Source organism: Rhinolophus sinicus, linkage group LG07, assembly GCF_036562045.2.
Source record: "Rhinolophus sinicus isolate RSC01 linkage group LG07, ASM3656204v1, whole genome shotgun sequence".
Classification (NCBI taxonomy): domain Eukaryota; kingdom Metazoa; phylum Chordata; class Mammalia; order Chiroptera; family Rhinolophidae; genus Rhinolophus; species Rhinolophus sinicus.
In genome coordinates, this window is record NC_133757.1 from 79,334,037 (window position 1) to 79,563,870 (window position 229,834).

At 53.7% G+C, this 229,834-nt stretch overlaps 15 protein-coding genes and 1 long non-coding RNA gene across 47 annotated transcripts; 8 read left to right on the plus strand and 8 right to left on the minus strand.

The window, feature by feature from the left end:
• Window positions 1-606: 606 nt before the first annotated feature.
• On the plus strand, window positions 607-4,651 carry BST2 (bone marrow stromal cell antigen 2). Of its 2 annotated transcripts, none has more exons than XM_019736744.2 (5): window positions 607-1,048; window positions 1,854-1,929; window positions 2,174-2,234; window positions 2,487-2,620; window positions 2,852-3,198. In XM_019736744.2, exons 1-4 carry the CDS (start codon window positions 752-754, stop codon window positions 2,599-2,601), a joined length of 549 nt encoding a protein of 182 aa, XP_019592303.2. In that variant the 5' UTR covers window positions 607-751; the 3' UTR covers window positions 2,602-2,620; window positions 2,852-3,198. The 2 variants fall into 2 exon arrangements, with proteins under 2 accessions (XP_019592303.2, XP_074194034.1); XM_074337933.1 differs by lacking the exon at window positions 2,852-3,198 and adding an exon at window positions 3,752-4,651 and having other exon boundaries at window positions 628-1,048.
• A 1,478-nt stretch (window positions 4,652-6,129) lies between these two features.
• LOC109449978 (coiled-coil domain-containing protein 194) lies at window positions 6,130-12,519 on the plus strand. The gene is made up of 5 exons (XR_012498062.1): window positions 6,130-7,031; window positions 8,138-8,234; window positions 8,624-8,756; window positions 9,294-9,439; window positions 12,319-12,519. It is a non-coding gene; the product is annotated as a coiled-coil domain-containing protein 194 (long non-coding RNA).
• A 4,256-nt stretch (window positions 12,520-16,775) lies between these two features.
• On the plus strand, window positions 16,776-27,239 carry PLVAP (plasmalemma vesicle associated protein). The gene is made up of 6 exons (XM_019737076.2): window positions 16,776-17,230; window positions 20,247-20,343; window positions 20,444-21,156; window positions 23,054-23,111; window positions 23,244-23,322; window positions 27,097-27,239. The coding sequence occupies exons 1-6, from the start codon at window positions 16,871-16,873 to the stop codon at window positions 27,101-27,103; spliced, it is 1,314 nt and encodes a 437-aa protein (XP_019592635.1). The 5' UTR covers window positions 16,776-16,870; the 3' UTR covers window positions 27,104-27,239.
• Window positions 27,240-31,175: 3,936 nt separating this feature from the next.
• Window positions 31,176-34,750, minus strand: GTPBP3 (GTP binding protein 3, mitochondrial). Of its 2 annotated transcripts, none has more exons than XM_019737040.2 (9): window positions 34,594-34,750; window positions 34,037-34,284; window positions 33,848-33,934; window positions 33,558-33,760; window positions 33,321-33,393; window positions 33,085-33,228; window positions 32,735-32,900; window positions 32,166-32,444; window positions 31,176-31,993 (listed from the first exon to the last, which is right to left on the minus strand). In XM_019737040.2, the coding sequence occupies exons 1-9, from the start codon at window positions 34,644-34,646 to the stop codon at window positions 31,768-31,770; spliced, it is 1,479 nt and encodes a 492-aa protein (XP_019592599.2). In that variant the 5' UTR covers window positions 34,647-34,750; the 3' UTR covers window positions 31,176-31,767. The 2 variants fall into 2 exon arrangements, with proteins under 2 accessions (XP_019592599.2, XP_074194037.1); XM_074337936.1 differs by having other exon boundaries at window positions 31,621-31,993; window positions 32,166-32,381.
• Window positions 34,751-36,777: 2,027 nt separating this feature from the next.
• On the plus strand, window positions 36,778-46,153 carry ANO8 (anoctamin 8). 3 transcript variants are annotated; one of them, XM_074337934.1, is made up of 19 exons: window positions 36,778-37,125; window positions 37,892-38,002; window positions 38,133-38,265; window positions 38,447-38,585; window positions 38,663-38,759; window positions 39,366-39,482; window positions 39,560-39,687; window positions 39,785-39,946; window positions 40,089-40,241; window positions 40,357-40,483; window positions 40,590-40,645; window positions 40,728-40,802; window positions 41,006-41,137; window positions 41,586-42,398; window positions 42,638-42,829; window positions 42,948-43,079; window positions 43,160-43,270; window positions 43,972-44,650; window positions 45,483-46,075. In XM_074337934.1, the coding sequence occupies exons 1-19, from the start codon at window positions 37,020-37,022 to the stop codon at window positions 45,854-45,856; spliced, it is 3,837 nt and encodes a 1,278-aa protein (XP_074194035.1). In that variant the 5' UTR covers window positions 36,778-37,019; the 3' UTR covers window positions 45,857-46,075. The 3 variants fall into 3 exon arrangements, with proteins under 3 accessions (XP_074194035.1, XP_019592448.2, XP_074194036.1); XM_019736889.2 differs by lacking the exon at window positions 41,006-41,137 and having other exon boundaries at window positions 36,780-37,125; window positions 45,483-46,153; XM_074337935.1 differs by lacking the exons at window positions 36,778-37,125; window positions 37,892-38,002 and having other exon boundaries at window positions 38,364-38,585.
• A 1,871-nt stretch (window positions 46,154-48,024) lies between these two features.
• DDA1 (DET1 and DDB1 associated 1) lies at window positions 48,025-55,022 on the minus strand. Its single transcript, XM_019736891.2, has 5 exons — window positions 54,888-55,022; window positions 50,478-50,558; window positions 50,215-50,266; window positions 49,488-49,549; window positions 48,025-48,701 (listed from the first exon to the last, which is right to left on the minus strand). Exons 1-5 carry the CDS (start codon window positions 54,888-54,890, stop codon window positions 48,591-48,593), a joined length of 309 nt encoding a protein of 102 aa, XP_019592450.1. The 5' UTR covers window positions 54,891-55,022; the 3' UTR covers window positions 48,025-48,590.
• A 1,021-nt stretch (window positions 55,023-56,043) lies between these two features.
• Window positions 56,044-57,277, minus strand: MRPL34 (mitochondrial ribosomal protein L34). The gene is made up of 2 exons (XM_019736892.2): window positions 56,979-57,277; window positions 56,044-56,743 (listed from the first exon to the last, which is right to left on the minus strand). The coding sequence occupies exons 1-2, from the start codon at window positions 57,050-57,052 to the stop codon at window positions 56,530-56,532; spliced, it is 288 nt and encodes a 95-aa protein (XP_019592451.1). The 5' UTR covers window positions 57,053-57,277; the 3' UTR covers window positions 56,044-56,529.
• Window positions 57,278-58,949: 1,672 nt separating this feature from the next.
• On the plus strand, window positions 58,950-64,665 carry ABHD8 (abhydrolase domain containing 8). Its single transcript, XM_019737070.2, has 5 exons — window positions 58,950-59,143; window positions 60,333-61,080; window positions 62,744-62,914; window positions 63,056-63,272; window positions 64,037-64,665. The coding sequence occupies exons 2-5, from the start codon at window positions 60,341-60,343 to the stop codon at window positions 64,205-64,207; spliced, it is 1,299 nt and encodes a 432-aa protein (XP_019592629.1). The 5' UTR covers window positions 58,950-59,143; window positions 60,333-60,340; the 3' UTR covers window positions 64,208-64,665.
• A 422-nt stretch (window positions 64,666-65,087) lies between these two features.
• On the minus strand, window positions 65,088-70,413 carry ANKLE1 (ankyrin repeat and LEM domain containing 1). Of its 6 annotated transcripts, none has more exons than XM_074337943.1 (10): window positions 70,252-70,413; window positions 70,023-70,175; window positions 69,481-69,586; window positions 69,263-69,401; window positions 68,324-69,019; window positions 67,932-68,109; window positions 67,477-67,636; window positions 67,242-67,371; window positions 66,862-66,990; window positions 65,088-66,656 (listed from the first exon to the last, which is right to left on the minus strand). In XM_074337943.1, the coding sequence occupies exons 1-10, from the start codon at window positions 70,311-70,313 to the stop codon at window positions 66,604-66,606; spliced, it is 1,806 nt and encodes a 601-aa protein (XP_074194044.1). In that variant the 5' UTR covers window positions 70,314-70,413; the 3' UTR covers window positions 65,088-66,603. The 6 variants fall into 6 exon arrangements, with proteins under 6 accessions (XP_074194044.1, XP_074194041.1, XP_074194043.1 ...); XM_074337940.1 differs by having other exon boundaries at window positions 67,932-68,103; window positions 68,246-69,019; XM_074337942.1 differs by having other exon boundaries at window positions 67,242-67,359; window positions 68,246-69,019.
• A 1,690-nt stretch (window positions 70,414-72,103) lies between these two features.
• BABAM1 (BRISC and BRCA1 A complex member 1) lies at window positions 72,104-79,076 on the minus strand. 4 transcript variants are annotated; one of them, XM_019737066.2, is made up of 10 exons: window positions 78,921-79,076; window positions 78,407-78,529; window positions 77,669-77,990; window positions 76,845-76,903; window positions 76,045-76,165; window positions 75,884-75,962; window positions 75,074-75,098; window positions 73,543-73,672; window positions 73,288-73,374; window positions 72,104-72,593 (listed from the first exon to the last, which is right to left on the minus strand). In XM_019737066.2, the coding sequence occupies exons 3-10, from the start codon at window positions 77,975-77,977 to the stop codon at window positions 72,390-72,392; spliced, it is 1,014 nt and encodes a 337-aa protein (XP_019592625.1). In that variant the 5' UTR covers window positions 77,978-77,990; window positions 78,407-78,529; window positions 78,921-79,076; the 3' UTR covers window positions 72,104-72,389. The 4 variants fall into 4 exon arrangements, with proteins under 4 accessions (XP_019592625.1, XP_019592626.1, XP_019592627.1 ...); XM_019737067.2 differs by having other exon boundaries at window positions 77,669-78,028; XM_019737068.2 differs by having other exon boundaries at window positions 78,407-78,523; window positions 78,921-79,050.
• A 1,364-nt stretch (window positions 79,077-80,440) lies between these two features.
• USHBP1 (USH1 protein network component harmonin binding protein 1) lies at window positions 80,441-88,341 on the plus strand. 4 transcript variants are annotated; one of them, XM_019736935.2, is made up of 13 exons: window positions 80,445-80,942; window positions 81,248-81,349; window positions 81,444-81,592; window positions 81,820-82,258; window positions 83,931-84,056; window positions 84,227-84,363; window positions 84,541-84,681; window positions 84,948-85,118; window positions 85,673-85,922; window positions 86,476-86,697; window positions 87,440-87,543; window positions 87,764-87,886; window positions 88,115-88,341. In XM_019736935.2, exons 2-13 carry the CDS (start codon window positions 81,296-81,298, stop codon window positions 88,302-88,304), a joined length of 2,106 nt encoding a protein of 701 aa, XP_019592494.2. In that variant the 5' UTR covers window positions 80,445-80,942; window positions 81,248-81,295; the 3' UTR covers window positions 88,305-88,341. The 4 variants fall into 4 exon arrangements, with proteins under 4 accessions (XP_019592496.2, XP_019592494.2, XP_074194039.1 ...); XM_074337938.1 differs by having other exon boundaries at window positions 80,445-81,349; XM_019736936.2 differs by having other exon boundaries at window positions 80,446-81,349; window positions 87,764-87,873.
• Window positions 88,342-91,243: 2,902 nt separating this feature from the next.
• NR2F6 (nuclear receptor subfamily 2 group F member 6) lies at window positions 91,244-101,610 on the plus strand. 2 transcript variants are annotated; one of them, XM_074337945.1, is made up of 5 exons: window positions 91,244-92,710; window positions 96,237-96,331; window positions 98,129-98,269; window positions 99,016-99,582; window positions 100,864-101,610. In XM_074337945.1, the coding sequence occupies exons 1-5, from the start codon at window positions 92,424-92,426 to the stop codon at window positions 101,136-101,138; spliced, it is 1,365 nt and encodes a 454-aa protein (XP_074194046.1). In that variant the 5' UTR covers window positions 91,244-92,423; the 3' UTR covers window positions 101,139-101,610. The 2 variants fall into 2 exon arrangements, with proteins under 2 accessions (XP_074194046.1, XP_019592498.1); XM_019736939.2 differs by lacking the exon at window positions 98,129-98,269 and having other exon boundaries at window positions 91,697-92,710.
• A 2,176-nt stretch (window positions 101,611-103,786) lies between these two features.
• On the minus strand, window positions 103,787-105,998 carry OCEL1 (occludin/ELL domain containing 1). Its single transcript, XM_019736742.2, has 6 exons — window positions 105,851-105,998; window positions 105,366-105,542; window positions 105,038-105,237; window positions 104,655-104,820; window positions 104,367-104,420; window positions 103,787-104,190 (listed from the first exon to the last, which is right to left on the minus strand). Exons 2-6 carry the CDS (start codon window positions 105,441-105,443, stop codon window positions 104,068-104,070), a joined length of 621 nt encoding a protein of 206 aa, XP_019592301.2. The 5' UTR covers window positions 105,444-105,542; window positions 105,851-105,998; the 3' UTR covers window positions 103,787-104,067.
• A 2,340-nt stretch (window positions 105,999-108,338) lies between these two features.
• Window positions 108,339-111,180, minus strand: USE1 (unconventional SNARE in the ER 1). Its single transcript, XM_019736722.2, has 8 exons — window positions 111,023-111,180; window positions 110,671-110,720; window positions 110,434-110,512; window positions 110,194-110,346; window positions 109,641-109,653; window positions 109,234-109,261; window positions 108,788-108,962; window positions 108,339-108,538 (listed from the first exon to the last, which is right to left on the minus strand). The coding sequence occupies exons 1-8, from the start codon at window positions 111,161-111,163 to the stop codon at window positions 108,356-108,358; spliced, it is 822 nt and encodes a 273-aa protein (XP_019592281.1). The 5' UTR covers window positions 111,164-111,180; the 3' UTR covers window positions 108,339-108,355.
• Window positions 111,181-112,400: 1,220 nt separating this feature from the next.
• On the minus strand, window positions 112,401-192,141 carry MYO9B (myosin IXB). 14 transcript variants are annotated; one of them, XM_074337949.1, is made up of 42 exons: window positions 192,003-192,141; window positions 177,929-178,824; window positions 153,285-153,379; window positions 148,393-148,455; window positions 147,785-147,884; window positions 147,426-147,526; window positions 145,533-145,662; window positions 144,488-144,577; window positions 142,960-143,076; window positions 142,488-142,622; window positions 141,334-141,455; window positions 139,154-139,295; window positions 138,644-138,848; window positions 138,036-138,114; window positions 136,825-136,914; window positions 135,330-135,443; window positions 133,940-133,979; window positions 132,939-133,061; window positions 131,972-132,052; window positions 129,814-129,924; window positions 128,190-128,312; window positions 126,943-127,092; window positions 126,702-126,868; window positions 125,154-126,020; window positions 124,366-124,438; window positions 124,065-124,192; window positions 122,403-122,536; window positions 121,991-122,181; window positions 120,598-120,696; window positions 120,318-120,491; window positions 120,190-120,228; window positions 119,880-119,991; window positions 118,857-118,930; window positions 118,124-118,316; window positions 117,876-118,004; window positions 117,523-117,628; window positions 117,226-117,357; window positions 115,751-115,874; window positions 115,233-115,280; window positions 114,745-114,884; window positions 113,921-114,048; window positions 112,401-113,800 (listed from the first exon to the last, which is right to left on the minus strand). In XM_074337949.1, exons 2-42 carry the CDS (start codon window positions 178,766-178,768, stop codon window positions 113,385-113,387), a joined length of 6,525 nt encoding a protein of 2,174 aa, XP_074194050.1. In that variant the 5' UTR covers window positions 178,769-178,824; window positions 192,003-192,141; the 3' UTR covers window positions 112,401-113,384. The 14 variants fall into 14 exon arrangements, with proteins under 14 accessions (XP_074194050.1, XP_074194048.1, XP_074194057.1 ...); XM_074337947.1 differs by having other exon boundaries at window positions 120,190-120,231; XM_074337956.1 differs by having other exon boundaries at window positions 113,909-114,048; window positions 120,190-120,231.
• Window positions 190,730-213,296, plus strand: HAUS8 (HAUS augmin like complex subunit 8). 3 transcript variants are annotated; one of them, XM_074337961.1, is made up of 11 exons: window positions 190,730-190,851; window positions 197,042-197,106; window positions 200,106-200,161; window positions 204,464-204,545; window positions 207,009-207,104; window positions 207,212-207,306; window positions 207,903-207,968; window positions 208,073-208,231; window positions 209,526-209,667; window positions 211,705-211,846; window positions 212,886-213,296. In XM_074337961.1, exons 1-11 carry the CDS (start codon window positions 190,745-190,747, stop codon window positions 213,082-213,084), a joined length of 1,209 nt encoding a protein of 402 aa, XP_074194062.1. In that variant the 5' UTR covers window positions 190,730-190,744; the 3' UTR covers window positions 213,085-213,296. The 3 variants fall into 3 exon arrangements, with proteins under 3 accessions (XP_074194062.1, XP_019592345.2, XP_019592346.2); XM_019736786.2 differs by lacking the exon at window positions 190,730-190,851 and adding an exon at window positions 192,290-192,459; XM_019736787.2 differs by lacking the exon at window positions 190,730-190,851 and adding an exon at window positions 196,815-196,945.
• Window positions 213,297-229,834: the final 16,538 nt, after the last annotated feature.

Below are 229,834 nucleotides of genomic sequence, written 5' to 3' on the forward strand. Positions count from 1 at the left end.
ATTCTAGAAGTGGGAGCAGGAGCCAGAACAGGTCACACGGGCGTCCTTATTTGTTGGCTCCAGCGGCACCTGGTGGCCAAATGGGGAACTGCAGCATTGGTCACGTGGGCCCATCAGGGTGTCTCGCAGCTTGGGCAGGCCACAGTCCCTCCTTGACACACTCCATGGCTCCCTATGGTCCCCTCGTCGGCAGCAGGGATGCTACGTGAACCTCTGCTGGGTCACCACAGAGACCTCTGAACATAAAACCCAGCCTCTTGGAGCTGACTCAGGCCCTGCCTGTCCCCAGTCCACCTCTCAGCCTCAGTTTCCCCAGCTGGGGACTGGACCAATGATGGCCTCTGCCTCTTCAGGAGGAACACAAGTCTGGCATGCCCTAGCTGTTCAGTAACTGCAATTGTCACCCTCACGAACAAAGGAGAAGGGCCAGAACTTGCATTGGGTGTCCCAGGCAGCTCCCCTCCCACAAGAGCTCACAGGTCATTTGTCACCCAGCCCAGGACAGCCACGCTGTAATTTGGCAGAAACAACGCACCTCTTTTCTGAGAAACTGAAACTGAAAGTTAAACTTCCCTCCCTTTCTCCGAAATCCCATACAAGAACCTTTAGGTGAAGAGGCACAGGGTTGCAATCTCTCAGAACTTCTCATTGGTCAGGCTGGCTCCTATGCTAATAAGGGGGCAGTCCCAGCCGGTAGAAGGTTCCAGTTCTGACTCGCACTCAAGCTCCCTACATCCCAAGGCAGATCTGGATGGCACCCGTTTCTTGCCACTACCGGCCTGTGTCCATGGATCACAAGTTGACTTCAGTGTTCGGGGGCCACAGGCCGAGCTGGTGGATGGTGATCGTGCTGGGCGTGGCGGTGGTGATTCTGCTTGTAGTCACAAGCATCTTCGCTGCCATGGCCAACAGAGAGGCCTGCAAGGATGGCCTCCTAGCAGAGCAGAAGTGTCGAAACTTCACCCACCTTCTGGAGCGCCAGCTGACCCAAGCCCAGAACGTCTTACTAGGAATGAGGATCCAGGCTGCCACTTGCAACCAGACTGTGGTAAGCCACTGTCACTCCTAGAGAGGACCCTGTGCTTGGGAGGGTGGGGCAAAGGTCTAGGTAGAGATGGAGACAGATCTTGAAACTGCCCCTGGGCTCCTATATCAGGAGCCTGGATTTCCCCACCAGGGTTTGGGGACCTCTACACTCTCTCTAGGGTGCCGGTGTGGGGCGGGGTTTTAAAGCTCCCCAGAGTACCCAAATCAGGGGCCTCAGTATCCCCACTAGAATGTGGATGAATCTCCAACTCCAGGATGTTGGTCTGGAGTAGCAGAAATCCCCTCTGGGGGTTGGTGTGGGGACCTCCCCAGGCCCTGAAGAAAGCAGGGGCTCTTGATACTTACACTGCATCCCTAAGAGACTGAAACTTTCACTTGGGTCTTGATAGGGGGTCCTTGAAACTCCCACTGGTCATTTAATTTGGGTTCAGAAATCCCCCTGTTTTCTGAGTTTGCGGGACCTCTAAATCTTCTTGGGCAATAACTCAGGGGATCTGGAAATTTCTCCTAGGGTGGGCATAGGGAGCCTCCAAATTCCCACGTGAAGGGCCTTGAAACTGCCATTTCAAGGATCATATCCTTATGGGTGATCCTGGGAGGGTGGGAGGTTATGGCCATTCTTCAAAGTGGGAGACTGAGGTGGAGAGAGGGTTGGCAGGAACCCTGAAAGGAGTTTGGAACTGAGCCCCTCTGACCCCACAGACTGGGCGGGGGTCCAGGGCCCAGGAACAGCAGGCAACCCGGCCAGGGACAAAACCCAGTTTCAGAACCCCCCCCACACACACACACACACTCTCGCGTGTTAGGTGACTCTAACGGCTTCCCTGGAGACGGAGAAGGCTCATGGCCACAAGCAGCAGGAACTGGTGCAGCAGCTTCAAGGTGAGAAAAACATAAGGCCCGGTTCCACGAATGGGTTTGGAGGGGCGGGTCAGGTATTGAAGAGCAGGGAGGAGAGGGGCCGTCCCAAGGTTTCCGTTGGAAGGGACCGGTCCAGAATCCAGTGGAGGTGGGAGCGGACATTCCAAGTTTCTACGGTGGGCCCGGATGAGAGCGGGGCTAGGATGGAGCCAGGTGAGGGGCGTGGCCACGGTGCTGAAGCGCCCCCTATTCTGTCCCATCTTAGGAGAGATCGAGAAATTGAAGCAGAAGCTGCAGGACACTACCACCGAGCTGGAACAACTAAGGTCGGGATCCCCCCGTCCCCCTACCATGGCCCCTTCATCCTACTTCAAGACCCAGGACCCACTGGGCTCGGAAAATTACCATTGCTCTGAGGACAAAGTTTGAGTCCCAGCCTTGTCTCTCATGTCACCCAGTGGGTGGCAGCTGCCCATTTTCCTCCCCAGCGACTTGGTGGAGGAAGAGGAGAGATTCTGAGGGGCCGCTGGTGGAGGCAGGCCCGGCAGCTGCCTGAGTTGTTTCCGTCTCCAATCCAGGAAAAAGAATGACGCCTCGGAGGGGGGAAATGGCTCCACCAGCTCCGGAAACACCATCAACTCCCTGGCAATCTATGTGCTTCTGACCCTGAGCCTCGGGGCTCTGCTGGCCTGAGGTCCCAGGAAGCTGGCTGGTAAGGAGGGGGCACCTGGGAAAGGAGGGAGGGATTCAGGGATAGTCAGGGTCTGGGGAGGTGGCCTGCTTGCGGGGTGGGGTGCTGGCTTGGAGAAGGGTCTCCGGAAGGGAGAGGAAACACAGTGAGGAGGGAGGGGCCCTGGAATGGGGCGGGCTTTAGGGAGGGGGCAGGGCCCCGTGTGCTATCTGCCTCGAGTCTGTCTTGAGTCCCTCTTATGATGTCTCTTAGGCCACAACCTGCGCTGTCCTGTTCCGGCTCGGCTTCCCTGTCCTGCCCAGTCCAGAGGGGCCATACAGGAGCACGGTTGGGGGGGAGGGGACAGCAGAGGGAGAGGAGGGAGCCTGGTGACAGGGTGGTTCATGGGACAGCTCGGAGGGGTCAATATGGCAGCCTTGGGGGTGGCGAAGTATCAGAGTTGGCCCAGGGCTGCCTCCCCAACCCCCTACCCCCAAGCTGGGGAGGTCATGTGGGAGAGGGCATCTGTGTATTGCTCTCACAGTTCCCAGAAGATCACATTTTGTCTTTTTTTGGGGGGGCTCCAAAAAATAAACACCACTTTTTGGGGCAAGACCTTACTCTGAAGTTCCTGGAGTGTCATTGTGTCACCCTCAAGTATCTGGGGCCCGTTGACATCTACACCCAGCTTTCCCCATTCCAGAATGTTCCCAGGAAACCATGGGGTTTAGGCAGGTACCACCGCACTGCCTACTAGCCTTCTTTTCCGCTAGGATCATCTTAAAGGACTGTACATTCTTGTCAAGCTCACTGAGTGCTCAGCGTCCTCCTCTGGGCTCCTCACCACTCTTCTGATGCCCATGGTTCCAATGAGGAAACAGAGGCTACGATGAGAGGGACACCTTGTCCTGGTTCCTAATCCCCCTCCCATGGAAAGTACAGGGCTGGAATTCAAACCTGGATCTGCAGACACACCCAGGCCAGGCCTTTATCACAATGTCCTCCATCATCTACACTCTTTGTCCTGCAGTACCCAGCTCTAGGAACCTCTCTTCCAGAGAGTCTCTCTGCTTCTCCAAAATGAAGGGCCACTATCCCGATAGGCCCTTAACACACTCTCTTGAATTTTTCCATACCCTGTAATCTCTTTGTCCTTTGTTATTTTCCTCTAAGTTCTCCTGGAATCCCAACTACAGTAGTACCTCGGTTTTCGAACGTCTCCATTGATGAACATTTCAGTTTACGAATTCCATAAACCCGGAAGTAAATGCTTCGGTTTTTGAACATGCCTCGAAAGTCAAACATATGAAGCGGCTTCCGCTGAGTGCAAGATCCTGAGGCCTAGCTGTCGGCTGTTTTCGAACGTTTCAGAACTTGAGCGGTCTTCCAGAATGGATTACATTCGAAAACCGAGGTACCATTGTATTGTCCAGGCAATTTCCTGGCCCTGGCCCTGGCCCTGCGGCCAGGATCCTTACATCTGCCCAGAATTCTGCACTGCCTTCAGGTCCCATGGTCCCCAGCCCAGATGGTCAACAGACTGCCCCTTCATGGCTCCTACTATTCACCCAGGGACCCCAAACACCATCCCTGCCCCAGGTCCCCTGGCCCTCTTATCCCTTCCCTCTCCCTTGCTCATCACGCTCCACCCTCCCTGACCATTTCTCTGTGCATGGACCGTGTCAATTTCTTGCCTCACTCTGACATTCTAGGGCAGGGTTTCTCAACCTCAGCACTGTTGAAGTTTGGACTGGAGTGCTCTCTGCACTGGGGGCTGCCCTAGATGGGTAGGATGTCACGCAGCACCCCTGGTCTTCACCCACTAGATGCCTATCACCCCCTATCCCCAAGTTGTGACAACATAAAATGCTTTCAGACATTACCAAGTGTCCCCTGGGGGTCAGAATCACCTTGGGTGAGAACTTCTGCCATAGAGGGCAAGGCTCAAGTGCCCCCAACTTCTGTGTCCCCAGCTTGCAGGAGGGGTCATTAGGAGCTCGTGGAGTCCCTTTTACCATGATTGAGTCATTTCATTTGCCACCAACAGCCCCATCTAATAAATGAGGAAACAGATCCAGAGAAATGCCTGGATTTGTTCAGGGCTCTCAGCTGCTCAGGCATTTGAACTTTTGGCTTCCAGCAGGTTCCTGTGATTTCCAGGAAGCAAACCCTTCCCACATGACCAGGTGACCTCATCCTTAACACCCTCCCCCCACCATCCTCCACTTCCGCTCCCATCTTGGGCTACCAGAATGTTCCGAAACAGTGCTGCCCACTCCTACACCTGGGCTGTGTTTCACTGATGAAGGGGTATATGTTTGCCCAATAAGATGGATTCAACCTACTCAGTTTCTCCCCCCAACCCCCCACACTATGGCCCAGATATAAACTTCTCTCCTTTCTGAAAATGCCCCACTTCCTTTGCTGGCTGTGACCAACGGAGCCAGGGGTTGAGAAGTAAGGACTGACGGGTCCTGCAGGTCTATGGGGGTTTGTCATGCAGGGTGTCATGCGTGGTCTCAGCTCCCGCTCCCCACATAAGAACGCAGGATATGGTGAGGCCAAAAAGGAACACCCACAGAGCCACAGATAGGGGAGTCATACCACAATAGTCTCACTGGCGGCTGGGTTAGAGACACAGGAAGCAGGAACCACATGATCCACAACCCACCGTCCGCTTTTCTGCCAACCAACCTCACTTGCCAACTGCAATCCGTGCCTCTCTGCAATCCGCAATCCGCCCTGCTAACTGCAATCCCCACTTGCCAGCCACCATCCGCAGCTAGCATAGCCACGGCAGTTATATTAGTGGCCAATGGCTCACTGGTTTCAGCTGATGGCCAACTAGCCACAGCAGATGGCCATCTATTACCTGAGCCAGCACCTTTCCACGTGAGGTCGAGAGCCTGGAAACTGAACTCCTGGCTCTGTCCCCACAGGGTTCTAGCTCCAGTAGGAATCAAGCAGTGACCAGCGGCTGCTGTGTGTCCCTGGCCAGAGACTTGGTCTCTCTGGGCTCCTATTTATTTGTGTAGAATGGGGGGAGGGAACGACCCTGAGAGTTTACAGTGTTCAGTCAGCTCACATTTCCTACACAACTACCAGGTGCCAGGCCCAGGCTGAGGCAATGGGAACGAGGTTGATGTGGGCTTTGCTCTTTAGGGGCTCACCCAGTCAGCTAGGGGACGCATCTGGGAATCAGTAAAACAACGGAAAATTACAGCAGAGCTGAAAGAACTCATCAAAAGAGGACTGAGGTAGTGGAGAAAGGGAGAATTTTGGAGGAGGGGACACACGGGTGGATGGGAGAAAGGGGGAGAGTTGGGTACAGAAGGAGAGGAGGGCGCTCTGGCAGAGGGAACAGCCAGTGCAAAGGCCATGGCGAGCGAAGGCCGTGTTGAGCGAAGGCGCTTGCCCCCAAGAACATTGAGAGTTGGACGGGGCCCAGGAGGAGGAAATGACGTCAAAGACCGCGATAGGGGCCTTGAAGGGGAAGGAAGAAGGAGGGTGGAGGAGGATGAGATAGAGTCTGGAGGGGGAAGAGATTTGATTCTGAGAGGAAGGGAAACTAGATCTGATTCACGTTGTACGATCGCCCCCTTGCTGCCCAGTGGAGAACAAGCAGGAAGATGGGGCCGGTCCACACTTGTGTCTACCCTCTGGCCCTCACAGCTAGTCACAGAAAGTGTGACAGCCTGAGCCAAGCCGACTTCAGTTGGTCGAGTAGCCTTTCACCTAACAGCCTCGGTTTCTCCATAAACAGAATGGGGACAATATGTCCCTAGCCCCTCACCAAGCAGTGTCGATGGGCGCTTTGTGTGAATGTGCTCATGTGATTGCCACTAAGCCCTATGGGGCAGGACCTACTGCCATCCCCACTTCACAGAGGGGCAAACTGAAGCTCAGAGGACAGCACGCAGGAGGCAGAGGCAGGACTGGAACCCAGGACCCCCAATCCTGTCCTGGGCTTGGGTAGCCTGGTCTGGCCCCAAGCGGGGACCCGGCCCCTCCCAACGGATTTGGGAAGCCATGGCCAGGCTGGGCGGAACCGTGGGTGTCCTGGATCCCCAAGGTGCCAATTAAATACTCGTGGCCGTCTGGGGACAGAGCTGTGGACAGCGGCATGGCCGAGCTGGGGCCAGAGCCAGGACGCGCCTGGCGGGTGCTTGCCCTGTGCGGAGCCGCTGTGTTCCTGGCGGCGGCGGCGGCCGGGGCAGCCCTGCTGGCCTGGAATCTGGCCGCCGCGGCCTCCCGGGGGTCTCGGTGTCCAGAGCGGGAGCCAGGCGCCAATGCCACAGCGCCTCCAGGGGATCCGGCGCCGGAGGTCGAGGAGCTATTGCGCCAGCTGGCAGAGGCTGCCAAACGCGAAGAGGCTCTGGTTAGGCAGCTGGACCAGACCGAGAGTGTCCGTCGGGAGCTGGAGGAGGCGCTAAGGGCCTGTGAGGGCCGCCAGGTAGGTGGGCAGGATTGGATGCTAGGACATCCAGAATGTGAGGGGAGAGGGCCTGCACACACCCACCCAGGAATTACTCCCCTCTCCGTGCCTTGGTTTTCCCAGTTCTTCAGTAGAATGAGAATAGCACCATAACCCCTTCCAACTCTTTCCTACAATGCCAGTTCACCCTTGAGTCCATCTTCTGATCTAGAAGGCCCCACTGTCCTCTGCTATTTGCTAAATAAGTGGTGGTGACTAGATCCCAAAGTCTAGTGGATCCCAGACCTAAGCCTACCTGCGGAGGCCCTGTTTTATCCTTCCCCCACAGCTCTCCCCCGCCCCGCCCCCCCAGCCAGTGTCCAGCAGCCCTATTTCGGGATAGGGACATGCATGTCACCTGTAATTAAGAGGCTAAAGTTGGCTTCTTGGAGGAGGTACCAGCCAGGTCCTCCCTTTTCTTCTGGCCACCCCCTTCAAACCCTTCGGTAACCCTTCCCAGCCCTGAGCCTCACAGAAGAATCATCGTCAAAGTCCCAACCCACTCACATTTATTAACTACTGTGTGCCTTTCTGAACTGGGCCCAGCAAAGGTTGAGAAGTGTGTGAATTTTAGAAATCAAAAAAGACCCTTTACCCCTTTCCCGCCCGCCTAAGGGAAGGGTCTGGGGCAGCCGAAGTTAAGAGCAGCCTGCCCTGGGTTCAAATTCTGATTCTGCCTCGTGATGGAAGATGCTCTGAGGCCAGGCCAGTTGTTTTGCAGAATGTCTCACAGAGGTGACAGGCTTACCCCACAAACCCAATCACTGTCAACCACTAAACGGGCTTGTGTTGGTTTGAAACCCCAGCCAGCTAGTCTAGATGTAGCTGGACTTGGAACCGGAGTTTGCAGAGCTAAACCGTCTCCATATCTTGATGGCTTCGGGTTGGGGCCGATGGACCTGGGCAGAGACCTCCTTCCACGCAGGCAGCTGTAACCACGCGGTACCCGACTTCAGCAGCCACTTCTTTTACAACTACAGGACCCCAAAAGACATTCAGTGTCGTCTCGGTTTCCCCTAGAAAGGTCGAGGCCAATTTATTCCTTCCTTCCCCAGATCCCTCCTCACCTCCCCTCCATTCCACAGAGCCGGCTTCAGACCCAACTAATGACACTGAAGACTGAGATGGACGAAGCCAAGGCACAGGGAACCCAGATGGGGGCCGAGAACGGGGCGCTGACAGGTGTGTTGTCGCGCAAGGATACTGGGCAGGGCTAGAAGTGGGAGGAGCCTAGAAGTCTCCTAGCTATGCAAACGACGTATAGGTGCAAAATAATGCAAACAACGCGCAAACGAATGAGAAAACTTATGAAAGAAATGCACATAACATTGCAAAGGTCACAAAAACCTAAATGCAACAAAATACGCAAACGCTATGTAAACGATTTCCAAAAGCAATGCAAACCTATGAAAAGCTATGCAAATGACACGCAAAGGCCAGGTAAACAGCACATAAATTTAATTAAAATAAAGCAAAGCACGCAAATAATAGGCAGACTATAAACTTAGACGCCGGCGCGCGCGGGGTTGGGAGCCTGGTCTCCCGCCTGACCCCACCCGCTGCGCCCGCAGAGGCCCTAGCGCGATGGGAGGCGGCAGCCACCGAGTCCGCTAAGCGGCTGGAAGAGGCGCAGCAGCAAGCACGCACAGCGGAGGCCGAGGGCGGAGCATGCGCAGCCCGGGAGGCGGTGCTGCGCGAGCGCGTGTGAGTAAGAGGCGGGCCCAGGGCTGTGGACGGGCGGAGTGTGCGGCCAATGGCTGCTCAAGGCTTCGTTCTTTTTGCCCAATCACCACAGGGGGCGTGGAGAGGGAAGAGGGGGCGGGATCGTGTGGGCGGGGCCTCGGGGAGATTTGTGAGGGGAGGGTCATAGTGAGGGTCCTGTAATTAGAACCTAGGGTGGGTGAGCCCGGTGGGCACTCTGGGAGAGGGAACCCCCAGGTTGGGGCCGGCACTCTAGAGGCGTGGCTCCCTGGGGTCGGGCACATATGGGGGCCCTGGGAAGGTGGTGCAAGGAAAAGGGAGTATGGAGAGAGGGGCTAAAGGGTCTGGAGAGGAGCTCCTGGGGAAGGGGCAGTGAGTCCCTGGGGAAGGGTCCTGGGAATGGCCAGAGGTGGAGAAAGGATGGGGATACTGGGGGGATGGGGATTTCTGGGGAGTGTGGTTCCCAGGAAGGGCGGAAGAGTGCTGGGGATTCTCCAGGGTCGGGAGTCCAGGTGCTGACAAGCCTCTCCTCCCCGGCAGTAAAGCCCTGGAAGCCGAGATGGACCCTCAGCGCAAAGTGCCGCACCCCCGGCCCCGCTCCGGGTCCCGACCCCGGCCCAACCCCCGCACTCGTTCTCGCCCCAGACCCTCGGGGGGCTGCCGACGACCGGCGAGGCGCACATGAGGTGAGTCAGCCCTCTCCCAGGATGGAGGCTCCAGGCCAGGAGGACAGACCCTGTGGGAGCACTGTGGGAACATGTATAGAGGTGCCCACGCAGGATGAGATGCCCAGTTGACATCCATCAACGCTCAGCTTTAGATCCAAGGAACCACTCTGAAAGGAAACTATGCAGAAGGAAGACTCGACCCTCTCTCCCCGACCATCTAGTGGTTATTCTACAGACTACAGATGGGGAAACTGAGGCCCATTTGGTCATCCAGTGAGATAGTGCTGATCTGGGACTTAAGTCCCCTGTACTGATAGTTTTGTCCTCATCCCACAGACATGAGGACTTAGGGTCCAGTCCGGGCTGGGAAGTGACCTGGAGAGGTCACTTCTCTCTGGGCCTCAGTTTACCTTGTCTGTAAAATGAATGATTGGAATCATGTTTAGAGATTTGGCTTATCCTTGACACCAAAAACTACAATGATGGCACAATGAGAAACTACAGACTCCTCTTCCTGTGAGAATGGTACAAAACTCCCAAATGGAATTTTAGCAAAGAGGATCAAGTGACACATTTTTTAAAAATACACCACAACAAAAGGAACTTATGCCTGAAATGCAGGGATGGTTCAGTATTCAGAAGTTTGTTAATAAAATTCACTGTATTAAAGGGTCAAATGAAAAAAGTTCTGAAAAGGCCATCAAAATCGGGGCCAAGGTGAGAACCACTGTCAAGTATTTAATATTGTTCTGGAGGTACTAGCCAATTAGACAAGAAAAAGAAATAAGGTACAAATATTAGAAAAGAGGAAGAGAATGTATAGGTTGGATCATATGAAAGCACTGTTTTTACAGATCAAAAATAATTGAAATAACACTTTCACATAGCTCAATTTCATATTATCTTTGTTTTTTACCTGTATATTTGATATAACTTCAGACTTACAGAGAAGTTGGCAGGTAAGTACAGAGAACTCCTGGGCACCTCTCTCTCTCTTCTTTATGAAAAACTTGCAGAAATGATGTTTCTTTAGCCATAAATACTTGAGTATGTGCATTTCCTAAAAACAAGGAATTCTCTCACATACTTATGGTACAGTTATGAAAATCAGGAAATGGACACTGATAAAATACTGTTATCTAATCTGCAGACTTTAAACAGATTTTTCCAACTGTTCTGATAATGTCCTTTATAACAAAAGAGTATACCGGCTCACACATTATATTTGTCAAGTCTCTTTCATCTGGAACATTCCTCAGTCTGTCTTTGTTTTTCATGATATTGGCATTTTTTAAAAGCCAAGGCCAGTCTCTTGTGGAGTCAGAGTTTGAGTTTGTGTGATGTTTCCTTATGATTAGTTTTAGGTTGGCATTTTGGGCAGGAATGCATCAGAAACAATTCAACCTAATAATATTACCTGCTGGTGGTATGATTTTATATATAGAAAACCCAAGAGAATTAACTGAAACTTTCCTATACGTAAATAACTAGCTAGAAAATCCTTTGGAAGAAAAGAAAGATCCATTTTCAGATAGTTTTTTATACCCAGGAATAAACTGATTTCCATATTATGTAAGGAGCTCTTATAAATTAAAATTTCAAAAAACAACTCAGTAGAAAAATGGACAAAGAACATGGACAGTCAGTTTGTAGAAACAAACCAAAAAAGGTGCCCAACCTCACTCCTGGAAAAGAAATGCAAATTGAAGCAATAATGTGGTACCACTTTCTACCAATTAATTAAAAGTTTGTGACTACACTGTGTTGGCACTGCTATGGGGAAATAAGCACTCTCACACAGTCCTGGTGGAAATGCTCAGGTACGACCACCCGAGAAGGCAGTTTTCTGAATCTCTCAGAATTAGAAGTGCACATACTGTTTGACCTATCAGTTCCCCTTCTAGTAATTTTCTACAACTATATTTACATGGGTACAAAATGATGGACTAAATACAATGCAGAATCCTGGGTTGAATTCTGGAACAAAAAAACACTTAGGGGGTAAATCAAAGAAAGTCTAGAGTTTAGTTAATAGTAATCTACGAAGGTTAATTTGTTAGTTTTGACAAAGGAATCATGGTATATATTAAGATGTTAACAAAGCTGGGTGAGGGCTAGTCAGGGACTCTCTGTATCAGCTCTGCAAATTTTCTGTAAATCTAAAACTATTCCAAAATTTAAAATGTACTTTTAAAAAGGAGAGAGGGGATGAGGAGATTATTACCATATTGTTGGTAAGTGCAAAAAATTGGAAACCTCAATGTCCACCAATAGGGGACTTTAACTGAGTGTCTCTCCATCCACACGGTGGAATATTACACAACTATTTAAAAAGCCAAAGCAGGGGCCGGCCCGGTAGCTCAGGCAGTTAGGCTTCATGCTCCTAACTCCGAAGGCAGCCAGTTCGCTTCCCACATGGGCCAGTGGGCTCTCAACCACAAGGTTGCCAGTTCAATTCCTCGAGTTGGCTCAGGCGGTTAGAGCTCCATGCTCCTAACTGGAGTCCCACAAGGGATGGTGGGCTCTGCCCCCTGCAACTAAGATTGAACACGGCACCTTGAGTTGAGCTGCCTCCAGGATGGCTTAGTTGGTTGGAGTGCATCCTCTCAAGAACAAGGTTGCTGGTTGGATTCCAGCAAGGGATGGCGGGCTGCACCCCCTGCAACTAGTAACAACTGGACCTGGAGCTGAGCTGCGCCCTCCACAACTAAGATTGAAAGGACAACAATTTGACTTGAAAAAAGGCCTGGAAGTACACACTGTTCCCCAATAAAATGCTGTTCCCCTTCCCCAATAAAATCTTTAAAAAAAAAAAAAGCCAAAGCAGATCTTCTTGGAGACATATAAATGTAAAAAGCAGAAGAGCAATAATTCGTGTACATTTTTTTTAAATGCAGGGCGGAGGGAGACTTTATTCAAATATTTCCAAAGGAAACACTGGTCACAGCTGTGGCCTCTGCGGCGGGAACCAGCGGGCCACAGCTGTGGTGGGAGAGGCAGTCTCTGTATGTTTCTCTGTATATCTTTTTTGTAAAGTTTGCATTTAAAAAAGCAATGCCCATGTATTACCTTTAAAAATTAAATTTTGTTTTGAAAAATTCTTGAGACTGGTGTAAGGAGGGAAGTGGGAGCCCTTGGAACTCTGATCCCCCCTCAGCCAGCCTTGCTCATTATCCCCTCCACTCACCTGGGGCTTGGAGGTGCCTGATCAGGGCCTTTACCTGAGAGGGGGACCCACCTTGTTAGGGAATTGGAGAGCCCCGACCCCCAGGAGGAGGGGAGTCTGAGGGAAGGAATACGAGGGTCTGGCCTCTGTGTTCTGCTGTCGGCCACCAGGGGTCGCCCCAGCCTGCGGCCCGTTTGCCGCCTGTTAGAGGTGCAGAGTTTGATGCTAAGGGTGGGTCTGAGAACCCCCTAACACTGGCGGAAATTCAGAAATGAACAGGAAATGGTTCTCCCTCCGGAGTCAGCCAGAGCTGGAGACCAGGAGACAAGCCTTTGTCTAATTTAAGACCCCCTCACTATGCAGCTGTGGGATTCAAGGGCTGATCCCTGGAAAGGGCTGGGCTCAGAGCTATACACGGGACCTAAAACATTGTCATTATTATTCACTTATTCTGCTGGCTCCATCTTGACCATACCTGCGGGACCCCGAAACTCAGTTCCGGAGATGGAGGGAAATGGGGAGACATGGCAGGTGTGTGAGCAGGAAGGGTGCAGTCAGATCTGGTGTCAGAGAATTGGGGTGGGAGAGAGGGCAGAGGTTGGGGGCTTTGAACGTCTGGGGAGGCCTATAGAATTGGGGGTGACTTGAGGAGAACAGGCCAAGGCCCCGTCTGCACCAAGGCTCCCCAGCTGCCCAGGGGAACAAATAGCACTCCGTGGTGGGCCCTGCCTCCCAGACCCTACCTACCTCCCACCCCACAGGGCCAGCCTCTGGCCTGACCTTCCACTGTTCTGCCTCTGTCTCTTTGCCTGTCTAATGGCCACTCAAAGTCTCTATCTCTCTGTCTGTGAGTCTCCCTTTATCTCTGTGTCCCCACCCCTGTCCCAGTACACCCTCCTGGGTCCCTGCCGCTGCTGCCACAGAGACAGGAATGGGTAGACTGAATGGGAAACCCTGGCGTAGCTGTGAGCAGAGGGCACCTGGGACAGTACAGCCTGAACTCGTTGGCCCCCCAGTTAAGAAAGTGGGTCACCTTTTTTTTTTTTAGCTAGGTACACAGAGGCCCAGAAAGAACAGACTGTTCCTTTGCAAAGTGTTCTCTGCCTCTTCTGTCACCCGCAAAACCACAAAACTTAATTTTACTTGAATTTAACCAAAAACCAAATACATTGGCATACATGTGGAGGGTTTTCTGAACTTTGCTGAAAGTTTTCTTCACCAGAAATACCACTTTCTCAAACACCTTTTTTAAAAGTCTCGTTTCTCCAGGAGGGCTTCAGTGTTCATTTTCAGATAGTGACATGGAGTTGACTTCCTCAGGACAGTTTTCCCTTCTCTGCCCAAACAAACAAACAAAACAAAATTGATTGTTTTTCATTTAGGGGGAAAACAACGTTTAGAATCGAAGTCTAATTTTGGGATGAACTTCTGAGGGAATTTAGAGAGACTCATGCACAAAATTTCCTGTAAACATAACAAATTGTTTTCAGGAAAAAAACCGAACATATATCAGGGCCAATGCAGCTGACCTCGTGTGAATCTGAGGATCAGTCACTTGCGTCCTCCCTCTGGAATTTTTCTGGCCAGGAACATAGGCAACATGTGTTCAGAAAGTCTGTTTTTAGAGATTTTAGACACTGCTGACAGGGCTGTCAGTGGAAACAAGCTTTTTGGAAGACAAATTGGTGACAGCTGTCGAAATGTAAAATATGACTGCTTGGGGAAGCATTGCTTTCATTTGTGGGGATTTGATATCAAATTTTATTTTGTTCATTGGAACAAAATTTTAAAACTCTAAATGTCCATTGATAATTATTATGGTATTGTATGTGGTGAAAACCTTACCAGTAGGCAAAAGGAGTCAACAGATCCTGAAGACATGATGTTGAGCAAATAGAGGAAGTTACATCAATACTTTTTCAATTAAAAAAAAATCTAGCTATTAAAACAAGTTATTCCAAAAAGAACCATTGCAAGTGAAAGATATGGGATCAAATTGCCAAAAAGCAATTTGCCAAAAAGAAACAGAATGTTATTTTTGAGCTTGACAAGACATTAGTATGTATATTAAGACTCTTATTCTGACATTGTAACAATTGCTCAAAATTGTAGCACCGGTCAGTACCATCTAGGGTGGCTTTTTACTTTTCTGGGAGTTTGTGGTTGCTTTCTTTTTCCTTGACAACACACATCATGCTCATATATACATATATGTAACACCTTCAATAGATCATGAAGAATAGCCAGGATCGTAAGACATCAAGACTGTCACACATCTTGGCGTTGGCCCAGGCACTGCCCCCATACCTGAGCTCTTCCCCTGTCATGCCTCCTTTCTCCTGTGCTCCCACAGGCTCGGGACAACAATACCTGGAGGAAGTGCTCTTCCCCTGTGTCTCAGTTCCTCGGCCTGGCATCAGAGGCTGCCCATGATCCATCCCCTCCCACTTTAAAAAAGTGCCACCACTTATTAAGGCTAAATGTGTGCCAGGCACTGTAATAAGTGTTTTACAACTGGTGATGTTGCCTCCACTTTAGATAGGAGAAAACTGAGGCTCAAGGAGAAATCACTTGCCTGAGGTCACACAGTGGTAGGTGGCACAGCCAAAACTTAACTCCAGGGCTCTAAATCGTAACCATGAATTCACCCTGCCTATATGGCCCCCATCGAAGAAAATGGAAGATGTCCTCCCACCCGCAGGAATGGGGGGGCTGGGGGGAGGTAGGGGGGAATCTGATGTGCCTGGCCAACCTAGAGGAGTAGCTGGTTGGGCACCACTTGCAGCCCCCAACCCTCCTCCCTTAACCGCTGGGAAGGGTCTGGAATCAGGAATCACCCGGTAGCTGCAAGGACCAAAGGTCAGACAGGGGTTTCCTGCCCACCCCTGGGAACTTCCTCCTTCCCGACCAAGCTCCCGCCTCCTTGATGAACACCACCCTGGAGGACCCCTTCCCCCCTGTCAACAACCCCCCACTCCATTACACTGGCTAATCGGGGGATGGGTCCCCTTGCTGGAGCCTTCACTCTGCTGTGCCCCTCCAGATAATGGGAAGCAATTGTGTTACTGTCACCCATGCAGGGTCCAGACCCCTTTCCACCTCATTATTCCTTTCCCTTCAGTCCCTGTCCCCCCTTTACCCCATGAGGCTAGCAGCTATGTCCACCCTGTCTCCCCAAGCCTGAGGGCCCCTCCCAAATGGGCCTGGCTGTGGCTGATTCCTCTTGTGGGTCCCAGGTATCACCCAGCATGGAGGGTTTCCCTGGACCTCCTGGTTCTGGGGGGAACGGGCAGGAGGGCGGACCCAGAACCCTTTGCTCCTTGCTTCCGAAATCTCCATTCCCCAGGGATGACCCCCAGTAAGAAGGCTCAACCCCCACCTATGCAACACTTCCTGTTCACCAACTCACGGAGCCCCCAAATAATGGTTCCAGCAGGAAATGATAGTAATAATAACAACAGCTTCCGGCCCCCCCCCCACAGCCCTGTGACTGGGCATCATGCATACCCCATCTCACAGAGGGCGAAATTGAGGCGCAGACAGGAGAAGCCCCTCCCCTGAGTTCACACAAGCCAAACCAGCTCTCCTCGGCCTCAAGTTCATTTTTGCTCGTGCTGTTGCTCCCAGAGCACTTATGAAGGACCTGTATGAGTCAGGCATTGGGTGGGATGACAACCTGGGGAGTCCCCGCCACCACCATCTGAGGATCAGCCCTCCGTGAAGCTCTGATGTGCCAATTACTGAGCCCCAGGCTAAGCGTTCCACACGATTTAGCTCATCGAATCAACACTGCCCCGTGAGGTGGGCACACGTCTGTAGTCAACACCCCGGCAGGTAAGCCCAGTTCAGTGAACCAACAGTATGAGACTTGGGGGCAGTCCTTTCCTCAACCTGTGCCTCAGTTTCTTCCTCCACACAGCAGGGACAATGCAGCAAGTACTGACAACAGCGCCTGGAACAGAGCAGGGGCAGGTGGGAAACTGAGGCTCAGAGAGGCTGAGAAAGCCAATCACCCAGCTGGTGCCCCACCCAGTGTTAAGCAGGGAGGCCAGCCAGGCCATGGCCTACCCCGCTTCCCTTCACAGCCCGGGTGGGAGTGTTGAGATAACCTACCGCCCCCGTTTCCTCCTGGCCAGGAAGGAGCCAGGCAGAGGAAGTATTAAGAGAAGTAATATAAACACTCCCCCTGAGGGCCGCAGGGTCCAGAAAGGGCACAGCCACCACCCAGAGCAGACCAGCCAGCTGAGTAGTGTTGGTGCAGCAGGCGGCAAGCCCAGGAACGGATGGGCCTGGCGATGGAGCACGGGAGCCCCTACTCCAGGGCTGGGGGCAGCCAGCGCGACTGCTGGTATTATCTGCGCTACTTCTTCCTCTTTGTCTCGCTTATCCAGTTCCTCATCATCCTGGGCCTCGTCCTCTTCATGGTCTACGGTAACGTGCACGTGAGCACCGAGTCCAACCTGCAGGCTACCGAGCGCCGGGCTGAGAGCTTGTACAACCAGGTCGTGGGGCTCGCAGCCAGCCAGGCCAACCTGTCCAAGGAGCTTAACCTCACTGCCCGTGCCAAGGAGACCAACACGCAGATGCTGCAGAACGCCCGCCGCGACCTGGACCGGATCAACGCCAGCTTCCGCCAGTGCCAGGTTGAATGGGGAGGGTGAAGGGCGTGACACTCACCCTGGGGACCCTGGGAAAGTCATCTCACCTCTCTGAGCTTCAGTTTTCCCACCCATAAAATGGGGACAGTCACAGACCCTATATTTTGCGTGAGGAGCCCATGTAGGTCAGCAATGAATATTTTGTTACTAAAAGTATATCTCATACAATATTTGGGATATACTTATACTAAAAAGAAATATATGCGTTATCTACCTAGAATTCAAGTGTAACTGGGCGGCAGCCTTGGGTCCATGACTTAATATGCATGGAGCGCCTAGAATGGGCCAACTGCAAATACGTAAGAACTGGCTAAATAAAAACTCAGAGAGTTTGGTTCTTACTTAGTAATAAGTGTAAATGGCTTATATTTGCCTTCTGCTGGCATCTGCTTTAGAAATATAATCTCATTATTGAAGCCCAGGAGGTAGGGAGAGGCTCTAAACCCTTTTGCAGATGGGGAAATGGAGGCTTGAGAAGGAGGCGGCTTTCACAAGGGGGCAAAGCAGCCTCAGGGGGAAAGTCACAGTGGCACACTTGGGGCTCTCGTGGAGACAGTCACCCCCTAGCACCCTCAGCTTGTGTCAAGCTCACTGGACAATCGCCCATGTACCCTCACACACACATGCTTCCCTCTGTGGAGGTCTTGGTGCCAGAGACACTGAGGAAGGGGCCCCCCTCTGACCTCAGCTGACATAGGGAGGGAAGCTGGGTGACGATAGCCTTGGTTGCTGCCACAGGAGGGGTCCTGGTTGGCTGGAGTAGGTGGTGGGGGCAGGGGGAAGGATAAGACCACCTAGCCCTCCTCATTGGGCAGAAAGGCCCCTCTCAGACCTGCCCCAGGACAGTGTCTCCCCTTCTCAGACCCCAAGGCAGGGTAGGTCCCTGTCAGACTCCCAAATGGGGGCAGGTCCCCCTCAGATCCCAAAGCGCGCTGTCCCCCTCATACTTTCAGAGCAGAGCAGGTCCCCCTTAAGCCCCAGAGCAGGATGGGTCCCCCGTCAGACTCCCAGAAAGGGGGAACTCTCCCCTCAGACACCCAGAGAAGGAAGGGTCCCCATCAGACTCCAAATGGGGTGAGTCCTACCTCAGAGTCCAGAGCAGAGTAGGTCCCCCGTGAGGCCCCCAAAATGGGAGGTGTCCCCCCTCTGGCTCTGGGGGAGTATGGGTTCCCATCAGATGCTTAGAATGGGGACAGGTCCCTCCTCAGACCCTAGAGCAGGGCGGATCCCCCCTCAGACTCCCAGAATGGGGTGCATCCCCCCTCAGATTCCCAGGGCAGGGCTGTCTACCCCCTCAGACTGCCAGGGTCTGGCGGCTTCCTTCAGTCATCTCACTTCCTGGGAATTAGCCCATTGGATCATCCAGGACACGCACCGCCATCCGGCCCAGGAGCCATAGGAAGGAATCAGGATTATAAAGTGATAGATACTCACACGCATCCCAGCATCCTGACTCCCCGTCATAGAAGATTAGAAATCTAAGAATCTGGATCTTTATAACTTCAAAATTTGAAAATCATGCCTTTTTATCCCCCCTTTGTGTTAACAAATTCTCTGAGCTGGAACCCCTCGAGGTTTTCTTTTGAGGGGACCCGGGTCCCATACCCCCCACTTCAGGAGGGAGGTGCTGATGGCTGGAAAGTGTCCCATAGACCCGCCCCAGCCCTCGCCCCTGTCCCAGCAGCCCCACTGTCTGATAGTAACGGATATGAATCTTGGTCTTTCTCTGGTTCTGGCAGTGGTAAGAAACATGATTTTTCTTGAAATTTCTGCAAATGCAACTGCACTTCTGGCCCTGAGACCCTGGAAGAGAAAGGAGAGTTGAACTCAGTGAATTTTTTTTTTTTTTTAGGGTCTGCCCCACTGCCACCTGTGTCAAGGCACCAGAACCCTGACTCAGGATGTGGCTGGACATCCTGGGCTCCCCTTTGACACTCGCTCTAACTGGCAGATAAACTCTTTCTCACTTCATCCAACTTACCGTGTTTCCCCGAAAATAAGACCTAGCCGGACCTTCAGCTCTAATGCGTCTTTTGGAGCAAAAATTAATATAAGACTCGGTATTATATTATATTATATTATATTATATTATATTATATTATATTATTAGACCCGGTCTTATATTATAGTAAAATAAGACCAGGTCTTATATTAATTTTTGCTCCAAAAGACACATTAGAGCTGATTGTCCGGCTAGGTCTTATTTTTGGGGAAACACAGTACTTTGTCTCCGCCTGCAGACCTTCCCCTTCTGTGGCTAAGGCTTTGAAAGCAGAAGTCCCTGAAACTTCCCGAGCTATACTTCTGCTCTCCCTAACTCCAGGGCGTTGGCATGGATCCAGCCTTCCTAAGGAGTAAGGACAAAGAGTGGCAGAAAGACAAATCCTCTGAACTCTTCATGTCTTGTTATATTTCTGTGGAGAGTTATGTTCCAAAGTTTGGAAGGCACAACCTTTGTTGAATCATAAAACTTGATTCACAAGCCATACAACTGACCCATTTAAAGTGTACAGTTCAATGATTTTTTAGTACATTCACAGAGTTGTACAACCATCATGACAATTAACTTTGGAACATTTTTATCACCCCCAAAGGAAACCCCATCCCCATTAGCAGTCACCCCCCACTCTCCCTCCCTCAGCCCCTGAGAACCACAAATCCGCTTTCTATATTTATGGGTTTACTTATTCTAGACATTTCATCTAAATAGAATTGGACACTATGTGACCTTTTGTGATTGACTTCTCTCACTCAACATCAGGTTCTCAAGGTTCGTCCCCATTGTAGCACGTGTCAGCGCTGCCTTCCTTTTTATTGCCAAATTGTGTTAATCGTAACAACTTTTGAAGATCAAACCAGCTTTTCCTGTTGTGAATTGGGCTAACACAGGCCATCTGGGTGCTGGATCTGGGGCCCCAGCCCTGAGTTTCTGGGCAGCCAGGTGACCCTCAGGCCCCACAGGGGCAGGACTCTGAGCTCTGTCCTTGTCCCCTCTGGGCAGATAGTCCATGCGAACATCGAGAGGTACCTGGCTGCCATCATCCTGGACGAGAAACAATGCCAAGAACAATTCAAGGAGAATAACAAGAGCTGCAACGGTAAGTGGTCTGAGCAGCGGAGAGCTTGGGTGGGGTTCTCCCTGCCCAATTCTTTGGCAACCCCTCAACTCTCCTGAGTCTTATTGTCCTGTACCTGTAGCCTTGACCCTCATGTTGACCGAGAAGACCAAGACGCTAGAGGTGGAGTTGGTCAAGGAGAAGGCAGTCTGCACCAAAGACAGGGAGAGTCTGGCGCTGAGCAAGCAGAGGATGGAGGAGCAGCTGGCCGAGTGCAACAAGGCCCGGGAGCAGCAGCGGCGGGAGCGACAGCTGGCAGAGGATCGGCTGCAGACGGTGCAGTCCCTCTGCCTCTCTCTGGACAAGAACAAGTTTGAGACTGACATGCGCAACCTTTGGAGGGATTACATAATGCCGCGTGTCCTGGATAAAACGAGCTACAACCCATACCATCCCCTCAGCACGAATATAGACGCCATCCGGATAAACTGTGACAACCTGCCTCTCATCATGAGTAACAAGGTGGAGGACCTGGCCCGGAGCTTGCGGACTGGCATCGAGGGTGTGGCCCGTGAGAACGCAGACATCCAGCGCCAAAAGCAGGAGGTTGAGCAGAGGCTGAGGGACAGTCAGGAGGCCAAGGAGAAGGCGGAGAAGGAGGCCCAAGCCCGGGAGGTGAAGCTCCAGGCCGAGTGTGCCCGGCAGACCCAGCTAGTGCTAGAGGACAAAGCAGCCCTGCGGAAAGAGCGAGACAACTTGGCCAAGGAGCTAGAGGAGAAGAAGCTGGAGGCCGAGTATCTCAAGAAGGAGCTAGCTGTCAGCCGCTCAAACTTGGATGACTGCAGAAAGGCCAAGGTGGGCTGGCACCCCAGATTTAGGTGGCACTGGGGGTGGGTCTAGAGGCCACGTTGGTGGTGATGTTGAACTTGGGTTTGAGGTTGGGTTAGTTAGCACTCACTTGAGCATTTCATTGACGTTAGGATTGGGGCCAAGTCTGGAATGGGATCAGCATTCCAGGAAGAGTGTAGGATTCAGACTGGAGTCAGAGGTAGGGTGGCTGTTGGATCCAGGGTGGAGTGAGGGGTGAATCTAGAATGTCAGGCTAAGTTGAAGCATTGAAGGTAGATTTAGAATTGAGTCTGGGTTCACACATAAGAAGTAGAGTCTCGCGTTGGTTTAAGGCTTATGGTTATCTATTCATGTGGATTTTATTGGCATTCGGGTTGGGGTGGTTGGAAATTGGGAATGACACTAAGAAAGGGTTAAGGATTGGGGTTGAGTTTAGGGCCGCTGGATGGGCCTCAGAATTGGTTTAGGGTGAGAACTAGGGATTCATTGAGCGTTGGTGTCAGGGTTGGAGTTATCTGAATTGAGTTGAAGAATCAGGGGACACTGGGTTAGCATTGGGAGTGACATTAGATTAGAGTGAGGGTTAAGACAGGTCGAGAGGAAGACTTGATGTGGACATTGAATTTGTTTAGACTTGGATCCAAGTGAGTTCTTGGTAACTGCTGTGTCTAGAGTTGGTTTGGATTAATATTCCATCTCATTAGTCTTAGAATTGGGGTTGAGAAAAGATGAAAACTTTAGTTGGGTGTTGCATGCAGGTGGGTTGTTAGGCCTAGGGTTGGATGAGGAGTGAATCTAGGATGTCAGTGGCTTTGAATGGATTGAATTGAGGCACTGAAATTGGAGTTGAGGCTCAGGTGGATGTAGGTGGCGAGTGGCCTAGAGATTATTAGAAGTTTGGGGCCAAGAGTGGATTTAGGATTTCATGGGTATTAAGAGGGGCAGGGATTGGCATTACCATGAGTTAGAATTTGAGGTTGGGTTTAGGGTGGCTGGGTGGGGATTGAATTGGGTTGGCATTGGGATATATTTGAGGTGCAGGATTAGGTGACTCTGGTTTAGGGTGGGAATATATTGGGGTTGGGGTGAGGCTCAAGGCTGGGTCTAGAGTAGAAGCTGTGTGGATGCTGATCTTGGGGTGGGCCTGGGTTGGTGTTCTGTTTCAGGTAGAGGGTGGGGTCTAAGGTTGAGTTGGGGTTAAGCGTGGCCTTGGGAAGGTGTTTGTGGGTGGCCGTGGTGGAGCGCACGGCTGGGGTTGGGGGGATGGGGTAGGGGGTAGATTTTTCATAGCAGCTGAGTCTAGGGCATGGGTTGGCATCAGAGTTAGATCTAAAGTTACAGTCAGATCAGGTATATCCTTGGGATTGGGTTTAGGTCTGGGTTTGATTCTGAGGAAGTCTCTGTTTTCATGTTGGGATCGGATTTTAAGTGATTGAGTTCAGAACTGGCTTTGGATTTCAGGATTGGGAGGGATTGGCTCAGGTTTGTTCAAAGCATGGCATTGAGAATTGGGGTCCAGTGGTTTACAGAGTGAGTCAGCTTCAGTCTGGAAAGGGGCTGGGTTGGGTGGATGGTTCCAGTGGGGTCATGAATTGGGGTCAGGTTGGCACTGAGGTTGTAATGGAGACCAAGGCAGGCCGGCCCTGCAGAGTAGGCTCTCTGGAGGGGGCTGCCAAGGGAAGCCAGCCCCTGCGGTCCCCAATCATTTGAGGGCAGATGGGTATGGGTGATGATTATACATCCATTAATACATGTGTCCTTCTCCATGAGTACCTGTTTGTTTCTCCACCCTGGCATGACCTCAGAGCCAAGTCTCCAAGAGTATGGAAGGGCAGAAACCTCCTGGCACTGTGGTTCAGGGGTCCCAGCTTATGCCAACCTCCCTCTATCCTTCTTCCCACAGTCACAGCCGATGCTTGTGCCAAGACCTTTTGGCCCTGCCCCCAACACCCAACCCATTGGTGAGTGAGGGCCGAGCCAGGGATGGGGCGGGTACTCTCCACCTTGTATCCGGGACTTCCAGCCTATCCGTAACCCAGGTGAAGGGGCTACTAAGGCAATAGGTTGGGCCTAACCCCTCCCTCTCTTGCTAGACACACGTGACCTGGAGGAATTCAAGAAGAGGATCCTAGAGTCCCAGCGGATTGCTACAAGCAACTCAGTCCTATCCAGGTGAAGAGCTGGGCGGGCTGAGATAGTTCAATCCCAGGGCTTTGGTCTCAAGACTGGGGGTGGAGGGAGGCTCATCTCACACTTGCTGCTTCCTTAATTGAGCACCTACTGTGTACCAGGCTCTATGCTAAGCCCTGGGGACACAGGAGTGACCAAGACACATGCAGTTGCATTCGTGAAACTCCCTAAGTAGTGGGTGAGAGAGACAATGATGGAGCCATGACAAGAAGAGTAGCCAAGAGCCTACAATTATTAGGTGCTTAGTGTGAGCTCAGCACAGTTTTGAGCACTCTGTCCTATTAAGTCATTCAACCCTCACAACCTATCAGTTGATGAACTATAGTTATTCCCACTTTCCGGATGAAGAGAGTGAGGCACAAAGAGAGTATGCATCACGCTCCAGGTAACACACCCAGGGAGGGATGAGCTGGAACATGAACCCAAGTATCAGACTCCAGACAGGCAAGGGAGGGCCTCAGTGAGGAGGGGAACTTTGAGCCAGAGGATGGGCAGGAGCTGGCCTGGGGAGGACAGGGGCAACAGTGCTCCAAGCACATGAACAGCTAGGACCCAGGCCTGGGTAGCTTGGATTAGGGTGGTTGAGGGTGGCTGGAACGGAGGAAGGGAGGGAGAGAGAGCAGCGTCCGATAGTAGTCCTGGGCTTCTCGCTCCACCCCTGTGAGCCTCGCTTTTCTACTTCTACAAAAATGGGGGCCTCTGAAATCAAGGGCATGGAAACACTTTGCCAACTGTAAAGTGCTGTCCACCAGTGTCTGGAGCAAGGGTCCAGGGATCCGAGCAGGGAGCCTCAGAGTGCCGGCACCCACTCAGGTCATGGCTCGATGCCTGTGCCCCCTCGCTGCCTCCCAGAGCCTGGTCATCTGGCCAACAACACCCTGTGCGTCATAGGGAAGGTGACTCAGGCCACCACTCTGAGAACACCCTGTGCTCCGTCCTTGGTCGAAGACACACTCCCCACTCAGGAACACACCGCTTGCTTAGGACCTGAGGATGGTCAGGCCCATTTGCAGTTTAGGACCCGAGGCCCGGGGGGACACCTGCGATTTGAAGATCACTCTGACCCCAAAGACTGTGGCTTCCTTGAATGACTTTGCCACCAGACTATTGTCCATCTGGGTCTATTTCAGCTTCAGGGTGCTACATGAGGGCCTTGGGTCCAGACTTCCAGAGGTCTGTCGCCAACGCCTCGGGGTCTCCACATTCTTCTCCATCTCTACTGTACCTCTTCTTACATACCCCTTCCCATGGGAGCTCACCCCCTTACGGAACTGTTCCCCTCGCTCTGGATGGCTCTGCCTCAGTGAAATCCCTCAGACTTGGGCAGCCCGCAGAGAGGGAAGCAAGAGGGTAGGGAGAAGCCCCTGCTCCGAGTAAACAGTTTTCCTCTCTCCATCTTGGCCTGAAGCCATCATGGCAAGGAAGGAGGTTCTATTATTATCCCCACTTCTCAGAGAGGGAACTGAGGCTCCAGGGAAGTGATCAGCCAGGGTCATGCGTCAGCAAATCATGGCCAGAGCCAGACCTGTCTGGGTCGCAGCTAAGAATCGGAAAGCTCTTGACATTGTTTACCCCAAATGACATTGACCTGCCAAGAAAGTGCGCACTTCAGCCTGGGCCCCTCCTGCTTCTCTCTGCAGGGTCGCAGGAAGGGCCTCTGGGCTCCAGCCTTAATTAGCCTTCCCCTGAGAAAGGGGCCGGGGATGAGCAGGCCCTGGCCATCCGCCCTGAGCTTGAATCTTGGCTCAACCAGCCACTCAGTGGGCAACGGTGGGCAAATCACCAGCCACAGAATCAAGACATTCAAATTTTAGATGAACCCGAGCAGGGGCCAGGTTTGAGGCCCACCATCACCCGTCTCCCTATCCAGGAGCTGATTTTCTTTCTCGTCTTGTTCCTCTGTGCCTCAAGAAAGTCTCCACTGGTGCTAAGTCGCCCTGAGGCTTCCCCCACACCTGCTGCTATCCCGTATTCACAAAGCGAGGGCAGACCCAGGGCCTAGTGTCACCAGGACTTGAGCACGAGGTCTTCCTTCCTAATTGCACATTTGTAAGTCATTGTCTATTGACGGCAAGTGCACCTTTACTTGGGTAAGATTGGGTGTCCTTTGGAGGTCAATTTAATTCATCTTTTAAAAACCACAATGGAGATGAAGACAAACATTCAGTAAATATTGGTTTAGGGGCTATGTGGCTGGAGGCGGCAAAAGTTGCGCTGTGGAAGGTGGAAGACGCGAATGCAGCCCCGATTCTGTGCTGCGCGCGTAGGGCGCGTCGCTCCATTTCATTGCCGTCACTATTATGATTTGTTTGTTCATTGAACCCATATTTCTCGAGCAACTGCTGGGTGCTGAGGACACGGGCAGGAACAAGGCACAGAAACCCTTGCTGTTGGTGGGGCTCACAGTCTCGTGGGGAGACAGATGATAAACCAGATGAATGAGTCAGTACGGGTCCCCTTAGTGTTAGGCAAGACAGATTCCGGATGAGGGAGTGTGAGGTTAGAATTTTCCACAGGGGGCCAGGGCAGGATTCCCTGAGGAGGTGACATTTGAGCAGAGAACTGAAGGAGGTGAGGAAGGAGCCATGGGGCTGTGGGGAGGGAGGTTCCTGTACCAGGCAGAGAAGACAGCCCATGCAAAGGCACTGAGGCAGGACCATGACTGGTGATTTTGAGTGAGGAAGCTGGAATGGCTGGAATGATCAAGAGGGGAGAGTGGGAGGAGGTGAGGTCAAGAAGATGATGGGGACAGATCACGGAGGTTTCTGTGCTGGGGGACTTTGGGAGCCCTGGGCAGGCTGTGAGCAAAGGAGGATGTAACCCTAATCGGGTGTTCACAGGCGCCCTCTGGTTGTGGTTGGGGGTGAAGGTGGGAACCAGGGACCAGTGATGAGTGACAGCACTGGTCCAGGCCAGCAATGGCGGCTTAGGAGCCTCAGTCTGTGGAAAATGGTGAGGGGTGACCCTCCCTTGTAGGCTGGTGGGGAAGAGTGCGTGAAGCATGTATGTCAGACAGAGAGGCTGGAGCCAGGGAGGGTGGACCAGAGCCAGCCAAGGAATGTGAGGCTCGGGCCCCAGGGAAGAGCCAGGGAAGGAAGGGAGGGGGCCAGCGGAAGCGGGACTTGGCCACAGCCCCCTCTTCCCTGACCAGGAAACAGCTTCTGCGCCAAGCCCTGACCCCTCATGAGAACCTTTGCCAGGCCAAGGTGGGGGAAGGGCATTGCCGACAGCAGCAGGATGGCTCCTGAAGGGGCAGCGGGGGGACTGTGGCAGGGTTTGAGTCCCTGAAGAGAAGGCCTAGTGGGGCAGAGGGGTTGGAACCTTGAATGCCAGGTGGAGAGGATCTGGCTTTGTCATGAGGGTGCTGGGGGGCCATGGAGAGCGAGCGAGTACGGGCCAGCTCATCAGAAAAACCCTCCTGGGAATGAACGTGTGTGGGGTGGGGGAGGACAAGCGTTTTGGGGCAAACTCCCAGAATCCCCAGGGTCTTCAGAAAGACTGTAGCCGAGGCCTGGAGCATAGGACGTGGCCTCTCTGAACCTCTGACTTTTCTTCTGTATCGTAAGGAAGCATACATCTCAGTCCCACCTCTTCCAAAGAAGCTCAAGTAGGAGAGTATTGGAGAGGGTGAAGCCCCAAGGAGCCAGAGTCTTTGATAGCAAAGAGGGGTTGAGGTAGGAGGGGGCAGGCCCAAGGAAGGTTTGTCCTTCTGTCGGCCTGATGGACTATTGTATTCCCATCTCCTTCCTGCCTTAGTGGCTGAGGAGGCGCTGGGCCCCAAGGACTGAAGGGTGACCCTGACTTGCGGATCCGCAGACCTGGTGCAGCGAGACGCCACAGCACGAGAAGCAGCCAGGGCGGCAGTCAGGCGGTAACCCACACATGTACCACAGTGGGCACCCTCGGCCTGCGCCCCACGCCCCACCCATACCTCCTAATACTCTCACAGGCCCACACCCGCACCACACAATCCCCCACCCACAGCTGCCACAATGACATCCCAGAGACACAGAAATGATGTCACACAGACGCGGTGACATGACACACACACTTCTGCCCAACCTCGCCCAATGTCACACGCCTCTATGCACAGGCCAAGGCACCCACAGCACCCCCTCACACCCCTCATCTGCACACCTGTGCTGCCACCCCCCCTCCTCTGATTCCCTTATCTCCGGGTGCTTCCTCACCGCCAGTGCTAATGGTCTGGGAAATGAGAACAGAAAGATATTCAACTCTATCCCTGGGAGTTTCCAGGCCCACCTCTGTGTCAGGGAGCATCTGGTCCCAGGGTGAGTGTAGCCCACCGGCCCCTCATAGCCAGTGAAGGCACTGATTCTTCACTCCCTCTCTCCATACCCAGCCCTGCCTGTGATCCCTGTAAATGTTAGGCACTAAATAAATGTTATCGATCCTTTCAAAGACACCAGAGTTGTGATTTTTGCTTTGAAAAGGCACCACTTGGCCTCGAGCGAGAAAAGACTAGAAAGATAAAAGCTGGAGAAACCCCTCCCCAACATCCCCAGGTCAGAAGACCCTTCAACCCAGAACAAATGGGGGACACCAGCTTCTCCCACGTCTCGGCATCTCCACGTGGGAAGAGACAGCATTGTTGTCGATTTCTTGTTCCTGTAAAACAGCAGATATTTACAAGGCAGTTTCTTAAAAAGCAAATTATCCATTTGTAGCTTTCATTTTTCTGGATTTGCAAAGATTCCCCCAGGTCTTGACAACAATTGCTGAGGTTACCACAGCCTGTGGTGAATTGCAGGAACTCCTCCTCGCCAAAATTACTCCAGGAACAACAGCACAAAAGTCTCAACTCGTTTGTTTTATTTTGTTGTTTGCGGCGAGATGGGATGTCAGAAAGGGCACCTGCGTCCAGTTTTGGGGCGTTTCAACCCTCCTCATTAACTTAGCAGGTAGGTTGGAAAAGCACATTAGAGACATACAGGGAAATCCCATTGTACCCAGCAGACTGGGGGGAAAAGTTCAAAAGCCGTTATACCTGCTGCTGGTGAAGATGTAGAAAAAAGAGCATTTTCCTACAGGACAGGTAGAAATTAAGATCTCATTATGGCCCTTCTGGAAATTAGTTTGGTGATATTTAATAGAAGTAAAGATGCACCAACTCTGACTCGGCCACTCTGCTCCTGGGACTTTATCCCTGAAAACTCCAGAAAAAAAAAAAAAAGCCACGGACTGAAAACCCTAAAAATTGTGATCTAGAATCTCAGCTTGTCCCCCCCAACCCTTACCCTTGATTCCCTCCCAGCCCATCCCTTGGGAGAGGGATGAATCATGAGAATGAGGCTGGCAACACAAGCTTCAGGCAGGCACGTCTGGAGGGACAAAGGAGCGATACTTCCTGGATAAGGAAATGCGGGGTGAGAGACAGCTGCTGCAGGAAACACTTGGCTGGGGCCCCGCCAAGCCAGGGCAGGGGGGTCAGTAAGGCCAGCCTGCCCAGAGGAGCCAGTCTGGAGGCCCCAAGGAAGCGGGAACGTCCCTGACCCTAAGTATACTGCTGGGCAGCCTTAAGTCCTGGAGAAAACACAGATGCTGGCCGGTCCCAGCAACCACAGGAAGCCTGAGTTTGGGTTCTGGAGCCAGACATCTTTGGGTTCAAATCTTGGCTCAGTCCATCTCAGCCTCCATTTTATCATCTGAGAAATGGGCACAAGTCTGTAACTCTTGGTTCATCTCTCTCATCCACAGCATCCCAGGATGTCATCCCTCCAAGCAGTCCCTATGCGCAGCCCTGGTCCAGTCCTCTAACACCTAGACCTCAGCCTCTGCTTCCAGTATGGCCCCCATACTGGCCCAGAGGGATCCTTCCATCACAGGATCCAACCACGTCCCTCTCTGTCACACACCCTTCATGACTCCCCATTACCCTGGGCACAATCCACATTTCTGTCTCTCTTGTACTCCCTCCCCCCATTCAGAGGGCCGCCCTGGCCTCCAGCTGTCTTGGATGCTTAATTCTGACTAAAGACTCACCGGCTCTTTTTGTCTTTTCTTTTTTTTTTTTTTTTAAGACTCACCGACTCTCCATTTTGATTTGGGCTGTGCCCTCAGACTAAAATACCTTTTTCTTGCCCGATAAATTCTTCCTTCAAGGCCCAGCCCTAGAGATTCCTCCTCCAGGCGGCCCTCCTGGATGCCCCAGGTCTAGCCCTTGTTCCCCCTGGGGGCCTCCCCAGCCCCATCCCTCTTTCCGGCCCTGATCTTGTAGCTCTGACTCACCCAGGCTTGGTGGCTCCCCTAGGGGCGGAGAATAGAGGGGGACTGAGTGCCAGTTGGGAGCAATTGGCAAACCCTCTCCCTAACCCTACGTGGTCCAGCCACTGGGTGAGGTTCTGACTCTGGAGATTTCCTGTGACCTCTATAAATAACCCCCATGGCTGCTTCCCACAAACTGCCTCACCCTTCTTGGAAAAAAAGGACTGTAGCCAAGGACCTTGGTCCAGCGATGTGCCAGTGTCCAGGGGGAGGTAGGTGGAGGCCCAGGCATCCTGCCCCAAGTCTCCCTCCCCACCCAGACCCTGCTCACCAGTCCTGGGAGCTCTCTGGACCCTCCCCATGCTATGACATCTGGACACCCACCCCCACTAGACCCGCAATATTGCTTTTCTTCTCTGAACATCAGTTTGCTTTTCTGCAAAATGGGCATAGTAGTAATATCCATGGACTCATCTAGAAGAGTGACCTTTTCCCTCCAGGAGCCCACCCCTCAGGGGCGACCACAGCTGTTGAATAAGCAAAGAAATCAACAAATAGTGACATATTGCAGTAAAGTCTGTGAAGACCCGAAGTTGGGGGTCCCCTTTAGTTGGGTGGTGGGTGTCTCCTGAAGACCCTTTCATACCCTTCGTGAGCCCTGGAAGCACCTCCCTGCCTCTGCTCATGTGTCCCCTGGAACCCAAGAGCTTATGTATTCAACCACTGGAGGTGGAGACCTTTTTCTGATTCTGGAAAAGATCCTGACCCTATTTGGGACTCAGTTTCCGCCTCTGGCAAGGGGAGTTGACCATTCATAAGCTGCCAGGTGGGTGAGGAAGCCTGGATCCCTGGGACCCTAAGGGACTGGAGCGTTGGTGGAAAGGATCTTCGTTAGAGCAAGGCGCCCTCTGCTGGTTCATCACCACTATAGCAGGCCCCCCATAGATCTCAGAAGCCAAGGCCTCGCTATAATCAGGCCCTTCCTCTTCCTTGAGCTCAACTCCCTCAACTCTTCCCTGCACTCCCTCTGCTCCAGACACACTGGCCACCGTGCTCTTCCTTGATCATGTGATGCTCCCACCTCAGGACCTTTGCATAAGCCGTGCCCTCTGCCTGGGACACTCACAAGCCTTCTCTATCTGGCTCCCGTCTTCTCACCATTCAGATGTCAGTGCAAATGCCACCTCTGCAGGGCAGCCAGCCAAATCCCTGACCAGGTCAGGTCCCCTCATTGTAAGTTTGCACAGCAGCCATCAGACCTCACTGGAAGGAGCTGTGCCTCTAACAAAGACAGGGGTGATGGCTGCTTGTTCCCGTCCATATCCCCAGCACCCTGCACTTGGCCTGTTGCACAGAAGGCTCACAGTGAACTCAAATTAAACAGACCTGTGTGCAAATCCCAAAGCTAGGGACCTTTATCAACCAACTACTACTCTGAACCTGTTTCCTCATCTGTAGAACTGTAACAAAATGCCCACCACGTTGTGCTGTTATGAAAATCCAGTAAAATGACGTGTACAATTCTAGCCCATAGAGGGTGCTTAATAAATATTCACTGAGTGAATGAGTGTATCAATGAAGACTAAGTATGGAAACAGAGTAGGGCTCCATGATTTTGCAAGTCACTTTTAAGATATAAGAGGCAAAGTTTTGAGATTAACACTGAAAAAGCAATGAGCAATAAACACACAATGTATATAGAAAATACAAGACAAAACATTATTTTACAGGTACATCCACAAGTATGCAAACACTCTGAGAAAGTTATAGAAGGACACATGTTAAACCATGACCCTAGTGGTGGGTGGTGGGGGGAGGGAGATTTCTACGTTTAAATATTTCTGGATCACCTGAGTTTTTTATATTCCTTTGGAATTTGCAAAATAAATGAAAAACTATTAAACAAAGACCCCTGCGACCCTCCTACCTCCCTCCCATCCCTCCATTGTTACTCCCCCAGCATAAGGCGCCCAAAGGGATCTCTGTTCAGCCCCACTCCAGGGCCTGAACTTCCAGCAAGTCCCTGCAAGGCAATCTGTCCAGCTAGAGCTTGGTCACCACCAGCAGCAGGGAGTTCACTCACTGTTTTGGGGTCAAGTTCTTCCCAGAGAAGATAAGAATCTCATTTGGCCTAAGCTGCTCCCAGAAGCCTCCAGGCTTCTGGGCATCCACCCAGCCTGATCTGAGTTTTAGCAGTCCCCCTCACTTGCCCACACAGAAGTCCCGGAAAATAATGTCCAGGATCTCCTCGGTGCCCCCTCCACTGGTGAGGTGGGCCAGGTGCCCCCGGGCGACCCGCAGGGCCTCAGCTGCCAGGGATACATCTTTAGCTTGCTTGTAATGGCCGAGGGCATCCAGGCAGCCCTGGAGGTGATGCTGGTGCCTTGCCCGCGTCAGAAGTGGTGGGCCTGTGGACGGATCTCCACACCTGGAAATGATAAAAGAACATGGTCTCTCTTAACCTTTACAACCACCACTCAGAGGATGATCATACCCATTCTGCAGATATAGAAACTGAGCCTGTGGGCAAGTATGTGCCCAGAGCCAGTGACTCAGCCCTCACTTGAACCTGGGTAGAGGGAGGTTGTGGGGTGGCTCACACTGCAGCCAGCTCCTTCCGCAGCGCCTCCAGGAGGTCGACCAGCCCTTCCCCCGTCAAGCAGGACAGCAGCAGGTGAGGGGGCAGGTCAGGACTTGGGTCTGGGCCCCCAGGGGGCAGAAGGTCTGACTTGTTTAGCACCAACAGGAGACGTTGGCTGTTTCCATCGGGGCTCCGGCCTGCCACGGGGTTGACAACCATGTCCAGGAAGTTGCAGCTGGACGGAGAGGCTAGGTCAGAGGCGTCCAGCACCGCAAGGATGAGGTCAGCCTGCTCCAGCCTGGGGGAGCAGGGAGAACCACCTGAGCAGTGACCCCAAAGTACAGCAATTAAGGGCACTGGGCAGAATGGAGAGAGAGCAGGCCAAGCAGAGCGCTGGGGGCAGAGCATGAAAGGTGAGGCAGAACATGTGGGCAGAGGCCAAAATCTAAGGGCTGCCCTACCCAAATCACAGAGTCCCCACTCAATCTTCTGATTCAGAAAGAAAGAAAAACACATGCAACAGGGAGAAAGGGAGAGGAAGGCCCCACTCATTTCCTCCTCCCACCACCCACCCACTTCTCCACCCACCTCTCGCGGGCACGCCGCACACCCTCCTGCTCCACTGGCCCCATGCCCTCCCGCAACCCTGCCGTGTCGCTCAGGAGTGCCGGGAACCCGGCCAGGTCCACAGGGGTCTCCAACACATCTCGGGTGGTCCCCGGCTCTGGGGACACGATGGACACAGGCTTCCGACCTGAAAAGGGGGAGAGGGTCAGAGAAAGGGGAGGAGGTCAGTAAAGGGGAGGGAGCACCTCCCCCAAGCTCATGCCCCTGGCTGAACAGAGCTTTCTAACTCCCTAACCCCTTCCCTACATCTGAATAGCTCATTTTTACCGGGCCCCTGCTCCGGCCCCACCCCCTGCCCACCTCCCACGCACTGAGCAGGTTCACTAGGCTGCTCTTGCCGGCGTTGGGGGGTCCCGCGACCACCACGTGAGCCCCTGAGCGAAGCCTCTGCCCGCGCCTGGCATCTCGAAGATGTGCGCCCAGTGCCACCTCCAGCTCCCGCACTTGGCTGTCAGCTGTGGATGGAGGAAAGCAGAGGGGAGGGAGTGAGGGGTCTCCTGGGGGCTGAGATGCCAGATGTCCCCACCCCCACCCCAGGTGGACCCACCTCGTTCCAGAACGCCCTCCTCCAGGTTGTCATCCTCCCCAAAGTCAATATAGGCCTCCACATGGGCCAGAGCCTAGGGGAGGGGTGGTAGGTACTGTGATCACCCAGGAACCCAGCCCCCCAATTTGCCCAGGTCCAGCCCGACCTACGGGTCTGATTGGAGGCTCACAGACCAGCTTTCACACAGGGGATGGACAGGTGGGGTCTCAGACAGAGACTGTGCAAATGGAGACTTGCCTTAGTGAGGGTGTCCGCCCAGCCCTGGCAGAGGTGACCCAGTTCCCCGTCCAGCTGCCTCAGGGCCTGCCGCCGCTGTGCCTCAGTTTCGGCATGGATCAGATCTGCCAGCCCCTCCACTTCAGTCAGGCTCAGCTTCCCGTGGGCGAAGGCCCGCCTGGTGAACTCGCCTGCCTCCGCTGGCCGCAGCCCTGGCACCCTGCCTGGGAGACGGTCCCAAGTACTGAGCACCTGGCCCCCACGCAGGCCCCAGGTAGAGCCAGACCTCTAACTCAAGGCTGCAGACTCACCCAGGGCCTGCAGGACGCCACTCACCACCGCCGGGCCTCCATGCACGTGGAACTCCGCGCAGTCCTCACCCGTGAAACTCTGGGGACCTGGTGTGGCAAGGAGTCAAGAGGGCATAGTCTGGGCAAACGCTTGGGAGGGTCAACTGAGTCATGGGAGCTACAGGAAGTTCAGGATCTAGAGCCCCTCACCTGGGAACCATAGCACTAGCGCGCGGTCCAACGGCTCCCCGGAGCGGGGGTCGCTGAGCAGGCGCAGGCAGGCCCTGCGAGCCTGGGGCAAGTCCCGGGGCGCCGTGAGGGTTCGGAGGGCGTGGCCGCTGGCGGGGCCGCTGGTCCGAATCACAGCGATGCCGCAGCGGCCTTGACCGGAACTCAGCGCGAAAATGGTGGCCCCGGATCCGGGGACCGGGGTGCCGCTGCCCTGGCGCGTGCACGGTCTGGGACAGGAGAGGAGAGTCAGTGCGTCTGGGAGGCTCTGCTGCAGAGTGGCAGGTGGATAGAGGGTTCGATGGTCGAGAAATGACCCCAACTGGAGGCTCTGAGGCCAGAAGGTGACTGGATTGAGGACTGAGGCCAGATAACCTATATGTGGGTTCTGTGTGTGGGGGGGGGATGAAGAGATTGGGGCTTGGAAGAACTAGAAAGGTGGCCCTGCCGCAGGGAACTGGGCCCCCAGGTCCCAGAGAGAGGATTTGGGGCCCAAGGAGCGCCCCACGCTGTCACAGCCCTTTCCCGGGTCACCCCACCTGAGAGGCCCACGAGCCGCCCGGGCTACCAGGGTCAAGAGCCCCCGCCACATGGGTTCCCGGCCAGCCGCTCGCCCGCGCACCCTTCCTGGGAGGCTTCAAGTCCAGGCAGGAGGCCCCGCCTACTCCGCAGCGTGACTGGCAAAGTGCTCAACGATTCTCGACTACCATTGGGGCCCCAAAAGACGTACCGCCCACCCACTGAAGATCTTCGTTTCTATTGGCTGTGTCCAGGGAGAGGCAGGGGGCTGCACGCGGGGAAGTCCCGAAATAGCGTTCCCCCTGGCAACCTGAGACCGAATTTTTAGGATCCTAGAGCTGTCGGGATCCGAGATACGGGAAACGAAGAGCTGAAGGAATACAGGCACTGGGCGGTGGAAATTACAGTGAGGGGAGAGTTCACTGATCTAGTCATCCGTAGCCTTACGCGAAGCAAAAGCATCTCAGGGGCTCAGAGGGATGAGTTCCGGAGAACCCACACAATGGCGCTGGGAAAATCTTGTCCAAACTTCTGGGAAGATGCCTTCTTGTTTTCCCGGAACAGTCCAGGTTTTCGCCCCTCACCAGCTTTCCCTTCCGCCGTTTCCTCGGCCTCGAATACCCTTCCTCACTTGACAAACTCATCCTCAGGGCTTAGCTCAAGGTTCCCTCCGCCAGAAACCCTTCCTGGAATCCTCAGCACAGCCCTCTCTTCCCTCTGTGCCTCCCTGGCCTAGGTCTGCACCTGCAAAGCTGAATGTCGTCTGTCTCTGCCCCCCCCCCCCAAAGGGGAGTCTAGAACATTACTTTCAGGGTAACCCAGGAGAGCGCTGGATCTAGGAGGAATAAAGCGTTGAGGGTGGAATTCCAGGCACTGTCTGGGCGGGGTCTCAGGGGCGCTTTCGTATGGCCAATTCTCTGGTTCTTGGACGGAGCGGGCGGGCGGTTCACTTGCATTTTGGGAAGAATCTGTTGGACGGGCTAAAGTTCTAATTCCCCCCACTGCCCTGCTCTGCTCAACTATTAAATTTGTAGAACAGGGTGGAACAATGACATTCGCCGTCTCCGAGTTGCTCCATTTGTCACAAGTATACATCAAGCGCCTATTGTTTGCATTCTGAGAACCAGACCGGGCCCCTGCCCTGTCTGGGCTCTAATGGAGGAGGCGTCTCAGGATGGGCAGGTGTTCAGGTTACACGCAAAATACAGGCTGCCCAGTTGAATGTGAATTTCGAATAAACAGTGAATAATGTTGTGTCCCATATACTATTTGGAACATACTAAAAATTTCTTCGTTTATCTGAAATTTATATTTGTAAAAAATAATGTAAACGGAGCCTCTTTAAAATGGAGTCAGAGCTGCCATCTCGGAAGAACTGCCTGTACGTCTTAAGCCTCAAGTCTTTGGGATGTTAAAACAGGGTAAAACAACCTTTAGACTGGGCCTAAGCAAACTTGTTTCCCAAAGAACTGTTTGCACAGGTAACAAGAAAGCAGATATTATGACCACTGGACTGAAAATTTAAAACATTGTTTAGAATTAACATCAGTATGTTATGTTAACTGCACCAATAGAAACGCCTTCCTTCTGTCGATGTAATTGTGCCCCCTCCCTTTCTTATAAATACCCATTGCCTTTATTTCCTAATTGAAACATTATTTGGGCTTCTGCTCTAATCAGTCCATCCCGAATAGCTGTTTTTATTGATCTTAAATAAACACTTTTTCTCACTTTGAAAGGACTTTTATTTTTAGGTTAACATATCTAACTGGGAGGACTGTATTTTTATTTGCTAAATTGGCAACTCTATCTGGTCCTCTCTGAGGTTACATCCTGAAGGATGCCAGGTTGAACTGGACAAAGGGGGTGAAGGGTGTCCTTGGCAATGTCCTAGAACGTATGCTAAAGCCCTGACGCAGAACCTGCTATAATTATTCACATTCCAGCTGTGGTGGTTAAAGTCATCGTCACCCGGAATCTTCCCAGACCAGGCCTTCCCCACTCACATCTAGTTGTAATCAAATCACACCCATCTCAAATTCCAAATGCGCCTTTTCAGAGAGGAAACTCAGGCGGGGAATCCGGGGCGTGCGGGTACGAGACCCAGAATTCGGCATGGGCAGGGACAACCCAGGGGATGCACTTTCGGTGCGGGCGGGAACGAGCACCAGAAATCGATGTGGGCGGGCGAGAACAAAACCCAGAAAACAACGCGGGCGGAGTCGAGAACCCCAGAGCGACGTGCGCAGGGCCCAGCTGGAGACTCGAGGTTCGGCGCGCGCGGGGACGAGAAGCAGCGCTCGGGCACGCGGGGACGGCGGCCCGCGCGGGCGGGTGCGGCCTTTGTCTACTCCTACGGCGCGCTCCGCGGCTGCACCCGCCCCATGCTCCCGCGGTCCCTCCGCGCCTCGGCCGCCCGCTGCCCCTGACCTGCCCTGCCCTCGCCATGGCCGAAGCCGCCTCTGGCTCCGGGGGCACGTCCCTGGAGGGCGAGCGCGGCAAGAGGCCCCCGCCAGAGGGCGAGCCGGCAGCCCCGGCGTCCGGAGTTCTGGGTAGGTGTGCGGCGGCTGGATCTGTCAGGGTTGCAGGTGCCTCGGGTGCTCGCGTCGGCTAAACGAGAAGGGATATTGGGGTCAGCTGTCCCCGTCCTGGAGTCCAGTGGAGGGGCAGGCTCCTCCCGACACTGCGGCTGCGACCGTGCGAGCGCGGGCGGGAAGGTGCAGCGGTGGGGGGGGGGGGTCCCAGAGCAGAGACACGGACACGCCCCTCCGAGAACCCAGGCTCTTAGATGAGCCGCGTCACCCCTTGGGCTACCGGGTCGCGTCCCGGCAGGGATGCGCTTGAGAGTTCCTCTCCGCAGAGTGTACAGAATCACACAGTCCTGGGTTCGAATCCCAGCTTGGCTGTGTGACCTTGGGCGCGTGACTTAAATGCTTTGGGCTTCTGTTTCCCCACCTGTGAAATGGGGGTAAGAACCGCACCCAGCTGTGAGGATGCGCTGACATACTGTGGTGAAGTGCTCAGGGCTGCGAGTGATTGCCCCATCCATTGTGGTTTTGGAGGCGGAGCTGGGCCTCAAGAATGAGTAAGATTTGTAAGTGAGGGCCTGGGGGAAGGGCATTTCTGAAGGAGGGCCCTCTGGTGCAAGGACGTGAAGGGACGGAAACAAGCCAAGGCTAGAGCTCGCAGGGCCTTGAATGCCAGGCTGAGTGCTCAGGAGCCCTGGTGAGTGTGTGAGCAGGGGCATGGGCTGGAGGCCAGGCTCTCTCCGTCCTGTCCAGGAGTGGCCTGACCCCAGGTGTCCCGCCTGCCCCCCAGATAAGCTTTTTGGAAAGCGGCTCCTGCAAGCTGGTCGATACCTGGTGTCCCACAAAGCGTGGATGAAGACTGTGCCCACAGAGAACTGCGACGTGCTGATGACCTTCCCAGGTACCTGTGCCCACCCGCCCAGTGCCCAGACAGGGCTCCCCTGAGCTGGGCTCCCCTGAGTGGGAGTCTGGCTGAAGGAGGCCTCGGACCCTCCGTGACAAGAGCCATCAGTCCCTGTGCCCCTTGGCAGACACAACGGATGACCACACGCTGCTATGGCTGCTGAACCACATCCGCGTGGGCATCCCCGAGCTCATTGTGCAAGTCCGCCACCACCGCCACACGCGTGCCTATGCCTTCTTCGTTACCGCCACGTATGAGAGGTAAGTCCCTGTCCCTGGCCTCTCTCTGAGCCTGCCGCCCAGCTCCCCACCCTTCCAAGTGCCAACTACATGGTCCAGCCGCTCTGTGTTTCTCCCAGGCGGCCGCCAGTTGCACTATCCCTGGCTCCAGGATGGAGAGCCAGGGTCTCCCTGTGATCCCACCTCCCCTGCCCTCCCGCAGCCTACTCCGAGGGGCCGACGAGCTGGGTCTGCGCAAAGCAGTGAAGGCTGAGTTTGGCGGGGGTACCCGCGGCTTCTCCTGCGAGGAGGACTTCATTTATGAAAATGTGGAGAGTGAGCTGCGCTTCTTCACCTCCCAGGTGCGCCAGCTCAGCCCCAGTTCATACTCCTAACACCCAGGACGCTACTTGCTATACTCACGCCCTGTCCCCTGCAGGAGCGCCAGAGCATCATCCGCTTCTGGCTTCAGAATCTGCGTGCCAAGCAGGGTGAGGCGCTGCACAACGTGCGCTTTCTGGAGGACCAGCCAATTAGTGAGTGAGGTGGACCAACTCTTCAATCACATGTTGGGGAGTTGGGCCTAGATCCAACCAATCAGGGGCTAGTGAAGCATTGGGCGGGACCTGGAACCAGATCAATGAACTGAATGGGTGTGGCCTTAGCAAAGGGTGGGGCTTATTCCCCAGGAGCCAGATCCAAGAGAACCTTTTCTGGGTCTGGGATAAGGAAGGGGCAGGACCATGGACAGCACTCCATGTATATTGTGCTGGGCGGCCCTAAGCCTCAGTTTCCCCTCCAGGAAACCAGTGTCTGCAAGTTTCTGATACCAGATTTGTACCATTCCTCAGACATTCAGGGCAATGAACTGAGGCCAATGGCTTTACTTAAAAACATGGTTCCCTACTGGGACTCCACCTTTCTAGGTTTCTTGCACCCTTCCCTGCCTGTACCTGTGCCTACACCTCTTAAATTCTGAAGGAGAACCAGATATTCCATCAACCCAGAAATCGTCCCCTGGGAAGATCTTTTGCAGGTTTAAGAGCAGACAAAAAGTTGTGACTTGGGTTTCAGCCAAGGCGGTCTGGCCAGGCCAGGCACAGGCAGAGAGAAGGGGGTTACCCATTCTTGTCCCCCAACAGTCCCTGAGCTGGCGGCCCGTGGGATTATCCAGCAAGTGTTCCCGGTCCACGAGCAGCGCATCTTGAACCGCCTCATGAAGTCATGGGTGCAGGCTGTGTGTGAAAACCAGCCTCTAGGTGCGGCCTGGGCCAGGGGTGGGTAGGGATCCCAGGAGGCAGGCAGAGCTGACCAGGAACCCCTGTCCCCCTGGCAGATGAAATCTGTGACTACTTTGGTGTGAAGATTGCCCTGTACTTTGCCTGGCTGGGCTTCTACACATCGGCAATGGTGTACCCAGCTGTCTTCGGCTCTGTACTCTATACCTTCACAGAGGCTGATCAGGTGCTGGGCCGGGGCTGGGCGGGGGCTGGGTTGCTGGAGACACCCTCTTTCCTGGGGCAGCCTGGCCAACAGCTAAGCCCTCTTCCACCACCTCCAGACAAGCCGGGATGTATCCTGTGTGGTCTTTGCCCTGTTCAACGTGGTCTGGTCGACGCTGTTCTTGGAGGAGTGGAAACGGAGGGGGGCAGAGCTAGCCTACAAGTGGGGGACACTGGACTCACCTGGGGAAGCGGTGGAAGAGCCACGACCCCAGTTCAGGGTAAGTACGGGTGCACCAGGTGGGGGCAATGTGCAAGCAAAGGCACAATGGACGGAAATTGGGAAGGATGTGGGAAGGGTGTGTGGGGCAGGGGCAGCCCCTTAGCCTCATGCTGCTGGGCCCGGCCCCTGTCCTCTGCCAGGGCGTGCGACGCATCAGCCCTGTGACGAGGGCTGAGGAGTTCTACTATCCACCCTGGAAGCGGCTGTTCTTCCAGCTGTTTGTGAGTGTTCCCTTGTGCCTCACCTGCCTGGCCTGTGTGTTCCTGCTCATGCTCGGCTGCTTCCAACTGCAGGTGACCTCCGGCCCCCAGCCCTGGCCCCAGCCCTGACCTGGTAACCACCCACCTAGGTCCAGCCTGACTTAAGGCCAGTGGCTGGGGGTGATCTGTGAACTCCCTGCCCCTGCAGGAGCTGGTGCTGAGTGTGAAAGGACTGCCTCGTCTCGCCCGCTTCCTGCCCAAGGTCGTGCTGGCCTTGTTGGTCAGCGTAAGTGCAGAAGGATATAAGAAGCTTGCTATCTGGCTCAACGACATGGGTATGCCCATCAAGGGGAGGTCCCTGCTGCCCTGCCCGTGGGGAGAAAGATCCCCAGTGCCCATGGGGAGCCTGGCTGCACTCTCACTCACTCCCTTGGCCCCCAGAGAATTACCGGCTGGAAAGCGCCTACGAGAAGCACCTCATCATCAAGGTCGTCCTGGTGAGTGGTGGCCAGCAGGTGGGGCACAGTGGGGACTCCTGGGGATGGGATGGCAGGGTGAACGCCCGTCTGCTTCCCTCAGTTCCAGTTCGTCAATTCCTACCTGAGCCTCTTCTACATTGGCTTCTACCTCAAGGACATGGAGCGCCTGAAAGAGGTGAGACCCTGACCTGAGGCAGTGCTCCCCATGGCGGCCAGTGGGGGGCCAGGCCTGGCCCAAGGGGTCCATGGGCTCTCCAGCCCCTCCCCCCCTCCTCCATCCTTTTCTCCTCTCTGTCCGTCCGTCCATCCGTGTGTCGTCTCTCTGCCTTTCACCCCCCATCTGTCCGTCTACCTGTCCGTCCATCGGTCCCTTCACAGCTCCTGCTCGTCCTGTCCCTGTCCCAGAGCCTCGAGCGGCAGCTTCGGGCGGTGCTGGTCCCGCTCGCGGCCCTGCGGTTCCGCCTGCTCCTCCTCTCCCTCCGGGGCCTCCTGCGCCTGGCCCGGGCCAAAGTATGGGCAGGTGGCGAGCCTAAGGGGCTTCGCTGGGGCGGGCTGTGTGGCTGTGCTGGGGGCCTCACTCCAAGCCGAGGGTGCGTGCTGTGAGGGGTTGGGGCTCCACTGGTGGGGTGCAGGTGGCAGGGGCCCCTCAAGGTCCCAGGCACTGGCTGAGCTCCTGGGCAGTGCTGCAAGCAGGGCAGCTCCAAACCTGCAGCTAGGTTAGCTAGGAGCGCTGTGGCTGGCTGGGCTACGGTTGGTGGCAGGTGAATGGTGATAGAAGCAGAGGCTGGGAACTCTGTGTTTAGGGACGTCCAAAAGGGAGGAGTTAGGAATTGGGTTAGAGTGAGTGTCTGGAAACTTGCTCTGGGAGGGCGGGTGCCGCCTCCTAGCAGCCTGTCCTGGTGCCCAGGGCCCCGCCTGCTCCCCACGTGGCCTCTCTCCACCCCCTTCCTGCCCCCAGATGCTGGCCACTCTGCTGATCACCCGCCAGTTCCTCCAGAACGTTCGCGAGGTCCTGCAGCCACACCTGTACCGGAGGCTGGGCCGTGGCGAGCTTGGCCTGCAGGCCGCCTGGGAGCTGGCCCGGGCCCTGCTTGGCCTGCTCAGCCTCCGGCACCCTGCACCCCACCGCCTTGAAGCCCAGGCCGAAGAGGGTGGTGGCAGCGGTAGTGCAGGGAGCCGCAGGTGTCTCAGCGGGGGCTGCGGGGCACCTGAGGAGGAGGAGGAAGCTACAGTGGAGCAGCGGCCAGCAGGGGAGGGAGGGGAGGTGGGAGAGAGGCTGCGGGGAGGCAAGGAGGAGGAAGAGGAGGATGAGGACGAGGAAGACGAGGAGGAAGAGGATGATGAGGAGGAGGGCGAGGAGGGTGGCCTCCTGGACTGTGGGCTTCGTCTGAAGAAGGTCAGCTTCGCTGAGCGGGGAGCTGGGCGACATCGGCCTGGCCCAAGCCCGGAAGCCCTCCTGGAGGAGGGGAGCCCCACAATGGTGGAGAAGGGGCTGGAGCCCGGTGTGTTCACGCTGACGGAGGAGGACGATGAGGCGGAGGGGGCTTCTGGCAGCCCTGAACGGGAGCCCCCAGCTGTCCTACTCCGCCGGCCCAGGGGTGAGGGCCGTGACCAGGGGCCATATGGGGGACCAGAGCCAGAGCCTGGCTCGGGCGACTCAGCCCGGAGGCAGCGGCGGCAAAACCGGTCCTCTTGGATTGACCCGCCCGAGGAGGAGCACTCACCCCAGCTCACCCAGGCTGAGCTTGAGAGCTGTATGAAGAAGTATGAGGTGAGGCGGGTATCTGAGGGAGGAGGCAGGGCGGTCAGAGGGGCAGGCGCACAGTGTGATGGTGGAGGTGCGGGTGGTAATGGGGCCCTTGATGTGGTCAGGAGCCTGCCAGAGGGAGAGACTTTGGGTCCATTCTGGATAATCTAAGAGAGGTGGGCTTGACAGAGGAAGGTACTCTAAGGGGGAGGTGTCCTGGTCGGAGGGAGGACCCGAGGCCACAGCCCGGTACATGCCCGCAGGACACGTTCCAGGACTACCAGGAGATGTTCGTGCAGTTTGGCTATGTCGTGCTCTTCTCGTCCGCCTTTCCCCTGGCTGCTCTGTGCGCCCTGATCAACAACCTCATTGAGATCCGCAGTGACGCCCTCAAGCTGTGCACGGGGCTGCAACGGCCCTTTGGGCAGCGGGTTGAAAGCATCGGCCAGTGGCAGGTGTGGGAGGGCCAAGGGCTCCAAGCGGAAGCACAGGGAGACGGGTTGCACTGAGGAGGAGCATGAGTCCCAGGGAGGAAGGCTGACCCCACCTGAGCCCCACCATGTCCTCTTGCAGAAGGTGATGGAGGCCATGGGCGTCCTGGCAATCGTAGTCAACTGCTATCTCATTGGCCAGTGCGGGCAGCTGCAGCGCCTCTTCCCCTGGCTCAGCCCTGAGGCAGCCATCGTGTCTGTGGTGGTGCTCGAGGTGGGGCTGGCGGCTGTGCGGGGGAGCTGGGCTGTGAACAGGTATCCCTGAGCCTGCAGCCTCCTCCTCTGTCACCTCAGCACTTCGCTCTGCTTCTCAAGTACCTTATCCATGTGGCCATCCCTGACATCCCGGGCTGGGTAGCTGAGGAGATGGCTAAGCTTGAGTATCAGCGCCGGGAGGCTTTCAAGGTATGTGGCATGGGGCTGGGCTCAGTTTACCCCTCCATTCAGTGGGCCATCTCTTCCACCTGGCTGGCTGCCTTAGCCAAACAGGCCAGTCCCTTCCAGAATCCCAGAGACATCCAGCAGCAGGCTGGCACTCGGGACATTCAGGCACCGCCAGTTGCCTCAGCAGCATCCCATTCCGACTCAGGGACATGGCTGCTGCTTCCTAGAAGCCCAGCTTTTGCTGCTTTCCTCAGAAAGCTTCAGAGAGGGTCAACAAGCTCATGAGCACCAAGCCGCGGAGGTCTCCATGGGGAGGGAGATGTCCTGTGTCTGCACTGCCCGTGTAGCCCCTCACAACAGGTGGCCTATGCACACTTGAATTGACATTGACAAAGCCACATGTGGCTACTGGACTGGCCAGTGTGGACTCTGGTCTATGACAGTCACAGCTCTGTCTCTCATTGGTTCTCCAGAAAGCAGGGAATGGGTAAGGCCCCATATTTGTTTACACTCTCCCAATTCCTAAGACGGTGTCTGGCATGTGGCTGGAGACAGAGTTGGTGGCCAGTAAACGTTTGTTCTGTTCTTCATTCTCAGAAAGCACCGTCATGGGTCTAGGGATACAGTTGATGCCCAATGAATGTTTAGCTCTTTCCCCACTCCCACAGAGAGCTCACATCCCCTCTCTTCCCAGTCCCAGTAATAACCTGCTCTGCCCACAGAGACATGAGCGCCAGGCCCAGCACCGCTACCAGCAGCAGCAGCGGCGGCGGCGGGAGGAGGAGGAGCGCCAGCGCCACGCGGAGCACCACGCCCGGCGGGAGCGGGACACCAGCGGCCGGGAGGAGGCGCGAGCGGAGGGCTCCGGGCTGGACCCCACTGCCCCTGATAAGGCCTCAGCCAAGGCCAAAGGCAGCGGGGCAGGTGGCCACGGGCCGGAGCGACCCAAGCGCCCAGGGTCTCTGCTGGCGCCCAACAACGTCATGAAGCTGAAGCAGATCATCCCACTACAGGGCAAGTTCCTGTCGTCAGGGGCTGCGTCCTCCCTGGCAGGCACGGGGCCCAGCCCCGCCACCCGGCTGCCCCCGGCCCAGTCGCCTACAGGCAGTGACACCCGCCTGCCCGCCTTCCTCAGCTTCAAGTTCCTCAAGTCGCCGGAAACCCGGCGAGACCCTGAGCGCAGCCACTCACCGCCCAAGGCCTTCCACGCCGGCAAGCTCTTCCCCTTCGGCGGGGCCCGGGCTGAGACCGGGGCCAATGGGGCGGGCGGGCAGGCCCGGCTGGATGGGACCCCCGGCGGTGGCAGTGGCAGCGGCAGTGGCCGGTCTCAGTGCAGTGGGCCGGCGGATGAGGCTGCAGCTGAGGAGCCGGACGTCCCCCGGCCTGAAGAGGAAGGCTCAGGTCACAAGCTTTAACTCGGGGGTGGGGACTCTGGGCTGGGCTTTGGGGGTATGGTGGGGTGGGCAGGCCTGGAGGGAGGGGTTGAAGGGGACAGAGGAGGCCTAGTCTCTGCTATTGGTTGGGGACCTGGGTCCATGGTACCTGAAGCCTCCATCAAAGCCTGCTCAGTCTCCAGGACCCTCGAGCACCTGGAGCCCCGTGCCTCACCCTCCTCACCCCAGGGAGGGAAGCCAAAGCCCCCTGTCCCAGTGCCCTCCCAGGGCACCCCACCCACCAAGCTCTGGTGCCAGCAGAGACGAGGGAGGCCCCTCCACCACCTGGCCCAGCCTCTCCTGCCCCCATGAGACCCCTCACCCAGCTCACTCTGGGGGGACTGGATCCCCCAGGTCTCTATGCAAGTCCTCACCCTGCCGCCTAGTGTTGGAGGAAGCCTTCCTGAGGCTGGGGCTGCCCAACTAAGGAGCTTGGGGTGATCGGCCTCAGGCTGCACCCACAAATTTGTGCTGAGCAGAGGTGCAGGCCTCACCCCCAGTCTCTCCCACCTCACTGGTCCCAACTCCAGCCAAGGGTCCAGCTGCCCATTACCAGGGAGCCCAAGAGATGGCAGCTGCAGGACCAGGGACTTACGTTTGAAATCAGAGGGACTTCCTCAGACTGGCCTCTTCCCGGAGAGGGAAGGGTGCAGTGCCTAGGCAGGGGATGCACCCCAACACTGATTAGAAGCAATAAGGCCCTGATGTGCCTGGAAGCCGGGAGGGAGCGTGGGCAGGGTCCCGAGCGGGATCCGGCGGCAGGGGGGCATTCCCCGGAACGGCCCCTCTCGCCTCCGCAGGGACAGCGCTGGCCCTCGTGGGCGCCCCTGCCCTTCGCACCCACCGCAGCCGGAGCCCCGCGCCATCAACACCAACGCCGCTGCCCCGGCCGCCGACGCCGCCCACCGGCTGCTGGCAGTGGGACAGGCCATGGGGATGCGGGGGTGAGGGTGCCGCCCCCCGCCAGGCTCCCACCGCTGACACCGAGTGCCCACCCTGTGCCCTGGCCGGGCCCCCGCCTGGCCCTCAGCCCCTGCCGGGGGATACCAGCTTCTACAGCCTAGCGCCTCCACCGCTACCACCATCCTCCGAGCCCCCCGCGCCCTCGCCCAGCCCCAGCCCCAGCCCCAGCCCCAGCCCCCAGGCCGTTTGCTGGCCCAGCGGCTGGCACTAGCTCTGCCGGGCGCCCTGCCTTCCTGTTCTCATGCAATAGCAGCCAAGGAGGGGCAGCCGCCACCCAGGAAATGCTTTCGCCCCGCGTCCCCCAGTATTGGCTGCCCACCCCCAAGGGGCAAGGGCCCGGGCCTCCTTATCTGCCGTTTTCCTTTTGACTGGATGGGGGAAATGAAAGGAAACACCCCCAAAAAAAAACAGAAAACACAGAATAAGCGATTATTTATTTGTTTTTAATTTATTTTGTCATATTTTTGTAAAACGGCAGAAATGCAATAAAAAGTATATTTCAACAGTGCCCGAGGATGGAGCAGTGGAAATGGGGCTCAGAAGGCCCAGTGACTGGAGGTTGGTGCTGGCTTTCGGGGCCTGGTGGGCCTGGGATGAGTGCTCCTCCAGTCCCGTGACCTTCGTGCCTCCTAAGAACTGGGTCTCGAGGCCATGGAAAACTCCAGACTGCGGCCTCTGAGACGGCCCAGATTTGGGGACCAACTCCAGGCGTGGGGCCCCTGGGAGGAGCGGCATAGCCTCAGGCCACGTCTTCAGCCTCCTAGACAAAGGAAGAAATCTCAAAGTGCTGAAAGGACTCAGCAGTTTGGGTGCCAGGCCTGGGGCCTGAGTCAGCTTCGGCCCTGCTAGGGTGGCACAGTCTTCTCAGCTGCATTTTCTGGCACATCTGCCTCCCAGGCCGCCATCTGAGGAGCCAGGGGCCATGAGAACTTACAGCCTGAAAATTGAAAGGCACCTTGCACCCGATTTGAAAAATTGAGGGCACATTCCAGGGAATCCCCCGACAGATGGGGTGGTGTTGGGGAGTGGCTAGAATGTCCTACTGTGGGGTGGCTGTCAGACCAGAGTTACTGGGACTCATCCCTGGGTATCCAGGGATAGAGGTGGCCTCTCTCCAAACCTCAAATGTGTCCACATCCAAAGTCTCAGAGCCTGATGGGGCCCTGCCCCAGGGCCGGAGTAGGAGTAGCAAGTATGAAGAAGGGGCACTGGGGGGAGGGGACTCTGAAAGAAGTCAGGGGTTCACAGAAGACAGGAGAGAAGCCTGTGCAAAGGCACAGAGGTGTGGAAAGGTAGAGTTAGGTATTTGGGAGAGCACAGGAGTAAGGGGGGACACAAGGGCAGGAGTGGGTGGAGGCTAGCTTCGGGACCTGCACCCGAGTCCACAGGGAGGTCTGGGTTGGACGTGGTTGAGGACCCCTACCCACCCACACCATGGATAACATTGGCAGGATGCAAAGGGGCGCTGGGAAGATGAGGGTACAGGTACTGCCTGCTCCTGCTCTGCCGTGGCTTTGAAGCTGGTCCCGCCAGCTTCTGTTACTAACCATCAGCAATGTCATGTGCCTGCCCAGGGCTAGCCCAGCCCCTGGGACTGGGCATTCTCAGCAAGTCTGAGAGCCTCAGCACCACCACGATCAAGCCTGCTGGCACCTGCCTTGTCACCACAGGAACCCAACACTGCACCCATGGTAGGGATACCACCTGAACTGGGAGGTGAAGCCCCTGGCCCCATGACACAGCTGAAGGGCCTAACCTGGAACCTTCTACCAAAGGAGGGGCTGGGCAACCCGAGCCTGTGCAGCTGGCTCAGGCAGGGCCCGTCACATGGGACATCTGGAGCAGGAACCTCCTTCAGCTCCATGGTCTAACCCCTTAGCACCCTCAGCTCTGACACAGCAGCCCCTGCTCAGGACTGTTGGGGAGAAGCAGGATTCCCCCTGGCCCTGGGCCCAGGGCCTGGAACCTTCTGCCTGGAGCCTGAACACCCCCTATGTTCCGCCGCACTCCGTGTGCCTCCTCTTGGAACCAGGGGCATGAAGCCAGGCCACCTGGGCTGTCTCCACAGTGGCTGCTGGGCGTGCCGCCATGCTTGCCAATGTCCCGGTGTGGCATCCACCACAGCTCTGTCATTGGTGGCGTGGACTGTCTCTTGGGGGTGTCATGATCCTCGGGGACACTTGACAGGTGAGGCAAAAGGGTGGGTCCAGGCAGGTCTTAGCTCTGAGCAAGGTAGCTGCAGCAGGCTCCCAAGAGAATCCAGCTGCTCCTGGGGCCCCAGCACTTGGGGGGGGGACCTCTTGGCTCCTCTTGGTGATGATGGGAACTTTCAGTGGCTCCGTCCTCTGGGGCTGAGGCACGTGGAGCAAAGACTCGAAGTCAAATAGGAAAGATCCTTTTATTGGGGTGGACATGGAGCACGAACAAGTCCATGATAAAATGACAAGAGAAAGATCCAGAAGGGCCGACTTCTCCCAGTGGTGCCAGCTCAGAGCAAGGTCTAAGCACAGAATAGGTCTCGGTGGAACTCAAGTCAAGGCCAAGTGTTTAAGGCCAGACCGGTGGAGTGGGAGCGGGGAGAAGGGTCCCACCCCAGCCACCCAGCCGAGGCCTGGCCTGTCTCTAGACCCTCGCAGACACGCTCTGGTTCTCCGGAGGACTGGGGGACAGAAGGAGGGGATCTGGAGGGGGGCGATAACAATGTTGTTTTGTAAGAAGCATCTACCAACATCACACTACTGGGTCTGATGTCCCCTTTAACCATCGCTCGGTACATTTTACAGCATAAATAAAGACTCAAGGAAAATAAATACATCGGCTCCTATGAGGATGGAAGTGGTGTGCATGGCGGGGTGTGGGTGGGCCGGCAGGGTGGGTGGGGCGCTTACACACGGCAGGTGGGTGAGGAGCAGACAAGACAGGAGGCACCTATGGGGGAGTGTGTTTTAAGTGTCCTCGTGCATGTCTGGGCTGTCGGTCCGTGCAACCTTGCGGGGGGGCGCCGAGCTCTCGCCCTCGAGGTCCACTTGCTCCTGGTCTCTCTTCTTGGCAGCATTCTGGGCGGGGTAGAGGAAGGAAAGGGGCCATTGAGTCTTCACTTGAGTGAGCTCCCCAAATCCTACTGCAGGGGTCACCGAGCTGGGCCTGGAGCCGCGCAGTGGCCTGAGTCCCTGGCTGGACAGCCCTTCGCACCACCCAGACTAGTCCCACTATGTCCGAGGCCTGGGGCTGTGGGCCTGTGACAGACACTGCAAGAAGTCACTGCAGCTCACCATGACCCACACACAGCCCAAAATGCTCAGAGCAGTGATGTACCCTGCCCGAGAACAAAGGACCCTCAGGAGCCTCCAGGGAAACCCACACATTGCCACAGAAGAGCAAAGTGGTCTGGGAAAACCTCCTTTCCCCGCTGGTGGGGATCAAGGCTTATGGGGCAGGGGAAGGGGCCAGCGTGGGCCAGGGACTCGGGTTTTCTGAGCAGTCATTTCATTACGGGGTCACCCTCCACCCTTGATCAGAACAGGTTGCTGTCAGATGTTCAGTGTGAGGTGAACAAACAAACTGCCTACAGTGTAAAGCACCTCGGAGGTGCTCAGGCCTTGGTACAACTGGACAGTCCCCTGCCCACCCCGGAGCACCAGAGCCCTGTGGCTTCTGCACAGCCATTCCCTCCTCTGCAACACTCTTCCCTCTCCTGGACTGCCTGGTGAACTCCTATTCAGTCTTCAACACCCCACTCCAACCCCTGGTTTCCCAGTCACCCAAGTCCTCCTCCCACTCAGAGACCCCGTGCTGGGCACTGTATATCCCAAGTCTCAGCATCCAAACTCCACATGCCTTACCTTTTTGTCCCATTGCTGATGTAGGTAGCGCAAAAGAATGTTTGTTTTTTCTGTCACAATGACTAAGGAGGAAAGAGGAAAGACAAAGTTACAGGAAGAGGCTGCAGGGAGCCAGCTGCAATCGGCCCAGACTCCAACCTGGCCAGCACTGCCCTTCCTAGGACAGTGTTCATCCCTCCCGGCCTCCAGGCCATCTCTGCCTCGAGTGGCCTTTCTGGGACTCAAGTCACCACCTCAACCCAGGAGATTTCAGAGATCTACACAGCTGTGCCCATGCCCACAGAAGCCATCCAGCAGGATCCACGTGGATTCTTTGTTGTGGTTAAAATAAAACACTATGGCCACAATAAACAACCTCCCACTCTGCATGCTCCGGGCCTTTCCCTGCATACCTCTCTACCTGGAAAACCCTGCTGCCTGCCCCTGGCTGGGCTAGGTCCCTGCACCGTAGTACTTGTCTCGGGGTCTGTGGCATGGAGCTGGCAGGGGACACCTAACTTGATGTAAAGTGACAGGGACAGGGACAGTGAGCAGCAGACCAGGGCCAACTGGGGCCTCCTAGGGCTGGATATGGACGCCAGCATGTGGAGATGAGAAGGGTCGCGCAGAAAGCCAGGATTCCCACGGCTCCCTGGGGAGCTAGGTTGGGGAGCTGACCTCTCCTGCACCACCCTCTGGCCATCCCCCTTGACAACCAGGATGGGACAGAGTGACAGAGTCCACTTACTCTGTTCGGACGGGTACTCCCGCGTGGGCAGGTAGACTGAGGGGCGTCGATTCTGCAGGAGGGTCAGGAAGAGGGGGGTTAAGAGTGCAGGATGACTAGGGTACCCTCACCACTGGACTCAGTCCCCACCCTCCAACGCCAATTGGAAGATCTTGGGTGGGACTAGGCTTGAAGATAAACCCTTGTTCCCAGCAAGAGGCTGATCTGGGGTGCACATCACCCCCAGTCTCCTTCCCCCAACAATGCCCCAAACCTGCACTCACCGAGGCTTTACACACAGAGTCGGCATGAAATCGACTAAAATTGCTTTTGTTGTAGACGGGCAGTCCTTTCAAAAAATCTGCCTGAAAGGGAAGATTAGGTGAGTTAGAAACCCAGCAGGGACCAGCCGTGGAGCACCTGCGATGGTGGGCGGGGCTTCAGGCAACTTCCAGTTTCCTTCTCTCATTTCCCAGAAGGCATGCTTGAACTGGCCACCTTCTGTGTGCATTGTTATGACCAGAAAAAAAAGTAACCAACCCCAAGGGAAGTGCCCGTTCTCTCTTGGGGTCCTCACAACAGTCCTGTAACCTAGCGAGAGGTGGGGAAACTGAGGCTGAGAGAGCACAGGCCACTTGTTTCAGGTCACACCATGAACAAGCAGCAGGGAGAGGAGTCAGATTGGACCAGGCTGTCCAACTGCAGACCTGCCCTCTGTGCTTGTTGAATATTAAACTCCCAGTCTTGTCTCTGTTCATCCACCTTCAACAGAGACCTGGATAGAGAAAGGCTTGTCCACCCTAAGAAACTCTGTGGGCCAGCATGACAATAAACATGGGTGGAGAGGAGCCTGGGTGAAGGGGACAGGTGGCTGGGACAGGGGGCTGCCTAGACACAGGACTGGGAGCACAGGGTCTAACTGAGCCTCTGAATTCCAAGAAAACTCAGAAATCCAAGTTTAATAGGTCCATTTTCTAGAGTTGGCTGGGCTTTTCAGAAAATGCTGTGTGGACCAGGGTCAGCTCAGGGGCTGCTCCTAGGGTCCCCACACCCAGAGACTGCCCTGTGAGGGGAGAAAGCCTCGGGGGCGAGGGCCAGAGGTCGAGAGGGAGTAGGCTGCCCCTCCCTGCCGCCCGCTGCCGGGGGCAGGGGCTCGGTGCCAGAGGTCTCGGCTCCACAGGGTGCCCAGGAGCCAGCAACAGGATTCATTCACAGCCTGACTCTTGGAAAGTCCTTTGTTCCTGACACTGCTGTGAGCTGGGCAAGCAAGCGCAAGGGCTATGGAGCAGGAGAACCCTGATTTGGGGCGGAGAGTGGGGAGGGGGGGCGCTGCAAATCTCAGCCACAAGATGGGGAAATAAAAATCAACAGGAGATGTGTCCACCTCAGGAAACTGAGGCACAAGAGCCCAGGGATGCAAGGGGATAGAGCTGGAAGGATAAAGGCCTAGAGCTGGGGACAGGGAGTGATTTCCCAGCAGAGCAGGAGTTTGACACTGTGGTAAGGCCAGGAGTGGGAGAGCCAAGGAGAGGTTCCCCACATAGCCTACCCTGGGCCGGAGGCTTTCCAATCTGGAGTCACCCTGTCATAAAAATGGGGAAACTGAGGCAGAAAGGTCACAGAGCACTCATCTGAAGTCACTCAGCTCCAACAAGAAAATGAGGAAGCCAATCTGAACTCAGGTTTGCCCAACCTCAGAGGCCAAGCTCCTACTACAGGACACGCTTAGCATCTGTTTCCCTGTCTGAAATCCAAGGGCTCAGAGCCCCTGCAGGCTACAATGACGCCCCTTCAGAGCAGGGGGAAGGGGGAGTCCATCCCCATGCCTGAGCCTGGGCACTGCACCCGTGGTGAAGCTGCTCTTCAGGTGATCTGCCACCACCCTGTGGGGCAGGCGGGAGCAGGCGTCCTCACCTCTGGGATAGCCCTAGCGAGACCTCGGGGAGATGGGCTAACCAGGAACGTGGGAATGTGGACAGACCTCCTGCTCCTGCCCACGGTGGCCTCCTGCTTCAAAGCCAGCTCACAGCCCCACAACCCTACCTCCCGTCACCGAGCACCCCTGCCCAACTCAGCCCCAGATGAGGAGGCCAGCTCCATACAGCCAGCCAGGCTTTCTCAGGCCTCCACTATGCAGCAGGCCCATGCCAGGCACCAGAGCACGTAGGGGCTGGGGGCGGTGTGGGTGGGGAGGCAGAGGGCACAGCAGACCAGCTCTTGGCCCCAGGAGCACCCAGTACAGAGAACGGGTGTGGATCAAAGAGCTGCACAGTGAATGCAAAGTGGCCCTGAGGACAGGGTGCCTTCAGATACTGTGTGAGGCCCAGGACAGTGGGGGAATGTCTGCAGGTCTGGGGGGTTAGAGAGGGCTGCCAAGAGGCAACGATGAGACCTGAAGCATGAGGAGGGGTCCCTGTGCCAGCTCAAAGTCCTCCACAGCTCTGACTGGCCTTGGTCCCCGCTCACCTCCGGGCATACACACCCTCAGCCCATACTGTGCCACCGTCCAGGAATGCTCTTCCTTTCTCCATGTGGGAAACACCTGCTAACCTCTCCATCCAGTTCAACAAACCCCCACTCCTCCACACACACACCGGCTATATCCCTCTCCACACCGTGGGGGCCTCTACCACCCGGAGGAGGTCACACCCAGAGGAGGTCATCTGTGTACATATCAGCCTCCCTCTCTGGCACATCCCTGAGGGTAAGACAGGGCTACTCCACCCTGGGCCCTGACGGGGCTCACCCAGAGTGAGAGGTTCAGGAGCCTCAGACCTGCATTCAGTCCTAGCTGGGCCCCTGCCTGGCTGTGTGACCTCCCAGCCTGGCCGCCTCTGGTGAACCAGGGGTCCCAACAGGGTCCCCTCCCAGGATTGTTCTGAGTCTCAATAAGGCAACCCAGGGAAAGAGTTCTGCAGAGCATCCTGGAAGGTAGCTGTCAGCAGCAACCTGTTTGTGCTGAATAAATGAATGAAGGCGGTTCAGCCTGTACTTCCGGTCAGCTAGGCAGGAAAACAAAGCCTCAGACACAGGGAAGAATCCTTCCCTCGGCCAGACACATCCCAGCCACAGCTGGGCCCAGAAGTCATCCACAGCCTCGGCAAACACTCACGGAACACGTGTGTGCCAGTCCCCTTTCAGTCAGACCACGAGTGAACCCACCAAAGCAAGATGGAGAAAAGGGGTGTGCCAAGAGAGGAGAGACATTGGGGCCTCCTACAGTCACAAAGGGGCCCTCTGAGGCGACACTCCCAGGAGGAAGAACATTCCAAGCAGAAGGAGCAGCAGGTGCAAAAAAGGTCAGTGGGGCTGGAGTTCAGGATGAGGTCACAGAGGTGGGCGGGGTCCTTGGGGGGGTCGGAGGGGGGGAAAGCTGGGGCTTCATCTGGGTTACATCACCAAGCTCTTGGAGTGTTTTATAAATCAGAAAGTATTATCATCTGATTCACGTCTTTAAAAGCTTCTGGTTCCAGGTAAACTACAAACTGCCAGGGGGACAGGATGGAGGTAAGGAGACCAGGGAGGCTGGGGCAGGAGTCTAGGCAGGAGGTGGCAGTGCCTAGACCAGGGTGGGGACATAGGGACGGATTCAAGATGTGTTCTGGAGGCAGACCCAACAGAACCCTCTTATGGACTGGGCGTGGGCGATGAGGTTGCAGTGACGAGTCAAACACAACACCCAGGCTGGAGACCCACACTCTAAGAACCCACTTTCCCATCTTCTTCCAGACCAGAAATCTTCTTTTGCCCATCTCCCACCACATGCCATGATTTGTGGGCTGGGACCAGGGACAATGGGGTTTTGACTTGTCCGGACAAAAGCTTCCATTACCCTTCAGCCTTGGGGGATGGCAAATAATGGAAAGAAGCGGGGGCTTCAGCCCAACTGTGCTGGGTCACCGACCCACTTCACAGGTTGGGGGACCAGACCACAATCACTATACCAAATCTGGAGATGAGGGAGTGGCCCAAAGGGGATTTTAACCTCCCAAGGTGGCATTATCTCTTCTTCAAGATGAGACAGGTGGCAGAGGATGTCACCGATCCAGAGTCACCCAGCTCATCTGTCAAGTGTTCACTGTCCTAAACCCTTTACCACGTCAGTTCCCTAAATTGTCACAACCCTATGAGGTCTGGATGATTACTACGCCTGGGGCTCGGAAAGATGAAGTTGCTCTCTCTTAGGGACTGGTTGGAGCCTGGAATGGAGGGCATGGGGTCCGGGCTCTCGGGGATCCGACAGTCCGCGATGTCGCATTTCCTTTGGCGGCGACAAAGCCCCGCATGTCACGATGTCAAGCCCCCTCCCCCGCCCTGACGCCTAGGCAGGCCTCCCAAACCCTCCAGAACTAGAGAGGCCCAGGTCCGGCGCGCCCACGACGGGGCCTGAGCTGGGGGTCTTGGGGTCCCCATCCTCACCCCAGGCGATTTCCAGGGGAGTCGCGACCCGGAAATGAATGAGTTGTCAGAGACTAAATCCTAGATAGGGTCAGGGGTCGGGGCCCGGGCGGGGTCAGCAGGAAGCTTACAGCAGGGCCCAGGGGTCGAAGGTCATAGGTCAGAGCGAGGGGCGGGGTCGGGCCTCTGGGTGCCAGGCAGGGAGGTGGGGGTCTCGGGGATTACTGGAGGTGGGTGGGCCCGCGGCGCCATTTTGTCGAGCAGAGGGGGATTACGGGCCCGGTGACCGCACTTACCATCTTCTGTTCCCTCCGTCGCCGCCTCAGCTACGGCCTCAGCCACCGCCGCCGCCACCACAGCCGCCTTCTTAGCCGCCGCCGCACAGTAACTTCCAGCCACGGTACAGCGCACCTTGATGGCGCCGCCGCCCTCCCGTCATTGGTCCGCGCTCTAGCCCCGCCCCAGGATATGCGGCCTCTGTGAACTCCCAGTGGCCAGATCCGGACAAGTCACGCGCCTATTGGCCGCCACGCCTCCTCCTCCGTGGTCAAGTTTGGTTGAGAGAGCAAAACTCCGCCCTGGACATGGATGGGGAGGCGAAACCCGGAAGTGAGCAGAGGCCGCGCCCCGGAAGCCTCTTGGAATTTGTAGTCCGCAATTCCCAGAGGCTCTGCAGATCCTTCTAGTTTGCTACCGCTTTTTAATACGGTGTTTCATCGGGTTACCACAGCATCCCTGGAAGAGGGGGACCCACCGTAACACTCCTCTCCTCCTCCTCGGGGTCTCAACCCTAGGTTTCGGCATATCTAAACTGCTCCTACATTAACTCTTTCAATATCACACTCTTGTTCATGCATCTCCCGTGGCTCCCTAGTGCCCCAAGGATCCAACCCACCTCCTCGGCCCCAAATTTTGGGCCCCTCTAGCCTCCCTCGTCTACCTTTTATTCTGACCTCTGTCCAATCCCTTGCCCCTTTGGGCCCTTCCAGACCCTACTACCTCCTCCAGAAATCCTTCTCTGATTGCATTCTTCCTAAGGCCAAGTCAGGCGCCTCCTCTGGGCTTCCATAGCCCTCACAATCCTCCTCCCAGCCCCGACTCCGCTGTGTCCCCAAAGCCTGTCCCATACCCCTCACAAGCCCCCCCCACACACACACACCCTGCCCTCGAGTGACAGCATGGTGAGGACAAGGACGCAGTACATAGGAAGTACGGAATAAATTACTAAGTGGAAGCTACCAAGTATTAGTACTCCAACGATACAGCAAAGGAGAAACAGCACCTCAACTTATTGGAGCCAAATGAGCCTCAGGAGGCTGAGGTCTTGCTCAAGGTCACACAGCTCATCCTCAAGGGGCAGGTGGAGGATTGAAAACCCTCCCACTTCCTCACAAGCCTTCGCAGACCTGTGAAGATTAAGATATATATATATATATAAAAGACAAGTGGAAATTAAAACATTCAGTAGATATTTAATGATATTAAGAAACTGTGGACTTTTTTTAGGTGTGAAAGTTTTGTGGTTATGTTTAAAGTTTTGTGGTTATATTTTATGTTTTATCTTGCAGAGATGCATTCTGAAATATTTACAGATTAACTGGATGCCTGAGATTTGCTTGAAAATAACACAGGAGGGGGACAGGACAGTTTGTGGGTAATTGGTAGTCAGAGCTGGGTGGGTGCAAGGGGGTTCACTGTACTATTCCATGAACTGTAGCCGTTAAGTTCGAAATTCTTCCTGATTCAAAAGTGTAAAAATGGGACTTCGCAAAGGTCTGACTTCCCACACCCCTTTCCAGTCCGACCACAGACTTCTGTCCCTGGGCCAGCCCCACAACTGGAGGAAAACTCAGTCGTCCAAACTCCCTACAAAAAGCAGCAGGAGAGGTCTGAGGCGAGAAAAATGCTGTAGTGTGGGTCCCACCGGCAGCGTTGCGCTCAATGGCTCAGCGATTTGCGGCCCTTGAGCATGCGGCGAAGGATGACCTGGACGCCGGACGGCGTGCTCAAGCGCTTGATCCAGCCATGCTTGTGCTTGCGCTTGATGTTACTTGGCTGGTACTCGTTCCCGCGCGCCTTGCCCCGGCTTGGCTGTGTGGTGGGGAGTCCCCAGGCGTCGGGGACCCTCAGCCAGGCCTGGGGCTGGAGCCACCTGCGGGGGCAGAGAGACCGCGAGAAAGGTCAAAGGGGCCCTGTGTGACTTTGGCTTGGCGCTCAACCTCTCTGAGCATCGGCTTCCCGATCCGTGCAGGGACTAAGTCTGGCTGCAAAAGGCGCTCCATAAGTGCGCAAGGCACTGGCAAGTCATATGGTTGGTAAAGAGCTGGCGCCAGCCCCCGATACCGCCCTAATTCCAAAATTTGGGGGAGGGCCCCCCGAGAACTCACCTGACACCCAGTGGCGCCGCCGACCTACAGACGGGACCCAACAGGCAACTTGGGGATCTGGCCCAGAGAGCCATGTCTAGTCGCGGATCACGCCGTCCCCCGCGCCAACCACGCCGAAGCTCATAGACTCCACAGCTGTAGAACGGACACTTCTGGGAAATATAGTTTCTCTTACAGTGGAGCCCGCATTGCTGCAAGGGCCTCCCGGACTTGTAGTTCTACGCCTGCGCACCAAAGCCGAGAGCGCCGTACCGGCAGGAGAGTGTAAGTCTTCCCTCGGACCAGCAAGAGCAGGCAAACGGCACTTCCTGCGCGTGTGTACAAGCATTATATCCCGAGGTCTGCTGGGAGTTGTAGTTCCTTCTGTCTGCCGGCAGAGGGTGCCCTGGGGTGGCCGTGGCGCAGCTGGTGGCAGCTGCAGGAAACGGCTGGTTGATCCTGCCACCTCCAGCGGGAGCCCGGCAGATGGCACACAGCTGGCTGGCAGCTTTCCTCTGGACCCAGCCAAGTCTCCGTTCCTTGGCGGAGAGCCCAGGAGGCCTGAGTTCGAGTTGGCTGGATGTCCTTGGGGTGATCCCTGCTCCTCTCCAGGATCCAGTTTCTGAATCTGTAAAACCAATACGTTGAAAGCTTGCCTGTGGCGGTGCTCCATTCAGGCTCTAGAAGAATTTTTTTAGTAGATCTGAGTCCTTTCCCTTCTCACACACGCTCTAAGGCTCCCTATTGTCCCAAGTAAAATATTCAGCTCCTCCTGCAGGCATGTGAAGACACACACACACACACACACACACACACACACACACACACACACCTAAATTTCAGCCACACCCTCCCCTGCCTGGTACTACCCTATTCCTCTTTTTAAAACCCTTCCCAGGTAGTCTCTGCTCCAGCTCTGTCCTCTCTGGCCCTACCCTGACCCCACATGACTTTCCCCAGACTCTCCTCCAAGCCCAGGGGCCCCTCAAGGGCCAGGCTTTGGGCTCAGTTCCTGCAGGCACCCCAAGCATCTCACAGCTTGGGAAGTGGAGGAGTGTTTGCTGCAAGAATAAACTAATCTCCCAATCGTACCCCAAGTGGGCAGGAGTGGGTGGCTGGACCTAATCTAGCCCTGGCAGCAAATTCCAGGAGATGGGAGTGGGTAAAGAATGGTTAACCCCTTGTTCTCTGATGTTCATCCTATTCAAACCGACATTTAGTAAACCACTACAACGCTACACCAGTACAATAATGCCAATCAAGTATCGAGCATTTACCATGCTGTTTTACCTGCATAGGATCTCATGAGGGGATTAATTTCATAGAGAAATAAATGGAGTCTCAGGAAAGTGACTTGCCCAAAGTCACATATCTGCAAGGGGCAGAGTCTGGATTTAAATCCTGGGTTCTCTGACTCCAACTGGGACCATAGAGTCATCGATTAAATTTGCAGATCTGGGAAACACCAATTCCATACTTTCTCATAGCGGCAAGATTTCTGTTTAAAGTTTTGACGAATACATTTCCATACAGCCCTGATTCCAAATCCCATCTCTGACTCCCCTTCCACTTGCTTTGTGACCTTGTGCCATTTATGAACCTCAGTTTCCCCACCTCAAATTGGAAAGATCTAGGAGTCTCTAATCAGAAAGGTCAGCACAGAGGGGCATATGCGGGCTTCATTTGTAGGGGACACGGCAGTTCGGAGGCAGGGGCTGGCCGAGGGGGGTCCTATTCGCAGCGAGGGGGCTCCAGGTGCCGCCTCTTAGAAGCTCCGCAAACCCCAGGCTGCGACCCCTTCTCGGCCCTGGCCCAGGCCCAATCCCTCCCTCCACCTCTGAAAACCCCTGAAAGGGGCTAGGCCGTTGCTTCCAGAGCCCGCCCCTATCCTGGAGATGCCGCTTCTGATTGATAGTCGAACTAGGCCAGGCCAGTCCACAGCTGCGATTGGTCGAGGTGCCCGTCCGTCGGGACGCGGCTCCGCCCCCTCTTGGGAGAGACTTAAAGGGACGGTTTACTCAGCAGCGGTGCGATGCCCCCTCGCTGACTGACCCAGGCCCTGCCGGCCCGCGTAGACGCGCCCGGTCCAACCCCGCGCCACCATGTAAACGGACCCCGCAGGAGGACGCTGGCTTCTCCGCCCGGTACCCCTCCGCCCTGCCCCGGGCCTCGGGGCCCTCGATGAGGTGAGCGGGCAGTTGTCCCTGGGAAGGGGACATCGAGGCCCCCGGGACTTCTACTGCGAAGCGGTGTGTCCACAAAGCCCGCGCTGGGGCTCTTAGGAAGCCGCGGAGCCCCAGTGGCCTTGATCCCGCCACAGCGCTGACAGACACCCGGGAGACAGGGGTCTGGCTCTGGGGAGGGGGCTGGCAGCATATCTGTGCCCCCCTCCGCAATCCCGGGTTGGGACCCCGCCAGAGGTGGGGATGCGGCCTGCTCCCCCTCCATCAGCAAGTACCGGCTACCAAAGGCCTTCAGCGTGCGTTATCCCCGCGGCGCCAAGAATGGAGACAGGGGAGGGGTTGGTCCCATCTCCAGGCCCTAGACAATGGGGGTGTGCTGCGCGGGTATCCCCCTCGAATTATGTAACTGCCTGTGGTTGCCATGGGGGGGGGGGCGGCGATGGCCCAGGAAGCAGGATGGAGGCCTGGAGGCCCCCAGCCATAGCACTGCCTTCTCTGTTCTCATCTCCACCATTGGGGGTTGTGTGTCAGACCCCCAGAATCCAGTGTCCAGGCCTCAGCTTGTCTGTCTGTGAAACAGAGCCAACAGCCCATGGTCTTGGAGAGATGGACAAGGCCTCTGGATCTCAGTCCCAAAACCCATCCCCTAGGGCCTCACTTTTCAGGAGCCAGGTTCAGAGATCTGGGATTGGGGCTCACTTAGATCTGCACATTTTTAGATGCCTTCAGAGGCCCTCAGGACATGCTAGTTTAGTGACAGTGAGTTAATGAAAGAGTGCATGCATGAATGAATGGATGGATGGATGAATGAATGGACTTAGGAAACCACAGTTACTATAAATCTGAACTGGGGGAGGTCCTCAGGGTTAGGCCACATTTGCCACAGTGTCCCCCGCTTTAGGAAGCCCTCCCTGACTACACCAGCTTTCCTATGGATGCCTCTTGGGGTCAGCCATAGCCAGGGCCTCTCTAGGATAGACTAGGCTGGGCCAGGAGGGTGGCTGACCACCACGTGGACACTGACCAGACAGAACATCTGGGTGCTTGGCTGGCTGTGGTCCTGTGAAAACTGGAGCCTTAGAAGGGGTCTCGCAAGGAGGCTCATCTGATCCAGGTGTGGGATGTGGGTGCTGTGGGGGTGGAGGACCCCTGTTTCCACGGCCCCTGAGCTGGCTCTCACCCCCACTCACAGGACACACCATGCTGACCGGGGTGACCGATGGCTTCTTCTGCTGCCTGCTGGGTGCGCCACCCAATGCAGTAGGGCCTCTGGAGAGCGTCGAGTCCAGCGATGGCTACACCTTCGTGGAGGTCAAGCCTGGGCGCGTGCTGCGTGTGAAGCATGCTGGACCCGCTCCGGCCCCTACCCCACCTCCACCGCTGCCTGACGCCGCTCAGGGGGACCTATCTGGCTTGGTCCACTGCCAGCGCCGAATCACCGTGTACCGCAACGGGCGGTTACTGGTGGAAAATCTGGGCCGGGCACCGCGAGCTGACCTCCTACACGGGCAGAATGGCTCCGGGGAGCCGCCGGCCTCTCTAGAGGTGGAGCTGGCGGATCCAGCTGGCAGCGATGGCCGCTCGGGCCCGGGCAGCACTGGGAGTGGCAGTGGTGGGCGACGGCGGCGAGCCCGGCGCCCCAAGCGGACCATCCACATTGACTGTGAGAAGCGCATCACCAGCTGCAAGGGCGCCCAGGCGGACGTGGTGCTCTTTTTCATCCATGGTGTGGGAGGCTCCCTGGCTATCTGGAAGGAGCAGCTGGACTTTTTTGTGCGCCTGGGCTACGAGGTGGTGGCACCTGATCTGGCTGGCCATGGGGCCAGCTCAGCGCCCCAGGTGGCCGCAGCCTACACCTTCTATGCGCTGGCAGAGGACATGCGTGCCATCTTCAAGCGCTATGCCAAGAAGCGAAATGTGCTCATTGGGCATTCCTACGGGTGAGCCAATGCTGGGATGGGGGTAAAGGGTGGGGGCTGGCAGGGACTGGATAACCTGCAAAGGCTAATTTCCCTCCCTGAAAAATACCATTAACATCTGCAACAAGATAGGAATTCCTACCACCAGTGCTGTTGTTTCACATTGTTTGAAAGCAATGTTTCTCACTATGGGCATTTGGGTCAGGTAATTCTTTTCAGTGAGGGGCTTTCATGTGCCCTATAGGATCTTTAGGAGCCTCACCTGACCTCTACTCACTAGATGCCACTAGCACAATGGTCTAGTGATGATTGTGACAATTAAAAAAAAATGTCTTCAGATGCTACCGGAGGTCCCTGATGGGCAGAATCACCTCTGGCTGAGAACCACTGTCTTCAACTAAGTTAAAAAATCCCAAGGGCTCTAAGGCAGGGCTAATTGGAGTCCCATAAATTCTGTTTACAAGGCACAGTTTGCTGTAATTCATTCTCCCTTAAAGCGGTGACAGCTAATACCATCGAGCATTTAGATGAGAGTCCACTCCATGGAAGGTTCTGGGCCTGGGCACCTGATCACCATCAAGTGGTATCACTCCCTCCTTTGTCCAGGAGGAAAGACAAGATCCAATCAGCTAGCCAGGTTGAGAACCACTGTTTTAGTAGTTGTAGCCAATGCCATTAGATGAGAAAAAGAAGTGTTACATAAACTTCTGGGGGAAAAAAGGAAACCAGATTGGTAGGTAACATAGCTCTTATTTGTTTATATAACAACGCCCAAACTAGATGCTTATGTTCAGTGATTTCCTCCAATTAAATGAGCACCCATCTGAGGTAGTTCCTATCACCCATAACAATGCTATGAGGTCAGCACAGTTACTCTTTCACAGGTGTGGAGAAGGAGGCTCAGAGAGGTTAAGCAATCTGCCCAAGGGCACACAGAGAGTCACTGACACAGTCAGGTCCACCTGACTCCTGCCTGTTCGATTGTCCCTCTTTACAGCAGAACTTGGCAAACTTTCTTAAAGAGCCAGATAGTAAATATTTTATGTTTGTGGGTCATATATTGGTCTCTTTTGGAACTTCATAACTAATGTTATAGCAGGAAAGCAGCCATAATTGTAAACAAGTGGCTATGGCTGTGCTCCAATAAAACTTCATTTACAAAATATTTTACAAATTTACAAAATTGTAACATTAGTTTACAAAAACAAGTGGCCAGCTTTAGAGAGGATGAGGTGGACTGGGGGGCTCCTTGGGCTGTGCCCTTCCACCTTGTATAAGGCAGGCAGATGTGCCACACTAGAGGCTGGTGAGAAGATCCTTAAAGGAAACAGTGTGTCTCTGGGCAGACAAAAGGTTTGTTTGATTAGATTGCTTTCTCAACACTTGGCAATAAGTAATTCTTACCCCTTTGAAGGTCATGGTGACTTTGAGGATCTGATGAAAGTTCTAGATTTGGATCCTCTCTCAAAAAAAAAAAAAATTCCACCCTCAACACACAATTTTGGGGTATCCAAGATGCCCCACCCATCCCTCACCCCCATCTGGTGCCCATGGACCCCAGGGGAAGAAACTTGGCCTTCAAGGACCTGGCTCTGGGGTGAAGGGAGTGTATTAACCCCCTCACCACCTGTACCCTGCTGATTACCACCCTTCAACCCCCACCCACCACCCACCCACCGGGCAGTGTCTCCTTCTGCACGTTCCTGGCGCACGAGTACCCAGACCTGGTGCACAAGGTGATCATGATCAATGGCGGGGGCCCCACGGCGCTGGAGCCCAGCTTCTGCTCCATCTTCAACATGCCTACATGTGTCCTGCACTGCCTGTCACCCTGCCTGGCTTGGAGCTTCCTGAAGTGAGTGACCTCAGCCCTAGCAGACCCCAGCACCTCCCCGAGTTTGGTGGGATAGGAGGCTGTACAGCTGGGGATGGCGTGGGGGGTACCCCTGGTGGCCTGAATGGCATAAGGGCTCCAGTGGTGCTTCCCTACCACTAGGGCTGGCTTTGCCCGCCAAGGGGCCAAAGAGAAGCAGCTACTGAAGGAGGGCAACGCTTTCAACGTGTCATCCTTTGTGCTGCGGGCCATGATGAGCGGCCAGTACTGGCCCGAGGGTGATGAGGTCTACCACGCCGAGCTCACTGTGCCTGTCCTGCTCGTCCATGGCATGCACGACAAGTTTGTGCCAGTGGAGGAAGACCAGCGCATGGCTGAGGTAGGCGCGTGGCACCCAGCCACCATACCCCCAAATCTCTGGCATGCAGCCCAAGGGTACTCGGCTGGATTCTCCAGCCCCACGGATGTGGGAGTTTAGATCAAGGGTCAAAGTTGGAATCCAGAAAGTGGGACTGCCCTGGCCAGCTGTTAGAATTATGTACTGTCCCCCTGCACATAAAAAGGCACTCTTTGCAGCTGAGATTTGTGTAAGTGACCAGTGATGGGCTACAGAATTCTTGGAGAGGGCGGGCCAGAGGGTCTTCAGATCAGATTGCCAGAAAAGGGTCTTGGGATCCTTAGCACTTGGACGAGCAGTTCTTAATCACCCACAATTCTGCCACCACCACCATCTCCCTGGGGACACTTTGAAATGTCTGCAGACATTTTTTGTTGTCGTGACTCTGGGGAGAGGGAAAGGTGCCACTGGCATCTGGTACGTGAAGGCCAGGAATGGTGCCCAACACCCTGCAATGAACTGGGTGGCCCCACAGCAAAGGAGAATCCAGCCCCAAATGTTAGCAGTGCTGGGATTGAGAAATCCTGTTCTGGACATATTGTAGGAACTTAGTAACTATGGGATGAATGAATACTAGGTTGGGATGCAGCAGGGCGACAGGCCATCCTCCAGCTCCCTCTCGGGTGGAAGTGGAGGGCTGAAGGGTAGACTGCAGGAGGGACTTCCCGGTGCTACAGGCCATGCGTGGCTGGTGGGAAGTTGCAGGGCAGCCTGTCCCCGCCTCTCTGAGCCTGTTTTCCCCACAGATCTTGCTCCTGGCTTTCCTGAAGCTCATAGATGAAGGCAGCCACATGGTGATGCTGGAGTGTCCGGAGACAGTCAACACGTTGCTCCATGAATTCCTGCTCTGGGAACCTGAACCCTCACCCAAGGCCCTGCCCGAGCCCCTGCCCATGTCTTCAGAGGAGAAGAAGTAGCTGCTGGGCCAGCTGGGCATCGCCGAAGAGCAGGAGGTGGAGGAGGCCGGGAGCCAGGAGAGTCAGGGCCGGGTCTGCAGCCTCCACACTCCCAGGCCCGGTGGGCGGGGCATGGTTTTTGAGGGAGCCAGGTGGACACAACGCTCTCAGCTTGCGTCTTGTGAGGCCCATCGGCTGCAGCCGGGACTCCCGCAGAGGATGACCTTGTACACAAGCCCCCTTCCCCCAAGGCCACTGCCGAGGCTGGCCGCTCATGCAGCTCTCTGTCTTCCGTGTGTCTGCCATGCTTGATCCAGGGACCCTTGGGGCCCCGCCCCATTGCCCGAGACCCCTTCTCATCCCCTATTCCTGGGCGTTGGGAGTTATTGTTGCCCAAGAGGGGGAGGGATTGGGGGGGTTGGCGCCATCGAACCTGCACATCTCAACTTGTAAGTCAATAAAAAGAAGTGACAATCCTAGCCTCTGGACCTGTGCTGCGTGACCGCAGGGCAGGGGTGTCACCCTGAGCCTTAGTTTCCCCACCTGCAGACGGCTGCTGCAGGTGCCAACCCCCTCGGGACCTTCCAGACTTATCTCCCGAGTTTCCTCCTCCCCCTCAGAACGCAGGGGTACTTTGGCAGTATTCCCAGAGCAGAAGGCAGAGAATCGGGGGCTGAGCTCCCAGTCCCTGGAGGGGAGGAGGGGGTCCAACAGGTCCATAAGGAGGCTGAGGTGAGGGTCACTGGATATTGCATGGGATTAGAACAGCCATAACTGAGTACTGTATAAGACCCCATGCGGAGTACCTGCCACCCACGAGTCACTGAATCCTCTTCACCCCATGTCACACAGCAAGTCAGTGCTTCTTACCATACCATTTTATCTTTCAACTTGATTTAGGGTAGCTTTTGTCACAAAGATGATTTTCATTTTGAAGGCACCAAATCTTTTTCTGTCTGGTGGATTTCCCTTCCCCATGGCCATGCTCCTAGTCCTCTATATTTTATCCTAATGTATGTATATCTAGGTATACCTGTGGTTTGTGTGGATGGTGGGAGGAGACCATTGTCCCCTGGGTTGCTGCCTCTTGTGTTCTTTTCCCTCTGGTGTGTGGAGCCACCTTTCGTTTAGCCCAGGGGTTCTCACCAGAGACACAGCTGTCCCTTGGGAAATTCTAGAGACAGTTTTGTCACACGTGGGAGGGGGAGGGCGACACCAGCATTTAGTGGGTGGAGCCCAGGGGTGCAGCCCAACACCCTACAATGCAAAGGACAGTCCCCACCCGAAAAATAATTTGGCCTCAAGTATCAGTAGAGCTAAGGTTGGGAAACTGTTAGACAAATCCCATCTCTTTTGGGACTTTTGGGGGTCTCTGGGTTACTTCCCAGCAAACTGTTTATGAATTCCTGGGCGGATGGCACAGTGTTAATTGCTGTCCCTTTGTCAGGAGACTTGGTGTCTGTGAAGCTGCCCAGCTCAGAGAGAGGTTTCTTCAGTTCAATTAAAGTGGAAGAGACCAGGCCCCCTCCAGAGGCCGGGTACTAACTACAAAACAAGCCATTTCTTCCCAGGGAGAGCCAAGGGTACCGCAGTAGAGGAACCGAGGCAGGGGTACCTCCGCCTATGTTACAGCTCGCCCCCTGCAGGATCTGGTTGGCTGAGTCGCAAAGACCGGCAGGTGGTGAACCCAATGAGTCAGCGGAACTCCGGCAGTGCCTAAACCCACTGATAGCGTAGAAGAAGCAACATCTGGAAAATTTAAATGATCCCGCCAACATCTCACCAACACCGCAGCCTGGCATTTTACTGAAGCTCTCTGCATATGTGAATAGTCTGAAGTCACAGGTCATCATCAGAAATTGGGGTTATGGAACTCATTTTATGGCAGAAGAAACAGGTTCAACCCCAGAAAGCTTGTGTTGCATGGTAATCCGGTGGCTGGCGTCTCACACCCAACTCCACCCCCACTCTCCCCCTGCACTGCCTCCTTCCCCTGGCCTCCTGTTACCACACACAGCCCTTGGAGAACATCAGGGCACCTCCCTCCCCAGGGAAACTTTCCACCTGGACCACCTCTGGCTCAGTGCACGAATCTGAGCCACACCCTAATGCATGACTTCATTTAATCAGATCCCCACAACGACCCCTGAGGTAGGACCTCTCAATGTCCCCATGGTACAACTGAGGAAGCTGAGGCTCTGACAGATTACTGGTCTGAGGTACCACAGCTAGCCAGCAGTAGAACCCGGCTCTTGAGCTGGGCAGATTCCCTTCATGTGGCTGAGAAAGCTCCCAGTCCACGATGTAGGTCCCCTTTGTCTGGGAGATAAAAGTGGACTCTGCCCACACAGACAGGACCAAACTGTGAAAGCACTGGCATGTTCCAAAGCACCAAATGTTCCAAAGAATCTTCTGGTCTACTTGTTCTCCTCCCGTGACGGGGAGCTCACTACCTCTCCAGCAGTTCCATCTGTAACAAAGTCCTCCCTTAGTCTGAGGGGGAGATCTGTCCTGCTGCCCCCTCCACCAGCCTTTTAGAGCTAGAGATGGAGGGCTGCTCTCAGCATGGGGCAGGTGGAACATTCAAACACCCTGATCTCTACCCAGGCTGGATGGGCAATTCCCAAGGGCTCAGCCGTGGGCCTGGATGTCCTGGGGTCGCAACTCTCGCTCACCCTCAGCCAGAAAGACAAGGAGGGCGCGATGCAGCAGATGCACCCCCAAGCGGCGGCGCCGGGCAGGTGGCCAGCTTGCTACCACTCCATAGTAGTGTCCTTGTTTCTGGTTGGTCAGCGTCCGGATCCCTGGAGAGATTGGGGATGAGGTCACAGCGGCAGCCTCAGCGAACTCCCGTAGAAGTATGTGACAGAGAACTCACTGTATTGCCCTCAAGCAGGGATAAACCAAAGAACAAAACATGTGCATGTGCAGGCACATAGTCAGTGTTCAATAATTGCTCAATGAATAAACGAACAGCCCTAAGAGGGGAGGGGTGAGGGAACTGGTCGATCAAGGGCCCTTCCTGTGACCCCCACCACACAAGCTAGGCACCCACCTAGAGCATCCACAAGACATGCCTCTCGAGTGTAAGCCTCCACAGCGACAACGTGCTGGAAGCAATGCAGGGAAACAACGCCGTGACCGCTGGCCCAAATGTCCAAGATCTGGCGCACCTTGGGGCAGGCCTGGGGGGTCAGGATGGGTCAAGGGTCTATCTCCTAATCCCCTCCTTCCTCTACCTTCCCGCAGCCTTACTGCCCCTGCTCTGTCCCAGGTCCTTATCCTCACACCTGTTTTCCTGGCCGCCCATAGTAGCCAAGGGCCTCCCAGAGATGGACATTTGGCCGGGCCCTTGTCCCTTTGCCTACATAGAAGATGGCATGAACAAAAGTCCGAAGGCATTCAGTTAGGGTCAGTGAGATGGCTCGGGCTGGCAGGTCCTGAGTCTCCCTGGATGAAAAGGGGTGGATCAGAGAGGAAAAAGTGACAAGAGTTGTCCTAGAGAAAGTCTCTAGTGTCTCAGAGCAAACTTAATGTACATCCAGTGACCCCCATTTTATAGGGCAGAGGGTGGTGGCTGCTTCCCAGACTTTCAGCAGCCCGAATTAGATCCAGCTGCCTTTTATAGATAAAGAAGCTAATGACCAGAGAGGGCCAGTTCCCTTCTTGAGGACACAGAGCATATAAGAACCAATCCCAGAATTTTCCAGCCCTCACTACTGAGTCCCACTACTGCCCAGAGTACCTGGGGTCCAGTAGCAGATATGTGAAGCTGGACTTCACGACCCCCTCCCGCCACCGTCTGTTGGGATCCGGCTGCTCAAACTGCTGAGCAAGTGCATCCTCATCTGCCTGGGCATCTGGGATTCGGCCTGTCTTCAGGGCTTCAACCAGCTCTGGGCTGTGCCCTGAAAAGCCTGGGCCTAGGAGGGGAAACTGAGTCAAGGAAGACAGGAAGGGGTGGTTCCCACAGATGAAGGGAGAAGTGGGACTGAGAGCCAGGGGTCTCCAGGGACTCCTGGAACTTCCTTGAACTCTGGATGCTCAGAAGGAACTAACCGGAAGCAGTGTGGGCTTCTTCTAGCCGGCGGAGGTAGTGTGGCCGGGTGAAGGGTGTGACGGGGCCTGGGCTCTCACCAAGTGCCCGAAGCCCTTGCAGCAGCTCCAGATCAGACATGGCGGGGACCGGCAGGCACCAGCAAGAGGGAACAGGGTTCCTGACACCTGTGGAGCTCTCCTCATCCTCTGTTAGCCAGAGGGCGGCCACGTCACTGTCGAGGGAGCACTGGTCGTCAGGTAGGAAGTGGAAGTCAGAGGGTCCAGGCGGTGGTTCCCGAGGAGGGCTATGGGCTGGGCTTGCATCTGGTTGGTATGTGAGAGAGGTGGAGGCATGTGGCAAGGACAGAGTCAGGGACTGTAGATGGGCATTTAGTTCAGCCACCTTGCCTGCCATGACGTCTCCATGCACCAGCTGTGGGGTGCCAGAAGACTTTGGCACCCTCTGGGATGGTCGGACCCTAGGCAGGAGTCGCTGCCTGGTCTGGGGCAATGACCCAGCCCAGGGGGAAGTGTGGGGGACTGGGTCCTCCGCTCCAGAGGCCTCAACTGCTGTGACAAAGGAGGCATCTGAGCTATAGTTCCAATGCCCTGGGGGAGGACCCAAGCTGCCACCCTTGTCAGCAACCTCAGGGTGGGCAAAGAGGCTGGGGGATCCCGGGCCAGCCACCAGGTCCATGTCCCTGCCATCACGTCTGCCCAGTGCTGTGGAGTCCAGCATCACATCAAGAGGTCCAGAGGGGCTGGCGTCCAGCCCCCTTCTCCTGGGGCTTGGGCCTGGAGCAGATGATAAGTAGAAGTCAGAGGAATAGAGGGGGGAGCCAGAGACAGAGATGGGACTCAGATCAGACAAAAAGAGGGGGCTGGAGTCAAAGGGAGAAGAGAAAGTGAAGGCAGAGAGAGCTGACCAAAGACACTGGACGTGAGACAGAACAAGCGGGAGACAGTGGACATCAGTGACAGAGACACACTAAGCTAGTCTAAAGGCCAAACCGCTGTGGCTGCGCAGGCCCCACTCACCGCCGGGCTCCGGCTCCGGCTCCTGGATTTCTGCCCGGGTTCCGGTAGAGGTCCTGGTCAGCGTCTGGTGCTCCCTCAGGACGCGTGCACAGTCCTGGTGTCCCTGCAGATCCGCCAGGTCCAGCGGCAGGAGTCCGTCCTACGGCGGTGTGGTCAGCAGGGGGCGCCCGAGGCCCTCTTCCCTCCCTCTTAGCCGGTCCCGGGCAAGGGCCCCTCACCTGATCACGCAGTGCCGGGTCCGCTCCCTGGCTCAGCAGTAGCTCCAAGCCGCGGAGACAGCCCCAGGCGGCGGCCACGTGCAGCGGTGTCAGCGCTTCCACCGATCTGGGGCAGAAGCCGAAGAGCGGTCAGCGGAGGAGGGAACTCGATCTCCGCCCCCGAGCTCCGGAATCTTGGCTTTCAGTCACCCATCTTCAACCTCCAGCCTGAGGCACCACCCTAGGAACCCAGATACTGCGCCCTCAGGCTGGGACCCAAAACTCTGCTCTCTGACCCTGGAGAGTCTACCCCGAGATCCGAACCTTTGATCCCCACTTTGGCCCCAGCGCAATCCCATATTCCACCCAATGTCAGGGACCCTAGGCCCTGCCCTTGGATTCTCAGGTTCCTTCCCTAAATTCCTCAAGCTCCGCCCTCGGGCATCGAGTACCCACCCTTGGACCTTGGGACGCCCTCTCCCTGACTCCAGGGCTTCGCCTTCGGACTCGCGAGACCCCTCCCCTGCGCGGGAGACTCCACCTCAGGCCCAGTCCCTCCTCACCGAGCGTTTGGGTCCCCGCCTCCACGTAGCAAGGCCTCGAGACATCGCAGAGCGTTTGGGTGCCGGGCTCCCGCCGCTAGGTGCACAGCAGCCACGCCATCCGCGAGCACCAGGTTGGGATCGGCGCCGCGGCGCAACAGATCCTCCACGGCCCTGCGATCAGGGTGTCAGAGTGGACCGCAACCCTCTCCCCGCGCCCCGGCCCTTCCTCTCCGGGCCCCGCCCTCACCGCGGTTCCTCCTTCCGCAGCGCCGCCCGCAGCTGTCGTACCAGGCCCGCAGCCTCACCCATGCCCGCGCGGTCCTTCAGCCCCGCGGCTCGGTCTGTCAGTTTCAAACTTCCCGCTTCGCCCTTGTACGCACGCGCTACGCAGCCCCTCGGCTCCGGTCACTGCATCCGCTTGCCGCACGGGGGCCCCAGCCAGGCTGAGCCGCGACGCACCCGCGCCTACGTCGGGTTTGGAGAGCTTCAGTGCTCGCTCCTCCGGCTCGCGATCTGCAGGGCCTGGGGCCGCGGATAAGAGCTGGGGCGGGTGGAGGCCATTATCGCTCTTCAAAACAGGGAAACGACACACCCTGCTGGAGAGAGTGGAGCTAAGACTCAGGGAAACCCGAGGAGCCGGCAGGGGAACCCTCTACGGAGGTGGCCTCCATTAGCGCGCACATTCAATTAAATAGTTCCAGCCTCCAGAAGCTCTGTTTCGCCCGTTTTCAGTCTCGGAGAGCAGGGAGTCCGTGACTTTGGGGCGCTGGGCCACTGAGGGCCTTAGTTTTCCCATCTACAAAATGGGAGAATAACCCCTTCCAGGCTGGTGACATTGAACAAGCATTTCACCACAGGGGCCTGGCACACAGGTGCCCAATAAATGCTTTGTGGGGAAGAAAAGCTGTTGCTCAGTAAAGCTAATTTCATTTTATATGAAACTGAAAATGTAGCTGGTGAACTTTTTCACAGTTGCTCACTACCCAGGAAGATTGTTGAATGATGAACCTGTTGTGTCTGTCTTGTCTCCCTTCTTCTGAGGAGCATTCACACTCTTCCCTGGTGGAGCTGTAACGCCCCCTTCCTCACAAGAGGCTTGCTCCAGGCCTGGACAATCAGAGCACGCCAGGGCTCTGGCCCATGACCATATGGGGTTGCTGGGAGCCCTCACTTCACCTGGGCTGGGGTCTGAGGAGTTGCTACAGCCGTACAACCAATGGTCATTGGGTGACAATGCAGGGACAATAAGAATCCCCAATTTGGGGGCAGTGGAGGAGAAAACAACTCAGCAAACACCTTAATATGGAACAACACGGTCTCCTCCAGCAAACTGCTTTCAGTGTTTCAGCTCCAGCCAGGAACTCACACTCTGGTGCTAAAGGAATAAGCACTTCCCAGCCAGAGGGTAACTGACAGAGATGGTCCTCCCTGCCCTTGGTCCCTGATTGGCCGGTTCTCATGCAAATGAAGACTCCAAATCCTTAGTTTGATTGGTACAAAGAGCACTATCCTGATTGGCCAGAACGGAGCTATTCTAATTGGTCAAAGCTATTGAAGATAAAACTACACAATTCTGATTGTATGGTGGGGGCGTACGTCTCCGTCCTATTAGTTGAAATAGGATCCCGGGTACTCCTTTATAAGGGTTGGCTCAAGCAGAAGGTACACAATGCAGGAAGGCAGTTCAGTGCAAACTTCAGTTGAGTGCAGGCTTTTCCCAAAAGCCCCGCTTCTGTGAGAGGCCCCTAATCAGCAATGGCTGCGAGGCCATTTGCTCTGCTTTTCGTTTTGTTTTTTGAGTCTCTTTAGCCACCACGAGCCCTTCTTGGTATTTTCTTTCCTGGGGTCGACACAGCCATCTCACCCCTTTCCACAGATTGGGAGTAAAGCAGGACACCCTGAACACCAACCATGCAAGGTATTTCACCCCACCCCAAGGGCAATATTGTCTGAACAGCTGAATAGAGCCATTCCTGAAGGTACACCTTGGCTTCTCATCCACAAGAACCAAGCCATTTCCCTATCTGTTCAGTGGGTGGGTTTTCTGTCACTTGCAACCAAGATCCCAATTAACACAAGGTGATTGGTGTAGACCTGGCTTAGGGATTGCTCAGATTTTTATTCTGATGACAAAAATCACACAGGGAAGAACAAAAATTACAACTGATAAACTGGGGAACACAATGTGGGCTGGGAAACATGGAGAATGGGTGCCCACAGTCCCTGGGATGCTTGCTGGAATCTTGGGTTTCCTTCAAGGGCTCCCAAGTACCCTGGGTACCTCCTTGAAGCTCCCCCCCAGGGCTTCCATGGGGCCCAGTTTGAGAACCAGCACTCTAGGCCAATGGTTTAATTGTATGAAAAGGTTGGATGCAAAGGGATGGTTCAGACAGTGGCCTCAACCTCAGTGGCTTCATCGTCCTCCTCCAGCAGGCTGTAGGAGGCATGGCTCTGGCAGGGCCTCTGCAGTGGATGAGCCAGCAGCTTGGCCATACAGTTGTGCAACTCGAGGGCTGGCCCAGCCAGCGCCACCTCATACTTGTAGCTGGTGCCCTTGGTATCCAGGCTGCCCATGAAGGCAAACATGTCCTGTGGGGCCAGGAAGGAGCTCTTCAGGCAGGGGCTCCCTTTACAGGCCCTCCTTGCCCCTGGAGGGTTTCCCAGAGGAAGGAACATCAGGGGTGGGTTCTGAAGGGTGAAGAGGAGTTTGCCAGGCAGAAAGCATTCCTTACCACCCACCCACTGTTAGGGACACCGAGAGATCTCAGTCCTGGAGCCCCCAGTCCGGAGACAGTTGGATGCACACTGCCCCCCAGCCCCCATGCTGATCTTCCTTGAGGAGGAGGAGGGAAGGCTTCCCAGGGTAGAGACTTTTGGCTTAGATACTGAGCTATGAATAGAAGCTGGTCTCAACTCCCTCTATTCACAGTTGGGTAAACAGGCTCAGAGACATAACTGGTTCACTCTTGAGGTCCCACAGCTAGCTCAGGGCTAGGACGTGAATACCCAGGAGGACCTGAAGAGGTAGGGATGAAAGGGTGCTCCAAGCAGAGGGTACAGAAAGAGAGAGAAGCAGATGTTGGGGAGGAGGTGGGCAGGATCCTATGTGCTCTCAGGGCCAATGTTCAGACAGCTCCCACGAACTCCCAGCAGACATGTGGAAATGACTGTTGAATGACTGAGTGACCAGGATACAGGAGGTAGGGTCCCCAGGCCCAGGGTAGGTGGGTTCGGAGACATCCCATCTATACCCACCTACCACCCACACCCGCCACAGCCTCACCTTCCAGCTCATCTCCTCCTCCTTCTCTTCAGCGCCATTGTGGATGTAAACAACATCGAAGAAGAAATACGGGCACTGGAACATTTTCTGCGGGGAAGAACACTAGCCTTTGGGACTCAGCTCACCCCGTGCCCCCGTGGCCACAATTCCCCAACTTCTGTCTTGGACTCTGGGAACCTGCCTGTAGGTGCCCCAGTTCTTATGCTCAGGAAGTCCCTCCTGGTGTCTCACCACCCTCTCCCAGGCCTCATTCACCTTCATGGGCTCAGTCAGGGAGAACTGGGGCTGGCAGGGAGGGCGGCTGTAGACGAGGATGGTGCGGACCACATATGGGGGTGGGATCGTCTGTACATTCTCCGTAACTGGCAGCTCAGTCTTCTGTTGGCTGCACAGTGGAGAGGGAGGGAACAAGTCAGAGCACACTCTGGGGGTTTCCCCCACCCCATCATCACTCTTGAGGGGCACACAAGGCCCCACTCGAGCCCTCCCAAGTTCAATGCTGCTTCTGAGTTTTCCCACATGTTGTTCCCTCTGCTCAGAGCACCTCCCCAGCCTCACCCTTCTGCCTGACCTCTCCTGTTCCATCAGGGAAGCTTTGCTAACCCCAAAGCTGGGGCCTGCTCTTGCTCTGGCCACCCTGAGCCTCCCCTCCTTCATTACTATGTGGAGTTGGCCCTGCCCCACCAAGCCAGGAGACTCTTAGGTAGGGACCTGATATTGTATGCTAAGTCAGCACACACTTCCCTACTTGGCCACAGATGGATCTCATGTTAGGCAGACTACACTAGGCCGAAGGCTGAGGTCCTTTCTATGTAAAAAGCAAGTCTGATCATCAACAAGACATCCTCGCAGAAAAACAGGTGAAGGGGACAGACAAATCACTGAGTGAATATCAAATGCCTTAAAAATGAATTTAAAATGTGAGGGATATAAATGATAAATGTCTGACTATTACATTGTTTTGTGCACCTGAAACTAATAAAACAAATAAATTTAAACAAAAAAAATATTAAGCCACATTCAAAATTAGCCTAATTTTTTATGTATTTATGCAATAAAATTTTATGGATATAAAATTAATTTTAAAATTAAAAAAAAAGAATTAAAAAAAGACTCAAGGGAAACACAGCAACATGTGACCTCTTCCATTATCACACAGATAGAGCTTTTCAGTAGCACGATCAATCCTGGTGCCAGGAAAGGTAAACAGAGTTCATTTCTGGCAAAGTGCTTTGGCAATGTCTAGCGAAATTAAAAATACCACCTCCCCACCTTGATTGAGCATGTCCTCCATTGCAAATTTACCTAATAGGTTCACTTGCAAAATTTGCTGAGATGTTTGTACCAAGTTAATCATGATGGTAAAGGTAACACAAGCTATGTGCCCACAATCAGGGGCTGGTAATAATGGGGGTTGGAACAGTGGGGCCCACAAGCTAAGAATGGATTTTATATTTTTAAATGATCAGAGAGAAAAACAAAGCAAAGGACTATCTCATGACATGTGGAAACGATACAAAATTCCAATTTCAGTTCCATCAGTAAGGTTTTACTGGCACTCGGCCATGCCTACTCTTGTCCCTATGATCTGTGGCTACTTTCCGATTATGACAGCAGAGTCATCACGTCAGAGACTATACGGCCTTCAAAGCTGGAACTATTTACTGTCTGGCCCTTTATAGAAAAAGTCTGCTGCCCGCCCCCCAGGTTAAAACAATGGACTGGAGCACCGTGGGATCATCAAAGGCCTAACAAGGAAGGTGAGATGCAGGAAGGGAGGACTTACATGAGGCTGAAGAGACCTTCCAAATCTGGTGGGGGTGCTAAGGAGAAGGCTGGCGACAGAGGACGGGTGGGGTGGGGGGGTGGCTTCCCTCATCCGGATGCCAGGAGAGCCCTGGCACCTCTGAGCCTGGTGCTAGGTACCACTGTGTGGAAAATGTGCCGTGTGACCCTGGTCTTGTCGCCTGCCCTCTTTGACCCTGTTTTCCTCAGCACAGATCACAAACTAGGGGGCCGGCACTGGAGGCCTTGAAGACCCTTGGTGATTCAAAGTCCCCCCTTTCCCTCAGGGCTGGCTGGGGCTGCTTGCCTCACAAGCAAAGAACCAGGGGTGTCCCTTTCCCCTCCTCCCAACACTCACCAGTTTTCTAAGTCACAGGTATCATCTTCTATTTAAGTTTTGCATGTGAGCATTTCGTGTTCAAATTAGCATAAAATGTGCTGCAGTTGTGACTTTGATTTTTCAGTCACATACTGTCATTTACTGAACACTGAGTGTATAACTGGCCCTGCATGGAGTGCTCCCCTGTGTATGCAGTTTTGACATCCAGAGTCCAAATCAGCTGGTTTTGCTTCTGTGTTACGACTTCACTGGGACCTCATGGGGTAGGAGCTTGTGTGCCTCCCATTTTACAGATAAAGAAACTGAGGGTCAGAGAGGTGACTGGCCCAAGCCTGTTGCAGCAGAGCTGGGATCTGGACCCGGGCCAGCAAGAGCTGGCCCCCTTCATGGCTCAGACTTCCTAGGTTCTGGGGACGGCAGGACAGGACAGCCCTCCCCACCCCCTCTGGGCGCCCTTGCCTGGAAGGATACTGAAAGTGGAGCAAGAGGCTGTCTCCAGGTCGTAGAGGCAGCTGCAGAGCTCACGGGGGTCTGAGGTCAGGCCAGACAGCTGTGGGGAAGTACAGGCCTCAGCAAGGTGCTCCCTCCACCCACAGGGGTCCCAGGGCAGCTTGGCCCCACCTCAGCCTCACCCAGGCAGTGTCGTCGTTTACCACCACCAGCGCAAACTCATGGCTTTTGTCGATCTTGTGTTTTGTCCGCACGAACATCTCAATCATCTTCTGGGAGACGTTGAGGGCATTGGTTTTGGAGCTGGGGAGGGACAGAGAGTGAAGGGGCTCGTTAAGGAGAGGTCTACTGACCTGGGAGGAGTGTTCTCTCACCCGTCTATCATAGGGAACCCCCCTCCAGCCCCACAACAAAACCCTGAGACCCAGGTCACGCTGCAGAGGGAAGCAAATCTGGCCAAGCTGACCATCTCCAGCTCTTGCCCTCTCCAAATGGGTTCCTCTCTGGCCAGCCTCGGTCTCATATCTGACCCTCATGAGGTCCCCACATACCTTCACTCAGTCATGGGTGGTCAGGGGTGCCAGCAAGGGGAAGGCAGGCTTGTCTTAAGCATCTCCCAGAGCCCCTTGGGCCTTCTCCAGGCCCTGCCACCCCACCCCACAGAGACCTAGCTACTCAGGGCAAGGACTTCCAGGTCAGCCAAGCCTGAGTCTGAGTCCTGGCTCTTTTTATTCGCTGTGATGCCTTGGGTAAGTCAGTTGCTTCTCTGAGTTTCCAAGTCATTGTTGTGACATGGGTGGCATATGGAACAGAACCCAATGGGCTACTACTATGCCATTACCAGTTGTTGTTACGCTCTGATACTATCAGGCCCCAGGCCAGACCACTATGGCGTGAGTCTCAGAGAGAAGGCCCTGAGTTTTTCAGGCTGGGCCCCTCCCAGCTGTGGTTACACATTCAAGCCTCAAAATGTCCCTCTCACCCATTGAATGACTCCAACTTTGGCAGTGACATTTCCTCCGACAGGTCCAGGCAGATGATCTGCAATGAAGTTGGAAGGTAGTGAGGACACGGTGACAGGCAGCGCCTGGTGACTGGATGTGAACGCCAGCCCCCACACACTTGGCCTTCTTTAAGCAGACCTGTCTGAAAAGGAGCTAGGATGGCTCCCAATTCCCAGCCAAGCCATCCACTTTGGAAGGCAGTGGCTAAGGGGAAAGAGCACTGGACTACGAGTCTAGGTTGATGAGTAACTAAGTCAACCAGAGAACATCTGACACAGAAACAACGAAACAAGGGTACAGTGGGTTGAATTGTGGCCCTCGGAAGATACAGCCTCTTAGAACCTCAGAATCCTGACTTTATTTGGAATTAGGGTCTTTAATGATGTAATTAAGGTAAAGATGTTTGAGATAAGATCATCTGATCTAATGATAAGTGTCCTTATGAGAGACAGTAGAAGAGATACAGAGACAGAGGGGAAGGTCGTGCGAAGATGGAGGCAGAGATTGGAGTGATACAGCCACAAGCCAAGGACGCCTGGAGCCACCCGAAATGGGAAGAGGCAGGAAGGATCCTCCCCTAGAGCCTCCGGAGAGAATGTGACCCGTTGTTCTGGCTTCTGGTTTCCAGAAGTGTGGGAGAATAAATTTCTGTTGTTTTAAGCCACCCAGTTTGCAGTACTTTATTGTGGCAGCCCCAGGAAACCCATACAAAAGGACTGTTTGCAGAGCGAATCCCAAAAGACAAGAATGGTAACCCAAGGTTCCCCAAAGCCTCAGAGTTGATTGCTGAATTCCCACTTACCACCTTCTCAGGACAGTTGACCCTTGGTGTCCGCACCTGGACTTCAGGGGCTGGCGGGGGCACCTGCCAGGGCTTGGGGCCAGCTCCCGGAGGGTTGGGGGTCCCATCGTCAGCACTGGCCGCCTCACCCTCACCCTCACTGCGGCTGCCCACACTGGCCTGGGCCCCCAGAGCCCGGTCCTCAGCCCCCTCAGGGTTGGAGCGCGTGCGGGGCCTTGGCTCCACTGACTGCTCCTGCTCCTCCTCCTCCTCATCTTCCTCCTCTTCCTCTTCTTCCTCAGTGGGGCTGCTGGGCTCCACCACCTCCATGGCTCCTGAGTGGCTGAATGAAGCAGGGATGGGAGAAACCAGAATCCTTCCCTTAGGGATTTGAGAAACATTTGATTACCAGGCAGAATAGGGCACAAGCTGCTTACTGACTATAAGAGTCACTCCTCTCAGGGCCTCGGTTTCCTCATTGGTAGAATGGGTGCCTTTACACTTAATTATTTTTTTCTGTAGGGCCAATCCCATCCCTGCCTCCTTGGTCAATGAGCATAAGTGGCTACTGTGAATGGCTCAGAGATGGGGACACGATTAAATACAGACCAGTGAGGAGCAGCTCTGAGACTTCCAATAGTGCTATTAGGGGAGAGGGGCTCGTTAGAGTTGCAGAGCTGAAAACATGTAAGTTGAGAGCTTCCAGGAGCCTCTTTAGCCTCCAAGAGGGGAAAGAAAGCCTGCCTGAGTGATACTCACCCAGAAAAAACCAGACAGACTTCTGAGCACTTGAATCCAGCTATGCCTGGAACCAGTCCGATACGCCACTAACTTCCCTTTCTTGCTTAAGCCAGATTGAGTTGTGTTTTCTGTTACCTGAAACTGAAAATGTTTTGGTGAATAAAGGAATAACGTCTGGGATTCTTCCCAGTGGGCGCTGGGCTGCCTAAAGGGTGTCTGTACAAGGGAGGGGCGCAGATCTGGGTGTTACAGGACTCTTTGAGGAAAGATAGGACGCCAATGGAACCGCTTGCCTAGCTGGGCAAGGGGTGCGGGCTGCCCGGGATGGTGTCTGAGCGCCTTGCAGCTCCCACAGCCTCTAAGGAAAACAAAGCCTTAGTTGCAGCAAGAGGGATGGAGACTAGAATGCAGGAAAAACCACAGCTGAAGGCGGAAGCTTCAAGGGAGGCGAGGGGCTAGATCTCTGGGGTTACAGGACCTGGGCCTCTAGAGACGAGAGCCGCAGGCTTTCACCACCCAACTCTCTGCTCACCGTAGCCTGAGGTTCGCTCCAACTTGGCTGCCGAATCACTAAGAAGCCGCCATTTTCGCAGCCGGACGTGGTGCAGCGCAGCCGCGACGCCTCTTGGGAAATGTAGTTCAGCGGGCTGCAGGGAGAGCCGAGCGCTGAACTGGACGAGGCTGGAGAGTCTTGGAAGTTGATAGGCTGGGACTGTGCTAGGAGGTGGGGTTTGGAAGGTGATAGAGGGGAGTGGGGCTGAGTGGGGATGGATCTGGAATGTGATTGGCTAAAGCAAGATGAGGTAGAGTTTTTATGTTTCTGATGGAATCATACTACTCTGGTCAGCGCTTCTACCGTGTTAGGCTGAGACGAGGCCGAGTGGACTGGGGTTTTCGATAGACTAGGCTCAGAAGGGTGGAGAAGGCCTCGTTTGCAATGTTATAAACTGAGTGGGACAGGATTGGGCGGGATTTAGGGGAAGAAGCGCGTTGATTGGTGATGGGTGGAGCTGACTTGGACCTCAGTGAGGGGTGGGATTTTCCGGACTGAGGTAGGGGTGGCCCAGACCCCAAGGCCCCTCCCAATTACTTAAGTCTCCTTATTTTACATATATTCGCAAAAATCAAAAATACTAAGTCGCCCCCCAAAATACTAAGCCCAAACTATTTCAAACCTTTTTCATGCACTCTTCTCCCCTTAGCCCCATAATTATTTAAAAACCACTCTGAGCCTCAGTTTCTTTATTTGTAAGAGTTAAGCCTGCCCGCATCTGCTAAGCTCTGATTTAATGACAGCCAGGAGGGGCTGTGTAGGCGAGCCTTGAAGGATGGAGAATTTGCTGGAAAAACAAGAGGGGAAAAGGCACTCCAGGTAGAAGGAACTGGCTGGGCAAAAGTCTGGAGGCTCGGAAGAGCCTTGGAGTGACAGAACTTCTCACAGGTTAATAAGGCTGAAGCAAAGCTAAGAGAGGATTTCAATGCCCCTTCGAACCCCCAAGTCAGAGAAGTACAATTTCCCTCCGTAAGCAGGAAGATTCAGCCTCATAGGGTCTGTCAGTGGGACCTGGAAGATTCCGGTTACTCCAGTCTCTGCACAGTTAATCCAAGTGCAGAAGGAAGGACAGGGTGTTTCAGGCAGAGGTTAGAGCATGGCCAAAGGTCTGGGAGCATGAGAGAATTGAGAACCTTCGGCTGTTCATGGAGGGGGCCATTATGGCTACAGTGGGTGCAAGAGCAGGCATAATTTTTAAGGGCCTTCAATGTCAGGTTGAAGAGCTTGAAATGTTTCCCGAAGACCACAGGGAATAATGGAGAGTATGTGAGCAAGGGAGGGAAATAATAAGATCTCTATCTCTGGGGCCTGGGTGGGGAAGGGAGTGGACGAGAGCCCAGAGAGGGGTCTGGGCTGGCATCCAGGTGGGACAATACAGGCTTGGGCTGTGACTGTGGATGGAGACAAGGAAGCCCATTAGAGGTGGATGCAGGAAAAATGGGCAGGATGTAAGCACTATCTAGGCTCTGAGGTATCCAGCATTTATGTAGGAGAAACAGCAGCTAGCAGAGGAAGCAGAGATGGGACTGCCAGAGAGGTAATAGGGAACAAGGAGTGTATGTTATGATTCAGTTCTCCTACGGTGCCTGGCCATGTGCAAATTGCTTGTTAAAACTCCCATGACACTGCAGAAAAATGCTCTCTTTATCCCCTAATTTACAGATAAGGAAATTGAGGCTCAGAGGTGGAAGAGCTAGGGCCTGAGGTGAGGAGGGATGGACATCTCGGGAGCTGGACACATGTCCCCCCCACTGGGACTAGAGGAGGAAGGCGCTGTCCTTGAGGAGGAAACTACACAATAACAAGTCATGTGACCAGGGGAGGGGGCTTCCTGTTTCCCGGTCCCTCCCAGGCCAGCCTTGGCCAGCCCTGGCCTGAGCAGGCAGTGGCCAGAGTGACCCCGAGAGTGTCCACGGACTCAGGCCTCTGACCAAGATGCTACCAGAGGAACAGAGAAATAGAGCCAGCTGAGGCGACCCAACTCCAGGATCCGGACCTCAGGTTCAGGAGCCCTGGGGAGGAGAGGACATTCTTGAAGTCCTTGTCCTAGGCTCAGATAGGGAAGGGAGGGGACACCAAAGCAGTGAAAGATAAAGGAGACAGAGGAGAAAGGGGAGGTCAGGGCGATCTTGAGAGGTAGTGAGCTGTCTGTCAACGGAGGCATTCAAATGTGTTAAATCGACATTGACGACTCAAGATCCCTTCTGAAGGGGGGAAATCAATGTCCATTTCATAGAAGAGGAAATTGAGGCTGTCGTTTGCCCAGGACAACAAAGGCAAGAGCTGAGATCAGGTTGTGGTTTTAGTGGGGAACGAAGGAGGAGGATTCAAAGAACACTGATTTCTGGAGAGCAATGAGTGCCAGAGCCACACGGCCCCGGAGCCGGCGAGGGAGGCATGCTCCACCTGTAAGTGTTCTCCCTCCCTGCCACAGCCAGTTCAGTGGGACCCCAGGACCCAGCCCTGCCTGGCTCAGAGCTCAGCACAAGTGGTCATTTGCAGGCTGAGCTGGACCCTGTGGCAGAAAGTACAGAGGAGGCCGAGGCAGCTAGTGGAAGCTCTGAGCTGGTCCCTGTGCCATCGCAGGAAAGCTGCAATCCGGAGCTGCTGGGCCCTGAGGAGGAGGAGAGTGAGCAGGGCCTGGGGAGCAGGTAAGGCCCTCTTGGTCTGTTGCCTCTACTCGGCCCTTTCCCACCCATAGCTCTATGTGTTTCCCCCCATCCCTGCTCACACACACACCAGGGCTCCCCATTGCCCTACTCAGCCTGACTTACAAGACCCTGCATGATGCAGCCCTGACTGTGACACACAGCTGTTGTGTGCCAGCCACCTCAGATGTCTCCATTTCCAGAACCTTCCATTTCTCACCTCTTCACAGAACCGACAAGGAGTCTGATGGGGACTCTAACAGGGGCCTGGCCCCAGCCCCTGAGGGCCCTCATGAGCCTGCAGAAGAAACCCACCAAGCCCCAGAGGCAGCCCCATGGGATGGGGTGACTGTCTCCTCTGGACCTGGAGCCACTGACGTTTTTCAGACTCTCCAGCATGCTCTGAGCTCACTGGAGGCGGCAGCTGCTGCCTGGCGCTGCCAGACCCTGAGCTGTCCTGGGCCAATAGAGGCAGAGGGCAGAACTGAGGGTGGACCAAGGCCCTGTCTGGAGCATGAGGGGGCAGGAGGCTGTCAGCGGGAGGTGGCCTGTCTGGCTGAGAAGAATGCCTGGCTGCGTTTGGCCCTGGGCAATCGCGAGGATGAGCTAGTCAACATGCAGGCTTCCTTGGAGGCCATCCAGACGGAAAAGGAGATGCTGCAAAGAGAGGTGAGTGGGGCAGCCCTGCCTCCCAGGGCTCCCTGTCTGAGGAAGGAGGCAGCTTGGCATAAGTGATGTTCAATCACTTGTTCATTTGAAAAACGTTTATACAGCATTGACATCTGAGCCCCAACAGACGCAGGTCCCTTGCAATCTTAGTTAAGGTGATCAGGGAGGCCTACGGATGAGGTGACACTTGAATAAGGACCACAAGGAGGTGATAGAGGAGCCATGCAAAGATCTGGGGGAAGAGCATTCCAGGCAGAGGGAACAGCATATGCAAAGGCCCTGAGGTGGGAGTGTGATTGGTGTGTTTGAGAAGCAGTGAGGAAACCAGTATGGGGGTGGGTGGGAGGAGATTAGGGCAGGAAGATGACAGGTCAGTTCCTACAAAGCCTTGAGGGCTGTAGGGAGGATTTGAGCTTTTGTGGGGAGTGAGGTGGGAGCTTCAGAGTGCTCTGAGCAGGGGAGGGTGGCGACCTGATGCAGGTGTTCACAGCCAATCCCTGGCTACCATGGGAGGAACAGGGTGCGGGGGTGAGGGTGGAATTACGGAGATTCGGGGGAAGGCACCGGTCCCATTGCCAGATGGTGGAAGTTGTGGAGGTGGTGAGAAGTGGGCAGATTCTGGGTGATGTTGAAGGTGGAGCTGGCAGGTGTGGGCACGATGACTAGAGGAGTCCTCAGCATGTGGATGGAATCTAAAGCCATGTGGTTGAGGCCACAGAGGGCAGGCCTTCATCTCCAGGTGGCGAGACTGGGGCTTTGGGAGCCCAGAGCAAGGGATGGGGCCCATTCCCCTACAGAGTAGGGCCCGTTTCCTGGCTGGAAAGAGAAGTTTGCCTTTTTTTTCTTCTTTTAATTTCACCCCCACTCTCCACTTCTGACAACCTCCAGTCTATTCCTATGAGTTCGGTGTTTTGTTTTGTGTTTAGATTCCACATAAAGTAAGATAATATAGTAGTTGTCTTTCTGACTTATCTCACTGAGCATAAGGATCTAAAGGTTCATCCATGTCGTCATAAATGGCAGGATTTCATTCCTTTTTAAGGCTGAGTAATATTCCTTTGTATATCTACATCTTATTTATCCATTTGTCTACTGACGGACACATGAGTTGGTTCAATGTCTTAGCTATTGTAAATAATGCTGCAATGAACAGAGGGGTGCATACATCTTTTTGAATTAGTGTTTTTTGTTTCTTTTGGATAAATATGCACAAGTGGGATTTCTGGATCCAATGGTAGTTCTATTTTTAGTTTTTGAGGACCCTCCATACTGTTTTCCACAGTATCTGTACCCATGTACAATCCCAATGGTACACGAGGGTTCCCTTTTCTCCACATCCTCACCAACATTTGTCATTTCTTGTCCTTCTGATAATAGACATCCTAACAGGTGTCGGGTGATATCTCATTGTGGTTTTGATACGCATTTCCCTGATGCTTAGTGATGTTGAGCACCTTTTCATGTTCTGTGGGCTATCTGTATGTCTAAAGAAAGAGAAGTCTTAAGTGGCTATGTGATTTGCCCAAGGTCACATAGTGAGGGATTTGACGCAGTGAGTGTCTGGGGCTCCTGCCTTCCAGATGAGGTTCTTGCCACTTCCCCAAGGAAAGATCTTAGGGAGGGCTAGTGAGTATTTGGAGACCCCACGCCTGACATCCCCCATCCACCCCAGGTTCAGGAGCTGCAGGATTCCCTGCTGAGGGTGGAGCCCTTCCCACCTCCCTCCTACGGCCAAGCAGGTGGCTCAGGCAGTGGTTCCAGCAGCTCTGGGGCTGACGCAGAGGCCTGGACCACTCAGGTGAGTGTGGGAACCTCAAAACCACCATCTTGAGATCCTTAGGGTTCGGGGCCGTGAGACTCAAATCCTGGTCACGTGATCCATCAGCTTCTGAGGTGGGGAAAGCCTAAACCCATGGTGCTGGGCTCTTGATGACAATCTGGGTGAATCAAAGTCCCCTCTTGCTGCAGGACCCCTTCTCCCTGTCTCACCCCCTGCTCCAGCGCCTCCAGAGTGACTCCAGTGCCCAGATCCATGGGCCTCTTCCCACCCAGCCCCTTGCCCCTGAGACACACATCATGGAAGCCCAGATAGAGCAGCTCCAGGGGTAAGAACCACAAAATGCGGAGCTCGTAAGGGCACTGGCGCCTCCTCAGCTGGGATATATACCCAAGAATGTGGAGCTAGAGTGGGGGTTGGGGTGGGGGGAGGAGGGTGGAAATCAGTGGATCCTGACTGCCTGACGAGTTCTTTCCCTTTCCCTCTTCCCTACCTTTGGAGTCAGGAACATCCAGAAGCTCAAATGCTTCAACCGTCTGCTATCAGCTGTACTCCAGGGATACAAGGGCTGGTGTGAGGGCCTCAGCATGCAGCTGGGCCAGCGGGAGTCTGAGGCCACAGCACTACGTCTGGCCTTGCAGTACAGGTCGGTGCACCCCCTTCATGATGTCACTGGCTGGGAATGGAATGGGTGTGCTCAGAGAACGCTGCTGATCCACAAAGAGAGGCAGGGCCCCCCCACGTAGGCGCTTTCCCCCACCACAGAAATTAATTGAAGGCAATTTTAGTCCATGGGTGCTGAAGGGCTTTACACGCCCTCCCTGGGGTGGGGCTGGGAAAGCAAGTGGAAATATCACCTACGTAGAAAGATGGGGCTGGGTGTCCTGGAGGCTCAGAATCAGTGTCCCACAGCGAGCACTGTACAGAGGCGTATGCGGTTCTGCTCACTCTCCGGGAGGTGCACTCGGGAGCAGAAGGAGTCCCCATGAGTGACCTGCAGGCAGCTGAGAAGGAGGCGCAGAGGCTCCTGGCCCAAGAGGAGGCTGCCATGGATGGAGGGACACTGTGGGGTCCCCAGCCAAGGTACTCCTAGGGCCCCCAGAAACTGGGCGGGCCAGTGAATGGGGTCCTGATTGGAGAATAGGACTCCCAGAGCTGGCCCTGTGGAAACCTGACTGGAATTGGCTGGTTACTACTCAACAAATTTGTCATCGTCGTTGACAGCCATTGGGGTTGGTATATAGGACCCACCAGGGTTGGTATGAAGGTGGATGATGGTGCTCACGGATTAGAACTGGCACGATGGTGCTTATTTGAGTTGTCATGAGGCTGTCAAATAGGGCTGGTAAGCTGAGCGATGATGCCCATTGGCTTGGTGTGATGGCATCCACTATGTTGGCATGAGAGACGGTGCCCATTGGTGTGATGGTATTCACTACGTTTTCTTCATGGATGACGGTGCCCATTGGGGTTTACATTACAGTGCCTTCCATGTTGGTGAGACAGCGCCCACAACAGGTGGCATAGGACCCATCGTGGTCAGTGAGATGGAAGATGATGGAGCCCACCACCAGGGTTGGCATGAAGTTAGCACGCCATGGCTGCTAGTATTGACAGCCCTCTTCTGTTTTCTGTAGCCCTGAGGGCAGCAGTGTGGATAGGCCCACATCACAGGAGGTAGCTACCCAGCTCCGAGGCTATGTCCAGCGTCTCCAGGAGCGCCGTGCTCTGGTGAAGATTCCCCCAGAGCCTGGCCCGACCTTGGCACCCATGCCCACTATGCCCTGTGCAGAAGCCATGGTGCAGGCCATTCTGGGGACACAGCCTGGCCCAGTCCTACCCAGGTTGGAGAAGATGCAGATCCAGCAGGACCTGGTGGCCACACGGGTACACATGGGTGGTGGGGACTGTGACAGTCTTTCCTGGTGGGACGAAACCCTTTGCTGAGGCTGACAGGGATGTAATTGGGGGACTAAGTACCAAAGGAGCGTTCTGTTGGGCTGGGGTCAGGCTTCCTGAGGGAGGAGAATTGGGCCTGGGGTTTTGAGGGATGAAAAGGAGTTTGTCCTTTGGAATTCAGTTTCTCATAAGACTTTGAATCTGGCTTTCAAAAATAGCCTTCCTATGGAAAAGAAATGGGGCAGGGGACACAAAATCTGAGGTTTATAGCCTGGCATGGAAGACGTAAGATTCTGGAGTTGGACAAACTCCAGACCCTTCCACTGAGCTGCTATTTAACCTTGTCTAAGATACACGCCCTCTCTGAACTACCATTTATCTACAGTTGTAGTTTTTAATGGGAGAATGATATTTTCCACCACACAAGATCATGGTGAGGGTTTCAGTTCTTGCCCACACTCAGTGGCTGCCTCTTGAGGCTGCAGTTTTCCTAGCAGTTGACCCTAAAGGCACAAATTCTCTGCCCGCCTTGGTTTCTCAGGAGATGCTGGAAGACCTGATGCTGAGGCTACAGCTGGTGCGGCGGGAAAAGCGGGGTCTAGAGCTGCGGGAGGCTGCCCTCCGAGCCCAGGGCCCAGCCCATGTGCTCCTGCTGGAGCAGCTGCGGTGGGAGCGGGCACAGCTCCGGACTGGTGGGGCCAACAGCAGTGGTGGTGACAGCAGTGGCGGCGGAAGCAGTGGAGATGAGGAGGCATGGTCCCAGGTGAGCGATTCTGCTTGGACCTGGTAGGGAAGCAATATACTACTGGCTAGGTGGCTCTGGCTAAGCACAGCCCCCTCGGAGCCTCAGTTTCCATTTCTGTACAAATAAATGAGTTGAATGGTAAGCTGCAGGTCAAAGTTCACACTCTGTACTTTGGGTTTCTTTCTTTGAGGGTATTGAGCTCGTTAAGCTGAAAAGGATTTAGTGTCTTCCACTTAAACCTGTAACTCCTTCCTAGCCCACAGGCCTGTTCATACTACCCCCTCTCTACTCCAATAGCCCTAGCCCATGCTTCCTCTTTTCCTGAAGTTTCATTCTACCTGCCTCCGAATCCTTCCATTTTGCCCCTTGCTGTATTATCATGCCTGCCTTCTGCTTAAAGCCTTCAGCGGCTTTTGGAGCCCTCCTTTGAATCATCTCTCCCACCCTCACGTTTTTGTACCTCCTGTGCCCCTGCCAGGATAATTGGTCACTTCCCTTTTTGTCTAGTTGTCTTTGACTTACTGCAGCTCTGAGCTCAGACATCACCTCCTTCAGGAAGCCCTCCTGAATTGCCTTCAGATGAGATCCCGTTATTTATTTCCCTTGTTGGGGGGTAATTTTGTCTTCATTGGGATATGTCATTAGACTGGGGTCTCTGTGAGGGCAAGGCTGCCACTGTCTAGGCATCTTCAACATTCAGCTTGACCTGAGCACACACTTGGCCTTGGCCAATGCCACTTCTCTTCCTTGTTTCCCTCAGGGCCCTGCTGTCCCTAGTGGCAGCAGGGGCACTGGAGGAGGTCAGATGGGCAAAGTTCAAGATCCAGAGGAGCTAGCTCAGCAATTGTCGGCATCACTCACCCGGTATGTTCCTGGATCCTGGGTTGGGGGACATTTGGTCTGGGGGTGGTGATGGTGGTGCATATGTGAGAGTCCTTGGGGGTGTTGTATGCAGCAGCACTAGGCTGGGTGTGAATCCATGTACAGGTATGTACCCATGGAAACACTGTGGGCAGGTGGATGGATAGAGGGAAGACAGGACTGCCTATGGCTATGAGCCCTTCTCTCCCCACATCTGCACCAGGGCCCGGGGCCTGCGGGAGCAGCTGCAGTCTCTGCGGGAGGAGCTGGAACAGGTGGCTCAGAAGGGGCGAGCCAGACGTGTTCAGAGTGCTGAGCTGAACAGTGATTTATGTAAGGCTCACAGGTGGGTCCCCCTGCCCTGTACCTCCCCTGGTGACCGCAGGAGCATCCCTGGCTCTCAGCTTCCCTCCTTTAAGGTGTTTCATCCCAATACCTTCTTTGGTGCCTGATGTGTGTCAGCCCCTGCTGAGTGATGCTGGGACCCCAGGAAGACCAAATCTGGGAGTACATAGCCCCTGTCTTGGGTGGGGTGGGGGGCTGTTTCCTGGCTCAGTACCCTTACACCCTCTAGCACCCTGGTTCTGGCCTTCCGGGGAGCCCACCAGAAGCAGGAAGAGCAACGGCGGAAGCTGGAACAGCAGGTGACACTAATGGAAGCCAGACAGGCAGAGGAGCTGGCTGTGTTAGAAGCCACCGCAAGAACCCTGGGGAGGCCCAGGCCACCCCATCCACCTTCCCGGCCAGGGGAGACCTTACTGTAGGCTTTGTACCTGGCTGTCATAAACTGTCCTGGAGTGATGTCATGTTGTGTGACTTTGCATACTGAGGCATGTTCGACGTGATGGGGGCTGATAATGCCTGGGTTTCTTGGGCCTGATGGGGAGTTGGCAGGGCGTTTGAGAAAGATTTGATGTCTTTGGTCCAGCACCATGTGGCATGTGAACGGGGTCAGCAGGGTCATGCCAGAGGCAGACTGGGCTGTGGGGATAGGGTCTCCAGGGCTGGGTTAGTGAGGTTATATAGAGCCAGAACTGAAATTCCAACTCTCACCTGTTTCCAGAAGCCCAGGGAGGGGCACACCTTCTCCTGCTTCCCGAACCCTGCCCCACTTCCCAGGGAGATGCTGGTTTTGGCCTGGCAGATGCTCCCAAGAGGAAGATGCCTGTATCCCAGAAGGAAGACTGAGGCCCCCACAGTTCCAGGTGTGGAACAATAATTGGAAGGGCAAGTGCTCTGGTTGCAGGTAGGGGAGGAGGAACTTGCAAGCAGAGAATGTACAGCTAAGGAAAAGGGCTTAAAAACCTGCAAGCAGGAACCTCAGGGGTCTATGCTACAGATGCTGAGTCACTCAGAGTGGGTGCTAATGGTGTGCATGAGGCACACTCGGGAGGCAAGGGCTAAATTTTGGCTTTCACCATCAGGAGATGGAAACTGGGAGGTGTGTCAGGTTAATAACAGGCATGGGATTAGAATGTCACTTGCATAGGCCATATACCCTGGTCCTTCCAACCCAGTCAGGCTGGGTCTTGAAAAGGAGGCTGGGCGGGACCCAGCGGCCGGGCTTAGTGGCCAATTGTCCCTTCCTGGAAGGTAGCTGAAACTCAAGCTGGGGTTTAGCAATATTTTCGTTCCCACACTGGTGGTGGGGCCGTTTACCAGGCCTCACCTGCACAGGTGTATGCTGGGCGGCTGCCTCTAGCGGGGTTGGGCAAGACGGGCCTGAGTTCAGTGCCGGTCAGCGGCCAGGCCTCAACCCGGTCCTCCTGACCCACAGACGCCTGGGGAGAGTGCTGGCGCTGGTGACGTTCACACCCCATGCACTCTGCGGACCGAGGCCGGCTTGGGAGAAAACAGGGAAACTGAGGCGGGCAAGGTTGCCCATGAGGGGGCAGGAGCCGACCTTATCCCCTCTTGTCCCTCTACCCTCCTCCTGAGTCTAAGAGTGACCTTAGTTGCCAGTGCCACCAGGTTGCCCGTGGGGGGAGGGGAGCAAAAGGGGACAAGGTCACCTGTTGGAGGGTGGGGAAGGAGTTCGTGCTGGTGGAGGAGTCAGCGGTCGGTTCTCAGGCCGACTCGTGCAGGGTCGGACTGTTCCCACGGGGTGCCCCCGCGGCAGATGGGCTCAGGCCTCTTTGTCCCCAGTCCGCGGCCGCCGCAAGGTCAAATGTCACCGCGGGGCCGCGGGCAGGGGTCATGGGGGCGGAGCCGGACCTCGACTCCCCTCACCGTAGGGGGCCCAAAGGAGTGCAGGGGCGGTGGAGCTCCTGGGAAGGGGCGGGGCAGCCGCCCGGGATCTGGATCAACTCGGGGGTGTGAGGTCTGAGGCGGACCTTCCTTCCCTAGGCTCCAACCCAGCCCAGCCCATCACTTATGAGCCCCCAACCCCAGGCTTGTGTACTTCAAACCCCAGTTCCCTGCTTCTTCCCCCCACCAGCCCCTTTCTGACTCCCTTGCCTTTGCCTGAACCTTCTCTCCTTTCTAAGTCTCCCTTTCTGAGACCCCTCTCCCCCCACCAAGGGTCCTGGAAGATCCAGGCCAGGGACCTAGGACCCCAGTCCTCACCCCAAATAATAGCCAGCACCCCCACATTTTCAGGCAGCCCCAGAACCAAAGGGTCCCCATCCCCAGCAGGGCTTACAGAAGTCCATTCTAGTCAGACCCATGGAAAGTCCTGCTCAGGTATAACCCTAGTCCTTCTTGCTCTCTGTACGTGCTAAAACCTTCCCCATCTCGCACCCAGCCAAACCCTTCCTGGGAGGCGCAGAGTCCCAGGGCAGTGCATGGCTATGATGGCTTTCCCAGAACCTTGGTATCCTTTTTAAGTGTTTCATGATCTCTAAGCATCTCCCACCCTTAGCGAACTCCTCCTCCCCCCCGCCCCGCCCCCGTGCCTCCTCAGATGTCATCTGGAGAGGGGGTGCTTTTTCCCAAGGCCCCTTCCTGAGAGAGGAGTACATAGGAGTCTCATAGGCAAAAGGCACTGCTCTCCTGCCCGCAGCCCTCAGAGGCCCAGCCACGTGGCCTCGGCCTCTGGGCAGGGCAGGAGATAAGGCCAGGCGACTGGACCTGCGGGACTCCAAGGTGAAAGGTCACCACAGGAAGGGCTTTCCCAGCCGGTTAAATGTTAACAGGCCCTGAGCCAGAGGCTCAGGCTTCTCCGGCCAGGATGGCGGGGGATGGGGGGTGGGGGGGTGGGCGGGGGGCATATAAAAGGTGCTTAATAAATGCTGGTCGGCTCTAGCCCAGGGTTTGGGTGGGGTTGGCGGGGGCGGGGAGTGCAGGCGAGCGGCAGCTGGGAGGAGAGCTCCGGGAGCCTGGAATAGACATCTGCAGTCCAGCCGGCCTCCTGGCCAAGCCCATTCTATAAAGCACAGAAAGAAAAGGAAATTAAAGGGGAAGGGGCAGGCCCCGACAGGGGCGGTGGGCATTCCTGTCGCCTCCAACTTCGCCGGTGGGGGGACGCCCTGCCCCCAGAGGCCTGAAATTCTGGCGAGGGGCCCCCTGACCTCACGCCCCCGCCAGTCGCAGACCACCACGTCTCTTCCCCCTGGAGAGTCCGAGCACCAGGTGTTAGCCCAAGCAGAGACAGGGTGGGTGGGGGTCGGACGCAGCGACTTTCTGGAAGGGGAAGCGAACACAATCCATCTTGCAACTGTGCAAGGCAATGCCCCAGGGTGTGTGGACGCGTGCCTAAGCGCGCGCGCGCGCGCGCGTGTATTGCGTGCGGCCATGCCCCTCGGGTGCAACTGGACCCCCATTATCGCTTCTGTCCGGCATAGGGGGCGTCCGAGGGGCGCCTCGAGGGCGGTAGAGTTACCCAACGTCCAAGGCCGGAGGTGGAGGGGAGGGCCTTGGAGAGGAGGTATCTTGGCGAGGCTGCGGAAGGGCAGAGGGCAGCGGTTGCCCAGGTTCCCGCCGCGGCCCGGCAGGGGTTAAGGCTGGAGCCCAGCCGAGAACCGAAGAGGGGATGGTGGGGGAAGTCGGGGGGAGGGGGAGGGTCAGACCCAGCGGCCCCGCGCTCCGCCCTCGCCCCTCCCGCCGGCCTGGGCACCCGGCGCCGCGCACGGCCACCCATGCCCTTATAAGGGCGGCCGTCGCCGGGGCAACGAGCGCCCGCCCCCAGCCCGCGGCGCGCGCCCCTGCCCCCGCTCCCGCCCCCCTCCCGCCCCGCGAATGGAACGTTGTGTGTCAAACCGGCCGCAGCGCGAGGCCGGCGCGCGGGGTCGGCGGCGGCAGCTAGAGCTAGGCTTGGGCCCAGGTGCAGGCCCAGGCCTGGCAGGCTCGGCCGCAGCGGGGGCAGCAGCTCGGGAAGCGCCGGCTCGCGGAGCTGCAGGCCCAGAGGAGCCGCCTGGGGTTGCCGGGGACCCAGGGGGCGCGGCGACCGGCCCGGGCGCGCGCCCGCCGCCCCTCCCCCTCGCCGCGGGCGGCCGCGCAACTTGCGGCCAAACTTTCCCTCAGGCCTCCGGCACCCGGATGGCGGCCCGCTAAGTTGGCCGCAGCCCCGGGCCGAGCGGCGGCCAGGCCAGAGGGCGCCCCCCGCTCAGCCCGGGCCGGGCCATGGCCCGCGCGCCCCCGCCGGTGCCCCAGGGCGGCGGGGCGCGAGTCCTCCGGGCCCCCGGCTCGCGCCTCTAGCGTGCCCCCCCGGCCCGGGGCCCGGCCCCGCGCACGCGTGGGAAAGTTGGCCTGGAACCGGCCCGACCAGTTCCGTCCGGGTGCGCGGACCGGCCTCAGGAAGTTGCTGCAAAACTTTTTTGGGGGGTGCAGCCGGAGCCCCCCGCGCGCCGGGATCGGATGCGCACCGGGTAGAGTCCCCCGGGCCAACAGGGGTGCCCGGAGGGAGGAGCGCTGAGGGGGCGCCCCGGCCCCGCTGCCCTGGGGCTATGGCCATGGTGACCGGCGGCTGGGGCGGCCCCGGCGGCGGCGGCGGCGACACGAACGGTGTGGACAAGGCGGGAGGCTACCCGCGCGCGGCTGAAGAAGACTCGGCCTCACCCCCCGGCGCTGCCAGCGACGCGGAGCCGGGCGACGAGGAGCGGCCCGGGCTGCAGGTGGACTGCGTGGTGTGCGGGGACAAGTCGAGCGGCAAGCATTACGGCGTCTTCACCTGCGAGGGTTGCAAGAGCTTCTTCAAGCGGAGCATCCGCCGCAACCTCAGCTACACCTGTCGGTGAGCACCCCGATCCGCGCCCCGCCGCCTGTACGCGACCTGGCCCGGGCCCTGACCTGCTCGGTCACCTTGGGCCTGGCGCTGACCTTCCTTGGGCCTCCACTCCCCCTCTGAGATAGGGGTACAGCCCCCTTTTTTCTCCATTTTATTCCTGAAATTGTGTATGCAGTCAGCACTGTATGGATGCAGGTACCCCCATCAGGTGGTCCCTTGCGCCTTCCGCCCCAGTTCCTTGCTCTTCTTTCCTCTCTCTCTTTTCTCCCGAGAGGGGACATCTCCTGTACGGGGAGAGGTTGGGGTGCTGCTAGGGGTGGGACCCTAACCCCAGGACACCCCTTCTTTTGGGAACGTCGTTGCACGGGGACCCCGCGGGAATCGAACGTGGAACATGGACTGTGCAGCTTGCAGCGTCCAGGGGCCATTGTCTGCGGCCGCGCGGATCAATACGGCGCGCCCTTGGGGTCAAACATCACTTCCAAAGTCGCTCTGGCCACAGAGGCGGAGGCGGGAGCAAGACAGAGGTGGCACAGGGCGGCCTCCTTGGCATTGGGGGCCCTGCTGTGGGGGGCAGCTGGGCTGCCCATCAGGTGGGAACCCCCCTAGGCTCACCCTGGGTCTTGGGTCACCGGAAACTGCCGCTGGAGGGCGAGGAGGACGGGGAGGGCGGCTGGATTTGACCGCACCTCTGTTGCTCCACCCCCGCAGCCAGGAGTGGGAGCAGACCTGGGGCTCCTGGAAAATCCCTGAAACTTCGGTGGCTAGGATACAGGGTGGGGTGAATGTTTCCAAGAAGGCCTGGGCTGTGCTAGGTTGGAGTCCCCACTGACAGGGAGGGGCCTTGCTTCTCTGGTTGAAGCTGGGGTTAGGTGTCCCGCCCAGCGCACCCTTCCCACCACTCGTGGGTGAGCATCCTTTTGCTCCGTGGGCAAGCCTCTACTCATGACCGTCCCCCACGAACATGCCTGGGTTCTGCAGAGCAAGTATGGGGAGCCCCATTTTCCATATGTGCAAAACTGTGGCCCAGAGGGGGCCTGGTGTCTGACCTGGGTTACCCAGAGAGAGACCCTCCCCTAGTTGGGGCTTAGCAAAGGGGACTTCCGGGTGGCGAAAAGGGAGGTGGCTAAGTCAGGATCAGGGTCCACCCCAGGGAGGGCTTATTGGTGAGGCCATTGGGCTGGGCCCTGGGCACCTAGAGTTTGGCCCCAGGTCTGGGGTCAGGGCCTGTCTGCGGTGGCTCTGTGTGTGTGTTTGTGTGTGTGTGTGTGTGTGTGTGTGTGTGTGTGTGTGTAAGCTGGCTTCCTGCCTCCTCCAGTGCTAACTGGGCCACCAGACTTTGGCCTCATTCTTGCTGCTGGAATAACTGCCTGCTCTCTGGCCGGGTCTTTGGGGAGGGTAAGGGAGGCGCTCAGGAGGTTTTGGGGTCCCAGAGGCTCCCTGATAGCGGGGGCGGGGAGCACCAACGTGGGAAGGGGTCATTGTTAGGGGCTAGCAGTTTCTTCAGAAGTTCTGTGCTGTGTCACCAGATGAAGTCACTGCCCCTCTCTGAGCCTCAGATTGATTCAGCAAAGTTCCTTCAGGGCCCAGCCTGGGTGGTATGATGCCAGCCTCCCGGAGAGACCCAAGCTCCAAGCCCAGTCCTCCCAGTCTGGAGGAGACACAGTGCGATGCAGAGTCCCCCAGCCTGTTGGGGTCTGGGCTCAGCCAGAGGAAGGGATTGGTCTGGGATCCCAGGAGGGAGCGAGGGGCTCTGCCTGCCGGTCAGGTAGGGCTTCCTGGAGGACCATGGGAGGTGGGCCTTAGATCATGAGGGGTTTGGCCCAGGCAGACGCCCAGTGGCAAGTTGGGAGAGCAGTGTTGTAAGATGAGATTACCCCAGGCATGGGAGGCGTTAGAGCTGAGTGTGCCTGAAATGCTGGACTGAGGGCCACGGGGAGTCATGGAGGATGTGTGAGCAAGGGAGGGCTCTGATCAAATTGAACTGGATGCCAGAAGCCCAGGGAGGAGGCTGAGTTGGGTCCTGGGGTTGGGCCAAGCATGCACTCTTTAGGTGGGATAATAGGTAGAACTTCCTGTTTCCCCTTGTGGAGAGCCAGGAGAGCTGTTGTGACTCCATAGCTGGGGAAGTTGAGGTAGAAGCTTAGGGCCTCGCCTGAGGTCATGGGGCCCTGAGCTGGGCCCCTGCCTACCCTCCCACCCCAGGCTTGGCTGTTTCCAGCCGGCTGCCCAGGACCCTCCCACTGCTTGCCTGCTGGGCTTTGTTCTGGTTCTGCCTGAGCTCCCTTTGCCCTAGAAGGGCCTCCTTCTGGGAGCTGGGGCCGGGCAAGGACCAGAGGCTTGGGCTCAGAGGCTACCACTGTAGAATCTAGGTACTCAAAGCACCCCCACCCACCCACCCCCGCCAGAGGCTCAGCTCTCCTAAAGCTGCCATTGGCACCCCTGGTTGGAGCCTGGGTCCGATGCCCTCCCCAGAGCCCCTGAGACCCAACACATCCCATATGGAGCTGGTATCTGGCTTCCCTTTTCCAGATGAGGATACCGAGGCTTGGTGGAGAAGTTGCCATCCCAGGGTCAGGGCTGCATGCCCAGCTGAGATGTATTTGATTTTTAACTTTATCGAGTGTTTCACTCTGTTACTGTCTCTGGGTGACCTTCTTGGTCCCCAGCTGGAACCCCAGGGGTTTCTGCCCTAGGTCCGGGCCTCAAAGAGCCCTGAACCCAGGGTGGAGAGAAATATGGAAGGGCAGGGGCCAAGGGGAACCGTGCTAGGGACATTTGAAGAACAAGCACCTGAATCCTCCTGCTTGGGGTTGACTCTGGACAGGGAGCTCACGGCCTTGCAGGGCGGGGCCACCTGTCTCATCCCAACCCTTCTCTGGGGGCCTCCAGGAAGAAGCTTCTTGAGTTCACTTAGGAGTTGGAAAGTCTTCCCAGAGGAAGGGATGTAGGTATGGGGTCTTAAAGTGGGGACAGGAGTTCGTTCGTTCGTTCATTCATTCATTGCCGGTGGCCTTGTACACGGCAGTTATGATGGGGCCCCCATAGAGGACTGGCCCTAGTCTGGCCTGGCTTCTACTCTCTTAGTCAATTCACAACACCCCGCTCCTTGACTATGTACCTTCTGTGCTCTCACATTGCCCTTGGGACAAAGACCTCGCCCCTTAGCCTGACAATGACCATGTCAAATTAAACAGCTTAGGCCTCCATATATTCACATTTCCAACCTTTTGATCTCCTTGTACTCTGCCTGCAGTTGCCTTTCCATTCACCTGGGGAACTGTTCATCCTTCAAAACCCAATTTCAATATGCAAATAGACTTGGCCACAGACTCCGTGTTACTATCATCCTTTCCTCTTTGCAGATCTGTAGGCCTAGCGGGTGCACCCCTTTGGGGCCACCTGCCCAGCCCTGGGTGGGGGGACACTGGTATTTCCCAGGTGCAATCTTCAGAGGAGGCTCCCAGGGTGGCTCAAGGAGTAGGACATGGGTGTTATGGTGACCCCCATGGTGACCTCTGTGTGCCCTCAGGTCCAACCGTGACTGCCAGATTGACCAGCATCACCGGAACCAGTGCCAATACTGCCGCCTCAAGAAGTGCTTCCGGGTGGGCATGAGGAAGGAGGGTGAGTGATGGGGTGGGGCAGGCAGGGCGTAGACAGACAACCCGTCTTTCACTCCCTCTCTTGGGGTCTGGCTCCTGCTAACCTTGTTACCACTGATCTGAGATCCTACGGGCCTCAGTCTGGCCCTGGCTGGAGGAATCCGATTATTTGTGGCTGCCTGGTGGCTGTGCTGGAGCTGGAGCTATAGTACAAGGGATGCCCTGACTTGGGCCCCCGTGAGGACTGTTGTCCAGACCCCAGTCTCCGAGGCAGGTGCTCTGGCTCAGTGATGCCCTCTGCCTCCTGGCCTGGCCATGGCTTTCTGAACAAGGATGTATTTTTTTTTATTTGACTTGCTCTCCCTCCCCCTCCCCCTCCCCTCCACCCCTGCTTTGTGTTTGCCCAAGGCAGGAACTCACCCGATTAAGTCAAAGGGCAGCCTGTCCTTCCGCCTGACCCTGGGCCCTGGGAGCTAGAGGGAGGCCCAGCCTCTTGTCCCTGCCCCAGGGAGTTAGGTGGACATGTGCTGGCAGCTGGGCCTAGATCTCCACCCTTAGAAATGAAGCGGAACCCAGAGACTTCCACCCAGAGCCTGGGGGCTCGAGAACAGGTCTGGCCCCTATGCTGGGCATCATGTCTGCCTGGACTCTCACAGGCTAGGCCAGCAATTCTTCACTATATCTACCCTGAGTCTCTCCCGGTTTAAAGTTGGTTTCTTCTCAGCTGGGCTTCCAGAAAAAGCTGGGAATGGCTGCTCAGAGTGTCTTTTAAAATCATCTGATCACTCTGTTTGGTCTTTTTAAGTTTGGGGTGACTCTTGCCTCCTCCCCTCTCCTGGACTTTGCCTCCACTTGTCCATTTGACCTAAAACCCTGATGTATTTCAAATCAGGGCTTCTGATCTCTAGTCTCAGGGTAGATATCATCATAATCACAGCTCATGCCCCAAGGACAGCCCTACCTCAGGGCCTTTGCACAGGCTGTTTGCTCTACCTGGAGTGCTCTTCCCCCAGACAGTTGCATGGCTTCCTGTCTCACTTCCTTTAAGGTTTGCTGAAACAGCACCTCAGAAAAAAAACCTCTCCTGATTATCCTTTGTCATTCTCTTTGATTTCACACTATCTACCTTGCTCTGTAATTTACTTGCTCCCCCACCAGAATGTCTGCTCCCCGAGGGCAGGGACTTCTGTCTTGTTTTCTGACATATCCTCAGTGCCTAGACCAGGTCCTGGCATACAGAAGTTGCTCAATAAATGTTTCTTGGCTTGAATTGTTATCCATTTAGCCCTTATTATGTGCCAAGTGCTGTTCTAAGCAAATGAGATAGATTCTTATGTAATTCAGTGATTAGTGTCATCATCATTATTATTATCACCTAAATCTAACAGATGGGGAAACTGAGCACAGGCAGTAGAGAGGTAAGACCAGTTGCCAAGGTCTTAGAGCAGCAGAGTTGTGGTTTGGGTTTGAAGCCACATAGTCTGGATTGAATGAGGAGGAAGAGCTGCGGAAGGGGTGCTTATGAAGTGGGAACAGCAAGTACAAAGGCCCTGAGGTGGGAACATGGCCAGGGCTTGGAGGAATGGAGGGGGTGGCGTTTAGAACCAAGTGCGCAAAGGGGGGAGGAGAAGGTTCACCCACCCCCATGAGCCAGGCCAACCTGAGCCCCAGGCTCCCATCCACATCCCCTTCCCCATCTGCTCCATGGCAGGTTTACAAGAAGTTCATCAAGGTGACAGACAGGGCATGCCAACCCATTAAAGCTCATTCATTAGTCTCTGCCTGGCATGCAGCCCAGTTTGCCCCTCTTCCCACCCAGCTGGTCACTGGGGACACTGGCTGAGGCCTGCAGTGAGTCCTCTCCCTCCTCACAGTCAAGACTATTTATGCTTATTGAGCACCTACTACTGTCCCGGACTCCATTCTCAGCACGGGCCACTGCAGGGATCCAGACAGACAGGTGCTCCTGGGGGCCGTGACCTGGGAGATGGGCTGGGAACTAGAGAAATGATTCCATCTCCATTGGAGAGATCATTTGCTTTAGGGATAGGCTGGCCAGGGGTCCCCAAGTCCTGGGAAGGTACCTGTCTCCTGTCCCCATTCTCAGCTCTGGCACTTGCATGATTGACAAATGGAGACATGACTGACAGGTCAAGCCTCCCCTCCTGCTGAATGGAACTCACAGTCCAGTGGGAGGGGGCCAGGCATGTATGAAATTTCCCCTTACCCAATGGTCCCATTCTCACCCAGAAGGACTGTCCACAGGAAGTAGAGTAGGGGTGGGGGCCGGACAGGGGCTCAGGCTGGAGGCACAGGTCCTGCAGGCCTCTGGTCCCTGGCCTCCCAACAAGCTGTGTGCCCATGGGGTGGAGTTGGGGGTCCAGAGAAAGGCTGGGTATGGTGGGTCTTGGAGGGGAGGTGTTGAGTGACCCTCTGATGACTTTGCCTTCCCCCCTTTATTTCTCCCTACCTGTACCCTGTGACTCTCTGGATACCCACTTTCCCCTTATTCCCCCCCCCCTTTCCTGCTATCCTCGTCTCCCTGGCTGACCTCCTCCTCCCTGCTCTGCCCTCCCATGCCCCTCCATCCCCCATTGCCTGACCCCTTATCCCCTCTCGGATTTTCTGTACCCCCATCTCCTGTCTCCCTTCTCCCCTCCTGTCCCCTTCTCCTCACTCCTGCCCATCTCCAATCCCCACTCCCAGCCGTCCAGCGCGGCCGCATCCCGCACTCGCTGCCCGGCGCAGTGGCCGCCTCCTCAGGCAGTCCCCAAGGCTCGGCGTTGGCTGCAGCTGCGGCGGGCGGGGACCTCTTCCCAGGGCAGCCGGTGTCGGAGCTGATTGCGCAGCTGCTGCGCGCTGAGCCCTACCCCGCTGCAGCTGGGCGTTTCGGCGCCGGTGGCGGCGCGGCGGGCGCAGTGCTGGGCATCGACAACGTGTGTGAGCTGGCAGCGCGGCTGCTGTTCAGCACCGTGGAGTGGGCGCGTCACGCACCCTTCTTCCCCGACCTGCCGGTGGCCGATCAGGTGGCGCTGCTGCGCCTGAGCTGGAGCGAGCTGTTCGTGCTGAACGCAGCGCAGGCGGCGCTGCCCCTGCACACGGCGCCGCTGCTGGCTGCGGCGGGTCTGCACGCCGCGCCCATGGCCGCCGAGCGCGCGGTGGCTTTCATGGACCAGGTGCGCGCCTTCCAGGAGCAGGTGGACAAGCTTGGCCGCCTGCAGGTCGACTCCGCAGAGTACGGCTGCCTCAAGGCCATCGCGCTTTTCACGCCCGGTGAGATGCGCTCCAAGGAGTGGCTAGTGGGTTTCTGGGGGGGAGGGGAGGTTGCGACCCCATAGCCCTCCACTCCGTGACCTCCAGTCTGCCAGACCTGTGGCCTTGCACACGCAGTGAGCGCTGATGGAGGCAGTGGAGGAGGTGATGCAGGCGGTGTGACATCCTGATGCCCCCACCCTGGATCCCAGGTCTCCCTAAGAGCTATGACTGTGGCCCCTCAGATCCCAGGCTGGGTCTGGATTGGTGACTCAGATTCCCACAACCACTCTCCCTTTTTCTGGGCTCCCTGAGACGGCCCCCCACTCCCCATCCCCTCATCAAAGTGTTCTTCATGCCAGCAGAATGGGAGGGGAGGTCCCTGACACCTGGTCTGGTCCCTTCTGCTCCCCACTCCCTGGTGTCTGGCTCCCCAAACCCTCTGACGCTAGCCCCCCAGATCAGGGGGCTCTTCCTATTTACTGAGCACTTACGAAGGCCTACTAGGCAGGGCTACCCTGACACCTGGTTCTAGGCCCTCCCCTCCCTAATTCCTGTGATCCCTGACCTCTGACCCAGGGCCCTCAACCTGCCCCCTTGGCAACCTCCAGGTGGCCAGGGCTGCCCAGGATTGAGAAGGGGTGTGGCTTGGAGGCCTTTCCCATCCAGGGGAAGGGCTGTCCTAGTACCTTCCTTGCCAACTGAGCCATCCAGCAGCCAAAGCTCTCCCTAATTCTAGGGACTGGTGACAGAGCTGGCTCTACTCTGGAAGGTTCCAGACCCCACTAGGTGTTTTCTTGGGGCCAGGGTTGCAGAACCAGATCCAGGCCATTTTAGGAGGTGGCTTTCATCTGATCAATAATGGCTTTGCGATCCTTTCCCCAGAAGACTCCCCTACCCCCCACCTTCAAGGGGCCCCATCTAGATGCTGTCAACATTCACTCACGCCCCAGGCCCCTCTGGGTCTTGCCTTCCTCCCCAAGTGCACTCCTCAGCCCCCACTTCCCCTTGAGCTTGATAAGAGCTTTTCTCCATGACAAGGCCTCAGTTGGGGCCCCATCCACCCGTGAGGTATCCCTGTCTGCACCCTTGTGTCATTGTCCTCAGATGAAGCCACCTCCCTATCTCTTGAGGACTGACTCCGCCTTAGATACCACTGTTTGTGCCCTAGGTCCCTACCTCCCACCGCCTGAGGGTCCCCCTCCCTCCATATCCACAGCCCCAGTGGTGCCCCCAATCACCTCTGGGGCCCTGCGTCCTCTCTCCACCTCCCCCCACAGCTGACTGCCCTTGTCTTCCCAGATGCCTGTGGCCTCTCAGATCCAGCGCACGTCGAGAGCCTGCAGGAGAAGGCGCAGGTGGCCCTCACTGAGTATGTGCGGGCCCAGTACCCATCTCAGCCCCAGCGCTTCGGGCGCCTGCTGCTTCGGCTCCCTGCCCTGCGTGCTGTCCCTGCCTCCCTCATCTCCCAGCTGTTCTTCATGCGCCTGGTGGGCAAGACGCCCATTGAGACCCTGATCCGAGACATGTTGCTATCCGGAAGTACCTTCAACTGGCCCTACGGCTCAGGCCAGTGACTGCACAGGACCTGGGGCACCGTGGTAGGGTTTGCAGACCTCAAGGGATGCGGCTGCTTGGGCCTCAGGGGCGACCACCACACGGAGGACCCCAGCCTTTCTCCTCAGACTCCTATTTTTTAAAGACTGTGAAATGTTTGTCTTTTCTGTTTTTTAAATGATCATGAAACCAAAAAATGACTGATCAATTGTCTAGGCTCCGGCTTCGTCCTTCCCAGAAACCGTAAGATTGGGCAAGGGACTGAGGTTCCAATCCTGGACAGTTCTGTCCCTCAGCGCCCCAGGCATGAACTCGTGGGACGGTAGGGTTGGCTTCCCTGGCACGATGGACAGAGGCCTGGCATCTGGACTGGAGGGGCAGCTGCAGCTGGGCAGGGGTCGAGTGTGCCATGCATCTCTGGACACGTGATCCACATTGGACACTACATGATGAATGAATCAAGGCCAATAATAAAGGTGTTTCCTACCTGCACAGCTTCTGTCATCTTTTGAGGGAAGGGTACCTTACCATGGGGACCCACTCCCAGCCATATGGAACACCCACAGCCTAATAAGAGCCCTACTTACTGTTTTTGTTGGACAGTGTTGTGCGAAAACAGGCTAGGGGCAGCGAGGGGGGCCTGAGGTCGGCCAGTGAGTCTGTAGGAGTTAAGCCCAACAGATGGCTCAGGTTCAAATTCTGGCTCTAGCTTCTGAAAGTGAGCCTCATAAATTCACACATGCCCTAAGCTCCTCATTGTTTTCTTTGGTCAGCCCTTAATCATGGTGTCTGGGCCCCAGCGTCCTCAGGACAAACATCTGGGGCTAGTTCTGTCTCATGTTTTCAGCCCAGGCAGAGCCCTCCATTCCCCTGGCCACAGTTAGTGGTTCAGGGAGAGCATGTGGCCCAGAACTGGCCAATGAGATTGGATGGCAAGATTTGGAACTAGGAGGATATAATCAAAGCAAAGAAGAGCCAAAAGAGGACCAATTTCCCAGGATGCCTTTGGAGCCCCTGGATCAAGCCATACCTGAAACCCTTGGTTGTTTCAGTTTCATGAGCCCAGACTTCCCCTTTTGTGCTTGAGCCAGTTTGAGTCCATATGTAACTAAAAATCTTGTTTCAGAGATTGGCATTTGAAAGGTGGGGACCTCTAAGGACAGACTTTGAAATGTGGACTTACTGAGTTGATCTGGGGTGATACAAGTCACCAGGGACCTTGCCATCCTGACTTCAAGTTTGCGGACCAGCTCTGGGGTGGGAAAGGCACCTCTGAGAGTTACTGCCAGGACTGTGGCTCTAGGGGGTAGGTAGAAAGGGCCTGGATAGTGGTGTAGGTGGCACTTGGCCCTGACTGAGGTCTTGCCAGACAGAGAGACAAGCTCTCCATCAAAGATGACCCTTTGAAAACAGGGAAGAACTTGGGTCTCACCCTGAAGGCAGTCCCAGTGCTCCCAAAGGCTCCTCATTAGCACCTCAGCCTCCCCACCATGTCCGTCTGGGAAGAGGCCTTGGAAAACGGGGGTGGTAAGGCCATTTCCTGTAGAATGAATGAGGGTCTTGTGGGTATGCCCTGTCCCCAGAAGGGAACTAAAGTGGGAATGGGATGGAGAGGCTACTGGAAACCCATCGGAAGCTGGACTGGTTCCTGCCCTGCGTCAGCAGCTTCTGAGATATCCTGTGGGTAAGTGAATGTGTGTCCATTTTAGTCGGACTGGGCAGAAATGCCCCATTTTTCAGATTCACAGGGTATCTGAGGACCTAGTAAGACCACTGCACCTGTTTTGCTTCCAGTTCCCAAGCCAGAGACTTGGACGTCTGTCCAGGTCTGACTGCTGAACTTCTACAAAACCTTACTTACCCTTATGGCCCTTCCTGCAAGAAGTTATCTTGAGCCTCCCTGGTTAAGATTGCCACCCAGCCATCAGTTATTGCTCTGTCACACTTGGCCCAGGGCTGTCTTTCCTGAGGATGGGGCTCCATGAGGACCAATCTGGGGACGGAGGCCTCTCTGTGACCCAGTGGCTGGCACTGTCTTCCCTGCCTGCCGTCTGCCTCCTGGAGTCCCTTGTGGCTCCTCCAGGAAGGCCAGACTCAAAGAGGGCAGCTGCTAGGTTACCATCAGCTTACCATAGGTTACCATCAGCTTATCACAGGGAGCCTGGCCTTACTGGTGTCCCAACCAACCCTACCCAGGGAATGACGTGTGAACTGTGCTCACACAGTGCCTGGTGTCAATCACCATTCAGCCTGTAGTGCCCAGAGGTGGAGAATCACAGGGACCCATTTATCTGGTTGGCATCAGGGCCTCCTGTATGATTCCAGGCTGAGTCTGCCGCCTTCAGGTGGTCCCCGGCATTGCACCAATGAATTCTGAACCCTACCCAAGCAAGACTCTAGCTAGGGTCCTCTGCCTCCATTACTGGGCCTGTGGAAACTCCTGGCCCCTGGGGCGCCACCATCCCAAGCCTGGCCAAAGAGGTGATGTTGGTCCCTCAGCTTCCCATCAGAAGGGCCACTTGGGAGGCCCCTGGACAGACAAGGGTTCATACCATGCCTGGAGACCCTGGACAACAAGCCTGTATCTCGGAACCTTGATATTTTTCCTCTGGAAAATGAAGGAACAACTTTTTGGTGACAATTGAATGTTAAATAGCTATACATAGCATGTATTTAAGAAATGTTTATTTCACTGGGATGGGAAAGAAGGACCTGCTTCCAGGGGATGGGCTGGATCTGGGGTCCCCATGGTGCCAGGGCTGGTGTTCCCAAAGGAGGTCCTGGGAAGGCTTCCTGGAGGAGGGGTCATCAGACCTAAGCCTCAAAAGCTGAGGCATTTGCAATCGGGGGAAGAGTAAGAGCTAAGGCTGAGAGGTAGATAGAGAAGCAAGAGTAAGGTGGGACCCCCCCCCCATCCCAGTGTGTCCCTCTGCTTGTTTGCCAGGACGCTCAGAAGTATACAGAGCCCTCACTGTCTCCTCGGTCATCAAATTTCTGGATCTGCGCCTTGAGGTGCCTTAGTTTGCTCTTCAGGTAGCGGTAGCGAGCCTGCTTGTCCAGGAAGCTGGGGTCCTGGGCAGGGCGAGAGCCGGGGAAGTTCTTGTGGCAATCTAGTCTACAGCCCTTGAGCTGCTCCACCCTCTGTTTTTCCTCTCTGAGCCTTGGTTTTCTTTCTTTGAAACTGGGCACTCATGGAAGTGTTGGGGGTCCAAAGGCCAGGCTGTGGGACTCAGGAGGCCATGACTCACCATCTGCTTCTTCTCAAATTCCCTCCAGACATGGGCTGTGACTTGAGCCTCTTTCTGCAAGGGGAGAAAGAGGAGGGTGACTCACGGATGGTGGACCCAAAGAGGGATTGGGAAACTGAGGTTCAGAGAGGCACAGTGACCCACCAGGACCTCAAGGGCTGATGTTGGCCCATGTGCTGTTGGTGCCAGACCAGCCTGGAAGAGGAAGTGGTCCAACAGGTGTGCTGGAGGCCAGAGCTCTGCTACTTGGAAGGGCTCTGGGGCAGGGGTTTCCATCTGGTTGCTCACCTGACTTCGGGGCGCAGGCAGTGAGGTCAGCAGAGCCTCCAGCTGCTCGAGCTTTGCCTGTGCAGAGCCCACCTCCTGTTGTAGCTCCAGGAACTCTGCATACTGGTCCTGGAAGACTGCGACATAGCGGCTTCGTTCTCTCTCACTGCTCACTGCTGGGTACTTTCTGCGTGGGGTTGAAAGTGGGGCAGAGTGTGAGTGTAAAGAACCCCTGCCTTTCCCCAAATCAGTGTAATGTGTTTTGTTTTGCTCATTCTGGGCTCCCTGATCAAAACCCCCCTTTTCTCTTATTAATTGGCTAACTCTTATTCACTTGTCAAAGTCTCAGCCTCTGTGTCCCTTTCCTGTTCCCAGGCACCAGCAACAACATGGGAGACACTCACAGCTCATAGTCTGGCAATGAGTGGGGCCTAGGCATAGGCGTCCCAAGGATGGATCCAACAGGCTTCTTGGTGACCAGGACGGGTCTGGAGGGCAGCTCATCCTCAAATACAATCTTCTTGGGCCGTGCCCCGTAGGCTCCTGGCCGAGGTTGGCACAGAGGCCGGGAGACGCTGGTTTTGAGGCCTTGAGGTACCAGTCTCTGCAGACGCCGCAGGAATCGTGGTTTGGAGTTAACGAGGGTATGGAGAAGCCGGGATCCTTTAAACTGGGGGGAATGAATCCTTTGCCTAGGCTCGGCCTGGGGACCCTCCTCCCGTTGAGACTCACCGGGGGCCCCGGGTCAGGCGGGCGGGTATGCAGGTCCCCCCGGGAACCGCGAGTCTTGGGGGGCTCCTGGGTGGGCATGTGCCTCGGGGAGGCGCCGCTCGGGCGTCCCTGGGCCGGCGGGCAGGTCCTACGGGTGGCGTCGCGGCCCGCGCGTGGCGGGTGTGGTCGGCGGGCAGCCTGTGGACACCGGAGAAGAACGCGCCTGGAGGCGAACCCAGTGGCCGCCAATTCTCCTGCCGCGAGCGCGTTCCCAGCCCCATCGTATTTGCATAGACGCACGCAATTGGTCTCAGAGCACCCCGATAGTAACCCGGAAGGGCGCTATGCAAATGACCCATGACGCCTCCGCGTATCCCGTGCCGGGCTCGCGTTAACCCCAGCGCTGCCGCAACCTCGCCAAGTGAGGCGCACATAGCCCACGGACAACGCCCTTGAGAAGCCCCCCGGCCCCCGGTCCCGGCTGGGCAACTCCCGTCGGGGGTCACCTGTCCCAGTGTCTGTCTGGGGCTCCGTGCCTGGATCCACTCTCACGGCCACCTGAGTCCGGATTGTGTATTAACTGCAGACTGGACCCAAATGGCCGAGTTGCTCCGCGAAGCGGGGGCGGGGCTGACGGGAGGGGCGGGGCCTGGCGACAGGGGAAGTGGACTCACACCCTTGAAACGCAGATTTTTCAGCGGAGATCCCAGCGGCTCTGTTTGGGGCTGGTGACTCACTCTCTCGGGGCCACAGTTTATTAGTCTGAAAAACCGGTGGTTGTGGCGAACTTGCACTTAATCAATTTACAAGGCAATTATGTTTTAAAAATACGTCTCTAATCACTAGAGGCACGCTTAGAAAATTCAAATAGAAAAGACGCATAGGGCAAAAGTGAAATTTTCATCCATCCCTGTCTCCAGAAGCAGCACTTAATTGTGTCTCCTAACGGAAAGATACTAATTCAATGACAAACAGATATATTTTCCTCACTACAGACAATACTGCAAAAATATCCACATGCAAATTTATTTGGCCATTTGTGGGAGGATTATCTGTGGGATAAACCCATAGACGTGGAATTGCCTGGCAAAGGGATCTGTGCATTTTAATTTGGAAAGATACTGTCAAGTTGTTCTTCAGTGAGGTGTTGTTGATGCTCTGACCAGCATTTAAAGAAACGTTGGTTTTCCCAAAGCCTTTGCAACCCTAATGTTGTTATGGTTTTCCACAAATGTATTTCTAAAGTTTTCAATCTCACCTAACCTGGTGAGTGAAAAAGTTTACAAACTATTTGTATTTCTTTTCCTATTTCTTGCAAATCTTTTTCTTGTTGATTTTTTGCAGCTCTTCCTATATTGAAGTTAGTTTAGCCAAGTAGTGTTATCTTTTTGTTGCTATTATAAAAGGGATCTTCCAATATATTTTGCAGTTGTTTTGAAACTACTATAGGAGACTAACCTAAATACTCATGAAGTCCCTTACTAGTTTATTGAATTATTAAAATAGCTTTTTAGTTTGGGTCTTTCATAGACAATCATATCTGCAAATAATTTTGCCTCTTTTCTCACTTTTCAATCTCATTTTTTTCTTTTTCAGAAATGATTAAAAAAAATTATTGGGTAACAGTGTGTTTTTTCCAGGACTCATCAGCTCTAAGTCAAGTCGTTGTTTTCAATCTAGTTGTGGAAGGTGCAGCTCAGCTCCAAGTCCAGCTGCGTTTTCAATCTAGTTGCAGGGGGCCGCAGCCCACCATCCCATGCTGGAATCAAACCAGCAACCTTTTTGTTAAGAGCACGAGCTCTAACCATGTGAGCTAACTGGCCGCCCCTCAATCTCATTTCTTGCTCAATTGCATTGACTAACACCTCCAGACAATGTTAAATCATTGGGGGATATGGGTAGACCATGGGCATCACTCCACCTCCTCACTTTGATGGCAGAACTGCCAGTATTTGCCCATTAAATTCAGTGCTGTTTTTGGCGTGAGATTTTTCAGTTAGAGGAAAAAAACTCTTATTTAGAGATCTTTGTAACAGATCATTGTACTGTTCAGCAACAGTACAGACCATTTCACCCCACCTACTCTATGGTTTTGCTTCCTGTTGCATTAATGTGGCTATTGACAGCCTTCCTATTGAACTATTCCTGGGTCTCAGGCATTAGCCTCAATTTCATGATCTACTTTTTAAAATTTGCCATTAGAGCTTCTAAAAAGCTTGGTGGTTTTGTACCAGTGTTGATGGGACTCCCATGTGGGCACCTTCATGTGTGTCCCACAGTGCCTGCTCATGCAGCCAAGAGTCTGGGACAGACATACACCCATGCAACCTGTCTACACTCCCTCACTGAGCTCCCTTGGTCACCATGCTTTTGGGGGCTTTGCCCCCAAAGTCTGGAGTGAGGGTGGGCAGAGGCCAAGACCCACTGTTCCCCTGGACTCCCACTCACGATCCCTTCCAGGGTCCCAATTCCAGTGCCCACCCAGTTATCACCTGAAATGAGACTATGGCCTGGGCAGAGCAGGGCCTCCACCAACCCTGCTGTTTGCTGAGTAACTGTGTGAAGCACATCTGCAATATCCTGAGAACTTAGGCTGTGCTGAGCGCTGCCCTTGAATTATCACCTTCAATTGCAAGGAAGGCCCAGCACCAATGTCCCTCTTCCAGGCTGACTTCCAGGGATGGCCCCACTCCTTCTCCACCCTCCAGGTCTCACCCTGACTCCACAGGGCTGAAGGCATTGTGTTTTGCTCTGACTCTACCAGACTGGGGACTCCTAGGGCCTCTAGGGGCCCCACCTTGTCCAGAGTGGGGTAGGTACCAGGGGGAAATGGGGAGGGGTTGCTGAGCCACCACTCCTGCCCAAAGCCTGATCTTCCTCCCCTGCTCAAGTACTCTCTGGCTCTTGGGGACCTCCAAGGGCCTTCCTATCTTGTTGTTCACCCCAAAGGGCACATCTGGACAAGGGTGGAGGGCAGACAGAGGACAGATGGGGTGGGCTGGGCCAAGTCTTTATTTGAGTTTGGGCATGATACGGATGAAGAGGATCATGCTGATGAAAATGAAGCAGACAATGATAAGCATGGCCCAGAGCAGCCAGTTGACTGACTTCTGTGCATGCTGCTCCAGCCGCTCTGATTCTGTCTTCAGCTTCTCCAGGTTCTGGTCAGCCATCTTGAGGGAATGTGACAGGGTCTGTGGGTGAGGTGGGGAGGGTTATCAATAGGACTGGGATTGAGTGTGGCCTCTCCCTGCTGCCCTGGGGCAAGTCAGCACCCCTTGGCCCGTGCTTGCTGGTGCTGTTTCCTCTGCTAGGAATGCCATTGCTTGCCTTCTACCAAGCTCCTACTATTTATCCAGCCAAGCCCCAGCCACAGTACCCGTCTGCTGGGAAAACTCTGATGCCCCAGGGCACAGGCTGCAGAATCCCCATAGGCCTCGCACCTGGTTGTCCTTCTTGATGACGCTCTGGGCGGCCAGTGTGTTGGTCTTTAGGCTCCGGGCCAGATCTAGCATTTCTTCTGCCAGCTTCTCCTGGAGGTTCTGGTGTTGTTGCAGGACGAGGTCTAGCTCGGCTGCCGACTGCTTCTCATCCCCTGGCCTGGGCCCTGCCACCCCACTGACCCCACACATGGGTGGACGGGTGGACATGAGATGGTGTGGGGGAGGGGAAGAGACCAACATGTTCCCAGGGAATCCACAAGTGATGGCTACAGCCACTGCCCTACTTGGGGCTCAGTTTCCCCTTCTTTACTTTGGTTTCTGGGAAGAGCATTCCCAGAAGTGTCAACTGATGGGTGCTTTAGATGCTTGTAGTGGCGCCTCAGTGGCTCAAGGTTTGTCTAGCCCCCCTGCCCCTGCAGTTCTGCCCAAGGGCTGAAGATACTCACATTCTCTTTCTCACGTCCAGCGCTGGCTCTGGAAGCAGAACAGGCCAAGCAGGAAGGAGAGGATTGGTTTCCTGTGTTCCAGCTTCCTGAGCATTATGGGTCTGCTACCCTTAAGGACCTTTCCCCTCTTTTCTGCTGCCCTCTTGTCTGGGATGCTTTCCTCACCCCCATCTGGGTTTCCCTAGACCCTAGGTCCCTCCCTCCCTCCTGTTTCCTCTGAGGGCCACCTCCTCTCTTCCCAGACCCCCTCCAGGCATGACTTGGTGATGCCCCCAGGGACACTCTCTCTAGGATGCAGAGGATCCTGTTGCAGCTAGATGAGGCACGAGGGATGGGGGGCAGCAAGGACACATGTCCTGTCCCAAGCAGCTAAAGACTTGAGTCCTGTTCTACTCAGGGTGACTCACCTCCAGCAGAGTCCTGTGGGAAAAAGCAACAGGCAGGAAGTCACCTACCCTGTTATGCTCCCAAACCTGTCCTTTCTGCTCTCAGAACTTCTGAGCCCTTAGTCAGGGACCTAGGCAAGTCCTGTGACCTCTGAGCCTCTGTTTTCTCACCGATAAACTGGTAATGACAACAGCTTATACTTTGAAGGGTTTAGCTGATTTACGTAAAGTGCTCAGAAAGGCACCTGTCATCCTATTTTACAGATGAAAAAAATCTTGTCTATTTGTGGAAAGTGGGAAGCTAAGAGCCAAACTCTGGGCTTGCACTGGGCCAACTCTGTGGATTAACCAGATGTGTACCACTTTTGCCTTGTACCAAACAAACTCATTCCTCTAGCAAAGCCCTGGCTACAATGCCCTCCTTTTGGGAAACCTTGTTTTATGGCCTAGGGCAGAGGCTGTTGGGTCCCCTAGGGTCCTTGTACCTGATAGTATTTGTTGTTCTGGCCATCCCCAGGCACTGAACTCCTGTCCCTGACTGAAAGGTTCCCAGGGACCAGGGAGGGAGCCCTACCGTGCCCAGCAGCTCGCTCCGCATCTCACTGGTGTACCGAGCCCGTGACTGCAGGTGTACAGTCTTGGTGGCGGGCACCCGCTCCCTGGCTGTGGTTGGCACGCGGCCAGGGGCCAGGAACTGGTTGGCTAGTGCCTTCTCAGAGGAGGAGGTCTGCAGAAGAGGGAGGAGGAGTCACCAGAGGGGCGGGACCCAGGAGAATGCGATAAGGGCCGAGGAAGCAGAGGTGCCCCTGCTCACCAGCTTCTCTGCCTGCAGCATCCCCTTCAGAAAGTCTACCTTGCGGGAATATTCATTGATCACCTCGGATGCCGGTTTGCTGGATGACGAGACGTGGAAAAAGGAAACCTGTCCGCTGTCCCCAGTTCAGAGAAGGGTCCCAGCAGGGATGGAGCCCAGGGGTCTCCCAACAGGAGAGGGCCCCCTGGCCTCCATTCCCACCCCGGATTTAAAGCCCCTATGGCCTCCTGTACTGACCTCGCTTGGAGTTTCAGGGCCTGCAGCATGTTCTCGAGGGCTCCCACGTACTGGGAAGAGAAAGTGGGTTTTAGCCGGGTCCCCCGAATACCCCCCATCCGGCCCGAAGTGGGGGCAGAGACAACAAAAGGCGGGGCTAGGACAGGGCGGGGCCGGGAAAGGGGGAGGGGCCAATTATCAAGGAGGCGGGGTCAGAAGAGCCCAGGAAATAGCTGGTGGACGTGGCGGAGCCGACCGGAAGGGGCGTGACCAGAGCGTTTGGTGGGGCGGGGGAGACCGGCCCAGTGACTGTTAACCCCGAGGACCACCCTACCGGAGTTGGGCTCTACGCAGCAGCCCGGGATCCCCTCACCTTCTCCAGACGCCACTCATCCGAGTCCCGCTTCTCTGCTGCCATCGCCTCGCAGCGGCACAGCAACCGCACCAGGTTCAGCTCTAGCCTCGACGCGGCCATCACCACCCGGCGGTACCCCGCCCCTTCCGCCGGCGACATCTTAAGTGAGGGCGGAAGTGCCTTTACTTGACTTCCTTCCGGGCTGGCGTGCCCCGCTCGTTCTGTCTCATCTTTGGAGCATAAGTAAAGTTTTGTTTCAAGGAGTGGCCATCCCATCCATACTTAGGGCCAAATCGCCTGCTTTCCTCGCGAACATCTTAACACCTCAGGAAGGGTTGAGAGGACCAGATCATTCGGTGTCAGGCCCACATGCCGCGTCCTCTGCTCATTCCTTTCCCCTAGCTCAAAATTCCTCTACCACACTTAACCCGTCTAGGTTCTTCCCACATTGAGCTCTCCCGCATCCAGGCAGCCTTCCCCGATTTCTCCTGGGGGCTAGGGGGAGAGCCGTTGGCCTGGGACTTAAGAATCCAAAGCTTAGGGGACCATCCAAACTCCCAGCCCTGACTCTGACTCCACCTCCCGCCATTTCTGGGCGTTTCCTCCCTTGGGAATTGGGCAGTGGGACAGTGTCTGCTTGAAGGGGACACAGGTTAGCCCTGGGAGTGAGAGGTGGGGCCAGGTCACCCCTAAGGCTCAGATTCCCGTGCGAAGAACCCAGTTCTAGCCCAGTGGGAGCCAAGACCCATCCTGGAGCCCCCTCCTGGAGTGGACAGGGTGAAGATAGAGGCTTCACAGGGATGACCTTGGCATGCAACCCCTTTATCTTCCCAGACCTCAGGTCACCTATGTCCTGGTCACATTAGTGGGCCTGGTGTCCTCAAAGGATACAATGAATGAGACCAAACCCAGGGTGGATAAAGGGAGGCTGTCAAGGCAGCCTGAGCAGGTTTTGAAACCCAGCCACACCCCATCCCAGTGGTGTGACCTTGGAAAGCCCCCCAGCTCTCCCGCATGTGTAGTCTGGACTCCCATTCGTCACTGCCCCCCACTTGCTAGCCAGTTCCCACTGGCTGCCCACCCTCAGGGGTGCCATCTACTAGCCAGGTCCCACAACTGCCCATGTTTGCAGTCTGGGAGCCTGTCTGTGGGAAGGTTGCTCCTGGCTCTGAACTCCCTGCTCCCCCTGGTTTCTGGATCAATACGCACGCACCTCCAGCAGGCCCACCTCGCCCAGGTGAGGATTATGTGTGACATTCTAACAGCAGCAGTTTGCTGGAGGATCAGGCAGGTCCTCTCAGACAAGGCCACAACCCTGAGACTGCAGGGTGGACCCCCACCTGCTGGCCTATGTTCCTCCAACCCCAAGCAGGTCTGAGCAGGAATCACACGCGAACACTTTTCAGGCACTTTTTTTTTAATTTCACATGGTTTGTGGGGCACCTCTTTCCAGACCGGGGTCATCTGTCCAGGTGTCTGGGGATGAGCGGAGCCTGAGAGAGGGAAGCCCCACTGCAGAGATCCCCAGGCTGTCACTATAGGCCTGTAGGGACATGCAAACACAGGCCTTGCTCTCCCAGCCTGTGAGTGGTCCTGAGTCAAAGGCTCCTATTCTACCATACGGTGTGGGCAGTGCCAAGGGCAGCTTCCTCCATTCAGGGAACGGTGGACAGTGGGGTGATGGCCACATTCGAGTCTCCCTGGATGTGAAGTCCGTGGTGCCCTGGGTAGAGGCCATCCCCCACCTTATGTCCTGGCTCCAGCCACCAGCCTGGATCCCCATGGAAGACTCTACTGCTCCTTTGAATGCACGTGGGCCAGGCGGCCGCTGGCCGGGTCACAGGATGAGCGCTGGACAGACTCTGGGCAGTTAGGTGCTCCAAATGTCCAAACCCTGCTGCAGGGTCCTGGTCCGTGGATGCCCCCTGAGCTGTCAGCGCGGGCCTGAGCCTTCAAGGTAGGGTGGCTTGTATGGGCTTTGCTCTTTAGTCTTGTGTCCAGGTTATAAGGGCGAGGCAGGGCGTTAATATAAAAATTTGTACATACACATATAAAAAACAATTTGGTCTTCTGTTAAGGCTGTTACAGTTTAAAAGTTATGTAAACCAGGCACAAAGTAACAGTTACCGTACAAAATGGGAGGGTGGGAGAGGCCAGGCTGCCTGCCAGGATTCAGGGCTCTGGGCAGTGCCTCTGTGCAATGTCGGGCGTAAGCCCCAGCTGGCCTCTCGCTGCCTGGACTCTGCACTGGGAGCCGGTGCCCACCTCACATCGCTCTTGGAGCTTTTCATTCTGGATCCTTCTCGGAGAGCTGAATGCTGGCTCTGGAGCTTTGGCACAGGGCCATCCTTAGAGGTGCAGATTCTGGCACTGCAGACCCTCAGCCGTTAGCCTGGCCCGAGGTGGGGGGCAGGCAGTAGGTTGGGGGGTCTGAGTACCTCCGCTTGGCCCCAGGCAGCGGGTTGTCCTCGTCCAGGGTCTCCTCAGTGCCCTGTGCAGGCAGGTGAGCACCCGGCGTGATATACACAGAGTGTACCTGGTCTGGGCGGCGGGCAGGTGGCTCCCGGCGCCTCACTGAGGCGGTGGCCTCACGGGCACCTGGTGCCCGGCCAGGGAGGTAGGAGGGCAGGCCGGGTGGGAGCTTGATGTTAGCTGTGGGCATGATGGGGGTCCGCCGGGGGGTCTTCACTCTGACCGTCACGAAGGACGACGGCCTTCGTCTTGGAGGGGCAGCCACCTCAGGGAGGGGGCTTGGGGCAGGCGTGCTGGGACTAGGGAGAGCAGGTGCGGGGGGCCCTTTTGAGAGACAGACAGCAGGGTTACTGTAGCTTCAGGGCCAGCAGATGGACCCTCGCCCCGGGGCCTGCCAGGGATGGTCACGGGAAGGAAAAAAGCAGACACTACCTTAATACTGACCTTCCAAGGTCCCCCGCCCGGCTCGCTCTTCTAACAGGCTCTCGGTGCTGGCTGATGTTTCTGAGTCTAGGTTCTCCTCGTCGGAGCCCCGAGGGTCCAATTCTGGCAGCCGGTAGGTGATGTCCTCCCTGGGGTAATGGGGGTCACATGTCTAAGGCTGTCCCAATGGTGAAAGACCACCCCGTGGAAAGTGCCCAGATGACGGGACAGAGCAGGCCATCTTGGTACTGGATGGAATGCCCCGCTCCCAGAACCTCCCACCTCCAAAGCACGCCTGGCCCAAAATGCCCCTGGCCCTGGAAAGCTCATGGGAAGCAGGTGACAGGCTGCTGAGGGAAGCCAGGCATCTGGCCCAGTACTGAGCAAATGAGGAGCTCCTGCATCAGGACCTTTGCACGTACTGTTCCCTCTGCCTGGAGCACCCTACTCTGTAAGACTACTGTGGCCAGGCGCCCTGGCTCATGCCTGTTCTCCTGGCATAATTTTTTATTAGCACTGCCTTTCACACTCACATTTTGACTGGACAACGAATTACTTGGTTACCCTAGCTAAGGCCACCTTTAAGACAAAATCTGAACATCACCCGTTGCCCTTCCTTTCCCTGTGGGCCACCATGGTTCCCTGTGGTCAAGCATAGGGTTTAAACAGAGCCCCAAGCTGTGTTTTAGGACAACCGCACTCCACGAGATGGGTCCTGGACGACAGGACTGAGCTTGGCCTGTCAGCCTCCCTAATATCCAGGTCCCCTATGCATAGTGGAAGGACCAGTGGATGGGGGCTGGATGGTGCAGATGAGGGTGGGAAGGGGACAGAGGGACACTTGCTTCTCCTCCTTGATGGACTGGATCCGCTCAATGAGTATCTCCTTCTCCCGGTCCTCTTCGTCACCAGCTGCTTCCTCCTCTGGCAGCACCCCCAGCTCTTCTGGGCCGCTGCTGCTTCCCCGGGCTGTGGGGCTCTTGTTCTGCAACAGAGAAATGGCAAGTCTGGCCGGCCTCTCTGGGCAGGTGGGGTCAGCGCTTGTGAGTGGGGAGAGGGAGGTGTGCGCAACTCTGGGGGAGGTTAGTTCTGCCGTGGACGGCAGGCTTAGTGAGGCTTCTCCAGGGGCCATGTGGGGATCAAGTGGCCGGTGCACAGCTGGTTAGTTGTCCTCAGCAGAAGTGGGCAGCAGGCAATGGGTCTCCCCCAGCGTGCACTTTCGGAAGTTTAGGACATGCTGGGCCTATCCTACGAGGATTCCAGGGGCCGAGGGGAACCCCAGCATGCACTGCACCAAAGACATGCAGGGTGGGCCAACCAATCGAGTACATACCAGGACCCCCTCATAGGGAGACGAAAACCCCAGTTTGAGAGGCCAAGGCTGGGGGAGAGATGAACAGAGGATGACTACATGGTGCTATGACTAAGTCACAGGTCGTGTCACAGGCACTGAGTCACATCTGACCGCAGGGACAAGGACAGGGGAGTCCAGGAACCATCCCCTTACCCCTCACACTCTGGGGCTACTTCTGTGGGATCAGTCTCCTATGGGTGGGGCCCAAGTCAGCAAGGGCCGGGGTTTGAAGACGAGCAGAACTACCAAGTGGGTGACAGAGCTCCCCCACTGCCCTGAGAGGGGCGTATGGCATGAAACAGAGAGGGCAGTGGTCATTTGTCTGAGGAGGGGAATCCACCCCTAACCTGTCGGCCACAGGCTCTTGGCCAGGCTCACGTGGTAAAGGAGGTGAGACCCCGCCCCCAGCTCCTAAGGCCTGCCTACAGGGCCACTCCCACCCAGGCCACACCCAACCACGCCCCCTACCGAGGCTCCACCCCACAATATGTACTCACAGTGTTTTGTCGCAGGAGGGAGAGCCTGCGGAAGGCGATGCTCTCCGCAGCCTCCAGCTGGCTGATCTCCTCCATCTTTACTTTGTACTTCCTCATCTGTTCCTTGATCAGCATCTCCACGCACCTGTGGGGAAGGCCCACCGAGAGGGTGACTTAGGGATAGCAGGTGTGGGGGCCCAGTGTCCAGGGAAGTGCTGGCTGGAGCCTGGGACATGATGGCCAAAGCAGAGACCCACCCAGAAACCAGGCAGGGCTAGCGACACAGCTATGGCTCCCATATTGACCCCAGCTCACTTGCTGTGTGACCTCGAATGACTCTCTGCACCTTTCTGAGCCTGAGTCTCCATCTCCTTGTTTGAAGGAGAAAGTATGTACAGAGGATTGGAATGAACTGACCTCTCAGTCACCCTGCAGGGTGGAGATTATTCCCTCTCACAGAGAAGTATGAGGCGTAGGAGACTGGGTGACTTGTCTTAATGGATGCAGGCAGTTGGCCCCAAGGGCTCCAGAATGTGCGCTTTGACAAGCAGCTCATCTGCTTAGTAGTCAAAGCCAGCCTGAATGGTCAATACGGAGGAGACTCAGCCCAGATTGGTCAGTGCTGGGGGGACTCAGCCCGGAGTGGTCAGTGCTGGGGGGACTCGGCCCGGAGTGGTCAGTGCTGGGGGGACTCAGCCCAGAGTGGTCAGTGCTGGGGGACTCGGCCCGAGTGCTGGGGGGACTCGGCCCGGAGTGCTGGGGGGGACTCAGCCCAGAGTGGTCAGTGCTGGGGGGACTCGGCCCGGAGTGGTCAGTGCTGGGGGGACTCGGCCCGGAGTGGTCAGTGCTGGGGGGACTCGGCCCGGAGTGGTCAGTGCTGGGGGGACTCGGCCCGGAGTGGTCAGTGCTGGGGGGACTCGGCCCGGAGTGGTCAGTGCTGGGGGGACTCGGCCCAGAGTGGTCAGTATCGGGGGACGGAGCCTGGAGTGGTCCGTACGGAGGGACTCAGCCTCGGAGAAGTAGTCACAACTCAAGGTTCCCATCAGCACGAGCACGTAAGAAGAACAGGCACAAAGACGGCTAGAGGACGCTGGAAGCACATCTGTCAGGCCACGCCAGGCTCCTCTCCTTGCTGCCTGTCATTGTTCATTAATTATGACAAGCATGGCCTAGGGCTGTGCTATCAGGCCTTTTTGGTTTGTTTGCCTCGTGAAACCACCTTCAGTGACAGGTTCTTGTCTTCACAAGCCGCCTAAACAACACCCTCTTAGTGACTGATGTCTGACAACTTTCTGAGTTCTTTTGAAGAACTTTTAGAGAACTTGTGCGGCTGGAAAGAAGAAACCTCGAGACCAGTGCTTGAACACTGGCGCCACATCTGCCCCTTGCCCTGTGACTTTCCCTCCTTAGTGGTTCTGCAGCCTCAAAAGAATTCAGAGGGGTCCCTAACAAGTCTGCCCCGAACGGTGCGGGGAAGGGGCGGGCCTGGCACTCACGTGGTAATCTTGAGGACATCCTTCATGCTGGTCAGTGGGTCTGAGTTGTCAGGGCAGCGTAGGAGGCAGGGCGCAAAAATGATGGCCAGTGCACTGGGTGACATGCGATTCACGTCCTCGAGTAGGGCCACCCTGTGTAGCGAGCAGCAGTTAGGGGATGGCCGGGAGACCCTCACTGACCACCCAACATGGTCCCAAATCCTGGTGCAGAACCAGCCGAGAATACCCGCCTGGGAACGGGCGGCGGGGCTCCTGGCAGGGACCCCCACCCCAAAGAGAGTGGCAGCGGGCACTTGCTTGACCAGGTGGAAGATGAGCCGCTCCAAGGAGTTGTGATTGGCTTCTGGAAGATGCTCCAGGACGGCGTAGATGGCAGCCAGCTGCTCCTGCTTCTCTGGCAGCTCTAGGAAGGCCCAGGTGTCAGCTCCCTGTGGGCCCCACTGAGACACCCCTTGGGGACAGGGAAGCCTCCCACCATGTGGGGCGTGGGCTGGATGTGTGGCAAGAATGCAGGGTCCCAGACCTGCCCCAGGTCTTGGTTTCTCAGCTCTGATTGGGTGGTCCTGTGTCCCTGGCTGGCCACAGTATGTTTGTGGCTCTGACCCCAATCTGGACCACCCGCCCACCCCTGCTGCCATGATGGGACTCACCGACGGCACGGAGGAAGTCACTGTACTGGGCGAAGGTCATGAGGGGCTCGGGCAGTTCCCGCAGCCACTGCTTGAGCACCCCGGTGATGGCATGTATGGGGAAGTTCTCCAGCTTGACTGCCGCGGGGTCTTTGGAGAAAGTGGGCAGGGCTGGTGAGCGCAGTGCAGGCGGGAGGGCTGTGCCCCTCATGATGCCCACCTGCCGGAAGACCTACCTATTTGCAGGCCCCACCTGCCACAGCACCCACCTGACTGCAGAGCCTGCCGGAGCTCCCTTGTGCGGTTGGCAGCACCTGATTTGCGGTAGAGGCCCTCGGTGTACAGGCCGTGCATCTCCACGTGTTCCAGAAGCTTCTCCAGCACGATGGGCACCGAGGCCTTATCGCTGGTCAGGCTATCCACGCAAACACCAAAGTGGCCCGGCTCGGCACCTGGCTCGCTCTGCAATGCCGGAGGCGGGGGTGAGGCCTGGGTCATCTGTCTTCCCCAGCCGCCCTTTAGGCCTCCTCTGTGGGCTCCGTCGCTTGGCCCCTCATTCCCCCCTTGAAGGTTCTGGATGTGCCGGGCTGCGAAAGTCAGCCCAATAGCCACTGGGCAGGTGCTCCGTACAAGGAGCACCCATGGCCCCTCAGAACAGTCCATCCTGGCTCCTGCTGCCACTCCAGCACTTGGGAACCCGCCTCCCTCGTGGGTACAGTAGGGGTATTCCCTTCGCCCAGAAGAGGCAGGAGCAGGGCCAGCTTCTGAGATGCACACACAAGCCCAGCCCCTGCCTCGGGGTCTCAAGGCGCTCGGGCAGAACCCGGTGTGCTTCTCTTCAGTCCCAGCCCCACCTGCCAGCTCCCTGCTTCTTCCCGATGCCCTCCCTTGGCCTTGCACCAGGCACACCCTCTCCTCCACACCTCTCAGGATTGCCTTCCACAGGCACCTGGTCCTGAACCTAGTGTTGTTCTGGAAAGTTCCTGGCCTCGGTGGGCTCACCTTCCTTCCACATGGGTAGGAGCAGTAGGTCTGAATCTTGTGCACGCACTTCTTGTGGCAGGTCATCTTGCACACTAGGAGTCATGGCAGGGGGAAAGGGCGGTCACAGGCAGACCGTAGGGGCCTCAGGCTCCCAGGGCCGCCTGTCCCGATGGCTAGGGGCCTGCCGACTAGACTTGAATCACACATATCTCTGCCCTGATTCCCAGGCGAGGGAGCCATGTAGGCAGGTGTTCATAGCTGGTGAGTGTTAGTGGCCTCAGAGCCAGCCTGGCCAGTGAGAACTAGCCCCAGAGGTTTAGGGGGCCCACGCCTCAGTCCTGCCAGGAGGAGGCCCTGGGGACTTGGCCTATAACCGTGGTGTGAGTGATGTCGCTTTTGTTTCTCCCAAGCACACCAAACCCCAGATTAGGGGACATCAGGCATGGAGAGAAGAGAAAAAGGAGGTGGTGTCTGGGTATGTCCTTATCTTGGAACAGTGACAAATGCTCGGGTATTTATGACGGATGTGGGATGGGGGGCTGCTCCTCATACAGGACCCCAGGGGAGAGGAGGAGACCCTGGGTTGAAAAGACAGATGAGCCTGGCTGGTGCTGGTATGAAAATGCATGTGCTAGAGGCCCGCTGAACCGCACTAGGCCTCTGAGGGTCGGCTGGTCTCCAGGCTTGGCTTGGCTACCCCCTGGCTGCCTGACTGAGGGCCAGCTGGGCTATCCTTGGCTATGCCCATCTCTCAGGGTCCCCTGGTGGGGACTGACTGGCCTCTCCTGGCACACAGGGGAAGAGCCAGCAGCTCAGGCAGTGGCAACAACGCATAGAAAGGCCTAGAGATGGGACACAGGGTAACTTGCCTAGGTTGGGTTTTGAGTGGGGAGAGATGTGGCCGGGACAGTGTTCTGGAAAGATCTGCCCTGTGGCTGAGGTGAAGGTCCTGGAGCCCAGCAAGGGGTTAGGGACATGGTGGCAGGATTCAGTGGGATTCAGGGCGTGCAGCGGGGGAGGCTGGGGTGCTGAAGCACTCACCGCTGCAGAGCAGGGCCTTGTCCATGAGCCAGATGTAGGAGAGGCACTGCTCACACGACTGAGGGATGCTCACTTGGTAGCTGGCGAACACGTGCCCATTGTGCTGCTGGACCTAGGGGCCGAGGAGGAGGGTGCTGAGTGGCGAGGGCGGACCCCCCACCCCCCCACCCCGCCCAGTCGGGCTGCCCAGCATGGATGTTGCCTGAGGCATCTCAGGGCTGGGGGCCACTCCTTCACCACTAGGGTTCCTCAGGGCTGGGCGAAAACCACACACGCTCACCTGCACACACTCACACACACGCATACTCACCGCGCGCTCCTGCTTCCGCTTCTTCTTCTGAGCTTTGCTCTGCTGTGAGGGAGCACAAAGGCAGGTCTGTGTGGGCCTCTGGGGTAGCCCCGCCTCCAGCCGGCCCCGCAGGCTGTGCCCCTACCCACCTTGGGCAGCTCGAAGTCGTTCTTGCTGTGACCGCGGGTGAACTCGTCCAGCAATGACTGGAAAAGGTTGAGGACCAGGTTGGTGTCCTTCTCGCCACGCTCGGCTGCCAGGTTGCTCACGACGATCTGGTAGTTCTCCATCAGGTCCTTGTAGCCAACGTGGATCTTCCCGTTCTGGGGGGATGGAAGGTGTGACCCCCCTGGACAGAGAGATGGGGGGGCACCCTGGGGAAGGCTCAGGGATTGCCAGGTTCCCCCTGGGGCTGGGGGCGACACGTACGGGGACGGAGTACATGGTCTTGAGATTGCTCCGAAACTTCTCGGTGGCCTCGATGAACAAGCTCTCAATGGGGGTCTTCTGGGAACGCAGGTCATTTATCTGGAGAGAGATGGGGGCAGAGACCCACGGACCCTGTGTTGCCTCAGGCCAGATATCAGAGTGGCCGCCACTCTGCCCTGTCCCAAGCCCTTCTCTGACTCCCCTGGGCTTGCAGGATAAAATCTGGGCCCTCCACTCAACCCTGGTTTCTCTCATCCCTTCAGTCCAGGTTCAAACTATTGACATTTGGGGCCAGATCACTCACTGTGGGGTGTGGAACAGCACCCCTGGCCTCCACCCATGAGAAGCCAATAGCAGCTCTCACTCCACCACCAAAAGTGTCTACAGATGTTGCCAAGTGTCCCCCGGGGGCAGAAATGCCACACAGGTGCTCAACCCTTGGCCACGCCCCAGGACCGAGGGCTGCCTTGAACTACTTGGTCATTCCATGACACCTCCACGCTTTGCAGGGTCCCCTGCTGCCCTTCTGAAAAGCTCCCAAATCCTGCTGTGGGACTGTCTGTGGCTGGGGCTGTAAACACCAGGAGCATAGGCCATGGCTTATTTACCTCTCCTGTACACAGTAAGTGCTCAATGTGCATCAGCCACAAGACCCAATGTGTTTTGTAAAAGCGTATTCTAAATAAATAAATTCATGGGCATGGCTGGGCCATGGCGGAAGCACAGTGAGGGTGCTGGACCTAGAGAAAGCCTGGTGGGACACAAGTGTGTCCAGTGCCCTGCCTGGAAGGTTATTCAGGATCTTGCTGTTTGTTTCCTCGAGTGTGTGAGAAGGGGGGCAACCACCCCCCAACGTCACTGCAACACAACAGACACGTAAGTGTCTTCTAACAGCAGATCGAAAATATTCGGGAAAACAAACAAAAAAAAGAAATCCCAGAACGCCCCCCAAACCAAAACTTGAATTTGCTGCCGGCTGAGAACTACGCTGAGCACATCACCATAGGGGTCACATGTAGACACAACCTGCTGTCGCCTATGTGCAAACGTAAGGGACTTATATTTTGGTATCTGCAGGGGTCCTGGAACCAATCCCCTTTGGATACTGAAGGACGACTGTACCTGTCCTGACCGAGATGAATATGTGTTACAAATGGTGTTATGTGAGCCCACGCCAGGTTTTACAGAAAAGAGCTGACGTCAAAATTAGGAACAAGCATCATGTTTCTGGAATTTTCTGTGTTGGAACTGTGCACCTGGACTTTCTGTTCCCCGTCCGCTATGGGTTCTGATGTGGTGGCTCAGAACACTCTGCTGGGTGGTGCCAGCCCTTCTAGGAAGGCCCAGGTCTGAAGACTCGCAACCCCTCCCGCCTGAACCCCCGCCGCCCCACCTTGTTGAGTAGGAACTCGTCCAGGTACTTGAGCTCATTGGCGTTGGTGATCTGGCGGAACACGGACTCCCGCCACTTCTCTGACACCGTGATTCTGCCAATCTTGAGGTTTCGGTTTTTCTTCCCTTTGCCTCCTGGCTCCTTGGTGTGCTTCTCGCCCGCAGTGTGGCGGTGCTGGTGGCCTGAGGGGGCTGTAGGGGAGGAGGAGTGGCTGGCAAGGGCAGGTTCTGGGGGAGGACGCTGAACAGCCTCTCAGGGCAGTCACAGACAGCCAGGACCCTATACACGGCCCGCTGGGGCCCACAGCTAGGAAGTGCCTCCAGGGATGGGAACCAGCCCTGAAGCAGTGTGCCCAAAGCCTCAGGGGCCCCAGTAGCTCTGCTGTCCATTCCTGAGGTTGAGGGTGACCAACCTTCTAGATTCTTCTTCATGATGGCAGCTTCCAGCACGACGTTCCCAGGGGCCGTGTTCTCCGTGTCCTCCACACCCTCCAGGCTGTACTTTTTATCCTTGTTCTTATGTAGGAAAAGTCTCTTAAACGTGGACCTGAAGGAGAAAGTAAAGGGTTCCGTTTAAGTCTCAGGAAATGAAAACAGAGGTGAGGTCAAAGAAAGGGTCATCTTACCATAGAGAGAGAACCCTTGTCTTCATTATTGATGAAAATGGACGCTACTAAAAATAAGATCGAATTGCGTGAAACTGATGGAGGAGTCAAGTGAAAAAGCACGGTGCTGAGCAGATGCTGACCCCATTTTCATATATATATATGTATATATAAAACCATCCCATTCCTTTCATGTGTTTTATGACACAAGGTTAGGAAAAAAAATCACAAAGAATAAACAGAATGGTGCACTGTGGCTACTAGGTGTGTGTGGGGTGAACTTATTTGGGAACAGGGTCTTCGCAGATGTGACCAAATACTATAGACTGAATGTGTGTGTCTCCCCAAATTCATATGCTGAAGCCTAATCCCCCATGTGATGGTGTTAGGTGGTGGGGCCTCTGGGAGGTGATTAGATCACGAGGGTGGAGCCCTCATGAATGGCATCAGTGCCCTTATAAGAGACCCCAGAGAGCACACCCGGGCTCCTTCTGACAGAAGACATCTATGAACCAGGAAGTGTGTCCTTATTGGACACCAAGTCTCCTTGGCACCCTTGATCTCAGACTTCTAGCCTCCAGAACAGTGAGAACTAAATGCCTGTTGTTTAAGCCGCTCAGTCTGTGGTACTTTGGTATAGCAGCCTGAATGGACTAAGACACTAAGTGAAACATTTCAAGATAAGATCATCCTGGATTACCCAGATGGGCACTAAATCCAACGACGAGTGTCCTTATAAGAGACAGAAAACGAAGACACAGGCGAAAGGAGGTTATGTGGCGATGGAGGCAAAGAATGAACTGATGTGTTCACAGCCAAGGATGCCTGGAGCCCCCAGAACCTGGAAGAGGCAGGAAGGATGCTTGCCTAGAGCCTCTGGTGCAAGAGTGGCCCTGTGACACCTGGATTTCAGACTTCTGGCCTCCAGGATTGTGAGAGAATAAGTTTGTTTGAAGCCACCTTGTTGGTGGTTCATTGCTTTGGTGGGGGGGTCATCCCGCAGTGGGGGGCTCTCTGCCTCCCACTACAGCTCATTCTTCAGCTTTCTCAGTCTCTTTGGGTCAGAGCTCCCCTGTTCTGCTCTGGGATGGAACCAGCCATAGCACTTGGGCAGGAGCTTCTGGAGACAAAGCCTCGGCCGAGAACCCAGGAGGAATTCCTGGAAGTAGGGATGGGGGAGCTGGTTCTGGTTCCATAAAAAGCCAAATGGAACCCACCCATCTGGACCCAGAAGAGGTGACCCAGATTGGCTCTAAGCTTCCGTGGGATCATTTCACCGCGAAGTGGCTGGGACCTGGGCTCCATGTGGGCCTCTTGTTACGGAATTGTTACTGAGGAAACGCCTGCCCGACTCAGCTTTGTAAATGCCGTTGGTTTTGGAAACTGGCCACTCGGAGACTGGAATTCTTGTCAGGGGCCCTGGCCATCCTCTGGTGGCCCAAGCGCACCCTGAACCCCACCCACACTCACTTAGAGTCGGCCTGGGCGCCTGGTGACAGTCCTGCATCTGTGCCGGCGGCAGATGCGTCGCCCGATTTCTTCTTCTGGATGGCTGGCTTCTTTGTGCTGGGCTCACCATCCACACCTTCCGAAGGAGGCTACGATAGAATAGGGGTGGGTAAGCAAAGGCAGGTGGCTTTGCTGGAGGAAAGCAAGGGGTCCTTAAGTTGCCATGCGCTCTGTTCACCGACTCCCCTTCTCTTGTCAGCTGCCCTTTGGGCAGAAGTGAGCCTGGACTCTGAGGGTTGAGAGCTGAGGCCTGAAGCTTTACCTGAGTCTTGGCCTGGGCCGGGGCTGGGAGGAGCTTGGAGACGTCGCTGGTAGATAATGAAACGCGTCTCTCCCTGCGAGATCACAGAAATGTGGCTTTGATCAACAAGAAAGAGTTCAGAGGTGGTGTTGGTTTTTATAACTGGAGGCTAATTCTACTGGCATCTGGTGGGTGGTGCCTGGGGACGCTGCTCTGCACCCCACGTGCACAGGATGGTTCCACCCAGGAGGCAGCCCCATGTGCAGAGGGCCGTGTCCTCCTCCACTCTTCCCTTCAGTTAAGTGGGCCTCTGGGACAAGGGGCTGGTACTAGTCACCAATATTTAGCTAAGTGAGGCTCAGGCAGCGTGTGTTGAGAGCTGGGTGTAGCTCCTGAGCAGTGTGGTCACCCCTTCACTGATAAGGAAAATGAGGCCCACGTGGGGTAGGGTGTGGGGCCCTGGAGGGGCCTCCCTCTGCCAGGCCAGGGGCTTTCTGAGTAGGGGTTCCCAGGGTTCAGGGTCCTGGCCAGGCACCAGCAGGGGGGCCCCAGGTAGGTGCCTCATCCACACCGGACCCCTCTCCCTCCTTCTTCAGGGCTCCACACACCTCTTGTTAGCTCTTGGGCACGAAGCTGCTTGTTTGTTTTGGAGACACCTGTACCCCACAGAACACGGGAAGGCCCCATGCAGAGAATAAGGTGGCCCCAAGTGCTGTCGTGTGAGGCCAGTCCTGCTGCCAGGCCTTTGACCGCATGTCCCCTGCCCAGCCCACCCACGGTGCTTGGACAAAGGATGGTGTGGGGCTTACTCTGTGGGTGTGAGGGTGGCCCCCACAGCTCGGTGCCGCTCGCTCAGGTCCAGGGACTGGCTCAGCATGGTGCTGGGGCTGGTAGCCGTCCGGTTCTTGCCCCGCCACAGCTCCACAGCACTGGCCAGCCGTTCGGAGGCTGGGTCCCGGTACCGCTGGATATGGGAGGAGCCTCCAGGGCTCTCGGGCCTGTCCTGTGCCCTTGGGCTCCCACTCAGCTTCCTCATCTCCTGGGGGGTCTCGGGGGTGGTGCCAGGGGCTGGTGCGCCAACCCTGCTGTCCAGGGCCAGGCTGGTGGGCCGTTCCATTCTGCCCTGGGGTGCCTGCGGGGTTTCTCTGGGGACCTGGCAGGTTCGCGTGGCTTGTGGTGGCCCCTCAGGTTGCTCTGTCTGAGCAGCTTTCTCCATCTCTGTCCCTGTGTCTGAGGGGGCTTCATCTTCTCTGCTCTCCTTTTTGTCTTTGGGGAGATGCTCCTCCTGCTCCAAAGCAGCCTTTCCAGAAGGTTCTCTGAGGGCATTCTCATCCTTACAGGACTGCATGTGTTTGTTCTGGAGTTCCACGTGCTCCAGCCCTCTCTGCCTCCGAGACTCGCGCTTTTCCCGGCTGCTGGACACTTTCTCGTGAATTTCAGGTGCGTTTTTCTGGGGTGGGAGAACCTTCTCAGGGCTGGGGATCTCCTTCTTGGGGTGGGAGCTTTCCGCTGGGGGCTCATGGGCTGGCCATCCCTCGGGCTCCAGTGCTGAATGCGTGTCATCCTCCGACGGTTCTGGGCCCAGCCTGCCCACTGTGGTTTCTTCCCTCGCGGCTTGCTGGGCTTCCCTCTCTTTCTCTTCTGCCTTCTGCTTCTCTGTGACCATCTGGCGGAAGCTAGTGTGAGGAGAGTAAAGGGGGAGGGTTCAGGAACCAATGTGCCTGTGGCCCCCAGAATCCACCCAGGGCGTCAGAGGGCTCGGAGCCGTGCTCTGGTGGGACCCCTGTCATGGGCTCAGGGGCTGGGTGCCGTCCTGGCCTTCAGAGATGCTTCCAGGTAAGCAGAACCTCCTCAGCCTACAAGGGGGAAACAGGCGGGTGGCCTTGTCCTCACGGTCACCTCTGCCCTGGGTCTGCCTGGCTGGTTCAGGGGTACCATCATTTGGTCTGTTGTGGGAAAGCTGTTAAGAAATCCCTGAATTCCTTTGGGGTCCCTGGCCCGGCAGATGCCCGAGCTCCGTGTGGTGGAAGGGGAGCCCACGGTGCGCTGGTCCAGGGTGGCCTGAACTGCCCCCCACCCCAAATCCGTGTGTTTCACTGACCGGCTGGGGGAGGCTGGTGTAAAGTTCCCTGGTGGGACCAAGTGCGGCTGAAGGCAACTTGGGGCTTCACAAGCACTGGCCACCAGCTCTGGGGCATCTTTCTGGGACCTGTGTACCCAGATGGCTGGATTCCTGCCAGCTTCCCTGCATCCAGAATGACGTCCTGACAGCTGTGCCTGTATCTCAGGCAGCTTTTGGGTGAGTGTACTTCCTGGCTTCTGAAACATTCTGAGGGGTGGGGCCCCGTTCTGCTCACCTCTTGCGCTGCAAGTGCCCCCGGCAGAGGCTCTGTAGGTGGATGATGCTCTGTCTTTGGCGCTGGTAGGCCACTCGCTGCCGGTAGCCCCTCCATGTGGCCTGGAGGTACAGGGCTGCCTGTGTCCTCTCCAGAGCCCGCCTGACACGGTAGGACCGCCAGCAGGCCTGAGAGCAGAGCGGGTGTTCAGGGGCCAGGCATGTGCCACTCCCACACCCCAGCCCATTGGCCCATGCGTTACCTGGATGGTGACAGCTGCCCGCCTCATCTGCAGGAAGTGCCGGCGTTCCAGCACCATCCGGAACCAGCTTTGCAGGAGCAGGATCTTTCGTACAACCTCCCGGTGCAGCGTCTCCTGCAGGGCCTGTCGCTCTGTCTCCTTCAGGAAAACCTGGTGGGCGCGGGCACAGGTGGGGTCAGCGAGGCCCCCAGAACCCCTGGGTCCAGGAGGTCTGCACAGCTAGCCTGGGAGTGAGTGAGAACAAGCTGGTGTGCTGACTGACCCGACCAAGGAGAGTGTTTTTTGAAATGTATTGAGATGCAATTTACATAACACAAAATGAACCATTTAAAGTGAACAACTCAGTGGCACTTAGAACATTCACAATGTTATGCAATTACCACCTTTATCTAGTTCCGGAACGTTTCATCACCCCCAAAGGAAACCTTATCCCCATGAGCAGTTGCTCCCCATTCCTCCTCCCCCAGCCCTGGCAATCACTAATCTGCTTTCTGTCTCTATGGATTTGCTTATTCTAGATATTTCAACTAAATAGAATCACGCACTATGTGGCCTTTTGTGTCAGGCTTCTTTCACTCAGTGTAATGTTTTCAAGGTTCATCAGTTTGTAGCGTGAATCAGGGCTGAATAATATTCCTATGTGGATGGACCACATCTTATCCATCCATTCATCAGCCGAAGGACACTTGGGTTGTTTCCACTGTTTGCAGACTGTGACTAGTGCTTCTATGAATATGCGTGTGCAAAGGTTTGTTTGAACACCTATTTTTAGTTGTTTTGGGTCTATACCTAGGAGTGGAATTGCTGGGTCACATGGTAACTCTAATGTGTTGGGGAATCATGAACGGATTTCTCACATCAGGTGAAACCACAACAGGGATCTGACCTCGGCACCTGTTGGACAAGAAGCAACACTCATCCAGAGGCGGGAGATGGTTTCTGGAGGGAAGATGAGTGAAGGAAACCTGCCAGGCATTACAAAGCTGACTGACTGGTCCCTGAACACCCTGGGTCACGTGCTGAAAAATCGTCTTGTAGCCTGTGTGCTTGAGAAAAGGAGAAATAGGCCTGATGCCTGAGCCCCCGCCCCGTAGGTGCACCTTCTGCCTTGCAGAAAGAAATAACATGTCAGGCCCCAAGAAACGTACTTCCTTAGCAGAGCCCTTTATTTTTCAGCATGTGACTCAGGGCCTTGGGCCATGGGGAGACCCTGTCCTTAGGAGACCCTAAGTGGTGGGAACGCTGACCTTAGTTTTTCCGATCTGGTAACTCCTTTTGTTGACATTCATCTTCTCCAGCAGGGCAGAGATGACCTCCCTGCAGGGCTGGGAGTTCTTGGGCAACAGCACCTGGAACTGCTCTGTGAAGTCCTGGGTGATTTCGACCGAGAAAGAGAATCCAAGTGAGCATTTCCGCCACTGACAGGGACACAAAGCTCTGGCAATTCCCTCATTAAGCCGGTTTCCGAAGCTGAAACTTGGTTTGATGTGAACGGTATTGACGAAGCTAATATCTCAGACGTTTTGAAATAGTATAAAGCTTAAGAAAGACTATCACAGATACAGAGCACTGGATCTTTCAGTCAGTTACTGAGTAGCTTCGTGTTTCTCCCAAAATAAGACGTAGCCAGACAATCAGCTCTAATGCGTCTTTTGGAGTAAACATTGATATAAGACCCGGTCTTATAGTAAAAGAAGACCGGATCTTATATATTAAAGTTTGCTCCAAAAGACGCATTAGAGCTGATGGTCCACCTAGATCTTATTTTCGGGGAAACACGAAAATGAGGGGGCCTGCTGGTGCTGGCATTGTTGGGGGGTACTCAGGAGATGAGGCCACCCTTGGAGGGGCTTATAGCCTATGGCTCGTTAGAGGGCTGGATCATAGTTGGAAGCAGGTGCCTTTTAAGTAAACAATTATGTCAAATTTTAAGAGCCAAGCATTAGTAAACCCCACTAGCACTTTCTCCCTTTCCTGTAATTTGGCCTTTCCTATTTCCATTGAGAAAGATGGCACTTCCAGTCTGTGGATAAGAAAGGAGGCATGCCGTGATGAAGCCACATCCTCAAAGCCATTCGGATAAGACTGAACAGGGACCAGGGGTCACCACCTTCGGCTGGGGCGCTAGTGCTCACTTAAGCACCAAATAGCTCAGAGTACAAGCCTAGGATGCTCAGGGGCCATGATGACCCCTGGGGACATGCGGTGAGGTCTGGAGACTTCTTGAGTTGTCACAACTCGGTTTGGGGGAGGCGGGGGCGCATGTGCTACTGGCATTGACGGGGTGGAGGCCAGGGACGCTGCCCACCACCCTGCAGTGCACAGGACGGCCCTGCCACAGAGACTCACTCAGCCCCCGGTGTCAACGGCACCATGACTGAGAAACTGCTCTAGCAATTTGGTCTTCACCAAGCTGAGGTGACTCACGATCCCTTGTGTTTTGAGAATGCCCAGTGAGCCACTGCTGAGGTCACTGCCTCCCTGGGCCTCAGTTTCCGTATCAGGAAAATAGGAACCAGGGCCTCCTTGCTACTGGTTGGCAGAATAAAAGTGATGGGTATCAAAGTGTCTATCACAGAAAGCGCTCAGTAAAGGACAGAGCCGCGCAGGGATCTGCTGGTGCAAATCCCTCTTCCCCGCGTGGTTTCACACCTCTGTGTTGTTCAAGGATGGGCCTGGGCCCAGCCACCTCTTCGGAGGAAACGTGCCCCCTTTATGACAGAGAAAGATCCGGTAAAATGCCACTGGTGCCGGGCAGAGAAGCCTTGGTGGAAAGTAACCGTCTGGGTTCATGTGCCGGGGCCCTGCTCTCTCTGGCCGAGGGAGGGGGCTGGCCCTCCGGCCACGGGCAGCCACGTGTGTTCAGCCTACCTGGAACGTGTACTTGGCGCTGTAACCCGACCTCCGGATCCTCACGGTTTCCAGCATGCCCGTGTAGCGCAGCTGCTGCAGCACCAGCTCCTCATCGAAGCACAACTCTTTCTGAAATGGGATGTGAGTGGTCAGGGCAGGTGCCGGAGGCCTGACGCCAAAGCCTGTGCTCGGCTGGGGATGGGGCGCTATGGGACAAGGTCCTGCAGGATTCCAGAGATGGACACCGTTTGGACACACATGCGCCTCCTGGCTGGTCTGGGACTGTCCCCAGCACAGAGGCGCGCGAACCTGAGCACCTGCCTTTCCTTGCTCCAGGCGTTCTTTTTAGAATAAAGAGAGAAGGCTGGTCAGTAGCGGTGCTTAGGGCATTTGTCTTTTCTACAAAATCTGATCTGCTTTAATCCCTGGTGTCCAGGGGATAGATGCCACTCCTTCCCCGAATTCAAGATAATGTACTGCAGAGGTCTTTCCTAAGGGCCCTAATCCAAACTGTGCTGAACTTGTCATACTCTGTGCCAGGTGCTGGGCTAAGTACTAGGGATTCGAAGGCGAGGTCTGGAGGTGGGAGCCAGACACATGCATTAAGGGGGTGGATGCTGCCAGGGCCCCTGTGGGAGGCTCACAGGAGAGGGGACCCCGAGCTGAATGCTGAGGGCTGAGGAAGGTGGGGAAAGCTGAGTAAAGGCCCAGAGAAGGAAGGGAAAGCTGATGGGGCTGACAGGGATATAGGGAGATGCCTGCTGCTGCGGGAGAGGGGAGCAGGGGATGGGAACGATGCTGGCTCAGGGGGCTTCAAACCCAAAGCTCAGGGGCCTTGCCTCCATGCTGGTTGGTGTTATTTTAGTGGATGGAGGGGAGGGAACGGCATGGTGGGGGGGTTGTCAGGACTAGGCGGGGGTGCTTCTGGCATCTGGTGGGCTTTGAGGTCAGGGTTGCTGCTCAACAGCCTACAACACACAGGATGGCCCCGCTACGGCCAAGAACCACCTGCTGGTACAGCCCCTGCCCAGAGCAGGTGTTGATGGAGCGTTTCCTGGGTTGCCCAAAGCTAAAGCATCCCCGATAGATGAAGAGGGGCCATTCTGCTGCTGGATGAATATGGGGCATAGACCTTCTCTGAGACACCACTGGGGGAACTGGAAGGCAGGAAGGGAGAGGAGGAGAAGGCAGGATTGGGGTCCTTGCGGAGAGGATGGAAGTCATGACACCTGGCAGGGAGAAGCTGGCTGTGGACGTTACCAGAGTGTCCCAGGAGCAGGGGACAGACAGAAATCAGGAAGAGATGGGCGGCCGGATGGCTCAGTTGGTTAGAGCTCGAGCTCTGAACAACAGGGTTGCTAGTTCGATTCCCACATGGACCAGTGAGCTGCGCCCTCCACAGCTAGATTGACAACAACGAGCTGCCGCTGAGCTGCCGGAGGGGCGGCCGGATGGCTCAGCTGGTTAGAGCGCAAGCTCTCAACAAGGTTGCCGGTTCAATTCCTGCATGGGATGGTGGGCTGTGCCCACTGCAACTCAGATTGAAAAAAATGGCAACTGGACTTGGAGCTGAGCTGCGCCCTCCACAGCTAGATTGAAGGACAACGACTAGGACCTGATGGGCCCTGGAGAAACACGCTGTTCCCATATAAAAACAAACAAACAAACAACCAGGAAGAGATAGAGTCTGAGAGAACAGAACTCTAGGGTCTCCTGCTCAGGCGTCACCTGCACTGCAGAGGGAGTCCAGATCCCATACAGCCCCCTGTAAAATCCCAGTGGAACGCTGGGGCGCAAGAAGCCTGGCAGCTAGGGCTGAGACTGCTGTGGGGGCTCTACTGGTGCTGTCTTTCCAGAAACTTCTGGATGAGCAGCAAGCTCTGTGCTCCTGCTGTACAACCTCTGCCCCTCCCTTCTGGTACATTCTACACTGGCTGCTTTTGGGATTATCTGAAGAGCACCTCTGACCCATCCCTCCTCGAGCAAACCTCTGGTGTGCTTCCACGTTCCAGATGACGTGCTTGCTTGTGGCTGCCCTTGCTGCCTTCTGCCGACCCCCTTCCCCCACTTCCCCCGGCCAGCTATGGCACACCATTTGAGAACACTCGGTTCCTGGAGGCCTTGCCTCCCACCAACGCTGCGGCCTTTACCTCCCTGAAATGTGGGATCCCCTTACCTTCTCAGCATTGGAGCGGATACAGCGGATAAAGAAGGGCTCTGCCTTCCCCAGCGCCTCGAGGAGCTTGTTAAGGGATGTCTGGGGAAAGAGAAAGAAGGTGCTCAGCTGGGACCCTCTCCAGCACCCCTTTTGGTGAGAGCAGATCCAGGTCACCCACCTGCATCATGGTGGGAGGGGAGGGGGAGTTCTGTGCTAATGTGGGACATGGGAGATTGCAGCAGAATGTTCTGTCTTGGAGGCTGTACTACCCCAGGGAGCCCCTGAGGGGAGGTGTGGGGTCTCTGTGGCTAACAGCCACCATCTTCCTAAGGTCACCCAGCTCTGATCTTTGCCTCAGGTGGAAGGTGGGGGGTAGTGGAACCAGCTAAACCCCTGGGGATTTAAAACACATGTTGCAGATGCCGTGATTTTGGTTTGTGCTCTGCTGTTCCCAAAAAGGATCTATGTTAACTCCTATATGAGGTAACGGCAAAAAAAAAGCCTAAGTGGGAACAGAAGACTCTGACTGACGAGAGAGAAGGAATAAAAAACCTAACAGTGATGGTCAGCAGCTGTTGGACCCCCTAAAAAAAAAAGTGTCCCCAAGTTTCCTGGCAGCCAGGGAAAAAACGGGAAACATGACCTAAGGACACAGCTTGGTGGCTACATTAAATCACATGCTAACTTGTGATTCTTTTTTTAAACTTGGTGATTCTTAACCAGGGGCGATTCTGTCTTCCCAGGAGCATTTGGCAGTATCTGGGGACACTCTGGTTGCCGTGACTGGAAGATGCTATAGGCATCTGGTGCGTGGGGAGGCCAGCCACGTTTAATATCCTACAATGCACCGGGTGGCCCCCCCCACGGAGAATGAATGGTCTGACCCCAACTGTGAAGCAGTGCTGGGTCAGGAACCCTCAGATAACGATCAGCCGCCTCGGTCAGGGTTGTTCTGGCCGAGCCATGTGAGCGTCAGGCCACCCACCTGGAACTGGGCACTGATGCTCGGCGGCTTCTTCTTCTTGTGCAGATGCAGCAGTGACTTGGTAGTGCGGTCATGCAGGGTCATGCTGATGATGAGCTTCAGAGACTTGGAGTCCAGCAGGTTCTAGGACAGACACATGGGATCGGGTCTGCCCTCCTGAGGCCCCATTGGGAGGCATTGATCCCAGAACCAGGATAAAGCCCCCGGGGGTGGCAGCTTTTAGGATCGGTCTCAGGACTGTGCTTTACAGATGACACTAGCTTCGGGAGGGCTGATTACAGCCTCTTTCGTGGCCTGAGTGCCTGGAAGGCCAGGGCCATGGAGCATAGCCTTCCCTCTGTGCAGCCCAAGGAGTGCTGACCTTACTGTTGGCCAATGAGAGGGACCTGCACTGTCCCCTCTGCCGACCAGACTAGAGTCTGCCCTTATTCTTCTATAAACTTCATAATCCGTCCACATGCTGTCCATGGAGATGAGACAGAACACCTGGGTGCACGTTACCCATGGTCGGCTGCTGGGGTCTTGGCTGCCCTCTGGCTGAAGGACCGCCTCTCCCTGAACACCCATGATGCGTTGCGACACCTGGAGGTGGCTTGTCGCTAGACCCCTGATGTGGGGTAGGACAGAAGGGTCTGTTGCCTCTGAGCAGATAAGCTCTGTGGTACTGTTCACGCTCCGGGGCTCTCCGTGGACCAGGCTGAGCCCACCTCCTTGCTTAGTCCTTCCCCTGCCCCCTCTTAGGGCTCTCCTGGGAGCTCTCCTCTACCTCACTTTTGCAAATTCTGCTCCTAAGAAACCCAAAGAAAGACAATTCCAAATCATCTCCAACAGGAGATTGGGGCAGGGGGAGGAGGGATTGGGGGAGAAGAGGAAGGAAGTAAAGAAGCCAGAGACGTTAAACCACCCCGTCCTTGCCCCCCGTTTTCCAGAAAACGACTTGAGCCAGGAGCTCTAAGACAGGCAAAAGCAAGGCGGCATTAGATGGTGTCGCGTGTGTTTACCTTCGGAATGATCTGCTTTTGTTTGGTACCTTTACTTTTCCTGTCAAAATATTAAAAATGGTTTTGTGAACAGAAGGAACACAGGGTCTGGATCCAGGTTAGTTCAGCAAGCCACGCCTGGCAGGTTAGACGGAGCGAGAGAAGAGAGCGGAGAGTCGAGAAGCACAAGTGCAACGAGGCCGCCGCCACTGCCTCTCCAAGGACCCGGCAGGGTGCTTCTGCTACGGTCTGTGCACACTGGCTTCCCCAGGTGACAGGAGCATCTGGTCTGGGAGCCACCTGGATGTCCAGGGAGCAAAAGGGGGCGGGCTGGTAACCTACATGGCGGAACATGCACCTGCACAGGGCCAGGAGTGGGGGAGCCAACACCCTCACAAAATGATGGGGATACCCTGAATAGAGCTTTGAGGGATTGCAAGAGGTTCCAACACCTATGAGGTGTCCCAGCTCTATCTGCTACATGTTGGCAAACTTGAAGCAGGCCCAGGGCCCCGCTGGACATCCTGGTAGCAGGGCAGAGGTCTGCCCTGCAAAAAATGGAAACGGGGCCTGAGTAGGAGTGCTTTTTGGACTTGCACTGGTGCAAAGTTAAAAACGAAAGCTGATCTTTTGCCTGAGGAAGGGGGGACGGCCCCCACACTCTGGCACTTTATAGAAACAAAAGAAAAACTTTTAAAATTACAGCTTGGCACACTTTTAAGACCAGATGGAGACAGGGCCCCACAGATCTGCAGAATGCGTGGCTGTGAGTTTCTGCACGTGTCAGGTTTCATCTTAATCCCCATGGGGTGGAATAAGGCCTAATAAAAATGAATTTGGAAACTGGCTCCCTTGTGGCTACAAGCTGTGCCCTCAGCCAGCCCTGAGTGTCTGCCTGGTGCTGTGGGTATGAAAATCATCACCCCTGCTTTGCAGATGAAGATGAATGCTTGGCACACACAGGCCACAGGGTGAGTGAGCAGGAGGGAGCCTGGGTCCAAACCCAGTTTATGTGGCATCTGGGCACTTCCTACCATATCATGCCACCGTCCACACAAAGCAGGGCCACAAAAATCACAGGCCCTACTTCCCACGGTTTCTCTAGCTCACAGGGGAAAGGGGAAGCAAGCCTTGCTCTGCAGGTTTGGGGGTAGAGAATTAGACACTTCATGGGAGGTGCATTCCTGCGAAGCTGTGCTGGGCACTGGGGAGCTGGCGGGGATTTGGGCCACAGCGCAGACACCGGGGCAGGCGTATTACAAGGGCCATTGAGTGACAGCTGGTGTGAGAACAAAACCACAAGACAGAGCGCAGCGTTTATAGCAGCTGATTCAGCGGGTTACTTGTCCAGGGAGCAGGGGAGGCGGTCGTTGCACTTGTGGGGGGGCATCCGCAGCCTTGGGGGACTCACAGGATGAAGGTGCGGGGTTTCTGGAGCCGACTGAGGGATTGGAGAAGCCTACGGGGGTCGTCACCCTGCCAGGGCAATCCTTTGATGGTCTTGATGATTTGGTCATGCAAATCTCTGAGAGTGAAGGGGGGGGGCGCAGTGACAGAGAGGAGACAGAGTTAGAGCAGTGGACCCTCCACCTCGAGATCCCTGGCTCGGTCGGGACTGTCCCCAGGCCACTGGAGCTGAAACATGCAGCTTGGGCAGCCTGCTCACCACTGCCTATTCCTCCTGCACCAATATAAGGTGGGGGGTTGGCCAGAAGTGGCCCCCATTCCAAGGAGGCTTCCCCTCCTCGGGGGCAGTGGGGGTCACTTTGGGCCAAAGGGATATTGCAACATGGTTTTTCAGATCACTGAAAAAGGCCTCATGTTGAAGAGCCTTTTGGAATCTGTGAAAAGCATCAAGGGGCTGCTGAAAATAGAAGGTGGAGGGGGGTGGTCGGTCTCTGTGGGAAGCAGATTAGTTTCTCTTGATGATTCTGTGGCCACATGTCAGCCTTCTTGTTGGCTTCAAGAAACGCCTTGGGAGGAATAAATTGAAATTCACACAGGGGTTCTTAACAGGGGCAATGCTGTCCCTCCCTTCCCCCGCCCCACTAGGAGACATTTGGTTGTCACGAGTGGGGGCGCGGTGGGGGGCATGCTATTGGCATCTGGCGGATGGAGGCTGGGGAAGCTCTTTAACCTACTATGGTGCTCGTGACGGCCCCCATCCCAGAGTGACAGGCTCAGAGTTGAGGGTGAGAAACCCGGGCTGAAGGAGATCTTAAGCGTTTAAACTTATCCGCTGTTTTGTTCAACGACTGTGGGTTCAGGTTCAGGTCTGAAAGTATGTTCTAGGCCCAAACGCTGGCACCAGTGTGTGACAATGAAAAAGGCTTAAGAGGCAAAAATCGAATGCTCTGAAAATGGGTATTTGTGAAGGACGTCTAGATGACAAATGTCTTTGTTAGAACTTTGGGAAGTGAGGAAGCAATGATTGCAGGATGAAGATGGGAGATTCAGGTTTTTTGTTTCGTTTTTGTTTGAAATTCCTCATTCCAGTTATTTCAAATGCATGTTTAAGCTCTGGGCAGTTGGCCTGGAAAGACCCCGACCGGCAGCCCCTCGTGTGTTCCATGCACCATGCCTGGGCCTGACGGCCATACTTACCTCTGTTCCCTCGCCCTCCAGGGAGGCACGGAGAGCAAAGACAACAGAGTGGTCACATTTACCTCCACATCCTGAGCAGTCAAGGCAGCGGCCAGGGCTCTGGACAAGGCCCATGAGTGGCTTCTGACTATAACCCCCTAACTTCGCCAAATATGGCAAGAGCGCCCCCTGCAGGCCCCGGTGCTCCTTGGCTCCCGAATCCCCTCTCTCCTGGCCCTGGACGCTGCGCTGAGCGCCTTGGGACACCGGCTCCTCTGTTGTGCCTCCCTGGTCTTGGGTTCGAAGGCCCTCGCTCTACTTACTTCTTGCTTTCATAGAAAGCAAAGATGTCCTCAAAAGCGTTAATATCGAACTCCTCAGACCCGTCAACTGAGAAATCTAGCATTGAGCAGCTGTAAGGGAGAATCTGTATAAACTAAATGTGTTCCCGGGGTGGGAAACACAGTCCGGGGGGGCAGGAGCCACAGCCCAGCCCAGGGGCCATGCCCCAGGGAGACTGATATTGCTTCAGCAACTGCTGGTCAGGGGCCACCTTTCAGTCTTTGCAGGAAAAAAACAAAAACAAAAAAACCGACAAGCAAATGGGAGGGACGCATTTTTTGCTCTTGCCCCCTTTTGGATGAAAAAGCCTATTTAAAAACGCACCTTTTCAAAAGCAGGAAAATGAGACACTGTGCTTTCAGAGAAATGACATTCAGTCACTTACCCAGGTGCTAGTTCTACCTTTATACACACACTTACATGCATCTCTCGAAGAAGTTTTTATTACAAAGGTCACAAAAATAATTTTTTTGTGTTTGAAAATTTAGTGACTCGCTTGCTCCTTGGGGATTTGTGAGTCTTGAGAAAAAAAGTCAGGGACTTGGTTACTTCCAGGCCCTTGGTCCATGCTGCCCCCACTGCTAGCATACCCAGTCTGCTTTGTCTGCCTCAACTGGTCCCTCCTCTGGCTTTGGCATTGCTCAGATATCGGTCTGGTGTGGCCTTTTCCACCCCACCTTCCTGGGAGCATGTGCCTGCTCACTTTTACACTCAGTACAAACTGGAGTATGTGAAGGGCCCTTGGTCATTGCTAAGTGGCCACAAAACACCCCACGTCATCTCATGTGCAACGAGGGGGTGCTGGCATTTCTGACTGTGAATGAAGCATCTTAGCAGATCTGCTTTTGGGAATCCCTGCTCAGGCTGAGGGAGGAAGTGCTTTTAAATCAAGCCTGTCATTCTGTGGGACCAGCGGCCGCTTTGGCTCCACCCACCCCAGCCATGAAAAGGATCCTTTGTAAACTGAGACACCCTAAATCTTCCTAAAGCAGACAACACACCAAGGGAGGCCTGCCTTTCTCGGTGCAGAAAAGTGGCAGCCAGATGTTGTTTGCTTCTGGGTCTTTTTGGTTCAAGCAGCTGCTGTGTAAGGTCAACCCCAACCTGGGTTTAGTGTGTGGGGTTTCCGGCCCTGTTTTAAACAATGCTCTGCCTACTGGCTTCAGTTGGGACAAATCAAGGTCTTGCTCACCGGTACAGCTTTTCCGATGGGGTGCTACCTCCTCTTTGCAGCTCTCCCAGGTGACTTCGGGCACCCGGGCTGCCCAGACCTGCCAGGGGCACAGATAAGATGGAGTTGGGGGGCTCAGGGTCGCCTGCAGTTCGAAGGCCTTTGTCTCTTCCAGGCAGTTGTGATGTTGACTTAAAAAAACAGCCTGATACTCAAATGCGGGTAGAGCAGGGAACTGTGAAATTTCTGATACCCAAACAGCACCACTTATTCCTACTTCTCATAAAGGTCTTATCCTTTTGGTCCTCCTTTTCATCAATGCCCATCAGAAAATACAGCTCACGGCTGTTGTCTGAAGCCCAGGGGCCCTAAGAGAGCCACTTAGCCCTTTTGGACCCCAGGTTGTCACAGACAAACGCAGACACGACTTCCTGCCTTGTAGGTGGGACAAGGTTAAATTATACACCTCGCAGAGTTTCTGTTTGGGACGATAAGAGTTCTGGAACTAGGCAGAGGTGGTGGTTACACAGCATTATGAATGCGCTAAATGCCACTGAAAGGCGCACTTCAAAATAGACTGTGAGTGTCCCCCTCTCGAAGGTGATATGCCCCCTGCCCCTTGCCTCTACCTGCAGCCTTCTCAGCCCTCTCGGCCCTTAGGCGGCCGGCCTCCCGGAGCACGGCCATGGCCCGGATGGCTGCCCGGAGCACAGCCCAGCGGAACACGGCCACCGGGTCCATGCCAATGAGCTCCCGCACGTAGGAGCTGTCACTGCTCCGCAGAAGGGCCACAATGTCTGGCCGCATGTAGTCCATGTTCTTCTCCCGGAAGTCCTGGTAGGAAAGAGGTGGGGGGGTGTCACTCGATGCCAGCACAGAAAGGGCTGGTGGTGGGGCAGGGCCCACTGCGACAACAGAGAGTGGTTCCCGCCTGTGGAGCTGGAGATTCAGGGCTGGGGATTTGGGGCTGGGGATTTGGAGTGGGAGATTCGGGGCTGGGGATTCACGGCTGAGTCGGAGCACCCTAGCACCTCTTCCAGCACAACCGACAAAGGGGATGGATTGACCAAGTACCAGAGGGAAGGGGTTTCCACGTCACCCCTGTGATCCCTTTCCTGCCTCCGGGGCCTGACACGTACCTTGATCTGATATTTCACCTTCCCTGCGAAGTGCTGAATGATGAACGCAGGCTCCATGACGGGGGTGCCCAGGAAGTACCTGTTGTCCTCGTGCTGCTGTTTGAACTTGGCCAGCAGGGTCTGGCTCGTGGCGTGGGGGAAGCTGGAAAGAGGATACGAAATGGTTAGCTGCAAAAACAGCAGCTGATCACCTGCTCTGCATGGCAGGTTGCAGGCCCTCCACTGCCATGGTGGGCAAGCGGTGCTCAGGCTGCTCTGGGAGGTGAGGCTGAGGGCCGGGAATCTGCTGTCTGGTAAAAACGGGCCAAGCGCGAAGGGAAGCATTCAGGGCTGAGGAGTGAGCCCAGCGTGGGAAGAGCGGTAAGACGAGGATGTGGGCCCACCATGGGCAGCTCCCAGGAATGATCCCAGGATGGGGAGACTTCTGACCTCGGATCTGTCTATACCTGGATGCTGTGTCTTGGAGGGGGTCTTGCCCGGGGTCCCGTTAGAGGGAGGAGTGTAGGGGCAGAATAAGGCAGCCACTGTACCTGGCTGTTTCTGCCTCCCAGGAAGGATATGTCACAGCCTGCTCTGGCACACTCTGCCTGTGCCCAGCCTCGCCACAAACACAGCAGTGCAACATGCCTCTGAATCCCCAACGCCCACAGCTTAATGGGCGTGGGGACCAAGGGGGAGATCCTGTAGCTATGAAGCACATTGTTTCCATGGTCGGGAAAGGATGTGGAGAGTGAGGGACCTGCTCACGTGGTCATCAGGATAAATAACATTTTAACGAACTATTTTAGAAAATCTAAATCAATGGAGAAAAGAAATCCATGATGAATCAAAATGGCCAGGTATTAAAGACTATTCCAACCCTGCTGGGCCTGGCCCTGCCTTGCACGCCTCCCCCAGATACGGCTCTGGGAGTTTCCTGGGAGTGACAATTTAGTCCTTCCTCATGCCCTGCCCTTTCTCTTGTCTGAAAGTTCTCTCTCTGGATTCTGGTGTGAACGGACCTGTCTGTCCCCATCCTGGATGGGGACTTGGTGTGAGGCAGGAGGTGAGCCTAATTACCCATGTCTCACAAGGACCACAGCACACAAAGGCCCAATAAAGAGGAGTTAATTAAAAAACGTGTCCTGATACCCGAAAGCTGGGAATGTGACCATAATTAGAAATAGGGTCTTTCTAGATGTAGTCAACTTAAAATGAAGTCACGGAGGGTGGGCAATAGGACTGGGGTTTTTGTAAGAAGAGAAGACAGAGACAGACCGAAGAAAAGATGGTGATAGGATCAGAAAGGCAGAGATTGGGGTGATGCAGCTACAAGCCAAGGATATCTGGGGCTGCTAGAAGCTGAAGAGGCAAAAAGGATCCTCCCTAAGAGACTCTGGAGGGAGTGTGGCCCTGACGACACCTTGATTTCAGCCCACTGATACTGATTTTGGATTTCTGGCCTCTAGAACCCTGAGAGAATACATTTCTGTTGTTTTACGCCTCCCCCTGTTGTGGGCATTTCTTACAGCAGCTGCAGGAAACTAATTCAGTAAGTGAAATTTAGTGACTGTGATTCCACGATTCCAGTGACTACAGGTGCAGGACCAAGCACGAGGCACCACTCCAGCCTTCACCGTGGCCTACAGGCAAGGGGTGCCAGGCTTGGCAGAGTCCGGTGTCTGGACCTGATACCATGTGCTGCCCTTTGCAAAGAGGCACCAACTGGGTTCCCAGTTTCTAGACTCAGGTCCCAGAATCCTCTTCCAAGAACTCTGGGGCGGGTGTGTTTCAGAATTCAGTTATTGCATGTGTTACTCCTGTGTTTCCCCAAAAATAAGACCTAGCCGGACAATCAGCTCTAATGCATCCTTTGGAGCAGAAATTAATATAAGACCGGTCTTATTTTACTATAATGTAAGACTGGGTTTCATCTAACATAAGATAGGCTCTTATATTAACGTTTGCTCCAAAAAACGCATTATAGCTGATTGTCCGGCTAAGTCTTATTTTTGGGGAAACACGGTATTTCCATGGTGAATGGTACATGCATTTTGCAAATGGGAGGGCAGGATTTCTGGCCAAGTGAGTCTGAGAAACTCATAGTTCTCAGGATGTGTGCATTTTGGGTAAGGCTCCGAGGGCTGCGGAACCGGACTAAGCGCGTGGGTTTGTGGATGCACCAGGCCGTGGACACTCACTTGCTCTCTTCGTCCAGCAGATAGAAGAGGCCGGTGGGCTTCTTGCTGATCAGATGGATGCAGCCAATGTTGTCTGTGTAGTCAATGTTGTGCCACGAGATCCCTTCACACTGGTACTCCTCCTGCATGGTTGGGGGGTAGCCAATCAATTCATTATTTCATGGCTGTTCGTGTTTACATAGCACATGTTACATATAAACAGGTTATGTTTAGTATGCACAGACATACTTATACAGACATGTAAATAACAGAAAAGGGATTATATCAATAGAAGAGCATTAATTGTTTCAGATTATTATATAAGTTAATAATTAGCAACATGAAGTCACCCAAGGGTCAACAAACTTTCCCTGTAAAGGGCCAGATTGTAAATATGTTAGGCATTAAAAGCTAGATGGTGTCCTGTCACAATTACTCAGTTCTGCTGCTGTAGCTTGACAGCAGCCACGGATGTTATGTTAAAAAAAAGGGGGTGTGTCCATGTGCTAATAAAGCTTTATTTATAAAAACAGGCAGAGGGGCCGGATTTGACTCCTGGGCCCCCACTCTGGAACTGCAATATCTATAATAGCTATACAATGTACGAGACCTACATAACTTCAAATTTTAAAATGTAAAACGAAACAGGTGAAGATAATAATATACTTAATTTAACCCTCTATCCAAATCTTTGCAATTCACTGTATATTTTGCTCTTCCCTTATAACTCAATTTGGACTGACAACAGCCAGAAAATGTAACAGTAAAGTCAGCTAAATATTTATATAACCCCATCAGTTTGTTTCCTGTCAGAGTCATCAACATGAAGGGTAACACATCAGTAAAGATTTAGTAGTATTTAGTAGTGAAAAGACACATAATATAGATTATCAATATCATTGACCAAAGAAAATCCTTACAAGGAAACTCCGTTTCTCTCCCGTGAAGGGACTTTCATGTTTGAGCAGAGAGAAGATGCAAAATTGACCTGTGGCCGAAAACATCCCCAACAGTTTGCCTCATCCTGGGCTGGGTGGGAGTTTCCTGGACTTTCCCTTTTTGCAGAGAAAAATTTTGGGGCAGGTTTGCTGACAAACTGGACCCCCAGGGAGATCCCAATTCAAGCTCATCCTGTCCTCCCTTGGGCTAGAAGGGTGACAATGGCATTTCCTTACCTGCTCTAGCTTGAAAATGTGCTGGTTGAAGTAATACTGGAGCTGCTCATTGGCATAGTTGATGCAGAACTGTTCAAAACTGTTCCTCTCGAAGTCCTCAAACCCGAAGATGTCAAGGACCCCAATGGACAAGCACTGGAGAGACAGAGAAAACAGGTGTTATGGTGGGTCCTCCCGTGGGAACACTTCTTTGGTCGTGAGGGCCCTGCACCTGGCTGAACGCTCTGCTGTCACCGCACTGGAACCTGTAATATTTGAACAGGAGCCCTGCGTTCTCATTTTGTGCTGGGTCCTGAGAATTGTACCCTGTCCTGTCCTGTTCCCTGGGCTGGGAGGCACTGGCCTCTTGCCTGGCACTGGCTGCATCTGCCTGGGCTCCCGATGGCACAGGTCATCCATCCACCTGTGTGGCACCGAGGGCACAGTCTCTCCGGGCCCAGCTTGGCAGGTGCGGCGGGTATGAGGCACTCACCGAGACGGACTCTTCCATGTCTTTCTTATTGAGGAGGGCATGGTTGATGCGTAGCACAATCCAGTCGAACAGGGCGCTGTATAGAGACTTGGCCATGGAGTCGCGGGCGGTGATGGCCTGTGGGCACAGAATGGGCGTCACACCTCGGCAAGGTAGCCCTCGCACCGCACCACCCCGAGGTCAGCACACCGGGGCAGTCGTGGCAGGGACTTTAAACACCCGACTCATCTGATATGCTCCTTCTCACGTTGCACTCCATCCTGTCAGCTGGGATGCCCTTGTACACTGAAGCAGGAACTGCGAAACCCTGACCCAGCGGCCTGGGGTTCAGCCAAGTCTTTCTCACATGCCAGCTCACTTCTCAGAGCCACTGGGGGCTGATGAGGCTGGAACACATGTTCAGGGAGGGCACCAGGCTTGCCCATGTGGGAACACTCGCCAGGAGGCCGAGCTGGGTTCAAAACTAGGCCCCTTGCTGTTCTGGAAGCACCACGGGGCCAACAGCATAAAAGCAGTAATGGCTTTAACAATTTTTTAAAAGGCTTATGGAGGTCCAGTTTACATATAAGAAAGTCTTCCTTTTTATGTGCTCAGATCTAAATTATGGAAACATACTCAGTCACAATCAAGATCCAGAACACACCCCTCTGGTTTTGCCTTTCCCAGGAAATCGTGGAAAAGGAGGCATGAGGGATGCAGCCCCATGCCCTATGTCTTTCATTTAGTATGGCACCTCTGGGGGGCAGCCATGCTGCTGGGCCTCAGGGGTCCTTCAGCAACTTTCACGTTAACATTGCAGGGTGCCTTTGCCTCTGGGGGCTTAGATTGTCCATGTTGCCTGTTTGAGAAGCCCAAGCAACTTCCACCAACAGCTAAAAACCCCCCAATGGTTAGGTACTTTCCTGCTGCTGTCCACACTTTAAGCTGCAATCACATTGCTCCTGAGATATAAAATGCATGAAAAACACACCACAAACATCCAGGTTGGGGCACAGGCCACAGAGAGGCACCTTATCAAGATTTAGAGACCCACATAGGGTTTGTAAAGGTCAGGCTTTAGCTCCGGATTGACAAACTTTTTCTGGAAAGGGCCAGAGAGTCAACATTCTTGGCTTTGCGGGCCAGATGGTCTCTGTTGCAACTACTCAGCTCTGTGTTATTGCAGGAAAGCATCATGTAAATGAATAGGTATGGCAGCGTGTCAATAAAACTTTATTTACAAAAGCAGGTGGTGGGCTAGATTTGGCCTGTGGGTTGCAGGTCTCACTTCCCCTGCTGGTGAGCCCGCATGCCCGTGGAGCAGCCGGGAACAAAGAGATGAACACCTGTGGTCCAAGTTCTGACTCTTAGGCTGCTGTTTGCTATCTACGCTGGTTTGTGCTCAACTCGAGCTCACGTGAGAACCAGAGGCACCATGAGGGTTCTCCTCTGGTACTTTGGGGGCAGGAAAAAGCCCACCCGTGCTGGGACCTCCCTCCGCTTGTGATGTGGAGCCTGGCACCCTGCGAAAGCCCGGGGCAGTGCTCACCTCGCTGAGACTGTAGGGAAGGATGAGTTTGTCATTGGCAGTCACCGTTTTTCTTTTGGTCAGAACCTCCACCAAGATTTCTCGCTTCACCTGTTTCAAGGTAAAGGAGGGAGAGGAGGAAGAAGGGTGACAAACGTGTCCGGTGAGTTCCGATGTCATTGAGACAAGGCCTGAAGCCTGAGGAAGGCAGAATGACCTCCCAGTGGAAATGCCAGGAAGTGGGCCCAAAGCCCACCCTCAGGGCTGCCAACCATGACGTTGCTGCGCTTAGTACATTTCAGAACGATCACACCCTCGGGCTTGCTCAATGCCCACGGCCGACAGCCCTGGGTGTATGGTTGCACAGGCCTGGTGACCTGCATGTATAGCTGTTTCCAGTTTATGTGCAGGGGCCAGGGAAGCACTTTCCTTCCTCACTGCCAAGGCCCCTACACAAGCCAGTGGCAGTTAAGAGTAGGGCCAGGGGAAGCTGCTCGAACTTCCCAGCAGGTGTGCTCACTCATAGCATGAACACAACAGACGCCGGGGCTCCTTCTTTACGAAGAGCCACAGGTGGAATGCATGCTTAGAAAACAGAAAGACTGTGGGCAAGGCTTCTTAGCCTTGGCACCACTGAAATTTGGGGCCGCGTCATTCTTTGCTGTGGGGGGCTGTCCTGTGCATTATATGTCAAGCAACATCCCTGGCCACTACCCACTAGGTAGTAGACCCTCAAGTGGTGACAACCAAAAATGCCTCCAGACATTGCCCTTGGGGTTAAGAACTAGTGGACAAGGATGGCAGGTCCAATGAGAAGAGGACCTCTCTGATCAAACTATGGTTTTCAAGAGCCTTTCACATGAGGGGCTGAGGCGGGAGGCGTCCTTGCCCAGGAGGCAGTCCCTCAGAAATGAGGAAGGGCTGTAGCAGAGATGGTGGGGAGGAAGCAGGCGCTGGCCCCGGTTTACAGAAGCTCGGCCAATGCAGGAAGCTCTGGGTCCTCTGAGGCCATAGGCCCTGAGGCGGCCCAGCATGCTCCACGGTAGCTGAGGACAGGAAGTGTTACCTTCAGGAGCTGTGACAGGGTGTCCAGCACCTCGGGGGGCCCGACCTCCAGACCTTCATCTCGGCCCGTGGCTCTCTTCTTGTACGTGACGTTGCCCAGGTACAGGATGGCTGAGAGGACAGAAAACATCCTGGGAGAGAAAAGGAGCCTCAGTTGGGGTGGTTTCCACAATTGAGAGACGGCAGAAGCTTCCAGATAACTAGGCTGAATTCATATCATTTTTGTCTTTTAAATTTGGTTTATTTAAGTGTGTTTTTCCAGGACCCATCATCTCCAAGTCAAGTCATTGTTTCAATTTAGCTGTGGAGGGCGCAGCTCACAGTGGCCCATGTGGGAATTGAACCGGCAACCTTGTTGTTAAGAGCACCGCACTCTAATCAACTGCGCTAACTGACGCCACCTATAACACCATTCAATTCTAGTCAGAACATACGAAACTTGAAAAACGTCAAATCCCTCTGTCAGAGACTCTCTGTGGAATGTGACTTGATAGATATCTCTATTTTATTTTTGGTAAGGGGAGCGCTTAATTTGTTTTATTTTTTATAGAGCATAACAAGCACATGCAAAAAAACACACAATTCCCAAGTTTAGAGACAAATTGTCACAAAAGGTATAGATCCCCGTAAACTAGCACTCAGACCGAGGAACAGAACATTCCAGGCCATGGAACCACCCAGTCCTACAGAGGAACTGCTGTCCTGATGTCTAACATTGTCCGTGAACTTGATGTCCATGAAATTATATGTACTTGTATCTGGCCTGTCACTGAATACTTGGGATGTATTACTGCACACAGACTCAGTTTGTTCATTCTGTGTCACAGACAAGTATATCTCAGCCTCAGCACTGCTGGCACCTTGGGCTGGATTATTCTTTGCTGGGGTGGGCGTGGATGGGTGTCCTGGGCACTGTGTGATGTCGAACAGCGTCCACTCACCCCGCCTCCCACACACATGTAGTGTGACAACCAAAAATGTGCTCAGACAAGGCAGAACCCTCCCCAATTCCCCCATGAGAATCATTGCTGTGTATAAAGTATTTCTGTACGGCCCCTGAACTAAGTTTTTTTTTTTTTTTAAAGGGTCATTAAAAAAACAAATTGAAATACAGAGAACATGCAGCAGAGACCCTATGGAGCACGAAGTTGAAAATATTTACTATCTGGCCCTCTCCAAAAAGTTTGCTGACCCCTGCACGATGTGTTTATTTATTTAATCTCCTGTTGGTGGGCATCTGGGGGTGTTTCCAGGCTTTGGGTCTGTAATAAAGGAGGCTGCGGTATGCATTTGTGTGCGTGTCACTGGGTGAGTAAATATATGTGTTTTGTTGTGTACCCACAGCTGTAGTGGAAACAACCAAATGGTTTTCCCAAGGGGTTGGCCTGACGTGCACCCTCTCAGCAGTGTGCAAGTATTCCTGTTGGAATTTTGGCTAAACAGGCAGGTGTGGTTTTCTTTTTTATTTTTTTAAGGAGGGCGCAGCTCCCAGTGGCCCATGCGGGGATCGAACCGGCAACCTTGATGTTATTAGCACCACGCTCTAACCAACTGAGCTAACTGGCCATCCCCATGTGTGGTTTTCAAAAATTAAGCAAAAAATTTCAATGGGCGGTAAAATACGCGTCGTATAAAATGTGCCATCTTAACCATTATTAAGTGTTAAGTTCCATATGTTCCATACGTAACATTGTTGGGCAAAAAAACCTCTGTGGTTTTAATTGGCATCTCCTAATGACTGACGATGAGAGTCCCTTTCCACATGCTTATCGTCACTGGGCTAACTTCATTAGAGACGCTCTTACTGGGGTGTTGGTCAGATCTTAGAGCGCGACTGGTAAGATCTGGGGGTGCCCATGTGGGAGATGGCAGGATGGCTGGCTAGCCCACTTACTGCTTCTTGGTGGCAGGGAGGAAGCCCACCATTTCCATGGCCTGCTTGAGTCTTTCGAAGTCATGCTTCAGATCTTCTCCGTCTTCAATCTTCAAGTTATGCTGAAAAACAAAGTTAGCAACACGCTGGGTATTTCTGGGCCAGGGAGGGTGGCATGTCAGAACGATTTTGGCTGGAACCGATGGGGCAGGGCGCAGGACATGGGGAATGAATGGGCTCCTTTATGCTGCCTCCTTTGGGCCTCTTTGGAGTTGGTCTGGGGCCGGAGGGGGCCAAGGCACACGGCCTCTGACCTCTGGCAGCATGTAAACAGCCCGAGGGAAACAGAGGTGGTGTTTGTGGCCGGCTGGGCTGTTTACCTGGTTGAGGTAGAAATAATCTTCAGGCTGCTTGAGCTGAAATTCTTGTCGCTCTTCCTTGCTGACGCCAAGTAACAAATAATAAAACACGTGGTAATTCCTGTGAGTCAAAATTAGGGAAAAAAAGTCACTTTTGGAGGCCAAACAGCTACTCTTCAAACCACTACTAATATTGCTTTGGAGACCACACAAGGGAGGAAAAAGCTCCTCAAGTATGTACAAATTTGAGACAATAAGTCAATTCTTATTATGTCCTAAACCCTCCCACCTCCCAAAACATGGGCTTCTCCCATCAGATTTTCCAGTCAGATTTCTCAGGGGGTGGGGTGGTGGGTGGGTATATGTCTCGCTCATTGGTCAATCAGAGATGCCTCTAATCTAACCCCATTTTGGCAGAAATCTGAGCACCTACTCCAGGTAAAAGCCTCAGGGAGATACAAAAATAAACACAAAATGGTGCCTTAGCCTCACAAAGCTTGGGGCCAGGCCCCGCTCCCAGGAGAGCTGTGCCATGGCTCCCTGGGAAAGTTCCTCCATCTCAGAATGCCCGCTTCTCTCCTCCGTAGGGAAGGCAGATGTCGGGGCTCACCGAGGATATCTCCTCCTACCTCTCATCCTTCTCCTGAGAGACCAGGCGAGACTTTTCAAGCAGGTACTTTTCAACAACAGCTCTGTCATTAAAGAAAAAAGAAGGGATAAAGCATTACATTTGAATACTGTTTCCTTAAAGAATCATTTGTTACCATGGTAAAGCTAGTTGTGGGTTAACTTCCTTAAACACAAGGTAAATACAGGGACACAGCTATAATCACCCTAAAAGGCGAAAATACAATCACTTCAAGTGTGGTAAACACAATCACCCTAAATGTTGCCTCGCCTTATGACTACCATCTATAAAAAGATAAGGAACCTGGGTTGGCCACTTCTGCTCCACAGACCAGACTCGGGCTGCCCGCTGCACAGAAGCCCGGGTGGGACGTGCCTCCCAGGAGGCGGGAACTGGAGCAATCGTACCACGGACAATATAGGAAGGGATCCCCCCGCTCCCACGAGCTCCTCAGCAATTAAATGTTTCTCCAGTTGACAGTCTAATAAGTAGAAGATGACAACAGGTTTATTTTTCTATTCTTTTTACAGCTTTATTGATTCTTGATATAGGATAAACTGCACATAAAGTATGCAATGTGATGAGTTTTAACTGGATCCTTTCATAATCTGTATTTTTTAAAAACAGCTTTATTAGGTGTAATTGATTCACGATAAACTTAAAGTGTGCAATTTGATGAGTTGGGACACATGCAAATATCTAAGAACCCACCACCACAGTCAAGATAGTGAACACATCTGTCACCCTGGGAAGCTTCCTTGGGGCCTGTGTTATTCCTCCCTACCCCAAAACAGCCACTATCAGCCCCATTTCAGATTAGTTTGGATTTTCTAGAATTTTAAAGAAATAGAATCATTCTGTATATATATATATATATATACTGCGTCTGCCTTCTTGCACTCAGCCCAGTGATTCTGAGGTTGAGCCATGTTGTACGTAGCAAGGATCAGAGAACTTCATTCTGTTTTATGGCTGAATAATATTCTACATACTGTTTCCCCAAAAATAAGACCCAGCAGCACAATCAGCTCTAATGCGTCTTTGGGAGCAAAAATTAATATAAGACCCGGTCTTATTTTGCTATATACTATAATTTTTGCTCCCAAAGACGCATTAGAGCTGATTGTCCGGCTAGGTCTTATTTTCGGGGAAATACAGTATGTAGACACACCACATTTTGCTTATCCATTCATCAGTTGATGGACATTTGATGGACATGTGTCCATGAGGCTGTACGGGCGCTGGGGGAGGACCAGGTACTTCTGCAGCCACACCATCAGCACTAATAGTAGTGATGGCAAATATTCCAGGCACTGTTTCATAGGATTTAACACCCTGAATCCTCCATCCCCCTGGGGTGGGCACTATGGCTCTTGTTAATGGACAAGGTACTAAAATTGGAGAGGTCACTCGCTGCTGGGGACCCCACAGGGGGGAGGTGGCCCAGCAGGGACCTGGGCCTGGCATGGGCCCTGCTCCCTCCATACCCACTGGCGCTGGAAGGGCTGGTCTCATGGGATCCATTATCACCAAGTGTGGGAGCGGGGCAGGTTGGCAGGCCAGCCTCACCTGAGCCTGTCCTACTTTACGGGAGAGGCAGCTGGTGCCCGAGGGGTGGCAGGGCGGGGCCCCCGGTCCAGGACTTGCTGGATCCCACTTGCCTGTCTCTCCAGGATGGCAGTCTTTTGTCTGCAGTCTTGCAGAGGACAGACGCACATACCACGCACAAACGGGTTTCCAAGGGCTCCGCCTGTGCCTTCCCTTTTTTCAAACCCATGTTTTCTTCTATTCCTACCCCTGTCTAGTAACTATTTTAGTTAGCAGCAGTTTGTTTTCCTGGTGAGGGAGGCTGCATCTGGTTCTAGAATTAGACTCCCGTTGGAATTTCAACCTGTGGCTGATTCCCTGGGCTGTGTCAGCATACGGGAATGGACACAACTCCTTCCAGCCCAGAGCTATCATTTCACTGGTGATAGCCCCTTTCCTTTCCAGATCATCTTGGAGGCCCAGGCCCCTATGAGGGTTAGTAGGGGGCCAGGGATCCCCTGGTACCGAGCCTTTGAAACCACAGGAAGATGAAGCCTTGCAAATTGGGGAACTGGGGGAAGGCTTAGACTGCCCTTGACCCTTGGCCTCAGCAGGAAACAGCATCGAGAAGTGTCACCTGCCCAAAAGCAGAACCAGGTCTGGGTCCGCTCCTTGTGAGCTGGCTGTAGCTGCTCCCTGGACAGGAAGTGCACCTCCCTCATTGAAGCGTGGGCAGGCCATGGTCAGGGGCCAAGGGGGGACTTCCTTTCCTGAATTCAAGGCCACAGATATGATTCTCCAAAGCTGGTGGACGAGATCTGGCCACTCAGGGCCACTGAGCTTCATGGGCGTCTATTTGGCTGAGGACCAGCCCTTGCTGGTGTACTGGGTCGAACAGTGGCCCCCAGAGGATATGTCTACCTGGAACCTGTAACTGGGACCTTATTTGGAAAAAGAGTCTGCAGCTATAATTACGTGAAGGATCTCAAGATGATGTCATCTTGGATGATCTATTATAGGTACTAAGTCCAATGACAAGTGTCCTAAAAGATAGAAGAGGAGACACAGACACAGAGAGACACAGAGGGGAAGGCTGTGTGAGGGTGGAGGCAGAGATTAGAGTGATGTAGCCACAAGCTAAGGAATGCCTGAGACCATCAGAAGCTGGAAGAGGCAGGAAGGATCCTGCCCTAGAGCATCGGGGGGGAGTGTGGCCCTGCCCACACCTTGATTTCCCACTTCTGGGCTCCAGAACTGTGAGAGAAGAAACTCCTGTTGGTTTAAGTAACCCCGTGTGTGGCGCTTTGCTTCAGCAGTCCTACGATGCCACACGGAGGAGAGTTGGGGGAAGGAAGAGGGGAGCAGGGCCCACTGAGAGCAAAGGCCCTGATGTCTGTCTGGCCTGCAGCGCCAGCCCGGGAAAACGTGAAGCAGCCTGTTGGCTTCTCTGCTCTCGGCAAGAGAGGCCCTGGAACTGTAGAAATAGTACGTTTCTGTGTTGGCTGCCCAGTCAGATATTCTGGGCATCTCCTACTGGACCCGTGGGAGAGAAAACATTTTAAATAAGGGGTGAGGGCGTAGAGAAGAGACCGAAGCCTGTAGGACAGGGTGGCTCCAGGTGTCTCTGATTAACGATGGGTGGCATACCCTGAAGGTGGGTGGTAGTGCCCACACAGATGCTGAGTTGGGGCCCAGCAGCTCTTGGGGCGGGGCCACTGGATGGCCTGGGGGGAGGGCTGAGGCCGTGAGGAGAATCACCAGCTTCCTAGCACCCAGAAGGACTGAGGGGCCGGAGTAGGCCATTTACTGAAGGCCTCTTCCCCACACCACTGCCTGTCAGAGCCTGGGCAGCAGGAATAAGGGAAGCCCGAGGCCAAAGGATTTGTGAAAACAACATTTACGTTTGAATAGAACTGTCAACTGGAACAATCATTAGATGGACAGGAAAATCTAGATAGTTTGGAATCACCCCCCACTCCCCATCACCCTTGAGGACCTCCTCCTTCCTGAAACGATCGTGCCTTCTCTCGGCCTCTAGGTACCTGGTTGCTCAGGTCTGTCCAACATCTGGGGCTTCTCACCTTGCTGCTCAGAGCACCACTGAAACCTTTACAAATCCCACTGCCACTGAAGACTCTCACACCAGATTGTGGAGGGGGGAAGGATTTCTTTGAGTAACCAGTCAATGGATTTTGCCAAAATGCCTTTTTTCCTTTTACTTTGAAATAGTCTTATTGGCTCATAAGACCGTCTTTGCATTAAAAAAACAAAAACAAAAAAACAAAAACACTATGCAGTATTAAATCACAATTACATTTTTTTTAACCAATTGAAACCGCACAGAATATATACTTTTTAAAAACAAAAAATCCTACAGAACTGAATTCTGTAATGTTATGATTTAAAAATTATGACAACATAGATAATTCCTTATAACATTAATTCATTGCACAAAGCTGTCAGATATTTTCATAAGCGTAACTACTGCCCAGAGTGCAAATGAATACAATTTCAATGTTACAGTTAATAGCAGCAATTGCGCCTACACCTAAGAACTCACATTTCTCGCACAAAATGTTGGTCTGTTTCACACTTCTACCAGGCAACCAGTTACCACTTACCCACTCACCCATCTATCCATCCATCCATCCATCGATCCCCTGACCCATCCAACCATCCATCCATCCTTCCATCCAATTGCCCATCCATCCATCCATCCATCCATCCACTCACCCACCCATCCGCCCTTTAGTACTTCCCTGGACAACTGCCTCACTTTGCTACCATGTTTCCCCGAAAATAAGACCTAACCAGAAAATAAGCCCTAACATGATTTTTCAGGATGACATCCCCTGAACATAAGCCCTAATGCGTCTTTTGGAGCAAACCTTAATATAAGACCCAATGTTATTTTCGGGGAAACATGGTACCCGTATCACATCTCCTTCTGGCTGAAAAGGCACATGTTTGGCAAATGCCAGAGTTCACGTTGACTCTGCCTGTGGCAACCCAGACTGACCAAACTAGAAACCTTATCAAGACTAGGAAACAGGTTGGTCTGTCCTTGCCTGTTCTCGGTAAACCCCAGCACACTGGCACCTCCAGCTCATTGTGGTCACTCCAGGAGGGCCTGCGTCCATGCTCAAGGCCCTGGGACGGCAGGGTCGGTACGGAGGTGCTGCCTCTCCTCCACCTATACTTCCCACCTGGACCCAGTGCTCAGACCTTCACATCAAGGACTTAAAATCCCATGGGCTTCCCTGCACGATTCCCAAATGTCCATTCTTGGGTTGGCTCTCCCAGGCAGGGACCTGCGGGACCCTGGACTAAAGCTGGTGTGCACAGCGTGGGTGGCTGCCAACTCACCCTCTCACGATGCCACTCTCCAGGTAGTTGACCTGGATGAACTTCCCAAATCGGCTGGAATTGTTGTTGTGGGCTGTTTTGGCATTCCCAAAAGCCTGTGAGGAAAACACAAATAGATTTTCAGATGGTGAGGAGGAAATTTCTACAGGCCTCAGCCTGGAGCCTCGGAGCTCCCTTGGGGTATCACAGACACTCGTACTGGAAGTCATTCAGTGGCCCAGGTGACAAATGGAGAACAGAAAGGTGTGCAGCCCAGGTGCGCTCCAACATACTCACTCTTCATCTCTGTTTGGGTTGTGGGAGGGTCTCCCGTTTTAAGTCTCAGACGTGAAAAATGTCAGTCATCAGAATTGTTTCCTAGTTACAACGGTTCAGATAGCAAACTCCAGCCTGTACACCGAATCCAGTCTGCTGCATGTTTTCGTACTGCCTACTATGAGTCAACTGTGGTTTTTGCATTTGTAAATGGCTTAAAAGAAAAAAACTCAAAGCACAGTAATATTTCCTGATATGTGAAAATTCTATTCACGTCTGTGTCCATAAATGAGGTTTTCCTGGCACACGGCCAGTCCTGTTCATTTACAGATCGTCTACGGCTACTTCTGTGCTGCGACGGCAGAGAGGCTGTGACAGAGACTGTCTGGCTTGCAAAGCCGAAAATATTTACTATCTGGCTCGTTCCAGAAGGAATTTGCCAGACCCTGGGCTGATATGAGCTTCAGCCTCCAGGGACCAGACTGGGCGTGAGGGAGCAGGTCTCACCCTGGAGAGATCATGCAATTCTGTGGGATGACAAGCAGTTCACAGCAAACTATTTGTTTTAATTGGAGTAAAATTGGTGAAACATAAAACTAACCATTTTAAAGTGAACAATTCAGTGGCATTTAGTACCTTCACACCACCACCTCTGTCTAGTTCCAGAACATTTCCACCACCCCAGAAGGAGACCCCAGCCCTATTAGGAGTCACTGCCCATCTCCCCTCCCCCTGCCTCTGGGAACCACGCATTTGCTTCCTGTCTCTGTAGATTTGCCTGTTCTGGACATTTCACTGAGTGGGGGCATACACTAGTCTTTTGCATCTGGATGTTTTCACTCAGCTTGATGTTTTTTGGGTTCACCTGCGTTGTGGCATGAATCAGGCCTTCATTCCCAATACGAAAAGGAAAGTATGCATAGTTCATGAAGCCTGCAGCATGGTACGGTTCCTCCTGGGGCCTCCCATGTGACCACCACACAGATTATCCCCCACCCAGGTTCCCAAGGGTGCCCTTCTCACGCAGTTGGTACCCACTGTCCAAGGGATTAATAGATAGGGAGAGGGTGTGATGAAGCCTAGAGGAAGGGGAGGTGCCTGAGGGCTGGCTGAGGTGGGGGTGGTGGGGCCAGGGAAAGAGTGACATGGGGGGGTGACACCCCAGAGTCACACGAGGAAAGGGAAGCTTGGCAGTAGCAAGAAGAGTGTCAGACTGACAGTGTTTCCCTCTGAGGAGGCTGAGCTGTGTGGGGAGGTTGGGGGGGGGGTGAGGACCGTGGGGAGGAGGTGGCAAGGCTACCACCCAGATCTGATGGAGGGCTGGGGGGTTGAGGGCAGGGCAGAGAGAGGTGGCCAGGCTCGCAGGGGAGTCAGGAACGGGGAGACGTGCTGGCATGGAGAGACTGGGTTTTCTTGAAGGCGTCCTTCTGCAGGGGATGGGTGCAGGTGGATCACTGATGAGAACTCCTGATGGGGGCAGCCGGAAGGCAGAAGCCTGTCTAAAAAAAGCATCTGCGAGAAGGCCCAAGACACTTACTTAGAGAATGGCTCCATTCAGCAGAGCCTGAGACCAGGATGGGATCCCGGTTGGGCCCACATGCTACTCACGCTCCTGGCTAAGGGGGTCATGGGACGAGCAAATTCTTGCCCCATTGCTTCAGGGCTTCCAGACCTAGGGAACAGACCTCCCTGTAAAACCCGAGCCAACCACAAAGTCACCAAGCAGGGCAGTGATAATGAAGGGGAGCCCCAGAGAGGCAACCTGGCCTGCACTGTGAAGGGGGTCTCAGCTGGGCATTTTGGGGGGCTCCTCAAGGCCTTGTGGGGGTGTAATCCAGCCTGAGGAGGCACTTTCTTGTCAGACAGTGGCCACAGAGCCAAGCCTTCCTCTTTTTCACAAATCTCCCTTGGGACCCATCACTTGCTGGGTTTTGAAAAATTCTTTGGAGGGTCTGATTAAACACTGGGCTTGTCACCAGGTCCTGACGCATGTGGCCGAGCTGTCGGCCAGTGGCTGCACTGCACCAGCTGTTGGGTCTGCCCTGCTTTCCCGAGTGTCCCTGGAACCCAGTGCAGGGCTCCCTTCCTTGGCACTGCTGACTGGATCATCCTCTGGTGTGGGACTGTCCTGTGCCCTGTAGGGTATCGAGCGGTGTCCCTGGTCTCTGCATGCCAGATATCAGAACATGTGGGGCAACCAAAACTGTCCCCAGCGATGGCTGGGCAGCACTGCTATCTACAGATGCGGGTTTGCAGGGCTGGGCCGTCTGGGCCTTGTTGGGACTCTTCCTCCTGTTATGAGGGCCCCCACATGCACTGTAGGAGCCGAGGGCTCCTCTGGGGAAGAAAACTGTCTTTCTAGGTTTAATCTTCAGTTTCCCCTAAGTTCAGCCTTAGAATTGTGTTTGTTGTGTCAGGCAAAGCCCATGAGCTCTCGATGTATGCTCTGGGAAAGACAGTGGGTCTATCTTCTTTCATTCCATGCTCCGCAGAGCCTGTGGGGTGGCACAGGAGCTGAGGACACGACTTCTCTGTGCTAAACTGAACTCCTGTGGGTGAGCATGAAAGTCCTGCCTGTTCTAACTACAAGCAGATGGTGAAGCGATGCCCGACCCCGTAGGGCTCTGTCCTGGGTCAACAGGCCTCTGGGCTGGGTCCCCGCAGCACTCAGGTCCAGGGCCTGCCTTGGAGGCACCCCGGAAATGTGCATTTGCACCCCGAAGAGCGACAGTCTCTTGTGAACTTGGGACAAATTTCCGTGGTGATTTCTAAGGAAACAGCCAGGTCTGGCGTCCTGTAGAGAAGAGGGAATGTCTTGGGGATGTGGGGCCCACTCACTCTCTGGTTCTGCGATTACTAGTGAGGGGCCCAGTGACCTCACGCGTCTGGTATGCGGTCTCAGCACACTGCGACTTTTCAAAGCCAATCTAAAAATATCCGGTTGGTGCTATTATACATCCGAGGAGGAGGAAACGCTGGTCTGGCACTCCCTGCGAGGGGAGCTATTGTGTAGCTGCTCCCGGGACAGGCCAGGGCACTTGCATGGCCTCCACGCACAAGGGTAGCTGGTGTGCCCAGTGGATCATGTGGGGCTGGGGGTGGACAGGAGGAAGCAGGACACGGGCGCCAGCAAGGATGCGATGTAATCTGGCCTTGGGGCTGGGGAAGCCACATGTTTATGCCATCTGCCCACCAGGCCAGAAATATAAAATACATGTTTCTAATGTAAGTTGTGCACTTTGGAAAAAAATATGTAGAACCACATTAAAAGTTCACCCAACAGAAGAAAGAAAACAAAACATACAGAGACGACCCTATGATTCAACCCTGCCCTGGGTCGTGGTTTCTAGGTAAAACTAACAAAGAAGCTGCACCCACCTTCCTCTGACAGGGGTAGACGAGGCCTGGGCCTAAGGGGGTACTGTGTGGCCCCCACCCTGCCAGGGATGCTGAGAGCCGGGCGGGAGATATCCGGCTGTCTTCCAACTGCCCTTGTCCTTGGGGTTCTTCTTTTGAGAGATTCAGTTTTTAAAATTGGAGACATCCAGGGATGCACATCCTACTTAGCCAGAAATTTCTAGAAGGTGCATATTCTACGTAAACAGGATGGCTCTTCTCTTGGTTAGGATGCACAGTAAATATCTGAGACAGAATGGTGATGACATCACACAATAACCATGGCGTGTACCAGACCCACATCAGGCCTGCTATGGGCTTTCTCCTCTTCCTTTTGCTTGCACTTCTCTAAGAAACAGATGTGCCCTCCCCATTCCAGATGAGGAAACCGAGGCACAGAAATCTAACCTCCCCGAAGTCTAAGAGCAGGTGGTGGACATAACCCAGCGCCCCCACTACCAGCCCACGCCCCGCCTACTGGGCCCTCAGTCCCTGCAGCCTGGGCTCCGTCTTTAGACCTGTTCTCAGTGCCTGGGGCCAGGCAAGCGGGCGCGGGACTTTTCGGGTCGCCTGCCCGCCCTGGCGCAAGCCCTCTCTGAGTTCACACCTGGCCTCTCCTGCATCCCACATGCAAACCAAACAAGCCTTGAGTGGATCTTATTAGGTCTACAACGTTTTGCTCTCAGATGTCAGAACTCGAAGCCTGAGGAATGAGCTCGAAAGGTAAACACTAACCTGTTTCTCATGTCAACAGGCGAGCCCTGGTCAGGGTCCCCTGGACAGAAGTCCCCTAGCTTTGATGCACAGGGCGGTCACCTTTCCAGCCAGACTAAGGGAGCCAGATCTGGGATAACTCCCTCACCCCCAGATTTACTTGAGGCCATCCTTTCTTGGAGGAAAGTTCTAGGTCATCCTAGTGGCTTTGTCTTGGTTGTGGGGTTGGCCTTCTCTGTTTTCCTAATCTTCTATCCACAAGGACCTCACTTCCTGTGTTTGTGGTTCACGAGATAGCATTCATTCACTCACGCATTGACTCATTCGTTCATTCACTTAACAACAATTTACTGATCAGCGGCTGTGTGCCTGGCACGGTTCTAGCCTCAGACAACTCCTCACTGTGGGCGCCACCAGGGATGCCCCGAACATCGACTTTGGCTGAAACTGGATGACACTGCCTCTGGGAGCACCCACAACCGGTCTGGGCAGGATGGGCAGCCTGCTGCCTCCTGTTGCCTTGATGGTGCCCTTCCCTCTGCAATGCCACCTCTGGGTGAAGCCTCTGTTCTTCCTCTCATGCCACGAGCCAGGCAGGGTTTTGGGATCTTGTGTCTGGTCAGGGCCAGGCACTGAGATGGAGAAGCGACTGGTGTTGCCGGGACAGGCTGAGATTCGTAAGAGACTATTGGCAAATACTAGGCCACGACAGAGCCTAAAGAATGGGCCGAGAAAGAGAGAGGGTCCCGCCGCTTCCTGGCCTCCCACTCCAGCCTGGTGGGGAGAACTCAACACTCAAGGGTGACCGGAAGCTGGTGCTGGCACAGTAGTCCCACAGCTTGGAACCCAAGTTATTCTCCCAAGTGTTTTCCATGACCCTGGGTACCTTTCTATGTGAGAGTGCTCAGCCCACACCCACTGATAAGTGGTGCCTATGTGAGGACGTGGACGATGGTCAGACCCTGCGGGAGGAGGCCCGGGAGGCGTCCCACGGCTGTGCCAGGCCTGCACGGAGCACGGGAACGCCATGGGCCGTGCCCCCGCCCAGGTGGCACGTGGACCGAAGAGTCTGGAGGATCTGCTCTGCTGAGTTGGCTTAGCAAACAGCCCGGGGCCATTGAGTCAGGGCTGGGGCTTTCCTGCGTGGAAATGCTGGGGAACAAACCCTGGCCCAACTGGGAGGTGTTAACTGGGGTTAACTGGTTCCAGGTTCCTCTCCTGTAAAATTAGAGAGAAAACCCCTGCCTTCCAGAGTAGTTTGATGACAGGAGACTGTCTTGTGCATCAGGGGCCAGAAAACTTGTTCCGTGCAGGGCCAAGTAATAAATATTGGGGCTCTTGTTGCAACAGCTCCACCCTGCTGTAGCATCAAGCAGCCACAGACGATCTGTACACGAATGGACGTGGCTGCGTGAAGGACGCCCTTCTGACGTGGGGCAGGGGCAGGCTTGGACACTGCCAGCAGGGTCGGCAAATGACGGCCAGCCACCTGTTTCGGTGTAGCCTGGGAGCTAAGAATGGTTTCCACATTTGTAAATGCTTGAACAAAAATCCAAAGAAGACTATTTCATAACACGTGTGAGTAAATGAGATGAAATTTGGCTTTCAGTGTCTACGAACGTTCTGTCGGTGCACAGGCATGTCTGCTTACCTAGGGTCTGCGGTTGCTTTGGACTGAAAAGCCGAGTTGAGTCGTTGTGATGGAGGCTGGCCTGGCAGAGCTGAAAATACTGACCCTCCGTTCGGCTGTTTACAGGAAAATTGTGCCCCTGCTGAATTAGGGGGCCCTCAGTTAAACGTTCCCTTCTCCCCAAGGGGCCAGGGCAGTGCCGGGGCTGGGGAAAGGCACTCAGACACGTGGTATCTGACAGACACATGATGGCTGAACATGAGAGAGCATGAGAGGGGTGAGTGTGGCACAGGCTAACTGGTCTCCCCCGGGGCGCAGCTGGGACACTATGAAGCCAGAGACAGACATAGAAACCTGCTCCCTGGACGCTGGTGGGCGCGGGAGGTGGGGAAGTGAGAAGCACCGCTGATGCACTTTCCACAGAACTGCCACGGAGGGAGCATTGGGTTTAGGAGGAGGCGGCCTGTTCCAGGAAAGGAGCATGCCGGATGAGGACACGAATGACGACGGGAAAGGAGTACTGGTGACTGCAGTGAAAGGAGGCAGCTGTGGGGCAGGAGGCAAGACCCCCAAACCCCACCAACCCATGCGGGTGGCAGCTGCAAGCTCGGTGGGACTGCGGGTGCAGGGCAGGAAGTGGAGGAGTCCCCTCCAACCTCATGGCTCCCTGACACATAGATGAGGAAGTAGAGGCTCTTCAGGGCCTGGCTGACACCCAGCCTCTGGCCTGGTTCTATTCTCTTCCGGTTGCCCAAGGGGCTTGGGGCACCAAGCAGGCTCTTGACAGCCAGCTGCTGGATGGGTGGATGGACAGACGGATGCTGTAGGCTTGTGCAGAGAGCCGAGTGACAATGGGACATGACACTCACCTCACCTGACGCCCCCAGTTCATAACAGACTCTGTCACTCCTATCTAGAATAGTGCTGTCAGCTACAGACATGGACAGAAACACTGGAAACGCAGCAAGGGCTCCTGGGGCAAGACGAGGCCCTTGTAAAGGGGACAGATTCTCACCAAGGGCCAAAGTTTCATGACAAACCCTGCTGGGGTGGGGGTGAAAGGGAGGTGGGCCAGGGGAATCTTGGGGGGAAAAAAGAAGAAAAAAAAAAGTATGAAACAATTGATTGTATCTCATATTTTCCTAAATTTTGGTTTAGGTTATGATGAAACAAACCATGCACTAGATCATAGAAGGAATAAAAAACAGATCAAGCTCTGATGGGGGAGGGTCCTGCTTGGTTGTTACTGCACCAAAAATATTTGAGGAATGCATCAAGATCCCTGAGGGTCCATCCATTTGACACCTAAATCATTCTCTTTGGGGTTTGCTTAGTTCTTTTTCTCAGGTTTTTGAGTTGTGAAATTAATACACTTATTTTCATTCGTTATGGACATAAGTGTTTATGGCTGTGAAATGTTCTCTCATTGCTGTTCTAAAAACATCCTGTGGATTCTGATATTGTTTTTGTCACTTTTAGAAAATCTGTAGTTTTGGTTTGTAGATCCCTGTTCATCTGAGAGTTGTTTAACAGAAGTTTACTTTTCCTTTAAAAAAATTTTTTCCATGTGGAAGAGCCTTTAAAAAATTAATTTCTAGTTTTATCACTGTTAAGAATGTTGCTTGTAATATTTCTACTTCTGGAAATTCTAGATGCTTTCTCGGTGGCCTTATAAGGAATAAATTTTGAGAACATTCTGTGAATACTTAAGGTTTATTCCCAAATCAAAGGGTTTGCTATATGGCCACAAGATCTGCCTCAAACACATCCTTGCCTTTTAATGAACACTCAACCAGCCTTGTGCTGTGTGTTTGTACGTATCTGTTTTTTCTGGTATTTTTTTTTGTCATTTCCACTCTGTAAAGGCAGTGGTTCTATTGTTTGGTGCATATTCATTGACAACTATTATACCTTGAGTGTAAATTGAGGCATTTGCATTATGACAAAACTTCTTCGTCACATGTAAAGTTCAGAGGACCTATTTCTACCTTCTCCATGTCAGAATTACAGCTCTGTTCCTCCTGTTTCTATCTGCCTGTTCCACCCGTGCCTATCCCTTTATTTTTAGCTGCCGGAACCACTTTAGTTAAGGTGTGTCTTGTTCATAAGGCATAGAGTTGAACTCTGCTTCATAAACCAAGCTGAAAATCTTCTCCTTTTAATAGCTGGATTGCGCTCATTTAAACTTAGCAGCCCATGGGCTCATTCCATCCATCATTAGCTCTCTGCTTCTCTGCTGCTTGGGAGTGTGGCTAAGAGACTGGGGATTGGAGCAATGCTCCAGGTCACTTTCGATGACTGCCTGAAATCCTGCACCCTTGCAAGACTTTCAACCTGACTTTGCAACTGGTTTGCATTGCATTTGTGTGGTGGGATGCACCGGGGAGAGGGGAATCCATGGGTTCTGGTGGATGGACACCACCCTCCCTGCAGGCCCCACACCCTCAGGGAGGAGGTCACCCTCTCTAACTGGGGTTGGCAAATCAGTCATCCTGGGGCACCTTGACTTACAGCAGTGGGAAAGGAGAGTCGGAATTGCCAAGGGGAATTGCCCCTTCCCTCCAGTGAGTCACCACTGTGCAGCTCTTGTGGTTTGGGGTGAGGGAGAGAAAATGTTGAGAATCCAAGTGTGGGCTGTGGGGGCTTGTTAAAAATATAGTCTTCGGCCCCATCCCACAGTTGTAGAATTTCTGGAAAGGCTGAGAAACCTACATTCTTAAACCAGAGCTGGAGGGGGTTCTTCTGATTCCTGGAAGGGTGAGAACTACTGCTTTAGGGCTTATCATGAGTGTGAAGTACCTCTGGGGAGAAATCAAGCATGAGGATGTCTGTTTACACCTCTCTCTCTTTCTTGAACATCTGGAGTAGGGGTTGAGATAGTCAAGGGCGGGACAGAGCAAAGAGCTTCATTCTCCATATACTTAGTTTAATCCGACTGCTTTCCTAACGCTTAGCCCTGCGAGATGGGCAACTTTCATACTCCTGGGCCTCACCAAGATTGGCTGCTCCCCACCTGCACCCTGACCCTACGTGGTACAGTAAGGTGGAGGGTTGAGGGAGGAGAAACCCGGTTCCTGTGATGATGCAGAAACAGGCACAGAATAAGAAACCATTGCTGAGAGCCACCTCTTAGCTATGCTTGCATTCTCACAGCCCTGAGAAGGGCCTGTCTGCCCATTAGGCAGGTGGGGAAACTGAGCTCAGAGGCCTAAGTCAACTTCCTGACAAGGGGCTGCCAGCCTGGCCAGGAAATTGGTGCTCTGGACACTGCCACAGCGTCAGGATGCTGTCACCTCCATATACGAGTGGGGTCACCATGGCCAGAGCCCAGGCGGTAGTGGGAAACATTTCAGAGGAAGAAAGAACAGGATATAGTGACAGCGAGGAAAGACCAAAGACCACTGACGATGGCACTGCCGACTGACATGGGGAAGTGGGAGAGGATGGAGGTGCATTAGGGTCAAAGTTCAGTTTGCCACGACCTCATCTGCCTGAGATTTGCTTTACACGCCTTATCGATGTAGTGAGAGCTTGTCTAAGCTGGGGGTCCGCAAACTATGCGCCATGGACCAAATCTAGCTTGACACCTTTTTAAAACAAATAAACTTTTAATTTTACATTTACAGGAAAGTTGTGAGAATATTACAGTGAATTCCCATGTACCTGGCAGTTAGTCTTTCCTGTTGTTAACATCACAGTGTGTATCTGTTGCGACTAATAAACCAATACTGATTGATACACTGGTACATTATTGATATCTAAGTCCATACTTTATTTATTTGGATATCCTCAGTTTGTCTCTAATCTCCGTGGTTTTGAGTCCTTGACAGTTTTGAGGACTGGTTGGGTATTTTGTAGAATGTCCATCAATTTGGGTCTGTCTGATGTTTCTCTCCCAACGCCTGTTTTGTAAACAGTTTTAATAGGCACACGGCCCTACCCATTCACTACAGATTGTCTGTGGCTGATTTTGCTCTACGTACAATGCAGAGCTGAGTTGTTGCAACAGAGATCGCATGGTCCTAAAATCCAGAAACGTTCATTATGTGGCCCTTTACAGAAACAGTTTGCAGATCTCTGGTCTAAGCCACTTGATAAGGGTTTAAGCTTAAATTGCTTAACCCAGCATATATACCTCAGGAATGGCTACTGCAAACCCACTTTGGCTAATTTGATCACTCAACATCAGGAGTTTCATCAATGAACATAGCGAAATGTCCAAAGTGGGCTTCCATGGGCAGATATGGTAATGTTCAAGACACGTGGGTTGGATAAAACATGTTGGAGACACTTGCCACCCTTGTTGGGCAAATTCCATCTGTGGCCTGCTCCTCAGGGACAGGGCTTAAGTCTGACCCCAACCCAGTCCCGTGTCCCACTGCTGGATCAGGGGCTCCTGTTGGGCTCTGAGAGATGGTGCTAAGGCCCACCAAAGAGGCCAGAGCCAACAGAACCAACTTTAGGACAGTTGGGCTCCTGTCTGCTGATACGAGATGTGATAAAAAAAAATACGGTGAATGTTTAAATAAAAATATTTATTCCAGTAAAAGACACGGTGTCATTAATCCACCTCAAAATACTCCCCCTCACTTTGGACACATTTATCTCATTGTTCTTGCTACTTTCTGAAGCAGTTCCAGGAAGTCCTCTTTTGTGTCTTTAGTGGCACTGTCGTGGCTGCCTCGATGTCCTGAATCGACTCAAAACATTTTCCTTTCATGGTCATTTTGACTTTGGGGAAGAGCCAGAAGTCACACGGTGCCAGATCCAGTGAATAAGGTGGATGAGGACACACCGTAATGTTTTTATTTGACAGAAATTGCTGTTATCAGAAGTGATGTGTGATACAGAGCGTTGTCATGATGGAGGATGAAGTAAAGACACTCACAAAAGAGGACGTCCAGAACTGCTTCAGAGAGTGGCAAGAATGATGGGATAAGTGTGTTTGAAGCGAGGGGGAGTGTTCTGAGGGTGATTAATGGCAATGTGTCTTTTGCTATAATAATTCTTTTATTTAAACACTCACTGTATTTTTCGAGCACATCTCGAATAGCGCACGTGACAGAATTTAACTGAAACTTGCATTCATTATAATCCTCCCGTCTCTAGCTACTGATAGCAGCAAGATAAGATCTATGGGAAAGAATCTGAAAGCTGGATGTGCTGGGTCCCAGCAGGGAGTGTTCCAGATGTGTAAAGCCTGTTCTGTATTTCTGTTTTAATTGTGCTGAAGTTCACATAATGTAAAATTCACCATTTTAACGTACAATTTGGGGGCATTTAGCACATTCACTATGTTGTGCAACTGTCACCTCTATGTAGTCCCAGAACATTTCATCAGCCCAGAAGGAAACCCTGTACCCATGAGCAGCGCCGGCTATCACTTACCTGCCTTCTGTCTCTATTGATTTACCTGTCCTGGACACTTCCTATTGACGGGATCATACACTAGGTGACCTTTTGTGTCTGGCTTCTCTCATTCAACATAATGTTTCTGAGGTGTATCCATGTCCTAGCATGTGCCTTCATTACTTATGGCTGAGTAATCTCCACTGTATCCACTCTGCCTTGAAAAGGGGCAGCAGGAGCAACAGCCTGCTTGCCTTTGGTGGACTCCATCTTCCTTGAGTTGGGGGAGCCACGGCCGGTGCTGACCTGAGTCTAGGAGGACCACTGGATGCAAAGGCCCTGTGATACCCGCGATGGTCAGAGGAAGGTACCCCCAGCTACCTCTTTTTCGGGGGGATGCAACTCTCTCTTCGACTTCCCATCATAGGCCTGCTTCTAGCCTTTGCTTCTTTGGAGGGCCCCTCCCTGGCAGCTCCGGAAAGGGCATGGAAATCCAAGCATGCACAGGAGGGCCACCCTGGGCTCCCAACAAGGTGTTGCCCTTACCTTGGTGTCACCGTGACCTCATTTCAGCAATTACTCATTCCCTGTCCTTTCCGCAGCTGACACCCAGGGCTGCTGAGTTAGATTAGCTTGCTATAAGAAAATAAATGGACCCTGAACAGCCAATGGCCCTCCGAGCCTCAGCATACAGGTGGCAGGAGCCACAATGCGTGCTGGCTCTGTTGACCATGGGACATTCCTGATTTGTCCTCTGACTCTCCCAATAGACCTTGAGGAGGAACTTAGCTAGATGATGGTGGCAAGAGCATGCCAGACTGAGAGTATAGCATGTGCAAAGGCCCTGGGGCAGGAGATATCAGGCAGCAGAGAGGTTGACTTGCTGTAGGTCACACAGCACGCGGGCAGCTGAGATGGGCTGCTTGGTCCCACACCTGACTTTTTGGCAGGGGGCAGCTCTTGGCCCTGAGGTCCTGCAGGTGGTAAATTCCGGCGGGAGGGGTGTGGTCACATGCTGAGGGGTGAGAACTAGTTCAGGCACTTTGGCAGAACCGGAGCTATTCCCTCAGGGGCTGCGTGTCCTTGTCGTCCCTCTCCCCTCCCACAATCTCACTAACATTCACCAATGAGCAGCACTGTCCAGGTTATGGGATCTCCATGGCTCCCTGCAGACTGTCCAGAGCCCCAGGTCTGATTTTCAACAGTATAGCCTAAAGGGGCCTAAACTAGAGCAGGTTTCTCAGCCTTGTCTCCGCTGGCATTTGGGGCTGGCTCATTCTTTGCGGAGGGGGCTGCCCTGTGCACTGTAGGACGTTGAGCAGCATCCCTGGCCTCTGCCCATGAGATGCCAGCCTCCAGACAGTGTCAAACACCTCCTGGGGGCAGAATCGCCCCTGGCTGAGAACTGAGGCTTACACTCAGTTAACATTGGCTTTCCTATAGATCCCCGTGCCGTTAAGCAGGGCTAAATGGGGGCCGGCCCGGTGGCTCAGGCGGTTAGAGCTTCGTGCTCCTAACGCCGAAGGCTGCCGGTTCGATTCCCACATGGGCCAGTGGGCTCTCAACCACAAGGTTGCCAGTTCAACTCCTCGGGTCCTGCAAGGGATGGTGGGCCCCGCCCCCTACAACTAAGATTGAACATGGAACCCTGAGCTGAGCTGCCTCCCAGATGGCTCTGTTGGTTGGAGCGCGTCCTCTCAACCACAGGTTGCCAGTTGGATTCCTCGAGTCCCGCAAGGGATGGTGGGCAGCGCCCCCTGCAACTAAAATTGAACATGGCACCTTGAGCTGAGCTGCCGCTGAGCTCCCGGATGGCTCAGTTGGTTGGAGCGTGTCCTCTCAACCACAAGGCTGCCCGCAAGGGATGGTGGGCTGCGCCCCCTGCAACTAGCAACGGCAACTGGACCTGGAGCTGAGCTGCGCCCTCCACAACTAAGACTGAAAGGACAACTTGAATCTGAACGGCACCCTCCGCAACTAAGAAAGAAAGGACAACAACTTGACTTGGAAAAAAGTCCTGGAAGTACACATTGTTCCCCAATAAAGTCCTGTTCCCCTTCCCCAATAAAATCTCAAAAAAAAAAAAGGGCTAAATGGAGCTCTAAATTCTCACAGGTTGCTGTGACTCACTCTGCCACAAAGGGGTGATGATATCATCTAGTCTTTCCTGAGAACCCCCACGGAAGGCTCTGGGCCTCAGTGCCTGACCACTGACAAGTGGGGCCACTCTCCGCTTCACCCAGGAGCAGCTGGTCAGCAGCCATGAGCCAGAGTCACAAGGCTGGGCAGCGGCTGGGCAGGTAACTGCGAGACTCACACTCGAACCTTTGGTTTTCCAAAGACAGGCCACCTCCGGGGGCCCTGGGTAACCAGGGTCTTAACGGGCAACTGACTGATACAGAAGGAAACTTCGGAGGGCAGCTCCCCAGTGACTCTGGGGACAGGGTACGGGAGCCACTCCATCCTGGATAAGAGCTAGGAAATAAACTGACTGCCAGACCCTGTGGTTGCTCAATGACCCGCAAGGCAGATAGTGCTGATAGCTAGACAGATACCCCCACTCACAGCCCAGCCCTGGTACAGCAAAGCATCCAGAACATTTGGAAAGGGCGTTGGCTCTGGCAGGGGTATCCCAGGCCCAAGCGATGCTTCGCCTTTTAATCAACTCTTTCTGCAAATTCTAAGGAGGCCTTGCTGGGTGTCTAAAATATACCCCATAATTTCACTCTTCTCTTAGACGTAGCATTCCCAAAAATATAACTTCTCCCTTTGTCTAAAATAGTCTTGGATCACTGCGAAGTGTCAGGGCTCGGTACTTGTACACAGCAGGCCAGAAAGACAACTTCGAAGCCACAGGAGGGGCAGGGAGCGCGGTGGGCTCTGCCTTCCGGGTGGTCGTCCCTTCCCTGGTACTCCCAGGAGCCCCTCGACACCCCAATCCTCTTTGTAACCCCACAGACACCCTCTCTTTCTTCTGCACCCCTTCCACTCGGACGTGGCCCCATTTTTCAGCGGGACAGTCTCTTGGATGTCGGTTACCCTGTCTGCTCCCTCCTTCTGGTCCACGTGGCTCCTGCAGTTGCTCCCCCCGTTTTCTGTGCCTTGCGACATCCCCGTGGTGAGATGGGAATACCTGTGCCTGCTGGTTTGCATTAGGCACTGGGGCTGGGAACGCTGCCACCCCAGCCCGGGGCTCGAGAAGCTTGTCCTCAGGCTCCTTCTCTTGCTGAATCACTAGCCCCCCCCACCCCCCCGGGGAATCCAGAGAGCATCCTCCTGATCACACATCCGACACCACAGATGCCAGCTTCCTCTGGGGGTGCTGTGACCCCGGGTGCGTACTTCCGGCCTTCCCCCAGCATGGTCAGGCTGCCTCTCCCAGGAGCTCAAGGAGGATCCGGGGTTGGTGGGGAAGGAAAAGTCCAGGAGGCACTGGGGTCTGGGGTGGTGTCCTCATCCTGCTGTGCCCCTGGCAAACTGCGTGGATGCAGGTGGCCTCAGGGCCCAGGTGCAACTGGCTGGAAACCCTCCCAGGGCCTCCCATGAGGGTGTACGACAGTGAGGGGCCTCACACAGCCCCAACCACCCTCAGTCAGAGCCGTAAAAACACTCCCTGCTGCCGGCGGGACACAGAGCCGCAAGGTGGAGCCCACCCTGCCAGGATCCTCCAGGACGTCTACATCACAGGCTTCCTTTTCCAACCCTCCAAAACCGCTTTAAAACCCTACGACCCTGACACCAATTCCGATGGGTGGTTTTCCCCCCCACACCAAGCAATTCTCTGACACCAGCTGGGTAGCCTACAATTTAACTCAATTAACTCTACTTGGAGATAGTGTCAGATCCCACAGGCTATGAACTCAGTTTCACAAGACTGCCTCCCCTTCAGATGCTGATGGCGTGTCCAGGTTGTCACCTGCGCTTTTCACTGGCTGGCTATAAATTGGAGGTTCCCACGATGCCCTCCTTGGGTGCTATTAATTTGCTGAAGCAGCTCACAGAACTCAGGAAACCAGTTTACTAACTAGATCGCTGGTTTAACTGTAGAAGTGTACGACTCAGGAACAGCCAGATGAAGAGACGCAGAGGGCCAGGCATGGGGAAGGCGCGCAGAGCTTCCCACATCCTCTCTGGGCCTCCCAGCCTCCCAGCACCTTCCTGTGTTCACCAACACAGAAGCTCTCTGAACTCCCTCTCTTTGGGCTTTCACGGAGGCTTCATTATATAGGCACAGATGATTAAATCACCGGCTATTAGCTATCGAGTCAATCTCCAGTCCCTCTCCCCTCCCATGGAGGTCAGGGGGTGGGAATGAAAGTTCTAACCCTCTAATCACGTGGCTGGTTCTCCTGGGAACCGGCATCCATCCTTAGGTGCTTTCTGCCATCTCATTAACATAACAAAAGACACCTCGATCACTCTCATTACTTAGGAAAGTCTAAGGATTTTAGGAGCTCTGTGCCGGGAATGGGACCCCCAAACCCCAAGTATATTTCTTACGATAAATCACTCCCCCAGCGTGATCTATAAATTACAGACCCCTGTGGGGCGATGTTTACAGACATGTGTCTATACCATGTGGCACGGATATACATGCAGAAAGATTTGAGTTGGTGATACAAGTCGTCTGGAATGAAGGTGGGAATCTGGTTTCTTTAAATTTAGGAAGGGAGAGCTGAGCAGAAGGTGAGAAGAATGCATACAGAAACTAACTGGAATGTTCTGGAATTTTCTTTGTGTACTTGGAGGTATGAAGGCTCAGCAAATCTTTCCTGTAAAGGGCCAGGTGGTAAATATTTTCGACTTTGCAGGCCATATGGTGTCTCTGCCACAACTGCTCTGCTCTGCTGTTGAGGCTTGAAAGCTGCCAAAGACAATATGTAAATGAGTGGGTGTGGCTTGGAGGCAATAAAACTTTATAGAAACAGGCCAGACAATATGTAAACGAGGGATGGGGCTGGGTGCCAATGAAACTTTATTTACAGAAACAGGCACTGGCAGATTTAACCTGTGGGCTGTAGTCTGCCAATTCCTAGCATGTACAAAAAGAAATTAAGCCTCAAATAAGAAAGATGTTAAAAACAAATGAAAACAACATGAAAAAGGCAGGAAAAAGGCAAAGAAGAGCACCCAGGTGGATCCAAAAGTGATAATAAAACGAGTCACATTTTTGCCAAAGGGGGCCGATAACCACGTGTGCCCCCTGGCAGCCAAAACCACCACAGCGGCCCTGGTTTGTTTCCTGTGGAGGAGATGCTGACGGGAGAGCGGTAGAACCATAGCTAACACCTGGCATTAGGTTCAGAAAGTCACCCCAGGAGGATGGGGTGAAAGGGTGACAAAATTCCAATGCAGAAGAACCAACACAAACGATCAGAAAACCAGTGGAAGCACTTTCATTACATTTGTCCGCAATAAAACCTGCAGGGAGCATGTGACTTCTCAGCTGGGGGGTGGGGAGGGGGGCGGAGTCCTCAAATCAGCATCAAAGAGCAGCTCTTAAAATAACATTTTAAGATGTCACTCAGTTCCTGGAAGACAAAACAAGCGGGATGGACGTTGCCTGTTATGGGTGTGCAGGGCCCATTCTCTTGGCTGTGGCTGGCTGGGGGTGTGGGGATGTGGGGTGGAGTGGGGGTAGGAAAGACCAACACTAGCCACCTCTTTCGGAGAGTGAATGAGAACACCAGCTGGACTGCTCCCTGGACCACCAGCCACCCCGAGATGCGACAGACAGCACTGAACACAGGTGGGTTGATGTGTAACAACAGCAAGATGTTACCCCCCAAAATATGAAACTATTTAGGCACAGAACATCTGTTAAACTGAAATCGGTCTTTGCATGCAGTTGGCCTGAAACTTATTCTCAATTGGCCTGATTCTTCCCCTCTGGGGAGACTTGGTGATGTCTGGGGACATTTTTGGTTGTCATAACTGGGGAGGGAGGAGGCACCTGGTGGGTGGAGGCCAGGGCTGCTGCTCAATACCCTACAGTACACAGGACGTCCCACCCCAGAGAAGGATCCATTGATGCCCAGGCGTCGGTGTCGAGGAAGCACGGCCTTTGTCCCTACATGAGGCCTGAAGTCGACAAGTGGCCTTATTCACCCTCCAATCTGCTGTGCAATTTGCCTGCTCCTGTCTTCTTCCTGCCCAGGGTTCCAGCCTCAGCTCCTACCCTTCCTTTGGGCTGCTCTGTCAACCCAAGGTCCCCCCAAACTACGTCCTCAAACATCTTAGAAGGCCACGCCAAGGGACAGAAGCAGCCAGAGATTCTATTCCTGGCCCCTGCAGTGGCCTGGGTGGGGCCTACCTCCCTCATGGGCTCTCAGGAGCATGGCCTCCACGCCACACGGCACCTTCTCCTCCCAATTCCTGAACCATCGTATCTCCCTATACTGTCCATTCTCCCCGGATCCCACCCTGGGCTCTCGTTTCCCCTCTCCCAATGATGGGTGACCCTGATATTCATATTGCTGACCTAGTCAGCTGCCCAGCCTCCAGGATGGCCCAGGCCAGTCTGAGCCTTGACCAGGGGGTGAGGGACAACTTCTGAGCGCGCTACAAAGCAGATTGGTGGTTGCCAGGGGCTTGTGGGAGGGGAAATGGGGAGTGGCTGCTAATGGGGTTTCCTTCTAGGGGTGATGAAAATGTTCTGGAACTAGATAGAAGTGCGGGTTGCACAACATAGTGAATATGCTAAAAAACACTGTTGACTTGAAATGGGTGGATTATATCTCAGAAAAGCTCTGAAACAGAAACTCTAATTGCAGAGGCACACCCCTCATTCTGGAACCTTCTATCTGTCATCCTGGCTGAGTGACTTTGCCTGTGTGACCCTAACACTGGGCAGTGGCTGGCCAATCAGTGCCCTGTGGGAGGGAAGGATATGGCCTAGGCAGGTGTCCCTGAGGGCATAGGTCAAGGTTAGATGATAACATGTAGTTCTGGGTGACCTGCCTGGGCGGGTGGCCCGGTGCTGATGGAGGGTAGTGGGAACAGACCCAGAGGCCCAGCTTGTGGAGGGGACCAGGGGAAGTCTGGGGTCATGGGAGACTGGGTCTGTGGGGCCCTCAGGGGGAAGATGCTTAGGACTGAGGTTGGCACAGATCCCAGTACCTTGGGGCCCCCAGAGGCAGCAGCAAGTTCCGTGTCTCGCTGTCCCAGGTCACTGGCCTCCTGTGGGTGTGTCAGGTGGCTTGGGGCATCACTGTCTCTCAGCCTCCACTCTGTGGGCCAGGGCATGGCGGCTACATGAAGCCCCCAAACCCTAGCATACAGCAGCCTCTGGCCACTTGGGAAAATGACCCAGTTAGCAAGGATCCTCGTTTCATTTCTGCTTTCGAAATTAAAATCCTATATGCATCTGTGAACGCTGGTGGCATTTGTTCCAGTTCAGGAAAGACAAAGAGAACCTGGGCCTTATGCGCCCCCCATCCTCAGCCTCGATTCTGAGGTCTGGGCCCTGGGCTGCTGCATCTGGTGTGGCAAGGTTCTCTGAGGGCACTCGAGAAGGGACCCCAGCATGCAGGAAGGAGGACGCCAGACCGCACGCCACCCTGGTGAGCCTGCCATGTGCACCTTCAGTTTTTCTGAGCTCAGGCAACTGTCCCACACGCATATTGTGTTTCGGGAGGGAGGGGGTTCAGAGGGCAGGCTGCAGCACGCTGAGCACAGCCAAGTGACATCGTGTGAAACTGACAGCAGCAGTTAACTGTGGCAGGCGACGGATCAGCTGATTGGAACAGTGCCCCCTTCCTGTTTTCTGGTCAGAATTGCACAGCAAGGCTGCAACCTGCGTCCGGGGGCGGGGGGAGGGGGGGCACCCAGCGACACCCAAACCTCAAAACAACTCAACTTCTCCTTTCTGGGAGCTGAGAAAAAGTCCCGGATGCTGCCAGTGGTGCCGGTCTTTGGCTGAGGAGAGAGAGGAAATCTTTCACAGACACAGGGAGGTATCATGAACTTAGGCTGGTACTCCAGCCGGCTTCCAACCGTGGTCAGGACACAGCTGCCTGCGGCGTGGCCTGGGGAGCCCAGGCTGGAGTGGGTTGACTTATGTCCTCCCCTCCCCCCAAATATATCCAAGTCTCGATTCACAGAACCTGTGAATGGGACCATATTTGGACACAGGGTCTGTGCAAATGCAATTAGGGTAAGTATCTCGAGGTGAGATCGTCCTGGATTGAGGGTGAGCCCTACATCCAATGACAATGTCCTCATGCGAGAAAGGAGATTAGAGACACAGAGACAGACAGAGACAAGGCCATGTGGGGACGGAGGACGAGGCCGGAGTGACGCGGCCACAAGCCATGGAATGCCAAAGGGTTGCTGGCAGCCCCCAGGAGCCAGGAGAGAGGCGTGGGACCCATGCTTCCTCACAGCCTCCTAAAGGAGCCAACACTGCCCACAACTTAATTTCGGACTTCTGGTCCCCTGAGCTGTGCGAGAATAAATTCCTGTTGTTTTAAGCTTCTCCGTTTGTGGTGTTTTGTCGACGGCAGCCTCAGGACACTGGTACACTCACGTGCCTCCCTGTGGCTGTTTTCTCATTTTTAAAATGAGCAGAGCTGTTGTGAGGACTCAGAGAGATGACAGATGGAAACTGGCACCTGAACCCTGACACCCAAATGGGCCCAGAGGCTGATAACGAGTGATTTCTGTTATGAGAAAGTGCCCCTTGGTTTAGCTCTGAATGGCTGGGGCTGACCAATGGACAGGGTGTCAACAGTCAGCCGCTGAAAGAAATGGTGACTGGGTCTCATGGGATCACAAACTGTGACTCCAAGAAAGCTGTTCTCACCCGGGGGGAGATTCTGCCCCCAGGGGATAATTGATGACGTCTGGAGGCATTTTCGGTTGTCATAACTGGGGGGAGGAGGTGCTCTTGGCACCTAGTGGGTGGAGGCCAGGGCAGCTGCTGAACACCCTGCAGTGCCCAGGACGGTCCCACCTCAGAGAAAGACAAGATTCCAGATGCCAGCAGTGCCTCAACTGGGAAGCCCAGCTCTACATGAAAACAATCTTCTCACTTTCCAAAAGGTCGCCCCAGGAAGCTTGTATATGGCTATGACGTGGATTTGCTGAAGCCGGTTTTGGAAGCTGGCGTGGGCACCTCCTTCCAGCAGATCCTAACCATCGGGGTAATTGGGCCTTGCCGGCTCTCACCAAGGCTCAAGGGAGGCAGCCAGGCGAGGTCAGAGGTTTCTGACTCACAGGGAGCAGACGCCTGCCATGGAGGGTGACTAACGGCCCTCAGACAATGTGCCAGCATCCCTCAGGGGTAAGTGCAGGGGAGGAACCAGGCGGCCTTCAGGATGTGGACCTCCAGGATGCCTGCTGAGCTGGGGTGGCCTTCAGGGAAGAAGGCAGCAGACGCCACCAGCTGTCATTCCATGGGGGCTGCTTATTGTGGGCTGACTTGTGTCCCCCAAAAGACATGTCCATGTCCAGAACCCCCGGAACCCGTGAACATGGCCTTACTTGGAAATGAGGTCATTGCTGGCATAATTAGTCAGGATGAGGTCATCGTGGATTAGGATGGGCCCTAAATCCAATGACTGGTGTCTTGATAAGAAGAGAAGGCCACGTGACAACAGAGGCAGAGAGTGGGGTGCTGAGGCCACAAACCAAGGAACACCTGGAGGCCCCGGAAGCTGGAGCAGACAAGGAAGGGTCCTCCCCTAGCGCCTCCAGAGGGAGCGCGGCCCTTCCAACACCTGTCCTCCAGAGCTGCGAGAAGGTACACTTGGTCCTCTGAATCCACGGGAGTTGCCGCAGGGATTCAACCAAGTGAGGATCAAAAATATCAGGGGGGAAAAAAAAATGCCAGAAAGTTCCAAAGAGCAAAACTTGAATTTGCCACATCCCTGGGAATGAAGGGACGTGTAGGCACACCCAGCGGGAGCCTATATGCAAATACAGGTTACCTGCAATTACTGTACCTTTTTATACAAGGGACTTGACTAGTTGGGAATTTGGGTATCTGAGGGGGTCCTGGAACCAACCCCCCTGGAGACCGCGGAACACCTGTAAACTCCTGGTGATTGAAGCCCCCCCCCGTCTGTCGTCCTTGATTATGGCAGTCACAGAACTTCATCCGGGTATCTTGGGTGGTCCCCAGCTAAGAAAGGAAATGACGCCACGGTGCCAATCCTGCCTCTTTGCTGTGTCTCGTTGAGACCTGGGGCTCAGCATCCTCATCAAGCACGGCCTGGACCACACCCACCTGCCTGCTGGCTCTGTGAGGGGTGAATGGCCACTAGGTCAACATTGGGTCTGCCCTGTCATTCATGTTCTTAATTTCTAATGTCATTGACAACCTGCACCATTTTACCTGGGACTGCAGTGCCACACACCCATGCAATGGCCTAGAGCACCTGTTGTGGCCCCTGGCCCTGGCTGGGAGGACAGTAGGGACACCGGTGGCTTCACAGCTGTGATGAGGCCAATCAAACCTGGGATACCCTTCTTGGCTCCCACATCCTATAGGGCCCTTCCCACGGCCCACAAGGCCATGAATGATTTGCCTGTCACCTCTCTGTCCCCACCATCTCCCACTCTGCCCCTCGTTCACCCCACTCTAGCCTCTTCCTGTGCCCTCCAGAGCCTCTGCCTTTCTTCCCAAACACCAGGCGTGGTCTAGCCTCCTGGCCTTTGCACTAGCCGTGCCCTCCTTCCACAGTGACAGCTCTGCATGGGCAGGCCTGTGTCCTCTTTGACCACCACAGAGCCCAGTGCCAACAATGGCGCCTGGCACACGGCAGACTTGTGTGAAGAATAGTTGCAGAATGAACAGACGTTCGGAATAGAGGAGGGAATGCAAACATGGTACACAGCATTATAGAGAAAAATGTCCATTCTACGGTTCAGTTACTTAGTAGTTTTTAAAACATTTGCACAAGGGCCACGGGTGGCTCAGGCGGTTAGAGCTCCATGCTCCTGACTCCAAAGGCTGCTGGTTCAATTCCCACATGGGCCAGTGGGCTCTCAACCACAAGGTTGCCAATTCGATTCCTCGACTCCCGCAAAGGATGGTGGGCAGCGCCCCCCGCAACTAAAATTGAACACGGCACCTTGAACTGAGCTGCCTCCCGGATGGCTCAGTTGGTTGGAATGCGTCCTCTCAACCACAAGGTTGCCGGTTCGACTCCCGCAAGGGATGGTGGGCTGCGCCCCTTGCAACTGGCAACGGCAACTGGACCTAGAGCTGAGCTGCGCCCTCCACAACTAAGACTGGAAGGACAACAACTTGAAGCTGAACAGCACCCTCCACAAATAAGACTGAAAAGACAACAACTTGACTTGGAAAAAAGTCCTGGAAGTACACACTGTTCCCCAATAAAGTCCTGTTCCCCTTCCCCAATAAAAAAAAACACACACCAAAAAAAACCAAAAACAAAAAAACCCCACTCATTTGCACAAGAAATGACAATCTGTATAGGAGAAGATAGAAATTGGCTCCTGGTGTTGACCCAGGGACAGGCTGTGCAGCCCCAATGAATTTCTTGCTGATGATCTCAGCAATCATCAGGGAGGAAGAGGAACTGAAATGTATTCATTCAGCAGGCGCAGCCTAGATGTGATTTCAGTGAATTTGCACGGCAGCCCTCAGCTTGGGGGGATTGGCAGAAGCTAGAAGTCAAGGCGGGCAAGATCCCCATATCCCTAACTCTGTGGAGGGGTTGGTCTGGGGTCCTGTAGATGGACAGACTGTGGCACCTCCAGATAAGGGGTGTTACTCGGCAAATGAGGTCTCAAGCCACAAAAAGACATGGAGGAATCTTACATGCATGTCGCTGAGTGCAAGAAATCATTCTGAAAAGGCTACGGACTGTATGATTCCACCTATGACATTCTGATATATGGAGACAGTGAAAAGATCAGTAATTGCCAGGAGTTAGGAGGCGGGAGGGATGAACAGGCGGAACACAGGGGATTTTGGGGGGCAAGGGAACTACTCTGTATGATACTGCAACCGTGCCTATGTACCACTCTACATTTGTCCAAACCCACAGAATGTACAACACAAGAGTGAACCCAAACGTAAACGGCAGACTTTAGTTAATAACAATGTGTCAACCTTGCCTCATCAATTCCAACAAACTTGACACACTAACGATAGGGGCAAGTATGCACTGGTCAGGGGGATGTATGGGAACTCTCTTACTATCAGCTCAATATTTCTATAAACCTAAAACTGCTCTAAGACATATAATACTTTCTATTGTTATAGTTAATAAAATTAACTACTTACGACTATTAAAATTACTTATGTGTTATTATTTAATGATTATAAAATCTTATTTAAAAAAGAAAGAAAGCGGAGTCCTAGACTCCAAACCCAAGGCGCAGACCTCTGGGCCCACACAGTGCCTCAGCCCTCACCAGGTGACAACAGTTATGCTATGTTCTGAGACGTGGATGCCTCTTGTCTTAAGACACGGAGGGTGAGGGACACTCCGGTCACTTTCGCTGCTCTTGCATCCAGAGGCTCACCCACAGCGACACATCAATGGCTTCCACAGGGTTTGGCCAACAGGGATGCTGGACAGAGGGCAGAGGGTGTTTCCTCCCCGACTGATTCTACGGCGCTGCCAGTGGCCCCTTCCCCTTGCCTCAATGGCCCCCAGGCCCTAGGCCTGCACTGTGCTCTGCGGGCTTCTTTTCACACGGCAGCCCCACCAGCAATGCCCCGCCACGAACTGCTCAGTTTGGACACGCCATCCTTTTCTTTCTGGAACCTACAGTATATCAAGAGTCTATTAATCAACAGTCTATTTATCAGGGCTTTTTGTTTTCTATATTCTGATGCTTTGACGTCTCAGGCCCGGTGGACCCTGGAGGGACTGCCCCTCCCAGGATCAGCCAATTCCTAAAGAGGGCAAAGGACGTGCCTGAGCATCTTCCATCTGCAAACCAGCCCAGTCAGAACTCACACTGCCACCACCTCCTCTAACAAACTCTCACATGTAGGACACTGTCCACCTGCCGATACCTCAGGAACAGGTTCCAGACAACCAGGTACCCGACGCCCCAGAGCCCTGAAATGATTCAAACCCACCGGTCTGAAACCTGCTCACCCTGCCTCAAACATTTCTTCCCGTGAAAACCACAACGGGGACTCTTGCCCACGGTTTCCCCGCGCTCCCGGTGCCTCCCACTGTGGCCCTGTGCCACGTGCTGAGCCTTCTATCTCAAGGGAACTGTGAGTGTGACAAACTATCTTCTCCATGGCGGAGGTGATAATAAAACCCACGTGTGAAGGCAGAGAGCCCCTCCTGCCAACAGCGCAGCTCACCTCCAGCACGGGGCCGGCACCCAGGATGGTCCTCTCGACGCCGCTGGCATAGCCCTTCTGGCTCAGGGCAGTGAGACAGTGGATCAGGAAGTTGGTGGTCTGTGTCTTGCCTGAGCCGCTCTCGCCCGATATCACGATGCACTGGTTGACGCGTTTCCGGAGCATGGCGTAGTAGGCCACGTCGGCCAGCGCAAACACGTGCGGCTCCAGCTTGCCCAGCTGCTGGTTCTCGTACAGCTTCACGTACTTGGGGTTATAGATGGGGAGGAACTTGAAGGGATTGACGGCCACGAGGATGCTCCCTGCATATGTGTAGATCTTCTGCTGCAGAAAGCGGTGCTTGAGGTTTTTCAGGAGGTTGGCCTCAGTGAGCTCGGGGAGGTTGCACAGGTCGTCAAAGTCCGCTTGCTGCCGGGGCAGGAGGCCACGCTCCACCAGGCGCCGGGTGGCCGTGGCCTGGGCCACCAGCTGCATGTGCACGTACTTGATGGCCCCGTCTGCGTCACGCTCCTGCAGCAGAAAGTAGTAACCATCCTCCTGCGGGTGCTCGTCCTGCGCCCGGCGTGGCCACAGCAGCACACGGTGCACGGGCGAGTCGTTGGCGTCCAGCACCCACTCCTCCCCACCTGTCTCCTTGACCTCCACCAGCACATAGCGCTTGGTGCCATCCAGCTGCAGGCTGGCGATGGCATCCTGGATGACGTCTGACGTGGTGCTGTCCTTGGTGGCCGTCACACGGCACGAGGCCTGGCTCTCGCTGGTGGCCAGCTGCGGGTAGATGTGCAGGTGGTAGGCCGCTTGCCTCCGGCAGCCAGAGCTGCCCACCTCGTTCACACTCATCCTGCCGGCCGCCTAGCCTCAGCATGCCTCCCGGGCTTGGGGCGCACGTCCTGGAGCTGGAAGGGAGGGGGTGGCATGGTCAGAGTAGCAGGGGGTGGTGGTAGGGGTGTCTGATGCCCACCTAGGACAGACAGCCTCAGACCTGAAGCCTGAAACCCCTGCCCCAACAGGGCTCTCCCAAAAAGCCAAAGGGTGGGAAGAGCTTCCACCTGTCCTTAAACATGACCTCTGACCCAAGGATTGTGGCTCTTGCAGAGTGACAGGCACCAGACTCCATCCCCCCAAGGGCAAACCTTTCCCATGGAGTTTGCTCAGTCCCAGCCCCCATTCTTCCCCACCCAGGGTCAGCCTCTCAACCTACAAGTCCAATAGCCACAGCCATGTCTCACCTAAGCCTTGCCCAGCCCACATCCTTCCTAGCCTCTCCTAAGACAGATAAAACCTCCCCTGGCAGCTCCCTAAGCAGATGAAGACAACTTCACACGCCTCGGTTATGTCCCCACAATACACCACGGGCAGTGAGAGGTGTGAGGGGCTAAACAAGAATGGACCTGCCCTGAAATCCAGGGACCCCGAAACAACAATGTCCCCAAAACCCCAATGAGTAGAATGAAGTCCAGGAGAGTTCCTCAAAGCTCACTCAAGAAAACTGCTCAGAGTGCATTTGCTTCTACGCCAGTCTTCTGCGGATAAGAACATCAGATAGATGCCCAGCCAGTCCTCCCAAGACTGCCAAGATCATGAGATACAAAGAAAAACCGAGGAGCCATCCCAGACCAGAGGAGACGTGATGACTAAATGAAACGGGGTCCCTTGACAAGGGAGAGGACATGAGTAGAAGAACTGGTGACATCTGGATAACGTCAGGAGGTTGGTTAACAGCAGCGCAGTGACGTCAATTTCTTAGTGGTACAAATGTGTTAAATATAAGATGGTCACGATTAGGGAAGGTGGGTGAGGAGTACAGGGAACTCTCTACACTGCTTTTGCAACTTTTCTGTAAATCTAAAATGACTCCAACAGAAAAAGTTTGGTTTTAAAAAATGCATTTGCTTCTGAAGATGTGGGAAAAAGAGAAAATGCAGCCGATGTTGGCAACAGCCAATTTTGTGTCTTGGAGTAAGAGGCTTAAATGTGTGTGGGTCACGTGCGGGCTCACTGTGTGCCACCCAAGGCTGAGGATACAAAGATGAACTAGACTTCGGCTCAAAGCCCGGAGAGAGAAGCTGATATGCAAACCAACGTGAAAGCATATAAAGCACAGACACATGGGCAAGAACACACTCTCATGAACACACCCACACCCGTGCACACAAGCAAACAGGGATACATGTGTGTGCAGTTTCATACAAACACACCCACGCTCCCGTGCACACACAGAACACACCTGCATGCTCACAGGTACATGCATGGAAAGCACATGAACATGAACGTGCACGTGTGTACCACATTCAAGCACATATAGGACACATGCATGGTTTCCTATGGATACACCCACACTCATGCATGCACAAACAGAACACACGTGTGCTCACGTGCACCAACACGGGCACACACGCATGCACAGCACCTTCGTATGAACACACGTATGCACACAGGCAGAGCTAGAGCTTCAGGCAGAGCTGGCCCTATGACTTGCTGTCGTATAGCGACGTGGCTGATGTGCACCACAATTTCCGGAGGCGTGACCCAGCACACAGGCTGGGGGCTTTGAACTGTCTCACACCCAAGCTGCCTAGACATGGGCGGCGGAGGTCACACAGATGTGCCTGCTTTCTCCCCCCAGACACTGACCTAAGCAAGAGGCCACCAGAGCCCAGTCACCCTGCTCCTGTGGCCTCTGCCACCGGCCCTGATGAGGGTCTGGCCGAAGCCTGGACAGGTTGAGGGCCTTGCAGCCAGTTGCACTCTGAATCACCTCACGTTCTTCAGGGAAAGCTGATCATCAGGAGCTCTCAGAACCTCACTGTGAACAGAGGTGTGTAGGGGACATTTGCAGCTCTCGGCCCCTTGGTGGGGGAAGCAGGAGACCCTGGGCTCAGAGACGAGGGGGGGAGGGGAGGGCCAATTACAGGACCAGCTGATGCACACTCCATCCCAGATGAGGAGGAAGTAGATAAGACTTGCTCAAGGACGCTGCTGAAGGCCAACACTGCAGGGAGGAGGACGGCCAGAGAGGAGGGGCGGGGCCTAACCCCGCTGGGGCCCCTGGGAGGAGTCCCTGCAGCGTCCACCTGACTTCACTGCTGCAGACCCTCTAGCTGTTGGAACACACTCAGGCCCACCACGTCTGACTCCTGGGAAATTCCTCTGCTGGCCCTGGCTGTGTGGGCCTCCTTGCTCAGCCTGGCCTCACCTGGCCTTTCTCCCCAAGGACCCGCACTCTCTTTCCAGAGCAAATGCCTTTACTCCTTTCCGTGGTTGTTTGCCAGGGAGGACCCTTCTGTGGAACAGCTCATGTGCCTTCAAACCAGAGACACTAATAAATCCTTCTCCAGCCCTGCGTAGAGCCCAGTCACCTCCTCGCTTCCACGTGGCCTGGAGCCAGCCCCTCTCACTCCCACTTGGCCCCTGGTCCACCATTCCTCCACCATGCCATGTAAACCACTATCCCCTTCCCTCAAAAGATGCCACCAAGCTCCTGCTAGTCACACCTGCTGCCAACAGCCTGTCTTGGTACTGCTCACTTGCTCTGTAGCCCTGGGGACAGTGGCGTCACCTGGACCTATCCCTGGGCAGGGACCCCTCCTGCCCTGACCGCCAGGCTCTGTACCTGGGGCATCCACTGTATGGCACCCCCTCAGGGACTGTGTTCATGCCCAAAGACACCTGCCCCACCTCCAGCCCTCCTCTGCCTTGAACGCCCAAAAGGCTCGTTCCCTGCCCCTCCCACTGACCACATCCTGTCTGCTGTCACCATGTCCCCAGAACTGCTCTGTCTTCTCACCAGCCAGTCAGGAGGGCCTCCCATTGGTCTAGATGTGGGTGTCCCAGTACAAAGCCTTTCAGGGAACCCTCAGGGACAGCCCTCAGAGTCCCTGGTCATCAGGCCCAATATAGCACGACCACCCCTAGGTCCCCACACTGGTGACTGGCATACTGTGGCCACTTCCCACGCCCAAGCCCAGGTTAATAGGCTAGACGTTGAAGGGCCTCTCTAGTCCAATCAGGGAGAAGCTGCCCAGAGCCCGACCCACAGGAGGGCGTCCAGTTCCCTAGCTGGGCTGCGTCCCCAGTGGGCTGGGCACCCACCTACCCCCAGTCCCTGCCCTCCCCTTCTCACATCCGCATCGCAGATGGGGGTCGGCCCCACCCTGCTGCCTCCTTCTTGTCCTGGGGATGAAATGCCCCTCAAACCCCTCTACTGGATCCCAGGCAGCTCTGCTCCCAGTACAAAATCTCAGTGTCCCCTCTTTCCATATTCCATAAGTGGCACCATTTTACCTACTACACTCGGCTAATCAGACTCTTCACTGGGCACAAAAGAGTGTCTTGTCATTTAACATTTCTTTGACTGTCAGGCTGGATTTTTTTTTAATTATAATTATGTCTACTGAGCAGCTATCTTTCTGCTTCTGTAAGTTGTTCATGTTTGTTGCCCATGTGTTCCCAATGAAGCCTAACTATTTTAAAATTATTTTTAACTTATTGTTTTGAAGGAGCTCTTTGTATAGGAAGGCTATTGACTCTTTGCCATGTTTGATGAAACTAATTCGTATCAATTTGCTTTTGCATATGGTGTTTTTTGAGACAAATATTACAACTTCCGGGCAGTCAGATCTATGGGTCATTTCTTTCATGATATATATTGCCCAGCCCATTCCTCTCCTAGATCTGATTAACCTGGGGCCACATCTTCTCTTCCCAAATTTATTCTTTACATTAAGCCTTTATCCATCTGAAAATTATTTTGGAGAGTGTATGTATTCCCTAGGGCCACTGCAATAAAGTACTACAAACCAGATGGCTTAAAACAACAGAAATTTGTCTCACAGTTCTGGAAAAGTCCAAAATTACGGTGTCAGCAGGGCTGGCTCCTTCTGAAGGCTTTGAGGGAGGAATTCGTCCCAGGCTTCTCTCCCGGTTTCTGGTAGCTGCTGGCAAGCCTTGGCCTTCCTTGGCTTATAAATGCTTCCCTCTCATCTCTCTATTGTCACATGGTGCCCTTCTCTGTCTGTGTCCTTGCCTCTTCCTATAAAGACTCCCGTTACTGGATTTAGAATGAGTTTGTCTTGAGATCCTTTAAATAATTACATTGCAAAGACCTTATTTCCAATCAAGGTCACATTCTGAGGTTCTAGGTGTACACGAATTTGGGGGACACTAGTCAACCCACTCAAGTGTGGGAGGTGAAATGGGGATCCAGGTGCTCCTCTCCAAAGAGTGAAGCAATTGTATAAATGCCTTTTATTAAAGAATCCTTCTCTCCCCTGACCAGGAAGCCATATTTGTTTGTTAAATATTGTAGATGAAATTATTTGACACATGTGGGTCGGCCTCTGGGCTGCCATGATGTTGACGATCACAGCTCCAGAACTGTGATAATTCACTGACAATTGTTAATTCATTGATAATACATCGTTCTTAAACGACAACATCTCCCTTGGTGGGGCTCAGCCGTTTTCTCTGGCTTCTAAGCACACCTTCCTCATTGAGTCTTAACGGAGCCTGAGACCTGCAAGTTAGTCACGCTGTGGCTGAAGGTCCTTGTTCCAAGTGGATGTGAAACCTATGCCTCGAGAATCCCCCGGCTGTGTCTAGAATGAAAGGAAGCAGGTCTGGGCCTGGGGAACCAGGGGCAGCAGGTCCTGGGGGTGAGTGGGGAAACCCAGCTCAGCCAAGTGGCCATCGCAGGAGGCAGCCATGTGTCAGGGACAGCAGGTCCTGAAAAACCCGTGTGGCCATCCTCCATCCAAACCGGTTTACCAAATACCCATTCTGCCCTCCAAGTAACGTTCACGGAAGTGCACACAACGGGAGCAGAAGCAAAATACCCCCCCACACACTGATGGGATCTGTCTTCCCCAGGACTCAGGGGAAAACTATGCCCTCTTACCAAATGGAAGTCAAGCTGGCAGGCTATAAAATTCCCGCTGAGAGAACCAAAAGGTGGAAGTGAAATGCCCGTCAGAGGATGAAGGATACACAAAATGTGGTCCACCCACACAGTGGAGTATTACTCAGCCATGGACATGCGCCGCAATATGGGTGAAGGTTGAAAACATGCTGCATGAAAGAGGCCAGACACAGAGGACCACGTAGTGTATGATTCCACTTATATGAAATGTCCAAAACAGGCAAATTCTTAGAGACAGAAAGCAGATTGGTGGTTGTCAGGGAATGGGGGAGGGAGATGGGGAGTGACTGCTGATGGGGATGGCGTTTCCTTTTGGGGTGATGGAAATGTCTTGGAACTAGACAGACGTGCTGGTTGTACAACATTGAGAATGCACTAAATGTTACTAATGATAAATCCCATGTGCATTTTACCACAATGAAAGAATTCCCACTGAAAAACCTGAACCGTGAAAAATGAAGGCTTTGCAAACGCTACGCTGGTATACTTTCTGCACTTGGAGAAGACATGAAACTCAATTCAGGGCCTTTCTTTCACGAGAAAGAAGGTGCAGGGAGGAGGGGAAGGCAACCCCAAATTTGGCCCCAGGGGTAAGTGAGTGGACAAATGTGAAGGAGCCACTCTTGAGGCCTGGCCGAGGCCTCGTGCACGAAAAAGCAAGGTTCTGCCTATTGGTTTGGCGAGCAATTGGGATTTTACTGGAAAATAAGGCAGATGGGGCCTCCAGAAAGCGTAGTGTAGCCGCTTCGTTTATATAAGGCCGTAATTTGCAGCCACATGTTTATCGGATGAAATCATTCTCAAGCTAAAAGGAGGAGGCTGGCATGACTATAGAATCATGCAGGAGGCACCACTTAGAACACAGTGTGTTTCCATGTTCCCATGTGCATGAGCACTGGACTTTTTAGGAAGAAATGATTGTGCAAAGTTATCTGGAAGATGGACGTGCTAAGAAACAGCTACAAAAGAAGTATGTTTCTTGGTTAAGGTCGCTCAGAGCTGGAGGACAACTTAGGGTTTGGATTAGGGTGATATGGCCGTAAGCCACGGAACGCCTGGAGCCCCCAAAATTGGAATATGCGAGAAAGGGTCCCCCCTGGAGACTTTAGAGGGAGCTAGGGCCTTGCTCATGCCTTGATTTTGGATGTCTGGCCTCCAGAACTGTGAGAGAATGAATTTCTATTGTTCAAGCCCACAGTTCGGAGTATCAGCTTACAGCAGCCTTTAACACCAATCCAGGTGCCTAGTACAGAGGGTATTGGATGCTCCAAGCATAGACACCCTCTCAGGACTGCTGCCTGAATGCATCCCTTTCTTTCCTAAGATGTCCCCCCAGGCCTTCCAGTCTGGCCCAACTGGTCTGAGCCCTGGAGAAAGCCCCTCCCCCCGGCAGGCACTAGGGCAGCGGCCGGGCCACCGTCTCCAGCAGGTTACTGCCCCTCAAGACCCATCCTTTCCCTGGGGTCTGTGGCTACATCCTTCAACATCTGTCCAGCAAATGTTTCTCAGCCAGGCCAGTGCCGGGCACAGGAGAGAGTGAGAATTTGGAGGTGTCTGGCCTGCAGAGAACTTGACAACCAACCAACCTATGAGCAAAGAGGCATTTCCAACAATGATGAGTCACACTAGGGGCAATTTTGTCCCACCCCCAGGGGACACAAGGAGATGGCTGGAGACATTTTTGGTCATCACCACTGGAGGGGAGGTGCTACTGGCATTGGGTGGGTGGAGGCCAGGGACGCTGCTCAACACTCTCCAGTGCACAATGTGGCCCCCACTGCAGAGACTGACCCAGCCCTGTGTCAACGGTGCTTCAGTGGGGACAGAAACAGATCAGGGCAGGGCCGTCATTTTAAAACAGGAGGCAAAGAAGCGCTCAGAGTGGACAGTTGCTGAGGCCTGGACAAGTGAGAAGGGGCAGACAGCCCACGCTTGGTGATGGAAGCCCGGGCGAGGGTGGTGAGCGCCAAGGGCAGGGGCAGCCTCAGAACAAGGGGACCAGTGTGGCCGGCAGAGGGAGGCTGGAGGGGGAGGGGCTGAGGTCAGGGAGGTCAGATCCCATCCAGTAGGGTCTGGTGAATGTGGGATGGCGTTTAAATTTTCATGCATGTCTGAGGGGAGCCTTGGCTCCTTGGGGGAAGGGAGCACCAGGACTTGAGTGCTTGAGTGACACCAGGAAGGGGTCGGCTAGCCTGTGTGTGACAGGTGGGCTATGGGGGTGGGGAGGGGAGTCTCACTGGGTGTGTGTAGGGGGACTGACAGTGGCTCGGGTGGGGCCCATGGGACGCAGGTGGGTTCTGGTTACAGGGGGAGGGCAGATCAAGAACTATAGGGGCCGGGCTTTGGGTCCTTCCTAGGTGGCTGGAGGGCTCGTAAAGACACAGAAGGCCACTGGGGAAGATGGTCTGGATGGGCAGAGGAGACCCTTTTGGGATCCCCCTCTCCAAATCACACAGTCTACCTATTGTCACATCCAGATGGAAAGCCACCTTGAGAACCTCCTGCAGACAGAGCTACAGTGACAACACACAAAAGCCCTGCTTTAGACAGTGGCTCCATAGTCCCTGGAGAACAAGGAAGACCCACTCTGCTTTTAAAGGCAGTTTGGATCCTTGAGGACTCTGGGTAGGGCTGGGGGAGGGCGGTGCTTCTGTACCAGCCCAGTTGCTCAATGTGTGTCAGCCGCTCTGGTTCACGGAAACCCCCCCACACCCAAGACATGTCCCAGGGGAACCCCTGTCATAGGTCTCCGGGACACCTTGCTTGGGGAGCAGGTCCTGCCTCACTGGTTGCAATGTGGGATTTGGGCAACCATGGAGCAGTTAGTCTCATGCCTGGAACTTGGAACTAAGTAGCTGTTCAATAAATACTGGCAGTTTCTAAGCTCTTGAGCAGATGAGCTATTACTACAAAGCACTGGTTGCCTCCCACCAAGAGCCCCTATTCCAGTTTCTTCAATAACCCATCCTTGGACTCTAGTTTTAGAACATTCCCACCATCTCAAAGAGACTCTGAACCCTTTAGCCACTGTGCTGTCGTCCTAACTGGACCCCTGTACCCATCCTTGTTTTCTATTCCTGTGGAACCTGCCTTTGCTGCCTGCCCCACCCCAGCAGTGTGGGGTCCTCTCTGCCCCAGAGTCACCCCCTCCCATCCACCCGTGGCCCCGAGCCTCGTGGCCTTCACATGGGCACGGCCTCCTGCTCCTGGCCACGAAGCCCAACCCCTGCTTGGTGTCTGCCACAAGGACCTGGTTTCACTTTCAGACCCAATGACATCTCCAGTCACCGAGGCGGGCCATGGTTGCCCTGTCAATACCTTTGGTCCCGGCCACCAATCATCTCTTCCCAGCCTATCCACACATCGTGGAAGAGGCACAGGGTCAAGATGTCCTTGAAGTTTGGCCGTAGGCTTGGCAATACTGAGAACAGGGACCCCCGTCTGCCCCAATTATAAATCTTAGCCAGCTCCGCGGTATGGATGCAAGTGCACGCATATACAGCCTCTCACGCCTGGCTTTAAACATGCCCCTTGTAGAGTCCCACGGGATCTGCTCCTTCCTGAGCCAGGTCCTTGCCTGTCTGCAGTCACTCCAAGGGTAAGGACATGTGCAAGATCTGGAAAATTCCCCAACAGGGAGCTTCTCAAGTTAATGTGGCTGACCTGTCCACCTCCCCTAAAATGTTTACCTAAGTGAGATAAAACACATGAACTCACTCTATTGGTATGACTGTCCAAACTCTCTTTACTAAATAAAAAATAAAATATTCGCCCTTTACCCAGTAGGATTGGCCAAATTGTGTATGCCCACCCCTCCTGTTTATTATGTTGAAGTCCTAACCCCCAGGACCTCAGAATGGGACTGTATTTAGAAACAGAGCCTTTAAAGAGGTAATTCAGTTAGAAGGAGGTTATGAGGGTGGGCCCTGATCCAACAGGTCTGGTGCCCTTACAAGAGGAAACCTGGAGCTAGACCTGCAGAGGGAGGGCAGTGGAGACACAGAAAGAAGATGGTCGCCCACAAGCCAAAGAGAGAGGCCTCAGGAGAAAGCAACCCTGCTGACACCCTCATCTGGGACTTCTGGCCTCCATATCTGTGAGACAATCAATTTCTGTTACTTAAGCCGCCTGGTTTGGGGTACTTTGTTACAGAAGCCCCGGGACACTCGCGCACCCAGCAGGGACAGCACTGAAATGCCTGTGGCTGGGTTCCCCCTCGCACACACAGCATCGTGAAGCAGGGCAGAGCTGGGATATAAACGCATGAGTCAGACCAGGACAGCTTATTCATCACTCCCACTAACCCACGGGCCCAACACTTGAATCACTAGTTTATTTATCATCGGGATCCGGCTCAGGAAAGTCTTGACGAGGAAATGAGTAGAACCCAAACTCATCGCTGTGTTTCTGAGACACGCTTAATCTCTGAGGCCCTTTCTGGGCCAAAAGGAAAACTGGAGAGGTGAAGTGACGGGGCTCTGCAGCGGCCGGCAGCAGGCTGGCTCTTCAGGGGCCCGGCAGTGCTCAGACAGAGCCCTTTGTTCTGCAACTCTCTCCGTCCAGGATGAGGGCAGAGAGAGGGGCCTGTCTTGCTCTGCAGGGAGGCCGAGCAGGGGCTGCCTGGCACAGTTGGTTGGGGACTTGGGGATGCACAAAGGGCTGGTGGGTGAGGAGCGGGGGAGGAGGGACAGCGCCTACAAGGGGTTGGAAGGCCCCAGAATGTGAGTTTCCTCCCATGGAATTAAAACAGCAATGTCACAGTCAGGGAACAAGCCGAGAAGCATGCACGAGGCACAAAAGTTAGACAATCTGTCTGAATTTTTTTTTTTTTATCCTGAGGATGGACTGGCATCTGGAGCCAAGAGGACAAACGGGGGAAGATAATGTGGCTTCAAGAGCCATGCTGATCCGGGGCCACCTCCAAAGTAGCTCTTGAGAAGAGAATTGAATACCTTTAATCTCAGAAGAAAAGCAACAATTTGTGCCAAGACAAGGACGGTTCCTGCAGAAATTCAGGTCAGTGGTAAGACAAAGAAGAGAAAGACAATGGCATGGCTGTCTGAGTGAGTGCAAATCGCCCCCACTCACCTCCTGTTTCTTCTCTGCTGTCCATTCTCGGGACGCACGTCCAATTCCCCCTCGGTCTATTTGCAGTGGGGCCTCCTTTTTATCAGGACTCCAGATTAAGAGCTGACCGGATGGCAGAATTCAACTGCTGGCCTTTTTTCCCCATGCCTGCTCTTGGCAGCAGCTCACGAGGAGCTCAACTTACACCAAAGACCCACTGAGGCAATGGTGGGCCAGGGGCAGGAGCCAGACTTTATACTACAGAGTGGAGTTCTTGCTGGGGGCAACTCTGCCCCCAGGAGACACAAAACCACGATTGAAGACAAGTTTTGGTTGTCGTGATTTGGGGGGTGGGTACGATTGGAATCTGGTGGATGGAGGCCAGGGATGCTGCTCAACATCCTATATACACAGGACCTTCCAACCCCCCTGCAAAGAATGATCCAGTACCAAATGTCAATGGTGCTGCAGTTGAGTGACTCTGCTTTAAAGAGTTGGTCTTCACCCATTTGAGGTGACTAATGATCCTTCGAGTTTCTAGAATACCCAGGGAGTCATCTCTGAAGTCATCACTTCCCTGAGCCTCAGTTTCCATATTGGGGAAAACAGAAACCAGGACCTCCTTGCTGCTGGTTGGCAGAATGGAAGAGTTGGGTATAAAAGCGTCTAACAGAAAAGGTGCTCAGTAAAGGACAGAGCCGCGCAGGGAGCAGCTGGTACAAATCCCTCTTCCCGGCGTGGCTGCACACCTCCATACCTTCAAGGCTCGGCTTGGGCCCAGCCACCTCTTCTGAGAAAAACTGCAGGAACTCACAAGTCCCAAAGCGGGCACTGGTCATCCTTCGTTCTATTATTCCCATGGTGGGGGGCACTAGAATGTCTCCCCTCCAAGGCACAAGGGCTTATCTGTCCCCTGGAACCAGCCCCCAGCACGCCCAGTCCTGGCTTAAGGGAACGCTGGGTACACCCCAGACACAAGACTTCAAGGAGACTAGGAGAGGGAAGGGGCAAGTTAACATGCCCCCGATGGGGACAGAAAATGGATCCTACAGCCAAACAGAAAGGGGAGATTCCCATTTCCACCTGCTTCTCCAAGTCATAGGCCAGGACCTGAGGGAGAGTCTCACCCAGGGATATCCCACCACAGGATGCAGCCGGAGCTTTGGGAACAGGTACGATGTGCAAAGCACATTTGGCACCGTAACTTTCCACTTGGAACATGAAACAGCAGTAAAAAAAAATCATTTTTGGATGTAAACTGTAGAATGGAAAGTTGAACCAAACTGGGATCACTGCAGCAGGGAGGGGTTCACCAGTTGAGGGCTGCATAAAATCCAAGGGGGCTGTGTGCTGGAGATGCCAAGATTATCAAGAGGGCTTGGATTTCAAAGTTGAGAAATGCTGATTGAGGCTAACCCATCCATTTTACAGGTGAAGAAACAGACAAAGAGACTTGACAGAGGTCAGAACCCCCAACACAGGACCCTCCATGAGAGTCCACCTGGCCATGCTCCTGGTGCAGGGAGGAGAAAACAGCCAGGACCATGCAACCAGAAAATCCTGGTCCTGCTTATCAGGGGCTGTCCTGGCCAGGGCAAGCCCAAGCTCACTGTCTGCAGGAGGCATGACTTGCTGGCTCTGATTGGGTGTCCTGGAGCCACCTTCCATAAGGGCCAGAACATTCTAGAAGGTAAGGGTATGGTTACCTCTCTGTGGCCCTCTTTAAATTCCTGCATGAGCTATAAACCCAAGCTCTCTAGTCTTCTGGCAGTACCCAGACAAAGATCCCACAGCAGAGAAAGAAGAGAAATGAATGCTGATGAAAGAATCCAATGCAAGGCCCTCACCAGAGCTGGACCCATCACACAGTGAAACAACTTTCACTGCTCCTGGATGCCTTGAATTTGGAGACACCAAGACCAGAACACACCTCAGCAAGGTAGGAGATAGGATCCTCCAACTGTAAGGCCCAATGTCCCCACCAGCTCCCACCTCAGGCAATGAGTTCGGGACCCCTGACCTACAGGGCACCAAGGAGAGAAAGCAGGCACAAGGGCTGCCTCTCAAGCTGAGCTCACAGCCGCCGGGGGAAAGGTTTCCTGTATGTTTTTTTACCCATTTAAGTCCAAGGATGCAACTCTGAGGAGGTGGTGACAGCCTAGACACAAGGGTGCATGCACACACATTCCCTCCCCTCTGAAACCCAGTTCCGGTCCCACAGAGGGCCCGCAAGCTGCTCGTTGCTACCTGGGACCCCCGGCTCCAGCCAGCCCAGTCTTAGGAGAGTGGTGTGATTTTCCATTTCGGAATCCCGGAATACCAACCCACAGGGCGCTGGGACTCGCCCAGGGTCACTCAGCGGTTGGGGATGAAACCGGGAAGATGAAACAAGAGGGGCCCCTCGAATTTCCACGGGCTGCACCCCAGCGTCTGAATGGGGCCAGTATAGTTCCTTCCCTCGCCTCTTCCCCAGGACCTCCCTGAACGGGCCCCCAGTTCTTGCCATGGCTTCTATCCCTTTTACCCCCTTCCACCCCCCATTTCTCCTAATTCGGCGGGCCACCATACCAGTGGGTTCAGAACCGCTCTCACTGATGAACACCCACTGAGTCCCAGGCGCCGCCCTGCCTCAGGCACCATTCCTCCACCCCCTAAACCGTGGGCAGACGCCCCCAGGCTGTCTTGCACCCCTGCCCTCGATTGCACCCTGGCTGTACCACCCCCCTCCGGTTTTGCCCCTCTCCCCTAGCCTGGGCCTCTCAGCCCCGCCTCCTCGCCTCTCGCCCTCCCAGCCCCGTTTCCTGCGACCCCCCAATTACCACTTAAGCCACGTCCTCTTCAGAGAAGCTGCTCAAAGCCACAAGACCTACCCCCCCATCCACCCGCAAACTCCCTCACCAGGCCCATCCCATCAACCTTCTCCGTCTCGCTTGCACGCCGTCTCATGCAACCCTCCACGACCCCCAGGCTCCTTCCCGCCCCCTCGATCCCTGCCTTCGCGCCCCCCCATTACCCCTCGTTCCCTTACAAGGCAGCCCGCCGATGTGAGCTTCGAGATCGAGTCCCTCACCCGCGGTCGGCGGCACTTACCTGGGCCTCGGCCGCCACGCGCCGCCGGTCCCGGGCCGGGTCCCCGGCCACCCTCCCGCCCGCGCGCCCGCCGCTTTTCTGGCCGCTCCGCCCCACCGCGCCCGCCGCTCCCCTGCGCACTCCCACTTCCGGGTTCCGGAGGGGCGGGGGCGGGGCGTGACGCCAGCGCGCCCCAGGGGCGGGGCTCAAATAAGCCCGTCCTCTCCCTCCCACAGAGCCTGGGCCACTGCCCACTGCTCCGGTGGGCGAAACCAAGTACGAGGGGAGGTCCGAGAGGCACGCGCGCAGGGGTCGCCGGCTCCTCCTGTAGCCACGCTCCCTTGCGGCCTGCGGCCACCCCTCCTGCGGCTCCTCAATGTGGTCCGGCCCGGGGCGAGGGGGCGGGAACCTGAACTTGAAGACTCGGCCTTTGAGTTGAAGGCGGGAAAATGGCGGAGTCTTCGGGGCGCGGGGCTGGGTGAGTTAAGGCGCCGTGCGTCTGGATTTTGTGGGTGTCGGCAGGAAGGCCATGGCCAAAGGCTAGGGGCGGAGGAGCAGTAGGGTTGAGAAACGGGGGAAAGGAAGGGTGAGTCCAGACCTGATCCCTCTAGGAACCACTGAGGATGCGCAGGATCTGGAAGGCCCCGGGGTGCGGTCTCTGCGCATGCTCGGAGCGCGGGTGTTGAATGAGACCGCGAATTATTTACAATAGTTGAGGTCCGCGGGGTCCGGGGTCCAATAGTACCAGGTCCACCGCTTAGATTCGGGGCCGTCTCGAGCAAGTGGCTTAACCTCTCTGTGCTTCGCTTTCCTCCGCCGCGAAACGGGGCTGATGACCTCGCCGTTCAAGCCTCGTGTGAGGCTTCAAAGCGCTTAGAACAGTGCCTGGCCTGTGAATGTTAACTGTCGCTGTTAGAATGATCATTTTGTAGTGGACAAGTGCTGGGCCACTAAATTATCTGCTTTAACCCTGCCACCCGCCTATTTCTATGCTTCCCGTTTACAGATGAGGTGATGGAGGCTCAGGGAGGGAAGGCCATTTTGCCCAAAGTCACACAGCAAGAACAAGGCAGACGTGGAACACTTACCCAGTGCCAAGCGTGATTCCAGGACTGTGTTTTCTCTTATTTGTTCATTCGGCCAATGCTCATTGTGCCAATGCAAATGAAAATTAAATAGGCCAGCTGAAATCACTTGTTTCTTCCACAGCCCTTTGCCCCGTGAGATTGACATTAGCCTTTTCTAGGTCCAGTACCAGGGAGGTACCAGAGGCTGGCACAGGTGTTGTGACCCCCCCACCCCTAACCTCAAACCCAGGTACCTGCAGGTTTGGCCTGAGCCCATTCCATTTGGCTCCAGAGCCCTGGTTTAGACCCCAGAGGGAATACGTGTTCTGTCCTTTTCTCGCTTTCAGACTCACTAGGGGTGACCTGTTTAAGCTTTGCGTTCTTGTCTGGAAAACAGGGATAAGCAGGCCAACAGTTATGCATGCGTGAGCAAAGTGACCACCACTGCTGTGACTAGTGGAGCCTGTCTTGTGACATCACCTGGAGTCCCAGCACCTAGGCCTCAGCTTGGCCTCTCAACCTGCTCCTCGTCCTGCATGGCGGGTCTCTGTTCCTGATGACCCCCGCTCTTCTGGCTTACCCAGACTGGAAGCCTAGGAGGCATTCCAGACTCGCGCGCACCTCCCAGCTGATTGTTCAGCGATTCCTGCCCTACTGTACCCTGTCACCTACTATGTCAGGTTTCGTTTTTTTAAAAAATTGAGGTGACATGCACAGGACCTCAAATGAATCCTTGTAAATTGAGCAATTCCATGGCCTGAAGACATTCACAATGTCGTGCAACCACCTCTGTGGAGTTCTAGAACATTTTCTTCAGCCCGAAAGGAAACTATCCATTTGCAGTCACTCCCCATTCTTCGTCCACACCAATCTGCTCCTGGCAACTACCAATCTGCTTTCTGTCACTATGAATTTGCCTGTTCTGGACATTTCATATAAATGGGATCACACACTATATGGCCTTTTGTGTCTGGCTTCTCTCACTCAGCATCATGTTTTTGAGGTTCATTGTTTTAGCATGCGTCAGTACTTTATTACTTTTTAGGACCAAATATTCAGGCTTTGTTATTGTGTTTTTTTTTAAATTGAGATATAATTGACATGTAACATTAGTTTCAGATGTACAACACAATGATTTAATATGTGTGTATATTATGAAATAATCACAATAAGTCTCAATAAGTCTAGTTAATATCTGTCACCATATAATTTTTTTCTTATGATGAGAACTTTTAAAATTTACTCTCAGTTCAGCAGCTTTCAAATATGCAATACAGTATTATTACTTACAGTCACCATTCTGTCTGTATATTATGTCCCCGTGACTTACTTATTTTAAAATTGGAAGTTTGTACTTTTTGACCCCCTTTACTGATTTCACACCACCCCTGCCTCTGGTAACTACCAGTCTGTTCTCAATCTATGAGTTCAGTGTTTTGTTTTGAGATTCCACATATAGGTGAGGTTATACAGTATTTGTCTTTCTTGGTCTGACTTTATCTCAGCATAATGCCCCCAGGGTCCATCCATGTTGTTGCAGATGGCAAGATTCCTTTTTGATGGCTGAGTGGTATTCTACTGTATATATCTCACATTTTCTTTATCTATTCATCCATCGATGAATGTTTCCATGTCTTGTTTTCCATGTCTTGGCTATTGTAAATAATGCTGCAGTGAACATGGGGGTGCAGATACCTTTTAGAGTTGGTGTTTTAATTTGCTTTGGGTAAATACCCACAAGTGGAATTGCTGGATCATGTGGTCGTTCTATTTTTAGTTTTTTTGAGGAACCTCCAAACTGTTTTGCATAGTGGCTGCACCAATTTACATTCCCATCAACGGCACAAGGGACCCAACTTTTCCACATCCTTGCCAACACTTGTTACTTCTTGTCTTTTGATAATAGCTATTCTAATAGGTGTGGGCTGATGTCTCATTGTATTTCCATGATGCTTTGTTATTTGTTTTATTATTTTTCAAGATTTTATTGGAGAAGGGGAACAGGACTTTATTGGGGAACAGTGTGTACTTCCAGGAGTTTTTTCCAAGTCAAGTTGTTGTCTTTTCAGTCCTAGTTATGGAGGGTGCAGTTCAGCTCCAGGTCCAGTTGCCGTTGTTAGTTGCAGGGGGTGCAGCCCACCATCCCTTGGGGGAGTCGAGGAGTTGAACCGGCAACCTTGTGGTTGAGAACCTGCTGGTCCATGTGGGAATCGAACTGGCAGCCTTCGGAGTTAGGAGCATGGAGCGCCAACCCCCTGAGCCACCGGGCCGGCCCCCTGCTTTGTTATTTTAGATAGGCGTTCTGCAACAGCGTTCCAAGTTCTCTCTGTCTTCAGGCCCATGCTGCTGACCACCCATTTATCATGCCAGCGGCACTCAACTTGACAGTAGACATCTGGGGCTGGATCATCTGGGAGGGGGGCCGTCCTGTGGGTCATAGGGTGTTGAGCAGCACCTCTGCCCTTGGCTCACTATGCCAATAGCATCTGCCTCTGTGACAATCACAGATGTCTTCAAATATTGCCCAGTGTCTTGTGGGAGTGAAAATTGCCCTCGAGTGAGCACCCCTAAGTTATTTGTATGACAAGTGTTTATCCAGTGCTTCCTGTCTGCCAGGCTGTTAGGAACTGAATGTTTATGGTCCCCCCCACCCCCCCAAATTCGTATGTTGAAGCCCTAAGTCCCCATTGGCTGTATTTGGAAGTGTAGCTTCAATGGAAGTAATTAAGGTTAAGTGAGGTCATAAGGGTGGGGCCCTGATCAGAAAGGATTGGTGTCCTTATAAGAAGTGACATCAAAGAGCTTGCTTGCATGTTCCAGCCCCCCTCCCCCGCCCTTGTCTCCCTGCGGCCACCTACCTTGCCCCCACCTTGATCTTGGACTTCCAGCCTTCAGAACTGTGAGAAATAAATGTCTGTTGTGTAAGTCTCATATTTTGTGATAGCAGTTTGAGCAGACGCATACCTAGGAACTGGGGAATGTTGAGGAGCAGACCCGGTCCCTGTCCTTCTAGAACCTTAGAGCCTGTCTTCTTCACAGCTGCCAGTGGTCTTCGTGAAACACAGCTTGATAGTGTTCGTTTCCTAGGGCCTAAGGGTGAAAGCCAGAATGTACCCTTTTTTGTAAGGCGGATGAGGTTAAAAATGGTTTGTACATTCTTAAATGGTTGTTAAAAAAAAATCAGGAGACGAATGTTTCGTGATACAGGAAAATTGTATGAAATTCAAATGTCACTGTGTGTATATAAAGTTTTATTGGAACATAGCCATACCCAGTTCTTTCTGCATCATCCATGGCTGCTTCGTGCTACCATGGCAAGGTTGAGTAGTGATTGTCAGCACATCACCCACATAGCTGAGAATATTTACTGCCTGGCCCTTTACAGAGAAAGGTTGCTGACCTCTGGGCTATGGGACCAAGTCCGAGCCCTTTAAGTTTGGCATTCAAATCTGCCAGCCTGGCCCAGTGTTCTCTCCTCCTGATCCCGTATCATTGGCCGTGTTCTCCAGCTAAGCCACAGGGCTGATCACTTCCTATTTCTACATCATTCTCCTCTGCCCCCGTGCCTTGACCTTATCGATTCCTGTCTTAGAATGTCCTTTCCTGTGTACCTGTTTTGTTGCTCGCCTCCCCCCGCCCCTTTACCTGTCCAGGGCGCCCTTCACACTCGTCCGACAGGAAAATGCTGCTCTTCCGTCTCTCGTTCACGCGTATCCATGCCGTTGGCAAACAACAGGCACACCACCACCTGCAGAACTGATGAACCTGTGACTTAAGTGGAGATCTTTGAGGCTTGGCAAACATGCTGGCTCTTCTCGCTCTGGGCCTTTCTTAGTTCAGGCATTGGGCTACTCTCTCACCCGGGCAACAGGGCTCCATGTCCCTCTGCCTGTTCAGGTGGCCCAGCTTCGCAGAGATCAGAAGCGCGGGCTCCTCACTGGCTTCCCTCAGCTGCTTGTCAGCTACATTAACAAGACCCCCTCTCTCTTTTAGGAAGCCTTCCACGGGAGGTCCCAGCACTCCTGGTGGCGCTAAACCGAAAGGAAGAAGATTACAAGGTGAGTCAGCTTAGAATCTACCTTGTGACCCGGTGAAGTACAAAGTGATTTTTGTTTCCCGGTAAGTGCTTTTGGGGGAGAAAAACCCCAGAGCAGAGCAGGGAAACTGACTTTATCTTCTGGTCATGTCTTGGGGGATTTCGAGTCTGGTCACCCAGCCCTGCCTGCAGCCAGTGGTGCCACAGGGCTCGGTGGGTGTCTCCTAGGGCAGTGGGCCCTTCCAGCCATGGGGGTCACAGGCTATGCCCAGCACTCGTCACTTGGAAGTGTGGGGAAGGAGTTCATTACCAAACATTTAAGTTTCCTCAGTCCCTCGGGGGTGCCCCCATGTCCCGTGTCCACCTGAGAGTCTGGCATCACTGTGAACAGCCCCCCTTGACTCTTGGCAGTGCCCAGTTTGGGCGCAGACTCGAGCATCTCCCACGTTGAAGCTCAAGCCTCTGAAACGAGGAGGAGTTTTCCTAAAGTGCCCGTGTGCGGCTCAGAACTTAGAGCAGGATCTTGTCTGTCACAGCTCTACTGTTGACATGCGGTCTGGTGCTTGAACACAGATTACATCCTTCCCAGTAGCGTTGCCTCTGGAAAACCCACTGCCATTGAAAACACACAGGTGCATTCTAGTTTTCTGGAAGCTTGAAACTGCTTTTCAACTGTTCAAGGAGCCCAGAGCCTCAGATCCTTCCTAGATGTGTGCCCCCCTTTGCTGAGGGTATTAGAAAGACCCATTGTAGGATGTTCTCCCCCTGCTTGGACCTGAGGGTGCCCTTCGCCCCAATGCTTCACTTGATATCCAGTGGCAGAGTCTCAGGGCGGCTTGGTTCTCTCCCTTGGACCCTGCCTGGTCCTGGCCTCGACCCTAGGTACCTCCCCGCTTATTGTCTGAGCCCACGCTCCCTGTAGTCAGCACTGTTCCCTGCCTGGGGCCCGCTCACGGTGACCACTGCGTCCATGGCCTGAGCCAGGTTCCCCGTTAACTGGGTCTGCCTCCTTTCCTCTCCGTGGCAGCTGCAGCCCGACTCTCTAATGGAAGATGCAAATCCTGGTGTGACGACACAGTTGAAATCACAGTCTTGCTCAACCAAACTGCTGAGCTATGTGACATTGATCGAGTCACTTTCCCTGGGTCTCTTCTGTAAAAAGGGAGACACTGAAGCACCTAGAAAAAGCGCAGAGTCATGCATTTGATGCGTTGTTGAGCACCTCCCTGGGGGGTGGTGTAATGTAGCAGCAAGTCAAACAGACACAAATCACTGCCCTCAGGGAGCTGGCTGTCTGGGACACAGATGGTGCAACTAGTGGAGAAGTAAGGAGACCCAGGGTGTGGAGGAGGATGACAGATGCGGTGGATAAAACAGCAGGATGGGGGTAGCTTCCTGGTTCAAGGGCTATGCTAGGCTGAGCAGAGCTGGGAAGGAGCGCAAGCGTGGGAGCTGTCCGCTGGTTGGAGAACAGCAAAGGGGGTCATGGTCGTGGGAATGGAGTGAAGTGATTGGGGTGAGAAGGTGAAGAGGTCAGAGGGGTGCCCTGAATTGTGCCAGAGCTGCAAGGTACCTGGAGGCGCTGCGGCTTCACCAGCTGGTGGACCCACAAGACGACCTGTTGGCAGCCTAGCGGCGCAGCCAGCCTGGAGGCCGGCAGGGGGTTTTCAGAGGAGGGGGCGGGCTGTGCTGTGTCCAGCGCTGCTGATGGCTTCGGACAAGGACTGAGAATGGCTGATGGGCCTTGGAGCAGGGAGGTCTCAGTGGTCTTGCTGAGATGAGTTTCTTCAGTGTGGTGGTGGGTGTGAGAGTCAGGTGGGAGGGAAGGACGGGTAGATCAAGGGAAGAGGGAGGAGAGGCGGAGGAGCCAGCATTGTCAAGGGAAGCAGGGAAGCAGGGGTGAGTCCGAGGTGTTGGGGTGGGATTAGCAGCATGACCATGGAGAGAGGAGCAGGGCTGGTATGGAAAGGGGTTGTTGCCGCAGCAGTTTCCTTAGGGGATGAGGGCAGGGCTCTAACACAGAGTGGGGCTTCGCTTTACCTCAGAGCACAGAGGTCCCTCCACATGGCAGGGCCAGGATATAGCTCTGAGGTGGGGAGGTGTCTGGGTGCCCAGGAAGGAGGATCTCCTGGGGCCATGGCTGTCTTCCCCGTGAAGTAGGAGACAGGTCCCCAGTTGACCAGAGGAGACTGTAGGTCGGGGAGAGGGGGTGGGGGACAGACCAGAGGACTGTGGGTGGTTACGGGGGCTGCAGCAAGAGCCCCTGGAGGTGGGGAGGACAGGTGGGGTTTCCTCCATCCACATTCAGTGCCCCAGGGGCAGGTGTGGAAGGGGACCTGGGGCTGGGCTGTCATAAGGATTACGCTGTGTCTGAGAGGGGTCTTGGCGCTGAACGTGTCCAGGGGAGGGGTCCTGAGCTAGGAGGGGTAGGGTGAGGGGATGTGAAAAGTGGTACCATCAGTGGGTCAAAGACATTGGGAGAAGGGGCAGTCAGGGTCACGACCGGGAGGAGGAGTGAGCTGGGGAGGGAGGAGGAGGCAAATAGGTGGCCCTCTGTGGAAGGTCTTTCTTCCTTTCCCTACCTGGCCCGAGTCCCCTTTCTGCTTTGATCTTTGGAGCATAGTCCTTGGTCTTCCTTGATCATAGCTCCTGTAGGTTTCTGTGGCTCCGCTCTGAGCCCAGGGACTTGTATACAGTAGGTGTCCCATTCATGTTTTTGCATACAGTGGGTATTCCAACATGTTCTTGTGCATAGTAGGCGTCCCATAAGTGTTCTTGCACACGGTAGGTGTTCCAGCCCCTGTATTCTTGCACAAAGTAGGTGTCCCATACATGCTCAAGGGTGCTGCAGGACAGGATCTGAGAGGAGCAAAGGGGAGTAGCTCCCCCATTCCTGCCATTGAGTAGGGAGGGCTGATAGCTCCCAGCTCTGGGCTGGGTGATGCTTCTCCTTGGTGCTTGGTGGGTCTTCACACACCCCTGTTGTAGTTTTGTTACAAACCAGCAGTATGTCCCCCACAGGTGGAAAAGTGGTCGAGTCCCGATACTTGCAGTATGAGAAGAAAACCACCAAAAAGGTAACACATAATGTGCATTTGAAACAGTTCTGATGAACTTGGAATTCTGACACGAGTCTCGAGAGCTGGGCACAGCCTGCTCCCAAAGGCAGCATTTAAGGGACTTTGCCCAGTTGCATTTGGGGTCATTACGTTCTTCCTGCCGAGTCCTGTGTGTCTGTTGTAAGTGGCTCATCGCTTTGAGAAGCCTTTTGGCAAAGCCATGATCTCTGTTGATACTTAAAATTATTCCTGCCTTTCAGTCCAATAATTCCTTTTCTGGATTCTGTCCCGAAACAGTTCTATCGAATACCCAGCACACACTCCCTGGTCGTGGCTGGTCTTTAAAAAACACCTGCAGGGTTTTAGAGAACTGTGGGAAAAACAATGTGCCTGAATCATCCAGTATTGGAGGAAGAGTTTCATGAACTACTTGTAGTCACATCATAAAAATTGTGAAACCATTGAAAATGTTGGCATGAAGCACTTAATAACATGAGAACGTGCTTTGTGTGCTGCCTAATGAAAGCAGCCAGTACATTACCCAATTATATGTTTTGTTTCACTGTGTACGGACTGAGAATGTGAGGTGAAGGTCATGTTATCCCTCTATTTTCCAAATCATTGTTTATGGTAAAACATTCATTTCCTCTATCTTTTTTACGGAGAATGGCAGCTTCTTAAAAATGTGACTTAAGATCTGGCCTGAAGAAGGATAGCTTTGTAAAAACTGTTTGATACGCTTCTTGGAGTGATTTCCTTAACTAGACTTAATTTTTTTAGAGTAGTTTTAGGTTCACAGCAAAATGGAGTGGGAGGTACAGAGATTTTTCATAGAACCCCACCCCACCCACTGCGTAGCCACCCCTCTGACAACATCCTGCTTCAAAGTGGTGCGTATTACAGTCAACGCACCTACGTCCACACATCAGCACCCAGAATCGGTGGCTTACACTATTGAAGGGATTTTCGACAAAGGATCACAGTCCACACTTTGTAATTTTAATTGCAAACTTGTTTAGTTGCCTTGCAAACTTGGTTACAGCGCCCCCATGTGTCTACATGCTGTATGTAGTATTTTGGATCTTTGAGAGCTTCTCTTTTCATTTTTTAAATTAAGGTATAGTAAGTCCTCACTTAACGTCATCAATAGGTTCATGGAACTGTGGTGAAATGATGTGAATGAAACCAGTTTTACCGTAGGCTAATTGATAATAAACGAGTTAAGTTCCTATGGCATCTGATCAACATTATAACAAAGTGTTATTCGAGGACCTGCTGTATAATTTACTTAGAGTAAGTCATTCTTTTCAGCGTCCAGTTCTGTGAGTTTTGACAAATGCATCCAGTCATGGACCCACTACAGTAAAGAGATAGAACAATCTGTCACCCCGCAAATCCCCCTGTGCTCTGATGGAGCCAGCCCCTCCCAACCCCAGGCAGCCCTGATCTGTTTTCCATCCCTATCTGTAGCTTTGCCTTTTCCAGAAAGTCATTTCAAAGGTGTCGGGCTGCAGCATCTTGTATCTGCCTTCTTTCACATAAAGTGTGTTGGCGATGCTTCCCTGTGACTGCCTGTAACAGTTAGGGTTGGTTCCTTCTGACCCTGAAGACTATTCCACTGTGTGGGTGGCCCACAGGCTGCTCAGCTGGTGAAAGGCATTTGGTTTGTTTGTCTCATTTGGGGCAATTTTGAACAAAGCCACTTTCAACATTCCTGTGCAGGATGCTCTGCGGATGTGTTTGCATTTCTCCCATGAGGGAAATTACTGGGTTATAGTGTAAGCATATGTTTGACTCTTAAGAAACTGCCTGACTGCTATCCAAAGTGGCTGCACCTTTTTGCATTCTCACCTGCTACTGACAGTTCCGGTCCATGCTTTAAGATTGAAGCCATACTGGTGGGTGTGAAGTGGGATCTCATTGTGATTTTACTTGCGTTTCCATAACAACTGATGTGATATTGAACATCTTTTCATGTGCTTATTGGCCATTCCTATCTTTGGTGATGTGTCCATTTGGATCTTTGGCCCATTTTTTAATTGGGTTGTTTTTCTTATTATTGAGTTTTGAGAGCTCTCTATATCTTGGATGCCAACCCTGTATAGTGATTTGCAAATATTTTCTCCTGGTGTGTGGCTTATCTTTGTGTTTTCATTCTCTTAAGTGTCTTGTGAGGAGCAGAAGTTCTTGATTTTGATGAAGTCCAACTTACTGATTTCTGCTTTTATAGGTTGTGCTTTTGGTGTCATATCTAAGAAACCTTTGCCTAACCCAAGACCAAAAAGATTTTCTCCCATGTTTCCTTCTAGGAGTTTTTACAGTTTTAGGTTTTACATTAATATCTGTGATCCATTTTGAATTAATTGTGGTAATCTTCTGCGATGATGGAATTCAAGTTCGTTTTTAAGTGTATGGATATTCTCTTGTTCTAGTACCATTTGTTGAAATGGTACTTTCCTTTCCCCCTTGTATTGTCTCATCACCTGTCAAAAACCAATTGCGTGCATGTGTATGCATCGTTTCTGGACTCTGTTCTTTTTCATTGTTCTACATGTCTATCCTGAGGCCAGTTCCACACTGCTGAGATTATTGTTAGCTTTGTAGCAAGTCTTGAAATCAGGTAGTGTGAAGTCTCCTACTTTGTTCTTTTCCAAAACTACTTGACTCTTCTAGTTGCTTTGCCTTTCCATGTAAATTTTAGACTTAGCTTGCCTTTTTCTACCAAATCTCCTGCTGAGATTTTGCTTATATTGAATATATGCATTAGATTAAGGAGAACAATAGCTTAAACACCAAATCTTCAAATCCATGAACATGGTGTACCTCTTCATTTATTAGGTTGGTGCAAAAGTAATTGAGGTAAAAGGTTAAAAATAGGAGCAGCCAGATGGTTCAGTTAGAGCGCAATCTCTGAACAACAGGGTTGCTAGTTCAATTCCCACATGGACCAGTGAGCTGCGCCCTCCACAACTAAATTGAAGACAACGAGCTGCTGCTGAGCTGCTGGAGGGGCAGCCGGATGGCTCAGGTGATTAGAGCGCAAGCTCTCAACAACAAGGTTGCCAGTTCAATTCCCTCATGGGATGGTGGGCTGTGCCCCCTGCATCTAAGGTTGAAAACGGCAACTGGACTTGGAGCTGAGCTGTGTCCTCCACAACTAGATCAAAAGACAGCGACTTGACTTGGAGCTGATGTGCCCTGGAGAAACACACTCTTCCCCAATATTCCCCAATAAAATTTTAAAAACAAACAAACAGTTTTAAATAAATAAATAAATGGATAAAAATAATTGCAAAAACCACGGTTACTTTTGCACCAACCTAATATTTACGTCTTGGATTTCTTTGAACCGTGTTTGGTAGTTTCCAGTGTATAGACCTTCCCCATGTTTTGTTAGATTTATACCTAAGTTATTTGGCGTTTTTTAGTGCTATATGTGGTACTCTTTTAATTTCAGTTTCCAAAGTCATTCATTGCTAGAAATATGATTGATTTTAAAAAAAAATACTGACCCTCTATTCTACAACTTTGCTAAACTTACTAATTTTAGTAGCTTTTAAATATGTTTTAGAATTTCCTACGTGAAGAATCATGTCTGCAAGAAGAGAGTGTTTTGTTTTTGCTTTCTTTTTTTAAACTTTTGTTTATTTTCAGTGTGTTTTTCCAGGACCCATCAGCTCTTAGTCAAGTAGTTGTTTCAGTCTAGTTGTGGAGGGTGCAGCTCACTCTGGCCCATGTGGGGATCGAACCAGCAACCTCATTGTTAAGAGCTCATGCTCCAACCAACTGAGCTAACCAGCCAAGAAGAGAATTTTATTTCTTCCTTTCCTACCTGTTTGCCTTTATTTCTTACTGTAGGAGCTCGAGTACAGCGTTGGTATCTACATGGAAATAGTCTCACCCCTAACAAGGTTTTCTTTTTTTCTTTTATATTATCACACTGTAATGGCTTGCTCTCTCCATGGCTTGCTTGCTGTTTTTGTAAGCTGTGAAGATGAATACTTGGACAAAAAGCTTTGTTTTCCCTGGTGACCAAAGTAATATATTCTCTGTGAGACTGCAGAAGAGCGGTCACCTGTAATCTGCCATGTCAGACAATCACTGGCAAACATTTTGGTGGTTTCCTATATTCTATGCGCGTGAGGGTAGCCTTTTTGACAAAATTAGTTCATCCTGTATATACGCAGGAAATGTCAGAACTCCTTAAGGCTATCCCTCGCCTCAAAGTGAGAGCAGATGCAAACCGTGCAGACCATGAAGAGGCCCCTTCTCACAAAGGGGAGGTGTCTTGTTCCCTGAATGTCACGTGTTCCCTAACAGGCTCTTGCAACAGATGCTTTAAAGACCAGTGGGAAGATGCCTGAAAGTGGACGGAAACCCAACCCACTGCAGAAGAGCAAAGGTACTTAATGATGGAGGGAGGGTGCATGGAGGGAGGGTGCAAAATAGCTATAGAGCTCAGGAAGTGATCAACGATGGTGAATTGTATTTGCAAGTACGCTTAAGTTAAAACTTCCTCTTTTCTTTCTGGGAAGTGTCAGAAGAAAGCTAGGCAAAGAGTTTTGGTGTAAGGACAGACTTGGGACATGTGGGGAGCTGAAAGGGGATGGTGGGGTAGTGGGGGAAGTCCCTTCCTATGTGGCCCTAGAGAAGAGCCGAATTGCCGTCATGGCTTTCCCTTGTGACCAGTTCCTTGATCACGTGATCATTTCCTGAGGGAGCTCTGAGATCAGGACGCTCAGAGAAGGTGTGAGGCCTCATCCTCCTGCCTCACTGCCTTGGGTTGAGTCTTACTTGTAAGGGTCTCCCCATAGCCTTCTAGAAGCTGTCACCAAAGTGATATGAAATAGTTCCAGTTTTTCTGATTGTAGCCATGACGTGTTCAGTATAAAAAAATGGCAAATGTAGACCAAGATGGGGGAGCTCCCTCACCGTCTGCCACTTAGACTGTCACTGTTGACGTGTGCAGTTCTAGTCGGTGTGCTTATCTAGAAATCTGGGAAGACCCCTCCCACTGTAGCCCTTCGTCTAGATCCTCACATGCCCACCTCTCCAGCAAGAGTTGGCAGCTCTTCTTTTGCATGAGAGCAATTCTCAAAAAGCAAAACTTTCTCAGCCCTCACCCCCTTGTTCAAAATGGTGACAGCTTTGAGTCTCACAGGAAAAAATTAAATGTGTTTTTTCACGACTTAGATTTCCTACTATATTGTTCAGATCAAGGGTCAGAAAACCTTTCCTGAGCCAGATGGTAAATATTTTAAGCTTTGCAGGGCAGTCTCTGTGACAAAGACTGTTTGCAGCATGAAAGCAGTCCCAGATCACACATATACAAATGGGCGTGTCTGTATCCCAATAAAACTTTATTAACAAACATAGGAAGTGGACCAGGTCCAGCCTGCGAGCTGTAAGTTTTCTGACCCTGATTTACATGTTTGTCAGAATTTGCACTGTTCCCTGACCCAGGCATGATTGAGTAGCAGGCACGCGGAACCAGAGCCAGGCTTCTAGTGTTTTCTCATGCAATTAGTTGACGACCATGCATGAAGCTGAGAAAACTGGCATGGTCCGAGGAGTCAGAAGCTGGGCCTGCCACATTTTAAAATCAGGGTTCTCACCTGGGGGCCATTGTGACCTCCAAGGGACACTGGGCCCTGTCTGGAGATATATTTGGTTGTTGAGATTGAAGGCGGAGGTATGCCACTCGCTGGCATCTAGTGGGTGGAGGTCTGGGATGCTGCTCAGTGCAGGACGCCCCAACAAAGAATAATCCAGCCCCAAATGTCAACAGTGCCAAGGCTGAGGAACCATGATTCAAGCATAGTCATGACTTAGAGGGACTGCTTTTTCAGTTGCATCGTACGGCTTTATAGGAAATGGCTTTTCTTAATGGTTTTTCTATCCATGAAGATGACAAAACATTTAACCCGTACAAAAGTCATAGCAATAAAAAGTTACCATCTCCCACCTCGCTTTCCTAGCTCCTCACCCAGGAGGCAGCTGCTTCATTTATTTATTTTCACTTTTTTATTTATTCAAGTGTTTTTCCAGAACACATCAGCTCCAAGTCAAGTAGTTGTTTCAGTCTAGTTGTGGAGGGCGCAACTCACAGTGGCCCATGTGGGGATCGAACCGGCAACCTTGTTAAGAGCTTGCGCTCTAACCAACTGAGCTAACCAGCCACCCCAAGGCAGCTGCTTTTGATAGATGTTTGTATCTATCTAGAAGTTTTGAAAAATTTGAACATAAGTGGTACCATGCTCTACACGTTATTGTGACTGTGCTCTTTTCATTTCCACGTAGTCGTTTTCTCAACTGTATACTTGTTTATGAAATCATTTTCTGTTTAGTTCTTAACATGACATTGTATTTGACATACCATCTGTTCATTTTGCAGTCCTCAGGAACCCTTGCTTAATTGAAGTAGGCAGCACACCAGTGCCCATTTTAGATGGTGTAAGGCATAATTTCACATTTTTAAATAGAGGCTAAAAAATGGAGGGAACTCCCGGGGAAGATGAACAGTCTAGAAGCTACTAGAGAAAGCAGGAGGAAGAGCTGAGGGCAGAGCACGCATGTGGCCTGTATGAGAGTCTTATATCGCGAACACAGCAGTTTTTATTAAACTAGGAAGAATCGCTTATTTGCATCTTTTATAAAGAATGCCTCTCTTTTCCAGTTCTCCTTTAAAATATGTTCAAGTTGATGGCTAGGAATTTCCTAAGGTTTTTCAGCCTTCTTTACTACCTAGCAAGAAGTTGAGTTTTGGAAGAAAGTGGTGGTGTCCGGAAAGGCTGCCCACTTCCCGGCTTAGGTGTAGAGTGTCTTGGTGACGGCTGACTTGCTGGGATTCTCATTGGGCCCACAGAGAGCAGTGGAATCATCGGCAAAGGTGATCTGCAGTCCACGTTGCTAGAAGGGCATGGCACTGCCCCACCAGACCTGGATCTCTCAGCCATTAACGGTAAATCATTCGTTTCACCCCTTTTCCCAGCCGGGGGGTTGCAGTGTATCTCAGCGGGCCTCTGAAGTGTGCTCTTCTGACCTTAAAAATGCTTTTCTTGATCTTAGAGAAGAGTATGCTTAGAAAGACTCCACAATTAGAAAAAACAATGTCAAAGAAAACCGAGTCAACGTCGTTTTCCGCCTCACGAAAAAAGACCCCAGTAAGTACCTGAAATGACAGGGAACTTGTTAATGGGGTGGATAAATCTGGTTTAACTCCTGCCCTGTGCCAGGTGCCATGTGAGGCCCGGGGCTCCAAGAACAAACAAGCCAGCCATGCCTTTTAGAACAAAAACTAACACACGTTCTTAGATCATTTGTAGTTTGTTTCTCCAAGTACACGTACAGTAGATAGAAATGTGGGATCATGTGAAAAATGAGATTGGGGCCTTGTTGGCGGTGCCATGCTAGGGAAGGCACTTGGCCAGGCTCTGTCCCCCAGTGGGAGGACGTCCTGACTGGGGTGGGAGGCTTGAGTCCAGGTTCCAGTGTGGAACTGAATGGGCAGGTGCCCTCAAGCTGGCCTTTGACCACCCAGCCCCTGGGAGCGGGCCAGACCATCCTCTTCCTCCTTCCAGAGTGCCTCAAAAGTCTAAACGTGATAATAGAAACAGCAGATTGTTACCCAGTAAAGGGTTATCGAATTACTGAACTAAATAAAAGTAGTATGAGTTAGGGTGGTTTCCCTCCCACGGAAGAGGGCTGAATTTATACCAGTTCACTGGAGGACCCAGAGTATCTTTTCCTTTTCCTTAAGGATATCTCCGAAGCAATGGAAATGATGGAATCCCAAACGTTACTTCTCACTCTCCTGACCGTAAAGGTGAAAACCACCGCATTCACACATGATACGGGTGGAAAGGCGGCCCCTGTCAGCCACAGAGATGGAGTCCACTCCATCCTGAGCTCTCGTTCTGCACTTAACAGATGGAGAACAATCTCGCTGCCTTTGAAGACACAGCCGAAAGGAATTTATTAATGATGTGCCAAGAGAAGGAGAAGCTCCAGAAAAAGGTCCACCAGCTGAAGCGCCAACTTCTCCTCTGTCAGAGGAAGCGGGAGTTACTGGCCGTCCTCAATGCTCAGGTCAGTTGTGACCACGGTCTCTGAGCCACGTGTCCCAGCAGGGTCACTGTGGCAGGGATGTTTGGAGGAAGCATTTGCGGTGGGTGTCGCTGCTCGCCTGCTCTAAGTCTGTGCTCGTCTTTTGACACCACTGGCTGTTGGTGTGTGACAGCTTATAAGAGGACAAACCTGTAATGTTAAGTACCAACCAGCAAGAGGGACTTGTCCCTTTACACACATGCACATACTCTTCAGGCACGTTCAACTTGTGCCCAGCAACATGAAGATACGCTCTAGGCCTGCCCAGGGGGCCAGGGTGCTGGTGGGAGGCACAGTCTTGGCGCCATGTGGTCAGTGCTGGGACACAGGCGTCCACGCCTAAGAAGGTCATGGAGCAAACCCTTGGAACCTAGAAGGATGTGGGTGTGGTGTGGTGTGGCTTATCACACAATATGTGCGTGTCCTGGGGCTGCCATAACACAGTTCCCCAGAGCGGGTGGCTTAACCAACTGACACTTTCTCTCAGTTCTGAAAGCCGGAAGTCTGAGATCACATTGTCGCAGGGTTGGCTCCTGAGGGCCATGACAGGCCTCTCTCCTTGGCTTGGAGGTGGCTGTCTTCTCCGGGGCTCTTCACTTGGCGTTCTCCCTGTGTGTGTGTGTCTGCCTCCAAATCTGCCCCTCTCACAAGAACACCAGGCATATTGATCAGGGCCCACTTCCGTGACCTCTCTTTGATTCGATTCCCTCAATAAAGACCCTGTCTCCAAATCAGGTTACATTCTGAGGTGTTAGGGGTTGGGACGTCAGCAGGGGAATTAGGGAGTCAGGGGTACACAGTTCAGCCCACAACACCGTGCATGTATGCATGCCCTGCGGCCAGGCCCTGGGCTGAGAATGGGGTACCTGTCCTCGTGGAGTGGAACGAATGACAAATAATGAATCCTTACAAAGCCCTGCAAGGATCCAGATAGCGTGTATGAGGGAAAAGGGGGGATGGGGGATGAGGACCACCTTGCAGGGGGCGGTCGTTTAAGCTCAATTCTCCAAAGCAGGAAGGCTCAGCATGTTGGGGTCTGCTGTGATCCCAGTTGAGGCCTGGCCCTGGAATGTGCTAGAAGGCGGATGCATGTTCATGATGAGGAGGGCGGCCAGAGTTAGCGGAGAGCTCACTGTACCCATGGCACCTCCCGAAGGATTTCCTAGATGATCCCGAAAGAACAGCCTGTGTTTTAACCACACACATGCCGTCAGTGAAACTTCAGGGGCCATGGTTGCAGGGTCTCATCTCAGGCCCCTTTCCCTCCTGCCTGCAGATCGAGATGCTCAGCCCCTATGAGGCTGTGGCCGAACGCTTTAAGGAGCAGTACAAGACGTTTGCGACAGCCCTGGACACCACAAGGCACGAGCTGCCCGTGAGATCGGTCCACCTGGATGGAGACGGGCAGCAGTTCTTAGGTAGGAGAGACCACCAGTGCGTGTTGGCACTTCTTGCGTGCCCAGCACCTTTATCCATTTGTGTCTTTCTCACAAGCCTCTTAGGTAGATGGCACGTCCCATCAAATGGCAGGGAATGCAGGGGCCCAGCGAGACAGGTCTATGGGTTCCCTGTTGATTTCCCACCCTGCTGAAAGGCATTCTTGGGAAGCGGCCTGCAATCCCGCAGCCGTGGGGGTGGGCTCTGCAAAGGTGCCTTGTTGGCTGGGGCAGTGAGAAGGCTGCTGACCCACACCCCATCCTGCCTTATACACAGAGCCGCGGGGTCCCTTTCCTGGAGAGGGGTCCCCCTAATCCTTCACTTGAAGAAATTGGCAGGTGTGAAAAGTGCTGCACTTGATCTTAAAATTCTCTTTAGAACAGGGATCTTCCCCAAAGCAGGGTTTCAGCTGCCCTAGCGTCTGATTATTTCTAAGCAGAGCTCTCATGAGCCTCTGGATGCATTTTCTTGAGGCTGATGTAGTAAAATGTTGCCACCTAAAATTGGGGAGACTTTCCCTCCAGAGCTTTCCACAGACGCAGTTCAAGATCACAGAGTGTTGCTATATTGACAGTCTCAGACAGATGATTTAAAAAAATTTTTTTAACAGCTTTATTGATACATAATTCAGATACCATACAATTCTCTCATCTAAAGTGTACAATTCAGTATTTTTTAGTATATTCATAGGGATGTACAATCATTACTACAGTGTAATTTTAGGACATTTTTGTTTCCTCCAAAAGAAACTCATAGTGTCTAGTAGCTATCACTTCCCATCACTACCTCTCTCTCAGCCTGAAGCAACCACTGATTAACTTCCAGACAGAGATGATTTTTTAGTAAAATCAAGCTTTTTCCAACATGAAATAGTATATGTCTGACATGGCAACTTGAAAAATGAGCCTTGTTGCATGATTACCTGTGTCTAGGTTTCCAGGTGTATAGTTATTGCACTCAACAGCACACCTGTAATTTTGGGACTCTATCCTGGAAAAGTTCTTTAGATAATTGCCAGGAGTTGGGATTGGGGATTGTATGAGTTCTGTGGCTGCTGTAACGAAGTACCACAAACCAGGTGGCTTTAACAAGAGAAACTTACTCCCTCCCAGTTCAGGGGGCCAGAAGTCCAAAATCAAGGTGTAGGCAGGGTTGATTCCTTCTGGAGTCTCTGAGGGAGAATCTGTCCCAGGCCCCTGTCCCAGCTTCTGGCGTTGCTGGCCTTCCTTGGCTCCTGGCAGCCTCACTCTAGTCTCTGCTTTCATCTGTACCTGGCCTGTCTCCTGAGTGCCTCTGTACCGAAATTTCCCTCTTAGAAGGGCACCAGTTCATTAGAATAGGCCCTACCCTGTGACCTCATTCTAACTCAGTTACATCTATAAAGATCCCATTTCCAGTAAGGTCACATCATTGATTAGGACCTGAATATGTCTTTCAGGAGGGCACAATTCAGACCACATCGAGGGGAAAGATGTGTGTTTGTAAGAACCCGTATGAGGTTCCCAAAATGTTGTTACATAATGTACCGTTGTGACGTGTGTAGAGTGTAGCAGGTAGATGGGACGTGTGCCAGGAGCAGAGAGATGCTGCTTTTCCTAGAGCAGCTGGGATACGGTGCAATTGTAGGCAGCTCTCAGCTGGGGCAGGTGGTGTAGGCTGCTGGACAGAGTGGGAGCCACGGGGTTGAATGTTCCTCGGAGCACAGGCTTTCTCCACGTTTTGCATTCGTTTCTGTTCAGGACACAGGAGTGGCATTCTAGGTGCCGTGACTGCCTGAATGATAGACACACCTGACCCACGGTCTCAGGCCACCGTGACCTCAGGCAAAGGGACACAGAGGTGGTACCAGTGCACGAATGTCTTCCTTCATGACTCTTTCTGTCTTTGAGCTCTTCACAATTCCAGCATCACACGAGAACGTTCCAGCAAAAGGAGAAAATCTAGTCAGCTACCGCGCTCGTGAGTGGGTTGCTTGGGGCACCTTGAAGCCCGTGGCCGATGACCTCTTGTCTCCCCAGATGATTTGCAGCAGGAATTGACAACCACGCTCCGTCTGCTGGGAGAACTTGAGATCGGCAGTTCAGATGAAAATGAGAAAGTGTTGGACCTGCTGAGCGAACTCAAGGAAGTGACCCAAACGAAGGATGTGGAGCTTCGAAGGTATTTCTGAACGTATTTTAAGAAAAAGATAGTCCCCTGTCAGGCAGAGATGGGTCGTTGGTGGTTGCACTGTCTGGAGAGTGAGTGGGCAGCTCTGGCATTTGCAGAGGCCAAAAGTGCAAGGATCTAGCCAGGCAGGGCGAGGGGATGGGCAAAAAGCCTTCAGCCCAACTATGAGCTCTCCAACAGGCAAAATAGAAAGGGGCTCATATTTTCATCCCTCATTCACTTCCTCAGAGCAGCACAGCACTTCAGACGCCCTTGGATCCATCTATTCATGTTTTAAATGTTTTCCAGGGTAAGGGCTTGGGGCGATCTTTTTGGAACTTCTATTGAAGTATAAATACATATAGAAAAGGTGCAGATTGTAGCGGTACAGCGTGATGGGTTTCACCAACGTGTGCCCTTGTGGAACCAGCTCAGGTCCAACGCAGCCCCAGGCTAGCCCCTCAGAACCACCTTGCTTGCTTCTCTCACTCTCCGGGTGATTTCTAACCATGGGGCTTTCCTCCACATCTTCCAAAAAGAATCTTGTTTTCTTCTCTTTTACAATGCTAAACATACTTCCTGAGATGCCTAAAATATTTGAAAGGGACTCGGGAGAAACAACTGCCATCCACTGTGGCGTTTCCTTCTGTATGTGCCCTGGGATGAAAGCAGGACACACCAGAGGGTTCCAGATTGCAAGGGTCCCAGGTTCGAATGGTTAAACATGTTTACTACCTGTTTCCCACCAGCATTTGCGTTGTGAGGGGGCTGGGATATTGTCCCATTCACAGCTCTGTCACCCGTTTCTGACATGGCACTGATGCTCCCTAAATACTTCCTGAATGCCTCCCTGGTCCTATTCTTGGGGACTTCCCTGTGTGAGTTCTGTTCAGACAGCTTAGTGACCCACGCTTTCCCACAACCACTTGCGAGGAGTCAGCCTGAACTGGCTGCCTTCACACTGCTGCCGCGAAGGCAAAAACGCTTTGGCTTCGTCCAGTTCTCAGGCACAGAGGCTGAAAAGGCGTCATCCATCCTGTCGTTCCCACAGGAGCTTTGTCCAGGTGCTGGAACTCTCCGCTGGGGTGAATAAAGAGGCAGCCTTAACCAACCAGGAGGTCTGGGAAGAAGCCCAGGGCCCCGCGGCCCCTCGCCAGTGGTATTTCTGTGAGGAGGGCGCCTGCGGGGAAACTCCGGGAGAGGCAAGCAGCCCCCTCCTTTCCGGCGCTGACAAGCCATATGCACTGTGAATCCACGCGCAGGCTGTGTCCTCAGCCCAAGTGGGGACCTTCCTTCAAAGCATCAGGAAGAAAGCACTTTCTGTGCCACCTGTCCAGGGCACATCTGTGCAGATGTGATATTCTGGAAACTCAAGCACTTTAGTCACTTACTTCGGCAGCGTACCTGTTTTTGTATGATAATCTCGTTTGATATTTAAAAAATAAAACTGTTTGGCATTTGAGCCTTGGTTTCTACGTAAGGGGGGAGCAGAAGGCAAGTGTTGTCTCATTTGCTTCCTAACAGCTGGTTCTGAGCCTCAGAACTTCTGAGACATTAGAGTATTTCACTTTCAAGATGATTCCTGTTCTTTACTCCCAGGGCTGGCTGTTCTATTTAATATCTGATAGCAAGTTAGGAGTTAGTCCTCAAATGGAAATTCTCCATTGAGTCCAGCATCCCAGTAGCGGGCGCTGGGAGGCACCTGCGGGCTTTTGCCATAGCTGCCATCTACATTCCACACTGGACTGTGCAGCAGAGAGTTTGCCCAGCCAGCTCTCCAGCTCCGGTCTGCGCCGCGTAGACCCAGGCAAGCCTAGTGGTTCCCATGGACACGCCTTCTGCATTACAACATCAGGAAGGGGAAGTGCCCCCAATAAGACTCAGTATCCATCCCCATCATGCATTTCCGGAAGAGAGATGCATCCACTTGATCTAAATAAAGCCTGTTCAATCAGGCACACTTTTGTTCTACTTCCAACTTTATCCCACCAATCCTTACACTCCTAACTGAGGCCTGCTGGGGACTTGGTCAGCAGGTTTGGATTTACAGTTGCACGTAGGGGAGGCAGGCCCCAGTCATACATGATAGCCATTCCCGCACAACATGTAGGTCAAGGGACGCATGCTCTTGCCATCAGGCTGGTTTAAACCTTCCAGTTTCCAACCACCCTATTAACCCTTTCATTTCCGTGTTCTCCAAGTCCACTGAAGCCCTCATTAGGGATTTCCATGAAGCTCCTGTGTCAGAGTCCCAGAAACTTCTCCACTCTCTGACCAGTTTTCCCCTCCATTTATGTGCAAAAAGCTTTGGGTCCACAGAAGGGGACACCCCAGGCACTCTGGTCCTTTTGGCAGTCATTATCTTCATTAATTTCCCTGATAAGTGCCCCAAGCAATTCCAGGCCATAATCTCTGCCTTCACCAATGTGTGCCCTTGTGGAACCAGCCCCAGGTCCAACGCAGTTCCCGCCTGGCCCCCCAGAACCACCTCGCTTGCTTCTCACTCTCCTGCCAGGGATTTCTAATCATGGGGCTTTTTTCCATCTCTTCCAAAAACAGTCTTGTTTTCTTTTTTACAATGCTAAACTTACTTCCTGCGATACCTAAAATATTTGAAAGATACTCATGAAAAACAACTGCCATCCACTATTACAATCTTTGCCTTCTAGCTTTTAAAAATTCCCCAAACTGGGATAAAAACAGCGGACTTGTTTATGGAGCAGGGGGTCCCCTACCCCACCCACACTTGTCAAAATGGGCAGTGGTGGTATGCTGCGTGCTTCAATTAAGCAGGGGCTCCAGAGTGCTGCCAAATTAACCTGTCAAATACACTCGTGCTCGGGACCCAGCTTAAAACTAAGGAATCACCTGGAAGGATCACCATGATCTTTTTCTTTTTTTTTAAGATTTGTATTAACATAGCTAACATACAATATTGTACTAGTTTCAGGTGTACACCATCATTTCTATACCTAAAGCGATCGCCGTAAGTCCAGCAACCATCTGCTGCCATACCACACTGCCACAATATTATTGACTAGCGTCCCTGTGCTGTACATTACATCCCCGTGACTCACTTGTTTTATACTTGGAAATTTGGACCTCTTCACCTTCCCCCTCCCTTTTTTAATTTTTCTATTACAGTTGACATTCAATATTAATTTCAGGTGTATAGCATAGTGGTTAGACATTGATATAATTTACGAAGTGATTCCCCTGACTAGTCTAGTATCCACCTGGCACTATACATGGTTATTACCCAATCATTGACTGTATTCCCTATGATTTACATTCCAGTGACTATTTCGTAACTACCAATTTGTAATTCTTAATCCCTTCACCTTTTTCACCCTGCCCCTAACTCCCCTTCCATCTATCACCCTGATAAATCTAGTACTCATCTGACGACACCATACATAGTTATTACAATATTGACTATACCAGATGTGATCAAAAACAACAGTGAATGTTTAAAATTTACTACAGTAAAAGACACATTGCCATTAATCCTCAGAATACTCCCCCTCACTTTGAACGCACTTATCCCACTGTTCTTGCCACTTTCTGAAGCTGGAAGTCTTCTTTCGTGAGTGTCTTTAGTTGCACTGTTGTGGCTGCCTCGATGTCCTCAATCATTTTGACTTTGGGGAAGAGCCAGAAGTCACATGGTGACAGATCCAGTGAATAAGGTGGATGAGGACACACCATAATGTTTTTATTTGACAGAAATTGCTGTACACCAGAAGCAATGTGTTACATGGAGTGTTATGATGGAGGATGATTTACAGCCACTTTAAAACACACCTCTCAATGGTAACTCACACCCGACTGCACCGAACAAGTTGTAATTTGTCACACACTGTTACTAAGGTTCGATGCACTGCTTCCCGTATTGAAGATCCCCGCCTTTCCATCGAATAGCATTTGGTAGCAGCATTCACCGTATTTTGTGATCACAACGGAGAGGCTCTGTGTCACACATCGCTTCTGGTACAGCAATTTCTGCCAAAATGTTACAGTGTGTCTTCATCCACCTTATTCATTGGATCTGGCACTGTGTGACTTCTGGCTCTTCCCCAAAGTCAACATGACCATGATAGGAAAACGTTTTGAATCCATTCAGGACATCAAGGCAGCCATGACAACACAACTAAAGACACGCATGAAAGGACTTCCAGAACTTCAGAAAGTGGCAAGAACGATGGTGTTCGAAGCCAGGGGAAGTATTTTGAGGGGGATTAATGGCAATAAGTCTTTTACTGTAATAATTTTTCCCCCTTTTTCCACCTCTCCCCCCACTCCAGTTCAAGCTGTTGTTTTTCAGTCTAGTTGTGTAGGACACAGCTCCCTGGCCCATGCTGATGTTATGAGCCTTGCGCTCTCCCCGGCTGAGGCAGTTGGTCGCCAGTTGTCGGTCGGCCAGCTCACGGCAGCTGTCGCCGGCTGCTGGCCACTCACGCTGGCCACCGGCCGCTCCTGACAGCACACGGCAGCCCATGGCAGCACACAGCACCCTGTGGCAGCACACGGCAGCTCATGGCATCCCATGGCAGCTCACGCCGACCTCCGGCTGCTCACTGCAGCCCAGCTCCAGGGAGAGCCGTTGTTCACCATCTTAGCTGTAGAGGGCGCAGCTCACTGGCCCATGTGGGACTCGAAACGGTGACTTTGGTGCTCCAACCACCTGAGCCACCGGGCCACCCAAATAAATTTTTTTTATTTAAACATTCGCCGTATTTTTTTAATCACACCTTGTATTCCTTATGCTGTACTTTACATCCCCATGACTAGTTTATAACTATCAATTTGTACTCTTAATTCCTTCCCTTTTTTATCCACCCTCTCAGCCCCCCTCCCATCTTGCAACCATCAAAATCTCTGTATCTATCTTCAAAATAATGTGTAGGGTACATAACAATTTGTTTTAAAATTTCTAAAAGCTTAGAAAAGTAAGAATGTGCTGAGAGAAGCTGTCTCTACGGTGGGGGTGGGCTAGGGACACTGAGGCAGGCAGGATACTTGTTGCATTTCACGCTCCTTTAACGTTCTGGTGAAATATTTTCTCATCTGCGTGCATCACATTTTCACTAAGAAATCCATACAATGGAACTTGAGCAAACATGCTTTCTAAATTGTCATGCTTGTGTTTAAGTCATGGTGTCTCAACCTCGGTACTGTTGATGTTTGTAGCCAGATCATTCTTTGCAGTGGAGGCTGTCCTGTGCATTGAGGGATATTGAAGTGCATCCCTGACCTCTACCCACCATAGGCCATTAACACCCCCCACCCCAACAAAAAACGTGTCCAGATATTGCCCAGTGACTCTTGGGGTTAAAATTGTTCCATGTGAGAACCCCTGTGATCCTTTAGGCCCTTTCTCTGGCCCTCACCTCAGCCACACCATCTTTCTCAGCTTCATTCATTGACCTCAACCCAATTTCTGAAGAAAAAACTAGAAGGCAGCTCTGTGTAGTAGCTTCTCAACCATGACTGCGCTGAGAATTCGCACAAATTCTGACAAAGATATAAACCAGGGCTGGCAAACTACAGACCTCCAACTAATCGGGCCTGCTTTCTCTGTGTGTAAAGTTTTACTGGCATACAGCTGCACCCCTCTGGGTACACGTGGGTGACTGCTTTCATGCTGTAAACAGAGTTGAGTCTTCAGAGACCATTTGTCCTGCAAATCCTTACCATCTGGCTCGGAAGAGGTTTGCTGACCCTTGATCTGAACAATAAAGTGGGAAATGTAACTTGTAAAAGAACATATTTTTCTCTGGGACTCAAAGCCGTCACCATTTTGAACAAGGAGGTGTGGGCTGAGAAACAGTTTTGCTTTTTGTAGGTTGCTTTCATGCAAAAGAAGAGCTTCCCACTCTTGCTGGAGAGGTGGGCACATGAGGTGTTGGACAAAGTGCTACAGAGGGAGGGGCCTTTATGGACTTCTAAAATGAGCACGCTGACTAGAACTGAACACCAAATACTCCAACAGCAATGGTGTGAGTTGCAGATCACGAGAGAGCTTCCCCCTCCTGGTCTACAGTTTCCAACTGTTACACTAAACACATGTCATATCCACAATTAGAAAAACTATGGTTTTTATATCTGTTTGGTGACAGCTTCTAGAAGGAGGTGCTGAGGGAAGCCATCCCAGCAGACGGGAGAAAAGACGCAGCCAAGGCCCTGCCCACATGCCCACAGAGAATGGGCAAACAGTCACCAAACAAAACTGATGCCAAGAGGCAATGCCATCACGGTGACACAGCTCTTCTCTGGAGCGTGTAGGGAAGGAAGTGATTGGCCTTATTTGGGGAGGTGTTACAACTTCCCCTCACTTCCCCACCATCCTCCCTCCCTCCCCATCACGCCCCACATCAGCCATCACACCAAAACTCTTTGCCAGCTCCTTCAGACTCTTCCAATAAGGAGAGAGGGAGTTACAACTTCACAGACCTGAAACAAAATTTACCACCACACTCATCACTTCCTGAATCAGAGCTGTTTCAGTCTCCCTCTGTTACACACCTTTGCAATGCCACTCCAAGGCGTATACCCCAAAGAATTGAAAACAGGTTGTCTTAGTCTCTTCAGGCTGCTATAACCGAATACCATAGACTTGGTGGCTTACAAATAACAGAAACTTAATTTCTCACAGTTCTGGACCCTGAAGTCCTTTGTGGTCTCACAAAGCTGCAATTAAGGTGCACACCAGAGCTGTCTCATCTGAATGCTCGACTGGGGAATCATCTGCTTCCAAGTTCACCTAACTTCTTGTTGGTGGGACTCAGCTTCTCGTTGATGGCTGTTCCACCGAGGACTGCTGCCTCTTGCTGGCTGTTGCTGATGTCCCTTGTTGGAGGTCACCTCCAGTGCCATGCCAAACACCTCTCCCCAGCACTGAAGCTTATCTGCCGTTGTTCCCCGAAAATAAGACCTAACCAGAAAATAAGCCCTAGCATGATTTTTCAGCATGACATCCCCTGAACGTAAGTCCTAATGCATCTTTTGGAGAAAAAATTAATATAAGACCCGGTCTTATTTTCGGGGAACCATGGTAATCAAAGTCAGCAGGAGATGGAGTCAGATAGTAAGAGGCAGTGACCATCTTTAGGATCCTGATAACGAAAGCGACACCCCCTCAATGTGGCTTAGAAGCAAAGTACATGAGGAGAGGGCATAACAAGGCCACGAAGCTCAGGAGGTGGAATCAGTGGGGACCGTGTTAGAAGCTGCCTGTCCCACTGGACAAGTCAGCATGCATTTCAGAACACTAGGGATTAAAGATTTTCAAACTTTCAGAGAGAAAAAACAGGCATGAACATCAGCGGGGTGCAAATTCTCAGGAGCAACATCAGGAGCTGGAAGACGGTGGCGCCAGGCTGTATGTGGGTGACACTCAGATTTTTCAAAATTAAAAATTATGTATTGTGAGGGCTCCATGGACGGGTGGTGGAACTGACGAAAAACAACAATTACCACACACAAACTTACGGTTACTTTCAGAAAGGAAGTTACAGTCATGGAGTAGCCAATTCCTTAACTTGGGTGGTGGGCACGTAATAGTGGATCTGTTATTACCTTTTGACTTTTACCTACGTGTGTGACATCCCATGGCCGGGACGGTATGCAGGTCAGTTGAGAGGAGAGCAGCCCAAAGTGGACAGTGTCCTGGCTCGTGGCTGCGGGAGGGGGGGGGGGGAGAAAGCATCGCTGAGGATCCACTGCTGGGCTAGGTGTTTCAGGAGATGAGGAAAGGGGGCTTGCAGAAATCTGGGCACTGCGCAGAGGAGCCTGACCCAACCCTACTGTCTGCCTTTAACGAGCCCTCCATCTTCTAGCTTCTGGTCCCGGTGCTGGAAATTCTCCCTAAGACCTGTAGGGGGCAGCAAGTCGCCGGCTTGCCAGCGTCCACCCCTCTCAGCCTTCTGGTCACTTCTGTTTATCACCATCAATTCAGATGAAATTGTTTGTGTCTTTGCCTACTTAAAAAAATAAAGTATCATCGCTCACAGATTATATTAGTGTCTTAGTATTTCTTTATTATGTCTTATGCGCTTCTTTTCATAAATTCATTGCAGAAAATGGAGATAATCAGAGGAGACTTACAAATCATCCACAATGGTCACCAGTGAGAGTCTGGCATGATTGTCAGTTCGGAGCATATAATTCTAATCAAATTTCGGACAACGTGGAGTGGGATTGTACATTTGTAACCCTGCAATGTTGTGGGCATCTTTTTGAGTCAAGTTTCCTAGGCTCCTAACAGGGTAGCTCACTTTGGTTCACTTTTCGGTGCTGCACCAGCATCGTCTGGGGGGAGGTGTGAACCCCAACTCTCTCCTGGAACTGCTCAGCTTAGCACTCTTGACTCTCACTTAGCCTTGTCCAGACTGCCCAGCTGTCATGTGGAATATTCGAGCTGGGGTTCTCTGTGGTGGAGTCTTCCATTCTGGGGTTGTTGGCCTTCCAAGAGGATGTCCGCGCCTTGAGATGATGAGTCTGTTTGGGGTACTACCTGGAAGGGAGCTAAAGAGAACGAGACTGGTCCAGAGAACTGATACAGCTCAGCCTGGTCTCCAAGGAGAATGTGCTTGGGGGCTGTCGTGGAGTGCATGGCAGCCCCCCCGAAGCTACGCCTACACCCTGACCCCCTGAAACCTGGGGGTCACTGACCTACTTTGAAAAAGGGTCTTTGCAGATGTAATTAGGGAAGGATCTTGAGATGAGCTCATCCTGAGTTATCTGGGTGGGCCCTAAATCTGATGACAAGTGTCCTTATACAAGAAAGGCAGAGAGCTGAGACCGAGAAGAGGAGAAGGCCATGTGAAGACAGAGGCAGAGACTGCAGTGATGTGGCCACAAACCAAGAAATGCTGGAAGCCCCCAGAAGCTGGACGAGGCAGGAAGGATCCTTCCCTAGACACTGTGAGGGAGCACAGCCCTGCTGACACCTTGACTTCAGACTTCCAGCCTCCAGAACTGCGGAAGAATCAATTTCTGTTGTTTAAAGCGATTTGTTGCAGTGGCCCTAGGAAACTAATGCAGGGTCTAATCAGAGACACAAAGGGGCTTCCCTGGGAGAAGGAGGGTGCTTGGCTTTGGTGCCAGGGACCATCCCTGCTTCCTGGACTGACCCCTTCGCTGCACAGATGGGGGGTGGCCTAAGATTGTTTAGTGAGTTTGTGCAAGAAGCAGAACTCACACTCCTTGCAGGCTGCCTTGATTCCAGGCAGGAGCTGCGGCCACCACATGCAGGTACCAGGATGATTCGGGGAAAAAAGGACCTTATGTGCAAGAATGCCTTGATGTGACCAGTTAGAGCTGGATTGGGCCATCATTAGAACAAGGTAGAAAGAATAGTCTGGATCCTGACCGTGTCACCTCCGGAAACTCAGGCTCAGGTTCAGGAGGACCTGCCATGGCCAGGAGACCAAGATAGGTACGTGTGGGCACACCACAGACGCTACTTATCCCTGAGGAATGGCTGGGAATGGGGGTGGGGGAGGGGCCATGGAGCCGGAGGCTGGGCTCCCAGTGGCCGTGGGATAAACGGCGCCATCTCCCTGGACTGCACATCAGTGCCACACAGACAGGACGGTGACAGCCACTTCCAAGGAAGCTGGCTTCTATACCCAAGCGCCCAGTTTGTTTCTTGTTTTCTTTTCCATTAAAGAATGCAGTGTGATAGACTCTACACGTAACATCGTATTTATACAATTTTACCATTTATAAGTGTATAATAGGTGTCCTTAAATGCATTCAGTGTTGTATAACCATCACCGCTCTCTGTATCCACATTTTTCATTTCCCCCCGACATAAACTCCCTGCTCTTTAAACACTAACTCCCCATCCACCTCCCCCAGCCCCTGGGAACCTTTTTTCCACTTTCTGTCTCTGTGGATTTGTCTATTCTAGGGACCTTGTCTAAAGTGGAATCATGCAGTATTTGTCCTCTGTCTGGCTTCCTGAAATGTAGCCTTTGAATGATGGAATTAACTATAAAGGGTGGTGTTGCTAGGTCCCCTGGCAGCCCCCACTGATCACCAGGCCTGGGTTTCCTGCCTTCCTCCCTGTGGTCTGTTTCCATGGGGCAGCCTAGGCTGGGCCTCCTCCCCTGCAGAGAAGCCCTTCCCCCTGCTCCGGCCCCAGCCCGCATTCCTGCCTTTTGGCTAATTGGAACTGATTGGGTTCCAGGCAGTTCAGGAAGTACCCCCTCAGCAATGGCAGAGACCCCCGATGTTTGAAGATTAGTTCAATGAACCTCCGACCCTGAACAATGTAGAGCATTTGCCTGCACTGTAAGCATGGCCTCTGCGGACCCGGAACTTAGACCTGGGCGCCCTTCCTGCAGGCCCACCTCAGACGTGTGTGCAAATGCTGCTTCCAGCTCATCTCCATCACCAGGGATCCAGGCCAGCGTTCATCTTTCCTCTTCCTCTGGGGTTCTCTTTCCCCCTCCCAAGGCTGAGTTGCAAGGTTCTGGTGGGAAACCTGTGGGAAAGAGTCATTTAGGTTTCCTCTCACTTTTAACATTTCAGCAAAATAAGGCTCCTTGAGAATGCTGCCTTTTCCCAGCCAGTAGTCTCTCTGTACAGCAATGGCCCCCTTATCCATGGTTTCGTATTCCGAGGTTTCAGATACCCCTGGTCAACTGCAGTCGGAAAAGAATAAATGGGAAATTCCAGAAATAATCCATGTTTTCAATTGCACACCATTCTGAGTGGCGTGATGAAATCTTGTGCCATCCTGCTCATGTCTTACCTGGGAAATGAGTCATCTCTTTGTCCAGTCTCCACGCTGTATATGCTTCCCACCCTTGAGTCACTTAGTAGCTGCCTCGGTTATCAGATCGACCTGTAAATGTTATGTTTATGGGAAAAGGGACTTTGCAGACATGATTACGTCAGGATCTTGAGATGATGGGGAGGTTATCCTGGATTTGCAGGTGGGTCCTAAAAGTCATTCCAGTGTCTTCATGAGAGGGAAGCAGAGGGCAGGTTCACACAGAAGTAGTAAATGTGACAATGGAAGCAAGCAGTTGGAGTGATGCAGGAAGGGGCCATGCCCCAAGGAACTCAGGCAGCCTCAGACACTGGGAAAGGCAAGGACACGGAACCCCCCTGGGGCCTCCAGAAACAACCAGCCCTGCTGACACGGGGACTTCAGCCCAGTGACACTCCGGAACTGTAAAAGAATACATTTGTGTTGTTTTGAAGCCAGTGCTTTGGTGGTAATTTGTTACAGCAACCACAGGAAACTAATACAGACTGCTTTTGCAGCAGTTTCTTTCATAGAACAATCTATCGCCTATCTTTCCGGGTCAGCATATGTGACTCCTTTGCTTTTATTGTCAGCTGCCTGATATCTCATTGTGTGGAAGTTACGTTATTTATTTGGCCATTCTCTTGATGGACATTTCAGGCGTCTCCAAGGCTAAGATGTCACCCCGCCCAACATCTAAAAGTGTTTCATCCCAGCGTGGTGCGTGAGCATTCATTAACTGCATTTGGTTTCTCTTCCTCTTTGTGATTGATTAAAAATGACTCATGTGTGTTCTGATGCAAAGGGCCTTATCCGCCCCCCACCCCACGCCCGCTCCCTCCCAGACCTCGGCCTGGGATCCATTCCCAAACAGCTCACTCAGCAGATGCTTGATGATTTCAGAAGGCAGAAGGGTCGCGGGTCACGTCCATCAGCTCTCTGCAGAGCCCCCTAGGACCGCGCCCGCCCTGTTGTCGAGCAAAGCCCAGTCGGGAGCGTTGCCAACATTATGACCACACGGGTTTCCATTTTACTGTCTCTTCCATCACTTCTGCAGTGGGTCAGCTCAACTTACAAACTAAACACATATTTTCCTGTCGGCACCACACTTTCCCCTGAAGAGCTGGAAGCCTGTGGCCTCTGGGTCCAGAGCTGACCAGGCTGTGGGCCAGCAATTCGTGTAGTCACACAGCGGTATCTGGTATCCGCACCAGCCTCCCAGAGCTGCCTCGAGAGACATGGGGACATGAGGCTGTTAGAAACATCGTCCATAGAGTGCTGTCAGGGACAAACAGGATGGGGAACGGAAATGTGGAGTTCCAAGGGGGACCCAGGCAGTGGCTGAGCAAAAGCACTTTGCAATTATTCTGCAATTACAAAGCAGAATATTTTGTAAAGATTTCTGAAGACATTTTATGCAATACGACTTGAGAAATGACATGGTATCCCATGAATAGAGAGACAAACCTTTATATGCTGTTCTTTCTAAAGGCCTATGATCCAGTCGCTGGAGGGAAGACACACTGGGGAGAAGTTACTTGGGGTGCACCCCGGGCTTCTTCTGAGCTTTTTCCTGTAATTTTTCTTCACCCCACCCTCAATGTCTTTACATCTCACACGTCCCCGTGTCTCATTTGACAGCGAGGCATCAGTCGAGCCATGAGCCCTGGAGACTAAAGAACCTATTTCCAAATAAGATTACATTCCCAGGTTCCAGGGCCGTGATTAGGACTTGGACACAATTTTTGGGGGGACACACTTCAGCTCACTACTGAAGCCAGGCTGTTTTTCACCCTCAATTTTAACAGCACTTAGTTTTTTACTGACAAAATTTTCGTAACAGCAAATTAATCGCAATATTATAAAACAGATCATTTGTGGATTATTAATGGTAAAGAAGAGATTGTTTTTCTTAGAGACTTAATTCTTAATAGGAGGATTGTACACTTAAATTGGGAACTTAGTTATACTGTTCTGGCATAGTTAACAGTCAGCAGATGACTTAAATTGTGATATGAAATGCAAAATTTAGTGTGTACTTTAATACCAATAGAGGATTTAAAAAAAAATTTAAAGATGTTCACAGTTTAGTGTGAATTAAACTGTTCACTGTTTTAGAGTGAAAAACAGTGCCTTGTTTATCTCTTTTTTTGTGTGTGTGTGTGAGAAGATTTAAGTTGGGGCAAGTTTTTTGCCTGGTGCTCAGTCCCAAGGCTGCCATTTTGGGGCACCCCTGCAAATGCAGGGGGGCTGCCAGCCAATGTCTCACCAGGAAGGAACAGGCCACGCAAAGGCTGCTGAGTGCAAGGGCAGAAGGAAGGCTTGTGGCTTGGGGATGTGCGTGAGGGAGAGTGGGGGGCAGTGAGATCTTGGCTGTCACTTGGCACCCAGTGTCCTGAGGACCAGGGATAGCCGTCGTCCTTGCTCCAGGCAGTGATGAGAAAAAAATAACAGGATTCATACCTAGTACATGGTGTTCACTCTGTGAAGGCCAACCGTTATTGTTATTTATGCTGTTGTCATTGTTGTTAGTCTTTCTCACATCAGGGACTTTGGGGCCCTTCCCTATCCTCAGCAGAACCACTGTTGGTTTCCTCCACCAAGTTAGGGAGGCTGTGAAGAGTGCCGCTAGAATGAACCTCAAAAACATCATGCAGAGTGAAAGAAGCCAGTCCCCAAAGCCCACACGACGCATGAGCCCATCTATGTGAAATGTCCAGAACGGACAGATCCATAGAGACAGAAAGGGGATTGGTGGTTGCCAGGGGTTGTGAGGGGAATGGAGAGTGATTGCTCTTGGGGATGGGGTCTCCATTTGGGGGGTGATGGAAATGTTCTAGAATTAGGTTATTATGATGGGTGCATAACTCTATAAATAGACTAAAAACTGTTGAATTATACACTTTTAGTGGTTCAACTTGATGGGAAGTAAATGATATCTTGATAAAGCTGTGAAAAAAAAGAGTGCCATGACAGAGAAAGAAGGGGGCAAGGCCTGGGGTCTGCCCTCTGGGCTGGACGCCCAGGAGACAAGGCCAGAGATGGGCTGGGGAAGGCGGGAGTGAGCCCACCTGGCTCACAGGGCAGGGGGAGGCCAAGTGCCCCTGGTGGGGTGGGAGCCTAGGGAGCCAGGAGGGAGCGGGAGCCTTGGGAGCGGGAAGGTTTGCACGAAGGAGCAATGAATTGTCTCCTGCAAAGCAGCCCTGCGGAAGGCAGTGCCTCCTGCTCCCCAACTGCTTGGCCCTGTGCCACACCTGGGAGGCCCCCACCTGCACTATGGGAAGAGGTGACCTGCATGGACGATCAACTACACCCTGGGGCTGCTTTACCTCCTGGCTTCTGGTCCCCACTGATGTGAGTCCTTCAGTCAGAGTTTCCAGAACTCACCTGTTAGAACTGATTTTCCTAAATATTGTGAGTGGCTGAGGGCTGGGCCACCTGGTCCATCTTTGAGCACCTGGTTCACCTACTGGGTGGTGTCCATAGACACGGGATAAGAGAAGAAGGGTAGGAAGCAGTTGCCTCACCTGTGGGTTGCCTAAACCTGTACACCTTACCCAGAGTTCTGAGTATACCTGCCCACCTCACCTGGGGACTGTCTACACCTGCCCACCATACCCAGGATCTGTCTATACCTGTTTATCTCACCGGGTCTGTGTACATCGGACCACCTCACCCAGAGGCTATCTATACCTGTCTACCTCACCTGGAAGCTATACCTGTATACCTTACCCGAGGAGTGTCTACATACGTCCACCTCTCTTGGGGGCTGTCCACACCTATCCAACACACCTGGGCTGGACATACGGTTGGCCAGGTGGCCATCTCAGGCCCTGCCCCCTGCAGATCCCTGCAGGGCCAAGTTAGTCCACCACGGGTAACAGAGGGCGAGAGCTCCTCCCCAGCCTTAGAGTGTGGTTTGGAGCTGCTGGCGGCCTGGTGCCTCTTCAGTCCTTCCTGGCCCAGGGTGTGTCTGGAACATTCCTGGCACTGAGCTGGCATCTTCCCCAGGACACAAGCGGCAGGCAGAGCTGAGGTGGGCCAAGGCCTTCACTGTGGTGCTTTTATTTCCAGCCTGTTTGCCCAGAATGCAGAAATGGCCAGGGCGCCCATTTGGGGCTGAATCATCTGGGCTTCAGTTTTCTCATCTGTCAAACCTCTGAGCTGTCCTGAGTGCTGTCGGAGGCTGGCCCCTGTTCTCATCTCACAGGAGCCATCCAGGAATGAATGGTTGGGCCCAGTTGGCAACCTAAGCAAGAGACAAAGGTACCTGGAAGTGTCTGATTCTGAGTCATGCCAGGGGCTCTGGTGATGGTAAGAAGGGCTACAGATGGCACTTCTACCCTCCTCCTAGGACAGACACACACGCCCCTGCACTCATCCCGCAGGTACACAGCCCCCAGGTGAGGTGGGTGGTGTCCCAGGGGCAATGGGTGGGTGCATAGCCTTGCAGGTGAGGTGGGTGGGTGCAGACCACCTGTTACAGGGACTCATTTGGAGGCACAGCCTCTCAGCTGCGGGAGCCCCCCAGGGTGGGCTTCACAATGACGAAGCCCCTGAACAGGACCTGAAAGATGGGAACGAGCCACGAGGAAGCAGAGGGCGAGTCAGCGGGTGGCCTCCCCAGTATGGCGTGGGATATACTGTACTAAGACCTCTTTTGGTCATTTATCTGAGATTCAAATATAATTATTTTTATTTGCTAACTCTGGCAACCCTACACCTAATTCATGGCTTGCTTTGCTGAAAACATTTCTATGTATCCCAATGCTTATTTACAATTGCTCTGTCTTTTGGGTATATACCCAAAAGTGGGATTGCTGGATCACATGGTGATTCTATGTTCCACTTTTTGAGGAACAGACAGATTGTTTCCACAGCGGCTGCGGCTGCACCATTTTACATCCTCATGAGCAGTGCCCATGGGTTCCAATTTCTCCACATCCTCACCAATATTTGTTAGTGCCTATTTTTAAAAATGATACCATCGTGGAGATACGAAATAGTATCTCATGGTGGTTCTGATGTGCATTTCCCTACTGGTTAGTGATGTGGAGCATCTTTTCACACATTTGTCGGCCATTTATGTATCTTCTTTGGAGAAATGTATGTTCAGAGCCTTTGCCCACTGTTGGATTGGGTTGCTTGCTTTTTGTTGTTGTTGAGTCAGAGGTGCTCTTTATATATTCTGGATATTAATACATCATCAGATATATGATTTGCAAATATTTTGTCCCATTCTGTGTGTTGTCTAAAGTCCTGTGGTTTAAGCCACCCAGTTTATGGTAATTTGTTACGGCAGCCACAGAAAACTTATCCTGTGCTCTGGCTCCCATGCCTCTGCCGGACTGGGAACACATGTATAGTGTGTGCATAGACACACACACACACACACACACACACACACACACTCACACACACGACATTTCAGTCGTTGTTGGGGAAGGTGAGTGCTTGTTCCTGTCCACCTGCAGCAGGGAGAGTGCTGGGCAGATGCCAGCCCGGATTCTTCTCATCTATAAAGGGACCCTGGAAGCTGCTTCCCTGCTCCTAAGAGATTCCCAGCAGCCTTTGTACCTTGCTCCCGAGCAGCTTTTCCTGCCAACTGTCACTGTTTTCTGGACACCTCGAAGTCCTTGAGAAGATATTGAGGCTGGCTCCCTGGACTCTCTGGGTTTGGGGAAAACCAGGAAGCCCTCTTGCCCATGGTCTTCGCTGAGATCAGGTGCAGCCAGCCAAGAAGCCTCCCTTAAAGCCCCACTTGGATCCCAGGCCCCGGGAATGGGCTCATGCTGGCTGTGTGCGGAGACCTCTGCTCCTCTATCAACTCGGAGCATAGGGGACACAGGGTGCAGGAAGGCCCCCCCCACCCCCAACCACCTCCTCCCTCTGCACCTAGCTATGCTCCCCAGGCAGCTGGGAGGTGAAAGCCCTTGGGCCTTGTTGAAATTACCTCCCTGCATTCCTTTCTCTGCTGCTGTCCCTCCCCACCCCCTGCACCCTCCCTTCCCTGCTTTGTGGGGCTCACACGGGACACCTCCTTCCTTCATCTGTTTGACCCTTGTCCCCTTGATGGCCATGCAGGCTGCTTCTGGTTGTTCGCTGCCCCTAATGCTGCAGCTGCGAAAGCTCTTGGCTAGATCACCTTGGCCACACCCCTGGCCTTTTTAGCGGGGTCAGAGGTCACATGCAGTTTTAGCTTCATTAGTGTCACTGGCAGCTCCCTGAGACATCATTACTGTGCCCTCCTGGGCAGTGAGGGTCGTACCCCACAGCTGCTCCTGCACACAGGCACGCCTTGCGGCGTTGAGGGTCCCTGGAGGGGCTGGGCTGGGCAGGGCAGAGATGAACTGTGAGGATTTTCCTATATGATCCTGCCAGGTGCCAGTATGGACTGGGCTTGGAGGCTGGCACCCTCTCCTGGGCTATCAGCACTGCCACTGACCCTGCTGTCCCCCCAGCCACTCCAGCTCCTACATAGCCCCGACCTCATCTGCTACAGCAGGTCCAGTGTGTCTTGAAGTCCCCACTGCCTGCCCAGGGCTTGACCCAAAGCCTATGGAGAAGGCTGGTGCGGGAGGCTGCTTGGAGAACCCACTGTGCCTGGCAGCCAGAAGCATTGGTGGAAAGCTTCCAGAGGAGCAGGAATCGATCCAGCACAGGAGGAGGGCAGAGAGGCAGAGTTTAAGCAAAGGCAGGCAGGGGGTCAGCACAGGGTGCCCAAAGAACGAGGATGAAGCTGGCTCATCAGGGCAGCCTCAGGGCAGCCCGGAACTTGGACTTGGTCTCAATAAACACTAGAGAGGACTTGGGCCAGTTGGTGGGGGGATACTGGAGGGATGGGGAGAGGACTTGAACATGACATAGAAAGGAGGTGCCCCCACCAGAGGGACCTACAACAGCAGGACAATCTTTGAGCTGGGGACACTGGAAGGGGCAGAAGGGGACACCTTGCCATTGGGAGAAGAAGGGGTGCCAGCCCACCCTTGCTGTTTGCCAGGGGGGGAAAGGAGGTTCAGAGAGGTGGCGGCCTGGCGGGGGATGGGGAGAGGGCAGAAGTTGAGGACAGGCATCCAAGGGCCTGGGGACAGCTGTGGGTCTGGAAGATTTGCTCCCTGGCCTGCCTTAGCTTCCCCAAATGACTTGGCTCCTCAGGCTGCCTGCACTCAACAGGTCGCCAGGTCGGGGGCGGGGGATTGTGGTGGTTGGGGAGGACACAGCGGGCCCTGCATGGTAGG

Excerpts from the sequence above, each read along its gene's own strand:
- ANKLE1 (XM_019736736.2), bottom strand. The coding sequence starts at position 70,313 with ATGGGTGAGGCTGCGGGCCTGGTACGACAGCTGCGGGCGGCGCTGCGG. Across the intron at positions 69,402-69,480 it reads ACCCGGCACTGCGTGATCAG|GACGGACTCCTGCCGCTGGA; the intron begins GTGAGGGGCCCT and ends ACACCGCCGTAG. Across the intron at positions 67,372-67,476 it reads ATGGGCGGCCAGGAAAACAG|GCCTGCCCCAAGGTGCGCCA; the intron begins GTGTGAGGATAA and ends CTGACCCCCCAG.
- USE1 (XM_019736722.2), bottom strand. The coding sequence starts at position 111,163 with ATGTCGCCGGCGGAAGGGGCGGGGTACCGCCGGGTGGTGATGGCCGCG. Across the intron at positions 110,513-110,670 it reads GCCCTGAAACTCCAAGCGAG|CAAACCGGCATCCGAGGTGA; the intron begins GTCAGTACAGGA and ends CTCGTCATCCAG. Across the intron at positions 110,347-110,433 it reads TGCTGCAGGCAGAGAAGCTG|ACCTCCTCCTCTGAGAAGGC; the intron begins GTGAGCAGGGGC and ends CCTCTTCTGCAG.
- ABHD8 (XM_019737070.2), top strand. The coding sequence starts at position 60,341 with ATGCTGACCGGGGTGACCGATGGCTTCTTCTGCTGCCTGCTGGGTGCG. Across the intron at positions 61,081-62,743 it reads CTCATTGGGCATTCCTACGG|TGTCTCCTTCTGCACGTTCC; the intron begins GTGAGCCAATGC and ends CCCACCGGGCAG. Across the intron at positions 63,273-64,036 it reads AAGACCAGCGCATGGCTGAG|ATCTTGCTCCTGGCTTTCCT; the intron begins GTAGGCGCGTGG and ends TTTTCCCCACAG.
- USHBP1 (XM_074337938.1), top strand. The coding sequence starts at position 81,296 with ATGAGTGCCAGAGCCACACGGCCCCGGAGCCGGCGAGGGAGGCATGCT. Across the intron at positions 84,682-84,947 it reads CGTCTGGCCTTGCAGTACAG|CGAGCACTGTACAGAGGCGT; the intron begins GTCGGTGCACCC and ends AGTGTCCCACAG. Across the intron at positions 85,923-86,475 it reads AGGACCTGGTGGCCACACGG|GAGATGCTGGAAGACCTGAT; the intron begins GTACACATGGGT and ends TTGGTTTCTCAG.
- MYO9B (XM_074337947.1), bottom strand. The coding sequence starts at position 178,768 with ATGAGTGTGAACGAGGTGGGCAGCTCTGGCTGCCGGAGGCAAGCGGCC. Across the intron at positions 145,663-147,425 it reads CTCCCTGCCACCAAGAAGCA|GATGTTTTCTGTCCTCTCAG; the intron begins GTAAGTGGGCTA and ends TTTCTCTCCCAG. Across the intron at positions 124,193-124,365 it reads CGGCCCAGGCCAAGACTCAG|CCTCCTTCGGAAGGTGTGGA; the intron begins GTAAAGCTTCAG and ends ATTCTATCGTAG.
- OCEL1 (XM_019736742.2), bottom strand. The coding sequence starts at position 105,443 with ATGCCCACCCAGGAGCCCCCCAAGACTCGCGGTTCCCGGGGGGACCTG. Across the intron at positions 104,821-105,037 it reads TCATTGCCAGACTATGAGCT|AAAGTACCCAGCAGTGAGCA; the intron begins GTGAGTGTCTCC and ends AACCCCACGCAG. Across the intron at positions 104,421-104,654 it reads TGCCTGCGCCCCGAAGTCAG|AAAGAGGCTCAAGTCACAGC; the intron begins GTGAGCAACCAG and ends CTCCCCTTGCAG.
- MRPL34 (XM_019736892.2), bottom strand. The coding sequence starts at position 57,052 with ATGGCTCTCTGGGCCAGATCCCCAAGTTGCCTGTTGGGTCCCGTCTGT. Across the intron at positions 56,744-56,978 it reads GCGGCGCCACTGGGTGTCAG|GTGGCTCCAGCCCCAGGCCT; the intron begins GTGAGTTCTCGG and ends CTGCCCCCGCAG.
- HAUS8 (XM_074337961.1), top strand. The coding sequence starts at position 190,745 with ATGCAAGGCCCTCACCAGAGCTGGACCCATCACACAGTGAAACAACTT. Across the intron at positions 190,852-197,041 it reads CCAGAACACACCTCAGCAAG|GAAGCCTTCCACGGGAGGTC; the intron begins GTAGGAGATAGG and ends TCTCTCTTTTAG. Across the intron at positions 209,668-211,704 it reads AGACGGGCAGCAGTTCTTAG|ATGATTTGCAGCAGGAATTG; the intron begins GTAGGAGAGACC and ends TTGTCTCCCCAG.
- PLVAP (XM_019737076.2), top strand. The coding sequence starts at position 16,871 with ATGGGCCTGGCGATGGAGCACGGGAGCCCCTACTCCAGGGCTGGGGGC. Across the intron at positions 17,231-20,246 it reads CCAGCTTCCGCCAGTGCCAG|ATAGTCCATGCGAACATCGA; the intron begins GTTGAATGGGGA and ends CCCTCTGGGCAG. Across the intron at positions 23,112-23,243 it reads CCCCAACACCCAACCCATTG|ACACACGTGACCTGGAGGAA; the intron begins GTGAGTGAGGGC and ends CTCTCTTGCTAG.
- BABAM1 (XM_019737066.2), bottom strand. The coding sequence starts at position 77,977 with ATGGAGGTGGTGGAGCCCAGCAGCCCCACTGAGGAAGAAGAGGAAGAG. Across the intron at positions 75,963-76,044 it reads TAAACGACGACACTGCCTGG|CTGTCTGGCCTGACCTCAGA; the intron begins GTGAGGCTGAGG and ends ACTTCCCCACAG. Across the intron at positions 75,099-75,883 it reads AGCCTCTTGCTCCACTTTCA|ATTTGGAAGGTCTCTTCAGC; the intron begins GTATCCTTCCAG and ends CACCCCCACCAG.
- ANO8 (XM_074337934.1), top strand. The coding sequence starts at position 37,020 with ATGGCCGAAGCCGCCTCTGGCTCCGGGGGCACGTCCCTGGAGGGCGAG. Across the intron at positions 40,484-40,589 it reads TATCTGGCTCAACGACATGG|AGAATTACCGGCTGGAAAGC; the intron begins GTATGCCCATCA and ends CTTGGCCCCCAG. Across the intron at positions 40,646-40,727 it reads TCATCATCAAGGTCGTCCTG|TTCCAGTTCGTCAATTCCTA; the intron begins GTGAGTGGTGGC and ends TGCTTCCCTCAG.
- DDA1 (XM_019736891.2), bottom strand. Across the intron at positions 50,267-50,477 it reads ACTCTGTGTGTAAAGCCTCG|AATCGACGCCCCTCAGTCTA; the intron begins GTGAGTGCAGGT and ends ACCCTCCTGCAG. Across the intron at positions 48,702-49,487 it reads ATCAGCAATGGGACAAAAAG|AATGCTGCCAAGAAGAGAGA; the intron begins GTAAGGCATGTG and ends TACCCCGCCCAG.
- NR2F6 (XM_074337945.1), top strand. The coding sequence starts at position 92,424 with ATGGCCATGGTGACCGGCGGCTGGGGCGGCCCCGGCGGCGGCGGCGGC. Across the intron at positions 92,711-96,236 it reads AACCTCAGCTACACCTGTCG|GTCCAACCGTGACTGCCAGA; the intron begins GTGAGCACCCCG and ends GTGTGCCCTCAG. Across the intron at positions 99,583-100,863 it reads CATCGCGCTTTTCACGCCCG|ATGCCTGTGGCCTCTCAGAT; the intron begins GTGAGATGCGCT and ends TTGTCTTCCCAG.
- BST2 (XM_019736744.2), top strand. The coding sequence starts at position 752 with ATGGCACCCGTTTCTTGCCACTACCGGCCTGTGTCCATGGATCACAAG. Across the intron at positions 1,049-1,853 it reads CCACTTGCAACCAGACTGTG|GTGACTCTAACGGCTTCCCT; the intron begins GTAAGCCACTGT and ends CTCGCGTGTTAG. Across the intron at positions 1,930-2,173 it reads ACTGGTGCAGCAGCTTCAAG|GAGAGATCGAGAAATTGAAG; the intron begins GTGAGAAAAACA and ends GTCCCATCTTAG.
- GTPBP3 (XM_019737040.2), bottom strand. The coding sequence starts at position 34,646 with ATGTGGCGGGGGCTCTTGACCCTGGTAGCCCGGGCGGCTCGTGGGCCT. Across the intron at positions 33,229-33,320 it reads GGAGGGCGTTCTGGAACGAG|CTGACAGCCAAGTGCGGGAG; the intron begins GTGGGTCCACCT and ends CTCCATCCACAG. Across the intron at positions 32,445-32,734 it reads GTGCGGCGTGCCCGCGAGAG|GCTGGAGCAGGCTGACCTCA; the intron begins GTGGGTGGAGAA and ends CTGCTCCCCCAG.